Here is a 270308-nt window from a genome sequence, read left to right on the forward strand (position 1 = left end):
AGTAAAACTGGTGGGTTCTTTAAAATATAACAGACACTGTCAGATTATCTCAAGAAATGGAAGAGAGTTATTGTCTGGAACTCTCCACGGGTGATATGCCACTCATTCTCACAACAAGCCAAGAAAGGTATTATCAGTATTCGAGCCACTAGGAAATTAAGTTTCAAAGAAGTAAAGCAATTGCCCAAGTACCAAGGATATGAAAAGCTCTTCAAAATTAGGTAGTGAATGGATGAATATAATTAATCAGTGGCCGAGCTGGGGATTTGAACTCAGCTCTGTGCTCTTGAAGGTCAACCTCCTGCCTCTGCACACAGAACCAGGAACCAGAGCGCGGACTGCGGTGCATTCAAAGCAGCTGCCGTGATATGCTGATGGGAGGCGGGGGCAGAATTATCATCACCCACTTTCAGCAGTCCTGGGGGACAAGCTCTCTCTCCAGGAGGACAAAATTTTCTAGGGCTGACTGGGAAAACACATCAAGCATTTGGTAAATGCACGACCTTTGGAGAAAGGGCTGTTCTGAATAACCCAGCTAATAATAATCACCCGACAGCAATTTCCTGCAAGCTGGTTTCTTAATACACATCTGGCAGTTCATCCGCCTTCCCTCTGCTGCAGACGTGGTTTGTCATTAGTCCAGGTGGTGGGAGTGATGGACACTCCAGCGTGTGTGAGCATGCACCTTAACCCTTGCTTCGCCAAGTCTGGGGGAGACTCTCAAAGCAAAAGACCTGCCTAGGACACTAGGAAGGGCATTTAACCCTAAGGCTCCACCCAGCAGACTCACTGGGACATTTTGAAAATGTGAGTCTGAGGCCAGGTGTGGTTGCTCATGCCTGTAATCCCAGCACTTTGGGAGGCCAAGGCGGGCAGATCACGTGAGGTCAGGAGTTTGAGACCAGCCTGGCCAACATGGTGAAACCCCGTCTCTACTAAAAATACAAAGATTAGCTGGATGTGGTGGCACATGCCTGTAATCCCAGCTACTCAGGAGACTGAGGCAGGAGAATTGCTTGATCACGGGAGGCAGAGGTTGCAGTGAGCTGAGATGGCGTCACTGCACTCCAGCCTGGTCGACAAAGGGAGACTCTGTCAAAAAGAAAAAAGAAAAGAAAAGAAAACGTGAGTCTGCATCTCACTGGCTAGGTAACACTGAGCAAGGCACTTCGCCTCTCTGAGCTTCGGAATGGGTGTGAGAATGAAGCAAAACCACAAGATGAAGGGGCCAGCACTGTGCCTTGTTTATAACTGAGGCTCCGGAACTGAGGGCCCCCTCCCACACTCCCCCAGCTACCATCTCTTCGCAGCCCTGCCAAGAAGGGCTGGCTTTCTTTCCCCTTACCTGGTGACCTATTACTGTGTTGCAAACCACCTCAAAATTTGTGGCAGAAATAATAACCCTTTTGGGGCCATCTGGGCTGCTATAACAGAATACCATACATGGGGTGGCTGATAAACACATTCATTTCTCATGGTTCTAGGGGCTGGCAAGTCCAAAATCAAGGCACTGGCAGATTCTGTGTCCAATTCTTGGTCATAGATGGCTGTCTTTTTGCCGTGTCCTCACATGACAGAAGGAGTGGGGCAGCTCTTTGGGGCCTCTTTTGTAGGGGCACTAATCCCCTATAAAAGATTATAGGTTTGACAAGAGGAGGAATGTGATCTTTTGATTTTTAAGGGTCATTCCCCCGGTCTAAATTTGAAGACAAAACTCCCAAGGGTGTGAACAATGCCTTCCTAGTGCCCTCCCCACCACCCAACATCCTCTGGGGATAACTAAGAGAACCCTCAGCGAACTAGAGAGAAAACTATGAATAGAATCTGGTCCCAAGACACCCAACTGGCTCTCTGTGTACTGTCCTGGGGGATTTCAGGAAACATAATCTGTTTCTTAAAAGAAAAAAAAATTCTTATTCGTGTCGCTTAGTCACCCTATCAACTCTCCACGTTTTATCATCAGTAACCATGAAATTGATGTTGATTTAATTCTATTTTGAAAAGAGAAAAAAAAGTAATTTAGACAAAGGTTGCCAGCTGAGGCCGTGTGTGCATGTGTGTATATGTGAACACACAGGGATATAGATTTTACATATGTGGACTTTACATATGTTCCTGTGTGTATATTTGTATGTTCACTGACATGTCTGAGAGTGAGCACCACTGTGTGTGTCTGGGCATGTCTGTGAACACGTCAGTGTGGTGTATATCCCTGGCAGCTCCCCATCTCACGCACAGTAAAATCCAAAGTTCTTACAATGTCACAAAAGTTCTAACCCTGGCTACCTATGTATCCTCGTTTCCTACGGCCCATCCCCTGGCTTACTCCATTGTGGCCAGGCTGACTTCCATGATGTCACTGAATATACAGGTTGAGAAAAGGGCCAATATCGACTGTACTTTTTCTAAAAATGCAGTGACTCAGGCAAGAGACGTGAGAATCGGTGCTCTATCCTGCTGATCCTCTTCAGGGGATTCTTCTGAGGGCTGTGCTCAGTCACCGACTCAGAGGCTTTCTGAAATTCTGCAGGCAAGAAAAAACAAGCAAACATGGAGTCTTATGTTTGCCACTCTGTCTCACCCCCTTGGTGTTGGAAATTGATGAGCATACGAATTAACGAAATCACTACCACCTAATGAAATCACTACCACCTATTAATAATAACAAGTACTGGCTGGGCGTGGTGGCTCACGCCTGTAATTTATGAGCTTTAGGAGGCCGAAGCAGGAGGACTGCTTGAAGCCAGGAGTTTGAGACCAGCCTGGGCAACACAACAAGATACAGTCTGTATAAAAAAAAAAAAAAACTGGTGCCACGCAACTGTAGTCCCAGCTACTAGAGAGGCTGAAACAGGATTCCTTAAGCCCAGGCGTTCAAGGCTGCAGTGAGCTAAAATTGCGCCGCTGCACTCCAGCCTGTGTGACAGAGCAAGACCATCTCAAATAAATAAATAAATAAATAAATAAACGAGTACTAAGAGCATGGATGACGGTAACACCCGTGATAATAAATGCAGTAACATGCTGGTTAAATAGCACAGGCTCTGATCCCACATCCCAGGTTCGAATCCAGGCTTTACCACTTAGTAGCTGGGCGAGTTTATTTAACTCCTATTTAAGTCTTTTAGAGGAATGAGTTTAGCCACCCATATGCGGAGATGACCCCACCTAGGCGGGTCCGCCCCAGCAAACACGCCTCGCTCGCGACCAGAGCGAATGCTACAGGTGCCCGCCGGCAACCCTCAGACGCATGCGCGGCCCGGGCAGGTAGGTGGAGCCACGGTGCGGGGCAGTCGGATGGTCGCACGCGGGGGCGGGGCCGCGCCTGCGCAGACCGCCTGTTATGGCGGCCGCCTAAGTCCCACAGAGACGGGAGTCGGGTGGGACCCCAGGCTGGGCCCCGCGGCGGGTAAGTGCCTGGGAGAGGCGGCGGGATAGGGTAGGGTGCAGGGAACCTCCTGGCGCCGAGCCTGACTTTGAAATCCTAGCTCCCACAGATCGGAGGCCCAGATCCCTAAGGCCCGACCCCACTCTTAGCGTCAGTTTCCCCTTCTCAACACGGGTGTTGGGGAAAGAAGTCCACGTCCTCACCTGGGTTTCCGTCCTGGGTCCAGGCACCTCTCCTTCGGTTCTAGATTAGGAAGGGAGGGCAGTGCCCGACCTGTGACTGTTTTTTGAGAGGGCAATAGTTAACCCACAAGGGTGGCGTCAGGAAGGCGACAAGACAAAGAGGACGAGTAGCCCCACGGGGGACGTCCCCGGAGCCCCTCACTACCACTCTGCGCGCCGTGGCCAGGCCACGTCTTTCCTGCCCCCAGCCTGGGCCTTCACACCCTGCCCTCCCCAGCTCCTGGCCGAAATCGTCCTGGGATCGCGCCAAATTCTTGATTGTTGAGTGAGTTGCAGTTATCAGAAAGAAAGATGAGGAGGGAAGTTATTTCAACACCGTGATCCCAGCACACTGCTTATTTGGGACAACTGACTGGGGACCTATAGGAGAAGAAAGCTGGTAGCGTCTCAGTCTAGCCCCCACAGCCTTAGAAGAGCCAAGAACACGTTAGCTTCTGCTGCAGGGATGAGCCTGCAGCCCTATGGAGAGGTGGTGGGGCAGGTTCCCATCTGCAACCTGGGTCTCCTTTCTCGGCTTTGCCCAGTGAAGAGAGGAGCCCGAAGCCCATACAGACCCTCCATTTCCGGAAAGAGACTTTTCCTGACTAGAGAAACTGTTACCTTTTTTCTTTCTTCCCAGCATTCACTTTAATCATTATTATATTGCTATAATGATAGTACTTACTATTGTTGCTTATTGAACGTTTACTATATGTTGTAAGCCCGAAAAGTGGTAATTGTCTCATATACTCCTCTGAGTATATGAGGGCCTGAGATAGGTTCAAGAGGGCCTCCTTATTCCCAGATAGCTGATTCTAGGGAAAGCCACTTAAAGGGAATTTCCTTCATCTGGAACTTACATTGCAGCGTACATTTCTTGGGAAGCCTGGTTGGGTTGAATTTAAAAATGGAAAATTCAACTAGAGATTAAGAATTTGAGTTTTTTTGTGTGTGTCTATACTTAAAATTTGGTGTGTAATATTATGCTCACTTTTGGAAAAAGCAAAGAACATTGATTTTTCTGGGATGTAAGTTTTCCAAGAAAATTGCGCTATAGGCCATGCCTGGTGGCTCACATCTATAATCCCAGCACTTTGGGAGGCCAAGGTAGATGGATCTACCTTGGTCAGGAGTTCAAGACTAGCCTGGCCAATATGGCAAAACCCCATCTCTACTAAAAATACAAAAATTAGGTGGACATTGTGGTGCATGCCTGTAGTCCCAGTTACTCGGGACTCTGAGGTAGGATCACTTGAGCCCAGGAGGCGGAGGTTGTAGTGAGCCGAGATGGCACCACTGCACTCTAGCTTGGGCAACAGAGTGAGACTCTTTATCAGAAAAAAAAAAAAAAAATGCACTATGGCAAAAAAAGAAATGGCATCCTTTGGTTCACTTTTGATTTTTACAGCAATATTAGAGGGGATCTTCCCCACCCCCTTAAAAAAAAACTGTATGTGAAAGTCCTCAGTTTTCCCCCAGGACATCTCTAAGTCCTGAGAGAGCTTGATCTGCCTTTGAAATGAGTGGTAGGTATAAGCTGTATTTTCTTTACTGGAATCTGGTGTGGTTTTGCCAGTCCGATTGATTGAGTGTTGGCCTTCAGATCCAGCATTTCTCCATCACTTTCAATGACACCATGAAATTCTGCATTGATTTGCCAGATTCACAGACTTTCTTTACAACCCACTTGCATTTTGATGGCTTTATGGTGTTGAGTAGGAAAGCTAGCATGGAGATGAATAAGGAATCATCTTTTTCTTAAGAATTTTTTTGTTGGGACAGCTTTTGCTGCCCCACAGCAACCACTTAAATGTAGGAACTCCAGCAGTGTATTGGGATCATTAGGACAGCCTGAGTCATGATGACCTTATTTTGCAGTTGAAGAAGTGGGGGCCCTGAAGATTTCATGACATCTACCCAGGTAGGAACAGCTCCTGTAGGCAGTCAGGGGTTACAGGCAGGTTTGGGTCAAATACCTGAAACCAACCCCAGGACAAGGAGGTTGCTGGTGTTTTATTAACACCTACTGTGAGCCAAGGACTCTGCTCAGCACTTTACCCACCCAGTAACACTGCGTGAGATTGTGGCTGAAGAAACAGATGCAGAGAGGCGAAGTGATTTTCCTGAAATCGCATGGCTAGAAGGTGAGAGACCAGGGATCCCCACCTGGTCTGTCCAGCTTCAAAGCCCATCAGACTACTGCTGTTTGATGATGCTTTTTGATTAGGTGAAACGGTTGGAGGGAGGACCCCCCTGTTCTTGACCACTTTGCCTCAGCCATGGTTTTCCAAGTTTTAGTTATTAATGTGTCACCTGCATCATTTTGCCATATCTGTGTATCACCAGTGTAGTGACTCCCTTACTACTTTTCCTTTAAATCCACTCACTCTTTTTTTTTTTTTTTTTTTTTAATTTCTTTTTGAGACAGGGTCTTGCTCTGCCACCCAGCCTGGAGTGCAGAGTGCAGTGACGCATTCTCAGCTCACTGCAACCCCTGCTTTTTGGTGTCAAGCGATCCTCCCACCTCAGCCTCCCAAGTAGCTGGGACTACCGGCGCGCGCCACGACCGGCTAATTCCACTCATCTTTTTAAATTCAGTAGCAGAGCTTTAAGCCAGGCATGATGGCTCACGCCTGTAATCCCAGCACTTTAGGAAGCTGATATGGGAGGATGGCTTGAGCCCAAGAATTTGAGACCAGCCTGGGAAACATCGTGAGACCCTTGTCTCTACAAAAAAAAAAAAAATTAATGCCAAGTATGGTGGCATAGCTGTAGTCCTAACTACTAAGGAGGTTGAGGCAGGAGGATCGCGTGAAGTTTGAGGCTGCAGTGAGCCATGATTGTACCACTGCACTCCAGCCTGGGCAACAGAGCAAGCCCCTGTCTGTAAAAAGAAATGTTTAAAAATAAAACATTGTTTAAAATAGGAAAGCTTTATAACAACAAATGATGTGGGGACAGTTGATAACAGCTTCTAGAATAAAAAAGAAAGAGTAAAGGGCCATAACAGCTAAATGCAAAGTGCAGATTGTGATTGGATACTGGTTTCGGGGGGAAAAAAACCTCAAAGACCTTTGGGAGACAGATGGAGGAAATTGACTTTAATGCTATTAGGGAATTATTAATTAACTTAGATTTGCTAATGGTCTTATGATTATATAGGGAAATGCTCTTAGGGGACAGACATTAAATAATTTAGGGGCAAAATGTCATGATGTCTACAATGTACTCTCAGCTCAAGGAGAAGAAACCAGAGAGGGCAGGCACGTGTGGCAAAATGGTGATGATCATTGAATCTAAGCAGTAGTTCTACGGTTATGATATTCCCCTGTATCCTTACTGTTTGAAATTTTTTTGTAATAAGTTGAAAAAAAAGGGAAAGGAAACTTTATAAATGGAAATTCATATCCCTTGCTATAAATAAAAGGTTACTATGAAAATGAATATAATGAATATATGAATGAATATAAAATGAATATAATGAGTGAAATGAATATAAACAAAATAACACATTAATTTCCAGCTGGATTCTCTTCCCTGGCCAAGTCTCTGAGACCTTCTCCCAGGGCGATGCAAAGCTACTGGCTACCAGCTTGGACCTGTCTGCAGTATCTCCTCTGGGACCTGCCATGCTGAGGACCCATTCTCACCTCTGAGGGACTCCTGTCCTAGGACTAAGGTGGAGCCTGGGCCATGGTACAGCTGGCTCCTGCTGCAGCCATGGATGAGGTCACCTTTAGGAGCGACACTGTGCTGTCAGATGTCCACCTCTATACCCCGAACCATAGACATCTCATGGTACGGCTGAACAGCGTGGGGCAGCCAGGTAAGGTCCTGGGCCCAGGTGCCCTGCGGATCCTATTTTGTTTTCTGCTTTCTCATACTCATCTTTTTGGGGAAAATATTGGGAAGACTGGATTACGTAACTGTTATCCTCAGACCACTTTTTAAGTGCCCTTTTTTTCTTTATGATTTTTTAAAAACCTTGTACTCTGCAATTTTTGTATGTGGGGGTTTGTTTTGCTTTTGTTTTTGCTTTTCTTAAAGACAGTCTCACTCTGTCACCCAGTCTGGAGTGCAGTGGCACAGTCATGGCTCACTGCAGCCTCAAACTCCTGGACTCAAGTGATCTTCATTCCCCTGCCTCCAGAGTAGCTGAGACTACAGGCTCACATCACCACACCTGGCTGGTTTTTATTTTGTAGAGCTGGAGTCTTGCTAGCCCAGGCTGGTTTTGAACTCCAGGCCTGAAGCAACCCTCCCACCTTAGCCTCTTGAGTCCCTGGGATTACAGGCAAGCTGCTGTCCCCCCACTTTCATTAAGCGAACTCCTGTGGTTTCCTGAGCACCTATTGTGTGCCTGACCCAGGACTTGATGCTGGGAATGCAGATATGAATGAGCCAAACTTTGCCGTCAGCAAGCCCAGGGTCCACTGGGGAGACAAAGTGCTGGTGCTCCATCTGTCCTCTGCTCTTTTTTTTTTTTTTTTTTGAGACGGAAGCTCGCTCTGTCACCCAGGGGGCATTGCAGTGGCGCGACCTCAGCTCACTGCAACCTCCGCCTCCCGGGTTCAAGCAACTCTCCTGCCTCAGCCTCCCGAGTAGCTGGGATTACCGGCACCTGCCACCACGCCCAGCTAATTTTTGTATTTTTAGTACAGACAGAGTTTCACCATGTTGGTCAGGCTGGTCTTGAACTTCTGACCTCAGGTGATCCTCCCACCCCGGCCTCCCAAAGTGCTGGGATTACGGGCATGAACCACCACATCCAACCCTGTCCTCTACTCTTTTTTTTTTTTTTTTTTTTTTTGAGGCAGAGTCTCGCTCCCTCACCCAGGCTGGAGTGCAGTGGCACGTGATCTCGGCTCACTGCAAGCTCCGCCTCCCGGGTTTACACCATTCTCCTGCCTCAGCCTCCCAAGTAGCTGGGACTACAGGCACCCGCCACCACGCCTGGCTAATTTTTTTGTATTTTTGGTAGACACAGGGTTTCACCGTGTTAACCAGAATGGTCTTGATCTCCTGACCTCGTGATCCGCCCGCCTCGGCCTCCCAGAGTGTCCTCTGCTCTTCATCCCCACTCCCTTTACCCTATTCCAGCCACCTCTGTTGCTTGCCTGGCTGCCTCTATCTTCTCCCACTGAGTTCACTGCTGCACACCCTCCCCGCTTATCTCTGCAGCAGCCAAGGACGTCTTTTGAAAATGCAGATCAAATCACAGCACTTCCTGAGTTAGACCTCCAGTGGCTTTCCATTGCTCTCAGAATAACATCCAGGTTCCTCAACTTGGTCTGTGAGGCCAGCCTGACCCAGCCTCTGCTTGTGTGCCTACCCTTATGTCACTCTCTCTTGCTATTCTGTGGCCACTCTCAGGTTCTTTCTGTCCCTCAAACACAGGGAGGGGAGAGAAGCAACCATAAGATACAAGGCCAGGGAGAAAACACCTGCTTTCCTCCCCTCCTGGCTCCTCAAGTATCATCTCCACAGACAGCCCCTCCCTGGCCACCCTCCCTAACCCCAACTACCCTGTATTAGCTTGTTATGGTGTGATTATTAATAATTCCCATTGCCCTCCTGCCCTAATTTGGATGGTACATTATACCAGGGGTATACAAACTGCAGCCTGTGAGCCAAATCTGGCCTGCAGCTATTTTTATAAAGAGTTTTATGAAGCCACAGCCATACCCAGTCATTAACGTGTTTTTACCGCTGTTTTTGTGCTATAACGGCAGAGTTGAGGAGTTGCAACAAAGATCACAGGGCCCACAAAGCTTGAAAATAGATACATTTTATGAGACAGGGTCTCATTCTGTCACCCAAGCTGGAGTGCAGTGGTGCAGTCTTGACTCACTACAGCCTCGACCTCCCCAGGCTCAGGTGATCCTCCCATCTCAGCCTCCCAAGTAGCTGGGACTATAGGCACATGCCACCATACCTGGATAATTTTTTTGTAGAGGAGGGGATTTACCATGTTGCCCAGGCTGGTCAAATTCCTGGGCTCAAGAAATCTTCCTGTCTTGGCCTCCCAAAGTGCTGGAATTACAGGTGGAAGCCACCATGCCCAGCCAAAAAACTTTTTTATCTAACCTGTTACAGGAAAAGTTTGCTCACCCCTGCCTTATGTGGTTGCCACATCTGTGTCACACAGAATGCAGTTTTACTATATTCCTGGTAATTAACACAGCCTGTAATTATCTTGTTTACTTGCTTAATGTTTCTTCCCCGACTTCACTCCTAAAATGTAAGGCCCTAACATACCAAATCCTGCTTTGTACCCCCAGCACCTGGCATGGTACTTGGCACACAGTGTTCGGTGATGAATGAATGGATAATCGGACAGATTCAAAAACTGGCATAAACCCGGGATGCTGTGGGAGCTTAGAGGAGAGGCCCCTGAGCTCATTCCTAGAAGTTGTGTGGCCTTGGTCAGCTTAGTCCTCTAAGCCTCAGTTTCTGGGTCTGTAAGATGAAGGTGATAATGGTATCTTCACAGCAATTGTGAAGATTGAATGAGCTGATATGAGCCAAGTGCCTCATAGATTCTCATGAAATGGCGGCTGCTCTTGGTGGTGGCCCCAGCCTCCTGGCTGGTGGTGGTCACAGCTGAATCAAGTGGGCCTTTTCTGCTGGCATTAGTATATCTCTACCTGGCCTTTAAAAATCTTTCCTATTGGTAATCAGATATTCTCAAAGAAGAAGAGGAAGGTAAAAAAGAAAACATCTTGGAATTCTCATTTTGCGTTCTGTCTTGCCTTTCAGTTTTCCTGTCCCAATTCAAGCTTCTATGGAGCCAAGACTCTTGGACAGATTCAGGGGCCAAGGGTGGCAGTCACAGAGATGTTCACACAAAGGAGCCTCCTTCTGCCGAGACAGGCAGCACAGGGTCCCCTCCAGGAAGTGGCCACGGTAATGAGGGTTTCTCCCTCCAGGCCGGGACTGACACCACTGGCCAGGAAGTGGCTGAAGCTCAGCTGGATGAGGATGGGGATTTGGACGTGGTGAGAAGACCACGAGCCGCCTCTGATTCCAACCCAGCAGGGCCTCTGAGAGACAAGGTACATCCCATGATTCTAGCGCAGGAAGAAGACGACGTCCTGGGAGAGGAAGCACAAGGCAGCCTGCACGATATCATCAGAATAGGTAAATAGAGGTGTGGTGTGGCCCACCTGTCACCAAGGCAACTCCGCAGTGTCACTGCTCAGGGCTCAGTATGATCTGAGCGTGGACTCTGCAGGCCCAGGCAGCACAGGTTATGAGAACCAGCTCGGGTGAGACTGGGGAAGCTCTCCACAACCCCGTCACTCCTGCCCGGCTCACACCACTGCAGCCTCATCCTGTGCGCTTTCTTCTCTGTGCCGTGCCTCCTTGCTAGAGTGCTTGCTCCCAGCCTCTGCTCCCTTAACATGTTCCCCATTGCCGTACAGTTTCCAGCTCAGCCACACCTCCTCCAGGAAGCCTCCCTGCTGCTGCCTCCCACATCTGTGCTCTTGCTCTAACTCAGCGTGTTGGGGGTGTGGGACAGGCTTGGCCTGGCTGGGCTGGCAGTCGGGAGCCCTGGGAGGTTCTGGAGCTGGAGTGTGGCAGAGGGAGAGGGATGTAAATGAAAATGAATGGGGCGTGGACCAGTCAGATGGACTGGGAGCTGGGAGCTAGAAGCCAGGTAAGAAAGGGGAGTGATGAAGTGGCGGGAAAAGTGGGACAGGAGAGAGGTTTGGACAGATACTCAGAGGTGGGATCAAAGAGGAACTGCTACCCAGGTATGGGGGTAGAGCAGAGGGGTTTGCTGACTCTAGGATTTGAAATCTAGAGACCTGGCACTCTAGAAACACCGGGAGCAATAGGGAGCTGGGCCAGGAAGTGATCGGTCCTGGTTAAGCACCTATCGTGTTTTGGATATCTTCACTAGTACCGAGTGGCCTAGTCTGCACAGCCCCTCCTGAGGGGGTGCACGGATGAGGAAGTGAAAGGCCTAGCGCCATGCTGCTTGGTGGTGGTGAGCGAGCTTCGAATCCACACAGTGTCCACACCAGGGCTTTGCCTCCCGCTGGCGCTGCTCATTTGGGGAGCGGAGCTGTGATTTGAGGCCGTTCATTGAGATCCAGGGTCCCCGATGGTGTCTTGAGTTCCCAGGGAAAGGCCTCCCCCAGCACTGGCCTTTGGTCAGAGAATGGGGGTCAGTGGGTCACTCTCAAAAACAGACAAAACAGCAGCTCTGTATCTATCTGCTCAGCAAACAGTTACTAAGCGCCTCCACGGTGGTACCAAGCAGCCTCTGTTCTAGACTGTCCCAGAGAGGGCAACGTGGAACTCATACCAGAACCCAGTTCCATGTATCCCATGGGTGACCTCTGCCCTCATGGCCTCTGCAGATAGGGATGAGTATTCCCATTTCACAGAAGAAGAGACTGAGGCTCAGCGAGGTTGAGGAACTTGCTGGGGTCACACAGCTAGTCAGTGGCAGAGCTGAGACTTGTACCTAGGTCTGTCTGACGCCACAGCCTGTGCTGTCATTCCACATCATGGGGGCAGAGCTTTTGAAAGAGGCTTGGAAAGTCCTGCTTCTCAGCGGGGCCGACGATGGCTCATTTCCCTCTGAGCCCTCACTGTTATTAGCCTCCCCAAGCTGGGGAGCAAACCTGTCAGTTACTCCACAGTGAATTGTTGTGTCTGTAGTGAATGTTCTGGGAATTTACCATCGTATGAGCTAAGAACAAAGTCCCTCGGGAAGAGGCTGGCCTGTGACCAGCTTCCCCTCCTGCCCTGTTCCGGTGACCTCACGGTGAGGCCCCCTTGTCTGTACACCTGGAAGTTCACTTTTTCAGCTGTCAGTCACTCACTACCTGCCCTGACGGAGGAGAGTGGAATGGTAGCTAATGCATGAACCTAGGTAGTAATTCATGATTATTTCAAACTGGCTAGAGCACTTTCATCTGCAAAACTTGATCTAATCCTGCAGGGCTGGATTTTGAGCCCAGCTCCATCTTCACAAGCCAGGTGACCAGAGAGAAATGTCTTACCCACTCAGAACCACATGGTCAGAACCACGTGATCAGGGGAACCACTGTCCTTGGGTTTTAGTGATAATTTATTGAAACATGCCCAGTGAGTGCCAGGAGCAGGGCCTGGCGCAGAGTTGATGGTAAGCGGACGTCATTCGCCTCACAACCCTTTTCCTCTGACCCATAAATCAACCCATTTTTTTCAAGTTATAGACCCATTTGAGAAACTGGTTTTTCTAAAGGAAAAGAAAAATAGGTGTTTTCTTAACTATTCCAGGGGATTGACAAAACCTTAAAAAGTTTATCCAGGGATCTGCCAGGAATCCACAGACCCAGGATTCAAAAGAAATTATGTTCAATTCCCCCACTGTAGAAATAAAGTGAGACCCCAAGAGAACTCGAGAAAGGCAGGACTGGAACTCAGGCTGTCAGATTCCGAGTCCCGTGCCTTCCTGCTGGAGAATCGGGCAAGTCGCTTAGCCTCTCTGAGTTCAGTTTCCTTGTCTGTACAAGGGGTACAACCTCCTCCAGTTGTAAGGAATTCAGAGAGACAGCACATACAAAGCTCGTAGTGTAATGCCTAGCACGGATTCAGTGTTCCATAAATGTAAGCCTCTGTCCTGGGGACTGGCCCAAGCTGGGAGGAGGGAGACTGGCTGACAAACAGTCTAGGTTCCTGCAGGTCTAGAGACCCAGTTTGCAAATGAGATAAGACGTAATTCTAGAATCTGGTAAGGACAGGTGAGATTCTAACACTGTCTCATCCCATTGCTAGCCCTAGAGTTTCTCATGGGGATAGTTCCTCAGGCTGGCCTTTTATGTTCTCATGATACCTTTGGGATTATTTAAATATAAACTCTGACTTTTCACAGGAGTGGGAGCCACAAGATGGCCCTGGGTAGGGAGGTCCCTAAGTCACCTGGGCCTCCACCCCTAGACTGAATCCTTCTTCCTCACCCCTATGCAGCCACCTGGACCGGGCCCGGCCCAGGGCTGACATACTGGGCATTTGTTGTGATCTCTGACTATCCTGATGAGTCATGAAGAAGCATATTTACCCATTCGAACACTAGCAAATGCCTGAAACGGGGCAGGGGTCAGGTAGACCTCAGAATCTCTGCACTCCGGAGTCGAGGATGTCAGACACAAGAAAGGAGAGTGCCCTTAAGGTCGGCCACACTCAGCTTCCTGGGGAATTCATTCTGGCTTTTTCCATCTGGCCCCAGGGAGTCGCACAGCATCCGCTTCTTCCTTTGATCCATCCCTGAGCCTCTCGTTCTCTCCCTTATCAATTCGCCCTGGTGTTTTCTCGTGTCATCAGCATCAGCAGAAAGCACATCTTAGATCAGTTTTTGGTCAGACTCCCAAATGACTTCATTTTAAATCCTCTTTTGTTTCTATTTGGCTTTAGAAAAACATGGGTCTCACTTTGCACTTTGTTACCCAGGCTGGTCTCAAACTCCTGGCTTCAGGCGATCCTCCTGCCTTAGCCTTCCAAAGTGCTGGGATTATAGGTGTGAGCCACTACCCAGCCATCTCGACACATTTTGATCTAATTAGATGTTTTTTTCTCAGACTATGACCCTGGGCTGGTCATGTCCCCCTTCTGGGCTTCAGTGATCTCCACCTGTGCAAGGGCTGGGGTCCTTGACCACCTCAGTGGTTCTCAGATGTCTGCCGAGCCTGTGCTCTCTCAGAAGCGCTGTCTGGTTAAACACTGTTACAGCCTTAGAAATGAGGGATGAGGCTACTTCTGCATTTTGCAGAAGAGGAAACTGTAGCTCTGTCTCCAAGAAGTTAAGTGACTTGTCACCCAGCTAGGAAATGACAAAACTGGGTTGTCATACAGGTCTCTGACCTCAGAGTCCTCATTCTCCCTCAAGGGAAGCTAGCCACCCATTGAGGACAGCTGGGAGGCAGAACTTATGTCCACGAGACCCCTGGAAGGAAGTGACCAATCACATAGGACCAAGATCACTATGGGAAGGTTCCCCTGGCAGCAGGAACACTTAGGACAGCTGGGGTTAGGGAGCAGACGGCAAGGAGGAAGCTTTCCCAGGCCAATGGAGGGAGAGGAGAGGAGAGGAGGCTACGAGCCACACCCAGGAGATGGCATGGGTGGGACTGGGGAAGAGGAACTGGGCAGGGACGCTGACACAGAGGGCCTGGGGCCGGGGTGTAGACCACAGACATCCCTTCCCCTCCATGCACAAGCACACAAGCCTTCAGCCTGCCCAGCGAGTCCCTGTGCCTTTCATCCTGGGAGGCTCTGCCCCAGGCTTTTTAAACCATGTCCCTGGCATGGTTCAGATTCTACATCTCCCTTCCCCAAGCAGGCTGAAGAGCTAGAAAAGGCCGGGCACGGTGGCTCACACCTATGATCCCACTTCGGGAGGCCAAAGCAGTGTATCACTTGAGCCCAAGGCTTTGAAACCAGCCCTGGCAACATGCTGAGACCCTATCTCTACAAAAACTACAAAACTAAAAAAATTTAGCCTGGCATGGAGGCATGCACCTGTAGCCCCAGCTACTCGAGAGGCTTAGGTGGCAGGGTCACTTGAGCCTGGGAGGTGGAGGCTGCAGTGAGCCTTGGCCGTGCCACCACACTCCAGCCTAGATGACAGAGTGAGACCCTGTCTCAAAACAGAAAGAGACAGAAAACTGCAGACGACCTGACTTGGAACCCCGCGTCTGCCACTCACCCTGTCTGTGACCACAGCCTGCTAACCTCACCCAGCCACCTTTTCCTCATCCAATAATACTCGAACCTGTCATTGGGTGATTTTGAGGATGAAATGAGAAAGCATTTAGCCCAGTGCCTCATGCAGAGAAGGTGCTTTTTTTTCTATTAACTTTACAAACAGTAATGCTGAACCTTAGTCAGTGTCTTTCTCTGTAATATACATGTGAGCCAATCAGGTAGAATCTCAGTGGCACCCAGGGCTGGCTCGCAGAATGTGTCTGTCTAGTGAATGTTGGTTCAGTGAAGGAACTTTGCATCAGGTGGTTCGGCAGGTGTATTTCTGTTCCAGTTTCAAACCAGGTGACTACGTGTTAGGACGTAGCAATCTGAAGCCCTTCTGAAAGGAACATGTTTTATTAAAAGTGCCTTGTAAGCCACCATGTCAAATCTAGCCAAGATGCTGGTGGACAACCCATTAGTCACTTTATTCAGAGATCAGATTCTAACTGCCCATAGGGCTGAAATCTTTGGCCAGATTTTCCTAGGAGGAGCCCTCAGAGAACAGTGGCCCAGGTGCCCAAGAGGACCCTACACAGTCGGTTTCTTTCCTGGTTTGGGGACAGACAGAGCGATTGGCGATAGCTGTTACCATCTCACTTAAAAATACTTGAGCAAGTTATTTTCCCTCCTCGGGAGCTCTTAGACAAGCAAGTTCTTACTTAACAACAAAAAATGTTTTGCTTCATTCCTTTTCTCCTTGATCTTATATTTCGATTGTGTTCTCCCATCCACCAGAATTTGATCCTATTAGGGTATATTATAAATACAAAATATATTATATTTTGCACTTGAGAATACTTATACTACTTTTCAACGTTTTTAAAAAGGATGTAAATTTAAACTTATTTTGTTAACTTCTAATGTAGATTTCTAAGTATGAGAAAATAATGAAGTTAAGTATGTTTCTCAGTATAAGAAAATACTTTTGAATGAGTTGTGATTATTAGTAGTATATAAATTAATATATTATGATTGTAACTTTGCAATTATTGGTCATGAAAAAAGTAGTGCACTGCATGTGGGTGCAATTAAATTGCATGAAAACCTAATTGTGACCCTCCCTAGCCTTGGGCTGTAGGGCAGAGATACCCAGTTACATGGAAGAGTGTGAGCCCCATTCCAAAAAGCTCCCGTCCTCTGAGTGGTGCTCAAAAGTCGCCTCCTAACCAGTAGCACAGCCTGTGTTTCTGCTGCTCTCTAGAACGCCTCATTCCAACCTCTGACGCCCATCTGACCGTGCTGGCGGTTGCCACACTGTCCTGTCTTGTGGTTTTCTGTCCATCCCCATTTCACAGTGGGCATTTCTCTTGGTTTCTGTCCCATCCAGAGCACACCATGGCCACGCCCCTGGAGGATGTTGGCAAGCAGGTGGGTAGGTCTTGTCCGCTTCCTGTGGCCCTGATGGGTCCCTGCAGAGCCTCACGCTGCTTGTCGCTCCTTGTCCTCTTCCCTCCAGGTGTGGCGGGGCGCCCTGCTCCTGGCAGACTACATCCTGTTCCGACAGGACCTCTTCCGAGGATGTACAGCGCTGGAGCTCGGGGCCGGCACGGGGCTCGCTAGCATCATCGCAGCCACCATGGCACGGACCGTTTATTGTACAGGTAATGAGGTGACATCTCAGGCTGCAGGGAAGTAGTCACCTTCACAAAGCATGCACTGACTGTATAAAAAAAGAGGCAGAGGCACTGGAAATTAGATGTTAGCTGCTGTTGATTTTGCCATCCTGGTCCCCTGGCCCTCTCTACTCCCCATTTTTTCTCAGTGACATCAAAATGACCCAGCAATACCCACTCAGGAGCAGCAGCGTCACCCAGTGGCTATAAGGCCATTGAGCTTCAGGAGGTGCCTAGCGCCCCTGCTGGTACCTCTCTCCCCACTCCTGAGAAAGAGCAAATATCTCCAAAAACAGGAGGAATATACCCTTTTAGAAGCCTTTGAAAGCAAGTTTATTATTTTTTTCCTGGGTATAGAAGCCTTGCCCATTCTTTGTAGGAGGTTTTTAAAACAGTAAATAAAAATTACTCATAATTTTACAATCCCTAGATTGAATCAACAATATGCAACTTATGGGTCACCTCCCGTGTGCCACTCATTTCTAGATGTAGGAGGCCCTGCGGTGAATGGAGCTGACTAGGCACTGCCCTCAGGGCGCTTACGTTGTAAGAATCTCCTCCAAATGATAGCTGAAATCAAGCTGCAGCAGCACTGTATTCTGCTGAAAATGTTGAAAAACATTTTTAAGAGCATTTTCTTTTTTAAATATGTATATATTTAGGGGGTACAAGTGCGGGTTTCTGATGTGCAGCTATATTGCAGTGATGACATCCGTCTGGGCTTTTAGTGGACCTTCCACTCAAGTAGTGAACCTTGTACCCAATAGGGAAGCTTTCATCCCCCACCCCTCCCACCGTGTCACCTTCTGGAATCCCCAGTGTCGTGTTTCCACTCAGTATGTCCATGTTTACCCATTGTTTAGCTCCCACTCATAAGTGAGAACATTTTAAGAGCATTTTCTCATGCCATTAAAAAATTATTATATAGGCCAGGTGCGGTGGCTGACATCTGTAATCCCAGCCCTTTGGGAGGCTGAGGCAGGCAGATCACCTGAGGTCAGGAGTTTGAGAACAGCCAGGCCAACATGGTGAAACCCTGTCTGTACTAAAAATACAAGAATTAACCAGATGTGGTAGCGGCGGGCACCTGTAATCCCAGCTACTTGGGAGGCTTGAACCTGGGAGGCAGAGGTTGCAGTGAGCTGAGATTGCACCACTGCACTCCAGTCTGGGCCACAGAGTGAGACTCTGTCTCAAAAAAAAAAAAAAAACTTTATATATGACTTTTAATGACCAGATAATATTTCATCTTCTTTGTAACCCTTCTCCTATTGCTGAGCATTTTGGCCATTCCTATGGGTTTTGGTTTTTTGGTTTTTGGTTTTTTTTGCATTTGTCAGTTACACTGTGATGAACATCTTTGTATATTGTCTAATAATCTGTCACCTAGGTTCCTAGGAGTGGGCGGTGTTAGTTACATTGCAATGAACATCTTTGTGTATCATTGTCTAATAACGTGTCACTAGGTTCCTAGAAGTGGGTGAGACTATTCTTAAGCTTTTGATGAACATTACCAACTAATTTCTTTTTTAGTATTTAATTTTGAAATAATTTCAGACTCAAAAGGAGTTGTTAAAATAATCCAGCAAGTGCCATGTGCCCTTCCTCTGGCTCCCCAGTGGTGACATCACACACAACCATAGTACAGTGATGAAAACCAGCCAGTGAAGTTAACTAAACTCCTAACGTGGCAGAGTGCTTTCTTTAGAACAAATATACCTGTTTACAAGAGAGTAGTGATCTCGTCAAGTGAACATTGTTGTTATATTTTAAATCTTTAGTATCTGCTAGACAAAAAGAGGTATCAGCTGATGTGGTTTACACCTCATTGCTTCCTAGTGAACGTTACCTGGCACAGACTTTTGTTTCTGAGATAGGAAGGAAGAAGCTAGAGATCACCAGTCCCTGAGGCACTGTTTTCAAATATGCTGTTAACCACTGGTCAGGAGTCTGCAGTGCAGCCACGCTATTGGCTGCTTCTTGACAATGTCATGTAAATTATCAGTGAGCGCTTCTCAGAGTCAAGCTGTCCAAGAGCTTTGCTTCGTCCCTGGTGCCTAATAGCAGACTATAAAGAAGTCTTATCCCTGAGAGAGATTTACCAGCATGGGGAAGAAAGCTTGCATTTAGATGCCATGTTCCAGTTGGAAAAGTCCTTTCAGATGCATCAGTGCCTGGCTGTAACTTCACAGTGACTCTGGGCAGAGCCCAGGGTTCCTATCTCTGTTGTCCAAATGGGCAGACTGAGGCTGGCCCAAGGTCATCCACAGCTGCTGATGAGACCCGAGGCCCTTGATGTGGACCTGCTGGCCCACAGGGCAGTGTGCTTGTCACGTGGTGGAATTTCAGATTGTGTTGCATGGAACAGAGCTCCCATGAGCTGGCCGAGGGATGCTGGGGAGAACGCACTCAGGGCACCAGGGCTCCTACCCCACTCAGCCAGAGCTGCTCCTCTCTTACCTGTTTTATAGGTTAAAAGCTTTTGACAGAAACTATCATAAAGGTTTAAAAACTGCTGACCCTGGCCAGGCGTGGTGGCTACTGCATGTAACCCCAGCACTTTGAGAGGCCGAGGCAGGTGGATCACCTGAGGTCAGGAGTTTGAGAGCAGCTTGGCCAACATGGTGAAACCCCATCTGTACTAAAAATACAAAAACAAAAAAAAATTAGCCAGGCATGGTGACGTGTGCCTATAATCCCAGCTACTTGGGAGGCTGAGGCAGGAGAATTGCTTGAACCTGGGAAGTGGAGGTTGCAGTGAGCCGAGGTTGCACCACTGTACTTCAGCTTGGTCAACAAGTGCGAAACTCCGTTTCCAAAAAACTGCTAAGCCCATCGTGTGCTGTCAGGTACATATCATCAGTATTCTCTTGGCCTAGGAGATAGGGTAGATCCCTCCCTTCTGCGAGCAGGGAGCTCCTCCCGTACATGGCTCTGTGTGACCCCTGGGGTGCAGATGTTAGTCCCAGGGAGATTGCACTGTGGGTCCACGCCCACAGTGGACCAAGCAAATGTCATTAACAAGACATCCTGTACTTTCTACACGCACATTCTTCTAATTAGAAGTTTATTTTTGGTAAAGCACTGCTTCCGCCAGTGAGGATTCACTGTACCACAAGTTAGTTCTTGAAATGATGAGAAATCCCACTTGTCAGAGTAGCAGGCGGCTGGGAGGGAGATCTGGGTGGCAGCAAAGTGAATCGCGCTCAAGAGAGTGGGCTCAGCCTGTTTGAATCTGCTCTGTGTTCTGACGAATCATAAGAAAAAATCCTTCTGACCGGAAAACTGGTCCAGTCAGTTTTCCTAGGGTGTCAAAGAACGAGCCTAAATTTGGAGTTAGAAAAACCTGGATCAAATCCCAACTCTTGCTCTCAATAGCTGCATGAATTTGCTCAAGTCGCTTAATCCGTGAAATGGGATTCATGATCCCAGCTCCTGTGTGGCCATAAACATGAAAACGATGAACTAGGGAAGTGCACGCGTGTTACATGTGCTCGGATGATGTTGGGAGCTCACACTCCTTCCCTCTGGAATGCGCACTGTCTCTCCCCATCAGGAGGAGAATCTCTTATTTAGGGAACAAGCCAATGAAAAGAGCCTTAAGGTGAGGGTATTTAATTTTGGCAGTAAGACACACAGGAGAAACGTTTCTCTAATTTCTGCAGTTGTGCTGTTGATCACAGCTCTCTCTAGGCAAAAAGATGGAGATAAAAGTGTCGTAGTGGCTGGCACTTTATGGCTTGCCCTCTGTCATTCCAGATGTCGGTGCAGATCTCTTGTCCATGTGCCAGCGAAACATTGCCCTCAACAGCCACCTGGCTGCCACTGGAGGTGAGGGCCAGGGGGTCTTCTGCCAGGGAGGGAGGTTTCTCTGTTTAGCAGGTAGGACAGACACCCAAGACCATGACATTGGGAGGCAGGGCTCCGTCTGCATCCCTTGCAGCAGGTGAGTAAGGGGAGCAGGCGTCGTCTGGGCATCACAGAGCTTCAGAGCATTGAGGACGCTCCTTGGGTCACCTCCTCATTCCCAGATCCACTGCGTCATCCTACTCCAGCTCTTTCTCTCCCGGACACTGGCGGCGGCCCCTGAGCTGGTCTCCCCAGCTCCTTAGTTGACCCGTCCAAGATGTCCTCATGAAACATCCAGAGTGCCCTTTCTCAGATGCAAGCCAGTCTGCTTCACTTGCTGCTAAAAACCTCCCAGGGGCGTCATCACCTGTGGGGTGAAGTCTGAGCTCCTTGAATTCCCAGGCCTCCCTGGCCCAGCTCCGGCCTGCTCTCCTTGCCTCCTCCTGACAGTCTCCTTTCCAGCCCTGCATCCAGCACGGCCAGGACTCACTCACAGGCCAGTCCCCCTGCGCATATGGGCCCCCGCCTCCATCTGCCTGGTTCTCTGCTCCCTGCACGGCCTGCAGGGATGAGTGTATGTGATGGGTGACGACAGTTATGTCCTAACGCCTCCTCCGAGCAGCCCCCCAGGCTTCAGGCCCTTCAGTGGTTTCCTGTTGCTTGTCTCATCTTCTTGGGGATCTGGCCCCTGTCTGTCTGCAGCGCCCCCCCGACCAACAGCCGACCTCACCGTCTTTCAAATCACATTCCCTCGAGTCCTTTGCCCTTGCTCTTCCCTCCGCCTGAGTGCTCTGCCCTCCCTCCTCCCGGCAAGTCCTCATCACCCTCGGGGCTTCAGACCTCCAGATTTGAGGCCAGAGCCCCCAACAGACTCCAGGCACACCTTGCATGATTGCATTTTACCATCTGCTCGTGTGACTAGTTATTGGTGTTTTCCATTCCCACTGGACTACAAGCTCTGTGGGTGCAGGTACCCTGTCTGCATTTGCTCTGCACTGTCACAATGTTTATTGAGTGCTCAGGGTACAGTAGGCAGTCAGCAGAGCTGGGAGGATGGAGGGAGCGTGCTGGTGGAAGCCTTCCCTGACATCCGCTGTCTGACATGAGTTCCTCTCTCTCCTCCTGTGCGTTTGCCTCATCCTTCTGGCATCACCCAGCCACACAGTCTTGCCGTTGTTGGTTAACCTGCCAGTCTCTCCTAGGGGGGCTGGTCTGCAAGGATGGGGAGCATGACTCTTAAATCTTTATTTTCCCTATGTCTGGCACCGTCCCTGACACGTAGCACTCAAAAAATGCTGGAAGAATGGACGGATGAATGGAGGGAAGGGACAGAAAATGGATGATGGATGAGAAGGAGGGAAGGAGGATAATAAGGATGGGTGGGTGGATGGGTGGGAGGGTAGAAGGATGGATAGATGGGTAGATGAGAGGATGGATGGATGGAAAGATGGGTGGATGGGAGGGAGGGAGGGAAGGAAGATGGGTGGGTGGATGGATGGATGGATGGATGGAAGGGCAGGAAGATGGGTGGGGGGTGGGTGGATGGGTGGATGGATCGATGGATGGCTAGAAGGAAGGATGAGAAGATGGATGGGAGGGAGGGAAGGAAGATAGGTGGGTGGGTGGGTGGGTAGATGGATGGATGGATGGATGGATAGAAGGAAGGGCCGGAAGATGGGCATGTGGGTGGGTGGGTGGGTGGATGGATGGATGGATGGATGGGTGGCTGGCTGGCTGGCTGTAAAGATGGAAGGGCAGGAAGGTGGACGGGTGAGAGCAAGGGTGGGTGGATGGATAGATGGATCTTCATATATAGTGTAAAAGTTTATCTTTTTTTCCTGATGATGTTTAGAGTTTGGAAAGTTCTCTTTTTGTTTGTTTTTACAGGTGGTATAGTTAAGGTCAAAGAACTGGACTGGCTGAAGGACGACCTCTGCACAGGTGTGTGTTTCTCTCGGACGTCCCCCAGTATGATTCAGTGATTCCTTTGTAATACCTCAGTGCCCCTGGCTCTGTGGTCTTGACAGAGCTGTAGTCCCAGCTGCTGCCACAGTCCCATCGGCGCATGGCAGCTTCTCTCCATTGGCCAATGAGCACCAGCTGTCATTCTCCGAGCGCCTGCTGCATGCTGGGCACCTCACGTTCATTTTCTTCTCCAGGTGTTGTGGTTTCCCTGTGTGGTAGCATGATAATCCCTGAATTGTGAGTGCAGACTGCCCATGGGCACAGCTGGTACACAGCAGGGTAGGGGCATGGACCCGAGTTTGTCAGACTCTGGGGCACAGACCATTTCCCAACAAACAGTGGTGCCAGGAAACCCCCCGGGTAGGACAGTTTCCATATTTCTTACACAGACTACTTCAGACCTGGGTGCTTGCTCTTTCTTTGTATAAAGATGTCTTTTTTTTCCCTGTCAGATGGCAGATGGGGAAAGTCGTTCCTTGAGTACTGGTCACCTGCCTAGCACTTTGCGCACCGTAGGCCCTTCGGCCCTCCCAATAGTCCTGTGAGGAAGTAGTACTGTGCCCTTTCTGTGAGTGCGAAACTGAGGCTGTTTTCCTGGGCCACCCAGCAGGCAGAAGGGGGAGATCACGTCCTGCACTGGGCCACAGGCCAAGGCAGCGGGTGAGGCTGAAATCCACCCGCTGCTCACTGGCTAGAGTAGACACTCAGCAGAAAAGGCACCTCTTCCAGCATGACTCTGCACCCGGGCAGCAGTGGGCCTGAAGCAGGGAGTCTGGTCTGCCTGGTGGTGCCCACTTGCACCGAGCTACCCCCAGCCCTGTTTCTTCTCTTGAAGTGCCTTTTGGTCAGTCCCAGTGAGAGTTGGTGGCCAGGAGAGAAGGCAATGGGCACAAAGTGTGCTTTTGTTCTTTCTTAGATCCCGAGGCCCCCTTCAGTTGGTCACAAGAGGAAATTTCTGACTTGTACGATCACACCACCATCCTGTTTGCAGCCGAAGGTAAGAAAATTTCTCCTTCGCCATACACGTCCTTTGTTGTAGCATGAAGTCAAGTGCAGTCTCTCCTCACTTCCCCCGGGAGTTCAGTTTTAGAAGTGACTTTCTGGTACATGCCACCACATCTGCAGTTTTAATTCTGGAAGCTGCTGCTGTTCCGTGGTGATAAGCATTCTCTCTGTGCGGATTGCTCTGAAAAGTCGATTTCTGTAATATTTGCGTGTTTTCCTCTAATGCTGGCGTTTTTGCTTCCCACAGTGTTTTACGACGACGACTTGACTGATGCTGTGTTTAAAACGCTCTCCCGACTCGCCCACAGATTGAAAAATGCCTGCACAGCCATACTGTCGGTGGAGAAGAGGTGAGCTTTGCACCACGGGAACCGTGCTGACGTCCCGAGTGTCAGTGGAACTCTCACCCTCCTAATTGTGTCCTTGTCAGTGTCATTATGATTGTTACTCAGTGCCACTTATTGAGCATCTACTATGTGCCAGGTCTGTGCTCATCCTTTGTGTACGTTACTGCACTGAATCTGCATCCTAGCCCTGTGTGCAGGCGCTGCTGTCCCACTTGACTGATGAAGAGAGGAAGGCTGGGAAGCATCAGGGGCCTTGGCCAGGGCACAGCTAGTTAGTGATAGACAAGGACTTGAATGTCGACTGTACTGGAACCTCAACGCTTGGCCAGCACACACTGTCGAGAGCTTCTCTTCCTGAATGTTCTCTCTGTGGTGCCGTCTGTCTCTTCAGCTCCCCCAGGTCTATTTCTCTTGCTGAATCGGACAGCTCCTCACCCAGCAGCCTCTCGCAGACATTTCCACTAGAATATCCTGAAATGTTAGGTTCCATTTATTTAGTGCCCACCTTGTGATAGCTACACACATTCTCCTGTAATACTTAACAGTAGTCCACAGCTTTTCTGAAGATCGTTCGGAATCCACAGCAAAAGCTGTAAAATGAAACAGACTTCGTCACCCAGCAATTCAGCATCTGGAAATTCACACTCAGGGTTGTGTACAAAGCTGTATGTACTTGCACATTTATTGCAGTGTTACTTATACCAATAATACCGAGGGCTTGCTTTGAGGCACACACTGAGCAATAGCAATGTACAGACCTCATTTGGATCCTGATTTCATAAACTGTAAAGGAAAAACATCAGGACAGTTGGGAAAAGTTGAATACTGAATATTTGATGTTAAAGGGTGATTGTTAAACTTTAGTTGAAGAGGTCTCCATCTTCTTGAGACACACACTGACATTTCCAACTTCACAGAGGAAATGGGTTGGTGTCTGGCATTTGCTTTTTAATAACTCAGTGAGGGCAGGGGGCCCCGGGAAGAGCCAAGGTGGCAGAGTGGCTGGAAGTGGACAGTGGCTGAAGCTGGTAATGGGTTCATTAGACAGTTTTGTTTTTTTTGTTTTTTTGAGGCAGAGTCTTGCCCTGTCGGCCCAGGCTGGAGTGTGATGGTGCGATCTCGGCTCAGCACAAGCTCCACCTCCCGGGTTCACACCATTCTCCTGTCTCAGCCTCCCAAGTAGCTGGGATTACAGGCATGCGTCACCACACCTGGCTAATTTTTGTATTTTTAGTAGAAACGGGGTTTCACCATGTTGTCCAGGCTGGTCTCAAACTCCTGACCTCAGGTGATCTGCCCTCCTCGGCCTCCCACAGTACTGAGATTACAGGTGGGAGCCACCACGCCCAGCATAGACTGTTCTTACTCCTGTTGCATGTCTGGAATTTTTCTTGATAAAAAAATTTGGAAAGAAAAGGGAAAAAGGCAAAGAGCTTTAATTTCAAGTGAAACCATCTTGTAGACTAAGGTTTTGAAAGGCAAGTGGCAGGGTTGGGAGACCTGTTTCTGAAGGTGCTCACTCTCTGAAATCTCTCAGACCCCAGCTTCCCAGCAGTTTTCTCTCTGTTCTCTGTGCTCCCAGAGTCCTCTGCACCGCCCCCTGCCACTGCCTCTCGTTCATTCATTTCTCAGATAGTTATGCGCAGCTCCAGGCACCAGATTCTGTGCTGGGTGCAGGCAGGACCTGGAGGGCGTCCTCAAGTGTTGATCTGCAGGACTGTCTTGATCTTTCCAGCAGTGTCATTGTGGGCACGTGACCTGAGCTTTCTGAGCCTGTTTCCACATCTGTAAAGTGCTATCCACTTCCGCCTCCTGGGCTGTCGTGCAGATGTAGGAAGGAATTGCACTCACACACTCAGCATGAGACAGGCGCTCAGTAAAAGCCCGTCCAGGGGATATGAGATCAGTGAGGGATAGGAAAGCAAGGTGGGCAGAAACAGCAAAACCATTCCCATTGATGACGGCAGATTATGTGTCCGGCTGGCTGGTTTGCAGGCTCAACTTCACACTGAGACACTTGGACGTCACATGTGAAGCCTACGATCACTTCCGCTCCTGCCTGCACGCACTGGAGCAGCTCGCAGATGGCAAGCTGCGCTTCGTGGTGGAGCCCGTGGAGGCCTCCTTCCCACAGCTCCTGGTTTATGAGCGCCTCCAGCAGCTGGTAGGTCCGGGCCCCGAAGCAGGGCCGTTGGTTGCTTTATTGTGAAGCGGGTGACTCCGGGGCAAAGAGGTGATGAAGCAAGCCCTCCAAGCACAGGCTCCACCCTAGTCCTGCAGGGGGTGAAGTCTGCGTGCCTGGCACCATCTGTAGTGGAACCTGTTGGGGGAGCTACATCCTGTTCTTAGCAGCCACCATGTCTGGAGACGGGCCTACAGGCGAACCTTGTCTTTTACTTTATAGCACATATTCCCCCCGTTGGACAGTTCAGACTCCAGAGGAGGCAAGACCGAGGCAGAGGTTGTTTGGGGAACAGGAAGTCAGTGGAGGGAAGTTTGTGGGTTGCAGATCTTGGTGCAGGCGCCCCGCTGTGGTGGCCGCTGCTCACATCTTCACTGTGGAAGGATACCAGCCCCTCTCGGACTGAACTGGCTTTTCTATTAACTGGAGTCCAAAGATTGAGAATTAACTTCTTTTGTTCTGTTTGCCTTTTGGCTGTGGCCTCCCTTTCTCTATGTCTGTGGAGACCCGGGCCTAGTTCTAAGGAAAAAGGGAGGAAGAGGGAGTCACGAGGAGCTGCCGCCCTCGCACTCTGTCTCGCGTCCTGAGGGAGGGCAGCATGGAATTCGTGTGGTTTTGTGTGCGAGGAGGATCTTGTATTTATTGCTCTGCCACTTCTGGGCAGCATTAAGAGTAGCGTCACATGACCAAGAACACACATTTCTTACAAATCAGCAGCCCCAATACATGATGCCTAAGACGTCCCAAAAAGGCCAGGTACGGTGGCTCCCACCTGTAATCCCAGCACTCTGGGAGGCCACGGTCGGAGGGTTGCTTGAAGCTAGGAGTTCGAGACCAGCCTGGGCAACACAGACCCTATCTCGACAAAAATCAAGAAAAAAAATTAGCCACGCATGGTGGTGCACACCTGTGGTCCCAGCTACTCTGGAAGCTGAGGTGGGAGGATTGCTTGAGCCCAGAAGTTCAAGGCTGCAGCAAGCTGTGATGGTGCCACTGCACTCCAGACTGGGCAACAGAATGAGATCCTGTCTCTAAAATAAAATTGTTTATAAAGATCTCCCCCAAAATGGAGAGATATGGCAACTCACTGCTATTCTGGTCTCTTCTGATTGTTTGACATCCTCTGATGCCCCTTCCGTTAATGCTGGGACTTCGTCCATCCAGCCTCTCTGCCACAGTAAAACAGAACAGCCCAGAGCAACAAAGAAAGGAGGAAGCCGCCCGTCCGCTCCTGCCCCAGCTCGCGTGCTCCGTGGCTGACGTGTTGTCTAACTACTCTCGTTGCCTGTTCCGTGGCTGACGTGTTGTGTAACTACTCTCGTTGCCTGTTCCGTGGCTGACGTGTTGTCTAACTACTCTCCTTGCCTGCTCCATGGCTGACGTGTTGTCTAACTACTCTCCTTGGTGAATCACTTTCCTTCGTGAAATTGTGATGCTCTTGTATGTGCACTTCAGAAACCTGTTCTTTTCTCTGTTTGCTGCAGGAGCTCTGGAAGATCATCGCAGAACCAGTAACATGACCCATCGCCTCCACAAGGCGCGGCGTCTCTACTGTTCTTAGACTATATTTCTAGTAAAATCAGAAGCTCACCAAAGCAACATGCTTGAGATTTTGTCATTTTAAAAATATGGTTACACGTACCTTAGATGACCCAAGATGGTTTTCTGGGGCCTGTCCCTGCCTCCCAGTTGTAGCCAGAGAAGGTTGTTGCTGTGGGCTGGAGGTCACTTTAGTTGCCTGTTTCTCATGGTTGTGATGTGTGCTCCAGGGTCAAGCCGAGCCACGTTCCTTCTCAGCTCAGTTCCACCCACGTCAGTCATTTCAGCTGTGTGCTTTACTTGCGGTTGCGGCCCTGGCTGTGAGGTGGATTCTTGTACTGCCCTCTGTCAGCTGTTTATAGATGGGTTGACTACCACAGCCAGTATTGCCATCATATCGCCGCTCGGCACAAAAGCCTCATTTCCTCCCAGGGTTGGGTATGCTCCACCCCATCACTCTGGTGAGGGCCCCATGAGAAGGAAGAGGCAGGAGCTGGCGCCAGGAATGGACTGGCATTGGCCTTTGTATTTAATTTTAACTCTTTATCACCCAAATCAGGTACGTTTGGAATAAACCTAAGAGCCACTCTTTGGGGTCATGTGCAGCTGACCAGGGTTTGTGCAGTGATCTTCCTCAGAGGTGTTCCCTTCCGCCTGGACTCATTTTCCCTCCGCCCCTTGGTCTCTCTGTCTTATCACGTGTGCACATGTCTGTCTGTCTGGTTTTTTATCTTCTCCGTCTGTGCCTCTCTCCTCCCATCTCCACCCCTTCCTGTCATCCTCTATGTCCCACTGTCTCTCTCCTTCTCTCCAGTTTTGGTCCCATCTTCCTGCTACCCTTGGCCCTCCCTGCAGCCCCTTCCCCCTGCCTTGCTGCTGCTGCACACTTTGCACCAGGGCCTTTCATGGCCCCTTTCCGCCTCCCTTGCAGCTCAGGTTTCCTGGCTTCTCCATGCACTGTCCCTGCCCACACTCGCTTCTCCCCAAGCTCCCAGGTTCCATCCCTAGGCCCATCATACCCCTGGCATTGGCTAATCCCTCATGCCAGGGGCCAGGCACTTGCAAGTCTAACTTCATCTTCCCAACAAATTTAGGAGGTCCGCAGCCTTGTGATACCCACATTACAGCGGAGAAGACTGAGGTCCAAAAAGGAAAAAGTCTCCATGAGGTCAGGGACCTTGTTTGTCTTAAATATCACTACATCCCTGCTGTATGGTCTGGCAAACAGTAGATGCTCAACACATATTGTTGAATGAATTGCTAATGTAAGTTACTAATTAGGTCATTATTTCCTATATGTGAGTGATTTTGCCTCCAGGAACATTTGGCAGTGCCTGGAGACATTTTTGGTGGTCACAAGTAGGGGAGATGGGTGCCACCAGTATCCAGTGGGTGAGGCCAGGGATGCTGCTAAACATTCTATAATGCGGTAATGCACGGAACAGCCCCAACACAAGATGATCCAGCCCAAAATGTGAGCAGCGCCGAGGCGGAGAAATCCTGACTTGGAAGAAGAAAGCCAAGTACTTTAGAGAAGAAAAACGGTCTCAGCTGAACCCGTAGTGAGAGCATGCAGGAGAGTGACCTCACCCTGCCCCTCTGGGAGCAAGAAGAAAACCTATGCATGTACGTTATTATGAATCTTCAAAGAACCTAAAAGGCAGAAGTGATCCCTATTTTGCACATGAGAAATCCAAAATTCAGAGAGGTTCAGCAACTTGCCCAACATCACACAGCAACCAAGGGCAGAGTCAGGTTTAGAGCCCATGTCCACCCATGTCCATCTGACTCCTGAGCCTGTGCTTTTCCCACATTCCCGCTGGAGCAGCAGCAGCATCTGTGGCATCACGTGGATGCTGGTTAGAAATGCAACATCAGGCTGAGCATGTTGGCTCACTCCTGCAATCCCGATACTTTGGGAGGCCAAGGCAGGAGGATCAATTAAGGCCAGGAGTTCAACCAGCCTGGACAGCAAAGCAAGACCCCATCTCTATTAAAAATTAAACAGCCAATTAGTCTGGCATGGTGGTTTGCGCCTGCAATCCCAGCTACTTGGGAGGCCGAGGCAGGAGAATCGCTTGAACCTGGGAGGCGAAGGTTGCAGTGAGCCAAGATCGCAACACTGCCCTCCAGCCTGGGCAACAGAGCAAGACATCTCAAAAATTAAAAAGCCAGGCGAGGTGCCGGGCATGGTGGCTCATGCCTGTCATCCCAGCACTTTGGGAGGCCGAGGCGGGTGGATCACCCAAAGTCAGGAGTTCAAGACCAGCCTGGCCAACATGGTGAAACCCTGCCTCTACTAAAAATACAAAATTAGCCGGGTGTGGTGGCTCATGCCTGTAATCCCAGCTACTTGGGAGGCTGAGGCAGGAGAATCACTTGAACCCAGGAGGCAGAGGTTGCAGTGAGCCAAGATCATGCCATTGCACTCTAGCCTGGGCAACAAGAGCAAAACTCCATCTCAAAAAAAAAAAAAAAAGCCAGGCGTAGTGGCTAACGCCTGTAGTCCCAACTACTCAGAAGGCAAGGTGAGAGGATTGCTTGAGCCTAAGAATTTGAGGCTGCGGTGAGCCATGACTGCACCATTGCACTCTGGCCTGGGCAACAGAGAGAGATCCTGTCTCCAAAAAAGAAGAAAAGTATCAAGCCTCAGCTCAGGACCTGATTCCGAATCTGCATCTCAACGAGACCCTGGGTGATTTGTGTGCACAGTAGTTTGAGAAGCTCTGGGGCCTACCGCATAGCCCTCAACCTATTGCTGTTTTCTAAAATTCCTACACAAACTCCGTTCCTGACAGACTTGCCATAATGGAGCAGCATTGCAGATCACTACAGGGAATATTAATAATGAGTCTTCAAATCAGAACCCCACTAGACAGAGCCACCAACTGGCAGTACGTCAGCACTAATGGTGACAATTTCCTAGCACTCCTGGGTACAAGTCCATAAATGTAATTGGCACCAAGCAATAGAGTTGTCACAGCTTTCACCTGCCGCATTAGGGCAAACTGCTTTTATGTCTAAACCACTGGGCCTGAAAGCTTCCTCTAAGTAGAGACTGGAATTAATCTTGATCCACTGTAATTCAAAGTATCGTCAGATTTTCATTTCCCAGAGTGGGAGCGCGCCCCCATTGCCATGTTTTATGGCCTTGTTTGAGCCTCTACAAGTGCTTGTTTGGCAGCGATATTCAGAATCACCAAACCATGGGGATGTTCTGCTAGGTAATTAGCCCAGGCCAGTGGACTCAATTTTTTTATAACATTTTCAGAAAAATATGTGACCCAAGGAGGGGACTTGGCTGTTCAGCTGCAGCCTGCATGGGAAAGAACTGTTAAAACCAACAAAGCCAGGCACAGTGGCTCACACCTGTAATTCCAGCATTTTGGGAGGCCGAGGTGGGTGGATCACCTAAGGTCAGGAGTTCGAGACCAGCCTGGCCAACATGGTGAAACCCCGTCTCTACTAAAAATACAACAACAACAAAAAAATTAGCTGGGCGTGGTGGCGGTCGCCTGTAATCCCAGCTACTTAGGAGGCTGAGGCAGGAGAATCTCTAGAACCCGGGAGGTGGAGGTTGCAGTGAGCCAAGACTGCACCATTGCACTCTACCCTGGGCAACAAGAATGAAACTCCGTATCAAAAGAAATTAAAAAAAAAAAAACAATAGTGACACTGTGGTCCCCAAAGCTTCTCAAACTAGTATGCACACGAATCACTTGGGATCTTGTCAAAATACAGATTCTGACTCAGACCCTGGATGTGGCCTGATGCTGCAGTTTAACAAGCTCCCGGGCGATGCTGATGATGCTCGTATATGGGCTGCGAGGAGTGAAGTTGCAACATGTCATCCCTGGTTAAGAGCACAAACTCTGGGTTGGATGTGGTGGCTCATACCTGTGATCCCAGCACTTTGGGAGGCAAAGGCAGGAGGATTACTTGAGGACAGGAGTTTGAGATCAGCCTGGGCAACATACAGAGACCCTATCTCTAAAAAACTTTTTTTTAATTAGCCAGGTGTGGCATGCACCTGTACTCCCAGCTACTCAGGAGGCTGGGGCGGGAGCATCACCTAAGCGAAGGAATTCTAGGCTGCAGTGAACTGTGATTGTGCCACTGCACTACACCCTCTCAGCCTTACAGACAGAGACGCTGTTTCTAAAGAAAAAAAAAACCCACCAACTCTGGAGTTGAGCAAGCCAGGGTTTAAATCCTGCCTCTGCTGTGTAACAGCAATGACCTTGGACAAATGACCTAGCCTCTCTGAACCTGAGTTTCCTCACCTGTAAAATAGTAAAACTTCTTGATAGGTTGGTGAATGGGTACAAACTTAGGGAAGAAATACCTTCTAATGTTTGGTAGCAGACTAGGGTGGCTACAGTTAGCAACAATATATTGTGTATTTCAAAGTTGCTAGAAGAGAGAACTTGAAATGTTCCCAACACATAAAATTATAAATTCTCAAGGTGGTGAATACCTCAAATACCCTGGCTTGATAATTACACATTCTGTGTATATAAAACACATTCATATGCACCCCATAATATGCAAAATTTCATGTATCAATAAATGAAAAAAAGCCAGATGTGGCTCATGCGTGTAATCCCGGCACTTTGGGAGGCCAAGGCAAATGGATCACCTGAGGTCAGGAGTTCAAGACCAGTCTGGCCAACATGACAAAACCCCATATCTACTAAAAATACAAAAAAATAGCTGGGCATGGTGGCGTGCCTGTAATTCCAGCTACTCAGGAGGCTGAGGCAGGAGAATTGGAGCCTGAGAGGTGGAGGTTGCAGTGAGCTAAGATTGCACCATTGCACTCCAGCCTGGGTGACAGAGCGAGACTCCGTCTCAAAAAATAATATAAATAAATAAATGGAAAAAAAAGAGGGTAAGAATTCTTTCTTCACAGAATTATTGTAAAGATCATACTAAATGGGCCAGGCGCAGTGGCTCATACCTGTAATCCCAGCACTTTGGGACGCCGAGGTGGGCAGATCATGAGGTCAGGAAATCAAGACCATCCTGGCTAACATGGTGAAACCCCGTCTCTACTAAAAATACAAAAAATTAGCCAGGCGTGGTGGCGGGCACCTGTAGTCCCAGCTATTCGGGAGGCTAAGGCAGGAGAATGGCGTGAACCCGGGAGGCGGAGCTTGCAGTGAGCTGAGATCGAGCCACTGCACTCCAGCCTGGGCAACAGAGCAAGACTCCGTCTCAAAAAAAAAAAAAAAACATACTAAATGATCCATGAAAGATGCCTAGAGTCATACTTGGCCCTGGTGAAGTTTTCATTAAATTGCAGACTTAGTCCTAAGGTAGAGTTTTTGGCTTGGCGGAATTTTCAACTTGCACCTTGCAGCCTGTGTGATTTGTAAGGTTGGATTGTCTCACATCGTCACCTGCTAGAGACATCACTGGGAGCAATCTCTCCCTCTCTCTATAAATAAAAGGGATCCTGTTTGCCACCCTATCCTGAAGCAATAGCTGGACAAAAAGCAAATCTGAAAAGTCAAATGGAAAAAGCCTGACTTCAATTTCAGGTTCCGTGTTGTACACGAGCATGATTTTGGAGGACCTGGGCAACCCTCAGAGAGAGAGAAAAGTCATGCTTTTGTTCTTACTCATAAGTGGGAGTTGAACAATGAGAACACAAGGACATAGGGAGGAGAACATCACACACCGGGGCCTTTTGGGGGATGGGGGATGAGGAGGGAGAGCGTTAGGACAAATACCTAATGCATGCAGGGCTTAAAACCTAGATGATGGGTTGATAGGTGCAGCAAACCACCATGGCACACATATACCTATGTAACAAACCTGCACATTCTGCACATGTATCCCAGAACTTAAAATAAAACAAGCAAAAAAGAAAAGTCATGCTTTATCCTGCTGATCCCAGCTCCACTCCACTTCCACAGGCTGCCAGTTGGGGGAGAAATGCTGCCAGGGACACAGCCTCAGAGTTCATGCTCTTCAGTATAGAGTCCAGATAAAAGTGAGATGTAGGCCGGGCGCGGTGGCTCAAGCCTGTTATCCCAGCACTTTGGGAGGCCAAGGTGGGAGGATCATTTGAGGTCAGGAGTTCAAGACCAGCCTGGCCAACATGGTGAAACCCCATCTCTACCAAAAATACAAAAAATAGCCGGGCGTGGTGGTGCACAGCTGTAATCCCAGCTACTCAGGAGGCTGAGTCACAAGAATCGCTTAAACCGAGCAGGTGGAGGTTGCAATGAGCCGAGATCATGCCACTGCACTCCAGCCTGGGCAACAGAGGGAGACTCCGTCTCAAAAAAAAAAAAAAAAAAAAAAAAAGTGAGATGTAGTGTGTGCCCTTGCCCTTGCTTGCTGTGAAACCCTCATGTGTGGCCAGGTGCAGTGGCTCACACCTGTAATCCCAGCACTTTGGGAGGCCGAGGCAGGAGGATCACTTGAACCAGGAGTTTGAGACCAGCCTGGGCAACATAGTGAGACCCATTCTCATGTTATTTAAAACAAATAATTATTTAAAAAAAATTTTTTTTTAATTTTAGAGTCATCTAAACTAAGGGAGCTGGGAGTAGGTGGCCATACCTTGGCCCTATGTGAGTGACTGTGATGGAAATATCAGTAGGTAACCAAGCTTATGGGTCTGTGCATCAGTGATCCACACACAACACACATCTTGGCTGTCGGCTGCAGCAGCCATGGTCCCCTGAGTGGGGAAGGGCAAAAGGAGCTATGGCTATGTGCCTGGGAGGTGGTCTTCCCAACGGGGTGATGATGCTGTGTTTCCTGTCTGAGCCTTCTAGATGCTAAGTAAATGTGCTCTTAGATTAAAGCCTGTTGCACCTCAGGTGACTGCCAGTTCAAACCCACTTCTGCTGCTCAACCAATGCATGCGCCGGGCAAACGGTGGTGCTGCTGATATTGGAAGCAGGCAGTGGATCCCAGCTTCAACCAGGGAGGCCTTCCAGACTGTGCTGTTTCTTACATGGCAGTGTGGTACAGTGGCCCCAAGCAGGTGTCAGCAGGAATTTGCTTTTCTAACACTAGTTACTGATAAACAGACTGATCAATCACTCTGACAGTTTTGTGAATTTTAACCCTCTGTTAAAATCACAAGGGACAACGCTAAGTTTTAATATCTAAACTGGAATTTTAGGGGGCAAGATCAGCCCCTTAGATTGAAAGAGACCCATGGAGTTGGGTGATGTCAGGTGCCTCGGAGTCTTGGGGACAGCACCGATCTCTGTCCCCACATGGGCACACACTCTTGTCAGGCCTATCTGGCATTCAGTGATGACTTCTGTGTTGACAGGAAAATATTGATGGGATGAATGGAAAGGGTATAAAACATGGAAGAAGAAACTATTCTTTCATCAGTGATTAAAGGCAGCGGAAATAAAGCCAAGTAAAGTTCAGTGTACAAATTAATAAGGAAATCAGTCTCTATTGATTACTAGATGCCTGGTTGAAGTGGATCTTGAATTGGTTTCCCATGGGAAGGATTTGGAGATTTTAAGTGGCTGAGTGGTAATGATTAAAATCCAACTTTATTCTAAAGCTACCATACATAGTAAAGCCTTAATTAACTAAGACTCAGTTAGTTAAACCTGCTTCCCCATCATTTCCAAGGCTCAAGCTACTGAAACGTTTCAGTAGGACCAGGACTTAGAGACAGGAACACTGGAACCATCTCCTATATCTAAACACCTGGGCAGTGAGAACCCAGGAAGAAGGATGATATCAGGGAAGAATTTTGTGGAAGGCCTGACTTCAGAACCAAGCTCAATGTGGGAAGCTGAAATTGCAGTGACCCATGAGTACACCACTGCACTCCAGACTGGGTGTCAGAGCAAGACCCCATCTCAAAAAAAGAAAAAACAGGCTCAAGCAAAATGGGAGATCTCAGAGGATGGAGATGGTGATAGCCAACTGTCCTAAACGTTTTAGATACATTAGCTCAGTAAATATCCCTCCACTCACGTGAGGCCCCACTTCATAGATGGGTAAACTAAGGAGGGAGTAGGCAAGGGGACCAGGTAACTCTCCCAAGGTCACATAAGTTGTGAGGGATAGAGCCAGGCTTTGAACCTGAGAAGTTTGGCTTTATAGTCTAAGAATTTATCCCCCAGGCTCTTCACCACTCCTGATAATTTGCTCATCATCACATAACTTATAAATGGCAGCTCGAAGGTATGTGTTTATAGGTGGAAAGTTACATACCACATGGTTAACCTTGATTAACCCCAGGGCATGGAATTGGGGGAATGGAATTGATGAGACTTTGCCCTTTATGTTATATACATGTATTTTGTTTTTACAAACATGGGTTATTTTTGTGTCTTCTTTACTAAAAATAAAGTTAAAAGAAATTAAGTACATGTGCACACATGCACGGATGCATACACACACAGCCAAAATGCTACTCTCTAACAAGAGATGTATTTGAAAACAGGTCAAGCCAAGCTTTTGGGAAATAAAATTTATTTTGGCCCAAAGGTTCTAGAAAGACTCAGAGAAAAGTTCGGAGGGCAAATCATCCCTTGGGTGGGTCTGGGACTACAAGACCCTGGGCTTGGTGCTCCTCCAACTGAGCCTCAGAATGCATAGAATGAGACTATGCCAGGCTCATCTGAACTCCATGTTGTCTGGTTCCCCAGTGGGAAATTTGTCATGTCCAGACCCAGGGGAGTGTGGCCATGATCTGTACTAAAGGCTGAAGTTCCACCATAAGTTTTATCCATGTTTCTAGCCCATTACATTTTTACAGAGAACGCTAATGGACATAGCAGCAAACTGAAGGTGGACATAAATCCAGCCACCATGTGGGAAGGGAAAAAAGGGAGTAATTCAAACCTGCTGGGCCTCTTCCCAATAGTTAGAAGACTCTAAAATAAGCCAAGCCCTGTGTGGGGCATTGGGGAAAGGAACTGTATTATCTATTTGCTGCATGACAAAATACCCCAAAACTTAGAAGCTTAAGACAACAAACATTTATTATCTTACAGTACCTGTGGGTCATAAATCTGGGCTTAGTTTAACTGGGTGCCTCTGTCTTAAGACCTCTGCTAAGGCTACAAGGAGTTCAGCTATGGTCTCACCTGAAGGTTCAACTAAGAGTGGATCCACATTGAGGCTCCTTCTTGTGGTTGGTGGCAGGATTCAGTTCCTCACCTGCTATGGGTCTAAGGGCCTCAGTTCCTCACTGGCTGCTGACCACAGACTTCTCTCATTTCTCTGCCATGTGGGCCTCTCTAGGGGGCCTCTGATAAAGCCAGGACATGACAGCAGCTTTCTCAGAGCAAGCACACAAGAATAGAGAGAGTTTACTGGGAGGTAACCTAATCTGAGAAGTGACACTCCGTCACTTTTGTCACATTCAGTTCTTCAGAAGTGAGTGACTAAGTCCAGCCCACACTCAAGGGGAGGGGATTACACAGAGTGGGAATACCCAAAGGTGGGATCACTGGGGACCATCTCAGAGGCTGCCCACAAGAGAGATGCAAAGGACACATCCTTGCCCTGAAGAGGCACTGAATCTGGAAGGAAGTGGGCAAGCCCACCAGCATTGTGATGCAGAGATCGTGTTCTCATACCCACAGCTGATGTCCATTGAGCACCAACTTCCATCCAGGTGCTCTTCTAAACAAAGCCGTTCAATCTATTGTCCACCTAAATGTGCAAACTAAGATTTATTTCTGAGGCATTTGGGGGATTCAGGAAGAGGAGAGGGCTGAGGGTGATGCCTAGCTTTCTGGCTTGGAGGACTGTGTCTTCTGACAAGACATAGTTCTTGAAGACTCACCACCATGCCCTCCACCAAGGTAAATTCTCCTGATGACCACATCTTTGCTCTAACACAGTGTTCTCCAAAGTATGGCGAGTTAGGATACCAGTGGTATGTGGCAGGTTTTTGTTGTTGTTGTTTTAGAGACAGGTCTCGCCATGTTGCCCACTGGAGTGCAGTGGCTATTCACAGGCATGAGCATAGTGCACCACAGCCTCGAACTGCTTGGGCTCAAACAGTCTTTCTACCTCAGCCTCCCAAGGAGCTAGGACTACAGGTGTGCACCACTGTTCCTGGCTCAGAGAGGTTTTAAGAGAAAAGCATTTTGAAGTTTATCCTATTGACATGTATGTAGCAGGATGCCACTTCCAGGGATTAGTCCTTTCCTCCACCCCCACTTCCTAAATGATTTTATTTGTACCCTGAGGGCCTTTTCCCCACTTCCCCCACAGACCTGCGTGAGTAGACCTCAGGCACCAACTGCACAACTAACTATTGGAGATGCAAAGATTAGGCTCCAGCACAGCCACTTGGCAAAACCTGGGACACAGGGATTCTAATGTGAACTTGCAGAGTAAGACTCTCTGCTTCTGAGAAAACAGCTGTGTGGGCTGTGAAGATGGGAGAGGAGGTTTGAGACTCCAGTTACCTCAGCAGGAGAGCAGCCAGTCCCTGTCACTCCACCTTCATCTGCAGTGAGTGATGTTCCAGCAGTGCTGGCCTGGCCTGGGCTGGGCTGTGCCCTGCGGCTCCAATGCCCTCCTGACAACCCAGGAAGCTGTCTTACTCCATTTTGTGCTGCTATAACAGAACACCACAGACTGGGTAACATAATTAACAGAAATGTATTGGCTCACAGTTCTGAGGCTGGGAAGTCCAAGAGCTAAGGGCCAGCATCTGGCAAGGGCCTTCTTGCTGCATGATAGCACAGCAGAAGGCGCCACATGGTAGAACAGTAAAGAGAGGATGAGAACGAGAGAGAAGTAAACATGGGTCAAACTCATCCTTTTATAAGGAACCCACTCCCGAGATGACAAACCCACTCTGGTGATAACAGGATTAATCCACAGAGTCCTCTTGCCCTAATCACCTCTTAAAAGTCCCACCTCTTGATACTGTTACAATAGGAATACACTTCATCATGAGTTGTTTGGGAGGGAACAGACATCTAAACCACAGCTGAGCCCTTCTTACAGCAAGATAAGAGAGGAAGATGCCACTTCAGGGAGGATCGATGTCATTACAAGACCTCACAAAACCTGTTTGAAGTCACCCTCCAAGCTAGTCCAGTTGTTGAACCACACCATCATGCCCTGTTTTGTGTATTCTGGGAGAAAAATGTATCTTGCATTTGAAAACCAGGGACATGAAGGATATTATTCTCGGTTGAGGCTAAGTTAATAATTTGTGAGTAGTTAAATACAATATTAAGTAATAATGTAAGTGGGAAGCAGGAATAGCAAATGTCACAAAGATGGTGATCTTGGGGGCTGAAGTTTGCAAAACACCAACAATAGCTTTGCCTGTGGTTTCAGCCTTTGTCCTGTCCCTCTTTAACTAAAGGCAGGAAGACTTGTCCCCCATAAAACCAGGTTCCTTTTCGTCTACTATATGGAGTTCAAAACAATTTCAGTCAGTCCTGAGAAACTGAAGACAAAGGATGTTTTCCACCTTTTTGAAACTATAGTGGGTTGAATGGTGGCCCTAAACAAGCTATGTCCACGTTCTAAACCCCAGAACCTATGAATGGGAAACTTGGAAACATTTGAGAAAGGGGTCTTTGCAGATGTAATTAAGTTAAGGGTCTTGACAGTCATCCTGGATTTAGGGTGGGTCCTAAATCCAATGACTGGTGTCCTTCTTTTTTCTTTTCTTTTCTTTCTTTCTTTTTTTTTTTTTTTTTTTTTTTGAGACAAGGTTTCTCTCTCTCACCCAGGCTGGAGTTCAGTGGTGTGATCATAGCTCAGTGCAGCCTCAACCTCCTGGACTCAAGCTATCCTCCCGTCTCAGTCTCCTGAGTAGCTGGGATACAAGCGTGTGCCGCCATGCCTGGCTAATTTTGTCTGTTTTTAGCAGAGACGGGGTTTCACCATGTTGCCCAGGCTGGTCTCAAACTCCCGAGTTCAAGCAATCCTCCCACCTCGGCCTCCCAAAGTGCTGGGATTATAGGCATGAGCCACCGTGCTCTGCCCTGATGTCTTTATAAGAGAAAGGAGAGGGAGATTTGAGAACCACAGCGAAGTTGGCCTATGAAGGCAGAGATCAGAGTGATGCTGCCACATGAAGGAGCAACCGGGATCACCAGAAACTGGAAGAGGCAAGGAAGAACCCTCCCTTCGAGCCTTTGGAGGCGTAAGTCCCTGCTGACACCTTGATTGCGGACTTCTGGTTTACAGAACTGAAATAATCCATTTCCACTGTTTTAATCCCCCAATTTGTGGTCATTTGTTACCAAAGCAAACTCATCCAGAACCCAAGGGATATAGTCTCAGAAATGTGCACCCCATGGTAAAGAAACATTACAAGCCACTGCGAAGCTGAAGGAGACAGGGAATGGGGAGGAAGTCCCCAGGCTCAATCTCAAAGATCTCGGCTGAAGCCCGGTTGCTCCTCGGCTCCAGAAGAGCTAGGTGGACATGGTATGCCTCATATCCTCAGGTGAATACTTGGCATCGGTCAGAAGGATATCCTGAGCTGCTGTGAGGGATCTTTGAAAATATTTACTCTCCAGCATGTAAATATACCGAAAGATCTTCCTGCTATGAACATATCTCCGTCTTTGTGAGGGCGGGGACTTGGCTTTTCAGTCCAGATTTGACCAGAGTGCAAGTCAAGGCTCTACTGTAGACACCCACTCTGGGAGGTCATTGCACAAAGCCCAAATCCCTTTGTAGGGCCCACAAGGCCCTCCAAGGCCTGGCCCCTGCCTCCCTTCCCAGCCCTATCTCATCCACCATATTGAATCCTCCCCACTCCTGGAATGCACCACTCTCTTGGCCATGTGCCTTAATGCAACCCCTCCTCACCCTCTGAAACCACCCACCCAGCCCCTCTCCCCTGCCCCTTCTTCCACAAAGCCTTCCCCGGTGTCCACAGCCCATTTAAAACTTGGTGTGATAATCAGCCAGGCACGCTGGCTCACACCTGTAATCCCAGCACTTTGGGAGGCCGAGGTGGGCAGATAACTTGAGGTCAGGAGTTCGAGACCAGCCTGGCCAACATGGTGAAACCCCATCTGTACTAAAAATACAAAAATTAGTTGGGCACAGTGGTGTGCCCCTGTAGTCCCAGCTACTTGTGAGGCTAAGAAGGGAGAATTGCTTGAACCTGGGAGTCAGAGGTTGCAGTGAGCCAAGATTGCGCCACTGTACCCTAGCCTGGGCAACAGAATGAGGAAAAAAAAAAAAAACGAACAAAAAAAACTTGGTATGATAATCATCCATCCTTCACCAGATCATGAGTCCTGGAATGACAGAGCTGGCATCATATGAATTGCCCAGCCTGACCCTCCCAGCCATTCTGCAAATATCTACCAAGGAGTGTCCACATGCTGGATATTTATGAGGTATTGGGAGGCAGCAGGGAGCCAGGCATTACACCTGTCTGCCCTCACGGAGCCTACATTCTAGAGGAGGCAACGTGCAATAAACAAATAAATGCAAAATATAATGTCAGGTAGTGTAAAGAACCACAGTCCAAAAGCTACAAGTGAGGCAAAAAGGTGACTGCGTGCTAGAGCCATCAGGACAGTGCAGCACTTGTGTATACAATTGATTAAATTGATTAGGGTGCAAGGACTTCGCTTTTTTTTTTTTTTCCAGACAGCGTCTTACCTTGTTACCCAGGCTGGAGTGCAGTGGCGCAGTCTTGGCTCACTGCAGCCTCGACCTCCCGGGCTCAAGCGATCCTCCCACCTCAGCGCCCCCAAGTAGCTGGGATTACAGGCACAAGTCACCATACCCAGCTAATTTTTTGTATTTCTTGTAGAGACAGGGTCTCACTATGTTGCCCAGGCTGGTCTCAAACTCCTGAGCACAAGCCATCCTCCCACCTCAGCCTCACAAAATGCTAGGATTATAAGTGTGAGCCACCACATCTGGCCACATTTTTCATTTCTGTTGAACTGAAATCATGTGATGCTTTTCTCTTCTGTCTAGTAGGAAGATCACCCCAAGGGGTACAGTGATTTTGCCCTGTAGGACATTAACTGACTTTATGTGTAACATGGCCTGTTTTTGGTTTTGTTTTTGTTTTTTTGTTTGTTTGTTTTGAGATGGAGTCTCGCTCTGTTGCCCAGGCTGGAGTGCAGTGGTGCGATCTCAGCTCACTGCAGCCTCCGCCCTCTGGATTCAAGCAATTCTCGTGCCTCAGCCTCCCAAGCTGGAACTACAAGCGCACACCACCACACCTGGCTAATTTTTGTATTTTTTTTTAGTAGAGATGGGGATTTCACCATGTTGGCCAGGCTGGTCTCGAACTCCTGACCTCAAGTGATCCGCCTGCTTCGGCCTCCCAAAGTGCTGGGATTACAGGTGTGACCCACTGCGCCCAGCATAATATGGCAATTTTATCTCCTCATTTTTCCTACTTCCTAGAAGAATCCCTGTTTTTCGAATTCTCATTGGAGCCAGCTTTGTCATTGTGCCTAGGCCCTCATTAGTAAAGTAAATAAGACTTTTAATACATACTCACTACTGACTTTAAGATAATTATGTTTTAATGGTTTGAGAATTATAGCCTTGGCAGTGTTGGTAAGTACTAGAAAGAATAATAGAGCCATCGGGGGCTGGAAGAGTGTGAATGAGGGCGGTCGCTGCTTCAGGTGGGGAGATTAGGCCGGCAAGTGGGCAAGTCTTGAGGAGGAGGAGGAGGAGGAGGAGGGGGAGGGGGAGGAGGAGGGGGAGGAGGAGGAGGGGGAGGAGGAGGAGCAGGAGGAGGAGCTGTGCTGAGTGGGTGAGCGGATGAGTGAACGGAAACCCAGAGCTACCAGGGCTCCAGACTCTGGCCCGACCAGTGGGGAAGACAGGTGATGAGTTTGGTCTTGGCTTCAAGTCTCCCAAAGGGTCTGGATGTCATGTTCTCCTCCCCCAGGTTCCGCGGCTTGAGGGAAGCAGGGCCGTCAGGCACCTTGCGTCCCTGCTGGCCCCTGGCAGGATTCTCACCACAAGGTGGTGCCCCAGCCTCATGAATCCAGGGCCAGACGTGCCAGAAAGGAATCCAAGGTAATCATCAGTCCTGGCAGCCATGCCAAAGTGTGGGTCTACAGTGACTCTCGGGGGACCCTAACTAACCTGCTATACATTGTACAGTAGCACGTGAGTTCTGAGAGCCGCCAGTACCCAGCTAGCCCCAAACCCGAATTCGGATAAAACCCGCCTTTATTAAGAAATTACCGTTGGCCGGGCGCGGTGGCTCACACCTGTAATCCCAGCACTTTGGGAGGCCAAGGCGGGCAGATCACGAGGTCAGGAGATCGAGACCATCCTGGCTAAAATGGTGAAACCTCGTCTCTACTAAAAACACAAAATATTAGCCGGGCGTGGTGGCGGGCGCCTGTAGTCCCAGCTACTGCGGAGGCTGAGGAGGAGAATGGCGTGAACCCAGGAGGCTGAGCTTGCAGTGAGCCGAGATTGAGCCACTGCACTCCAGCCTGGGCGACACAGCGAGACTCCGTCTCAAAAAAAAAAAAAAAAAAAGAACTTAAAATTGATCTCATTTATCTGCCCAACAACTTTGTACTCATTTTATTCTATTTTATTTTATCACTATTATTGTTATATTTTTGTAGAGACAGGGTCTCACTATATTGACCAGGATGATTTCGAACTCCTGGCCTCAAGCAATCCTCCCACTTTGGCCTCTCAAAATGCTGGAGTTACAGGCATGAGCCACTGTGCCCAGCCTCCTGTACCCATTTTAGGGACACGTAAGCTAAGGCTCGAATCTTTACAGAGGCTGTCTGAGGTCACAGAACTCAGAAGTAGCAAGAATGGGCTTGGCATGGTGGCTCACGCCTATAATCCTAATACTTTAAGAGACAGAAGTGGGAAGATCACTTGAGTCCAGGAGTTCAAGACCAGCCTGGACAACATACCAAGACTGTCTCTACCAAAAGAAAAACAATCAGCTGGGTGTGGTGGCACGTGCCTGTAGTCCCAGCTACTCAGGAGGCCAAGGCAAGAGAATCGTTTGAGCCCAGGAGTTTGAGGTTACAGTGAACTGTGACCGCACCACTGCACTCCAGCCTGGGCAATAGAGCGAGACTCTGTCCCTAAAAATAAAAATAGCAAAGAAGTAACAAGAGGTGGGATCTAACACCAGTTCTGTCTTTCCATTGGAAACCCAGAGCTCTTTCCATGACCCCTGCCCAGGGTGAGTATTGTTTGTCTGAAGGAATCCAGGAGCCCTGTGGATTGGAGCTTATGCTGTGCCATTGTCTTTGGAAGGATCGAAGGGTTTGACGTGCCAGGGCTGGGACATGATGACAGTCTTATTCTGCCTGCCTCAGGCTTCAGGAACCAACTGCTGTTAGAGCCATGTGGGAGCGTTTCTTGGGGGTGTTTCTTTGGAGCGTTTCTTCTAGACCAGGAAGGTGACAACCTTCACAGTGGGATGCATGGACTGGTGGTGGAGTTTCCAGCTTCAGAGCTCACCAAGAAAGAGCATGGAGCTGATGGTTTGGGTCCTGGAGACAGGGACAAAAGGAACAGAGCCTTCCCCCAGCACCCCTTTCCACTGGAGGTTCCTCAGAGGCAATAAAGCTTGATGGTTAGAACATGGCACCTGGCATCTGAACTCAAACCAGCCCCAACACTCACCTCTCTGAGCCTCAGAATCCTGGTCTGTAAAATGCACACACTACTAGTACTTACTTCTCAAAGTTGGACTTGGTAATGTCTGTCAAGCACCTAGCATATAACCGGGCAAGGAAGAAAAGCTCAAACAATGGTAGCCATCACCAGGCGTGGTGGCTCACACCTGTAACCCCAGCACTTTGGGAGGCTGAAGCGGGTGGATCACCTGAGGTCAGGAGTTCGAGACCAGTATGGCCAACATGGTGAAACCCCATCTCTACTAAAAATACAAAAATTAGCAGGGCATGATGGCAAGCGCCTATAATCAGCTACTTGGGAGGCTGAGGTAGGAGAATCACTTGAACCCGGGAGGCAGAGGTTACAGTGAGCCAAGATTGCACCACTGCACTCCAGCCTGGGTGACAAGAGCAAAACTCCGTCTCAAAAAAAAAAAAAAGTGGTAGCCATGCCATCATCATCATCATCTCCCTATTATTATTAATCTCTGTTGCATTTCTATTAACTGTCTGTCTTGGGAGAATGGAAATTCCCCAAGTAGGCGGCCTGCTCAACAGTTAATGATGGTAAAACAGTCTCACTTGCCTAACCACTTCGCCTAAGTGTTACTTGACTGACAGGGTGGGTTATTTTGGGGAGAAAAAAAATCAGTCAAGCTCTCGAGTGCACCGTCCCTGAAAGGTTTCTATGACAACACATACCTGGATGTTCCAGTGGGAGGGTCACCTGGGGAAGAGTTCAGAGCTAAAATCAAGAGGGGGCCCCACCTGGAGGCTGGGGGAGGTCCTCCCACTCCTCCTATTTTTCTGCCTGTGTTTTCCCAGCCCTGACTCTGTATCCCTTCTAAACCTCTTCACAGCCCTGTGGGGTAAGTACTATTATTCTTACGTCCATTTTACAGATGAAGCAACTGAGGCTTGGAGAAATTAAAGCTTGCCCAAGGTCAGTCTGCTGATCACACCTTGGATCATCTTAGACCTTTCTGGGTTTCATTTGTCAGACTAGAGGAGTTACACTAGAGTGAGGTTTCTCAGTCTCAGCACTGCCAACGTGTTGGGCTCAGTAACCCCATGTCATAGGATACTGTCCTATGCATTGTAGAGCATTCAGCAGTCCCCTCGGCCTCTACCCACCGGATACCAGGAGCACCTCCCTGTCTCCCACCCCCCACCACAGTCATGACAACCAAAACTGTCTCCAGCTGTGGCTAGATGGCCCCAGTTAATAACCACTGGGCTAGGCAATAATCTTTCCTCTTTCCTTACACTTGTGCATTCTAAGTTTTTTAATTTTTTTTTTTTTTTAGATGGAGTCTCGCTCTGTTTCCCAGGCTGAAGTGCAATGGCGTGATGTCAGCTCACTGCATCCTCCGGCTCCTGGACTCAAGCGATTCTCCTGCCTCAGGCTCCCAAGTAAGTGGGACCACAGACATTTTCTATTTCTTTGCAAGCATTTTCTATTTCTTTGTAAGTTCACCTGTCTGTTCACCTGTGACACCATGCCCAGCTAATTTTTGTATTTTTAGTAGAGACAGGGTTTCACCATGTTGGCCAGGCTGGTCTCGAACTCCTGACCTCAGGTGATCCACCTGCCCCAGCCTCCCAAAGTGTTGGGATTACAGGTGTGAGCCACCGCGCCCAGCCTACATTTTATTTATGTATTTTTTTTTTTTTTTGAGATGGGGTCTTGCTCTGCCACCCAGCCTGGAGTGCAGTGATGCTATCACGGCTCACTACAGCCTCAGCCTCTCAGGCTCAAGCAGTGCTCCCACCTTGGCCTCCCGAGTAGCTAGGACCTAGGCACATACCACCACACCAGGCTAATTTATTTATTTTTTGTATTTTTGTAAAGATGGGGTCTCCTTATGTTGCCTGGGCTGGTATCAAACTCCTGGGCTCAAGTGATCTTCCCACCTCAGCCTTCCAAAGTGCTGGGATGACAGGCATGAGCCACCACGTCTAGCCCACTCTAAAGCTCTTTCCCAGGACCCATCTCATGTGATCCATGTGTGTTCATGTGACATTGAGGTCTTTCATGCAAAGATCCTTATCCAGGGCCCTAGAGCAGCCCAGCACCTGAGCCAGGTGCTCAGGAAATCAGAATGAAAATCATCTCACCTGCTTGGTTGTCTGGCACGTCTCACTGTATCACCCTGCTTTAAAGGCACAGAAACTGAGGGTCCCTGGGGAGGAGGGACCCACTAGGGATCCCACAGTCTGTGAGCGAGAAAGCTGGGTGGGAGCCCTGATGGGCCTGACTCTAGGGCAGGAGTTTCCACGGTATCCTCTAAGGAGTTTGAGACCAGCCTGGGCAACATGGTGAAACCCCGTATCTACTAAAAATACAAAAAAAAAAATAATAATAAACAGGCATAGTGGTGCACATCTGTAGACCTAGCTGCTCAAGAGTCTGAAGTGGGAGAATCACTTGAGTTAAGGAGATCGAGGCTGCAGTGAGCCAAGACCGCACTGCAGCCTGGGTGATGAGAGTGAGACGCTCTCTCAAAACAAAATAAAACAAAAATAGCTGAGGCTGAGAGAGACAAATGCCTGAGAAGGAACGGTGGGTCTGACCTTGAACCCTGGTGACTCCAAGTCAGGAGCTGCCTCTGGGACCCAGCATACAGCCTGGCACCTTCCAGGCAGAGCCCCTCCCTCTGCTGCCTCTGAATTCAGCAGGAGACTGAGCGTTTGCATACACTTCGTGTCTGAAAACTTCCACGATTCCCAAGATTCATTTCACAAAGACTTTTCTCATAGGACAGGTATTTGAAACATCAGGTTAACAAGTACCCAGCTTGAACAAAGCCTGGGTCTTCACAGCATGCTCAGTTTGTAGAAGAGAAAAACCCTACTCTGGGCTCTAATTTGCTTCAGCTCCTTTAAACACATCCTGAGCCCTGCTGTGTGCCAGATGCTGTGCTGAATACCTGGCACCAGAAGACCAATCGGGCCCAGGACTTCTCCCCAAGGAGCTTCCTGGCCAGGCGGAGACACCCCTGGAATAGGCCATTTAGGAGCCTGAGGCCTGCATGTAGCACTTAGTCAGCAGTTAAGTGTGGAAGTATAAGTGAGTAAATGGATGAATACATGAGGGTGTGAATGAACTAGAGAATTAATGACTGAATGAATTAATGAAGTTGACAAATGCTATTACAGAAGTGAGCACAGACTATGATAGCCCAGCAGAGAGGCATTTAGAACCTTAGCTGTGGCCACAGGTGATGGTGCAGGAGGAAAAGCCAATATCTGTGCAGCATTTTCCATTTCTTTGCAAGTTCACCTGCCTCTATCATCTGAGACTCACCCTGAGGATGTTCTTTGGTTGTCTGAGAGTCTGCTCAACCTGAAAGGGACAGGTGGCCAGAAGTGCTGGGGAGCTGACATCCTGAGCAAGCAGTTCTTGGCCAATGACGGGGAGTAGTTGGTGTAGAAATACCCCAGCTTCCTTGCTCCACGGTGGGATAATCCTAAAGTGACTGCTCTGTGCCGGCTCCCAGTGTTCCCCAATGGAACGGAGCTGCAGTCACCCACAGTGATTATTTGCTAGATAACCCACCCCTTATTATCGACCCACCAATATCTCCTGGAATCATCCTGAGATCACCTCCCAAATAAAGCACTCAAATCTTTGTCTCAGAATCTATTTCTAGGAGAACCCAAACTACAAGAGTGATGATTATGAAAACATTTATGGTCATAGCTAATATTTGTTGAGTGCTTACTACATGCCAGCCACTGCCTGCTACGTGCTCTAAGGCACTTCTCCCACTTAACACTCATGAAATCTCTGGGATGCAGGCATTATGATCATCATCCCATTTTACAGATGGGACTGAGGCTCAGAAGTGAAGTCATCTATGTAAAGTCACGTAATTCTTCATTGTCACAGCCAGAATATGAGCCCAACTCTCTTTAACTCCAGAGTTTGAGGATATAACCATTCTGCCATGCTGTCTCCTGATTTTCTTTTCTTTCTTTCTTTCTTTTTTTTTTTTTTTCTTTGAGATGGAGTTTTGTTCTTGTTGCCCAGGCTGTAGTGCAATGGCACCATCTCGGCTCACTGCAACCTCCGCCTCTCGTATTCAAATGATTCTCCTGCCTCAGCCTCCCTAGTAGCTAGGATTACAGGCACCTGCCACCATGCCCAGCTAATTTTTTTGTTTTTTGTATTTTTAGTAGAGACAGGGTTTCACTATGTTAGCCAGGCTGGTCTCGAACTCCTCACCTCAGTTGATCTACCCGCCTCAGCCCCCAAAAGTGCTGGGATTACAGGCCTGAGCCACTGCGCCCGGCTCTGTCTCCTGATTTTCATCTTCCATTGTCTGTAGGGAGGAGAGATGAGGACGAGAGGGAGAAAGGATGCCTGGGCTTGCTTTCTCAGTGGGGAAGAGTTCAATCTCAGTTCAGGTTTTCTTTTAACAAAATTTTTATGTTAATAAAATTAATAAAGTTGTTTTATTTATTTATTTTAAATTTTTATTTTCTTTATTATTTTGTTATTTTCAGTTCTGGGATACATGTGCAGAATGTGCAGGTTTGTTACATAGGTATACATGTGCCATAGTGGTTTGCTGCACCTATCAACTCGTCATCTAAGTCTTAAGCCCCGCGTGCATTAGGTATTTGTCCTAATGATCTCCCTCCCCTTGCCCCCCAATCCCCTGACAAGCCCCTGTGTGTGATGTTCCCCTCCCTGTGTCCATGTGTTCTCACCGCTCAACTCCCACTTATGAGTGAGAACACGTGGTATTTAGCTTTCTGTTCCTGTGTTAGTTTGCTGAGAATGATGGCTTCTAGCTTCATCCATGTCCCTGAAAAGGACATGATCTCATTCTTTTTTATGGCTGCATAGTATTCCATGGTGTATATGTGCCACATTTTTGGGGTTTTCTCCTCCTCTGTAAAGTTTCAGCACAGAGTTCCTGGACAGTGCCTCAGGGCCAAGAGCTCCCCAAGATGTCCTTCCTCAGCATCCTGCTGTCCTTTTCATGCAGTGAAATTGATACGTATTCCTAGAACTCCTACTGCATGCCAAGCACTGTCAGAAGTCAAGTCATCAAAGATCTCAGAAAAGAAGTACATGTTTAGCTATTTTCTCCATCAGTCTCGATGAGGGAGCTACACTCCAACTGATCCCTGGAGATACCACAGCCATGTACTGTCAAGAAGAATTGGGGTAAATAGGCAGGGTATCTCTAGCCACAGGAGGAAGGGACCCAGGATGTACTAAGCTCCTTCTGTATTCTTGGAACTACATACACATTAACTCAGGCAGGGTTTCTCAAGCTTGGCACCACTGACATCTTGAGCATGAGAATTGTCTGTTGTTCACTTTCTGCCTTTAGGAAGTCCTGCAGAGCATGGGGGTGGCAGTATGACCCAGCTCCCCTGTCATTTCACTACGTCTTGAGCCAGAAGGGGGACTGCACTGCCGTGCGTCCTTTGGGCTGGCAGTGCTGGCGGTCCCAGTCATCACAATGACAGCAGAACAAAGCCCTGACATGTGTGTGACATGTCAGATGCAGCAGCTGCCTGTTGGGACTGGCTCACTTTCTCATGCTTTCCCCATATTACCTGAGATGTTCAGAGGAGGAAAGCTGGAGGCAGCCCTTGGGTCTTCTAGGAGCCTAGCACGAGGGCCAAAATGCATGAGAACAAGCACAAGAGAATCCCATAGAAGCCTTCCTCTTAGCATTCAGGCCTCAGATTAAATGTCACAGCCTTGTGGACAACTCCCTGAGCATCATGGCTGGTGTACCCACCCTGATCCCAGGAACATCATCTTATTTTGCATTTCCCTAAAGCACTTATTATCAGAAATTAGCTTCTTAGGCTGGGCACAGTAGATCATACCTGCATTCCCAGCACTTTGGGAGGCCAAGGTGGGAAGATCACTTGAGACCAGGAGTTCGAGACCAGCCTGGCCAACATGGCAAAACCCCATTTCTACTTAAAATACAAAAACTAGCTGGGTGAGGTGGTACACGTCTGTAATCCCAGCTTCTCGGGAGGCTGAGACACAAGAATCGCTTGAACCGGGGAGGCAGAGGTTGCAGTGAGCCAAGATAGCGCCACTGCACTCCAGCCTGGGTGACAGAGCAAGACTCCGTCTCAAAAAGAAAGAAAAAAAAGAACGAATGAAAGAGAGAGAGAGAAAAAAAGAAAGAGAGAAAAAAATGAGAGAGAGAGAAAGAAAAGAAAGAAAGAAAGACAGAAAGAAAAAAAGAAAAGAGAAGAGAAAGGAAAAGAAAAAAAGAAAAGAAAAGAGCTTTCTTAGTTACACATTCATCTTCTTATACACTGTCTCCCAGCTGCAGAATGGAAGTTCCATGGGGTCAGGACCACAATCCCCAATGCCTGGCACGCAGTAGGTGCTAAATGTGTATTTGTTGACTGAACAAATTGATGGAAAAATTACTAAATGAATGAATGAGCTCTGGCCCACCTCTTGCAATCAAGCAGATAGTTTGGTGAAACTAGTACAACTATGTACAGGGCTAATGCACAGTGCCCAGCAGGGACCAGGAGCAAACTTCCCTTACTTACCCCACCCAATGACCTACTGTGGTACGTACTTTTTTCCTTATTATGGTAAAATACACATTGCACAAAATTCACCAATTTTTACCATTTTAGAGTGTACAATTCAATGGCATTAAGTACAATCAAAATGCTTTTTTGTTGCTGTTGTTTTTGAGATGGAGTCTTGCTCTGTCACCCAGGCTAGGTGGAGTGCAATGGCACAATCTTGGCTCACTGCAACCTCTGCCTCCCAGGTTCAGGCAATCCTCCCACCTCTGCTTCTTAAGTAGCTGAGACCACAGCCACACACCACCACACCTGGTTAATTTTTGTATTTTTTCTAACAGTGGGGTTTTGCCAGGTTTCCCAGACTGGTCTCAAATTCCTGGGCTCAAGTGATCTGGCAGCCTTGGAGCTCCCAAAGTGCTAGGATTACAGGTGTGAGCCATCGCACCTGTTCCCCCTTCCCATGTTTTCTTCTAAGAATTTTATAGCGTTAGGTCTTATATTTATTTAGGTCTTTGATCCAATGTTGAGTTCGTTTTTTTATATGGTGTGAGGTAATGGTCTATCTTCTTTCCTTTACATGTGAAAACGTGGTAGATACTTTATTCAATTTACAGATTAGAACATAGAGACTGAGAGGGAGTAAATGACATGTCCAGAGTCACATAGCCGTTGGGACTTGGAACTAGAATTCAATATTAGGTCTGACTCCCAAGTTGATCCCCTTTCCACCACATCAAAATGCCCTTTATTATTTTGTATAGATGATATCTCTTTATTATTTTGTGACCAGGGATGTGGAAATCACAGGCCTAGTCAATAAAATATGTGCTTTAATCTGGCTCTGGACAAGTTATTCCTCTTCTCTGGGCCTCAGTCTCCTCTTCTGTACAATGGGCTGCTGATCTCTAAGAGTCTCTCCTGTGGAGACCACTGGTACCCTTGAAGCCTCATTCACCCTTGCCTTCGTTTTCATTTCTCCTCTCCAGAGTGCAGTGGGGGCCCTCCCAGCTACAGCTGCGCTTCTGGAAGGAGCTTATTGATAGGCACACAGTATGGGTGAGTCTTCATCCCAGGCCTCAGCCAAACTCTGGGAAACACTCTGCATTCCCTGGCAGACAGCTGCAACCCCAAGCAGCTCTATAGGAAAACTGCAGAATGGCAGAAAATGCAAGGGAAGCCAATATGGAAAGGGCTTTTTCCACATGCTGACAGTTTTCTTCACAAGTATCACAATGAAGCTATTTGAGAATCAGCTTGCAAAGCACCTGGCTCTAAATAGCCTTCTCTCCCCAGTCCTTAAGTAGAGACAAAGCAGCTCCTTTCATCCTCTAGAAGTGCCCTTTCCTAGGGCCTGACCCACAAATGGGTGCTCAATACCTAGTTAAATGAATGAATGAACAGATGAATGAAGATGGCTACACACACTTCTTATTTCCCTTGATTGCCTTAGACCAGGACACGGCAGATTTTTCTGCAAAGGGCTGGAAGGTAAATATTGTTGTCTTTTCAGGTCACAGAGTCTCTGTCACAACTACTCAGCTCTGCTGTTGTAGCTCACAGACAGCCATAGACAATGCATAAATAAATGGGCCTGGCTGTGTTCCCATAAAATTTTATTTATGCACAGTAAAATTTGAATTTTATGTAGTTTCTATGTGTCACATAACATTATTCTTCTTTTGAATTTTTTAACCATTTAATATGTAAAACCAATCTTAGCTCATGGTCATAGGAAAACATGATAAACTACATTTGGTCTATGAGCTATAGTCTGTCAACCTTTGGCTTAGACTCTTTTTTAAAAAAAAAATTATTTATAAATAGAGATGGGGTTTCGCCATGTTGGCCAGGCTGTTCTCGAACCCCTGGCCTCAAGTGATCTGCCCGCCTCAGCCTCCCAGAGTACTGGGATTGCAGGTGTGAGCCACCACTCCGGGCCCTTTGGTTTAGACTTTTCCTTTCTGTTTTTCATTTTAAATATTTTCTTCTTAGTACCAGAGTAATATATATTCATTATAGAATAATTAGAAATTAGTGACATTGTAAAGTTTATCCTCTATTAAAAATAAACCCAAGGGGATAAAAAGAAATTACTGACATGGACATGCAAATAAAGTAATATTAGAATAATCTATAATTTCAATACACAAAAATAACCATTCTCCTACTGAACACAGTTTTTCACTCAGCATTGCTAGCTAGCTGTATCGGTGCCTTTTAATATGATAGCCACTAGCTACCTGTTACTGTTACACCTTAAATTAAAATTAGATACAGGCTGGGCGTGGTGGTTCACACCTGTAATCCCAGCACTTTGGGAGGCTGAGGCAGGCAGATCACTGGAGCCCAGGAGTTTGAGACCAGCCTGGCCAACATGACGAAACCCTGTCTCTACTAAAAATTAAAAAATTAAACAACGAGCCAGGCGTGGTGGAGCACGCTTGTAATCCCAACTACTCAGGAGGCTTAGGCAGGAGAATCGCTTGAACCTGGGAGGCGGAGGTTGCAGCGAGCTGAGATTGCACCACTACACTCCAGCCTGGGTGACAGAGCGAGACTCCGTCTCTAAAAAAATAAATAAATAGATACAATTAAAATACAGTTATTCGGTTGACTAGTCATTGCTTTTTTCAAAATTTTAAATTTATTTTTCCCTTTTCCTTTTTTTATTATTTCTTTCTTTATTTTTTTCTTTAAACATCTTGGATACCAAAATTAGTCATTTCAAGTGTTCAATACCTCCATGTGGCTAGTGGCTACCACACGGGACGGCACAGATATAGAGCATCATAGAAAGTTATATTACACAGCATTGATCTAGCTCTACCTGGTAGATTTAACAAAAAGTAAGATGTTTAACAAAAAGTAAGACAGTACCAAATATACTGTTTTTGCAAATAACTTAACATTTTGAGATTTGTTTTGTTTTGTTTTTGAGACGGGGTCTCACTCTGTCACCCAGCTGGAGTACAGTGGTGTAATCTTGGCCCACAGCAGCCTCAACCTCCCAGGCTCAAGGCTGCCTCAGTCTCCTGAGTAGCTGGGACTACTTGCACGCGCCACATCGCCCGGATAATTTTTGTATTTTTTGTAGAGACAGGGTTTCACTATGTTACCCAGGCTGGTCTTGAACTCCTTGGCTCAAGCGATCCTCTTGCCTTGGCTTCCCAAAGTGCTGGAATTACAGGCGTGTCACCACACCCAGCCCCATTCAATATTTCATACCTATGTTTATTGTTCAATTTCATGCAACAATTTCCCTCTGAGTCCCTGCTGTTGTGCATTCAAGTTGTTCCCAGTTTTTCCCTGTGATAAACAAAATGGTAGTAAGCTACTTTATCATTAAATCTTTGTACCTTTAAATGTTTTCAGATAAGTTCATAGGGATTGGATTGCTAGATCAAAGGGTCAACTTACTTTTAAGATTTTTAAAATAGAAATGCCCAATTTCCCTCCAGAAAGGCTGTGATCTTTCTACTGCCATCATCAATACATGAAACTCCTTGAAGTCTTTGCAAAGAATAGTAATTATAATAATAAAAACAAGGTCATTTTGGTAGGTAAACTCTTTCCCTCTTTTGGTTTTAACTTGCCTTTCCTTTTCAAAGTGTCATCTCCCATGTTTATTGGCCGTTGTATTTCTTTGGGCAGGTCAAGGGTAGTAAAGGGGATTATCTTCATGGCTTTGGTTTTAAGAAAAAATTGCTAGATTTTCAGCACAGGCCTCATCAAGTTCTTCAAGCAAGGTGACAATCACCCAGGCTAGAGTGCAGTGGTGCCATCTCACCTCAGTGCAACCTCTGCCTCTCCATTCAAGCGATTCTCATGTCTCAGCCTCCCAGGTAGCTGGGATTACAGGCAGGTGCCACCATGCCAGGCTAATTTTTGTATTTTTAATAGAAAGGGGGTTTCCCCATGATGGCCAGGCTGGTCTCGAGCTCTGGGCATCAAGTGATCTGCCTGCCTCGGCCTCCCAAAGTGCTGGAATTACAGGCGTAAGCCACTGTGCCAGGCCTCAATTATTCTTATTTACTGCTCTGTGTGTGTGTGTGTGTGTGTGTGTGTGTGTGTGTGTGTTGGGGGGGAGGGTCCCCAGAGGTGACACTAGGAGGTGAATGATTTGTTTGGCAGCTTTCTATTTATCTATGTGTTTACTTTATCTTAATTCTTTAATTTCAAGGACTATAGCGCTTGTGTAATCAGAGATAGGGCAGTCTGGATTCCTGGACAGCAGGAGGAGAGACCTCAGGGTTCTACAAGACTCCACAGACCAACTTATCAGTGATCAGGGTGAGTGGGGAGAACCAAGCTGAACTCTTTCTCTGCCTTTGAGGTCTGTACTCTCCATCCATCCATTCATTCATTATGAGGACTTGGTGATCGCCTGTTGTCTTGATGAGCAGTTCTTTGTGTCTTTGATTTTGTCACTGAAAGATTGCATTCTCTTTCCAAATACCTCTAGAAAGCTGTGGGGGGGGGGTGCTATCCATCCGTCACACCTGAGTATTAATTAGCTTCCACACAGCATTTTATACAACGGTAGAAAGGCACCTTCATCATATCTAGGGTCTCGTTTATACCCACGAAGGAGGTACAATCTCTGTTGTCCCAATTTCAGGAAATTGAGGATCAGGAGGCGCAGTGACCTGCTCCAGGTCATGCAGAAGGAACCACCTCTGACTCCCAGCGCCCTGTTTGTCTTCCGGAGCGCTGGGGCCAGGCGGAGGAAAGTAGCTGGGAGCAAGAAGGGCTGGCAGGGCCCTGAGCGCCGAGATGGGGAGTGAGGTGGGGAGGGCGGGATGCTCCTTCCCTCCTCCGCAAAGGAACCCCTTCTGATTCCGACTCTGGAGCTCCAGAGACCGGATCCGAGACGCGGGTGGAGGTGGAGTTACACTCGCCTGCAGCCCTGAGGGTGTAAATGGCCCATTAAGATCCAGGTTAAATCAACCTATGGAGCTGCCCCCCAGAGGGTCAGGGTCCCCACAACTTGACGGGGGTCCTCAGCCGTCTCCTCCCCAGCCCCAGGACTCCCTCCCAGCCCTCGCGGTCCCTCTGGTGGGTCCCGCCCCAGCCCCCGTCTCCCCCGCCCCCGGAGGCTGGACTCTGCCCCCGCCCCGCCTGCCCCCTCCCTCCCGGGGGCGGTGGCCCGTGGCGGGCGCACCCATTGGCTGTGGCGAAAGCGAGGGCCGGGGCTGGCGACGCTGATTGGCCGGGACGCTCGGCGGAGCCAGGGAGTCCGGCGAGTCTCTGGGGGAAGTCGAGCAGACACCCAGCGCTGCCGGAACTCGGGGCGCGCATCCCGCAAGTCGGAACGCGGCGGATCGGATCCCGCAGATCAGAGACGGGGCCTGGAGGTGAGCGCGAGGCGCCGGGTGGCTTGGGACGGGCCCTTCCGAGGGGAGCCGAGAGGAGGTCCTTCTGCCCTGCCCCCAGGAGCAAAACCTGGGCATCTTCTCCTAGAAACGGAGCCCTCATTTTCCCAAGACGCGGGGCCCTCCCCCGAAAAGACAGGGGCTCCCACCCCCCAGAGAGCAAAATACCTTCCTTTCTCCTTCAGAAATGGGCCCTTCCTCTTGGCTCCAGCTCTAGACAGAAGTCCTCTCCCTTATACCCCTTGAAATAGAATGCGGCCCCAAAAAGTGGTCTCCAGGTCTCTAGAGCCCCCTCACCTCTTGGGAGACTGATGCCCCTTCCCCATCCTTAAAAAACTAAGTTTGGGTGTCTTCCTTCTCCCCTCTCTTTCGGAATAATGGGGGTCTTCTCAGCTTATAAATTACAGTGACCTCCCCCTCCATGACAAATGGAAGCTCTCCCCCCATCATAAGACAAGGAAATCCCGGAGCAGAGACTCTGCAAGTCACCCTCCCACCCCAGATACTGGGCTCTGGAGAGATAGATGATTCACCCTTAGCCCTGCCGGAGACCCCTCCCTACCCGTCAGAGAGGCAGGGTGGCCTCTGACACCATCACATTAAAGGCTTTTGGGGATTTCCCCTCTCCTCGCCAGTAAAGATGTAAAATGAGGGACCTTCATACTCAGGAGCAGGGCAAAGGTCTGGCCACCCCTCCAAGTCATCCACCTCCCTCCACTCCACCCAAGCCCTTTCACACAAACCCCATCCTAGTAACCCCCTGCACCATCCTCCCACCGCTCCCAATCCCATCCTTCTCCACCTCACCCCAACTCCACTCCCACACCTGGCTGCCCCACCTATTTCACATCCTCTCACCTTTCCTCACCCACCCTGACCAAGGTAAGACTAGAGGGGGTTCAGTGAGATTTAGTAAGACTGGAGCTCTTAAAACTGGGATCCGGGGCCTAGAGGCCCTTCCAGGAGTCTTCAAACTCTGACAACAGAGATGGCCTCTGAGGCAGCAAGACCAGCAGAGACCACCCGCCACCTCTCCCCCGCTCCCTGCCCCAACACACGCACAAAGGCTGTGTTCAATGCATTCTCTCTTGCAGTCTGGGAGGACAGCTGGCCCTCTTCCAAGAGGGCCCGCATTTCCCCCCTAAATTGTGCACCCCCGCAAGCGCCTGTGGACATTGCCTGGTGGAATTCCCTGGGCACTCAGCCAAGAGAAATGGGTGCTGCTGGGCCCATCCACTGGGGAGGAGACAGTGTTGGCTTTGCTGCTTTGATGAAGCTAGACTAAGGGACAGGATGTTGGTGACCTGGGGGTGGGGAGGGGGTGGGAAGAGCTCTTCTCTGGTGGGTCAGGTTGGGAGGCAGGAGAGAGGGAGGCAGTGAGTTGTGTCTTGCTCTTTGGAGCCTGTGTTGCGGCGTGGAGTCATAGAGAAATGTGTTTTCTCGAGGCCCAAAGAGGTTAGCCACGGGGAGAGGTAAATGATCCAGTCTGGAGTCCTAAGACCTAAAAGGGCTTCTACATTAAAGACGTGGCCCCTTCATTTGACAGTTAAACACACAGAGGCACAAAAGGGGAAGAGACTTGCTCAAGGTCACCCAGCCTGTGGGTGACAGCTGGCCCCAACCCCTCCAGTACCCTTAAGGTGCTAGGATCCCTGACACAAGCCCCAGTCCTCACATTTACAATGGGGACTTGGGGACTGCTGGGTCCCAAGTCCCCACTTGTCAGAGGAAGCGCCAAGGCTCTGCGAAGGTCATGAAGCCAGGAAGGGGCAGAGCTGGAACTCAATGCCATCCCCCAGCAGGCTGCCTCGTGGAATCCATTCCTGGGTGTCAGCGCATCCCTGCTTACCCCGTGCGATCTTTATGTTGAGGCCATTGCCAAATCTAGGCTTGCCAGAATCCAAACTGACCCAGGATAGCTAATAAGATCAGTTGCAGCTAATGAGAATCAGATGCTGGAGTGGAGGCTACTGCAGGAACCTCACTTGCATAGCTGGGTTTGCTCCAAGAACTTTGGACAGGCCCTGAGGATGTCATATTCCTTCCCTCCAAGGTCCCCTCCCTCTTAGCCCCTGCCCACGCCCTCTGGCTTTGAGTTCCCTGCACATTGTCTCATCTCTGTTCAGAGGCCTGCGTCTTTTCTCCTGGGGCATTGCATGGGAAAAGAGCTGAAATTCTGGCAGATTCTCTAGGACCACCCAGCTGGGCAGCAGGGACTGGGTCCCTACAAATGAGAGGGTCTGAAGTAGAGGCTCTCTCTGTTTCTGCCCCCACCCAGTTCCCAGCTAAAGGATTGGTTGTTGTGCCCCAACTTTGCCAAGGCGAAGTTCAAAGCATGAGGAGGACCACGGTAGAGAGGCCGAGAGGTTGGTCCCTGGAGACCTTTTATCTGGGTTGAGACCACAAATCTGCCACTTAGTGTCTGATCTTAACCTCTCTGTGACATATCCTTGGGGTAAAATGAGTTAATCCTCATAAAATGTTCAGCACACAGCAAAATGAGCAGAAACAGTGATTACAAGTGCAAAGTCATAAAACCTCTAATCATGAAGTGGGGAGGTGCTTATGCCTTAAGGCAAAACTTGTAACCCCTGCTGTAGATAATCTGCCAGGGCCAAGGTGCTTGGGGACAAGGGGATGTCTTCCTAGAGAGACAGTGTAGTATGTGGAATGCACCACAGACCCTGAAGCCAGATGGAGTAGAGAGTTGGCCACTGGTAGTGGCTGTCTATGGAAACTTAGGCAAGTCATTCATGTCTCTGAGCCTCAGTTCCTCATCTTTGAATGAGGTTTGTTGGGGTTGGACATCAGAAAAGAGACAGGTCTAGATGAGGGGTTCTCATTTTGGGCACTGTTGACAGTTGGGTCAGAGGATTCTTTGTTGTGGGACTCCCCTGTGTATTGTAGGATATTCAGCAGCGCCTCTGGTGTCTACCCACTAGATGCCAGTGACACTCCCTACCCCATGAGTCATGTCCATCAGAAATGTCTGCAGACATTGCCAGATGTGCCCTGGGGAGCAAAATCATCCTTTTCCTTCCCTATTGTGAATTGCTGGTCTAATACATGGCCTTAAACATAGTTGATACTTAATATAAAACAGCTTCCTAGCTGAGGCGGGTGGATGGTTTGAGCCCAGGAGTTTGAGACGAGCGTGGGCAACATGGCAAAACCCCATCTCTGTAAAATACAGGAAAAAAAAAATTAGCTGGGCATGGTGGCATGTGCCTGTAGTCCTAGCAACCTGGGAGGCTGAGGTGGGGGGATTGCTTGAGCCCGGGGAGGTCGAAGCTGCAGTGAGCCATGATCACACCACTGCATGCATTCCAGCCTGGGTGACAGAGTGAGACCCTGTCTCCAAAAAAAACAAAATAAAAACCAAAAACAGCTTCTTTCTTGCACAAGCTCCTCGTTTTGGTTTCTGTGTAATGAGGAGAAGGAGATGTGTCTAGCTGCGGAGCCTTCCAATATTAATAACAATTTTTAATTTCTCACATTTACACAAGACTTTCTTGTCTGGTTTTTGTTTTTCTTTTTAGTAGAGACAGAGTCGGGTGGTCTCTAACTCCTAGGCTTAAGTGATCCTCCTGCCTTGGCTTCCCAAAGCGCTGGGGTTACAAGTGTGAGTTACAACCAAAGTGCTGGGGTTACAAGTGTGAGTTACAGCAATAAGCCACAGCACCCAACCTACACATCTCCAAAGCACTGTTGTGTCTATGACACTGTTTCTCACTCTACAGATGAGCAAACTAAGCCTCACAAAGGTTAAAAGACTTGTCTAAGACCATCACCCGCTTCTCCACCAGGCATCAGAGAAACATCCATGCCAGAAATTGTTTGAGAAACAACTGAGTTCTGGGCCTTCTTCAGATTAGTTATCAGGGTCTTTCAAAACTTCAATGGCATGCTCTTTGGTCCAGCAATCCCACTTTGAAAAATCTCACACAGAAATGCTCACACTTGCACGGACATAACATAAAAATGTCCATGGCAGAGCTTGCAACACCGGTATGGGAAGGGATTACAGTATATGCATTCATGTGGGAGAATGAGTAGATTTTAGATGAATGAGGTGGATCCACATTCCTGACCTTGAAAGGTTCCTGAGTCATATTATTTAGTGAAAAAGATAAAGTCACAGAATCAACATAGCCAGTATGATCCTATTTTTTTTTAAATGTAAATATGCATGAACATGGATAGTTAGGGAAGTGGGGAATTAAAGGGACCTAGATAGTATGTATGTATGAGAACATATTCCTGGTGGAAGAAGAAGAAAATAAATCTCCGCCAGCTTCCCATGCATTAAAAATGAGCAAAGTGGGCTGGCCACCTTGTCTCACGTCTGCAATCCCAGCACTTTGGGAGGCTGAGGCGGGAGAATCACTTGAGCCCAGGAGTTTGAGGCTGCAGTGAGTTGTGAGTGAGCCACTACACTCCAACCTGGGCAACAAAGGGACACTCTAAATAATTAATCATAAGATAAAAATTAAAATGAATAGAGCACAACCCACAGAGGTTGAGAGACTTGCTAACACCAGAAGTTGCCAGTGGTGAAATTCAGCTTTGAGTTTGCTGATAGTTACGGGGCCAAGAGACAGGAATCTGAGGCTCGTCTCAGCAGGCCAAGCCTCCTTCCTTACTGTGGGGGAATTCCTTCTCTGAGCACCTAGAGGGTTCCTGGTGTCAGACTGACCTCACCTGAATCAGGCTTCCACCCACGTGATGACCTCAGGCCAGCCACTTTAACTCTCAGTGCCTCATTTCTCTATCTTTAAAATAGCTAAAAGGCAAAGGAAAAAACATGAAAGCCAAAAAAAAAAAAAAAAAGGTAGAAGGAGGAGGCAATAGTAGAACCTCCCTCATTGGGCCGCTGTGAGGATTACATAAAACCATGTGTTCCGACCCCCAGTACTTAGTAGGTGCTTAATTAACACGAGCCCTGGTCTCTCCTGCCTTTTTCTCTGCTTGCCTGCTCCTTGCCAGGATGCAGAAGACAAAAGCCTCAGAAAGGACACTGGGGGCTCCTGAGGCCCCAAGAATGCTTAGCAGGCTGAATCAGTTGTCCTCACTTCTTCACTTTGCCCTCTGATCCACCATGACCACTCTGCTGCAGGAGCTTTTAACAGAAAGCCTGGGAGAGCATTCTGAGGGGGTCTGTGCTATAGCTCCTCCTCCCTGGGGTCTAACCATCCTTGCTTTCTCTAGACACTCCACACATTAAACTGTCTTGCCCGTTGCAGGGATGAGATGGCATCATGTGGCCTCTAATTACACATCCCTTCAATAATAAGATTGACTCTCCAAGGGCAAGTTTTCCTCCTCCTTCAAAAGCTATCTCACATTGCGTTTTTTACAGGTAGTCTTCCCCGACCCTCCCCCACCTCCAGCCAGGAAAACCATTTCTCCTCCTCCCAACTCCTGTCATCCCCATCCTAGACTTCCTGGGTCTGCCACATCCTATTCTTCCTGGGTCCATCACATCCTAGATTTCTTGGGTCCATCACTGTTTGCTGGATTTCTTCCCAATCCATAATTGCCTGGAAGCAGCCATCACATCCATCACATTTATTCTTGTGTCTTAAATGCATAGCACACTTCCCTATGCACACAGTAGATATTCAAGGAGCATTGACTGAATGCAGAAAAGTATTTTTTAAATTGGGGTAAAATACACATAACATGAAATTGACCATTTTCACCATTTTATTTTTATTTATTTTTGGGGGGGGCAGGGGGAATCTTGCTCTGTCACCCAGGCTGGAGTGCAGTGGTGTGATCTCGGCTTACTGCAACCTCCGCCTCCTGGGTTCAGGCAATTCTGACTCAGCCTCCCAAGTAGCTGGGATTACATGTGTGGGCCACAACCACGCCTGGCTAATTTTTTTGTATTTTTAGTAGAGACAGGGTTTCACCATGTTGGCCAGGCTGGTCTTGAACTACTGACCTCAAGTGATCCGCCTGCCTCGGCTTCCCAAAGTGCTGGGATTACAGGCATGAGCCACTGCGCCCGACCTCCATTTTTTTATTATTATCATTGGGGTCACTGTGGCAGGTGTGAAGCAATACCACATTGTGGTTTTGATTTGCATTTCCCTAATGACTGATGGCATTGAGCATCTTATGTGTTTGTTGCTTATTTGTATATTATCTTTAGACAAATGTCTACTCAAGTTCTTTGCCCATTTTTGAATTGAGTTGTCTTTTTGTCTTTTTGTTCTTGAGCTGTAAGAGTTCTTCTTTTCTCTTTTTCTTTTTATTTTTATTTATTTATTTTTTTTTTTTGAGACAGAGTCTCACCCTGTCTGTCACCCAAGCTGGAGTGCAGTGGTATGATCATAGCTTACTGCAGCCTTGACTTCCCAAGCTCAAACAATCCTTCTGCCTCAGTCTTCCAAGCAACTGGCACAACAGGTGCCACCACACCTGGCTAATTTTTTAAAAAGCATTTTTTTTGTTGTTGTTGAGATGGAATCTCCCTATGTAGCCCAGGCTGGTTTTGAACTCCTAGGATCAAGCGATTCTCCCACCTCGGCCTCCCAAAGTGCTGGGATTACAAGTGTGAACTGCCTCGCCTGGCCCAGAGTTCTTTATATAAATAAATGTTTCTTTGTGTCACTATTTCTTCATCCACTTAAATATTTGCTCAGCTCCTGTAGGTCACACACTGTCTTGTGATCCTGGGAATACCACCAGTTCCTGCCTATCAGGAACTCACAGTCTACTGCAAAGTTTCTCAGCCTCTACACTTTTTTTTTTTTTTTTTTTTTTTGAGAGGGAGTCTTGCTCTGTTGCCCAGGATGGAGTGCAGTGGCATGATCATGTTTACCCGGAACCTATGAATAGGACCTAATTTGGAAATAGAGCCTTTGCAGAAATAGTTAGGTTGAAATGAGGTCTTCCTGCATTAGACTGGCCCCTAATCCAATGACTGCTATCTTTTTTTTTTTTTTGAGATGGAGTCTCGCTCTGTTGCCCAGGCTGGGGTGCAGTGGTGCAATCTCAGCTCACTGCAACTTCTGCCTCCCAGGTTCAAGCGATTCTCCTGCCTCAGCGTCCTGAATAGCTGGGATTACAGGCACCCGCCACCACACCCAGCTAATTTTTGTATTTTTAGTGGAGACAGGGTTTCACCATGTTGGCCAGGCTGGTCTTGAACTTGTGACCTCAGGTGATCCACCCGCCTCGGCCTCCCAAAGTGCTGGGATTACAGGCTGAGCCACCTCTCCTGGCCCACCTGTATACTACTGACGTGGAAGCGAGGCTGTCCTGTGCCGGATGTTTAGCAGCATTCTTGGCCTCCACCCATGAGACGCTGGCAACATACCTTCCTCCAAGTTGTGACAGCCAGAAATGTCTCCAGGCATTATGAAGTGTCCCCTGGGGAACCAGATTGGCCCTGGTTGAGAATCACTGGTTAGAGGCTAAGACAGCCGTGTATATCTATAATTTCAATCAGATTGCTTGTGCCTAACAGGATACACACACACACACACAGAAACACACACACACACAGGAGGCATTCAGGATGTATTTGTTGGATGTTGGATGGCTGGGGGTGTAGATGGATGCATGGATGGACAGACACAACCCCTTTGTTGGTTGGCTAGATTGATGGATACATGTGTGAATGAATGGATGAATAAATGAATCCAATTTACAAATTCCACTGTGGGAAAACAGAACGCTATTCTTCCAACCAGAGTATCCTGCCCCTTTATCTCTGTCTAGCACAGTGTTTTTCAAACTTTACCATCAGGATCCCCTCAAGAGCTTGTTAAAACACAGATGGATGCCCCTGCCCACCAGAATTATGATTTAGTAGAATCACTGGTGGGCAGAATGCTCCCAACTCTATTTCCATGTTCTCTAGGAATCCTGGACCAGCCCCCGACCCCTGCCAACCTTGTCCTTGTCCAGAGGTCCCGTAGTCTTCACTGCCAGCATCTCCCATTTAGGTGCTAACATCTATTATCTTGGATATCAGCAACTTGCCAGCACTCTGTCCCTGGGTTGCACTGAGAATTCCTTCAAAGGTGGGACCCACTGTATTCTAGTACCTTACTACTGAAAGTGTGGTCCAGCGGCCAGCAGCATTGCATCATCTAGGAGCTAGCTAGAAATGCAGAATCTTGGGCCCCACCCAGAACTACAGAATGTGAATCTGCATTTTAACAATATCCCCTGGGGTGATTTGTGTGCACTTTTAAGTTTGAGAAGCCTATTTTAGACAGATCTGTAAACCTCACACTCAGATCTAAACTAGGGATAGCTTTGCTGATAAGTTACATTGACAGCATCTGTTACCATGTAATTGGTGCCTGAGCTGAAGCATCTTTCAGGCATTACTGGCCATTTGTACCTTCGCCTGACGTTATCTCTTGAAATGTCTACACTGGCCTCGCTTTACCCGTGGGAAACCAGAAGCCCAGAGGAGCAGTGCCTTGCCCAAGGTCACACGATGACCATGAAAGCAGAGTGGAGATCACTCTCCACTCCTTAAAGGGAATGGGATCAAGAGGATTGAAATGCTGTATCCACTGAGCAGGGCGGCACATGCCTGTAGTCCCAGCTACTCGGGAGGCTGAGGCAAGAGGATTGTTTGAACCCAGGAGTTCTGGGCCGTACTGTACTATGCCAATCAGGTGTCTGCATTAGTTCAGCATCAATATGGTGACCTCCTGGGAGTGGAGGACCACCAGGTTGCCTAAGAAGGGGTGAACCAGCCCAGGTCAGAAACAGAGCAGATCGAAACTCCTGTGCTGATCAGTAGTGGAATTATGCCTGTAAATAGCTACTGCACTCCAGCCTGGGCAACATAGTAAGACCCTGTTTCTAAAAAAAAAAAAAAAGAGAGAGAGAGAGAAAAGAACTGAAATGCTGCAATGATACTGAAAATGTGGGGTGTAGGGGGAGCATTCTGAAGCTACTTAGGTCTGTCCTCTGAAAGTGGAGAAAGGAGAGATGACTTAAAAGTGACGCAAGAACAAGAACTTAAGTTGTATTCTTTTGTTCATCCAACCAGTGTTTATTGGGTACTTACTAGACTCCAGGCATGGTTGTCTGGTATCTATAGTATCGAACAAGGAAAGCCAGGCCTCCCTTTTGGTGGCTTATCTGGAGTGGACAGACGTAGCCATCTGGCATTCATTCATTTGTCAATGAGTGTGTTCATTTATTGCATGATTTCCATGTGCTGTGTACAGTAGTAGGGGTGTGTGTGTGTCTATGTGTCTGTGTGTGTGAGAGAGACAAAGAGAGAGAGAGATGGAGGGAGAGACAAAGACTCAGCTACTACACCAGCGCCTCTTCTAGACTAGCCATGCAGAAACAGGCCCCAAAACAAGGACCACACAGTGAGGAGAGTGCCGAAGTTGTGTGGGAGTGAATACAGGTTCAAGCTCAAAGTAAAAAGAGGTTACCACTCCCTGTTCCTGGGGATTCTAGGGAAGAAATTTCAGGAGGAAAAGGCAGAAAAGAAGAGAAAGAGACTCTGTGCAGGGAGAGCATCATGAACAGGCCCAGAGAGTTCATAGGAAGCCATTCCAAGAAAATCACAGGGGAAAAAGGAAGGATAGACCGCGTATGGTGGCTCGCACCTGCAATCCCAGCGCTTTGAGAGGCCGAGGTGGGTGGATCACTTGAACCCAGGAGTTCAAGACCAGCCTGGCCAACATGGCCAAACCCCGCCTCTACAAAAAATACTAAAATTAGCCGGGCATGGTGATGCATGCTTGTAGTCCCGACTACTCAGGAAGCTGAGGCAGGAAGATTACTTGAGCCCAGGAGTTTGAGACCAGCCTGGGCAACATAGCAAGACCCCTCAAGACCCCTTCTCTACAAAAAATTTTAAAAATTAGCCAGGTGTGGTAATGTGCACCTGTAGTCCCAGCTACTCAGGAGGCTGAGGCAGGAGGGTCACTTGAGTCAAGGAGGCCGAGCCAGGCTGCACTGAGCCATAATAATGCCACTGCACTCCAGCGTGGGCAACAGAGTGAGATCCTGTCTCAAAAAAAAAAAAAAGGTGGAGGGTAAAATCATGAATCTCATACAGATACAAAAACACTCAATGATTTTATTAGGCTCATTCAATGAGGGAACCAGGCAGACATTAGAACCAGTTCAAAGGAAAAGTCAAATAAAGCACAAATATGTAAAGAGTAAAGGGAGGTCTAAATAGATTCAAAACAGAGGCAAACATGGTTGGACAAGGCAGAATTTGCTTGTCTATCAGTTTTCTACAACTTACAAAGGAGTCAGCAAAGCAGTTTGAAAGTAATGAACAAGGTCAGGCACGGTGGCTCATGCCTGCAATCCTAGCACTTTGGGAGGCCGAGGTGGACAGATTGCTTGAGCTCAGGAGTTTGAGACCACCTTGGGCAACATGATGAAACCCTGTCTCTACCAAAAATACAAAAAATTGGTCAAGCATGGTGGTGCGTGCCTATAGTGCCAACTACCCGGGAGGCTGAGGCACAAGAATCACTTGAGCCTGGGAAGTGGAGGTTGCAGTGAGCCAGGATCACGCCATTGCACTCCAGCTTGGGCAATGGAGACCCTGTCTCAAAATAACAATAATAATGAACAAGTGAACAAGGCTAGAATCAGATAATCCAAAAATTTGTGTTGTAAGTAGGTAGTGCATAACTCTTTTTCTATAAAACCAATGTTCGGCCGGGTGCGGTGGCTCTCGCCTGTAATCCAGCACTTTGGGAGGCCGAGGCAGGCGGATTGCCTGAGGTCAGGAGTTCGCGACCAACTTGGGCAACACAGCGAAACCCTGTCTCTGCTAAAAATACCAAAAAAAAATTAGCCTGGCGTGGCAGCCTGCGCCTGTAGTCCCAACTACTTGGGAGGCTGAGGCAGGAGAATCGCTTGAACCCGGGAGGCGGAGGTTGCAGTGAGCCAAGATTACGCCACTGCACTCCAGCCTGGGCAACAGAGCGAAACTCTGTCTCAAAACAAAAACAAAAAAACAAACAACAGCAACAACCAAAAAACAAAAAAACAAAAAACCAATGTTCAAGTGATGGAGAGGCATGGGTGGATGAGGAGTGGCAAGAGGAGGCTGTAGGAAGAGTAGATCATGTCCCGCCAGGTGACCCATGATCTTGAATTTGGACTTGACTCAGAGACCCATAGGGAACCATGGAAGAGATTTAAGCAAAGCAGTGATGTGATTTTGTTATCACTTGAGAAAGATCCTCCTAGAAGCTGAATGGAGAGTAGAGAGACACCTTCTCCCACTAGCCTTTGACCTCAGGTTTCCTTAGGGAAACAGCCAATCCCAGGGGCAGATTGCTGACCTTCCTGCAAAAGGTTTTAGAACGTGGAAGCTCCTTCAGGGCAAGGTTGGCCGAACACCAGCCAAAAGAGCAAGGCACCACCCCGGCAGGACAGGGCTGTTTTGTGCATGGGAACAAAGCCTGCCTCCTCTCTCTGCCCAGAGCTGTAAATAGCACTCTGCTGGCTTCGCAGGCTGAGCGCCGGTCTGGGGACAGGCTGAAAATGCACACACCAAGGAGCATTTGTGCAAATGAATGCCTGCATGCAGATTTGCATGCCTGGCGTCCTGTCCCAGCCCTAAGTGTCCAGTCCTGCAAGGGGCTGGAAGCAGGGCTCAAAAAAGAGCCACACATAGAAGAGTGTGGACATTCTGACCTGGGGACAGGTTCCAGGAGGGATTCAGAGGCAGGCTGGCAGGGTGAGTGGGAGAAAACACGCAGAGAACCCTGGACAGAGTTTTGGCTCCAGCTTTACCCGTGATAATGACGATGACCCATGAGTAGTGGCCACTCACATTGGCTGTGAATTTGTGTGTAGTTGCTCACCTTGTCGCTCACAACAGCCCTATGAGGAAAGGCTGATCAGATTTCAGAGACAGGAAATGGAAACTCAGAAAGGATGACTGACTCGCCCAGGGTCTCCTACTGAAAGGAGCATTTCTAGTGAGAAACCGAGGCTTGAAGACTCTGGAGCCCTGGTGTCTAGGACTGACCCACATGGACGCCTCTGCATATGCCCACTGCTGACTCTGACCTCAGTTTACTCCTCCGTCAAAGGGTGCAATAATGTCTTTGCACCTAATGATCACAGCGGAGTTTGGGAAGACGAACTACCCCTGCAAATGAGAAAGGCTTGAAAAGTCATCAACGCTGAATATGAACTGGTGGTATGTGGAGAAAGTCTGAAAGTGCTTTCCTTAGCCCCAGAGACAGGGTGTGGAGTGCAAGGCCAACCTTGTTTGTACTCAGGGGCTTTGGAAGTGCAGAGTGGCCTTGGATGGGTGGAGGTGAAGGCATGCTGAAGCTTGCTGAACCACTCCCGGATCATAGGTGAGCCAGGTTGGGTCTAGTCTGTTTTTTTCCCTTGAGAGGAAGAGATGGTGGGTGCCTTGCGGAGAGAGAGGGAAACAGTGACCCTGAGGTGGGGACGCACATCTGGACGCAAAGTGTTTGCCGAGAGCACTTGGCCACCTGCCCTCCCACGGAGCAGGTGCTAGTCTTGGGTCCCGCTCTTCCGGGTTCTTCAGAAGCTGAGCTCCAGTCTGTAATCCCAGCACTTTGGGAGGCTGAGGCGGGCGAATCACGAGGTCAGGAGATGGAGACCATCCTGTTCAACACGTTGAAACCCCGTCTCTACTACAAATACAAAAAAAATTAGCTGGGTGTTGTGGCGCATGCCTGTAATCCCAGCCACGCGGGAGGCTGAGGCAGGAGAATAGCTTGAACCAGGGAGTCGGAGGTTGCAATGAGCCGAGATCGCGCCACCGCACTCCAGCCTGGCGACAGAGTGAGACTCCATCTCAAAAAACAAAAAACAAAACAAAAACAGAAGCTGAGCAGCTTGCTGTTTGTTTGGACTGAGCAGTCCTTCCAGCAGCAGCCACCTGCCAACAAATCAGATCATTTGCAGGTCATCCATCAGGTCCCACGCGGTGCATCCCCTGAAAGGCCTGTGGTGGGGCTTGGGCTGAGGCCTGTGTCTTACACCTGTGAGATCAGGGGAAAGTCCTGAGTCTGGAAAGCAGCTGTGCTGCTGGCTCCCTGAGTGCCCGGGAGCCAGTGATTTCTGTCCAGGCCTCAGTTTCCTCATCTGTAAAATGGCAACAACAAAACTACCTTTTGAAACATTATATGAATGGTTGTTAAATTGGAAAACTGGATGATAAGAGTTGAATGCTCTTTTTTTTTTTTAAGAGACAGGGGTCTCACTCTGTTGCTCAAGCTGGAGTGCACTGGCACCATCGTGGCTTACTGCAGCCTTGGCCTCTAGGCTCAAGGGATCCTCCTGCCTCAGCCTCCCCAGTAGCTGGAACTATAGGCCCGTTCCCTGCCTCGCTATTTTACTTATTTTTTATTTTTTTTGTAGAGGCAAGGTCTTGCTATGTTGCCAAGGCTGGTCTCAAACTCCTGGCCTCAAGCAATCCTCCCAAAGTGCTGGGATTATAGGCATGAGCCACCGCACCCGGCCAAAAGTTGAATGCTTCCTACCTACAAGACACTGGGTAACACTGGGTACTACTTGGACTATCTCATTTTTAACCTCTCAATAAGGTGGGAAAGGTCTTCTTCTTTTAAGCTTCTTCACCAAGGTCACAGAGGTAGCAAGAAGTTGAAACAGGACTTGAACTAGGATCTGCCTGGCTCCAAAACCTAAGTCTCCAAACATGGGGTTATTGGAGGACCTCCCAGGGCCAGGGACTTAGAAGCCCTCCTCCTTCCCTTCCTGTACCTTTATTCCTCAAGTCTGTATAGACTTACTCTGTTTTTTTAACAGTTTACTTTTTGAATAGGCAATCTTGGCACGTGGTAAAACACTCAAACACAGCAACTCAATCTACAGAAAAAAAAGTAAATTTTTCTCCCTCATCCCCATCCTGTGGACCCCTTTGCCTCATTAGAGGCAAATAGTCACCAAGCCAGGGTCTTACTATGTTGCCCAGGCTAGTCTCAAACTCTTGGCCTCAAGTGATCCTCCCATCTCAGCCTCCTGAAGTGCCGGGATTACAGGCATGAGCCACCAAGCCTGGTCTTCCTTTATGGTTAATGCTTTTTGTGTCCTACTTAAGAAGTCCGGCTGGGCATGGTATCTCACGCCTGTAATCCCAACACTTTGGGAGGCCAAGGCAGGTGGATCACGAGGTCAGGAGTTCGAGACCAGCCTGGCCACCATAGTGAAATTCCATCTGTACTAAAAATACACAAAAAAATTAGCCGGGCGTGGTGGCAGGTGCCTGTAGTCCCAGCTACTTGGGAGGCTGAGGCAGGAGAATCACTTGAACCCAGAAGGCAGAGGTTGCAGTGAGCCGAGATTGCACCACTGCACTCCAGCCTGGGTGATAGAGTGAGACCCTGTCTCAAAAAAAAAAAAAAAGTCCAACATCATTTGTATTGTTTCTTCTATTATCTTCTGGAAGCTTTCATGTTTTGCCTTTCATATTTATCTCCAGCATCCACCTAGGGTTGATTTTTATGTATTGTATTAGGTAGAATCATGATTAATTTTTTCCCACATAGATAGTTCATGTGGCCCAGTATCACTGCCTCCATTGTCAAAAATCAAGTGTCCATATATGCATGTATGTGTTTCTATTCTCTGTTCGGTTCTATTAATCTGTGTGTTTAATCTTTGCCCCCATACCACGTCTTGACTGCTGTAGCCTTAGAATATGATAGGCATTGCCTCGTTGCCCTCTAAAGAGACTGCACCAATCAAGACTTACTAACAATTTGACAAAAATGTATTGGGCTTCCAATACAGTGCCAGATGGTATCATGATGGGAATTCAAGTCTAATCATATGCACAACTTCTACCTTAAAGTGTATAGTCCTATAAGTGACAAGACATGAACCAAATAATTCCACAAATAGAGGTAACATATGAATGTGATGGGGCCACAAAGGGGAGCCGTGTAGGATTCTGTGCTAAAAGGAAGATTTGATCTGGTGGGAGAGGTTCAGGGAAGTCTTCTCTGAGAAAGTGAGTCATGAACTGATATCAGAAGTGTGAGTAGAAATGAAGGAATCAGAAGCAAGGGAAAAGCATTTTGGGTGGTGGGAACAGCATCTGCAAAGACTGAGTAGAAGCCTTCCCAGGACAAACAGTGGATCCTCGTGGCCAAACCCAGAGTCAGGAAGGTGCTATGCACAGAAATTGGAATGGTGATAGGGACCAGACCTCAAGGCCTTTAAACTACATTCAACAGCTGGTTTTTATACCTAGAACAACTATCCTAAGAACAATAACAAGAGTCACCTTCAATATTCCAGATTTAGGGTAGTTCCAAGAGCCTTTTCAACACAACTAGGCTTGCTTCTTGGCAGGAGAAGAATGTGTATGGCAACCCCTGGAGTGACACATCAGTTTTATTAAGCTTCATCCCCCAGTTCCTGGCACTGAATATTTCATTTTTGCTAGCAGTGGAAGCAACAGTTTTACTGTGCAGTCAGCCCAAGTTCTGGCAGCAGCAGCATCTGCCTGGCACCATCTCAGGTCTAGAACTTTTTTCTCCCCAGCCTGGCGAGTGTCTTGCTTGCTGGAGTGTCCCTTAAGGTGGACCTGGTGCCAGCCACAGTGCTGTGAACTTGAACTGTTTCTCCTCATTCACCATCATCTCTACTCCTCACCTGTGGAGGCATGATTCCTACTCTATGGATAAGAACACAGAAGCTTAGAGAGCTTAAGTCACTTGCCTAAGACCACACACCTTCCAAAGGGCAAATATAAAAGTCTCCAACTGTATATTTTTCTACATTTTTTGTGGTACTTTTTTCCTTTTCAAAATATAGAGTGAGTCATACTCATCAGGAATTTTATGTACAGAATGACAACATTTCTGGGGAGTAGGACAGGATTCTGAGATGTTTCCAATCTGTGCCTTGAGCGGATCCGATGATTTATCCAGATCTAAGACCCTCATCTCATTCTCGGCAGTGCCTTTTAAATTTGGCAGCCAACATGGGGTTTTGGTTCTTTCTGCACCAAGTGGAGTAATTAAGAAGGTTTTCATCAAGGTAAATATCTGCTGGGTTTCTATAGAATTGTGGGGAGGAAGTTGAATATACACCAGCACCCAAAATCTCATTAAATGGGTCTGCCCCTTGTTCCAGGACAGGAGAGCCAAACATAGCGGACAGGATTGATGTTGTTTTCATGAATGTAGGTGGCTGCTCTGTTCTTTGTGGGTTTTCAAGGTGGGAATTTGTTGGCAAATGAATATATGAAGAAGCCAGGAGTTAACACTGCTTCAGGGAGGTTTTAGAGCCTGGGGGAAATAATGTTGTTTTAGAATTTTTAGAATAAGTATTGGCAGTGTGTTGGGGGGGAAAAAAACCCTGAAAAATAGAATACGGATTTCAGTTAAGCTCTCCCTTCGTCAAACCACACTTGTCCATATTGGCACATAGCTTGATGCTACAGCTACACCTCCTCTGTTTATTATCTACTTAGTGCTTGGTAATATACTGTGTACTATGAGTACCCTCTCTGGGAACCCCACAATAACCCTTTGATGTGATTTCAAACCCATTTTACAGATGAGGGGCTATTACAGAACTTGCACCAGGTCCTCAGAAACCAAGTGAGGGAGTTGGGATTTGAACCCCTTCACCTGAACACTTGCACCTGCCTGCAGTTAATACATCACATTGGAGCAGATAACCTGCCACATTTCCTGGAGAGCAGGGTTCTCTGCTGCAACTATGCTCCCCAGGGAACTTTTTTCTTTTCCAAGACAGACTCTCACTCTGTTGCCTAGGCTGGAGTGCAGTGGCACAATCTTGGCTCACTGCAATCTCTGTCTCCTGGGTTCAAGCAATTCTCCTGCCTCAGCTTCCTGAATAGCTGGAATTACAGTCGTGCACCACCACACTCGGCTAATTTTTGTATTTTTAATAAAGACGGTGTTTCGCCATGTTGGCCAGGCGGGTCTCAAACTCCGGATCTCAGGCGATCCTCTGGCCTCAGCCTCACAAAGTGCTGGGATTACAGGTGTGAGCCACCACCCCCAGTGCCAAGGGACTTTTGGCAAGGTCTGGAGATGCTTTTGGTTGTTACAACTGGTGGGGGAATGAAGAATGCTACTGGCATCTGGTGGGCAGAGGCCAGGGATTCTGCTAACCATTCTAACTCCTCCCTCCACAACAAAGAATTACCTGGCCCCAAAAGTCAATAGTGCTGAGGTTGCAAAACCCTGAATAAAAGAGCACAACTTCTATACCCCTTCCAGTATTTTCACAGGAAGTTTCTGTTACGAACCACACCTGTTTTCAGTACCTTGTCCCTGGTGACTGGTTCTTATCGGGCTTCTGGACTTTCCTTCCAGTAGAGTGGCAGGACCTGGGTTCCATGTTAGAGTCAGTAAAACGTGGGCCGGTCACCGTGGCTCATGTCTGTAATCCCAGAACTTTGGGAGGCCAAGGTGGGAGGATCACTTGAGGCCAGGAGTTAGAGACCAGTCTGGGCAACAAAGTGAGACTTTGTCTCTACAGAAAATAAAAAAATTAGCCAGGCGCTGTGGTTCATGCTTGTGGTCCCAGCTACCTGGGAGGCTGAGTTGGGAGGATAAGCCCAGGAAATCAAGGCTGCAGTGAGCTGTGATCACACCACTGCCCTCCAGCTTGGGCGACAAAGCAAGACCCTATCTCAAAAAAATACATTATAATTAATAAATAAGTAAATAAATAAATAGAGTCCATAAAATGCTTTTGGCAACATGGCTAAGAAGGAGGCAGTTGAGCAGGTGAGGTTTGCCTCTTGGAAGCTGCATTCCAGGATATTTCCAGTACTGCAGACTCATACCTTTTTTGCTAGGGGGATTGAGAGGAAAATCCCCCCAAAAGGGCCTGAAGCTCTTAGCACTTGCCATGTCATATTCTCTTCCTCCTGATGGGAATGGAGCATGCTCACAAATTCACACCTTTGCTGCTGAACATGGTATGCCAAAAGTCACTGCACTCCGCTGGGCTAGCTATCTGCATTTCTATCTTGAAGGAGCAAGCAAACATGCAAATCTCTTGCCTTGCCCTTTGTGCGGGGGTTGGGCTACCTGGCTGATTGAAAGAACACTTCCCCTACTACATTTAAGGAGAACTTTGCTTGGCTCAGACCTTTGAAGGATCCAAAGGTACCTTTTTCTTTTTTGAGATGGAGCCTCACTCTGTCGCCCAGGCTGGAGTACAGTGGTGCAATCTCAGCTCACTGCAATCTCCACCTCCCAGGTTCAAATGATTCTCCTGCCTCAGCCTCCTGAGTAGCTGGGATTACAGGTGCACACCACCACATCTGGCTAATTTTTGTATTTTTAGTAGAGAATGGGGTTTTGCCATGTTGGCCAGGGTGGTCTCGAACTCATGACCTCAGGTGATCCACCTGCCTCAGACTCCCAAAGTGTTGGGATTACAGGCGTGAGCCACAATGCCCAGCCTCCATGTGTAACTTTTGACTCCCCAAAAACTTTACTACTAATAGCATCCGGCTAACCTGAAGCCTACTAGTAACATAAACAGTTAATTACAAGATTAGCCTCTACATATATTTTATGCATCCATGACATACCTAGCTTTTTCTTAAATTTTTTCAATGTTTCTAGGCTACACAGTTTGTCTTTGAGTTTTTCTAATTGTCACAAATCTCCAAAAAAAATCCAGTATATTTATTGAAAAAAATCCTCATATTAGTGGACCCGTGCATTTCAAATCCATGTTATTGAAGGGAATACTCTTTTTAGGTCTTTTTATTTTTATTTTTTTGAGACAGACTCTGAGTGTCGCTCTGTCACCCAGACTGGAGTGCAGTGGCGCGATCTCAGCTCACTGCAACCTCCGCCTCCCGGGTTCACGTGATCCTCATGCCTCGGCCTCCTGAGTAGCTGGGATTACAGGCATGTGCCATCATACTGGGCTAATTTTGGTATGTTTAGTAGAGACTGGGTTTTGCCATGTTGGCCAGGCTGGTCTTGAACTGCTGACCTCAAGTGATCTGCCTGCCTCAGCTTCCCAAAGTGCTGGGATTACGGGTATAAGCCACCATGCCCAGCTTGTTTTTAGGTCTTGAATTTGCTTGGAGGGTTTTATTTTGTTTCACTTTGCCCATTCTTTTAAGTAATTTTTTTGTTTTGAGATTAGTGTAGATTCACACACAGTCATAAGAAATGATACAGAGAGATCCTGTGGGTCCTTCATCCTATTTTCCCCAACGGCACCATCTTACTAACCCATAGAGTACAATGTCACAACCAAGATACTGACATTGATACAGTCCATCCATTTTAATTTTAATTTTTTTATTCTTTATTTTTATTTATTTGTTTATTTTTTGAGACAGAATCTCACACTGTCACCCAGGCTGGAGTACAGTGGCACGATCTCCGCTCACTGCAAGCTCTGCCTCCCAGGTTCACGCCATTCTCCTGCCTCAGCTTCCCGAGTAGCTGGGACTACAGGCGCCCACCACAATGCCCAGATTTTTTTTTTTTTTTTCAGTAGAGACAGGGTTTCACCGTGTTAGCCAGGATGGTCTCGATCTTCTGACCCGCCCGCCTCGGCCTTCCAAAGTGCTAGGATTACAGGCGTGAGCCACCGCGCCTGGCCCAGTCCATCCATTTTATTCAGATTTCCCCAGCTTTACATGCATTCACCTTGCACGTTTTTTGTTTGTTTGTTTTGTTTTGTTTTTGAGACAGGGTCTTGCTCTGTCACCCAGACTGGAGTGCAGTGGTGCAATCAATGGCTCACAATAGCCTTGAGCTCCTGGGCTTAAGCAATTCTCCCGAGCAGCTGGGACCACAGGCACATGCCGCCATGCCTGGCTACCTTTTTTATTTTTTGTAGAGATGGGGTCTCACTGTATCGCCCAAGCTGGTCTGGAACTCCTGGGCTCAAGCCATCCTCCCACCTCAACCTCCCAAAGTGCTGGGATTACAGGCACGAGCCACCGCACCTGGGGCCAGCTTTGAAAGATTTTGATTTGAGGTTCGCAGTCGCCATTGCCACTTTGCTGAAAAAAGGGGCTCAAATTCCAGTGGAGTGTGGAGTCAGTCATGATGGGTGCATTCCCAAGGCTGAGACATCCCTGGAGTAACTTTAGGTGTCTGTCCTGAGCTGTGTCCTGGCAGAGAAGGAAGCACGGGAGAAGGAAGGCAGGCCGCCGCGTCCTAACACCTGAGTTCCGGTTTAGGACACACAGAGAACTCTGTGCTCCCGCCTACACTCTGCCTTCCCTGACTTCCTCCCCATTCCTGATGTTTCACTTGATTGTCAGGCCCAGCTGGCAGCATTCTGCTGGAGCCACTGGGCCAGCAAGCCTGAGAGGTGATGACCCTTTAGTACCTCGGGACAAGGGCGTTTGACCTTGTCTGATCAGTGACTGTCCCTATGAGCTCAGTTCTTTGTTCTGGGTCTCGAGTCTGGAGAGCCCCAGCTTTGCTTGGGGACGTCCTTTGCAAGTAAGAGCAGCATGTCAAAGCTACGCGGTTTTGGGAGAAAGTGCTGAGTCTACAAGACATCTCCCCACTGGAGCTGGCATTGTGGGAGAGAGAGGCGAACTCTTCAGAGATTTCTGTTGAAAGACTGGAATGAGAAGCAGATGGTTCATACTGGTTAAGAGGCCAGCGCCTTGCTGTAGTTTTAATTTCCCGCAGGATCCCAATGATTGTAAAGATTGTGTTTCTCCACCTCTGCAGAATCACCCCTAAGCACTGCATTCATGATTCTGCAGAAAAACTAGGCAGCCAGACAGACCTGGTTCAAATCCCAACTGCCACTTACTTGTGGCAAGAATAGGGTGAGTTTTGCTCAACCTTATCTCAGCCTCAGCTTCTCAGTCTGCAAACTGGCACTACTCCACTACATCACAAGACATTTAAAAGCATCAGTGATGTCTGGAAATCAGTTAGCATCGGGTGAGTGTAGATAAAGCCTAATCCACCGCAGGGCCTTTCGGCTTTCTTTGCCTCCGTTTTCTCATCTGCTAAGTGGAAAGAAATTTTCCTTGCATTGGAGTGATGTTAAGTCTGAAAATACATAGCACTCGAAGTCAGTAGAGATACAGAGCAGTTTTCAGTGGAAACTGAACAGAGTGGTTTGACTCCAGTACACCAGCTCAATGCCAGTTCTTGGGCAGAGCAGTTGACCCGAGGGAGTGGATAATTAAACAATGCACAGAACCTTAGAAGCTGGGACTATGAGGGATCTCTGAGCTGATTGGCTCTAAACCAAGTCCCTTTGCCTGATGCTTAAAGCCTCTCTCCTGCATCTTAGACAAGAAGGCGTCCAGCCTCCAGAGTGGATCCCACTCCAAGGCAAGGAGCTTTCTTAGTTATTGAGCCAAAATCCGCCTTCCATTTTGTAACTTATTGAAGATTGCAGCCATAGTACAGGACAGAGCTGGGACTCAAACCCAGGTCGGAGTGCACAGCCCATGACCCTAACACCTGGGCCCCATTGCCTCTGTAATCCAAGGTTCCTACTGTTGCACTCCATTCTGTCCAGGACTCAGCACAGCACTGGGAACCCAGGAGGATTAAAGAAGGGCCAGGGTGACTGTGCAGGGGGACCCTGGGGAAGAAGGCTGACCTCTGGTCGGGAACTCTCAAAAATTTTGGGATCAGGCTAGGCGTGGTGGCTCACTCCTGTAATCCCAACACTTTGGGAGGCTGAGGCAGACAGATCACTTGAGGTCAGGAGTTCAATACCAGCATGGCCAACATGGTGAAGCCCTGTCTCTACTAAAAATACAAAAATTAGCCGTGTGTGGTGCACGCCTGTAATCCCAGCTACTCAGGAGGCTGAGACAGGAGAATCACTTGAAAGGAGGCAGAGGTTGCAGTGAGCCAAAACTGTGGAGCCACTGTACTCCAGCCTGGGTGACACAGCGAGACTCAGTCTCAAAAAAAAATAAAGAGAGAAGTTTGGTATCAGCAACCTGACTGTGGTCCCTGAGCTCTGGCCAGCCCTTCTTCTGGCCTATAGATGCTGATAGGCCCATGGGACCATTACAGGAGTGAATAGGAAGTGTTCCCAGCAGCCGGGTGCCTGGGGGGCAGATTGGAGAAGCCTGGTCTTGGACAGGCCTCTTCAAGCTGACCCCAGGGTGTCCACTTCCCCTGTGGAGGAAGCTCCTCAGGTTAAGTGAACATTCATTGATTTTAATTTTTTCTCCTGGAAAACTGGCTTGCTGCTCCCATCCCCAGAGGCATCCATGTCCCAGGGAATTACCAACTCTCAGCATGTAACTTACATTGCGCGTCGACTGTGAAATCAAGGAGAACAAGAGACGAGGAGCTTGCGTGCTGGCGGAGAGGGACCGATGAATCATGAACGAATGAGAAAGAGACAGATAAGGGTGACAGAAATAAAATGTGTTGGTCTGAAAGCAGTGGGACTACTTTAAGTTGGGGTCAAGGAAGGCTGTTCTGAGCAGGTGGTATTTGGGCTGAGGAATGAGACAGCCGTTTCGGGCCCGGGGGAAACTCATTCCAGGCAGGGACACAGCAGATGCATGGCAGGTCCCACGTTGGGAGGACTTGAGGTCATCATTAGAAGGTTGGGTTTTATTCTCTCTGCAATTAGAGATCTTTGGTAGGTTATTAACTAGGGAGTGACATGATGTGTTTCACTTTAAAATAATCCCTATGGCTGCTCCGTGCAAAGTGGATTGAACAAGACCTCGATGGGATCAGAGAGACCACTTAAGTGGCTGCCACAGTCAATTACAAGTGGAAGTGGCTTGGATTCAGGTGGAGACAGGAAGAGAGGATGATCTGGAAATGCCTGGAACAGTCCAGGCATGAGCAATTGCAGTCAGTGCCTGGGTTCAGATCCAAGCCTTTGTAATAATGTATGAATTTGAAACTCCCTTTCCTCCTGCGCAAGTTAAAGGTTTTTTGTTGTTTGTTGTTTGTTGTTTGTTTTTTGTTTTTGGAGATGGGGTCTTGCTCTGTCACCCAGGCTGGAGTACAGTGGTGTGATTGCAGCTCACTGCAACCTCCACCTCCCAGGTTCAAGAGATTCTCCTGCCTCAGCCTCCTGAGTAGCTGGGATTACAGGTACAAGCGACCACGCCCAGCTAATTTTTTGTAGTTTTAGTAGAGAAGGGGTTTCACCATGTTGGCCAGGCTGGTCGCAAACTCCTGACCTCAAGTGATCCACCTGCCTCAGCCTCCCAAAGTGCTGGGATCACAGGCGTGAGCCACCACGCCTGACCCTGTGCAAGCTTTAAATTGCAGGAGGTGATCCTTTGTACATTGGAGGTGGTAGTAGTAATAGCTGACATGATCAGTAAAAATATTCATTGAGATCATACATTCACTTCCTGGAGCTGCTGCAAAAAAATTGTCACAAACTGAGTGACTCAAAACAATGGAAGTTTATTCTCTTACAGTTCTAGAGGCCAGAAGTCCAAAATCCAGAGATCAGTAGGACTGTACTCTCTCTGATGGCTCTAGGGTTCCAACCTTGCCTGCTGCCAGAGGAGTGGCTGAGAATAACTGAGTACATGGCCCTCCTTCAGCAATTGCTCTGTTCTGTTGTGTGGAGAGATCACATTTTGTTTATCTGCTCATCTGCTCATGGACCCTTGGGTTTGTTTCCCCCTTCTGGCTCTTTTTTTTTTTTTTCTTTGAGACGGAGTTCCACTCTTGTCCCCCAGGCTAGAGTGCAATGGCGTGATCTCAGCTCACCACAACCTCCACCTCCTGGGTTCAAGTTATTCTCCTGCCTCAGCCTCCCAAGTAGCTGGGATTACAGGCACCTGCCACCACACCCAGCTAATTTTTGTATTTTTAGTAGAGATGGGGTTTTCACCGTGTTGTCCAGGCTGGTCTCGAACTCCTGACCTCAGGTGATCCACCTGCCTCGGCCTCCTGAAGTGTTGGGATTACAGGCGTGAGCCACTGCGCCCAGCCTTCTGGCTTTTATGAATAGTGCCGCAATTGGCAGGGCACGGTGGCTTATGCCTGTAATCCCAGCACTTCGGGAGGCCAAGGTGGGCAGATCACGTGAGGTCAGGAGTCCAGACCAGCCTGGCTAACATGATGAAACCCCATCTCTACAAAAAAAATACAAAAATTAACCAGGCGTGGTGGCACACACCTGTAATGCCAACTACTCGAGAGGCTGAGGCACAAGAATCACTTGAACCAAGGAGGTGGAGGTTGAAGTGAGCCAAGATTGCGCCACTGCACTCCAGCCTGGGCAATAGAGAGAAACTCTGTCTCAAAAAGAAAAAACAAACAAAAAATAAGTAGTGCTGCAACGAACAGCAGCAGGTAAGTATCTGTTTGAGTCGTTGCTCTCAGTCTTTGGGGTATGTACCTAGGCGTGGAATTGCTGGGTCATATGGTGATTCTGTGTCTTACTTTTTGAGGAACTGCCTGTTTTCCACTCTGTGCCACATAGTTTTGGTTGAAGTAGTTACAGAACCGCCCCAGATCAAATGTGGGGAGAGATAGATGCCACCTCCCAGTGAGGGACTACTAGGTCACAGAGGGAAGAGATTGGGGAGGGGAGATGCTGTTGCGGCCATCTTTGGAATGTACAAACGGCCACTTGAGTAGTGATTACTTCATTTATTTATTTTTGCAGGGAATTATTTTTTTTAAAGGGCCTCGGATCACCTAAGGTCAGGAGCTCAAGACCAGCCTGGGCAACATGGTGAAACCCTATCTCTACAAAAATTAGCCAGGCATGATAGCAGGTACCTGCAATTCCAGCTACTTAGGAGGTTGAGTCAGGAGAATCACTTGAACCTGGGAATCGGAGGTTGCAGTGAGCCGAGATCGTGCCATTGCAATCCAGCCTGGGTGACTGACTGAGACTCCATCTCAAAAATAATAATAAAATAAAATAAAACAGGGCCTCACTCTGTCACCCAGGCTGGAGTGCAGTGGTGTGATCTCGGCTCACTGCAACCTTGGCCTCCTGGGCTTAAACGATCCTCCCACCCCATCCTCCTGAGTAGCTGGGACTACAGGTGTGCACCACCACACTTGGCTAATATTTTTTGGTATTTTTTGTAGAGGCAGGGTTTTGCCATGTTGCCCAGGCTGGTGCAGTGAATATTTCCTCTTCTCTTCTCTCTTTCTCTTTCCCTCTTTCTTTCTTTCGAGACAGAACCCAGGCTGGAGTGCAGTGGCAGTGAATATTTCTCTTTCTTTCCTTCCTTCCTTCTTTTTCTTTCTTTCTTTCTTTCCTTCTTTCTTTCTTCTTTTTTTTTTTTTTTTTTTTTTGAGACAGAGCCTCACTCTGACACCCAGGCTGGAGTGCAGTGGCACGATCACGGCTCACTGCAGCCTCGACTTCTTGGGCTCAGGTGATTCTCCCACCTCAGCCTTCCAAGTAGCTGTGACTATAGGTGTGTGCCACCTGGCTAATTTTTGTATTTTTTTTGTAATTTTTGTAGAGACTGAGTTATACCATGTTGCCCAGGCTGGTCTTAAACTCCTAGGCTCAAGTGATCCACCCATCTCTGCCTCCCAAAGTGCTGGGATTACAGGTGTGAGCCACCATGCCCAGCCTGCAGTGAATACTTCTTGATGCTTGCCCTGAACGCACACTGTGCTGAGTGTAGGATACAGACATGAGTATTGCACGTGTGGTTTTTGCCCTCTCACAGCTTGTGGTTACTTGGAGAAGAGCCATTAACTAAAATTGCAAAATTAATTTTGGGGAAAGGGGGCTGGACTTTCCTGATATTCTCTTCCTCCTTTTATCTTTAAGTTGATGAATAACTTAACATAGCAAACTGCACTAAACTTACATACGCGGCTCCATGAATTTTTACCTGAGAATACAACCATGTAACCAGCACCTAGATCAAGATCTAGACCGTCCCCAGCCCCCAGAAAGTTCCCTCATACCCCAGTGGGTAACTGCTATTTAACATCTTCACCATAGATTAGCTGAGCCTATTTTAGAACTTTATAAATGGAATCATACAGTAGATACTCCTTGATGTCAGGTGTCTCCCTCTGCACTGTTTGTGAAATCCCACGATTAATCCCTTTTTTAAAGAGACGTTGACTTGCTGTCACCCAGGCTGGAGTGCTGTGGCTTGATCATAGCTCCCCTGCAGCCTTGAACTCCTGGGATCAAGCAGTCTTCCCACTCAGCTTCCCAAGTTGCTGGAACTACAGGTGTGCACCACTACACCTGGCTAATTTTAAAACTTTTTTTTTTTTTTAATTTAGAGACAGAGTCTCACTATGTTGCTCAGGCTGGTCTTGAGCTCCCCAGCTCAAGCAGTCATCCTGCCTCAGCCTCCCAAAGTGCTGGCATTACAGGCATGAGCCACCATGCTGGCCTTAATTCTTTTCTTTTTTTTTTTTTTTTTTTTGCTTTGTTTTGTTTTTTCTCTTTGAGATGGAGTGTCACTCTGTCTGTCACTCAGGCTGCAGTGCAGTGCTGCAGTCTTGGTTCACTGTAACTTCTGCTACCCGGATTCAAGCAATTATCTTGCCTCAGCCTCCCAAGTAGCTGGGACTACAGGTGCGCACCACCACACCTGGCTAATTTTTGTATTTTCAGTAGAGATGGGGTTTCACCCTGTTGGCCAGGCTGGTCTCAAACTCCTGAACTAAAGTGATCTGCCTGGGCCTCCCAAAGTGCTTGGATTGTAGGTGTGAGCCACCATACTAGTCTTGACCTTAATTCTTTAACAACAGCAGTGTGGACTGTGAAGGAAACATGTTCTGTGCCACAGGAGCATATAGTAGTGAGCTGTAATCAAATCTGGAGTGAATAACGTGAACACTGGGAAGAGAAGCACTCACCCTTACTAAGCATAAGCATGCACTATTGACCAGGCCCTGCCCTTAGAAGGAGAGGGTGGGACCTGCCTGGCCAGAGGCCACAAGCTCTGGAACAGTCCCCCATGGGTTGGACCCCCACCTCTGCTCTTCACTATCCGATGTGACTGAGCAGGTGACTTCACTTTGCTGTGCCTCAGTTTTTCCTTTTGTATAATTAAAATACTGATGGTTACTGCATTATCCCCCAAACCTCAATGATCAATAAACATGGGGCTCTGTAATCAGGGAGCTTGCATTGTTCTGGGGATGCTGAGGAGATAGAGGTAAAATAGGGGATACCTGTTAAGCAGGAAGAGGGGAGGGAAGGGGAGAGGGAGGGCAGGGGTGCAATTGAAAATCAGACAGCCAAGACCTGAGGAAGACAGGACGGGAGCCCCTGGCTCTCTGTGGAAGAGATTTTTGGGGAGTGGAATGGGCAGGAGCAGGCTCTTGGGTCAGGCTCACCTGGCACGTTCAAGGAACCATGAGGGAGCCAGTGTGGCTGGAGCAGAGCAGGAGGGGGTGGCAGGGAGGGGAGGGACATGGAGATGTAGGTGTAGGGGGGTCCTGCAGGCCTCCTGGAGGCCAATCTGATGGCATTGGCTGTCACTCTGGGATGGGGGTGTATTGGTTCGTTCTCAAACTGCTATAAAGAAATACCTGAGACTGGATAATTTATAAAGAAAAGAGGTTTCATTGGCTCATGGTTCTGCCGGCTGTACAGGAAGTATAGCAGCTTCTGTTTGTGGGGAGACCTCAGGAAACTTACAATCATGGCAAGAGGTGAAGGGGGAGCAGGCATCTTACATGGCCAGAGCAGGAGGAAGAGAGAGAGCAGAGAGGTGCTGCACTCTTTTTTTTTTTTTTTTTTTTTTTGGTGTTTTGCCCAGGCTGGAGTGCAATGGCATGATCTTGGCTCACTGCAACCTCCGCCTCCTGGGTTCAAGCAATTCTCCTGCCTCAGCCTCCCAAGTAGCTGGGATTATAGGCATGCACCACCACGCCCAGTTAATTTTTATATTTTTAGTAGAGACAGTGTTTCACTCTGTTGGCCAGGCTGGTCTCGAACTCTTGACCTCAAGTAATCCTCCCGCCTCGGCCTCCCAAAGTGCTGGGATTATAGGCGGGAGCCACTGCACCTGGCTACACTCTTTTAAACAACCAGATCTCATGAGAACTCTATCACAAGGACAGCACCAAACGGATGGTGCTAAAGTATTCATGAGAAGCCCACCCCCATGATCCAGTCCCCTCCCACCAGGCCCCTCCTCCAACATTGGGGATTACGTTTCAACGTGAGATTTGGGTGGGGACGTGGATCCGAACCATATCAGGGGACCACTGGAAGGTTTTCACCAGAGGGAGGACTGGTGTGATGTGACCTGACTTTTGCAAAGGACTGCTCTGGCTCCTATGTTGATTGCACACAGACCACAGCCCATGAGAGGAGAAGGTTGATGCTTAGGACACGGCGGGAGCCCTGGGGCTTGGATCACAGGGGAAATGATGGAGGCAGGAAAGTGGGCAGATTCTGGATCTGTTTTCAAGGTGGAGCCAACAGGATTGACTGATGGACTAGGTGTGATGCATGAGGGTGCCAGGAAGATGCAGGCACCGAGATCCAGGTAGAGTTGACAAACACCTCTCTACTGTCAATGTATTGTTTTTACGGGTACCTTGTATGTATATGAAAGGATTCTGGCTTTCTAGATACATTAATGATATAAAAGTTTCCACTTAAATTACTGCTGTTAAGGGCCGGGTGCAGTGGCTCACACCTGTAATCCCAGCACTCTGGGAGGCTGAGGTGGGTGGATCACCTGAGGTCAAGAGTTCAACACCAGCCTGGAGTTTCAGCCAACATGGTGAAACCCCGTCTCTACTAAAAATACAAAAAATTAGCCGGGCGTGGTGGTGTGCGCCTGTAGTCCCAGCTACTCGGGAGGCTGAGGCAGGAGAATAGCTTGAACCCGGAAGGCGGAGGTTGCAGTGAGCCAAAATCGTGCCATTGCTCTCCAGCCTGGGTGACAGAGTGAGACTCTGTCTCAAAAAAAAAAACCAAAAAATTATTGCTGTTAAAAAGCAAGATAATTTCAAGCAAAAGTCTTACAAATGTTGGTAAATGATAGAGCGTTTAGGTGGATGGCAAATGGTGACTTAGGGAAAGCACACACTTGGTGTGTTGCTGACATGTTAGCAGAAAAAGGAGACAGTGTCTGAGGGCAAAAGTGGCCCTCTTGGGTCTGTGTCTGTTCTCTAAAAACTGAACTCTGTTTGAAATTGAGTGAAATGGATCACCAGTTTGTTATTGGGAAGATAGGAAAGACCTATAGTTTGAAGGCTTGGAATGCCTACATGGGGGACCAGCAAACTCTTTCTGTAAAGGGCCAGACGGTAAGTATTTTTGGCATGTGGGCCATGTGGTTTCTCTTGCCACTATTCAACCCTGCCATTGTAGCGCAAAGCAGCCATGAATGAATAGGTGTAGCTGTGTTTCAATAAAGCTTTATTTAAAAAAGCAGGCCAGTGGCCATAGTTGTGGATCCTTAGCCTACAGTCTGCATCCCAGAGCACAGAGCCTCAAGAGCATCCTCTTTCCTGGCCTTCCAGAAATTTGAGACTTCTTATCTCCAAGCTTTCCTTTCTTCCACTATCTTGGGATGAGTCGAGAAGTTTCCCTTTGTGTCAACTGCAGGTGCACTAAACTCCCTGAATGTGCTGACCTACTTTCAACTTTAAGTATTTCCACCTGGGAACTAGAATCAAATTTGACTGGTTCAATGCTAGAAAGCTAATGTCCTTTTTATAGTCTGTTTGGAAGCTCATCTCCTCTTTCCACACCTTCGGAAACCAAACGGAACACAGATCAATTTCCAAGTGCCTCTGGGGCTCTCTGTTAATGCCACGTCGAGTTACTCAATAGTTGTTTTCCTATAATTAAACATCTGGACACATTGGGCTGCCATCCACTGAAGTTACTCTTGTGCCCTCGTGAAGTATCTCTGTGCCTATTATTTGAGAATGCTAGAGAGACTTCTTTTCTCCAAACATTTGATAAAATTAATAATACAGGTTATTAATGAAGAATCAGAAACTACAAAAAGGTGGCAACAAATAGACGTCCATGCCATGGCCTCATATCCAAAATGCAACGGTGCTAAACAGAAAACACCTGTCTTTCCAGCCTTGCTTTATTGTGTAGCAGTTTCTGATTTTGTTTTTTTGTGCCTGTAAAAAATTGTAGCCAGACTGCATATAAAATTTTACGTTCTTTTTTTCTCTCATTACATGGCTTAAAAAATCACTTCCCTATCTTTTTACACAGTTTTCAGTTAATGTCATATAATCAAGTTGTTGTACCACAACTTATTTGAGCAATCCTCTACCATTGGTCATTTACATTGTTTTCAACTGAGCACGCTTCTTTTTTTAAAAAAATTTTTTTTAATTTTTGTACAAATGGGTTCTCACTATGTTGCCCAGGCTGGTCTCGAACTCCTGGCCTCAAGCAATCCTCCCACCTCAGCCTCCCAAAATGCTGGTATTATAGGCATGAGACACTGTGCCTGTGGCTTTCACTGCTCTGAACATCTCTGAGCATAGAACTATTCCTTCATGTAATATTGCTTGCATTAGCTAAATTTCTAGAGTTGGGATTTTTTTTTTTTTGATGGGGTGCTGTATTCGTCCATTTTCACACTACTATAAAGATACTACCTGAGACTGGGTAATTTATAAACAAAAGAGGCTTAATTGACTCACAGTTCCACATGGCTGGGGAGGCCTCAGGAAATTTACAATCATGGCAGAAAGTGAAGGGGAAGCAGGCACCTTCTTCACAAGGTGGCGGGAGAGAGAGAGAGCACGCAGGGAAAACTGCCACTTTAAAACCGTCAGATCTCGTGAGAACTCACTATCATGAGAACAGTATGGGGGAAACTGCCCCCATGATTCAGTCACCTCCCACCAGATCCCTCCCTTGACACATGGGGATTACAATTCAAGATGAAATTTGGGTGGGGACACAGAGCCAAACCATATCAGGGGCTTTCTAGTCTTTACTGGAAAGCCTGCTAGACAAATTTTAAAAGAGCTATAACACTGAGTTGGGATTTCTTGAGGTCAAAATATTTAATATCTCTTTATGTTGTTTTCCAAAAGGTCTGGATTCAGATACTCTCCAGCAGTGTCTGTTGGGAGAGAGAGAGCCAGGGGTGATGGTCTGTCTTTGAGACCTGAGATCAGACAGGCAGATAGCTGAACTCCCAGGCAGTTGGTTGGTTGGTGGTTGGTTTTTTGCTAGGTTGGTTGTTTTTTTGTTCTGAATCTCATTTCAAAGAGAGCAGATTGACTCCACACCTAATGCACATCCTCAGTTTCACAAAGCAGCTAAGAGTGAAGTCAGGTTTCATAGTCCAAATGATGCTATTGCTTGAGTATAATTGTGCACCAGCCATTAGCCCACATTTCTTGGTAGAGCCTCGGTGCCCTTGATTATGAATTTGCACATGGTGGAATCGCAATAATTTGTTTTATAGTTCTGTCCTTTGGGGGAGTGACATTTCTTCCAAGGTCTCAGCTCCTTTAATCTGTAAAATGGGAATAATAAGAATTCACTGGACAAATATTCAGTGTGCCTGTTGGGAGTGTTGGGCACTGTGCAGTCCATCTCTGGGGCTAGCATGGAAGGCGTACATTAAAAAAATACTCATGCTGGCTGCAGTGGCTCATGCCTGTAATCCCAACACCCTGAGAGGCTGAGGTAGGTGGATCACTTGAGACCAGTCTGGGCAACATGATGAAACTCTGTCTCTATAAAAAAATACATATATACAAAAAATTAGCCAGGCATGGTGGCACACACCAGTAGTCCCAGCCAAGAGGCTGAGGTGGGAGGATCACCTGAGCCCTGAAGGTAAGGCTGCAATGAGCTGTGATTTTACCACTGCACTCCAGCCTGGGCAACAGAGTGAGACCCTGTTTCAAAAAAAAAAAAAAAAAAGAAAAGGCCAGGCATGATGGCTCATCATGCCTGTAATCCCAGCACTTTGGGAGGCCGAGGTGGGTGGATCACTTGAGGCCATGAGTTCAAAACCAGCCTGGCCAACATGGTGAAACCCCATCTCTACTAAAAATACAAAAATTAGCTGGGCGTGGTGGCACGCTCCTGTAATCCAGCTACTCAGGAGGCTGAGGCACGAGAATCAATTGAACCTGGGAGGTGGAGGCTGCAGTGAGCCAAGATCGTGCCACGGCACTTCAGCCTGGGAGACAGAGCAAGACCCTGTCTCAAAAAAAAGATACTCATGCAAATAAATGTGTAAGTACTAACTGTGATGAATGGAAAGAATTAACGCAAGAAGCTATAAGAAATTACAGCAAGACAATTGTATTTCCACAAGAAGGTTTATAAATGCTTCTCTGAAGAGATAACATGGAGTGTTTGAGACCTGAGTGATTCCTAGGTTTTGGCTAAGGAGGAGTGAGGGAAGCAGACGGGGCTGCAGGAATGGCAGGTGCAAAGGCCCTGAGGCTACAGAGCTCTGTGCCCTCCAGGAATCAGAGGGTGGAATGGGTGGGGTGGCATGTCAGTACTCAGAAAAGAGATGCAGGCAGAGGTGGGTTAAGCAAGGTCCCAGATGCCTCATGAAAGGCTGGGAGCCACCACTGAGCTAAGAAGTGACAGGCTAGGGGAGTGGAGGCTGGAAGATGACTCTCTCCCTGTGCTAGTGAGCAATGCCCATGGTGGTCTAGCAGAATAATCACTTTTTTTGTTGTTTTTTTGAGACCAGGTCTCCCTCTGTCACCCAGGCTGGAGTACAGTGGTGCAATCATGGCTCACTGCAGCCTCGACCTCCCAGACTCAAGCCATCCTCCCACCTCAGCCTCCCTAGTAGCTGGGAATATAGGCACACACTACCATGCCAGGGTAATTTTTTTTTTTTTTTTTTTTTTAGCGGAGACAGGGTTTCACTATGTTGCCCAGGTCTCCAGCTCCTGGGCCCAGGCAATCCTCCCATCTCAGCCTCCCAAAGTGCTGGGATTACAGGCCTGAGCCAATGTGCCCAGCCCAGAGTTAGAGACATTTTAGAGGCAAATGAGAGTCCCTTTTCTTCCTCCCTTCCCTACTTTCACCCTCAAGCTGATGACCATGTAATTGTGGTTATGTTCAAGAAGTGAGAGCTAAAATGGGATTTACCTTTACGTCAGTTTGCAAGAGGCAAGAGAGAAGCTTACATTTCTAAAACAGCAGCCACACCGTGGAACCTAAAAGCTAGCTGGACTTAACTCCAGTACATCCTAGCCAGGAATTAGGGAACTTTTTTTAAACTTTATTTTTTTATTTTGTAGAGACAGTTGCCCAGGCTGGTCTTGAACTCCTCAGCTCAAGCAAACCTCCAGCCTTGGCCTCCCAAAGTGCTGAGATTACAGGAGTGAGCCACTGCACCCGGCCAGGAGTTAGGGATATTGGCAACCCCAGGTTATCATCCCAGAACCAGTCATGAAACTCATGAAATCATCACCACCATCCCCATCTCCAAGAGAATCTCTCTAGTACTTGCATGTCATAATTAAAATCAGTGGTCAGTCTTGGCCTGAGTAGGAGGAGAAAGCTGGAATCAGTGGACTTCCTGATATGTGATCCCATGAAAGAGTGAAGTCCGTCTTGTGTTCCTATGGGTAGCTGCTCTGGAGGGTGGAAGCCTGAACTTGATCATTCCCTCTAATTCTCAGCCCATCTAGACAAAAGGAGTCTTGCTGGGAGAGAGAAATTGTTTGGTTTATTATCATTTCTGAAGGTCTCATGCTGGTAAGAAGTTCAGAATTAGTTGCATACTTTTTAACTCAAGAGACAGGGTCTTGCTGTGTTGCCCAGGCTGGAGTGCAGTGGCATGATCGTAGCTCACTGCAGCCTCAAACTCCCGGGTTCAAAGGATCTTCCTGCCTCAGCCTCCCATGTAACTGAGACCACAGGTGCACACCACCACACCTAGCTAATTTTTTTATTTTCTGTAGAGACAGGGATGGCAGTGGTGGGGTGGTGGGGGCGCAGGTGGCTCGGGGGCAGGGTTGTGTGTCTCACTTTGTTGCCCAGGCTGGTCTTGAACTACTGGGCTCAAGCAATCTCCCTGCCTCTGCCTCCCAAGGTGCTGGAATTACAAGTGTGAGCCAGCGCACCTGGCCAATCAAATTCTTTAAAATTAAGTGCCACAAGCTAAATTCTTTTCTTAGAGGTTTAAATGTTACAGACACATGACTGACATGTAATAAATATTCAGCATTCATTGGCAAGAACAGGAGAAGCCAGGTGGCTGGATGAGCTTTGGGCTTTAGTTCAAACTGCAGTTCCCCAGATAAATAGCTCCGGGATCTTGGGCATGTTCTAAACTACCTGGGCTTTATTTTTTCCCTCTGTAGCTTGTAAAAGCACCTACTCCACAGACTCATGAGAATAAACAGCAGGTGCTCAATAAACGGTGGCCAGTATTGTTATTTAAGGTTTAGACTCACTTTAGGTGTATGTCAGTCCCACCTGAGCTACATTTGCCAATGAGTCATGCCTGGCTACCAAGTGCCCGAAATGGGGCTCATCTGAATGGGGGTGTGCTGTAAGCATAAAACACACATCCGATTTTGAAGACTTGCTATGCCAAAAAGGATAGCAAAATATTAACATTTCGCTAATTAGTTTTCATACTAATTAGTTTTATGCTAATTTATTACCTGTTGAAATGATGAGATTTTGAGGACACGTCAGGTTAAATGGAATTAACATTAATTTCTTTATTTTTAGTGATTTATTTTTTAATGTATTATTTTTTTCAAGTTTTGCCTTTTTCCATGTGTTCCAAAAGATTAATTTCATCTGTTTCTTTTCTTTTTTGATGTGACCACTAGAAATTTTTAATTGGCACATGTGACTCACATTTTGATTTATTTATTTATTTATTTATTTATTTATTTATTTATTTATTTTTGAGATGGAGTCTCACTCTGTCGCCCAGGCTGGAGTGCAGTAGCACGATCTCAGCTCACTGCAACCTCCGCCTCTTGGGTTCAAGCGATTCTCCTGCTTCAACCTCCGGAGTATCAGGGATTACAGGCGCCTTCCACCATACCCAGCTAATTTTTGTATTTTCAGTAGAGATGGGGTTTCACCATGTTGGCCAAGCTGGTCTCGAACCCCTGACATCAAATGATCCACCCGCCTTGGCCTCCCAAAGTGCTGGGATTACAGGCATGAGCAACCATGCCCAGCCTATATTTATTTTCAATAGTACAGGTCTAAAGACATGATATAGAAAGTAGGAATGGTTAAGGAGTGAGAAAAGCATGGACTTGGCAATCAGAAAGATGTAGGGGCTTATCAGGGTAGCAGTACTCCCTGTATGCTATTAGAGCAGTCAGTTAAATTTTTTTTTTTTTTTTTGAGACAGGGTGTCACTTTGTCACCCAGGCTGGAATGCAGTGGCACGGTGGCACAATCTCGGTTCTCAAGCCATCCTCCCTTCGCCGCCTGAGTAGCTGGGACTACAGACGTATGCTGCCACTCATAGCTGATTTTTGTATGTTTGTATTTTTTTATACAGACCTGCTTTCACTATATTGCCCAGGCTGGTCTTGAATTCCTGAGCTCAAGGAATCCACCCACTTTGGCCTCCCAAAGTGCTGGGATTACAGGCATGAACCACCAAGCCCAGCCAGTTAACCTTTGTGTGCCTCCACTAATATCTGTGAAATGGAAGCAAAAATCCCCAGCACAAAAGCATTGTTTCAATCAATGAGATAATACATGGAAAGTACTTCGCTCAGTCCTAGGCACAAAATAGGTGCTCAAACACAAATAAAGGTTATAGCTTTTGTTACATGTATTAGGGATGTTTAGTATTCAGAAGGGGGCTAGGTAAACCCTGAAGACAAACGAATAACAGTAACTCTCATTTGTTTAGCAAGATAGACTTTTGCATGCCATTTCTACCTCCATGTTGTTGACATTTGACCTTCAGAATGACCTTGGGAGGTATGATCAAGCCCTTAGAGAGATGAGAGGCTGGGCATAGTGGCTCACACCTTTACTCTCAGCACTTTGGGAGGCGAGGTGAGAGGATTGCTTGAGCCCAGGAGTTCATAACAAACCTAGGCAACATAGCAAGTCCCCGTCTCTACAAAAAAATAAAAACATTACCCAGGGGTGGTAGTCCATGCCTGTAGTCTCCCAACTACTCAGGAGGCTGAGGTGGAAAGATCAGTTGAGTCCAGGAGGTTAAGGCTGCACTGAGAGAGAGAGAGACAGAGAGAGAGGGAGGAAATAGGCTCAGGAGCGAGCACCTTCACATCTGAGCAGGAACTAGAACTAGGCCTTCTTGTACCAACCCTCTGGATTCTCTCAACTTTCCAAGCCTCCAAAGTTTGTTTCTGTGTTTACTTCACTCTCTGGTTACGTGGTTTCTACAGGAGTCTTTAGAACAAGAGAGAAGACCGACATTTATTACAACCAGCAACCAACATTAATCACTTTCCCACATCAGTACATAAAGCGCCATCGCATTCTTTTTGTTGAATGCAGGTTATTCTGCATGATGGATGTACCCAAGTTTATTTTAACCAGTTCCCACTCATGGACAATTAGGTTATTTTCAGTTTATATCAATGAGACAAATTCCTTCAAGTAGAATTATGCTAGGGATCAATGGTTTGTGCATTTACAATTTTACAGATTTTGACAAATTGCTCTCCAAGCCATTTGTATGAATTTCCTCTCCTGCCAGCAATGAAAGAAGTGCCAGTTCCCCTGCATCATGAATATGGCCAAATATTTCATGATAAAAAGTCAGTGTGGAGAAAGCAGAGGAAAGGTGAGATAGCAGCTGGGAGGCCGTCAGGAGGTGGTGGCAAATGTCCAGGTAGGAAACGATGGGTACCTGAACAAGGACAAAGTAAGGAGGTAGAGGGTGGAGCCCAGAGCTACTGTGGAAGTCAAATTCCGTGGCGTGGTGGTGAAGGAAGTTAACAGGAAGGAGGAATCAGATTTCTTGAGTTTCTGGCTTGAACAAATGAGTAGGCGGTGGGTCTGTTAATGGAGATGCTCAACATAGGAAAGGAGATAGGTGTAGTGAAGAGAAGATGATGACTGTGAGAACGTATTGCACTTGATATGCAGGACACCCTGCTGAACGAGGGAGAGGATTTGGGGATAGTGAATCATTTGTGGAAACCGTGAGTGTCCATGAGCTCTCCCAGAGATGGGTGGGTGGAAGGATGGATGGATGGATGATTGGATGGATGGATGGATGGATGGATGATGATTGGATGGATGGATGGATGGATGGATGGGAAGATGGATGGGTGGATGGATGGGTGGATGGATGGGAAGATGGATGGATGGATGGATGGATGGATGGATGGATGGATGGATGGATGGGAAGATGGATGGATGGATGGATGAGTGGATGGATGGATGGATGGATGGAAAAATGGATGGGAAGATGGATGGAGAGATGGAGGGAGAGAAGGATAGATGGATGAATGAATAGACAGACAAAAAACAGAAACCTAGACTTTATTGTCTTTAGATTGAACCATATGAAATTACTATTTTTGGCCAGGTGCGGTGGCTCATGCCTGTAATCCTAGCACTTTGGGAGGTCGGGGGGAGGGGCAGATCACTTGAGGTCAGGAGTTCGAGACCAGCCTGGCCAACATGGTGAAACACCGTCTCTACTAAAAATACAAAAATTAGTTGGGCGTGGTTGCTTGTACCTGTAATCCCAGCTACCTGGGAGGCTGAGGCAGGAGAATCACTTGAACCCGGGAGGCTGAGGTTGCAGTGAGCCACGATGGTACCACTGCACGCCAGCCTGAATGACAGAGCAAGACTCCATCTCATAAAAAAGAAAAGAAAGAAATTACTCTTTTTGTTTTAAAAATTACCAAGTGCCTAATTTTATGCAGGTTGAAATATTTTGGGGGGAAGGATACTGATGTCTACAGTTAACTTTGAAATGCATCAAAAATAGGATGTGATAAAGCACATGTGGTAATCATGTTAATGGTAGAGGCTAGTAGTGGGTATATAGGTATTTACCATAAAATTCTTTCAGCTCTGCTGTGCATTGGAAAGTTTCATAAAAAATCATGGGAAATGATCTAGGCGCCGTGGCTCACTGGTGAATATTGTCAATTTCGTGTGGTTCCCCTCAATTTATGTTTTATTTGGCCAAAAAGATCCTTCCAGGTTCCCAATCTGTAGCATCAACAGATCTGCTTTGTGGAGTCCCCTTTGGCCCTTGTTCTGCCCCGATTTGGGGGTTGGGGGCTGGGGGCTGACGTTTCTCCCTCTCAAAGTTCAGGTTGAATTGCCCTAACGTGCTGATTACTGCACCGAGGATGCCGGTATCTGGCTTGTAATAATTATAGATTTCCTCTGCGATTTGATCCCATTGGTTGCCTCGGCAACGGCGTAATAGCTCAACCGAAGCGCTGTCACGGTGATTTAGAACCAGTGTGTCTCTCCTGCAGCCTCCATTCTGGGTGCCTCCACCCCCTTGCCGTCGTCATGGTAACTGATGAGCAGCATGTGACCGAAAGCTCTCTGCCCCCCCAACCCCGTACCCCCTCCCCATCTTGTGATCACCCTCATTACCTCTTCTGGGCCCCCTGTGGACCTGCGTTGACCCAGCATGGGCTGCAATGGGGGAGTTGGGTAATTGCTCCCGGTAGGTTCCTCCCCAACCCCCCAGACGGGGTCAGGTGGAGCATGGGCACCAGAGCAGCCCCTCTGCCTTGGGTGTCTTGGAGATGACTTCGCGCCCCCCGGAGCCCCGTCATGGCTGTGGCTGCGTCCACAACACTGCAACAGCAGAGTCCTGGGGAAGCCATTTAGGAATCTGAAGCCCTGGATTTCTGCTTTGTCCCTTCAGGGGTTCCTGAACCTGTTAAAAAAAAAAAAAATCTAGGAAGAGGCCCTGGAAGGAAAAAGGGGAGGGAGTTAGCCTATTTTCCAAGGTCTGAAATGTTGTGGCTTATCCTTCTGGCTTAAACCGAGCTGGGCTTAAAACATCTTTTAAAAAAAATCTGTATTCTATTTTTTTCTCTCTGTTTATCTCTCTCTTTCTGCCTCTGTTAATCTTTGTTTCTGTGTAGTTGCATCCTGTTTCTGTCTGAAAACCCTTGTCTTTCTGAATCCATCTTTCAGTCTCTCACGTTCTGTCTCTCCCCTCCTCCTTCACCTTCCCTCCATCCCTCTCCCTTGCGCACTTGCCGGGTACCAGCTGAGTGCATCCTTTTCCCAAACCTACTCTGCTTCCAAGGGGCCCTTTTCTGTCTCCTCCACCTGTCCCCATGCTTTGGGGACTGCCTGGAAATCCGGGACACCCTCCTGAGGAGGGAGCTGGTGCCCAACGGCACCTCTTAGGATGAACCCCGCCAGCTGCGTTCCTGGCCTCTGCAGAATGGCATACAGAAGGCATTTTAAGCAAGCGAGCTGAGCTCGCCGCAGGACTCCGACTACCAGGCACCGTGAGTGCAAATGTGTATGTGTGTCTCCGTGTGCATCCTTACATGTGTATGTATTTGCTGCCATGGGGAGGTGGTGCCAGTGTCTGTCAGTGCCTGTTATCTGTGGTGTTGGGGTGTGCAGGTGGGGGGGGCACACACCCTTGTGCACCTGTGTACATGCGTGCACATGTGCCTGGCTCTCTGTGTGTAGGACACACAAATGTACTTAACAGATTTTTCAAGGACACTTTGTGAACACAGCAGGAGGAGACCCTTTAAAGTGGGGACAAAATAATGAAAGATGGATATAGAAATGATGAGATAAGGAATTGCTCTTATCAATAGGCTTGCAACACCACAGTCCGCCTGCATCTGGTCCTAGGAAATGAAGTGAGGGTCACCTTGAAAAGGCATTTTTGTTCAAGCCGCTAAATAAATCCTTTCCCTTCGTTCTAAGGACAAGAACAGCACAAACACACACACCCCTTTCTCTTTGAAACTCAGGGGAATGGAAGGCTCAGGGGGCGCTGTCACTGGGCATTTCAGATAGAGTTTGCAGTGACAATCTCGGTTGACAGCCAGGGCGGCTCACGCCAAGAGTAGATGTCAGGAAGCTCTGGACAGCCGCTCTCTTCACATCTTGTGGCTGATTAGAAGTTCATTTTGAATTTTTTCCCAGAAGCAGCCTATGCCCCAAGAGGCAACCAGAAGAAAGCAATTTTAGAAAATGCAATTTCATTTGCAGGGCAAGATGTGGGAATCCTGACAGGTTGCCGCTGAAGATCCTGCAGTTGGTGTGTGCAAGCTGGCAGCCAGGCCGCTGCCGGAGGAAGGGGGTCCTCTGTGCTTTGCATGTCCCTGGGTATTTGGGAAACTTGGCAGCCAGTTGCTTAAGTGAACCCTGACTCTGGAGTAGGCACTGGGCACCCTGGCGGAGAGGACAGAGCCGGAGACAAGGACTGGCCTCAGGGAGTTTCCAGTTCAAATAGGAACAGACCCGATCACACGCGATACGCTCACCCTCAGACACATTGCTGCTGCCTGCATTTCCTCCGGGCTGCCATCCCCCTTCCCCTGCCCTGGCCTCTGTCTGCCACGGCCGCCCTTGTCTACCTGCCAAGCTCTAATTATCGTTAAACATCCCCTGTCACTGCTTCCCGGAAATCTTTAACTTCCACCCAAGAACAGCTGACACTATACGCCCTCCTCTACCTGCAGAAATCACTTGGAGCCTCTGACATCACGTGTCCAACCGACCTCTTTCTCCACATTTGCCCGTGAGCTGCACTTCATTTTGCAAGGACATAAAGAAGACTATTCACGCAACTACATGCAAAATGACTGGCTGGGATTCCTAAAATGCCAATGTCTTTTAAAAGGCAAAAGGGCTGAGAAATGGTTCCAGGTTAAAAGAGATTAAAGAGCCATGAGCCCAAATGCAATGTTTGATCCTAAGATGAAGCCTGGATCAGGGGAACAGAAAACACTTGTGGGCTGGGCTCAGTGGCTCATACCTGTAATCCCAGTGCTTTGGGAGTCCGAGGGAGGAGGATCACTTGAAGTCAAGAGTTAGAGACTAGGCTCAGGAATATAGCGAGACCCCATCTCTACAAAAAATAAATATAAAAATAAACTAACCAGACATAGTGGTGTGTGCCTGTGATCCCAGCTACTCAGGAGGCTGAGGCAAGAGGATCACCTGAGCCCAAGAGTTCGAGGCTGCAGTGAGCCATGAGCCGTGATCATGCCACTGCACTCCAGCCTAGGTGATAGAGCAAGACCCTGTCTCTAAAAAAAAAAAAAAAAAAATTAAAGACATTTTAGGGATAAGTGGGAATATCTGAATATAGATTGTATGTTAGATAATAGTATTTATAGTATTTTTATGTCATGAATATGCCAATAATAAATAAATAAATAAAAGATAATAGTATTTTATTAATGATACCTTCATGAGAGTGACTTTGTATCTCAGATCATTTGTACTGAGGTTATGTAAGAGAATGTTCTTGTTCTTAGAAGATACAGGCTGAAGGATTCAAGGATGAAATATCACAATGTCCACAACTAACTCAAATAATTCAGAAGATAGATAATAGAGTGGGCACGAGTGTGGCAAAATGTTAACAGTTTCGAGGATTACAGGCGGCTGTGGAACTATGTTCATAACTTTTATGTGGGTCTGAAGATTTTCCAGTGCCCAGGCTGGGCACTCTGCTTAGCTTTGTGTGTGGATTATCTCATTTCATCCTCAGAGCAGCTTGGGGATGGGAGAGCTCTATCACACCCATTTTCCAGTGGAGAAAACAGAGGCACAGCTAGTTGTAAGCCCAGGCCACATCATGCCCCCACCCCGTTTTGTGAAATTTAGTACTAAAGATACTACGTGGCTGTGTGATGTCAGGCAAATCACTTAACCTCTCTGTGATCTGTTTCCTTTTTTTTTTTTTTTTTTGCTACGAGTGGATAATTATAATATCAGAAGGTTGTTCTGATGGGTATTATGATATATAAAGAACTTAGAACAGGGTTTGGCCTAAAGTAAGTGATGAGCAAGTGTCTGCTGTTGCTGCTGCTAATTGTATTTGTTGCTGCAGTCGTGATCCCAGCACCCTCGCCTTGGCCAGTGATGGGGAAACCTGAAGGGTGTTTTTTCTTCTGTACCCAGGGCGTGCTTCATGGGTTTGTGATCTATATGGTCACACAGGGTCCCGTGTTCAGAAGATCCCCCCATGTCACTGGCTTGCAATTCGTAACCATTTTCTCACAAGGGGCCTCGAATATTTATTTTATGCACTGGGTCCCACACATCATGTAGCCAGCCCTGTCTGCTCTCCCTTTTTATTGGATCCCGTTGAGATCCTCTCCTGGACTAAACTACTTGTGCCTACGTCATTGCAGCAGACAGGCCCAGGCAGGCCGTGGCATTTCGGCAGATCAGATTGTATGTTCCTGTGACCACACTGCAATCCTGATGCAATGCGTCAGCCCGCACAGGCCAGTACGGTAGCCGTTCATCACATCTGGTCATTGAGCATCTGAGACGTGGCTATTCTAAACTGTGATGTGCTGTGAGTGTGAAATTCACACCAGATTTTGAAGACTTAGCACACATCCGAAAAAGAAATGCAAAATATCTTATTAATAACTGTATTGATGGCCAGGCACTGTACCTCGCGTCTGTAATCCCAGCACTTTAGGAGGCCAAGGCGGTTGGATCACTTGAGGTCAGGAGTTTGAGACCAGCCTGACCAACATGGTGAAACTTTGTCTCTACTAAAAATACAAAAATTAGCCAGGAGTGATGGCACACACCTTTCATCCCAGCTACTCGGGAGGCTGAGGCAGGAGAATCGCTTGAACCTGGGAGGCGGAGGTTGCAGTGAGCCAAGATTGTGCCACTGCACTTCAGCCTGGGCAACAAGAGCAAAACTCCATCTCAAAAGTAATAATAATAACTATATTGATTATGTATCCAAATTATTACATTTTAGATACAATGGGTTAAATAAGATACATGAAAAAAATTGGTTTCAGCTGTTTTTGCTTTTTTCATATGGCTACCAGAAAATGTAAAATTACCTATGTGGTTTGCATTGAAAGCTTGTGTTATATTTCTTTTGGGCAGTACTGTCTTAGAGCAAACTACCTGTGCCTTCATTGTGACTCCAAACCAAACCAGACCAGCAGGTGACAGCGCAGTGAATTGATTTCTAAGTTACATTAATACACTCTAGCCCTGGTGCTGTAGCTTAGACCAGAGTCTCCCAATCAATCCATCAGGCACCTCTTTCTGTTCCTTCTTTTCTGTTCCTTTCTCTCTTAAGATAGTCCAAGACACTGATTTTTATACCCAGTGAGTTTGTCAAGTAGCCTAAAGATATTTTTGAGGCAACGTATTGGGTAAAAAGAAACTGAAGTTGGAATCAGAAGAACTAATTTAAGAATTAAATTAAAATCCCAAATCACCTCTTTTTTTTTTCTTTTAGAGATGGGGTCTCGCTCTGTCACCCAGGCTGATCTCAATCTCCTGGGCTCAAGCGATCCTCTCACCTTGGCCTCCCAATGTGCTGGGATTACACATCAGGTCCCAGGTCACCTCTTCTCCATGAGGTGAGCTTGGGCATGTTATTTCTCTGTGCAAGGAAACAGAACAGCACTAGCTTTAAAGCCTCACAGACCCGAGTTTGAAGACTGGCTCTGCCGTTGACAAGCTGTGTGACACAGGATAAGCCACAACCCTCTCTGAACCTCAGTCTCATCCTCAGTCTCATAGCGTTGATGATGCATACTGTGTAATACTGTTGCAAGAATGGAATAAGATGAAGCAGAACAAATCTCCAACCCAGCAACTGGCACATGGCAGGTGTGCGCTTAATCCCTGCATTCTTAGTGGGATCAGTATTCCCAAGAGAGTGAGCATTTATGGGAAAGAAAAGAAAACTTACTCTTTATGAATAAAGTACAGATATAAAATACAATACATAAGCAGATGTACAAATATCTGTGGAATTAAAATTTCATGGGGTATGTAGCTAATAAAGAATCTTTAGGGGAATGGCAATGAAAAAAAGTTTGAGAAACATTGCATTAATCTGACGGATGGGACTCAGAGGTTGCTTTTCAGTTCAGTTCCTGAAGTTGTCAGAGTATAGGGCTGAAACTCCATGATTGAATTCAACAAGTGTTTTTGAGCACCTACAATAGCCAGGCACCGTTCTGGACCCTGGAAATGGAGGGCACCCTCCAGGTACATGCTTCCCAGAGCTGGTCTCTGAGGTCCCCTGAGCCAGCCCCTGCCTCTGGGAAGATGACCCCTAAATGGCAGCCTCAGTCAGGGGGCAGGGTTTTAGAGAACAACAGGAACAGAAGTATTTGCCTCCCAGGAGTAGATAAGACGGTGTATGTGAAACCTTGACATGATTGGCATTCATTCATAAAATCAGAGCAGATACCTGCACACACAGGCAGAAATGAAAGATACTTTGAATTACAGAAAAGTTAAGGTCTTTGCAAGTGCATGTCGGAATGCTGCCAGGCACACAGCGTGACTCCAGCCACCAACAAAGTGTTTCCAAGTCTGGAGCTGTGTGGTCCTTGAAGGAGATATAAATGTTTCACTTGTTATACGCTGTGATTTTTGCATACTTAGCAGTTTCTGGAGTCCGTGAAAGTGGTTTGTTTTCTCTGAACGGGAAGTGCGTTTCCTCCAATCACACCGACCTGATTTGTTTGTTGCTTGTTGGGCCTCCCCACGGGAACACGAGATCCCACAGAACACAGCAGGACGTGTCCTTGTTTACTGAGGAATCTCTGGGGCTCAGCACAGGTGTGCAGAAAGCATTTATTGAACTGAACAAACAGATTTTACAAGCCGGACCTTCCGTGGCGTTGGCCCGGGTAGCTACTTCAGCGTGGGTACAAGCATCCTTTCTAAGCCAATTCCATTCTTTCACTCCTCCTCCCTTGTAGGATCAGAAATCCAAAGCTAGCTTATCCTTTTGCAGATGTTTCTTTCCATATTATTTCCTACCTCCAGAACAAAGGCTATCTGTGTCTCACATTCGGAGGCTTGGATTTGAAGCCCTGTCTGTTCATTTTTCTCTCCAGTTTTTTCACAGGCTGGGTAACTACCTGCCTGCTAGCAACGATGTGTTCGTTCTCCCTGGATTCCTGATTGAGGTGGGCAGAGAGGACTCTGAGACAGGAGCATGAGGATGAAAGAGGTTGAGGCGGATCAGCTTGTTTCTCATGAAATCTGGATGTTGAGGCTGGTAGCAGGACCACCGCATGTGCCAATAGTCTTTAGCAGCTCATCAGGCCATAGAAGAAGTGCCTTTACTAACTTCAAGTCCAGCCTGGGAAACGTAGTGAGACCTTGTCTCTCCCTCTCTAAAAAAAGAAGAAAGAAGAAGGAGTAGGAGGAGGAGGAGGAGAAGGAGAAGGAAAAAAAGAAGTTGTTCACAATTTTTGTTTACTCGTTTATTTATTTTTGAGATGGAGTTTCACTCTTGTCGCCAGGTTGGAGAGCAGTGGCACCATCTCTACTCACTGCAACATTCACTTCTCAGGTTTAAGCAATTCTCCTGCCTCAGCCTCCCAAGTAGCTGGAACTACAGGCACCTGCCACCACGCCCAGCTGATTTCTGTATTTTTTTTGTAGAGTTGGGACTTCACCATTTTGGCCAGGCTGGTCTCGAACTTTTGACCTCAGGTGATCTGCCTGCCTCGGCCTCCCAAATTGCTAGGATTACAGGCGTGAGCCATCGTGCCCAGCCAAAATGCACAATTTTAAAGAGCTCTTTGGAAACAGAAAATGGCCTGCAACAGGCATCTCTTCCACATCCTATGTACTTTCTTCAATTGACCCTAAGCCAATTGAGTGCCTCCTGACCTCACAAATAGATTTCATTCTTCTCATTTTACAGATGCAGAAACTAAGGCCCTGATGAGTTCAGCAACTTGCCTAGGTAATATATGTGGCCCAGCCACACTTCAGACCCAATTTCTGGCTCTTGTTACTTTCCCCACATCATTCTCAGTCTTTCTTAGGAATGGACATTTGCCTGTTTCCAAGAACAGTATTTCTGTCTCCCTATACAAGTCACTGATAATTTTATGATGCCCAAGAGGCAGGTGATAGGAAGTCATGCCTGCAGGGAGAGAGGACTGGGGCCCATGCGGAGGGGAAAGTCAGAAGAGGCTGTTGCAGCTGAAGTCGGAGGAGAAAGGTGGATGTGAGATAAAGCCTCTGTCCCTGTGCCACTGCCCCTGAATGGGGCCCTGTTAGCCCCATCTGCACAGGCCCATGGCTCCGGCTTTATGGGTTGCTATGGCAACCCCTGGCCTTGACAACTGAAGTGCACTTGGCTGAGTGTGTCTTTGTGTCCCTTTGAGTCTGCAGAGAAGCCAGCAGCTGGGGCTGCAGACGGGAAAGGAATGTCCTCAGCATCTGCCAGCACTTTTGTCTTGGTCCCAACGGCTGATAGGAAAATGAGAGGCAGGGTCTTTTCTAGAGAGATCTGGGGAGTCCATTTCTAGCCGATGATGCATGCAAAGAGTTCGTGTTCACAGGACCTGGGAAGCAGCGGAGTAGAAAGGTGAGTCAGACGCCATCTTCATAGGCTGCTTGTTGAGCATTTACTGTTTATTCAATGATTGTTTGCAGCCAGGCACTGCTCTGGGGCTGGGGAAACAGTAAGGACTTCTGCCAGCCCACAAAATAGTTCCAATTGCTATTATTCCCATTTTACAGATCAGGAAACTGAGGCACAGAGACGTTACTTAATGTGCCTGAGGTTATACGGCAGGTCAGTGAGAGGCCAGGGATGTCTTGTCTGGGGGTAAGATCATTTTGAAGGATGCAAGACTGGGGAGATGCAGGGAAGAAGCAGTTTCATATCCAGCACCTCACACTCTGCCTCCACAGGCTTTTTTCTCCCTGTATCCATGGGATGTTTGACCTCCAGTTCCAGGGATTTGAGGATCATGAAGACCTGTGGTCATATGCGGGGCCCACCGTCCACCCTTTATGGTAATTAACAGTAGTTCTCAGCCTCCGAGCCTCCAGAGCTTCCCCCGGTGCCCAGGTCACACCTGTGAGACTCAGACCTACTTAGTCTGGGTGGGGCTTTGACACAAGTGTAAGCTTCTGGTGAGCGAGCGTCAGGTGCAGCCAATGCTAGAAATTTCTGGCTTTTGAGCTCTAAGACCTCGAACAAGCCTTTTAGGCTTCTGAACCGGTTTTATAAGGCCAATCCTGCAGATTACCCAAAGGACCTATGGAAGGTCTATTGCACGTGGTAGGTGAACAGTAAGTAAATAAATGGGAGCTGGTACTTTTACTATGATTATTCTTTCTCCAGAGCAAATTGGAAGAATTTGTTTCCACTTTCACCTGAATTCCTTTCACTTTTACTGATTTAAACATTGAACTCGGCCTCTTAGCTCATCTCGCCCCTCCCCGCAATGCACCAGGCACACGAAGGAAGCAGAGAGAGCTAATTTGCATTTTAATCAAAAGAAAAAGGACGAGGAGAGGTGGGTGGGACTGAAGAGCTCACTATCTGGCTAGACCAGGGTTTTGACTTGTTTTGACTGAGACACACAGTAAGGAAGAGAACTTACTTCAGGCCCACTGCACAGCTGAAACAAAAATTACCAGCATTTGCTATGTACCCTGACAATTCCTATTCTGTTTGATTTACTGATGGATTTAAATTTCTCTTTCAGTTCTGATCATGTCAAGGAAAAGGTCCCCATGTGATGCCAGCCTGCCTTTAACACCTGTCTGCTCTCTGCCAGTCTCTAGGGAACGGAGGGGGCCAGGCCTGGGGCTATAGCCTTGGGCAGTCCACTCTGTCTGGCTTTTAATTGAATAACTTGCTTTGATTTTATTATGTTCTTTTCCTAGTTGCCTTTGTAGCAAATAAAACTTGAGGGGGGAAGGTAGCAATTAGGTTTTTTTATTTGTTATATTTTTCTTTGTAGAGACAGAGGTTTCACCATGTTAGCCAGGCTAGTCTCAAACGCCTGGCCTCAGCTGATCCATCTGCCTCGGCATCCCAAAATTCTGGGATTACAGGCATGAGCCACCACACCTGGCCAGAAGGTAGCAATTGGAAAGGATTCTAGGAAAATTACCTTTTTAAATTGAAAAAGCAAGTTGATTTCAAGAAAAATGTTGAGTAAACACAAGTCATATGAGACATAAGAGCTGAAAGGAAGGGTAGGTAGTATGCTAAGAACTGAGGTTCGGGAAATGCATGGGGGAGATTGGGGGTCTCAGAGACCGGGAGGGCCAACAACCAGCCTGCTGTAACTTCAGATTTTCAGATTTCTCCAACCTCCTTGGTCACAATTTCATGGCGTGCCAGTGCTCTGAAAGCACCTCCCTTCTAACCAGGAATCCTTCACCTGCTTCTTTCCCCAGATGCGCACATCCAGGGTCTAGCGGATTGCAAAGGGCCTGGTAGAATCAAAGAGGGATATACTAACGCCACTTCCAGGTAGGAGCAAGGCTTGGGGAAAATGCTGTGGCAAATTCTCAGTAATATGGAACTCTTAGCACGCTTGCCAGGTGTTTCTCAGAGTCCGAACGGGCCTTAGAAACAATGTGATCCAGCCAGGCAAGGTGGCTCATGCCTGTAATTCCAGCACTCTGGGAGGCCGAGGGATCACTTGAGGTCAGGAGTTCAAGACCAGCCTAGCCAACATGGTGAAACCCTGTCTCTACAAAACATACAAAAATTAGCCAGGTGTGGTGGCGTGCACCTGTAATCCCAGCTGCTCAGGAAGCTGAGGCAGGAGAATCACTTGAATCTGGGAGGCAGAGGTTACAGTGAGCCAAGATCACACCAGTGCACTCCAGCCTGGGTGACAGAGTAAGACCGTGTCTCTCAAAAAAATAGAGGAAGCCGAGAGGCTATTTAGGATATCATTGCCTTCATCCAGGAGAAGGATGATGGCAAGCTGGACCAGAGCATGTTGGAGACTTGCGCACCAGCAGGGATATACTGGAACTCTGGGCACCCAGCTCCCTTCTATCATCATTGATGCTTCAGGCATCTGTACCAAGAAAGAGAGCCTTCCCTTGTGGCAGCCTGCATCTGGGGTTTCCAGTGCAAGCCTGCAGGGAAAGTCTGCCTATCTGTGGGGCCTCTTTCCTTGGCAACTCCAGAAATCTCCAGGGATCTCAGACCATAGGGCTCTAGAATCAATGACTACATCTTCAGCAGAAAGTATAAGACAGGAGCAAGTCAGGGACAGAGTAAATGCAAATGACTTGTGTGCCTATGATTGTCCAGGATGTGTTCATCCATTATCCCCAATTCCCAGCGCAACCCTGCAGTGAGAGAGGCATCACCATCTCCAATCTACAAATCAGGAAACTGAGGCTCAGAGCGTTTTCGTAAGTTTCACCCTGGTATACAAGTACCTAAGATAGGGCAGTGGTTTGGATCCAAGCTTTATATATATATATATATATATATATATATATATATATATATATATATTTTTTTTTTTTTTTTGAGACGGAGTCTTGCTCTGTCGCCCAGGCTGGAGTGCAGTGGCACGATCTAGGCTCACTGCAACCCCCACCTCCCGGGTTCAAGCAATTCTCCTGTCTCAGCCTCCCCAGTAGCTGGGATTACAGGCGCACGCCACCATTCATGGCTAATTTTTATATTTTTAGTAGAGACAGGATTTCACCATTTTGGCCAGGCTGGTCTTGAACTCCTGACCTCAGGTGATCCATCCACCTCAGCCTCCCAAAGTGCTGGGATTCCAAGTGTGAGCCACTGCGCCCAGCCCCAAGCTTTCTATTCTAAAACCCAGGCTCAAATACCACCTCCATGCACAACCCACATATCTTAATTATCTATTATGGTGCACATAACAGACATCACTAATTATCACATTTTTTTCCCCTGAAAACCTAAAAGAGTGCTTCCTGCTAACAGGTCAAAAAATAATGAAAAATAAAAAATAAGTAAACCTAAAAGAGGCCGTAAAATCTTTTTGTTCGCTGCTCCAAATAGACAATACTCATTGGCCAGCACTGGCACGTGTTGTAACATTTATTTGCCATTTCAATACTGCACAGAAAATTAGCTTCTCTCGGCTAGGCATGGTGGTTCACACCTGTAATCCCTGCACTTTGGGAGGCCAAGGTGGGAGGACTGCTTGAGCCCAGGAGTTCAAGATCAGCCTGGGCAACATGGTGAAACCCCATCTCTCCAAAAAAGAAATACAAAAATTAGCCAGGTGTGGTGGCATGTGCCTATAGTCCCAGCTACTCGGTAGGCTGAGGTGGGAGGATCACTTGAGCCTGGGAGCCAGAGGTTGCTGAGATGGCACCACTGCACTCCAGCTTGGGCAATAGAGCCAGACCTTGTCTCAGGAAAAAAAAAAAAAAAACAATGGCAGTCTTGGGGTCACACAGCCTGTAGCAGGTGGAAATTGAAGAATAAGTCTGTGTGATCAGAGTGTGTCATTACTGTACACACACTTCTTTGGTCCTCTCTTCCCATCTACAAAAGACAGCCAACTCCATAATCTCTTTTTGTCTTTTCTTTTTTTTTTTTTTTGAGATGGAGTCTCACTCTGTTGCCCAGGCTGGATTGCAGTGGCGCCATCTCGGCTCACTGCAACCTCCGCCTCCCAGGTCCAAGTGATTCTCCCGCCTCAGCCTCCAAAGTAGCTGGGATTACAGGCGCCTGCCACCACGCCCGGCTAATTTTGTATTTTTAATAAAGACGGGGTTTCTCCATGTTGGTCAGGCTGGTCTCGAACTCCTGACCTCAGGTGATCTACCCGTCTCGGCCTCCCAAAGTGCTAGGATTATAGGTGTGAGCCACCGCGCCTGGCTTTTTCATTTTTATTAAGATAAACATAACATTAACCTTTTTAAGTGAAAATTCAGACCGTTTTAGAACATCCACAATGCTATGCGGCCACCACCGCTATCTAATTCCAGATTTTTTTCATCACCCCAGAGACCCCTGTACCCATTAAGCAGTCATCTCTTATTCCTCCCAGGCCCCTGGCAACCACTAATTTATTTTCTGTCTTTATAGATTTACCTACTCTTGAAGGTTCCTATAAATGGATTCGTAGACTATGGGGCATTTTACCTCTGCATTCATTCATATAGCATAAAAAATATTTTGAGATTTATCCATGTTGTAGCATGTGTCAGAACTTCATTCCTTTTTATGACTGAATAATATTTCGTTGTAAGGATAGACCATGTTTTGTTTATTCATTCCTCCACTGATCGACATCTGGGCTTTTTCTACCTTTCGGCGATTGTGAATAGCGCTGCTATGTGTATTTGTTTGAGTCTCTGTTTTCAGTTCTTTGGGTTGATGCAAAGGTCATTTCCTTTTGCACCAACCTAGTACTTAGGGGTGGAATTGCTGGGTCATGTAGTAGTAATTCTAGGCTTAACTTTTTGAGGAACTTGTAATTCTGAAAAGGCCGTGCCAACTCTAGGACTGAGGGTTTAAGAGCTAATCCCTGACTTCTTACTCCTCATCAACTCCCACCCCAGTGGGTGCCCTCCAACATACCTGCCTCGAGAACCCCTCCCCAGCTCAGTGACCCCAGCATCTCATTGACATGCTGAGTGCATGCTCCCTGCCCCTCCCTGGGAGCCTGCCTAAACACAGACCCTTCTATTCTTTCTAATTTTTTTTGTACCCATTAACTATCCACCTCCCATTCAACCCCCCACTACCCTTCCCAGCCTCTGGTAACCATCCTTCTACTCTCTATGCCCATGACTTAAATTGATTTGATTTTTAGATCCCACAAATAAGTGAGAACACATGCCACTTGTCTTTGTGTGCCTGGCTTATTTCACTTAACATGATGATCTCCAGTTCCATCCACGTTGTTGCAATGACTAGATCTTTTTTTTTTTTTTTTTTTGAGATGGAGTCTCGATCTGTCGCCCAGGCTGGAGTGCAGTGGCGCCATCTCGGCTCACTGCAACCTCCGCCTCCCGGGTTCAAGCGATTCTCCTGCCTCAGCCTCCCTAGTAACTGGGACTACAGGCATGGGTCACCACACCCAGATGATTTTTTTTTTTTGTAGAGATGGGGTTTTGCCATGTTCACCAGGCTGGCCTCAGGTGATCCACCTGCCTCAGCCTCCCAAAGTGCTGGGATTACAGGTGTGAGCCACTGCGCTGAATAGTACTCCATTGCATGTATGAACCACATTTTCTTTATCCATTCATCTGTTATTGGACACTCAGGTTGCTTCCAAATCTTAGCTATTGTAAGCAGTGCTGCAACAAACATAGGAGTGCAGATATCTCTTCGATATACTGAGTTCCTTCCTTTTGTGTATTTACCCAGCAGTGGGATTCCTGGATCATATGGTAGCTCAATTTTTAGTTTTTTGAGGAACCTCCAACTGTTCTCCATAGTGGTTGTACTAGTTTACATTCCCACTAACAATGTACAAGGGTTCCCTTTGCTCCACATCCTCTCCAGCATTTGTTATTGCCTGTCTTTTGGATATGAGCCATGTTAACTGGGGTGAGATGACAGCTCTTTGTAGTTTTGATTTGCCTTCTATGATGATCAGTGATGTCAAGCACCTTTTCATATGCTTGTTTGCCATTTGTATGTCTTCTTTTGAGAAATATCTATTCAAATCTTTTGTCCATTTTTTGATCGAATTAAGAGTTTTTTTCTATAGAGTTGTTTGAGCTCCTTTGTATATTCTGGTTATTAATCCCTTGTCAGAGGAGTAGTTTGTAAATATTTTCTCTTGTTCTGTGGGTTGCCTCTTCGCTTTGTTGATTGTATCCTTTGCTGGAGCACAGACCCTTCTGGATGCAACTAGAGCAGCTGGGCTCCCTCCTCCCTTTGAGAGGGTCTCCAGAGGGCCCTATCAATCAAGATCAGCCTAGAAATTGTTGCTGGGAGTTGGCTCCAGCTGACCGCACCTTCACCTTCCCTCCCAGTGCTCTATGATTTCATACCACACCCACTCTCACTGTGCACCAGGATCCTTTGCTGCTCCGTGTCATCATACACCTCCGAACACTTGCCTTATCCCTGCTTTCTTCTTTGCCTTCTGAAATCTCCTAACTTTTGAAGATGCAGCTCAGGCAACACCTCCCTGACATTGTCACCCCAGCCAGAAAGAATCTCCCCATGTTCCCTTAGCACTTCACTCACACCAGCAAAATAGTCGTGATTCTGTTCTATCTTATGCAGAATTTGTTGTTGACAGTGAACTGGAAAATTTTTATGTACATATCCTGCTGGGTTATTTTAAGAAATTATTCACATGATGGGTAAAGCAGCCTAGTACATTAAATTCTTCCATTTTCTTTCCGCTCATAGTTCTCTGCCACTAAACTATGAGCTTCAGAAAGAAAGCAATTTATCCTTCTTGGTTTCTCCTAAGAGAAGTGATGACTTGGCCAGGAGCAGTGGCTCATGCCTGTAATCCCAACCGTTTGGGAGTCCAAGATGGTAGGATCACTTGAGCTCAAGAGTTCGAGACCAGCCTGGGCAAAATAGCAAGGCCTCATCTCTACTAAAAATTTTAAAAAATTAGCCAGGCATGATGGCACATGCCTGTAGTCCCAGCTACTTGGACGGCTGAGATGGGAAGATTGCTAGAGCCCGGGCGATAGAGGCTGCAGTGAGCCCTGATCGCCCCACTGCACTCCAGCCTGGGCGACAGAGTGAGACCCTGTCAGAGAGAGAGAGAGAGAGAGATTGATTATATCTAAACGATGCAGTGCCTTGCTGATAACAGGTTCCTAATTAACTTTTGTTGATTGAATTAGTGGGTGAGAGGGAGTGAATGAATGACATTAACTCTTCCAATTGTTTGAAATATATTGTGCTAAGAATTAATGTCTAACAGAGATCAGATTTTGTTATAAGGTCAATTTTCAACTGCAGGCCACCAAAATGTCACCACAGTATATTTTCCAATGTGACATTTTGTAATTGAAAACGTGTGGGTTTGGCTCTCACTTTTGCAGAATATTCAAATGTTGAGTTCTCTGAGACATTCGGAGTTTCAAAAACGTGTTTAATGGAAATTGACTTGTGTGACGCCTCAGTGCTCCCAGTTTGAGACAAGTGGTTTTAAGGGAAAGACATGAACTGCACTTTCTTCATAGTTACTCTGTTGCTAAATTAATAGGCTTGCATTGAGTCGGATATCCTAGAATAGAAAAAAAACCATTGAGTTATTAAGAAAAGAGTTTGGGCCATGCACAGTGGCTCACACCTGTAATTCCAGCACTTTGGGAGGCCGAGGCGGGTTGATCACAAGGTCAGGAGATTGAGAACCTTCTGGCCAACATGGTGAAACCTCATCTCTACTAAAAATACACAAATTAGCCAGGTGTGGTGGCACATGTCTATAATCCCAGCTACTCGGGAGGCTGAGGCAGGAGAATCGCTTGAACCAGGGAGTCAGAGGTTGCAGTGAGCCGAGATCACGCCACTGCACTCCAGCCTGGCAATAGAACAAGACTCCATCTCAAAAAAAAAGAGTTTGGTTTCTCAGTTAATTCATGGCCACACTTTCCAAGCCCACACTTTCTCAAAAAGTTTCCTCTGGTGAAAAGCAATAAAATTTATTCTGTGAACTAGGTCATTTTTATTCATGAAGCCTCATATCAATAATAGCTAGGGGCCGGGCACGGTGGCTCACGCCTCTAATCTCAGCACCTTGGGAGGCCAAGGCAGGCAGATCACTTGAGCTCAGGAGTTCAAGACCATCCTTCACAACATGACAAAAACCAGGCTCTACTGAAAATACAAAAATTAGCTGGGTGTGGCGGCGTTCGCCTGTAGTTCCAGGTACTTGGGAGGTGGCAGGATGGCCTGACCCTGGGGGAGGCAGAGGTTGCAGTGAGCTAAGATTACACCACTGCTCTCCAGCCTGAGTGACAGAGCCAGACCCTGTCTCAACAAAAACAAAAACAAAAACAGCTAGGTGTTTTGTTATTAGCTGGATTAACTGATGTTACAATGCATAGAGGCAGGGGCTTTGGGGTCAGACAGTCTCAGGTAAGCCTATGACTGAGGCCAAATGTCATAACCTCTCTGAGCCTCCCTTTTATCATCTCTGAACAGGGAGATCACCCTACTCCTATAGATGTTTGAGCAAAGAGAAGGGAGTAATGTACCCTTCAGAATGTCTCACACAGACCAGGCACCATGGCTCATGCCTATAATCCCAGCACTTTAGGAGCCAAGATGGGAGGGTCATTTGAGCACAGGAGTTTGAGACCAGCCTGGGCAACATAGCGAGACCCCTGTCTCTAAAAAAATATATATTTAAAAATTAGCTGGGCATGGTGGTGCATGCCTGTAGTCCCAGCTACTTGGCGGGGCTAAGGTGGGAGGATCTCTTGAGCCCAGGAGTTCAAGGCTGCAGTGAGCAATGATCACGCCACTGCTCTCTAGTCTTTCTTTTGTCTAGCCCTTTTTTGTCTTAAAAAAAAAAAAAGACCCTGTTTGAATGCTGGATCATCTCAGTGGGTAGAGGGTGTCAGGACTCTGGCCCAGCCCTGTCTAGTCAACCATGGCCAGTAGGGCCAGGTCTACGCCCCCGCAGAGGAATGGGGAAGTATCTGAGAATGGGGAGGAAGGAAGTGCAGAGCAGACACGCCAGAAGATACTTCCTGCACCAACCCCACCCCACCCGTGATAGTACCTCAGTTGCCTGAAGACAGGATAATGACCTGTCTCTGTCCTCTAGGAGCTGCCTCCTAGGGCTCTGGGGATGAAACGAGATGGTTCTACAGCACCAGCTGAGAGCCTGCACATAGCAAGTGCCCAGTACTTGATGATGCTTAGAGGGTAAGGACGGCCTCTAATTGATCTTTGTGTGCCCTAGTGCCCAGTGGAGGGTCTGGCACACGGTAGGTGTACCATGAATGTTCGTAGCACAAATGCATCAATGGCAACCGCCTCCCTCCTTCATTCACTCTTTCCTTCTAATAATACAGCCAATATTCTCTTAGCTCTGTGGGCAGCCAGAGTGTGCTGGAACTCGCCATCCTGGGCTCGGTGCCTGATTCTCCACACTATTCCTGCCCTGTGCTGCTGAGCCCACGTGTTTCCCAGCACCTGCACCTGTACTCTGAACCCGCCTGTCATTCCTCCTTGCCCTGTTCTCTCTCCTTGGATTCAGGCCTCCCCTCCAGCTGTGGGATCTCTCTAGGTCTGTATTTATCACCTCTGGTTGGCACTTCCTATATGCTGTCATCAGAGAAGCAGGGGGTGGGAGAAGCCTCTTGGTCTTCATCCAGGTCTAGGATGGAATTTCTGTCCACTGTGGGGCTGGGTAGAGTCAGGCAGCCCAAGCCAGGGCTGCATGAGGAGAGGGCTGCGTCCCCAGGGTCTGTCACAGAGTAAGTTTCAGGTGTTGCAACTCGCAATAAATCCATGCATTAGGCACAAGCCAGGACTCCTGAGCCAGATATCTCTCAACCCTAATGCTGGCTCCACCACCAACTTGCTGTGTCCTGGGTAAACCACATGGCTTCTTTTTAAAAAATAGTTTTACTTTGTTTACTGTCCAAAGTACTCATTAATTGTTTATTTATCAAGAGAAACTATTTCTAATTTTTTGTGTGTGAGACGGTGTCTTACTCTATCACCCAGACTGGAGTGCGGTGGTGTGATCTCGGCTCACTGCCATCTCCGCCTCCCAGGTTCAAGCGATTCTTGTGCCTCAGGCTCCTGAGTAGCTGGGATTACGGGCGTGCGCCACCACACCCAGCTAATTTTTGTATTTTTAGTAGAGACAGGGTTTTACTGTGTTGGCCATGCTGATCTCGAACTCCTGACCTCAAGTGATCCACCTGCCTTGGCCTCCCAAAATTCTGGGATTACAGGAGTGAGCCACCCTGCCAGCCCAAAGAGAAACTGTTTCTTAGCCCCCATATTCATGTTTCATAGTTCAGGAACACAGGTCAGTGATAAACTTCTAGGTAACTCAACCCAAAGAAATTCTTTATATTCCAAAATCGCTTTGCACTCTGAACAATAACAGCCATCCTCATCGCTTCTACATATGCCTTCTTTCTTGGTTCAGCCACAGCAAACTTATAGAGAGCTGCAACTCTCAGGGATACAATGACTGCTCCAACAATGTGAAATGGCAGACTCTGGACCAGAAGGCCACACACCTGAGTTTTGTCAAAGCACTGGAAGCCGTGGTAGTTGTCTAGTTGTCCTTGATAGGTACGTCAACCTCAACACCAATGTCTTTCCTGGATCACTTTTCTTTTTTTTTTTTTTAATTGTTATTTTAAAAATCACACACATAACATAAAATTTACCATCTTCACCATTTTTAAGTATACAGTACGGTATTATAAGCACTTTTGTTGTATAGTGAAGCTCCAGAACTACTTCATCCTGCAAACTGAAACTCCAGACACACTGAACAATGTCCTTTTTTCCCTTCCCCCAGCCCTTGGCAACCACCATTCCTCTTTTTCTGTTTCTCTTTTTTTCCCCCCTTGAAACAGAGTCTCGATCTGTCGCCCAGGCTGGAGTGCAGTGGTGCGATCTCAGCTCACTGTAACTTCTGCCTCCCGAGTTGAAGTGATTCTCCTGCCTCAGCCTCCCAAGTAACTGGGATTACAGGAGCTCGCAACCACGCCCGGGTAATTTTTTATATTTTTGGTAGAGACGGGGTTTCACTATGTTGGCCAGGCTGGTCTCGAACACCTGACCTCAAGTGATCCACCCATCTTGGCCTCCCAAAGTGCTGGGATTAGAGGCATGAGTCACCATGCCCAGACCCTCTTTCTGTTTCTAGGAGGTTGACTACTTTAGGTTTCATATGACAGGAATCATGCAGTATCTGACCTTTGGTGACTGGCTTATTTCACTTAGCATAATGTCTTCCAGCCTCATCCATGTTGCAGCATATAACAGGATTTCCTCCTTTTTAAGGCTGCATAATATTCCACTCTGTGGATACAGCATATTTTTTCCCATTCATCTGTCAATGGACGTCTAGGTTGCTTCCACCTCTTGGCTATTGTGAATAATGCTACAGTGAACATGGGTTAAAATACATCACTTCTGGAGCCTCAGTTTCCTCATCTGTAAAATGGGGATAATCATGCCCGCCCCATTGTTGCTGGCACGTGAAAGAAGCCTGATAAATCATGCTCCTAGCACCTTTCACTTTTCCTTCAAGGCACTTCTCCCCATTATAATGATGCCCTTGTTTATGTTATGATTCATTTCATTCTCTTTGTTCCTCATGAGGATGTAAGCTCCAGGCCTGCCTCATTCATCCCTGTATGTCCAGTCTGAGAAACAGTACTTGGTACAAAGTCAGCACTTAATGGAGTACTTGTTGCAAAATAAATAGACGGATTTTGATGGAGTGTTTGGTCTAAGTGTTGCGTGACTGTGAGGTTTGCTGACTCTGGGGTCACACACATGTGAGTTCGGCTTTCAGATCCACCACTTAACCTCTCTGTGCCTCAATTTCCTCCTCTGTAAAAAGACCATGGAGCATGGTTGTACATGTTAATAATAGTAATAAATATTAATCATACTGTATGTAAAGCGTTTTGTGCAGCATGCGTCACACAGAAAGGACTCGGGAAACAGGGTCCATGAAGAGGAATGACACATGAATGGTGCTGTCGCTGTTCTGAGATACAAATTTTGTTCTGAGATACAATACCATTTATGTAAAAAATACACATACCAATTAACAAAACAGGTTTTTAGCAGAAAGACAGAAGGAGGCACACAAAACACATTTAAATGATGTTCTGGGGAGAGGGAACAGGGAGCAAGGAGAGATGATAAAAGGAAACAAACTGGGGGATAGGGGGTGCTCCAGGCTCCCAATAAGAATGGCAATCAGGGCTGGACACAGTGGTTCATACCTGTAATCCCAGCACTTTGGGAGGCCAAGGCAGGCAGATTACTTGAGGTCAGAAGTTCGAGACCAAACTAGCCAACATAGTGAAACCCCGTCTCTACTTAAAAAATAAAATAAAATAAAATAAAAAATCACTGGGCATGGTAGCACATGCCTGTAGTCCCAGCTACTCAGAAGGCTGAGGTTGCAGTGAACCGAGATCCAGCCACTGCACTCCAGCCTGGGCGATAGAATGAGACTCCATCTCAAAAAAAAAAAAAAATGTGAATTCAAGTATATATTCAGTATAATATAGTTTTGGGTTAGTTTTTTTTGTTTTGTTGTGTTTTGGTTTTTTTTGAGACAGGGTATCACTTTGTCACCCAGGCTGGAGAGCAGTGGCACGATTATGGCTCACTGCAGCCTCAAATTCCTGGGCTCAAGCAATCCTCCCACATCAGCCTCCTGAGTAGCTGGGACTATAGGCAGGCACCACCACACCCAGCTAATTTTTAAAGTCTTTGTGAAGATGGGATCTTGCTATGCTGCCCAGACTAGTCTGGAACTCCTGGCCTCAAGAAATCCTCGGTCTCCCAATGTGGCTGAGATGACAGGTGTGAGCCACCTTGCCTGGCCTAATATATAAAGTCCATGTTCAGTATAAAACCCAAGCATTTGACAATGTCAGAAGAACTTTCTCCATTAGGTGGGAAGTGGTGGGGATGGGATCTTTGGCTGAGAGGGGAGTGGTCTTCATGGGCCTAAGTCTGCATTTCTGGTTTCTTTCAGGGTGGCAGCACGCAAAGGGCGTCCCTGTCCCTCAAGGGGTCATGGCCTCCATGTTGCTCGCCCAGCGCCTGGCCTGCAGCTTCCAGCACAGCTACCGCCTGCTGGTGCCTGGTAAGCCCCGGGGGTCTTGATAAGAACTGGTACTAATGGAAGATACCACCCAGACTAGGGATTCCTGGGCTGGAAGAGCCCTTGGGGATAAAGGGACCAGCCAGTGAGTGTTTCTGGGACTGTCCCACTGTATTAGTCTGTTCTCATGCTGCTAATAAAGGTACACCTGAGACTGGGTATTTTATGAAGAAAAAGAGGTTTAATGGTCGCACAGTTTCATATGGCTGGGGAGGCCTCACAATCATGGCGGAAGGTGAAGGAGGAACAAAGGCACGTCTTACATGGCGACAGGCAAGAGAGCGTGTGCAGGGGAACTCCCGTTTGTAAAACCATCAGATCGTGTGAGACTTATTCAATTGACTATCATGAGAACAGCATGGGAAAGACCCACCCCCGTGATTCAATTACCTCCCACTGGGTCCCTCCATGACATGTGGGAATTATGGGAGCTACGATTTAAGATGAGATTTGAATGAGGACACAGCCAAACCACATCACCCACTATCCATAAAACTATCACCATCGCCACCTCCTTTCTCTCTCCCACCTCTGTCGTATGATCCTGTCCCAAGTGCCTCAGTCTGATGGGATTGGATCCACCCTGGAGCCACTCTGCCTGCAGGTAGGCGGTGGCCTCCACAGCCAGATGGTCCCAGGCCATCTCTGCAGGGACCGCTGGGGAAAACACACATCTGGGGTTGCTGCTAAGGAACAAAGAAAGCCATAAATGACTCTGAAATTGACCTAAAGCCCAGCTGTGCTTCAAGGTCACTGGATCACTGGATGGGAGGCACCATCTTAGGAATGTCTCACCCCCACTCTGCCCCACACCCATGGCCACTTGCACTGGCTCCTTCTTCCTTCTGTTTGACCTCTTTGAGACCTCCCTCCCAATAGTCCCATGAGGGAGGCTCAAGTGAATCCTATTTTATATGTGAGAGAACTCAGGCTTAGAGAAGCAAAGCCATTTGCCCAAGGTCACACAGCCACTTGCAAGCAACTCTGTCCGGCTCCAGTGCTAACTACTCCTCCGTGTGCCTCCATGTGGCTCTGGAGACAGAGCAGCCAGCAGGAGCCTCCCTTCACATGCCCCAAGAGTGGCCTCCTGCAGAGATATAAACTGCCTGGCTCAGGGCTGGCCATGAAATAGGTTCAGAAAGACCGGTGAGCCTCCAGTCTGTCCCCAGCTCTCTCAGAGCCCCTGTGCTTGTCATCATGGTGTCCCTTGTTGTCAGGCCTTACTGCCTTCTGAAGACAAACTGCTAGCCGTGTCCTTGGTCTGCATGTTGAATGCTGGTGTGTATGTCCTGGGTGGGATAAACAGTAGGAGTGTTCGCCCCTCCCCAAAGAGTATTAGTAGGATTTATTTTAAAATAAACATCTTGGCCAGGCGCAGTGGCTCACAACTGTAATCCCAGCACTTTGGGAGGCGAGGTGGGCAGATCACCTGAGGTCAGGGGTCGAGACCAGCCTGGCCAACATGGTGAAACCCCGTCTCTACCAAAAATACAAAAATTAGCCAGGTGTGGTGGTGGATGCCTGTAATCCCAACTACTCAGGAGGCTGAGGCAGGAGAATCGCTTGAATCCAGGAGGTAGAGATGGCAGTGAGCTGGATTGTGCCACTGTACTCCAGCCTGGGCAACATCAAGGCTCTGTCTCAAAAAAATAAAAAATAAATAAATAAACATCTTATTTTTAAAAAATTTTAGATTTACAGAGAAGTTACAAAGATATTACAGGGAGACCCCATATGACCCTCACCAGTTTCCTCCCTTGTTAACATCTTACATCACCAAGATGCAGTTGTCAACACTAAGAAACTAGCTGGCCAGGCGCGGTGGCTCACGCCTATAATCCCAGCACTTTGGGAGGCCAAGGCAGGAGGATCATCTGAGGTCAGAAGTTCGAGACCAGCCTGGGCAACATGATGAAACCTCATCTCTACTAAAAATACAAAAAAAAAATTAGCCGGGTGTGGTGGCAGGCACCTGTAATCCCAGCTACTTGGGAGGCTGAGGCAGAAAAAGCACTTGAACCCAGAAGGCGGAGGTTGCAGTAAGCTGAGATTGAGCCACTGTACTTCAGCCTGGGCAACAGACCGAGATTAAAAAAAAAAAAAAAAAAAAAAGAAAGAAAGGAAAGGAAAGCAAGAAAGGAAGAAAAGGAAGGAAGGAAGGAAGAAAGAAAGAAAGACAGTGGCTCACAGCTGTAACCCCAGCAATTTGGGAGGCTGAGGCAGGAGGATCGCTTGAGCCCAGGGGTTTGAGACCAGCCTGGGCAACATAGGGAGACCCTGTCTCTGTGAAAAATACAAAACTTAGCTGGGCATGGTGACATGTGCTTGTAGTCTCAGCTACTGGGGAGGCTGAAGCGGGAGGATTGCTTGAGCCTGGGAGATCGAGGCTGCAGTGAGCCGTGATCATGCCACAGCACTCCAGACTGGGTGGCCTTGTCTTAAAATAATAATAATAGATAAATAAATTTTTAAAGACACTAAGAAACTGACCTTGGTATGTTACCATTAACCAAACTCCAGACTTTTATTTGGCTTTCACTCATTTTTCCTTTAATGTCTTTTTCTGCTCCAGGATCCAATCCAGGTACACACATTGCATTGATTTGTCTCATCTTCCATGGCCTCCTGTGGTCTGTGACAGTTTCTCAGTCTTTTCCTTATTCTTCTCGACCTTGGTGGTTTTAAGAAGTTATCAATGGCTTTTGAGGTTTTGCTTTTCCTTTTTTCTTTGTGTGTGTGTGTGTGTGTGTGTGTGTGTGTGTGTGTGTGTGTGTGTGTGTGTTTGAGATGGAGTCTCACTCTGTTGGCCAGGCTGGAGTGGTGCCGTGGTGCAATCTCGACTCACTGCAACCTCCACCTCCCGGATTCAAGTGATCCTCCTGCCTCAGCCTCCCAAGTAGCTGAGATTACAGGCACCTGCCACCATGCCCGGCTAATTTTTATATTTTTTGTAGAGACAGGGTTTTACCATGTTGGCTAGGCTAGTCTCCAACTCCTGACCTCAAGTGATCCACCCATCTTGGCCTCCCAAAGTGTTAGGATTACTGGCATGAGCCACTGCACCTGGCCAAGGTTTTGCTTTATTTATTTATTTATAAGAGAAGCATATTAATGTTTACCCATAATTATGCTAAAATAAATCAGAAAGATGTAGGTATGGAGGGTTCCAAGTCAGAAAGATAGTCTGGCACAGACAATCCATTCATTCCATAACTAAGGCTGTTGGGCACCTACTGCATGCCAAGTGCTGTGCTGGGTATTAAGGATGTGGCAGTGAAGAAAGAGAGGTAGCTCCTGTGGAGCTCTAGCCTGGTGGCACATGTGGCACCATCTTTAAAGGTCATTCTCAAGGACATCTGAGCCTTCCTAAGGAGACACCATGGGAAGAGCACTAGATCAAGATTCATGTGATTGGGTTACTAGCTTTACCACATATTAACCAAGTGAGCCTAACCGATAGACCTTATCCAAGCCTCAGTTTTCTCATCAGGAAAACGGGTCTAATAATCATGTCCTTCCTATTTCACAAATTTCTTGCATTAGAAGAAATGGTTCATATGTGCCAGGCACAGTGGCCCATACCTATAATACCAACACTTTGGGAGGCTGAGGCGGGTGGATCACCTGAGGTCAGGAGTTCAGGACCAGCCTGGCCAACATGATGAAACCCCGTCTCTACTAAAAATACAAAAATTAGCTGTACATGGTGGTGCGCACCTGTAATCCCAGCTACTTGGGAGGCTGAGGCAGGAGAATCGCTTAGAACCCAGGAGGCGGAGGTTATGGTTCATGTGAAAGCACTTTATTTGTATTTACAGTAAGGTGGGAAGTGTCCTAACTCCCATTTTACAAGCATGGAAATACAGGCACAATGCAAAAAAAAAAAAAAAAAATAGAAATGGCTAAATCACAGAGTTTCTTACCTTTACCTCTTCTGCATTTTCTTGGCTGGAGCTGAATCTTTTTTGGCACATTTATGATTTAGAAAACCATGTGGTGAGATTTTGTCTTTTCTTTTGACTTATTGATTTGGGATATCTAGTAAGCCAGAATATGGTTTTTTGAGAATACTAAATCACAGTGTTGGCAAAGATACAGGAATATGTGTACTCTCGTACACTGCTATTAGGCAAGTAGCAACCAGGGGAAGGATTAAAAAATGATAGGAATTACAGCTTACTTTTAACCCATTTAGCCCTCACCTCCACTCCTTCAGGTAAAGGAAACTTCAAGTCAGGGAAATTAAGTTGCCAGAGCCACAGAGCTGATGAGCGGCTGAGCCAGGCTTTTGAGCTAAGCCCAGTTGGCTCCAGGACCCGAGCGACTGTATGGGTTATCTGCTGCCACATAACACATACCTCCAGATTTAGCAGATTGGGATCCTATGTTTATTATCTCACAGTTTCTGCGGGTTGGGACTCCAGGGGTGACTTAGCCAGATACTCTGGATCAAGGTCTGTCATGAGGGTGTAATGGAGCTGTCAGCTGGGGCTGTGGTCTCATATGATGGCTCAACTTGGCGGTTGGACGATCTACTGGCAGTCCCACTTATGGGGTTGTGGCTGGATTCAGTTCCTTGGAGGCTGTCAGCCAGAAGCCACTCTCAGTTCCTTGATATGTGGACCTCTTCACAGAGCCACTTACAATGTGGCAACTGCTCCCTCAAAGCAAGAGAGGGTGCCAAAAATGGAAGCCTCAGCCTGCAGCCATACCCACAGCATTTTCCTGCTTCTCCATGGTGTCTCCACCAGGTCCCTGTGAGGCCATTAAAGTGACGATAGTTAACGATCTGACATGGTGTTCCCAATGGCATCATTTTACGCCTCCCCAAAATTAATAATCTTATGTTGGTAAATAGAATACAGAGAGTGGGAGACCACATCAAAATTGTTATTGCTGGGTAGAAAATTAAATGTGTTTTCTTTTTTCCATGTTGCTTATTGGTATCTTCCTCAATAAGCATTTTATCACAAAATAAGTGGGGTGGACAGTTGCAGGAGCAGATAAAAAAAATTTTTTAACAGAAAAGCAGAGCAAACAACTCCAGTTGGACTTGACCTTCATTCTGGCCAGGCTCATGTACAGAGCTTTGGCTGTTTGGGAACACGACATTCGTTTATCACTCTCGGTCTAAAGATCAAGAGAACATTAAAAATGTTTGCTAGCTACTGTATAGTTTGGAGCTAAAGATGGACTCTGGCTTGGCATGGCCATTGAGGGCTGTGAGCCCCAGAGGGCCAGGCTGGATGGACCATTCACATATTGTGTCTGGTCTTGTGTGTCAATAACATACTCTTGCCTTCTGGATGTGTTATTTTATTCAAGAATGAAAATGCTTGATCATTCAGTATTAATTCAAACCGGTTTTTTGCATCTTTGTGATCATGATCAAAATTTGCCTTTAGGAGAAGTGTGTTGTTTTGCTGCAAATGTTTCATTCAAAGGCTAGCACTCGATGAAATCAAAGATAGCCTCAGTTCCATTCATAGCTTCTAGGAAACAGGTCAGATGGGCAAATTTCCTGCTAACCACTTGCTAGCTGTGTGATCTTGGGCAAATTAATTAACCTCTCTGAGCCTCAGTGTCTTCTTCTGTAATGTAAGAATAATAACATTTACCTCATAGGAGTTTGTGAGAATTAAATGAGATAAGCCATGTAAATTGCTCCAGATGATTCCTGGTTTGTTCACCCTAAGTGCTCAATACACACTTGAATCTGCTTCTTTGTCTTCATAGATGAGATCCAAGAGAAGGTTTACTTGTCCCTTCAATTTTTGTTCTGTTCTCTTGTGGTGTATTGGGTTATATGTCATCATTAAGAGAATATTCGTTGTAATAGTATTTGGTTATTTTCCTTTTTTAAAAATGCCAACATTGAGATATAGAAGGAAAAGCAGAAGTATTGGGATTGCAAGAACCTGGGTTCCAATGCTGACTCTTCAACTCACTAGCTGTGTGACATCGGGAAAGTCACTTAACATCTCTGATCCTCATCTGTAAACTGTGAACAACAATACTATCTATATTGTTGTATTTAATTGTGGATTACTTAAAATAGATGGAAGTCTGCCTAAATAGGGCCAGCCTAGCATTTTAGTAAAGACTGAATATGTGTTAATTTCCCCATTCCCCCCCTTTCTGATAGCGCATTTGCAAACAAACTTATGGAAAACATGATAGGAACTGATACAGTTCTCGGAACAGACCCATCTGCCTTGCACCTGTCCTCAGCATTCCTGGCTTGTGCCCCATAGCTCCCAGTTGGCCAGTTCTCACCCTTTCTTCACCACCTCTCCCAGCTCCTGTTTCCCCATGGCTTTGACATGCTCATTACTGCAGCTCCACTTGATCCCACGCTCTCCAGTCATTTCTCTCTGGATCCATTCAGCCGCAGCTCCCCCTGTGAACTGCTCCCATTCCCAGTATTTCCACACTCCAGTTCCCAAGAAATCTGATTGCTACAATGCAGTGTCAAGACACTTTCTGGAGAAAAGAAAGGAGGACGTGTGTGTCCTCATTTAAGAACAGCTTGCTAATTTCTGATTTTTCATTTTCCCCCTTTGCTGGAAACAAAGCAAGATCTGCACTGGTGAAGAGCTATTTTTATCAAAATATGCGTCCCTGAAGATCTAGTTGGAATCAATGCTGTCCAGTTATCCTGAGTTCTGGCAAAGGAAAAGATAAATAGTTTAGTGTAAAAAACTAGGGCCGGGTACGGTGGCTTATGCCTGTAATCCCAGCACTTTGTGGGGCCGAGGCGGGTGGATTGCCTGAGCTCTGTGGGGCCGAGGCGGGTGGATTGCCTGAGCTCAGGAGTTCCAGACCATCCTGGGAAACATGGCAAAACCCCTTCTCTGCCAAAAATGCAAAAAATTAGCCGGGCATGGTGACGCATGCCTGTGATCCCAGCTACTCAGGGGGCTAAGGTAAGAGGATTGCTTGAAACTGGGATGCAGAGGTTGCAATGAGCTGAGATCGCACCACTGCATTCCAGCCTGGGCGACAGAGTGAGACCCTGTCTCAAAAAAAAAAAAAAAAAGTAGCCGGGCGCAGTGTTGTGTGCCTGTAGTCCTAGCTATGTGGGAGGCTGAGGCAGGAGGATCACTTGAGCCCAGGAGTTCAAAGCCAGGCTGGGCAACATAGCGAGACCTCATTTCTTAAAAAAAAAAAAAAAAAAAAAAAAAAAAAGTCATCAATATGTTCTAGGACCTTTAGCTCTCTTCTAATGGAATACTTTTAGGAATTCCCTTTTTCAGATCAAAGAGAAGAAAATAAAAGCTGTTTTTCTTCATCCTTATATAAGTATAGTGCTGTATTTTAACGGTACTTTATGTTCAAAAGACAGCATGATGTTACATAATTAATTCAGAAACCTTCTTTGATAACCAAAGCAATTATGGAAAATTAAGAGTGAATTTAAATATGTTTGCAAATCTCATAGCTTTGTATAGTTCGACAAGCTATCTGCGTGTGTGTGTGTGTGTGTGTGTGTGTGTCACGGGAGATCTTGGCACTTTACTTAACTTCTCTGAGCTTTAGAGTCCCCTCTTGTGTAATGGAAACAGTTATATATATACATTTTATAATATATAATATACATTTTAGTTATAATGTATTATATAATATATATTTTAATTATAGTATATAATATGTATTTTAGTTATAATATATTATGTAATATATATTTTAGTTTTAATATATATTTTAGTTGTAATATATAATATATATTTTAGTTATATGATATATATCTTAGTTATAATATATAATATATATTTTAGTTATAATATATATTTTAGTTATAATATATATTTTTTAGTTATAATATATGTAGTTATATAATATATATTTTTGTTTATTATATATATGAAGATGAAATTAGATTATTTATGTAATTTATATAAAGTGTCCACTGATTCCCTAGTTTGGTACAATTATGGCAACCCCAGTAAGAGGAACTAACATTTCCCAACCACCAAATAGTACCAGGAAGGTGAAAGATCAAGAGTAACACTGAAGGGATTTCTAGGGTTTCCTGACAGTAAACCTTCACACACTTGTCTTGGATTCACCGCACCTGTCTTTCACTCAGGGATCAGCAAGGCTTGGGCTTGAGATACCCTTTGAGTTTCAGCAACATGTGGAGCTAAAAAGATTGTGGGATTCACCCGGGAAATCAAACACCCTCTGTAAACTCATTATACATTATGTGGAAAATGTGAAATGCATTCAAACAAATGATGGGTGACCATGTATTAGTCTGTTACCGCAATGCTACAAAAAAAAATACCTGGGATTGGGTAATTTTTAAAGAAAAGAGGTTTAATTAGCTCATGGTTCTGCAGGCTTTACAGGAAGCATAATGCTGGCATGTGCTCAGCTTCTGGGGAGGCCTCAGGAAACTTCCAATCATGGTGGAAGGCAAAGGGCAAGTGAGGTGTCTCACATGGTAGGAATAGGAGCAAGAGAACAAGCAGGGAGGAGCCACACATCTTTTTTTCTTTTGAGACGGAGTCTCGCTTTGTTACCCAGTCTGAAGTGCAGTGGCACAATCTTGGCTCACTGCAGCCTCTGCCTCCTGGGTTCAAGCGATTCTCATGCCTCAGCCTCCCTAGTAGCTGGGATTACAGGTGCCTGCCACCACACCCGGCTAGTTTTTATATTTTTGGTAGAGGCAGGATTTCGCCATGTTGGCCAGGCTGGTCTTGAACTCCTGACCTCAGGTGATCCACCTGCCTGAACCTCCCAAAGTGCTGGGATTATAGGCATGAGCCACGGTGCCCAGCCAGCCACACACTTTTAAACAACCAGACCTCAGCCAGGCTAAAAATACAAAAATTAGCCGGGTGTAGTGGTAGGCACCTGTAATCCCAGCTACTTGGGAGGCCGAGGCAGGAGAATCACTTGAACCTGGGAAGCAGATGTTGCAGTGAGCCCAGATCATGTCTCTGCATGCTAATACCATGGGCATCTTTCCATATCCATAAATATTTAAAATGTCAACCTCAAAACAATTAATGGGTGCATAATATTCCATGAAATGGTTGACTACGCCACATTCTGCTTAGCTGACCTCCGGTGCTGGACATTTAGGTTGTTTTCCCTTTGTTTTTTGTTTGTTTGTTGAGACAGCGTCTCACTCTGTTGCCCAGGCTGAAGTGCTGTAATCATGGCTCACTGCAGCCTCAACCTCTCAGGCTGAAGCAATCCTCCCACCTCAGCCTCCCAAGTAGCTGGAACTAAAGGCATGTACCACCACGCCCAGCTAATTTTTGTTTTGTGGTAGAGATGGGGTTTCACCATGTTGCCCAAGCTGGTCGTGAACTTCTGAGCTCAAGGGATCCACCCACCTTCGACCCCCAGAGTGCTGGGATTACCGGAATGAGTGACCGCATCAGGCCCTCTTTGCTGTTAAATAGACAATATATGATGAATATTGTCTACCTCCATCTTTGTGTACTGGTCGCATTATTTTCTTAAGATGAATCATAAAAAACGAGATTACTCAGTTGACAGCAATAGAAAGCTGGCGTCAGATCAGGCATGGTGGCTCACACCTGTAATCCCAGCACTTTGGGAGGTCAAGGCAGGTGGATTGCTTGAGCCCAGGAGTTTGAGGCCAGCCTGGGCAACATGGCGAAACCCCGTCTCTACTAAAAATACCAAAATTAGCCCAGGCATGGTGGTGCGTGCCTGTAATCCCAGGTACTCAGGAGGCTGAGGCAGAAGGATCAACTGAGCCTTTGGAGGTCAGGGGTGCAGTGAGCCTTGTTGGGGCCAATGCACTCCAGCCTGGGCAATAGAGCAAGACTCTGTCTCAAAAAAATAAATGAATAAATAAATACAAAGAAAGCTGGCATCAGCTTGTACTCATGCCAGTAAAACAGGAGCATGCCTATTTGCCTACAACTTTGCTGACACTGGGTTTTCCCTTTTTTAAAATCTACAGTGTCCTTGTGGTGGCCCAGTTGGTCTGTCCAGACACAGTGTTCCGGGGTGGTCTGGCTGGGATGAGGCTAAGGTCTTGGCACTACCTCTGTTAGGGACATTGGGCATCTGTCAGGGCAGAATCCTCATGATCTCTGCTGTCACCAGGGATTTCTCATTGTCTTTGTTTACTGCAGGATCCAGACACATTAGTCAAGCCGCAGCCAAAGTCGACGTTGAATTTGATTATGATGGGCCTCTGATGAAGACGGAAGTCCCAGGGCCTAGATCTCGGGTGAGTTGAGCACACCTGAGTGGGGTATTTTGGAAAAGGGAAAAAGGGGCCTAAGAAGCAAAAGCACAGCCAAGCTTAGGGACCTGTATTGATTGTCAGCTGCTTTCAGAGAGTTCACCACCAGAGATCCGAGATACTCAATTAGGCCATTTTGCCATACAAAGCCAAAGAAGGGCTGGGCGTGGTGGCTGACGCTGTAATCCCAACACTTTGAGAGGTTGAGGCGGGCGGATCACTTGAGGTCAGGAGTTCAAGACCAGCCTGGCCAACATAGTGAAACCCTGTCTGTACTCAAAATACAAAAATTAGCCAGGAGTGGTGGCGGTCGCCTGTAGTCCCAGCTACTCGGGAGGCTGAGGCAAGGGAATCACTTGAATCTGGGAGGCAGAGGTTGCAGTGAGCCTCCTGAGTAGCTGGGATTATAGGCACGCACCACCACGCCTGGCTAATTTTGGTATTTTGAGTAGAGACAGGGTTTCACTATGTTGGCCAGGCTGGTCTTGAACTCCTGACCTCAAGTGATCCACCCGCGTCAACCTCTCAAAGTGTTGGGATTACAGGCAAGATGGTGCCTCTGCACTCCAACCTGGACAACAGAGCAAGACTCTGTCTCAAAAAAAAAAAAAAAAAAGAAGCCAACGAAGGCATCACAGAGGAGATGTATCAGTTTTCTCTTACCACAGTAATGCTTCATAACAAACAGCCACAAAAATCCCACTAGCATAGAGCAAGCCAATTGCTCATGCATTTAAGGTTCATTGGGAGTTGGGTAGACAGCTCTGTTGGGCAGACAGCTCTGTTGGGCTCACCTCCATGCCTGGGGGACAGCTGGCTGTTGGTTGATCTAGGTTAGGCGTGGCTTGAATCACTGCAGTGATTTGGTTCTGCTCCATGTGTCTGCCATGCTCCAGAAGGCTAGATGGGGCTTTTCCTCATGGCAATGGCAAAGGTATACAAAAGCAAGAGGAGAACATGCTATAGTTCTACTGAGGCCTGGGTTCCTCATGGGTCTGCCATCACTGCTGCCTCCTTCTGCTGGCCAAAGCAAGTCGTAGCTTGCCTTAAGTCCAGAGTCAAGGGCTGGGGTACAACATCCAAACAACAGTGAAAGAACATGGCAATGTTACATGGCACAGGGCTCAGAGATCAAATGCCCACCTTTCTAATGCAAATTTATTTTTTCTTTACACATTTTGCATATTTTGTCCATAATATATTTTTTTTACTGTCAAAACATACTTCTTTTGTCATTGCAAGTATTTTATAAACCCAGAAATTTTTGTACTAATATAAGTGATTGTAGTTATTTTGGATAGTGTTTTGCTAACAAAACGGGAGACATTTTAAATGCATATTTCTATTGGGGAGATAGATTTTAATCTAGTAGTGGTAAAATTCATGGAATACTTTTTCATATTCTTGTCATGAATATTATCCTGTATTTTTATTGGAAATATATAATTTGATGACACTAACTGCTAACATCTATTTTATATTGAATTACTTTTGGAATTGAAATCTTTGTAATATCAAAGCAGCTAGTTTCTAATTCCCTGTTTCTGTATAGGATAAAGTACAAGTGGTTTATGGAATGTTTGGATTATAATTATAAATGGTTCTTTGATATGCAAGTTAATATTTTCAGTTATTTATATTCTTAATGAAGTGTTAACACCTTTTTTCCCCTAAATAACAGAGAATCTGTTTTTATGGACACTAGATAAACACCTTCAGCTTAAGATTTTCTTGCTAAATATTTTAGTTAATTTTATCTTTCAGGTGTCTGAATTTCCAGCCTGTCTATCGTGCTAGTAATTTAAGTGTGTAATGGAATAGTTTCCTGCCAACTATTTATATCAAGTAATTTTAAAGTAATATTGTTGACTAATAAAATATTAAGTTATTGGCAAAAGAAAAAAAATGCCAAGACTTGGGAAAACATGAAAGATTTTAAGCTATTTTGGCAAGAGTGTGGACTTGCTATAATGCTTTTGTTGTTCTTGCCTGCAGGAGTTAATGAAACAGCTGAATATAATTCAGGTAAGTGAGGATGAGGTAATGTTCCTTCTGTTGCTTCTTTATCACAGTTGAGCTAAAAGACAGATGCTTAATCTGTTCTGGCTCTTTTTTAAAAAAAAATGTAGTTGACTTTTGTTCTAAACATTTTTTCTCATTTCCTTTGTGATTTCTTCTTTGACCCATTAGTTACTTACGTGATGTTTAATTTCTACGCTTTGGTAAATTTCCCAAATTTCTTTCTGTTATTGATTTCTAGTTTCATTCCATTATGGTTGGAAACATATTTTTGTGATTTCAATCCTGTTAAATTTATTGAGCCTTTTTTTATGGCCAGCGTATGGTCTAGCCTGGAGAATATTCCATATGTACTTGAGAAGAATCTATATTCTGCTGTTGTTGGGCAGAGTGTTCTATAGATGTTTCTTAGGTCTGGTTGCTTTTAGAATATTGTTCAAGTCTTCTATTTCCTTGCTAATCTTCTGCCTAGTTGTCCTATCCATTATGGAGTGCCAGATGTTGACATCTCCAACTATTATTATAAAATTGTTTTTCCCTTTGATCCTGTTTTTGCTCTGTGTATTCAGGGCTCTATTTTTGGGTGCAAATATGTTTATAATTGTCATATCTTCTTAGTGGATTGACCCTTTATAATATTCTCTCTTTCTCTCTAGTAATATTTTTATAGTCTATTTTTTCTGATATGAGTACAACCCCTTCTAGCTTTCTTATGGTTGCCGTGTGCATCAGATTCCTTTCTCCATCTTTTTACTTTCAAACTATTTGTGTTCTTGAATCTAAAGTGTCTCCTGTAAACAGCATCGAGTTGGTTCTTTTTATCCAGTCTGACAATCTCTGCCTTTTGATTGGATTGTTTCATCCATTCACAGTTAATGTTATTATTCATATGGTTGTATTTACGGCTGCCATTTATTGTTGTTCTCTATATGTCTTCTGTCTTTTGTTCTTTTGTTCCTCTTTTTTTTTTTTTTAGATGGAGTTTTGCTCTTATTGCCCAGGCTAGAGTGCAGTAGCACAGTCTCGGCTCACTGCAACCTCTGCCTTCCGGTTTCAAACAATTCTCCTGCCTCAGCCTCTCAAGTCACTGAGATTACAGGCACCCGCCTCCACACCCAGCTAATTTTTTTGTATTTTTAGTAGAAATGGGGTTTCACCATGTTGGTCAGGCTGGTCTCAAACTGCTGACCTCGTGATCCACCTGCCTCGGCCTCCCAAAGTGCTGGATTACAGGCGTGAGCCACCGCACCTGGCCTTTTTTTTTTTTTTTTTTTTTTTTTTTTGAGATGAAGTGTCACTCTGTCTCCCAGGCTGGTGTGCAGTGGCACAATCTCAGCTCACTGCAACATCCGCCTCCTGGGTTCAAGTGATTCTCCTGCCTCAGCATCCCAAGTAGCTGGGATTACAGGTGCCCGCCACTATGCCCGGCTAATTTTTGTATTTTTAGTAGAGACAAGATTTCACCATGTTGAGGCTGGTTTCGAACTCCTCACCTCAGGTAATCCACCTGCCTCAGCTTCCCAAAGTGCTGGGATTACAGGCATGAGCCACTGCACCCAGCCCTTTTGTTCCTCTTTTAATGTTTTTGTTTTTTATTTGAGATGGAGTCTCACTCTGTCACCCCAGGTTGGAGTGTAGTGGCACAATCTAAGTTCACTGCAACCTCCGCCTCCCGGGTGCAGTGATTCTCCTGCCTCAGTCTTCTGAGTAGCTGGGATCACAGGCGTGCACCACCACGCCTGGCTAATTTTTGTATTTTTTAGTAGATACAGGGTTTCACCATGTTGCCCACACTGGTCTTGATCTCCTGACTTCAAATGATCCACCTGCCTCGGCCTCCCAAAGTACTGGGATTACAGGCATGAGGCACTGCACTCAGCCCTCTTGTGATGTTACTCATTTTGCATTAAGTGAGTACTTTCCAGTGTAACATTTTTATTTCTTTAATGTTTACTACATAATTTAGTTTTCTTTGAGTTTGCTCCAAGGTTTACCATACATATCTTAACAGAATCGACTTCAGATTTGTATCTCTTTTTTTGTTCTGATGTATAAAACACATACAGAAAAATTCATAAAAAATAAAATCACAGCTTACTGAACTATTATAAAGCAAACCACCCATGCACTTAGCCAAAACAAGAAATACATTGCTGGCGTCCACAGATGCCTCTGTGTGTCCACAGATAGTCACGATATGGTGTACTTCACTGATTCAAGCTTAATCCTAAAAGCCCAAGAATCTAGGGAGTGGCAGTGAGCCTGAGGTGGTCTTTTCTTTCTCCAAGAATGCAGAGGCTGTGCATTTTTTCTGCAATTACGAAGAGAGCCGAGGCAATTACCTGGTTGACGTGGACGGCAACCGAATGCTGGATCTTTATTCCCAGATCTCCTCTGTCCCCATAGGTAAGAGCTGGGAAATCATTCCTTGGATATAACCTCTGTTTCTGTCTCTCCTAGTCGTGGCTATCCAGGTATTAGGATGTAGCTTCCAGCAGGCACATCCCAGAGTGTTGCCTGACACTTCACTCAAGGATAGGAAAAAAATTAATAATGTGTAAAGGGTATATTATTAGACATATTATATGTCCTCTCTCATCTACTCCTTCCCCAAATTCCACAGGGTAAGTATGTATTAATATCCCCATTTTGCAGATAGGTAAACAAAGCATAGAAAGGTTTGGTACCTCGCATAGGAATCATAGCTGGAATGCAAACCCATCTGTGTGACCACAGTGCCACCCAGGTAGGTGTCTTAGGTTGAGTTTCCTCGAAGAAGAGCCTGAGGTGAGGATTTCCTTTTTCCCTGCTTTTTTTTTTTTTTTTTTTTTTTTTTCCAGATGAAGTCTTGTTCTGTCGACCAGGCTGGAGTGAAGTGGCGTGATCTTGGCTCACTGCAACCTCTGCCTCCCGGGTTCAAGTGATTCTCATGCCTCAGCCTCCCAAGTAGCTGGGATTACAGGCACACGCCACCATGCCTATCTAATTTTTGCATTTTTAGTAGAGACGGGGTTTTACCATGTTGGCCAGGGTAGTCTAGAACTCCTGACCGCAAGTGATCTGCCTGCCTCAGCCTCCCACAGTGCTGGGATTACAGGTGTGAGCCACTACGCCCAGCCTAATTTTTTTATTTTTTGTAGAGACGGGGGTCTCACTATGCTGCCCAGGCTGGTCTCGAACTCCTGGGCTCAAGTGATCCTCCCACCTTGGCCTCCCAAAGTGCTAGGATTTCAGGTGTGAGCCACTGAACCCAGCCAGAGGTAGGGATTCTTGGGCAGGTTATTGATGGAGGGAGAGCTCTCAGGAGAAAGGGGAGGAAAGGAAACAGCCTGGGGCAGGGGGAAGAAGCTAAGAAGGATGAGGTCTTAGCTAGAACTATCCACAGCCTGACCCCACTTCGGGCTCTGGTGCATACACCACACCCCAGAGTTGGTCTCAGACTGAAGCAAAGGGCCTGGCTTTTTATGCCCCTTCACCAGCCAGTCATCACCCGTCAGCTGCCAGAGGGGAGAACTTGTATAATCTCCTCGGCAAAGTGGCTTCCATTTGCCAAGGGCAATTTTCCAGGCAAGGAGGCAGCTGGAGTTATTATCAACCAACACACACAGCAGCTGGAAAACAGTGACCTGCCCAGTAAAAGTGACCTCAGTGGGATGCCCACAGCGTCTGCCTCCCCAGCCTCGCCTCCCAGCCATATAGAGTGTTCACTCGCTGTATAAAAGGGCACACAGACAGGATGGATGGGGCTAAATTGGAAATGCAGGTAGCTGCTATTTGCAGCTTGGATGGTTAATGTTTCTTTGGCTGATGGATTCCTGGCTACATTGAGTAGTCCATAGGCTGCGTCTCATGAAGCCTGTCCCTTCACAGATAATGCTGGTTCTTCTGCTGCAGAAGAGCCCGGGGCATCCTCCGCTCCCCATCAGCACCTCCCTTTGGACCCTGCTCAGAAGCCTGGAGCCTTTCCCTGAGACCCAGCCTTGGCTGTCCCTCCTCCTCTTCTTCCCCTGCTCATTTCCTCACACCTATTTATTTCCCACTACCATGAGATTAGACAGTAAGCAGATGATTCATTCTTTTGGGAAGTCCATCATTCAGGAATGCCTCAGCTATGGAAGGCACTTTGGAGACAAGAATTTAAAAACCCCATCTCCCCTTTGTGTGGGAGTGGAAGGGATGGGCTCTTGAGTTGTCCTGGGTTCAAATCTTGGCTGTACTATATATTAGCTGTGGGATTGTGACCCACCCCCGAGGACTCCCTCAGTCTGAATGCCCAGCTAGCCACTGTGTGCATGAAGGTCAGGGAATCAGATTAGCAGCATTTGTTTAAAAAACTAGAAGTTTGGTCGGGCACGGTGGTGCACGCTGGTAATCCCAGCACTTTGGGAGGCCAAGGGAAGAGGATTGTTTGAAGCCAGGAGTTTAAGACCAATCTGGGCAATATAGTGAGAACCAACCCCAATCTCTGCAAAAGAGTTTTAAAAATTAGCTAGTCATGCTGGTGCATGCCTGTAGTCCCAGCTACTCTGGAGGCTCAGTCAGGAGGATCTCTGGAGCCCAGGAGTTTGAGGCTGCAGTGGGCTATGATCACACCACTGCACTCCAGCCTGAGGCAACAGTGCAAGACCCTGTCTCAGTAAAAAACAAAAACAGAAAAATTCTAGAAGTTCTAAAAGTTCTCTCTCTGGCCACCTGTCCTCCCATATCTGTAGTCTTTGAAAAGATTTTTTTAAGTTAATACTTATAGAGAATTTACTACGCACTTGGCATATTGCCAAGTGCCTTATACATTATCTAATTAAATGGCTACAACCGCCTTGGAGTAGGGTCTTTTAACATCACCTCCAGTTGACTGATGGGCCCAAGTCTCAAGAGCTTGCAGGATTTTCCTGGCATACACAGGGAGTCCAGGGCTAAGCCAGGCTGTGCACAAACAACTCTCTGCCTCCCAAGCTTATTCTTTTTTTTTTTTTTTTTTTTAGACGGAGTCTTGCTTTGTCGCCCAGGCTGGAGTGTAGTGGCATGATCTCGGCTCACTGCAAGCTCTGCCTCCTGGGTTCAAGCGATTCTCCTGCCTCAGCTTCCCAAGTAGCTGGGACTACAGGTGCCCACCATCATGCCTGGCTAATTTTTTTTTGTATTTTTAGTAGAGACGGGGTTTCACCGTGTTAGCCAGGATGGTCTCGATCTTCTGACCTCGTGATCCACCCACCTTGGCCTCCCAAAGTGCTGGGATTACAGGCGTGAGCCACCGCGCCTGGCCCTCCCAAGCTTATTTCTATGGTAGCTGCCTTGCAGACGCCTGCCCCTGCCCTGCCCTGAAATGTGGGGGTCCCACAGCATAGAAAGCCCAAGGCAGGATTTCCCTGATCAGAGGGACCAGCTCCGCTTTCATCTCTTCTTCAGAAGCCAGTAAGGCACGCCACATCTGAGGCTTAATGAGGTCTACCTGGAACAGGCTTAGCTCTCCAAAGGCAGAAAAGTCATGAACACACAGGCAGTGGTGATAAGGAGCCAGGACTTAAAGACCTTTGGCCCCGAAACAGTTGGAGAAACCCAGAGTGTTCCTTTCTTGAGTAAGGTGTACTTTTCAGTCTTGGGGCCAGCGTGTGTTGGAGTAGGATGGGGGAGTGCCAGGGATGAATGTTAACCACCTTGGTCCCCCTCCAAGGCTCTCTCATCCATCTTCTCGACCAGACAGAGTGGAACACCAAGGCATTTCAAATCACTTTCACTTTTCTATTCTATTAGCAGAAAGTCTCCCCTGGGTGATGCCAGGTCTTTAATACCTGTCTCCACTGGCTGATCTCTTACTGTGGAGGAGTGCGCGGCCCAGGCTCAGAGGCTTGGGCAGGCAACAGAAAGATTGTTCCTACTGCATTCAACCTCTGGCCACATTGACATAAAGTCTCCTTTCAAAGTAAATGTATTTGGATGGACACAGTGGCTCACGCCTGTAATCCCACACTTTGGGAAGCCAAGACAGGAAAATAGCTTGAGCTCAGGAGTTTGAGACCAGCCTAGCCAACATGTTGAAACCCTGTCTATAAAAAAAAAAAAAAAAAAAATTAGCCGTGCATGGTGGTGCACACCTGTAATCCCAGCTATTCGGGAGGCTGAAGTGGGAGGATTGCTTAAGCTAGGGAGGTTGAGGCTGCAGTGAGCTATGATTACACCACTGCACTCCAGCCTGGGCAACAGAGTGAGACCATGTCTCAAACAAAAAAAACAACAAAAAGAAAAGGTTCAAGGGGTGGATTCTGAGATTAGCCGGTGACTGGTAGAAGGAAGAGGGGGTGGTCTGGAAAGCCCTCAGGCATGGACAGTTATGTCCACGCTACTGCAGCGATTGCATGTTCAAATTCAGCAGGAGTTAGTGTGAACCTTGTGGTGGAAACTCAGGCCATGACATCAGCAAGCTCGTTCTGCACAAACTCCATTTGACCATCTTGGTCCCAACAGATTTCAGCTCGTTTCTCCTTGATCTCATAAGCAGAGAGAGTTTCAGCATTTTCAGCAAGTTGATTTCTTTCTTTCTTTCTTTCTTTCTTTCTTTCTTTCTTTCTTTTTTTTTTTTTTTTTCTTGAAAACGGAGTCCCATTCTGTTGCCCAGGCTGGAGTGCAGTGGCACAATCTCAGCTCACTACAACCTCTGCCCCCCTGGTTCAAGCGATTCTCCTGCCTCAGCCTCCCAAGTAGCTGGGATTACAGGCACCTGCCACCACGCTGGGCTAATTTTTGTAGTTTTAGTAGAGATGGGGTTTCACCATGTTGGCCAAGCTGGTATCAAACTCCTGAGCTCAAGTGACCTACCTGCCTCGGCCTCCCAAGTGAGATTCCTTTCTTTTCTGCTATTCTTCAAACTCGAGAATTTCTGTTAGTTACTGGCTTCTTACTCTTTGGGGCACAGTTTCAGCTTTTCAGCACATTGTTTCTTTCTTTTCTCTGCTTTCCTGTAAGCCCAAGAATATAGTCATTGATTCGTTTTTTCTTTTCAACTCTTTGAGGCATGGTGTCAAGTCCTGGTTGGCCCCAGTGGCTGCCATGGATGTACTAACCCTGAGGTGGGTCTCCTACGCCTCCCTCCCTCTGGTCTTCTCGACAGGGAGGGCCAGGCGCAACCACAAAGTGTCCCGGGCCTGTGGAGTGGCATCACCATGGACAGGGGACTCTGTGTAGGAGGCAGAGGTGGGAATGAGCATTGTCCACCATCACTGGCCACAGAGGTGATGTGGCCACTTCCCAGGGCTTCAAGACACATGAAAGTGAGGATGCATTCATCAGGGTGAGAGCTGTGATTTTTAGAAACTCAAGTCAAACAAATGAGGTCGGCTGCTGAGTTCTTTTCTCAGAGAGAGACCCTGCTGCCCTGTTGTGCTCCAACCTTATGTATAATTATCTCCCAGTACTGACTGGGAGATGACCTGCAGGGCAGGTGCATTAATTACCAGGAGATAGAAAATGGCTTGACTTCAGGCCGGGTTCGGTGGCTCACACCTGTAATCCTAGCACTTTGGAAGGCCGGGGTGGGTGGATCACTTGAGGGCAGGAGTTCAAGACCAGCCTCGCCAACATGGCAAAACCTCATATCTACTAAAAATACAAAAAAATTGGGGCTGGGTACGGTGACTCCCGCCTGTAATCCCAGCACTTTGGGAGGCCGAGGTGGGTGGATCATGAGGTCAGCAGATTGAGATCATCCTGGCTAACACGATGAAACCCCGTCTCTACTAAAAATACAAAAAATTAGCCAGGCGTGGTGGTGGGCGCCTGTAGGCCCAGCTACTCAGGAGGCTGAGGCAGGAGAATGGCGTGACCCCAGGAGGCGGAGTTTGCAGTGAGCCGCGATTGCTCCACTGCACTCCAGCCTGGGCAACAGAGCGAGACCCTCTCTCAAAAAAAAAAAAACAAAATTAGCCAGGCATGGTGGCACACACCTATAAACCCAGCTACTCTGGAGGCTGAGGCACGAGACACGAGAATCGCTTGAACCTGGGAGGCAGAGGCCACAACGAGCCACGATTGTGCCACTGCACTCCAGCCTGGGCAACAAGGCAAGACTCTGCTGAAAAGAAGAGGGGAGGGGAAGGAATGGGAGCTTGACTTGTTAGGGGAGGCCAACATGCGATAGAATGGTTAAGAATGTCTTTCAAAAAGCCCTAGAAGATTCCAACAATCTTGCTTGAGTTTAACATAACTACAGAGTAATTCTTATTAATTAATGTCAAACATTTTTATTTTAATTTTTTTCTTTTTTTATTTCTTCTTTTTAAAAAAAAAGGGATACATGTGTAGAACCTGCAGTTTTGTTACATAGGTAAACGTGTGCCATGGTGGTTTACTGCACCTATTGTCTCATTATTTTAATATTAATAGAGTGGGGACCAGTGTCTTTCCTAAGCCTGATCCCCATCTCAATTCCTCTCTCAGAAGCAACCTGCTTCTTCTAGAGAGATAGTCAGTGCGTGCATAAGCATACACATATCCTGTGTCTCTCCTTCTTCACTTAGCAGATCTCAGAGATTATTCTCACTCAGCACAAATAAATCTCTCTCACCCTTTCCTACAGCTGATTCGTTACATTAGAAGGCTTATTTCCCTGACCCACTATTGATGGATGTTAGGTTGCTTTCAAGTCTTGAGATATGAGAGTGTCACAATTAAGATCCATGCTCGTAGATCTTTATACACACTGGTAGGATAAATTCATAGAAGAGCAATTGCTGAATCCGAGTGTGCTAAGCCTTGTTGTGCAATGTCAGGCCCAGTCTGGATGGTAAATGCTGTCGGACTCTGGGAATAAGCAGATGTATGAAGGCCAGATGAGGCATGCGGGTCACAGATCGCAGGTGGCATCACTACTCGCTCAGTCTCTGAGCAAACATTTGTGGAGATTTGACTCCGCCCATGGGCGCTGGGAAGGAAGGTGAGGATCCTATCTGCAATCCAGCACTAGGGCCTGTTGAACCACACTCCCCAGCCAGCCCCAGGCTTGAAATTTTCTTGCATTTATCTCCCTTTTTATTTATTTATTTATTTAAATAGAGTCTCACTGTCACCCAGGCTGGAGTGCAGTGGCGTGATCTCAACTCACTGCAACCTCCGCCTCTTGGGTTCAAGAGATTCTTCTGCCTCAGCCTCCCGAGTTCCTGGGATTACAGGCACGTGCTACCTCGCCCGGCTAATTTTTGTATTTTTAGTAGAGACGGGGATTCGCCATGTTGGCCAGGCTGGTCTGGAACTCCTGACCTCAAGTGATCCACCTGCCTTGGCCTCCCGAAGTGCTGGGATTACAGGTGTGAGCCACCACACCTGGCGCATTTATCTCACCTTATGTTTATGTAGTCCAGTAGGTCTCAAATCTGAACAAGCATCAGAATCTCCTAGAGAATTTGTTGGATTTCTAGGCTGCCCCTTGAGAGATTCTGAGTCAGGGATGTTAGGTGGGGCCCCAGGAATCTCTTTTTGTCAACAAAGGATAAAAGACCCTTTGGTGTTTAAAGAGAGTTGGGGGGTTGGAAAGGAAGGGAGAGGGAAGGAGAGGTGGGAGGGGCATGGGGAACCCTTGGATGCAATGAGATCTCTAACAATACTCTCCTGCCCTCAGGTTACAGCCACCCCACCCTGCTGAAACTCATCCAACAGCCTCAAAATGCGGTAGGTCTTGGGGTTACACAGAAGAAAGACAAAATATGTTCATGGCCATTCACAGAATCACTGGGCAGACTTTGGCAATAGTCCTTTCATTCATTCATTCATTCCATAAATATGTATTGAGCCCATACTATGTGCCAGGTATGTGGCATGCCTTGATGAATGAAAACACAGTGCCGACATTCCCACGGAGGCAGTCAATTAACCACACACATGAATAGAGAATTGCAACAATATTAAGTGCTACAGAGTAAGGTAGGCAGCGCTTTGTGGGCATAAAAGAATGATGCTAATAGTTAATGTTTATGGAGAGCATAATTTGTACCAAACACTGTGTTCAGCACTTTATAGCGACAATATTGACAAGTCTGTGAAGCAGGTACTCTTGTTATCCCCATTTTTCAGATGCAGAAACTGAGGCACAGAGTGGTTAAGTATTTGCCCGAGGTCACACAGCTAGTGGAGGCGCTGAGAATAAACCCACAGGAGCTGAGCTATTTGGGGATGGAGAGGGTGGGTGTCAGGGAGGCTTCCCAGGGAAATGACTTTTCAGCTGAGATCTGAAGGAGAGGAAGGTCTGGGAGGCCACGAGTCGGGAGGAATGGTCTCAGCAGGGAGAAGAGGGCAGCGGTGAGGGCAGCAGTGTGGCTGGAGCAGAGAGAGTGGGGAGGGACCCAAGGAGGACTGGCGTAGCAGCAGGGCACAGGGTTTTCAGACGCCACCTAGGCCAGGGGTTCAGAACTCTCACACTGTTGACATCCGTAGCCAGATAATTCTGTGTTGTGGGGGGCTGTCCTGTGCATTGAGACATTGAGCAGCATCCCTGGACTCTACCCACTAAATGCCAGTAGCAACTCTCTCCTGAGGTTGTGATAACCAAAAATGTCTGCAGACATGGCCAGATGTCCCCTGGTGGATACAGTCACCCCACCTGAGAACCCCTGCAATACAAGACACCTGTCTCTATCCGAAGAGAGATAGAGAGCCATTGCACATTTATACTAAAGAATATGGCCAGGCACGGTGGCTCACGCCTGTAATCCCAGCACTTTGGGAGGCCGAGGCAGGCAGAGCACTTGAGGGAGGTCAGGAGTTCAAGACCTGCCTGGCCAGCATGGTGAAACCCCGTCTCTACTAAAAATACAACAATTAGCCAGGTGTGGTGGTGTGAGCCTGTAATCTCAGCTACTTGGGAGGCTGAGGCAGGAGAATTGCTTGAACCCAGGAGGTGGAGGTTGCAGTGAGCTGAGATGGTGCCACTGCACTCCAGCTTGGGCGACAGAGGGAGACTTTATCCCAAAAAATAATAATAATAATAATAATAATAAAATAAAAAATAAAAAGTACAACACCCATGCAGGCATGCATACAGCCTAAATGCACCACTCAATGAATTTCCCATGTAACCAATGTTTCACAACTCTTTTTGTTATTGGAACATCCCTTAAGGAGCATTTTTAGACATTATTTTCCTAGTTGTTCCCTATCATGAAATTGAAATAGAAAAATACAGTACATATGGAGTGTATCTGTGTGTTGTATTTATGTCCGTGCTTTACATGGAACAGAGTAAAAAAAATTTTTTTTTATTCCCACTGAGAATGCACGAGTCGTAATGAGGAATCAGAACACGCCCCCACCCAGTTATTATTCCTTCCAACCAAATTAAGTAGACCCCTCCCCTTGCTTTTAACAGATTGCTGTATTTCTCCAGTTTTGTTTGCTTGTTTTTTTCTTGAGACAGAGTCTTGCTCTGCTGCCCAGGCTAGAGTGCAGGGGTGCAATCATGGCTCACTGCAGCCTCGACCCGCCAGGCTCAAGTGATCCTCCCACCTCAGCCTCCTGAGTAGCAGGGACTACAGGTGCCCACCACCATGCCCAGCTCATTTTTGGTTTTTTGTTGGTTTGTTTGTTGTTTTCTTTTGTTTTTGGTAGAGATGGGGTTTCACCATGTTGCCCAGGCTGGTCTCGAACTCCTGGGCTCAAGTAATCCTCCTGCCTCGGTCTCCCAAAGTCCTGGGATTACAGGCGTGAGCCACCACACCCAGTTGTATTTCTCCAGTTCTTTATTGCCATGTAAATGGAGTTTTGCAGTGTGTATCTTTACCTCGTCTGGCTTATTTCATTCAAAATTACGTCTGGGTGATTCCTCCAGGTGTGTGTAATTGCAGACTGTGTATCCTCATGGCTTTAGAGCGTTCCCCTCTGCGGATATCCTGCAATCCTACTGTCCGTGGGTATTTGCATAGCTCCAGTTCAGGGCTCTTATGAAGACCACTGCTGTGGACGTTCGCGTGTGTGTGTTTTGCTGTACCCATTTAGGTGTTTCTGTTAGATACGAAGCTTGGAGTAGAACTGCTGGCCATGTACAGCTCCTGCAGATCCTGCCAGACAGTTCTCCAAATTGATCGCACCAACTCCACTCCCACAGCCGGGGGAGGGTTCCAGTCTCGCCACATCCTCGCCAACACGGGGTATCACTGGAGGATTTTTCTTTGACTCAGAGAGTAACATACTTATCCACACATGACAAGGAACTTGATCCCAAAAAGAAATCTAAGAAAGGCAGAAGGAACAAAGACCCAATCCTGGTCAGAAAAGGGGTCCCTAGCCCTAAAACGTTCCTCACTTTAAATAAACAGAGTTGGAGCTAATAGGAAAGAACCACATTTTCTTCTGTCTGAATGGGTGTGCCCTGCCTGGGAGGGGCCAGGGGACACTCTTGCCTCCGATTAGTTGAGAGGTTTAGGGGCTGCTGTATAGGGAACTGGTGTCCTCCTGAAGGTGTCTGATGAGGCCCACTGCGGCCGGAGGCTCCCGAATGTGTTTACATCTAAAGCCTGGCTTTGTTTTGAAATGTTGTGCGAATCCCAGATGCCTTGGCAGTTGGTGCTGAAAAAAAATGTGTCAACAAACATGTCAGACACATTTGCAGTGTCAACCGCCTCCAGAGGCAGAAGCGTCCTCAACAACACACGACGTCAAGGCCCAGAGATTCCGGCTGCATGTGGTGGCTCACGCCTGTAATCTCAGCACTCTGGGAGGCTGAGGCAGAAGGATCCCTGAGGCCAAGAGTTGGAGACCAGCCTGGGCAACATATCGAGACCCTGTCTCTACGATAACTGTTTTTAAAAAATTAGCCAGGTGTGGTGGTGCATACCTGTAGTCCCAGCTACTCAGGAGGCTGAGGTGGGAGGATCGCTTGAGCCCAGGAAGTCATTGCAGTGAGCTGTGATCTCGCCACTGCACTCCAGCCTGGGTGACAGAGCGAGACCTTGCCTGTAAAACAAAACAAAACAAAACAAAAACATATCCCAGAAAACAAAGGCCCAGGGATTCTGATTTCAGGGACAGTACTACCCTGTCCCTGCCAGGAGCTTCCCCCACCTTCCCTATCCCCCCATCACCTTTCACCTGTCTCTCCCCTCTCACCTCGTCAGGGACTGGTCCTAACCCTCACATCTCCCACTTGGCTTTCTGCCAGCAACCTCTCCCCATCGATCCCTCCCACCTCCCTTCTCACCCCCTCCAAACCATCCACCAAACTGTGCCGCGTGTGGAACCCTTCCCTGGTACTTACTGCCTTCTGGCTGTGTCCCGATCTCCTCCACCTCAAATGCTAAGCCCTTGGAGGGCTGCCTCCCACTTTCTTCTTTAGCCTTATTGCTTGACATTTGCTCATTCATTGGTTATTGACTGAATGCTTCCAATGTGCCAAGCACTCTTTTTGGTGTTGGGATTTGATGGTGAATCCACGTTCTCCATCCCAGTCTGGGTTGGGTTGTTCTGCAGAGGAACTGGGTTGGGGGCTTGATGAAAAGAGCACCCTGACGCAGTCTTAGAGAGGTGGCAGCTGACCTCCACGGGCTAAAAGGTTTTCAGCAGGACATGCCCAGGGCAGTAGGCTGGGGCACCACTGGCTGACGTCTTGGGTCTTCCAAATTTTTGGCTGGAGATGCACTCAGGTGGTGGCGATGGTATTCTGCTTGTACAGGGCAGGTTCCTGCCAGGTCACCAAAGTCCCAACAAGGGGTTTATCAACCCTTTTGCACCCAAACCAAACCACCCTGAAACTCCACCATAATTACTTCATGTGACTTCCTAAAAATGAAACCATGTCCCTTAGATCTAATATCTGGATTCCAATTATGATTTCTTTTTTCTTCTTCTTTCTTCCTTCTTCTTCCTTCTCCTTCTCCTTCTTCTCCTTCTTCTTCTTTCTTCTTTCTCTCTCTGTCACCCAGGCTAGAGTGGAGTGGCTTGATCATAGTTCATTGCAGCCTCGAACTCCTGGACTCAAAAGATCCTCCCACCTCAGCCTCCTAAGTGACTGGGATTATAGGCGTGAGCCACTGTGCCCGACCTCCAGTTACTATTTCTTATGTCATCAGGCCCATCTCATTACATTGCCAACAAGTTATACAATAATCTTGGACATTGCATGTGCACAGTCACATTGCAATGAATGCACATAGCACAGCAGGCCTGACCAAGTAAGACACCTGCCATCCTATGACCTCTGGGTCTTTCCCTCTGCATAACTCTTCCTTTGAGACTGAACTCCTGCATCCTCTGTATGCCATATCATCTCACTGGCTCCTTACAAGCACCTAGTGAAGAGTCTCCAGTTTGGCAGATGAGAAACCCAAAGCTCAGAGAGGTTAAGTGAGTTGCCCAAGGTTGCACAGCCACTTAAGCCAAAGCCAATTCTCTTCATGCTGTACCCTAAGCCTGTTGAGCTGACTGCAAGGGTTTAGAAAGCTATCCTCATTTGATCCTGATACCCAGTGTCCCAGATATCTTCTGTTCTTAATGTCACGCTTTCTCGAGCAAGAACATCACCCCCACATCGTTCCTAGACCCAGACGGCTGTCAAGATGCCAGCCAGCCCTACTGTCCCCTTCTGGGAGCCATTTCCCTGCTGCTAGTGAGGGCCGGCTTACTTCCACCCTATTCTCATGATGTGATTTCTTAGGAGCCCCACTAACAGGTCAGAGCCAGAAGGAAATGTTCCTTAAAGTCCCCTCCAAGGTTGGGCACAGTGGCTCACACTTGTAATCCCAGCACTTTGGGAGGCTGAGGCAGGCAGATCACTTGAGTCCAAGAGTTCAAGACCAGCCTGGGCAACATGGCAAAACCCTGTCTCTATAAAAAAATACAAAAAATTAGCTGGGTGCGGTGGCATGTGCCTGTAGTCCCAGCTACTTGGAAGGCTGAGGTGGGAGGATCACTTGAGCCTCGGAGGTTGAGGCTGCAGTAAGCTGATATCACGCTACTGTACTCCAACCTGAGAGAGCAAGGCCCTGTAACAAAAAAAAAAAAAAAAAAAAAAAAAAAGCCCTTCCAGGCAAGCCAAGGTCTCTGGGTTGTGCCAAGCATGAGCATTTTCGGGCAGAGGCTGCCTGGAGTATCTGACACAGAGTGGCATCTAAAGTCAGTAAACCTAGATCCGAGTTGTGGTTCTGCCCCTTCTTGGCTGTGTGACTTGGGGCAAGTTGCTTGACCTCTCTGGTCCTCAGTTCCCCCATCTCTACAATGAGGACGATTAACTTCCCTCACTACTTATCCTAGACCCAACTGAGTGATCGTGAAGCAGAAAAAGCAAGAGGTAGGAATCTGCCAGTTTCTAGCAGCACAAGTCAAGTCCTAAAGCTACTGGGAGAATCATCTCTGGGAACCCTTCTGCCCTTAGGGTGTCCTATACAGTGATGCTGGTTTTTGGATTTGCACTGAGTGCATTACACTGATTTTGCCCAAGAGACTCTTTCTCTACTCCAAAAGTCCCTTTTTGTATTTTTAGCAGAGAAAAGGTTTCACCTTGTTGGCCAGGCTGGTCTCGAACTCCTGGCCTCAAGCAATCCATCCGCCTCGGCCTCCCAAAATGCAGGGATTATAGGCGTGAGGCACTGCACTCTGCCTGTTTTTTAGCCATTCTAATGGTTAAATATATAAAGAAAGAGACTCACGGGAAGTTGCAAAAACCAGTACAAAGAGCCCCATGTACGCTTCGCTCAGTTTTCCCCAGCGGCAGTAGCATCCTATATAACGCCAATGCAATATGGCAACCAGGACACTGACCCTTTTTTAAAATATCCACAGCAATCCTAGTGGATTTCTTTAAAGGTTTAAGGAAACCGGCCATGCCCCACGCTGACAGAACGTCATCATCCTGCAACCCCATTTGGAGGCTGTTTGAACACAGGGGCTATGAAAAGCACCATTTGTGGGCAGGGAGCTGGGTCAGGCCCCCCCAGAAGTCACCATTTGTCTCTTGCCCTTTTGCAGAGCATGTTTGTCAACAGACCCGCCCTCGGAATCCTGCCTCCGGAGAACTTTGTGGAGAAGCTCCGGGAGTCCTTGCTCTCGGTGAGTTCTGGAGAAGCAATCCCATTGTCTTCAGACGTGGTACTGGCAGGGGAAGGGAAAAGTGGAGACGCCAACAATGAAGAATAAGGTGTTGCTACAGAAATCTTTCTCTCTGAGCTTATTCTTCCATGCAGAGTATTTTAAATTTTTCTTTTAAAGGACAGAAGGGATTCTTTGTGTGCAGGACAAAAGGAGCTGGGGAAATGAATATGTGTCGCATGATAGGAGCCTTGCATATGTCATTCAATCCTGCCCCCACTTCTCGGTTTTAGTTACTACAAACGATTAAAGCCATTGGGAGCCTCAACGTCCCGCCTGGACCGTGTAGGTGTCTTAGACAGTGGCAGGTGCATCAGGAGTGGGCTTTTGCCCCCCTTCTTTCCTCTCTGCCAGCCTCAGGGCCTCCCTGGGCTTCTCCGCCACCCTTGGAAAAGCCTGAGCCCACCCTCCCAGTCCGACACCTTCCAGGACAGCCCTGGTTCTGTCTGTCCCCGGTACGGCCCCTGCGAAGATTCAGCTCCAGCCAGGGGAAGCGGGAGGACAGGAGTCATGATGAGCCTGGGCTCACGGCTATTTCCCTCCCCACAGGTGGCTCCCAAAGGGATGTCCCAGCTCATCACCATGGCCTGCGGCTCTTGCTCCAATGAAAACGCCTTCAAGACCGTCTTCATGTGGTACCGGGTGAGGTTTGGGGCACACACACACACACACACAGGCTCCCCAGCACCCAGCCACACGCTCACCCCTTGTCTGACTGTTCATTCCAATGGGCTGGAGTATTAGACGTCAGTACCAGGGTTAAAATACAGGGAGGGCCACTGCTGGATGGTACTTTGAGACAGCACAGTGGGGTATGGTGCAAAGGGCTGAGGCTTTGGCATCAAAACTTTGCAATGTGGGCTGGGCGCAGTCGTTCACACCTGTAATCCCAATACTCTGAGAGGCAAAGGCGGGCAGATCACTTGAGCCCAGGAGCTCGAGACCAGCCTGGGCAACATGACGAAACCCCATCTCTACTAAAAAAAAATTCAAAAATTGGCCAGGCATGGTGACGCATGCCTGTAGTCCCAACTATTCTGGAGGCTGAGGTGGAAGGATTGCTTGACCCTGTGAGGTCAAGGCTGCAGTGAGCCGTGGTTGTGCCACTGCATTTCAGCCTGGGTGACAGAGTAAGACCCTGTCTCAAAAAAAAAAAAAGAAGAAGAAAATGCTCCTTAAATTCCCCTCCAAGGTTGGGCACAGTGGCTCACACTTGTAATCCCAGCACTTTGGGAGGCTGAGGCAGGCAGATCACTTGAGTCCAAGAGTTCAAGACCAGCCTGGGCAACATGGTGAAACCCCGTCTCTATAAAATATACAAAAAATTAGCTGGGTGCGGTGGTGCGTGCCTGTTGTCCCAGCTACTTGGAAGGCTGAGGTGGGAGGATCACTTGAGCCTGGGAGGTCAAGGCTGCAGTTAGCCGATATCATGCTACTGCACTCCAACCTGAGAGACACAGCAAGAGCAAGGAGCAAGACCCTGTAAAAAAACAAAAACAAAAACAAAAAAAACCCTTCCAGGGAAGCCAAGGTCTCTGGGTTGTGCCTCTAGGTTATTTTATTTAAATATTTAAATTTAAATTTATTTAAATATTCTAAATTGCAGAGACAGAGTCCCACTTTGTTGCCCAGCATGGTCTCAAACTCTTGGCCTCAAGCAATCCTCCTGTCTTAGCCACCCAAAGTACTAGGATTACAGATTTGAGCCCGCACATCTGGCCTCCATTCTTCCTGGCAAAACATGCAACGCTCTCAGCAGATCTTAATCCAACAGATCTTAATCGTTGCTGATGGTGCTTAATGCATTATGTGTGTTAGTTTCTTTTGTTGCGAGCACAGTTGGTAGCCTCACGTTTCAGTACAGACCTGGAACAATTAATACATGAGATCCACTCCTGAGAAAGCACTTTCTACTTGTCTGGACTGAATATCGGTTTGGTTGGAAAGTTGAAGCCCCGACTAGTCCAGAGCATCTCTGAGATTTTGTTCTGTTCTATTGTTTCAGAGCAAGGAAAGAGGGCAGAGGGGCTTCTCCCAGGAGGAGCTGGAGACGTGCATGATTAACCAGGTGAGTGCAGCTGGGCTTGCACCATGTACATCTGGGGAAGCTGCACAGCCTCTCCCGGGCTGTTGCTGGCTGGCTGGCACTGTCCTTCTCAATTAGGAAGGGCCAGGCCAGGCGCGGTGGCTCATGCCTGTAATCCCAGCACTTTGGGAGGCCGAGGCAGGCAGATCACCTGAGGTCAGGAGTTCAAGACCAGCCTGGCTAATATGGTAAAACCCCATCTCTACTAAAAAGACAAAAATTACCCGGGCGTGGTGGCACACGCGTGTAATCCCAGCTACTTGGGAGGCTGAGGCAGGAGAATCATTTGAACCCAGGAGGTGGAGGTTGCAGTGAGCCGAGATCACACCACTACACTCCAGCCTGGGTGACAGAGTGAGACTCCTCTCAAAACAAACAAAAAAACAAAAACAAAAGGCCGGCTGCTGTGGTTCACGCCTGTAATCCCAGCACTTTGGGAGGCTGAGGCGGGTGGATTGCCCGAGGTCAGGAGTTCCAGACCAGCCTGGCCAACATGGCGAAACCCTGTCTCTACTAAAAATATAAAAATTAGCCAGACATGGTGGCGGGTACCTGTAATTCCAGCTACTCAGGAGGCTGAGGCAGGAGAATCGCTTGAACCCAAGGGGAGCGGAGGTTGCAGTAGGCCGAGATCTCACCACTGCACTGCAACCTGGCGACAGAGCAAGACTCCATCTCAAAAACAAAACAAAACAAAAAAATGACAAGAGGGTTTCTGGAATTTGTGGGAGGAGGTCTTAGGGTTTTTCCTGGAGGTCTCAGGGAATTGGTGTTCAACCAGCCTGAGACAATGCCAACCTCCTAGAGACTTGGGGGCCCCCACAGTTGCCTCTGAGGCACCTCCAGCAGTTCTGCCTGAGTCAGTTAGAAACATGTTTGGATTTCCTTGCTGGGTGGAAAGTCAGAAAACAATGCAAGGAGTTTCAGCTGTGCCATTTGCTTGGGGCTGGGAAGGGACAGGGCATCCATGCACCCCTCCCGAACCCAAGGCGCAGCTGCCATGGGAGAGTGCCCAGAGAGGGCCTCCCCTCACCCGCTTTCTAGCACCACAGACCCCTTCCAAAGGCCTGGGGGTTTTCCTGCAAGGTGCCCAGCTCAGCCCCTTGCCTTGGTCACCCTGGGATGCAGGCATGCACCCATCAGCACCTGACCCGCCTGACACCTGCGGAGGCCTGAGTAGTAGGGAGCCAGGGGATGGGGAGGAAGTTGAAGAGCCTGTAGAACAGGGGCTGAAAACCCAGGAGTCCCCAACAGCCGGAGGTAGGCGGGCAGTGGGTGCTGCTTGGCCACCTACAGCTGCCACAAGAGGAAAATGGGTCCAAACGGTGCAGCACTGGTGAGAAGCCAGAAGTTCAGGTCTTTATGTGAAATTTCTTGATTTTAAATTTTGCAACTTTTTTTGGAGACAGTCTTGCTCTTGTTGACCAGGCTGGGGTGCAATGGCGTGAACTCAGCTCACTGCAACCTCTGCCTCCCAGGTTCAAGCGATTCTCCTGTCTCAGCCTCCCAAGTAGCAGGATTACAGGCCCCCACCACCATCCCTGGCTAATTTTTGTATTTTTAGTAGAGACAGCGTTTCACCATGTTGGCCAGGCTGATCCCAAACGCCTGACCTCCGATGATCCGCCTGCCTCAGCCTTCCAAAGTGCTGGGATTACAGGTGTGAGCCACCACACCCAGCCTAAAATTTGTGACTTAAAAAAAAAAAAATTTAAGTATGTATGCAAATAAAACGTGTGTCTTGGATATAGACCCCATTGGTCCCATGTGTAACTTTTGCCTGAGAAGGATTCCTGGTTCTTCTGATAGATTTCTATGTCCCTCTGGACTTGCAGGGGCAACAGTACAGTTCCCCCATCCTTACAACTATGACTAATGACTGATATTTCTTGGTTTTAGGCCCCTGGCTGCCCCGACTACAGCATCCTCTCCTTCATGGGCGCGTTCCATGGGAGGACCATGGGTAAGGAGGGACCAATGCGCTCCCAAGGTGGCGTTTAGAATAGTAATAATAACGGCAACAATAGTGGCGGCTGACATTAGCAGTTTGCACATATTGTCTCACTGATTGCACACAATCCCATGCAGAGTAGGGATTATTATTCCTGCTTTGCAGATGTGGGAATCAGTGTTCAGGAAGAGGAAGAATTTCCAAGGCTATTCAGTGACAGAGCCGGGACTGGAACTCTTGACTCTGTCTTCAAAGCCTGCACTGCATCTGTGATTAATCGCAATGCAAACACATACCCACGCACGCATGCCAATTAAGGGTTTGAGAGTTCCCCTTCAGCTTCCAGATGAGAACTGGGGTTCAGCATCAAAACATCTCATGTACTCCCCAAGTATATACACCTACTATGCACCCAGAAAAATTAAAAATTAAACGATAAAAAGAACTGGGGTTTCACAGGCAACAGGCCTCCCTGCCCATTGACAGCCTCGCGCTGAAATGTCTATCATCTCCTTTACAAAGACGGTACTGCCTGCTTCCCCAAGCCAAGCGTCTGCTTTTCTGTTTTGCTGAACTCAGGTTGCTTAGCGACCACGCACTCTAAAGCCATTCACAAGATCGACATCCCTTCCTTTGACTGGCCCATCGCACCGTTCCCACGGCTGAAATACCCTCTGGAAGAGTTTGTGAAAGAGAACCAACAGGAGGAGGCCCGCTGTCTAGAAGAGGTAATGCTCATACCCTGCAGATCCTCCCCAGCCACCATTCCTGTTGCTCTTGCCGCCCCAAGACTTGGGGAGAAGAGAAACAGATGAAGGGTTTATCTGGGGATCTGTGCAGTGCTTCCCCAGAGGGAAGCAGGGACACAGAGGCCTTGCGTCCCAAATGTTCTATGTTGGGAGAGTTCGTGAGACACACTGTTTCTGTCACAGCATCCATCACCCAACTCTGATATCAATTTCTGTATCACTTAAGTTTCTTGGAAGACAAGAGTCAATGACTCTAAAATAAGAGAAAACAGATCAGTTGAAAGAATATGGGGCTGGGCGCGGTGGCTCCGCCTGTAATCCCAGCACTTTGGGAGGCTGAGACGGGAGGATCACCTGAGGCCAGGAGTTCGAGACCAGCCTGGCCAACATGGTGAAACCCCATCTCTACTAAAAATTAGCTGGGTGTGGTGGCACATGCCTGTAATCCCAGCTACTAGGGAGGCTGAGGCACAAGAATCTCTTGGACCCGGGAGGCAGAGGTTGCAATGAGCCAAGATTGCACCACTGCACTCCAGCCTGGGTAACGGAGTGAGACTCTGTCCAAAAAAAAAAAAAAAAAAAAAAGAGAGAGAGAGAAAGAAAGAATATGGCATATCCCACAGGAAAAAATGGTTCCACAAGATCCTCTAAACCACTGGTTTTGTCTTCTCCTGAGTCCTGGGGCTTTGAGTTGCTGTGGGTCGGGGGATGCTATGGGAGAGGCTGAGGACAGGCAGCACCCCCCTACCGCCCGTTTCCACGTCATCTAACACAGCCCTCTTTAGATCCACTCAGTATATGGGGGTTCCAGGGAAGACATTGGAAGTAATCTGCAGCTGGAAAAAAATATCACTTTTTGGGTATAGATTTGAGCTCAAATAAGGCTGCTGGTTTTTTTTCTTAGGCACATCATCATTTTCAATCAGTTCATACTTATTGAGCACCTACTAGATGTCAAGCAAGGTGCTAGGTGCTGGGTATTCAGTGGTAAATAGAAAAGACAAGATAATGGCATCAAGTACAGCACTGTCCAATAGAAATATAATGCAAGCCACATATGTAATTATAGCTTTTCCAGTAGTCACCTTTTCTTTCATTTTTACACCCTGCCTGGAAACTGCCAAGGAGTCACATTTGCTTTGTTTTGTTTTGCTTTGTTTTTGAGATGGAGTCTAGCTCTGTTGCCCAGGCTGGAGTGCAGTGGCGCGATCTCAGCTCACTGCAAGCTCCGCCTCCTGGGTTCACGCCATTTTCCTGCCTCAGCTTCCTGAGTAGCTGGGACTACAGGCGCCCGACACCACGCCCGGCTAATTTTTTGTATTTTTAATAGAGACAGGGTTTCATCGTGTTAGCCAGGATGGTCTCGATCTCCTGACCTTGTGATCCGCCCGCCTCGGCCTCCCAAAGTGCTGGGATTACAGGTGTGAGCCACCGCGCCGGCCTTCTTTTGTTTTGTTTTGTTTGAGACAGGGTCTCACTCTGTCACCCAGGCTGGAGTGCAGTGGTGCAATCACAGCTCACTGCAGTCTCGACCTCTCTGGGCTCAGGTGATCCTCCCACCTCAGCTTCTTGAGTAGTTGGAACTAAGGCACATGACACCACCACACCTGGCTAATTTTTGTATTTTTTGCAGAAACAGATTTTGCCGTGTTGCCCAGGTTGGTCTCAAACTCCTGGGCCCAAGTGGTCTGCCCACTTCAGCTTCCCAAATTGCTGGGATTACAGGTGTGAGCCACCGTGCCTGGCCAGGAGTCACGTTTTTTAAAATTACAAAGAAATAGGTGAAATTCATTTTCAGAGCATTTTATTGAACCGAATATATTCAAAATATTATCATGTAAATGTGTAATTCATATTTTTAAACCATGTGATTTTTATATTCCTTTTTAAAAATTCCTTTATTTTAAAAATTCGTTTATTTAGGTCTAAACAAAGATAGTCCTTTTCTTCATATTCAGTTTTTGAAACACTGTGTGTATTTTACACTTACAGCACAATGCTCTAAAAACAAAGAAAAACCGGGCGCGGTGGCTCATGCCTGTAACTGCAACACTTTGGGAGGTTGAGGCGGGCAGATCACCTGAGATCAGGAGTTCAAGACCAGCCTGACTAACATGGAGAAACCCCATCTCTACTAAAAATACAAAATTAGCCGGGCATGGTGGTGCATGCCTGTAATCCCAGCTACTCCAGAGGCCGAAGCAGGAGAATCACTTGAACCCGGGAGGTGGTGGTTGCGGTGAGCTGAGATTGTGCTATTGCACTCCAGCCTGGGCAACAAGAGTAAAACTCCATCTCAAAAAAAAAAAAAGGAAAACAAAGAAAAGTATCTCAGAGCTTCCTTGGGGTGACTGGTGGAGACCAAGGTCAAAATCATATCACCCAAACAGAGGCTTTTTCTTAATTGTACATAACAAAGAAAGCTTTCACTTGTTAGTCTATCTAGGTGTACGGTTTGGGGTTTTTCTTTTTTTTTTTTTTTTTTTTGAGACAGAGTTTCACTCTTTTGCCCAGGCTGGGGTGCAGTGGCACGATATCTCGGCTCATTGCAACTTCTACCTCCTGGGTTCAAGCGATTCTCGTGCCTCAGCCACTGGAGTAGCTGGGAGTACAGGCGTGAGCCACCATGCCCAACTAATTTTTGTATTTTTAGTAGAGATGGGGTTTCACCATGGTAGCCAGGCTGGTCTGGAACTTCTGACCTCAGGTGATCTGCTCGCCTTAGCCTCCCAAAGTGCTGGGATTACAGGTGTGAGCCACCATGCCCAGCCTCTTTCTTTTTAATAAAGACAGGATCTTGCTGTGTTGCCCAGGCTGGAGTGCAGTGGTGTGGTCACAGCTCACTGCGATCTCACAGTCCTGGTTCAAGGGGTCCTCCCAGCTCAGCCTCTCAAGTAGCTGAGACTACAGGCACGCAGCCACCATGCCCAGCTAATTTCTAAATGTTTTGCAGACATGAACCACACTATGTTGCACAGGCTGGTCTCAAACTCCTGGCCTCAAGGTATCCTCCTGCCTCAGCCTCCCAAAGTGTTGGGATTGCAGGTGTGAGCCACCACACCTGGCCCTTAGAACAGTTTTTTAACCAAGGATATATCTCCGATTCTGCCCCAAAAGGATTCTCACACCAATAATAGCAATAATACTGTAAGAATAGGAACAATAATAATCAATAATAATGTAGTCGTGCTAATCATAATAGTAGCAGCCACCACTTTATGTGTGCCAGACTCTGTGCTGTATTTTCTCTCTCTCTCTCTCTCTCTCTCTCTCTGTGTGTGTGTGTGTGTGTGTGTGTGTGTGTGTGTGTGTGTGAATGCTCTCACCTTTATTTCTCTCAATATACCCGTGATGTAGCTATTTCCCACATAACAAGGTTAAGTGACAGGTGCATGTTCCATGTAAAACAGAGGCAGAACCACAGCTAAAACATCTGGCCCAGCAATCAACTCATAGTGCTATATTTTCTCATTCAGTCCTCTCCACGACCCTGGAAGGTGGATTCTGTCAGTGTGCCCATACAACACATCAGGAAAGTGAGGCTTCTGAAGCTAAATGACTTGCCCCAAGTTATTAGTTTGTATCCACCCAGGTTCTAGCACCGATTTCAAGTAGGATACATTCCCATCCATACACATAGCTTCTAACAGAGGCTTCACTGGTCTTAGGAAATGCACACAAACACATTTCCAATAAAATTACATGGGGCTCATCGAACCCCAGATTCCCACCCACGGATACTGGTCACAAGCCTCTGCCATCGGTGGTCACTTTCCCCTTTGGGATCCAGGTGGAGGATCTGATTGTGAAATATCGGAAAAAGAAGAAGACGGTGGCCGGGATCATCGTGGAGCCCATCCAGTCCGAGGGTGGAGACAACCACGCATCCGATGACTTCTTTCGGAAGCTGAGAGACATCGCCAGGAAGGTCAGTGGACAGGGCCGAGGTTGGATGGAGCCATTGGGTTTTCTGGGTTGAGTTCCCCGAGTAACGGGCCAGCAGCACCTCTGCCTTGGAGCTTCTGTCAATCTCCAGACTTGCAGAGGCTGTCTGTCAGCATCAGGGGTGGAGAAGTTGGGGTTGGTGAAAGAATGGGGATTCTTCCCTAAAACTATACACACACACAGACACACACACACACACACACACACACACACACACACACACATATATATATATATTTTTTTTTTTTTTTTTTGAGACAGAGTGTCACTCTGTTACCCAGGCTGGAGTGCAGTGGTGCGATCTCAGCTCACTGCAACCCCTACCTCCCAGGTTCAAGTGATTCTCCCACCTCAGCCTCCCGAGTAGCTGGGACTACAGGCACACGTCACCATACCCAACTAATTTTTCTATTTCTAACAGAGACGAGGTTTCGCCATGTTGGCCAGGCTGGTCTTGAACTCCTGACCTCAGGTGATCTGCACACCTCAGCCTCCCAAAGTGCTGGGATTACAGGCCTGAGCCACCACGCTTGGCCTTAAAATCTTTTTAAAAAACCTTTTTGGATACATAATAGTTGCAATGCGTAATGATCAAATCTGGGTAATTGGATATCCATCACCTAAAACATTTATCATCTCTTTGTATTGGGAATATTCCAAATCCACTCCTATTTTGAACTATGCAATAAATTATTAACTAAAATCACCCTATTGTGCTACTGGAGACTAGATCTTATTCTTCTATCTAACTGTACTTTTGTATCCATTAACCAACCCCTATTTATCTCCACCTCCCCATTAGCCTTGCCAGCCTCTGATAGGCGTCATTCGACTCTATTTCTTCATAAGGGAAATGTTTTTAGTTCCCACCTGAGTGAGAACATGCAACATTTGTGTATGTGTGGCTTATGTCACTTAACATAATGTCCTGTAGTTCCATCCACGTCATTGCTAATGACATAATTTCATTCTTTTTATGGCTGAATAGTATTTCTTTGTGTATATGTACCATATTTTCTTTTTCTTTTTTTTTTTGAGACAGTCTCACTCTGTTGCCCAGGCTGGAGTGCAGTGGCATGCACGATCTTGGCTCACTGTAACCTCTGCCTCCTCGGTCCAAGTGATTCTCCTGTCTCAGTCTCCCAAGTAGCTGAGATTACAGGTGCACAACACCATGCCCAGCTAATTTTTGTATTTTTAGTAGAGATGGGGTTTCGCCTTGTTGGCCAGGCTGGTCTCAAACTCCTGACTTCAGGTGGTTTGCCTGCCTCAGCCTCCTAAAGTGCTGGAATTACAGGCGTGAGCCACCGCGCCTGGCCAATTGTGTATATGTACCATATTTTCTTTTTCTTTTTTTTTTTTTTTGAGACAGTCTCACTCTATTGCCCAGGCTGGAGTGCAGTGGCACGATCTTGGCTCACTGTAACCTCTGCCTCCTGGGTCCAAGTGATTCTCCTGCCTCAGTCTCCCAAGTAGCTGAGATTACAGGTGCATGACACCATGCCCAGCTAATTTTTGTATTTTCAGTAGAGACGGGGTTTTGCCATGTTGGCCAGGCTGATTGGCTCAGACTCCTGGCCTTAGGTGATTTGCCCGCCTCAGCCTCCCAAAGTGCTGGAATTACAGGCGAGAGCCACCACGCCTTGCCAATTGTGTATATGTACCATATTTACTTTATCCATTCATCCATTGATGGACAGATTGATTCTGTATCTTGGCTATTGTGAACAGTGCTGCAATAAACATGGGGGTGCAGGTATCTCTTTGACACACTGATTTGCTTTCTTTATATTGTGTGTTTGTTTTAATGTCTTGTGCATATATAACTGGCAATCAAACCAATAAGTTCAAAGATAAAAGTTATAAGACGTGAGTTGACTTAACACAGATGCTGAGTTAGAAATAGCCCTGGTGACAAGCAGAACATGGCAGCTGAAGTCTGAGAAGCACATTCGAGGCCTCACTGTTGGACACAGCTCCCTCTGACGAGGTCGAGACCCGAGACTGAAGCCAGATGACATACCGCTCTGTGTTGGTGCAGGGAGTATTTAATGTTCTGGGTTTTTTTTGGTCCAGCTTAGCAGTTTTAGGAAACACTCAGATTCAGCTCTGGTTGGAACTGCTCAGCTTAAGTGTTTTGATTAGTTTTTTTTGTGCACAGCTCAAGAACATGGGGCTGGTTTGCTCTTCAGAAAACAAGCACGATGTGTGTGGACCCAGGGTTTGGCAGTTAGCTGGCTATGAAGGGATATGAATTTCTGGCCTCCCATGGGTGTTTATTTCTCCCTCCTCTCTCTTCTCCGGCCAGCATGGCTGCGCCTTCTTGGTGGACGAGGTCCAGACCGGAGGAGGCTGCACGGGCAAGTTCTGGGCCCATGAGCACTGGGGCCTGGATGACCCAGCAGACGTGATGTCCTTCAGCAAGAAGATGATGACTGGGGGCTTCTTCCACAAGGAGGAGTTCAGGCCTAATGCTGTGAGTTGGAGCCAGCCTTCTCTCTACATCCAGGGCAGAGAAGGGAGCGTCCTCTTCTCCTAACTGTTCCTTTCTCACCATCGAGGAGTTGGGTGGGCACCTACTGGGTCGCAGGTTTTCTAAGTCCCAGTTCTTATCAATGCAATTAGCAGCGGTGTGCCCTCCCAGCTCTCTCTGTAAGGCCAACTCTGGAACAGTCCACCATCAGCCTTTTCCTGTTTTCTCTCTGTGTGCACACACAATAATATCATCGACAGCTGCCGCAGCAGACTGAGCATTTGCTATGTGCCTAGTTCTAAGTATTTCTCATATGCTTTTAATCCTGAGAACAATCTAACCAAGTAGCTGTTATTTTTATCCTCATTTTACTAATGAGGAATCAGGCACAGAGAGGTTAAGTAATTTGTCAAAGGTCACACAGCCTGTTAAGTGACAAAGCCAGGATTCCAACCCAGAGCCCATACTCTTACCCACTACACTGTGTACTGCCATGTGTGCATACAGATTTACACACACACACACAGCCATCAGGGGCCAACGTCCGTTCACCATTCCTACATGTAGTTTCTACCCTCAAGGTTGCCTCATGGTCCAAAATGGCTTCTGATGCTCCAGCCATCACATCTCAATTCTAGGCAGTAGAAAAAAAAAAGAAGGGAAGGACAAAGTGGCCCCTTTCTTGTCTTTAGCAGCCTTCCTAGAAATCTCACATAATATGTCTATTTTCAATATTTGACTAAGACCCAGTCACATGGCCACTTCTAGCCATAAGGGAGGCTGGGAAGGGTGTTTCCGTTAGCTGCATGGCCACCCTAAATCATTCATGGAGGGGTAAAGTGGGTGATCTTTGAGGGTCACTGCCAGCAATCCAGTCCCAACTCCACCTGTAAGTCATGTTTGCCTTAGACAAATCACTTAGCCTCCCAGAACCTCAGCTTCCTCCTGTATAAAATGAGGGTTATAGGAGTTAAGGAACCGACTATCTTGGTTTCCTGGGACTGAGGGATTTCCCAGTGCATGAGACGATTTGGTCCTCCCCATAGCAGTTCCTACCTGCAGGGCTGCTGTTGGAAGAATTCAGCAAGATTGGGTGTGTTCTCTTGCTAGCCTCTGGTAGAGAAGAATTCAGCGAGATTGGGTGTGTTCCCCTGCTAGCCTCTGGTAGATGCCCACTAGATTAGTTTCTCTCCTCTTCAAGAGAGGAGGAGGGGCGCCTGGGGGAAGTGACTCCTGCAGGGTGTGCATGTGTGTGAACCCTTCCAACACTCGTTCCTCATTCCAGCCCTACCGGATCTTCAACACCTGGCTGGGGGACCCGTCCAAGAACCTGTTGCTGGCTGAGGTCATCAACATCATCAAGCGGGAGGACCTGCTAAATAATGCAGCCCATGCCGGGAAGGCCCTGCTCACAGGACTGCTGGACCTCCAGGTAACACCCCCTCCCCTGCCCCGCCCCCACCACCCATGGCTCCCCGCAGCCTCCGGGGCAACACTGGAGCTCTTCAGCATGGTGTTGTGCCTGCTGTTCCAGCAGTTCGTAATGGGCTGTGCTGCTTCTAGCCTCGGGGACTTTGCACATGCTGTGTCCTCTGCAGGGGATGCCTCCCTATCCCTCCATCCCATTCCAAGCCCTATTCCTGAACACCTGGTTTTCTTTGTTGTTGTTTTTAATTTATTTTTTATTTTTTTAATATTGAGACATGGTCAAGCTCTGTTAGCCAGTCCGGCCTTGAACTCCTGGCCTCAAACGATCCTTCCACCTCAGCCTCCCAAAGTGCTGGGCAGCGCCTGCCAGCACTGGTTATCTTTTTTATTTATTTTATTTTATTTTATTTGTTTATTTATTTATTTTTTGAGGCCAAGTCTTGCTTTGTACCCAGGCTGGAGTGCAGTGGCGCAATCTCAGCTCACTGCAACCGCTGCCTCCTGGGTTCAAGAGATTCTCTGGCCTCAGCCTCCCAAGTAGCTGGGATTACGGGCATGTGCCATTATGCCCTACTAATTTTTTTGTATTTTGAATAGAGACGGGGTTTCACCATGTTGGCCAGGCTGGTCTCGAACTCCCGACCTCAGGTGATCCGCTCGCCTCAGCCTCCCAAAGTGCTGGGATTTCACGAGCATGGGCCACCGCGCCCGGCCCTGGTTATCTTTTGACACCAAATTCAGACATCCCCCCTTTGAGAGTCCCCCAAGCACTCCCTCTCTCACTCCCTCTAGTGTGTTCATTATTCCCGCCTTTGTGCAACCTGTTGCATACTTACCACTCGGCAGCACTGCCCTCCACTGCTGGAGCTGGATTACTCTCTACCCTCAAGGTTTCATCGTGGGCCAAAATGGCTCCTGGAGCTCCAGCCATCGCATCTCAATTCCAGGCAATAGGAAGGAAAAAGAAGGGAAGGACAGAGTGGCCTCCTTCTTGTCTTTAGCAGCCTTCCCAGAAATCTCACATAACACTTCTAACACTTGACTAAGGAGCTGGTCACGTGGTCACTCCTAACCGTAAGGAGGTGTGTGGATGTGTGTGTGTGTGAGTGTGGCACGCAGGCCTGAAGGGGTGTCTAAATGGAAGAGACTTTATTCTAAACCATCCCAGGGCCACACTCTGTGGGAGAGGGAGGGGTGTGTTCAAACTGCCAGCTCCCCAGCAATTGACAAGTGCAAGGAACATGCTAGAGTAAGTGCTGGAAGGACTTCTGAGCCTCAGTTTCCTTATCTGTGTAGACCAAAGTGAGCCCTTCTTCACTGGCAGGGGATTCAAGAGTGTGCCCACTGCCAGGCTCAGGGGCTCATGCCTGTAACCCCAGCACTTAGGGAGGCAGAAGCAGGAGGATTGCCTTCAGCTCAACTGAGTTTGAGACCAGCCTGGGCAACATGGTGAGAACCCATCCTCCACAAAAAGAAAGAAACAAATTGTGCACATAAGTGTCTAACACAGTGCCCGCCTCTATCACCCCCAGAATAGGACCATGTCTCCAGTTTCTACCAATGAGCTGCCGTGAAATAAGACTTGCTCCCCCAACTCAGCCCCCAGTACCCTGAAATTATTTGGGGTTTTCCAAGCCCTTGTTTGCTGTCCTTCATATGGACAGCAGAGAGTAAGGTGAAATCAAGGTCCTCCAGACTAGGCACCTGCATTTGTTTCCTTGTCTGCTGTAAAAAATCACCACAAACTGTGTGGGTTAAAACAAGGATTTATTCTCTCACAGTTTGGAGGCCAGGGTCTGAAATCAAGGTTTCAGCAGAGTTGGCTCCTTCTGGAGGCTCTGGGGGAGAATCTGTTCCATGCCCCTCTCCACCTTCTCGTGGCTGCCGGGAATCCTTCATGTTCCTTGACGTGTGGAGGCTTCACTCTGCTTCTGGCATCACTTGGCGTTCTACCCACTGTGCCTGTGTCTGTCTCCAGATTGTCTTCTTCTTATAAAGATACCAGTCACTGAGCCGGGCGCTGTGGCTTACACCTGTAATCCCAGCACTTTGGGAGGCCAAGGCAGGTGGATCACTTGAGGTCAGGAGTTCGAAACCAGCCTGGCCTACATTGTGAAACCCCGTTTCTACTAAAACTACAAAAAAAAAAATTAGCCAGGTGTGATGGCAGGTGCCTGTAATCCCAGCTATTTAGGAGGCTGAAGCACAAGAATCTTTGAACCTGGGAGGCAGAGGATGCAGTGAGCCGAGATCGTGCCACTGCACTCCAGCCAGGGCAACAGAGTGAGACTCCATCTCAAAAACAAAAAACAAAAAACAGTCATTGCATTAGGGGCCATTCTAATGCAGGAAGACTTCATTTTAACCTAACTAATTATTTCTGCGAAGACCTTATTTCCAAATTAGGTCCTAGTCATAGGTTCCAGGTAAACATGAATTTAGGGGGCAGTGGGAGGAAACTATTCAATCCAGTACAGCTCCCAGTCTCAAAGCCCTGAGGGAGGACAGGCATTTCTTCTTCCAGAAGAACCACCTTTCTAGAAGAGCTGACGATGGAGATGGCGAACATCTGTGGAGCATCCGCCAAGTGCCCAGCCCCGGGCTTAGGACTTAACATGTGAACCTTATCTTGCTAAAGTCTCACCACGGCCCCAGTGGGGTCAACAGCATTTAAATCCTTCAGTTTATAGCAGGGTAAACAGAGGCACTTGAGTGGCCCAAGGTTATACAGTGAGAGGGACAGAGCTGGGCTTGGTTGTTGTTGCTGGTGGTGGTGGTGGGTTTTTTTCCTCCACACAACACACATGTGCACAGCTGGGCTTTGAACCCAGGCCTGAATGTCCCCAGAGCTCTTAACCCCCTGGAGGTCCTGCCAGTCCATGCAGAGGCCGAGGCTGGACCATGGGAGGCCTTTGACGAAGCACAGCCATTAAGCCCAGCTGGTACACAGGTGATGGGCTTTGACGCCAGCCTTGTCTCCTCCCACTGCAGGCCCGGTACCCCCAGTTCATCAGCAGGGTGAGAGGACGAGGCACCTTTTGCTCCTTCGATACTCCCGATGATTCCATACGGAATAAGCTCATTTTAATTGCCAGAAACAAAGGTAAGGGGCCAGGAGTGGCTGCTGAGTTTCATGAGCATCCAGTATTTCCTGCTGTAGCTGCCACATGTTGCTAGGTACTCAGCAATATTTTGTGTGGGGGGCAGGTGGTACACAGGTCTGAAAACAGCCTGAATGCCCTTTCTCCAAAGAAGAGAACATTACAAATGGGATTTCTTTATCCATTTATTTACTCAACAAGCGTTCGCTGAGGAGGTGAGTTGTAAGTGGACACTGGAGACAGTTACAGTGATGATGAAGACCATCAGAGCCCCTTCCTTCAGGAAGCATGCAGTGTAGCAGGAAGGCATGGCTTTACACATGGCATTTCACAACCAATCCATTGCAATTTTAAGTCCTGGGAAGGAGAAAACGCAGCTAAGAGAGCAGATAGCTGCAGCAGTTGGTGAGGGTAGGAAATCAGGGCAGGCTCCCTTGAGGAAGTAGCATTTTACCCTAAGTCTTGATGAACAGGGATTGGCTGGGTGAAGAAGGTAAGGAAGAGCATTCTGGGCAGAGGGAAGGGTGCACGCAATGGCCTGAGGTGGGATGGAGCTTACAGAGGTGGTAAAAGGGAAAGAAGGGGGCGTGAAGGTGAATGGTTGGGAGGGGATGAAGCTGGGGGAGGAGAGGCCAGGCCCGGGTCGCATGGGCCTGCAGATCAGGCTTAGCACTCCAGACTTCATCCTAGGAGCTGTGGGAAGCCACTGAGGACATGTGTGGCAGGGGTAAGGGCAGATGCTGTGGTGAGATCAGAGCACGTACTCTATGTCAGGCACATTGTCAGTTCTTCTTGTGCCATCTTACAGAATCCTTGCAGCAGCCTCAGAAGGGCAGGGATAATCAACCTCCATTTTAAAAATGAGAAAACGTGGTCTCAAAGGCATAAACAGGCCGGGTGCAGTAGCTCACGCCTGTAATCCCAGCACTTTGGGAGGCCGACGTGGGCAGATCAGCTGAAGTCAGGAGTTCGAGACCAGCCTGGTCAACAGGGCAAAACCTCATCTCTACTAAAAATACAAAAATTAGCTGGCCATGGTGGCGGCACCTGTAATCCCAGCTACTTGGGAGACTGAGGCAGGAGAATGGCTTCAACCTGGGAGGTGGAGGTTGCAGTGAGTGAGACTGGGTTGCCACTGCACCCCAGCCTGGGTGACAGAGTGAGACTCCATCTCTAAAAAAAAAAAAAAAAGGCATAAACAACCTCGACAAGGAAAGGACACCAGCTGTAACTGGTGAAGTCACGCTTTAAAATAAGCAGAGCCTGTCCCTCCTCCGTAATAGCTCAGCACCTCACACATGCTTCCGACTCAGCCTGTGCTTTTGCAACTTATTTGCTTACCTATTTTATTTTCCCACCCCTCCATGACTTTCTGGAAGGCAAGGACTTTATCTCAGGATTTCTCTATCACCAGACCTAGCTTGGGGCAGCAAAGCAGGCACTCAAAGGAGAGAGGGAGGGAGGAAGGGAAAAAGGAAGGGTGGAGGGAAGGAAAGGAAGAAGAGAATGATAGAGGAGATGAATGAGGGGAGAGAGAAAGGAAATGAAGACTGCATGAGTGGGTGGTAGGAAGGACAGATGGAAGCCTGGGCTTCCATGATGGATGGATGGATGGATGGATGGATGAGCGTCGCCAACAGGCATCACTTTCCCCCCAGCTCTCCCAGCGTGTGACTTTGAGAAACCACGCTCCTCACCTACCTCCTGCCTCTTTCAGGTGTGGTGTTGGGTGGCTGTGGTGACAAATCCATTCGTTTCCGTCCCACGCTGGTCTTCAGGGATCACCACGCTCACCTGTTCCTCAATATTTTCAGTGACATCTTAGCAGACTTCAAGTAAAGAAGCCATTTCCACTACAGTGAGAAAGCCCTGATCCCAACAGTTGTCAAATTGATTAGTTTGCCTAATTCATGTTTTCACTTAAAAGTATCAGAGGTGAATGCACAGTGAAGGGTGATTTGTGGGGAGGGAACATTTTTGGTGGTCTTGGGGGAGGGGAGGGGAGGGGAGGGGAGGGGAGGGGAGGGGAGGGGAGGGCTGGTGTTGATTTTCCTCCCTGCAGAGCCAATGGTGCACATTGCTTTAAGCCCAGAGATCCTGCTTGAGCCCTGGACTCATCTTGGGAAGGGCCATGGGAGGTCCTGGCTAGAGTTCTGCCCAACCTTGACCAACCCCAGCAATTTTTCCAAAAGCCAGTCAAGGGCATTATATTTGTTCCTGGGACTGGCAGCTGGGCCTCCTGGGTGCCAGTCCATCTCAAGTGCCATATTCTGTGATCACGGATGTTGGCTCCCCCTCGCCCTATGCAAGCAAACACACTCTCACCTCCTCTCCCAGCCCCCCGGAGCTCTGAGCACGCCCCACGCATGGTGCAGGAGGGACTGGACAGATCTGAGGAAGGCCGTAAAATGGGGACAGGAGGATTCAGCTCAGGTGTAAGGGAAGAGGTCCTCTGGCCCCCTGAAGATGAGAATCACTCCTCTCAGTGCACCTGGGGATCCCCCTAAACTGTGAATTCTGCCCTGGACAGGGCTTTGCCCTTGGAGGATCCCCAGGTGGCATCACCCGTGATTCTTACTCGGCATCCTCCATTCCCCAAACTCCCTCCTCCCTGTTAAATGTCAACCTAGACCTGGACCTGGGTGGGAGGAAACTGTAGCCTGAGTGTCCACAGGGACACACGTGAGCCACAGGGCTAGAAGCACAGGCCCGTCACCCCAGGAGGAAAAGCCCAGGGTCTGGGGCAGCAGAGCCATCGCATCATGTTTCCCAGGGCAACTTGAGGTCTGACTTTTGGCTCCCTCGCCCTAAGAGGCTCTTCCTCTCTTTTGCTCATCCACCTTCACGCCACTTCTGAGCTGACCCCTAGGAACAGCTTGGCTGTTCCACCAGATCAGAGGGAATCATTGCTGGACTGGATTTCTTCTGGAGGGAAGCACCATGAATTAAAGGTGCCAGAGCTCCATGCATGGAAAAGTGGCCCATTGGTTCAACGTGGTTTCCTTGTACTTGATCCTCCTGAAATGAGAGATTTTCCTGAGATGACTGAGTATGGAGATTACCAGGCAGATGATACCGAAATGCTTAACGGGGCTGTGGCTGAGGCTGTAGCATTTCTGCTGGAGGTGAGACACTCTGGGAACTGATTTGACCTCGAATGCTCCTAAAAGAGAACTTGATAGCCTGACAGCAGAGAAGTATTATTTGGTGGGGAGTCTGAGAAAGCCTGGTTTGTATTATCTGTCCAAAAGGAAGCCTCTTCATCTCCTGGTGCCTTGGTTGACTATTTTGGAAATAGGCATATCAAGGTTCCTGATTCAGCACTTTGCTCTTTTAATAACAAATCGTCCAAAGATCTCAAAGTAAGGGTTTTTTTTTAGCTTCCACTCTTCCGCAGACTTGGTCATCGACCTATTTTTGTTGAGGAATGAAAGGCAATGACAAGTTTAACATATACAGATTCGTGAATTCTTGTTCATTTTGCATTCCTGCAGTCAGTGCTAATCCGTCATTCTTAATCAGGAGTTCTGCCAGGTTTAAGGTCACCTGCACTCCCAGCCAAGTGGTGATGTATGCCTCCCACTCTCTGCAAGGTTTTCCTCATTTTTATATTCATTTATTCATCATTCATTCATTCACCTAACTTTCATTAAATAGCTGCACCATCCCAGGCCCTGTGCGGAGCATCGGGAATACAAAGATGAGATAAAACATTGTCCCTGCCCCCAGGGGCTCACATGCCACTGGAAACAACAGACTCTTAAACTAACAATTCAGGCAGGCGCCAAGTGCTACGACAGAGGTGTGAATAAAAGCATCAGGAAATCGGATGGAGAACCACCATTCACCCAAGGGTCAGAGGAGGTTTCAAAGAAAAGGTGTCATTGGAGCAGTGTTTTGCAGAATGAGCCAGAGTTCACCAAGCAGGCAAGGCAAGGAAGGGTGTTGCAGAGAGGGAACAGCATATGCAAAGGCATATCAGTTCATGGCATCACATCTTTCACTGGGGAAGCCAGTTTCCACAGGCAGCATCCCAAGGTTCAATAAGGCCTTATTTAACAAGCAAGCAAAATGCAAACCAAACCATTATTCATTTATTGGCTTAAGTATGCTTTCTCCTGAAAACTTTAGCATTGGGTGCAAATATTCAGTATGGTTCTCGGAGTCCAAAGGGTTTTAAGCCAGGGCACAACCAGAAAATTGGCTCTCTTTGGTAGGGAGAGGGGCTCCAATATTTCGTTCTCTCCCCATGGGGCACTGACAGAGAAATGAAATAGTTTTATCTGGAAAATTCCAGAGTTATTATTTACTCCTTACCAAGGGAAGTTACTTCTTGTAAAAACTTTTAAGCCATTTATCAACAAGTTCTTGTTGACTCAGGGCATAATGAGTTCCTGAGACATCCTCTTTTGGGGGCTGGGGCTTTAGCTAGAAGAATTTCAAGGAAAAGAATTCTCAGCAGAGCTCAAGATTGTAGAAACTCAGCAGAAGCTGGTAAAAACATGGGGAGCCCGGAGGACAGGCTGCTGTCCAGGGCAGAGGCCATGAAGAAGTGCTTCCGTGGCCGACAGTCTGGAAATGAATCCATCATACATTAGTGCCATAGAGTTTAGTAACCGTCCAGCAAGTGTCGTCACTTTTACAGAAAACAAGGTCCAGTAATAGCAAGTCTTAGTATATCCTCACTTTTATTATAAATGGGTGTTTTTTTATAATTTTTACTGACGCTCAGTAACCATGCAAAATTGTGTATAGCATTAATGTATCTACATACCTACACCTATCTATATATAAGCTCATGGTAGAAAACCATAGCTAAGTAGCATCGCAGACTTACGCGTACAAAGTGATCTTGTTTACAAGTAATCTGTTGACAGTGCCAATAAATGATAAAAAAAAATTAACATGTCACAATGTAACGGATGACCATATGCACAATTCCATGAATTAAATCTGTTTCCTGTGTCAGTATTCTTAAATAAAATTTATAATTGAAACATGAGTGAATGTGGACTTTTTTGGTGGAAATGGTCTTGTTAAATAATTAGGTGACAAGTACTTATTAAATGCCTGTTATATACCTCTTAGGGATGTCTTGGGGAACACTCTACATGCATAACTCTGCCTTGGGATCAGGAAGCACTGTAAGGCCATGCATTTCATTAAGTAAATCGAGGACGTGCTATGTGACAGGGACACAAGGATGGGCATCATGTGGTCCGTACTCGCAGCTCACATTCTTTTTTTTTTTTTTTTTGAGACAAGAGTCTAGTTCTTTCACCCAGGCTGGAGTGCAGTGACATGATTTCGGCTCACTGTGACCTCTGCCTCCCAGGTTCAAGCTGCCTCAGCCTCCCGAGTAGCTGGGATTACAGGCGCTCGCCACCGTGCCCAGCTAATTTTTGTATTTTTAGTAGAGACGAGGTTTCACTGTGTTGGCCAGGCTGGTCTCGAACTCCTGACTCTGTGATCCGCCCACCTCAGCCTCCCAAAGTGCTGGGATTACAGGCGTGAGCCACCACGCCCGGCCCCCTTTTTTTTTTTTTTTTTGGACGGAGTTTTGCTCGTTGCCCAGGCTGGAGTGCAACGGCGCGATCTCGGTTCACTGCAACCTCCGCCTCCCAGGTTCAAGCAATTCTCTTGCCTCAGCCTCCCAAGTATCTGGGATTACAGGCACCTGCCACCAGGCCCAGCTAATTTTTTGTATTTTTAGTAAATACAGGTTTCACCATGCTGGTCAGGCTGGTCTCGAACTCCTGACCTCAGGTGATCCGCCCACCTCAACCTCCCAAAGTGCTGGGATTACAGACGTGAGCCACTGCGCCCGGCCTCGCAGCTCACATTCTAGCAAGGTAAAGAAAAATAAAAAATAAAAATAAAAAAATAACCAAAAAAAAAACAGTGTAAGGAGCAGGACGTGGAAAAACACTGGATGCAGCAGAGGCACAAAGGCTAGGCCCCTCACATCAGTCAGGGTGGCAGTTAAGCCCCTGAGTTTCATCTTCAAGGCTGAGCAAAAGCTGCTCCAGAGTGATGGAAGGCATTCCACAAGAGAAGAGGTCCACGAAGGCACAGAGACAGGGCGACAGCAGGCATCTATGAAACGTTCAGTATCACTAGATCACAAAGAGTAGGAGACTAGAAGAGCCCAGGAAACAGGCAGGAGCTGGGCCCCTCGAGAGCCTTCTGTGCCACATGAGGGGCGTGGGCTTTCCATGCTGGTGATGGAGCCGCCAGAGGCTTGATGCAAGGGAGCAAACCAAGGGGTGTTTTAGAAAGATTGTCCTGGCTGGACGTGGTGGCTCACACCTATAATCCTAGCACTTTAGGAGGCTGAGCCAGGAGAATCACTTGAAGCTGGGAGGTGGAGGTTAAGATGAGCCAAGTCACGCCACTGTACTCCAGCCTGGGCGACAGAGTGAGACTCCGTTTCAAAAAATATATATAGAAAGGTTGTCCTGAGTGTTCACGGTGAAGAACAGGGAGGCAGGGAGGCCAGTTAGGAGTCTATTGCAGCCACGCTGACCTGGTGGCCTGAATGAATTAGGACAATAATGGGGACGGAGAGAGAGAAAAGTAGAGAATCCAAAGCATCCGGGACGGTGATTCTCAACACTGGATGCACTTAGGAATCACCCGAAAGAGCTTTTTGAAAAGTGCCACTGGCCAGGCACAGTGGATCCCACCTGTAATCCCAGCACTTCAGCAGGCCGAGGTGGGCAGATCACCCAGCTAATTTTTTTGTATTTTTAGTAGAGATGCGGTTTTGCCATGTTGGCCAGGCTGGTCTCGAACTCCTAACCTCAGGTGATCCTCCCGCCTTGGCCTCCCAAAGTGCTGGGATTACAGGCGGGAGCCACCGTGCCTGGCCATCAAAGGGTTACTGACCTTGAAGTTCCGGTGCCTTCAACTCACCTACCTTAGGAATGTGCATGTCGGAGCTCACACTCAACACCGACCAGGTCAAGTTGACCTTCCAAGGCTGATGGCCAGGCTGGCCGAGAGAAAGTTCCTTGAGTGATTGACAGTTCCTACCCTCAGCTAGTCCTGAGTTGACTTCACACAAGTGCACATACACTCACATCTGTCCACATGCTAATATTACAGCATCCTTCCACATCAGTGTGTATCAAATCCTAACTTTCAAGTTGTGTGATTGGGAGCAGATTCCCTTAACCTCTCCAAGCTTCAATTTCCTCATCTTAAAAACAGGCGTACAAGACTGGGTGTGATAGCTCATGCCTGTAATCCCAGCACTTCAGGAGGCCAAAGCGGGTGAATTCGCCTGAGCTCAGGAGTTTGAGACCAGCTTGGGCAACACAGCAAGACCCTGTCTCTACTAAGAATAAAATTTTAAAAATTTTATTGGCATGGTGGCATGTGCCTATAGTTCCAGCTACTTGGGAGGCTGGGGTGGGAGGATTGCCTGAGCCCAAGAGATTGAGGCTGCAGTGAACTATGATTGCACCACTGCACTCCAGCCTGGGCGACAGAGACCTTGTCTCGAAAAAAAAAAAAAAGTATACAAATAGTAAGTCTTCACTTAATGTCATGGATAGGTTCTTGGAAATGGATGGCAGGTCCTCAAAAACATCATTTCATTCAAAGTTGTCTTGTTATAACATTGTTTCTTTCAACATCTTACTATTATGATGAGGAAAAAATATTGGTTTCATTGTATGTCATTTAACTTATAATCAGTTTCCCAAAACTTACTGATGACATTAAATGAGGATTTACTGTACCTACCTCACCCGTCTGTTGTAAAAATTATAAAGCACTGGCCGGGCATAGTGGCTCACTCCTGTAATCCCAGCACTTGGGGAGGCCGAGGCGGGTGGATCACTTGAGCCAGGAGTTTGAGACCAGCCTGACCAACATGGTGAAACCCCATCTCTACTAAAAACATGTAAATTAGCCAGGTGTGGTGGCACATGCCTGTAGTCTCAGCTACTTGGGAGGCTGAGGCACGAGAATCGCTTGAACTCGGGAGGCGGAGGTTGCAGTGAGCCAAGATCGTGCCACTGCACTCCAGCCTGGGTGACAGAGCGAGACTCCGTCTCAAAAAACAAAACAAAACCAAAAAAAAATTGTTAAAGAGTCACAGTTTTCTTTTTTTTTTTTTTTTGAGACAAGAGTCTCACTCTGTCGCCCAGGCTGGCGTGCAGTGGTGCAATCTTGGCTCGCAGCAACCTCCACCTCCAAGGTTCAAGTGATTGTCCTGCCTCAGTCTCCCCAGTGACTGGGATTACAGGCATGCACCACCAACCCCAGCTAATTTTTTGTCATTTCTAGTAGAGACGGGATTTCGCCATGTTGGACAGGCCGGTCTCGGACTCCTGAGCTCAGGTGATCCGCCTGCCTCGGCCTCCCAAAGTGCTGGGATTACAGGCATGAACCACTGTGCCCGGCCGGTTTTCTATATTCTGTCCTTCCCCTGGGAAGGCAGTGGAATGACCCAGCTCTACTGTTTTCTAGACGGGTGATCGTGGGCAAGTCACTTCAGTTCTCTGAACCTTATTCTGCAAAATAAGGATGATTATAGTATTGCTAGCTAACATTTATTGAGTGCTTGCCTGGACTGAGCACTATTTTAAGTGCTTTTCATGTAGTAAGTCATGTAATCCTCCCCACAATCCTGGGTAGGTGGTGTTATTATCTTCACTTCACAGAGGAAGAAACTGAAGCAGAGAAAGAGGTTATACAGCTGGGAATTGGCAGGGCTGGAATTCAAGCAGGCCAAGAAGTTTGGCTTCAGAAGCCATATACTTCACCCGAACACTCTACAACCTCTCTGGGGTTCTCCAACTCAAAGTGTTGCTGGCAGATTAAATGAAATCCTATAATAATTGCCCAGCACACAGTAGGCATTTAATACATGCTGGTGTCCTTTACTGCTTCTTCTCCATGAATAGCTGAGTGTGTCTCATATATAGTTCTAAAAGGCAATATTATATTTCTGTGAGAGTTAACTTCCCACTGGTAAATATTAAATCTACTTCACACCATAGGTGCAAGCCCAGCTGAATCTGAGAGTGTATTTCAACTGTTAATCAGTAAAATGAATGTTTGTGTCCTTAGAATTGGTATGAACATGGCCATACCTAGATGGTATTGGCCTTGCCTGATGGACTCTAATCAGGCAAGATTTTACAACTGAATGGCGCAGGATCAAAACAAGGCCATTAAAAGTTGGACTCTGCCTGGAGTTCAAAGGGACCCTGTTGCTTTCTATTTAGGAACTCACGAGTCTTGCAGTCATAAAGCAGCAACATAAAGCATGCCCCCAACTCCAGTTCTCCGGGCAATTCATCCAGGCTGTCCCCTGCAAGCTGCTCAGCCCACCACATCTGCTTTGGGGAGTGCATTAAACATGGTTATGCAATGATGGGGTGGCGGATGCCATAGACATCTGGCGCTATGACAAGGTAAGTCTCATTTTTGGTAACCAGCATAGGAAGGAGGACAACAGCTACCACTGGGCTGTGCTTTCCACGTGCACACTGGGAGCATCGTCACCAGGTCCCCAGTTGATGCAGACCTCATGTGTGGATGGTGGCCATATGAAAACTGACATGTGGCTGGGCACAGTAGCTCACGCCTGTAATGCCCACCCTTTGGGAGGCCAAGGTGGGCCGATCACTTGAGGCCAGGAGTTTGAAACCATCCTGGCCAACGTGGTGAAACCCCGTCCCTACTAAAAATACAAAAATTGGCTGAGCGTGGTGGCGTGCACCTGTAACCCCAGCTACTCAGGAGGCTGAGGCAGAGAATCACTTGAACCCAGGAGGCAGAGGTTGCAGTGAGCTGAGATTGCACCACTGCACTGTAGACTGGGTGACAGAGCGAGGATCCATCTTAAAAACAAACAAACAAACAAACAAACAAACAAACAGAAAAACAGGCCAGACCCAGTGGCTCACGCCTGTAATCCCAGAACTTTGGGAGGCTGAGGCAGGTGGATCATGAGGTCAGGAGTTCAAGACCAGCCTGGACAACATGGTGAAACCCCGTCTCTACTAAAAATACAAAAATTAGCCAGCGTGGTGGTGGGTGCCTGTAACCCCAGCTCCTTGGGAGGCTAAGGCAGGAGAATGGCTTGATCCCCGGGAGGCAGAGGTTGCAGTGAGCTGAGATCACACCTGTGCACTTCAGCCTGGGCAACAGAGCAAGACTCTGTCTCGAAAAACAAAAAAATAAAACGGACATGCTCCAGACCACCCTAGGCATCTAAATTATTTACATGGCCACAGCATGGCAGGGAGACGGGGGCAAAATCCAGACAGGAAGGAAAGCCACTTGACAAGGGACAAACATGGTTAAATCACAGTTGCTTTAACTGAGTTTTCAAAGACTGCATGTTTCCTTCCATCTACTCAGCTTCTGAGTCCAGAATTGGAATTCATGGTTGAGAAACTTTCCTTTGCCTAGAAAGCTGGTGGGAGGAGAAGGGAATGGAAGAACAGACTGTTTATTACAGTGTTTTTCTTCATTTGCTAGGATGAATGATGTGCTCATTATACCCCTCTCACCCTCAATGCTCTCCCAGGGGTAGCCACTCTTCACAATTTGCAATGTATGTATGTATGTATGTATTTGAGATGGAGTCTCACACTGTAGCCCAGGCTGGAGTGCGATGTTGCGATCTCCGCTCACTGCAATCTCTGCCTCCTGGGTTCAAGCAATTCTCCTGCCTCAGCCTCCTGAGTAGCTGAGATTACAGGTGTCTGACACCACCCCCAGCTAATTTTTGTATTTTGAGTAGACATGGGGTTTCACCATGTTGACCAGGCTGGTCTCGAACTCCTGACCTCAAGTGATCTGCCTGCCTCAGCATCCCAAAGTGCTGGGATTATAGCCACTGCACCTGGCCAACATGTACTTTTTAAAAACACAAATAAGATCACACAGAACTACACTGTTCTGTGACTTGCTTTTTTTTTTTTCGCTACCTACCTCATGGTCTTTTCCACAGATGCAGTACAATCTCACTCTTTTTAAAGGTTGTATGTATACTACAATATTAATCTACCAACATTTACTTAACCATGTGGCCTACTAATGGAAACTTAGATTATTCCCTGTTTTTACTTTTCTTATTTATTTATTGAGACAGGGTCTCACTCTGTCACCCAGGCTAGAGTGCAGTGGCACAGTGATGGCTCACTGCAGCCTTGAACTTCCGGGCTCAAACAATCCTCCTGCCTCAGCCTCCCAAATAGCTAGGACTACAGGCATGTGCCACCATATCCAGCTAATGTTTTATTTTTTCTTTTGTAGAGATGGGGTTTCACTATGTTGACCGGGCTGGTTTCGAACTCCTGGCCTCAAGCGATCCTTCCACCTCAGCTTCCCAAAGTGCTGGGATTACTGGCACGAGCCATCATGCCCGGACTAGTTTTTTTGCTATTGGAAATATTTCAGTGAACATCCTTATATGTACACTTCAGTATTTCTGTTAGATTATTGCTATATTCTGAATGTTTATGTCACCCCCAAATTCATATGTTGAAACCTAATTTCCAATGCGATGATATCTGGAGGTAGGAACTTTGGAAGTTGATTAGGTCATGAGGGTGGATCCCTCATTAATGGGATTAGTGCCCTATAAAAGAATTTCAGAGAGCTCCCTCACCTCTTTTGCCATGTGAGACCACAGCAGGAATAAGCCTGTCTACCAACCAGGAAACAGGCCCTCCTAGACAATGAACCTGCTGACGCATTAATCTTGGATTTCCCAGCCTCCAGAACTGTAAAAATTAATGTTGCTTGAGCCATCCAGCCTATGGTATTTTTGTTACAGCAGCCCAAGTGAACTAAGACAATCATGTTATAATTGTTGTTAAAGGGGGCAACTGCCAATATATCCACCACCCAAATCTAAAGACAACTCCCATTTTCTGAGAAGCTGCTTTGCCATCTATTGTATGGCTTTGGGTGATTCTCAAAACTTGGGGTACTGTGGAATAACCTGGGAAGCATAAACAAACAGATGCCCAGGTTCTACCAGATTCAACAAGGGTTGGGCACACTTAATGTTTTTTTTGTTTTTTGAGACAGGATCCCGCTCTGTCACCCAGGCTGCAGTGCAGTGGCGCAGTCTCAGCTCGCTGCAACCTCTGGCCCTCGGGCTCAAGTGATCTTCTCACCTCAGCCTCCCCAGTAGCTGGGAGTACAGGCATGTACCCTACACCCAGCTAATTTTTCACATTTTTAGTAGAGATGGGGTTTCACCATGTTACCCAGGCTGGTCTTGAACTTCTGGTCTCAAGCGATCTGCCCACCTTGGCCTCCCAAAGAGTTGGGATTACAGGTGTGAGCCACTGCACCAGTCCTTTTATTGCTTTTGTTGTTGACTTTGGTTTTTTGGGGGCAGCTCTCAGGTACTACCCTACTGGTGCATGACAGAAGCCCTAACACATTTCCTGTTATCTGGTGGACATCTGTGATTTTAGCTTCGGGATACAGCGTTAGAATAATGCATTTGCTCTGTGTGCCCTCTGCTGGTACTGCATGAGCAGACCACACATGGAATGCCTGCATGGGTGAGAATCTGGTCTCACCTCCCAGGGCAAGCAAGCCCCTTGCAGACTTAACAGAGTGGTGATACTTCAAGGGCAGCGATGGTCAACCATGTTAGAATCACCCAGGGAACTGTGAAAATAAAAATGCCTGGTCATGGGCTTCGACAATGGGGTTTTTAAAACACTCTCCAGGAGATTCTACACATAAAGCCAGTGTTAAGAACCTATTCTTTGGGCAGAAAATTGGCCCAGGAACACGAAGTCCACAGAACCATGTGTCACTCTGGTGTCTTCTGTTCTAGTAGTCTATTTCAGAAATTCCCAGCCTGCCTGAATCTCAGAATTGGCTTCAAGCTGGTCAAAAAGACAGATCCTGGGAACCCACCCCAGACATAATCAGAATATCCCAGGGTGAGGCTCACTCAGGTCATTGCTTACAACCCAACAAAGAGAGAATTTTTGGTTTTAATGAGGTTAAGGTCAAATCATTATGACTTCTTAAGACCTTTTTTAGCCACAGGCTTTATCTCTTCATGGGGAAGGGAGTCACAGTCACTGAAGGAACTGACAGGCAGGTGAAGGCAAGGTACAGAAGGAATGAACAGCCACGTGTAACTGCTATGCACATGTCTCTTCTATATAATTGAATCTTCACTACACTTCTTGAGCATAAATAGTAAAACCCTGTTACACCGAGAGGATACTGAAGGGGAGGCGGTTAGTTCTCTTTGCAGGTATCTAGGGAGAAAGCCTTCCAGGCAGAGGGAACTGTCAATGCAAAGGCCTTAAGGCTGGAATATTCTCGATTACTGGAGAACAGCAAGGCAGTCGTGACCTGGGGGAATGATCTCCACAGAGGTGCGGATGAGGGAGGGAAGGGGAGGGTGGATTAGGCCATCAGCCTTCACAGCAGAGTGACGTGATTCTGTTTTTAAGCATCACTTTGACAGCTGCAAAAACGGACTCGAGTAAAGCAAGCATGGAAGCACAGGATAGAAGCATCGAAGTGAAGGGCCAGGCGTGGTGGCTCATACCTGTAATCCCAGCACTTTGGGAGGCCGAGGCAGGTGGATCCCTTGAGTTCAGGAGTTCGAGACCAGTCTGGCCAACATGGCAAAACCACATCTCTACTAAAAACAGAAAAATTAGCTGGGCATGGTGGTGGGTGCCTGTAATCCCAGCTACTCAGGAGGCTGAGGCAGGAGAATCGCTTGAACCTGAGAGGCGGAGTCTGCAGTGAGCCAAGATCACACCACTGCAACCCAGTCTGGGTGACAGAGTAAGACTCCATCTCAAATTTAAAAAAAAGGAAAAGTAACCACTGTTGACAAGAATGTAGAGAAACAGGAACCCTTGTCCGTTGCTGGTGAGAATGTAAAATGGTACAGCTGCTGTGGAAAAGTGGCAGGTCCTCAAAAATAAACAGAATTACCACAGGATCCAGTTAATCCACTTCTCAGTACGTACCCAAAACAACTGAAAGCAGGGACTCAAACAGATACTCGTATACCAGTGTTCACAGCAATAGCCAAATGTTCATTCATCAATAGTCAAAAGGTGACGACAACTCAAATGTCCATCAACAGATGGACAAACAAAATGTGGCATACACAGAGAATATACACTGCATCCATAAATATATTTAACCATAAAAAAGAAATAGCACTGACACATGCTACAACACGGATGCACCTTGACAACACTACACCAAGTCAAAGAAGCCAGATACAGGCCAGCCGCACTGGCTCACGCCTATAATCCCAGCACTGTGGGAGGCCGAGGTGGGTGATAACTTGAGGTCAGAAATTCCAGATCAGCCTGGACAACATGGTGAAACCCGATCTCTACTAAAAATACAAAAATTAGCAAGGCTTGGTGTCAGGCACCTATAATCCCAGCTACTTGGGAGGCTGAGGCAGAATCATTTGAACTGGTGAGGCGGAAGTTGCAGTGAGTGGACATCGCGCCACTGCTCTCTGGCCTGGGAAACAGAGCGAGACTTCATCTCAAAAAAAAAAAAAAAAAAGAGCCAGATACAAAGGGTCACATATTGTATGATTCCATTTATATGAAATATCCAGAATAGGTGAATCCAGAGGGACAGAAAGCAGGTTAGTGGTTGCCAAGGGCTGGAAAAAGAAGGAAATTATTGCTCAATGGGTATATTAGTTCTGTTTGGGATAATGAAAATGTTCTGGAAATAGATGGTGGTGACGGTTGTACAACATTTTTTGTTTTGTTTGTTTTTGAGAAAGTCTGGCTGTCTCCCAGGCTGGAGTGCATTGGTGCAATCTCGGCTCACTGCAACCTCTGCCTCCCGGGTTCAAGCTTCTCAAGTAGCTGGGAATACAAGTGCCCACCACCATGCCCAGCTAATTTTTGTATTTTTAGTAGAGACAGGGTTTTGCCATGTTGGCCAGGCTGGTCTTGAACTCCTGACTTCAAGTGATCCACACGCCTCAGCCTCCCAAAGTGCTAGGATTACAGGCATGAGACAGTGTGCCCAGCCTGTACAACATTGTTAATATACTTAATGTCCCTGAATTGCACACTTAAAAATGATTAAAAGGATAAATTTGTTAGGTGTATCTTGGTATGGTTAAGAAAAATGGAAGGCTACACAATAAAAAAAATTTTTTTTTTTTTTGAGACGGAGTCTCACTCTGTCGCCCAGGCTGGAGTGCAGTGGCGTGATCTCGGCTCACTGCAAACTCTGCCTCCCAGGTTCACACCATTGTCCTGCCTCAGCCTCCCGAGTAGCTGGGACTACAGGCACCTGCCACCACGCCCAGCTAATTTTTTTGTATTTTTTAGTGGAGACACGGTTTCACCCTGTTAGCGAGGATGGCGTCGATCTCCTGACCTCGTGATCCGCCACCTTGGCCTCCCAATGTGCTGGGATTACAGGTGTCAGCCACCGCCCCCAGCGATAAAACATTCTTATTGACTTTCGAGTGGCAAAATAATAAAGATCATGCCTTCCTTCCTCTTTACTGTGTTACAAATTGTATAATGAACATATATTATTAATTATGCGGGGCAATGTATATAACTGGCTCAAGTTTATAAAATAACATACCAGCATCCGGTCCATTTGGCTTTATTACACTGCAGGGCCATCCAAAGCAAGAGCCTCTAGACCTCTGGGTGGTGAACAAATCTCAACTGGGGTTTCGTGCCCACCTGGAGGACATCTGCTCGTCAATGTGTAGTTAACATCCTGACAGACCTTTCTGCCGCTGGATATGTGAGGGGCACAGCGCAGGGCTCTGGAAGTCCCTGTTGACTGCTCGAAGCCTTTCTCCCTGCTAAAACCTCTGACCAAATGCTTAATAACATCTGCTGTAGGCTGTTGAGTCTGCCACACGTTTGACATTTATTGTTTATTCCCACACCCATCCCATGAAACAAGCAGGACTTTCCATTTTACAGATGTGAAAACCAAGCTTCAAAGAGACTCAGTAACCTGCTCCAGGACAAATGACAGAACTGAGACTTCTGACTCCAAATCTTATGCTCCCCCGCCACACCTCTTTGCCTTTCTCTTTCACACCAATGGACTCTATGGGTGACCTTGGCATAGGTTCTTCTAAGAACTGGCTCTTAACAAAAACTTCTGGCCATTATCTGACTGAATGTCACAAACAAGTGCTGTAAGAACTTGCTTAGAGCCTTTTTCCTAAACCTGTACACCAGCTCTTGCCTTGTGAATTTATTCACCACAAAACACATGTTCCCAGGGGCCCAGGCAAAGTCTCCAAGTACCCAGTCCCCTTTCTTCAGCCTTGCCCACACCCTCAGCCTTCCTGTTAATCCAGGCGACCCAGGGTTACCCAGAGGTCCAGGTCCCAGTTGTTCACTTGAGCATCTGATGTACCCCAAACACCTGTGTGAAACGCTCTCTGTCCAGGATGCGTCCATAGCGCAGGGTGACGTAGAAGGTCTGTTTCCCACTGTACCGCTGGATACGCACGAACATCTCCTGAGGCCGGTCCTTGGTTTCTGTCAGGGGAATCACATCTGCCATGGGACAGTATGTGTCCTGCCGCCAGCCCCAGAAGTTCAGATGGGCCACCCGCAGCGTGGTGCCAGACTCATTCAGATACAGGATACCAACCAGTCTCCGTAAGAAATAGCTCATCCAGCACAGCATGGTCAGGGCAAAGCCCGATATCCCACTCATGAGGCACACGGTGTTGAGAGTGAGGAGGCCCTGGGAGTACAAGTAATAGCCTGGTGGCAGAGCTACCACTGTCAGGGCAGTCTGTGCCAACTTCAGTCGTGACAGGAACCCGAACGTTCTGATGGCATCAAAACGGTAAAACATCCAGAATTTCTCAGTCTCTGCGTTTGGTAGTTTCTCCTTCGAGATGGGTGAACTGCTGCCCACCCACCTCTTAGGATCCTCCTGCCCACTGCAGCACCACAGCCCATGGAGAGGCCTTTCCCACACAGCTTTTCCCCGAAACCTACGCACAGCTCGGAGAAGGGCAGCCTGAAAGGGAGACAGTAGACCATTTCTCTCGTGGAACTCAACTACATTAATCACACGGCGAACATCTGCAAAGCACCATACTCTAAGGCTTCTGCCAATCCTGCAAGGTAACCGTTATTGCCAGAGGAGGGAAGGGTAAAGCCAGATGCTATCTCATGTGGGCATCACAACAGCTATCTAAGATAGTTATCACTATTTCCACTTTACCACTAGGGAAACTAAGCCCAGAGAGGGTAAGATATTTACCAAAGATCACACAGTCAGTGAGTGCAGCAGAGTCCTCCTTCCACCAGGCAATTCCAAATAAATACAAGAAAGGAGGTGCGGCCGTCATTAATTCAAAACATATCTAGGGAGGACAACCTCTGGGCTGGACAATGTATCCACAAGGGGGTGTGAACATTTCCCCAAGCAGGAGACTAAATAATCAATGTCTTAGTGGGGAACTCGAGCAACAAATCTGTGAGATATTTATTCCAATAAACTTTCTAATTCTCTGTTTGATTCATAGGCTATCTTGGGTGCTGGAGGGAACTGCTGCTTTCTCTTAGCCTAGTCTGGGGAAGGGGAAACAGCGGAGAAGGAGAAGGAGCGAGGCAGGGAGGCCCCAACACGTAGCACAAGGGTATTATTAGGTGGGTAGTGAAGCAGTAAAAGCTCTTATTCCAATTCTGGCTCCAACAGTAATTTGTGAGCAAATTACTCCACACCCCTGAGATTCGGTTTCTTCGCCTTTCAAAATGGGGACTCAGAACACAGTGAACCAGAAGATGGTTTCAGAGTCCTCAACTTAGTACCTAATGCACTGTGAGAGCTCGGCGAGTTTTAGCTATTACTACTGTGCGCATGTGACCCAAGGAGGGCAGAGAAAGCCCGGGAAAAGCGAACTGTAACACACGCCAGAGCTTCCTCCCACGGATCCTCCGAGTCCGAAACCCGAGCGTCGGGCCTGCCCGCCCCAGCCCTGACCCCGACCCCAAAGAGCATCACCCCCTCAAGGCTCGCCACCCGCCTCCTTACCATGGCCCCACCACCCGCTGCCGGAAGTAAATCCCACCGGCCCCCGGAACCTCTAAGAGCGCATGCTCGAATGTACAAGGCGGGCGTGATCTGCGTTGCACCCTGGGAGTTGCGGTCCAGGAATCGTGGCTGGCGCTAGTCCCAGGGGTTATGGGAACGGAGTCCCCTCCTCTTCCCGACGTGCCCTGCGGCTCAGGGGCCGAACCCGGAAGTTCCGGGCCGAGTTCCTCGTGCCGACGTGTCTTGTAAGGTGCGGCTAGAAACTGGGGACATGGCAGCGCCTGGCCCAGCGCTCTGCCTCTTCGACGTGGATGGGACCCTCACCGCCCCGCGGCAGGTAAGTGGCGGCCGGCGGGCTGCTGGCAGCCGACGCAGAGCCCGTGCTGTTCCCAGTTGGGGCTATCGACCACCCAGGGTAGGCGCCAAGGGGTGGCTAAGGACCGCCTACGTCCTCACGGGGCTGAACCCTATTCTGGGTGCCCTGGAGGAATGAGAGGGAGGCCCTAATCAGCTCTTCAAGAGCTCTGGTGCTTGGAAAGATGAGACGGGGCTGAAGAACTCTTAAGAGCAGGAAACTTGTGCTAGGTTGGAAAATGTAATCTGGACTCACCGCTAGTGCTCGGGACTGATAGACCAGGATTTCAACCCAAGATCAGGCCCCCTTATCAGCTATGTGCCGGCCCCAATCCTGTAACCAATGGGCTGTGCCGTGAGTCATGATATTAAAAACAGGTTTCCAGGTCAAACCGACCTAGTGGAGCCTCATCTTCACCTCTTGACATCTGTGTGACCTTCAGCGAGTTATTAACCTCTCTGAGCCTCAACATCTACAGCTTTAAATGGGGATGTTACCTGTTCCATATGGTGTCTGTGAGGATCAAATGAGATTGTGTAAGTTCTTGAAAATATGTTGCACACAACACACTAGGCCTCAGTAAATAGTAGCCACCTCCACCACACCCATCTCCAGCCCTTGCAATGGACTAGGAAGATGGAGGAGCCCTAGGTTATTACAGGCTGCCCGCTGAGAGCCTCTTTGGGCCCTTGGAAACTTGCTTTCCACTTTCAGATTTTGCTGCTACAGGCACAGATAAGTTTCAGTTACGATCAGCCTTTGAGGTGAGGCTCTCCTGGCCCCTTTTCAGAAATTGGCCACTGAACACTGGCCATTTCAACTTGAGACTGGACCCCAATGGTCTCACTATCCTCAGCTTCTACCCTCACCCCTCGTAGTTTTCGCTTGGTGGTAACAATGGTGTGCTCCAGAAGTCCACGTCAAATGCGTGTGACCTTAGACGTATCATTTTGCCCTTCTCAGCCACAGGTTTGATCTACCTAGTGATGACGCTCAACTCCCAAGTTCTTCAAAGGCTTTTTCTGATTCTGAAATTCAGTGATCACACACTTGGGTTTGTTAAAAGCCCATAGTGGTCTAAAACTCCGGTCCCCAATTCATTTTTTGTAAAGGGCCATATAGCAAATACTTTTGTCTTTGCTGACTATATGGTCTATAGTAACCACTCAACTTTAGTGCAAAACCAGCCATAAACCCTATATAAATACAGAGTGGCTGTGTACCAATAAAATTTTATTTATTTATTACAAAAACAAACAGCTGCCCAATGTGGTCTGTGGGCCATAGCGGTCTAGGGTTTATATTGCCACCCTTTTTTCATGATATCACTGGACCCTCTCAACCTTCCTCCATCTTTCTTCCCAGGTAGGATAGTTGTTATTACCGTTTTAAACATAAGGAAACACACTCAGTGAAGAACTAACCTTCTCAGTTTCACACAGCCAACCTGGTACAAGTCTCTGGGCCTCAGGATAATGGTTCCTGTCAAGTTTGCCATTTCCTATCTGTGCTAAGGTGGAAGCTGTTCTAGTCACTGGGTATGCCATTCAGGAAAGTGCTTCTGATTTTCTGATTTTCACAGTTCTGACTCTTTTTTTTTTTTTTAATACAGAGTCTCACTCTGTCACCACACTGGAGTGTAGTGGCCCAATCTCAGTTCACTGCAACCTCCACCTCCCAGGTTCAAGCAATTCTCCTGCCTCAGGCAACCAAGTAGCTGGTACTACAGGCGCGCACCACCACGCCCGGCTAATTTTTGTATTTTTAGTAGAGATGGGGTTTCACCGTGTTGGCCAGGATGGTCTCTATCTCTGGACCTCGTCGTGATCCACCCGCCTCGGCCTCCCAAAGTGCTGGGATTACAGGCGTGAGCCACCGTGTTCTGACTTTTAAAGGCCACTCCTGCAATTCTAGATTTTGTCTAATAGGTCCAGATTCCACTGTGAGAGTAGAAAAGATTGCACTCTATTACAAACCCTTCTGTACAATTTTAATCACATTCATTATTACTCTAAAAAATTTTTTTAAAGAAAAATCATTGAACTCCAAGTGTTTATATACTGAGGTTGAATTAAATGGTTTTTTGTATTTTCTAAATTTCTAGTAAAAAGATATTCTGCCTGGCACGGTAGCTCATGCCTATAATCCCAGCACTTGGGGAGGCCGAGGCGGGCGGATCACTTGAGGTCAGGAGTTCGAGACCAGCCTCGCCAACATGGTGAAACCCGGTCTCTACTAAAAATACAAAAAAATTAGCCGAGCGTGATGGCGGGCGCCTGTAATCCTGGCTACCTGGGAGGCTGAGACAGGAGAATCGCTTGAACCCAGGAAGTGGAGGTTGCAATGAGCCAAGACCACACCATTGCACTCCAGCCTGGGTGACAGAGCACGACTTCGTGTCAAAAAAAAAAAAAAAAGACATTCAGTGTAAATGTACAACTAAGATTGCTCAAAGTGCTGAGTTATAAGACTTGTAAAAATACATTGTGATGTGTCTTAATGTAGGGCTATTTTTTCATCTTAGTTTATAACTTTTTTAAAATTATCACACAGTTTGGAATTTACCATAAGATTATACCACTAAAACCACTCTTTCTAGATAGGAGCTTTGCTTTTAGAAGAGACTAAAAAATCTAGTCATCTTACTCTTTTACATTTTTGTTTTGTTTTGGGTAATTGCAATAAAATCAATTCTAAGCTTCTCCTTTTTTTTTTTTTTTGTTTTGTTTTGTTTTGTTTTGTTTTGAGACGAAGTCTCGCTCTGTGACCCAGGCTGGAGTGCAGTGGCACGATCTTGGCTCACTGCAACCTCTGCCTCCCGGGTTCGAGTGATTCTCCTGCCGCAGCCTCCCGAGTAGCTGGGACTACAGGCGCCCACCAGCGCGCCCGCCTAATTTTTGTATTTTTAATAGAGACAGGGTTTCGCCACGTTGGCCAGGCTGGTCTCGAACTCTGACCTCAGGTGATCCACCCGCCTCGGCCTCCTAAAGTGCCGGGATTACAGGCATGAGCCGCCATGTCTGGCCCTAAGCTTCCTCTTTAATTTCATTATGTTGTTTTATTTTAAAATCAACAACTTAAATCCATAAATGGAGTGTAGTGTAGCATTTAAAAGGAATGATGAGCTAGATCTGTGTTGGCATGAAAAGATCACCACAGCATAGTGCTGAAAAAGCAAAGTCCCTGCACAGGACATGATTCCATTTATGTTTCAAAAATAAGACCTATTTGTATATGTGCCCATAGATGGGTATATAAATGCATAGAAAAATAGCTGGGACAGTGCACAACAGCTACTAACATATTACCTGTGTTTAAAATTTGGTAAAAATAACACTTAAGTTTATTCTGGTAAAGATGCCCCCCCCAGTTACAACTAAAATATTTGAACTATGTACAGAGCTGGTAACTTAATTGGCATGTATGAAAATAAGGCTTATAGACCTGGCTTATACCTGTCATCTCAGCACTTTGGGAGGCCAAGGCTGGTGGATCTCCTGAACCCAGGAGTTCCAGACTGGCCTGGGCAACGTGGCAAAACTTCGTCTCTACAAAATATAAAAAAATTAGCCAGGTGTGCTGGCGCATAACTATGGTCCCAGCTACTCAGGAGGCAGAGATAGGAGGATCACCGGAGTCCAGGGAGGTCGAGGCTGTGGTGAGCTATGCCCATGCCACTGCACTCCAGCTTGGGTGACAAGTGAGACCCTATCTCAAAAAAAATTTTTTTCTTTAATTTTTAAATAAGAAAATAAGACTTGTGTACTTGTGTTACCCTTAGAGTTTTAGTCTCCTGATTATTTTGTGGCATATGACTGTTGTATTTTCTTTCTTGAAATTTAGAAAATTACCAAAGAAATGGATGACTTCCTACAAAAATTGAGGCAGAAGATCAAAATCGGAGTGGTAGGCGGATCGGACTTTGAGAAAGTGCAGGAGCAACTGGGAAATGATGGTAAATGATAGGTTGCTAATTACATCTGGTAAAAGATTAACTTCTTATGAGGATATTGTTGCCAAGTATCATAGGCTGCCCTAAAACCTTGTCCCCATATGGCGGACTTTCTGCTTCCTTTTTTGGGAAACATTTTCTTGGCCTTTGTTTTTCCTCTGCTTTTAATCTAGTACATTTCTGGAGTTACTGATGGAGAACTGGGTACTCAGATGTGTGAGTAGATTCACCTAGAAAGGTCAGTGGCTGTATCTGCACATGGTAATCTCTCCGCCTGGAATACTTCTTGCTTGTACCCGTTCACAGCCCTTCTAGCCCCAGTCAGACCGGTCTTCATATTGTCCCTCTGACAGCCCCCCTCACCTCCCCATCACTGAAACAATCTCCAGCACAGGACCCCGAAAAACCAGAGGCTTACTGACCCCTTCACTGGAGAGTCTGACTTGATAGGTCTGTGGAGCCTGGGAATCCTATTTTAGTGAGTACCTCTGAGAGATTCTAGTGTACAACCTTGCTAATGTAGCATTCTGTAATTATTGTAAACTATCCGATTACATGTTTTTGAAGAGCAGGAGTATGGGTTATTCATCTCCATAGCCCCAGGGCCTCCTGGCCTGTAAGAAATTGTAAGTGGATGCCAGGCGCGGTGGCTCACGCTTATAATCCCAGCACTTGGGGAGGCCGAGGCGGATGGATCACCTGAGGTCAGGAGTTTGAGACCACCTGGCTGACATGATCAAACCCCATTTGTACTAAAAATACAAAAAATTAGCTAGGCGTGATGATGGGCACCTGTAATCCCAGCTACTCAGGAGGCCGAGGCGGGAGAATTGCTTGAACCCAGGAGGCAGAGGTTGCAATGAGCCAAGATCACACCATTGCACTCCAGCCTGGGCAATAAGAACGATACTCCGTCTTGGAAAAAAAAAAAAAAATTATAAGTGGAGAGGTGGATGAATTGATTGTTCTTTTAACCCCTGTTGTCCCCAGAGTCCTCACATCTTGGAACCAGCTCCTCTAGAGCAAGATTTCTCACCTTCGCACTATTGATATTTTGGACCAGTTAGTTCTCCATTATGAAGGCTGTCCTGTGCATTGTAGGGTATTTAGCAACATCCCGGGCCTCTACCCACTAGATGCCCGCAGCATACACACACGCACACATACGGCTATGACTACCAGAAATGTCTCCAGACATTGCCAAATGACCTCTGTGTAAAATCACCCCCGTTTGAGAACTACTGTTCTCAAAGATGTAATATGTTACAGTCCAAATCTGTATGGACTGTATTTATAGGATCACCATTACTAGAAGAGTAATCTCTGCAATCTCTTTAAAACTCTCTCTTCCACTTCCACTTCATTTTCCTGGTAGATCTCCTACTTAGAAATGCTATAAACCGCATACCGGGGATCACGAAGCCCTGAAAATCCTGTTACCTGCTCATGATCGCCCTTTCTGCATCTAGTTGTGTATTTAACCACTTGCTCAGGGAAGTTTTGTGTAGTGTAGCATAGTGTCTGCACCTGTCAGAGACATTCACAAGCCAAAAGACAGTTGAAGGCCCACCTGTATCAGAATCACCTGGGAAGCTTATTAAAATATGAGTGTGGGGTCCCCACCCAACACATAGGGGATCTGCATTTTAACAGGTACCTGAAGTTTGAGAATCCCTTCATTAAGGTTGACAACATGGAGAGTTTCCAAACCAAACTGATTATAAGAATCACTGAAGAGCTTTTTCTAAAATTTATTTTATTTATTATTTTTATTTTTTTGAGACAGTCTTATTCTCTGGTGCAGTGGCACAATCTTGGCTCACTGTAACCTCTGCGTCCTGGGTTCAAGTGATTCTTGTGCTTCAGCCTCCCAAGTAGCTGGGACTACAGGCGCCCACCAGCATGCCCGGCTAATTTTTGTATTTTTAGTAGAGACGGGATTTTACCATGTTGGCCAGGCTGGTCTTGAACTTGCGACCTCAGGTGATCTGGCCACCTCGGCCTCCCAAAGTGCTGGGATTACAGGTATGAGTCACCGTGCCTGGCCACCAAAGGTCTTTTAGTGCTTTGTTTTTTGTTTTTTGGGTTTTTTTTTTTTTTTGACGTTAGACGGAGTCTTGCACCGTTGCCGAGGCTGGAGTGCAGTGGCACAATCTTGGCTCACTGCACCCTCTGCCTCCTGGGTTCAAGCAATTCTCCTGCCTCAGCATCCCGAGTAGCTGGGGTTACAGGTGCACACCACCATGCCTGGCTAATTTTTTGTATTTTTAGTAGAGACGGGGGTTTCACTATGTTGGCCAGGCTGGTCTGGAACTCCTGACCTAGTAAAACCCCGCCAGCCTCAGCCTCCCAAAGTGCTAGGATTACAGGTGTGAGCCACACCGCACCTGGCCCAAAGAGCTTTTTAAAAAATTTATTTAGCCTGTCCCTCAGCAATTCTGATTCAGGAAGTGAGAGAGCAAAGCTTGGAAATCTGCATTTTCACACTGCCCTGGTTGCTGCTGGTGAACCATCAGCATCATGGACGAGTATCTTCCTCTACAGACAGTCAGGCTGAAGTCAGGGACATAAGATAACCTGTCACCAAGTCCCTAATCTCCTGCCCAGTCATCATCGTTTAAATGTGTAACCAAAAAGAGCCATTAAAAAAAACAAGGAACTTTTTTCCATACTCTTCTCTTAGTCTGTAAGATGAGATAGTCTTTCACAGTCCTTGCTGGAGTTTAGCGGTTTTATTGGTGGTCATTGTTAATCAAGGAGTAAAAACACAGGTTTTGATTCTTTGCATTCTAAGTGTTTTTTTGGTTTTGATTGTAGTGGTTGAAAAATACGATTATGTGTTTCCAGAAAATGGCTTGGTAGCATACAAAGATGGGAAACTCTTGTGTAAACAGGTAGGTTCTTGAGTATCTGAATTACTATATACTATTAAAAGTGTTTTCTAAAAGGGCATTTCACAATGAATGCCTCTAGGAAGATGAGGAACGGGTAGAAATGAATCTTTACTCTGTATTTTTTGTTTTGCGTTTTGAACCATGTGACTATTACATATTCTACATTGATAACTAAATTTTTATACTTTTTAAATCTAATATTTCTCTCTTTTCTTATTTTGTTTTTGAGACGGAGTCTTGCTCTGTCACCCAGGCTGGAGCTGGAGTGCAGCGGCACGATCTCGGCTCACTACAACCTCCGCCTACCTCCGCCTCCCTTGTTCAAGCAATTCTTAGGCCTCAGCCTCCCCCATAGCTGGGATTACAGGCACACGCCACCACACCCAGCTAATTTTTGTATTTTTAGTAGAGACAGGGTTTCACCATGTTGGCCAGGCTGATCTCTTAACTCCTGACCTCAAGTGATCCGCCCACCTCAGCCTCCCAGAGTGCTGGGATTACAGGCATGAGCCACCACACCCAGCCTTTTCTTCTTTTTTTAAAAAGATGGGGTCTTGCTGTGTTAACCAGGCTGGAGTGCAGTGGTGCAATCCCAGAGTGCAGTGGTGCAATCCCAGAGTGCAGTGGTGCAATCCCAGTGGCCTAGAACTCCTGGGCACAGGTGATCCTCTGCCTCAGCCTCCCACGTAGCAGGGACTACAGGCACATGCCACCATGCCTGGCTTTAAATCTATTAATAACATTTCTATGATGATAAAACTAGAGCAGGCTGCCTCACTATAAGCATTTTTTTTTTCTTTTTTCTTTTTTCGTGATGGAATCTCACTCTTGCCCAGGCTGGAGTGCAGTGGCTCAGTCCTGGCTCACTGTAACCTCTGCCTCCTGGGTTCAAATGATTCTTGTGCCTCAGCCTCCCTAGTTGGGATTACAGGCATCCACCAGCATGCCCGGCTCATTTTTGTATTTTTAGTAGAGGCGGGGTTTCACCATGTTTGCCAGGCTGGTCTCGAGCTTATGACTTGAAGTCATCCACCTGCCTCAGCTTCCCAAAATGCTGGGATTACAGGTGTGAGCTGCCACGCCTGGGCACTATAAGCATTTTTAAGAGGTACTGTGTAGCTCTTAGTAGTAGTAAGATCATTCTATTCAGACATAAGAGAATGCCGAAGTGGAACAAATACATTGTCTGTCAATATCTGGAGATATTTTAATTGAATAAAAGTGGCAGCAGTAAGCTCTTTGGACCTTACAGGAAGCATTTGAACAATAATGAGTACAAAAATCTTGGGTGATGAAGCAGAAAATGCTTTTGACTAAAGCCTTTCTGGCTTGCCTAATGCTTTTGACCAGAGAAATAAGAGAAGGAATTAAAGAGACAGTGGGGCATGTCACCATCACTGCTACATCAGCCTACTGATTTTCAACAATCGTGGCTGAAGACCCTGGGTTTGCTATGAAGCTGTTTTGAAAATGCTCCTGCTAAATCAAGTAACTCTAGTATTTTCTTCATCTAGAATATTCAAAGTCATCTGGGTGAGGCCCTAATCCAAGATTTAATCAACTACTGTCTGAGCTACATTGCGAAAATTAAACTCCCGAAGAAGAGGTGGGTTTGCTTTTAACAAAGAGGCATCACTGGAACATAGCGTAGTGTCACATGGTGGGCTAATGTGGGCATTCTCCAAATAGGATTATAAAAATCACCTAAAGAGTTTTAAAAACAAAGTCTGATATTTAGCGTGCCCCTTGGCAATTCTGATTCAGAAAGCCTGAGAGCCGAGCTTGGAAATCCACATTTTCTCTGGCTGCCCTGGTGCTGCTGGTTCACAGCAGGGTTCAGTAGCCACCATGGGCCAGCGAATTTAAATCCGAATCCCAGCACTTAGTAAGGAATAATTGGAAATAGTCCACAAAGCCAACAGTACAAGAATGATTACGTAAATGATGGCTTATCCACATGATGGAAATTTATACAGCCATTGAAGACCATATGCTTTCAAAGGCTGTCAGTGAGAGGAAACAGCAGTGAAGCAGCATGTACAAAAAGCAACAGAAACCCTAGATCGGGAAGTCTGAGACAGGAAGCCTTCGGGCCAGATCCACGTAAAACCCAAATCTGGTTGGCCTGCAGTGTTAAAGAAAATCGGATTAATTGCCATCATGTAAAAGTCTGATTTTATGTTTGTTTTATTTATTTATGAATTTATTTTTGAGACCGAGTCTCACTCTATGGCCGAGGCTGGAGTGCAGTGGCAGGATCTCACAGCTCACTGCAACCTCCGCCTCCCAGGTTCAAGCAATTCTTCTGCCTCAGCCTCTCGAGTAGCTGGGATTATAGGCGCACACCACCATGCCCAGCTAATTTTTTTTTTTTTTTTTTTTTTTTTGTATTTTTAGTAGAGACGGCATTTCACTGTGTTGGCCAGGCTGATATCTAACTCCCAACCTCAACTGATCCACCCGCCTTGGCCTCCCAAATTGCTGGTGTCAAAGGCGTGAGCCACTGTGCCCAGCCTGATTTTATGTTTTAAACATCTGGATTTCTGGCTTCTGTTGGCAAATCTGAGACCTGGCTACTCCAGCTCCAAGTTCCCCCCAGGCAGGTGCCACCTGAGCAGCTGCCACCTGACCCATGGACATTTGTTCAGTCTTTCACAGACTGCTTCTCTCATTTTCTGTCTCCCTAGGCTTTCTTTTTGTTTTTTTGTTTTGTTTTGTTCTGTTTTGTTTTTTGAGAGAGAGGATCTCGCCCTGTTGCCCAGGCTGGAGTGCAGTGGCATGATCATAGCTCACTGCAGCCTCAACCTCCGTGGCTCAAGTGATCCTCCTACCTCAGCTTCCTGAGTAGCTGGGACTACAGGCACATGCCGCCATGCCTGACTAATTTTTTAATTTTTTGTAGAGATAGGGTCTTGCCATATTGCCCAGGCTGGTCTCCAACTCCTGGCCTCAAGCGATCCTCCCACTTCACTCTCCCAAAATGTTGGGATTACAGGCATTAGCCACTGCCCCTGGCTTTCATAAATGTTTGGTTTGGGGACCTACCTTCTGCCGTGGGTACAATTATCTCAGTTCCATTTTTAAAATAATAGTAATACTAATAATGATGAACATAAATGCCGACAGTAAAAAGACTGGCAGGAAATAGACCCAAATGTTAACAGTGGCTATTTCTTGATGGTGAGGTTGCAAGTGATTTCTTTGAAATCCTTCTCATTTTTACCCCCAGTTTTTAACACTTACTATGTAACACCTTAATCATCAGGGTTGGAATTAAGTGGCAATTCAATTTCAGGGCTGGGTGTACTTCAGAGGCTGCTTCACACTATTAGGATTCATAACCTGAGCGCCTCCTGCTCAGCATCTCCAGCCAGAGTGCAGGAATGTCCCTTAGCCGAGGGGGAGGCCTGCGTGAGACAGGCTGGACATGGACTTGGTTATTGTTGCAGCTGGGTAATGAGCACATGAGGACTTATCCTATTCTGTTTACTTTTGTGTGTGTTAGAAATTTTCCATGGCAAAAAGATAAAATATACAAATATCCCAGGTCAGTTCCATTTTTACTTTGGGCTGAGCACTAAGGGAGGATTTAAAAAAAAAAAAAAGGCATAATCCTGTCCTCAAAGGGCGTATCATTTAGCGAGGGAGACGGATGTGGAGAGCCATAATTCCAGAACAGTAGAAGAGACCTGGTGAATCCAGGAGGCAGAACTGAGACCCACCTTGATCCACATTTGTCCACATTTGCCTGACAACACTGACTACATGCCCCACGACGGCCAGGCAGATGCAGTAAGACTTCAGAGAGCCCAGGTCTTCAGGGCGGAACTGATTGCTTAGTAAACCACCTTCAGCCTCGTTTTGGGGAAGGCTTTCTAAACTGCATCAGCTTCTCTCTGTGCCTTGGAAATGAGAAGAATATGTCCTTGAGTGGGGGGGCATTAATTGAGCTCTTTTTCTGATCATTAGGACCCTTAGCCCTAGGGTCACCCGGGGCACGGTCACCCGTCCCCTAGTGCCTCAGTGCTCATACACACGTGGTAGAGGACAGGCTGGGCCTCTGCCAACTCCGGGACGGCCTGGACGTGGGATTATCGAGAGAGATTTTTAGGCTCGCATATTTTGTTACATCATTTGCCTCTTTCTCTGCAAGTTGAGCACAATAGGAGAGAGGATCCAGCCGATTGAGATTTTGCTGTATTTACTTTGATGAGTATTCATTGCTTCCCAGTTTACAAAGTACCTTTACATAACTGGCATGTTTGATTTTTAACAAGGCCCTTTGGAGGTAACCAGAGCAAGTGCCATTAGCCTTTCTGTAGGTGAATAAGAGGAGGCTTGGAGAGGTGCCCAGAGCCACACAGCCTCCTAAGAGGCCACACTGACATGGAATCAGGTCATCAGCCCTGCACGTGGCATGTGGTCTCTCGGTATTTCCGATGGCCAGTGCCAGGACATCAGGTCTGTGAGATTAAAATAATAGAAAAAGATGAGGGAAAATGTTTCGTAGGGTTCCCAGGCATCAGCGTTTAGAACTGGAAGACACTTTTCACTGCATAGTTTGTCAGAGAACTCTTAAATTTCATTGGTCAGAATGATATCTAGCTTACAAGTTATCTGAACTTTTAAGAAACTGGGTGGTTTTCTTTTTTTGGTTGTGGGGTTTTTGTTTGTTTGCTTGTTTTGTTTTTTTTGAGACAGAGTCTCTGTTGCCCAGACTGGAGTGCAATGGCACGCTCTCAGCTCACTGCAACCTCCACCTCCCGGGTTCAAGCGATCCTCCTGCCTCAGCCTCTCAAGTAGCTGGGACTACAGGCATGCGCCACCATGTCCAGCTAATTTTTGTATTTTTAGTAGGGACAGGGTTTCATCTTATTGGCCAGGATGGTCTTGACTCCTGACCTCAAGGAATCCGCCCGCCATAGCCTCCCAAAGTGCTGGGATTACAGGTGTGAGCCAAAGAAACTGTTTTCAGACTCAAACTGGAAACCGTGGAAAAAAAACTCTTTTGTTTTTTGTTTTTTATTTTTTGTTTGTTCGTTTGTTTTTTGAGATGGGGTCTCCCTCTGTTACCCAGGCTGTAGTGCAGTGGTACGATCTCGGTTCACTGTGCAGCTTCCACTGCCCGGGCCCAAGCAATCCTCCTGTCTCAGTCTCCCAAGTAGCTGGGAGTACAAGCATGTGCCACCATGCCCGGCTAATTTTTGTATTTTTTGTAGAAACGGGGTTTTGCCATATTGCCTAGGCTGCTCTCAAACTCCTGAGCTCAAGCCATTCACCCACCTTGGCCTCCCAAAGTGCTGGGGTTAATAGGTGTGAGGTACCGCGCCCAGCCAAAAGAACATCTTTAAACATCGTCATTTGAAGTGACTAAACTAATGTTAGCTTCTCATTTTTTGTGATCAAATCAAACATTTAGGAGCTGTCTGCTACTGGGTAAATTGAATTTCCTCAGTTATTACTGAGGCTCGTTGGACAATTCTCAGAGCCTTTTTCTGTGTAGCTTTGCTTGGTACTATCAGTCTGTTCAGAAGCTCCGTAGCAAAATAGATGTCTGGTACATGTATTTTCAAACTCTTCAGGGAAATGACTGCTGTTGCCAGTGCTGGAAATCATTTTCATAGCTCTTTATTAACCATAAAATTATCTGCCCAGTAGCAGCACTGTGCAACAGAAATAGAAAGTGAGCTATGTATAATTTTAAATTTTCTGTAGCCACATTTTGAAAGAATGAAAAGGAAGAGGTGAAATGAATTTTAATAATATATTTTATTTAGCCTGATATTTCTAAAATATGACTTTTTTTTTTTTTTTTTTTTTTTTTTTGAGACAGGGTCTCACTCTGTCACCCAGACTGGAGTGCAGTGATGTGATCTCAGCTCACTACAACCCCTATCTCCCAGGCTCATGGAATCCTCCTGCCTCAGCCTCCTGAGTAGCTGGGATTATAGGCATGTATCACCATGCCAGGCTATTTTTTGTATTTTTTGTAGAGACAGAGTTTCGCCATGTTGTCCAGGCTCAAAATATGAGCATTTTAACACAAAGTCAATATACAACATGATTGATGCAATTACATTCCTTTTTCATACTAAATCTTTCAAATCTAATCTCAATTCATATTAGCCACATTTCAAGTCTTAATAGTCACAGTAGTTCATGGCTACCATATTACACAGCACAGAGCTGAGAAACATTGACCACACTAGCCTCTGCTTTTCAGAATTTCCCAAGATTTTAGGCTGTTTATCTATGATGTTGCCCAAATGAATAATGTGTTTTTGGAGAAACTCTGTCACCCTTTCATTCCCAGGGGTACTTTCATTGAATTCCGAAATGGGATGTTAAACGTGTCCCCTATTGGAAGAAGCTGCAGCCAAGAAGAACGCATTGAGTTCTACGAACTCGATAAAGTAAGTCTTTCTGAAATATCTTGGGTGAATGGCTGGGTTTATGGAAATAAGATATGGCCTGGTGTGGTGATTCATGCCTATAATCCCAACACTTTGGGAGGCCAAGGCAGGAGGATCACTTGAGCCCAGGAGTTCAAGACCAGCCTGGGCAACATAGTGAGACCTCATCTCTACAAATAATAAAAAAAAAATTAGCTGGGCATGGTGGCACACACCTGTGGTCCCGGCTGTTTGTTTGGCTGAGGTAAGAGGATCACTTGAGCCTGGGAGGTTGAAGCTGCTGTGAGCTATGATCATGCCACTGCGCTCCAGCCTGGGCAACAGAGCAAGACCCCCATCTCAAAAACTGAACAAATAAATAAATCAATAAGATAATCCTACCTTTGTGGCCAGTAGTTAAAACTGTGCTTTCTAAACTGCAATACAAGAAACAATTGGTATCTTTTTGTTTTTCTCAGAAAGAAAATATAAGACAAAAGTTTGTAGCAGATCTACGGAAAGAGTTTGCTGGAAAAGGCCTCACGTTTTCCATAGGTATTGTATATATTGCCTGTGTTCCAAAGTTGGATACCCATTTCCCAGAGTTTGTTGTGGGCCAATGAGCTATTGATAATGAAGTATGTGCAGTTTTAGGTGGGCAGGAAGATTAAATGAGCAGTCCAGTCTATAGACAAAAACCAACCACTCTCTTTTCTGCATAATTAGCCATAATAGGACTTGCCTAGTCAAGAAACAGCTTACATGCTGTTGGGCTTGGTTCTAAATTCTTACCCAACAGCATTCTTCCTACCTGGACTCCTCTCATCAAAAGAGGAGCACTTTGATTACTAAAGAGTAGGAACTTCTCACACCTTTGGGCAGAAGAGAAGCACTATAGTGAACTCCATAAGGGAGACATGGAATTGAACCCCTTAGGTAAACTAGACCGATGTTTTGGAATCATAGAATGTTTCAACAGCAAGGAACCTTAGGGGCCAATTGGGTGGCTTTTACAGATCAAGAAACTGAGGCCCAGAAAGGAGAAGAGACTTGTCCAAGTTCACAAAGCTGTTGTTTACACAGCCAGTGTGTGAACGTTTCTGGTGTCTAATGCAGAGTTCTTCCTGCAGCACGGACATCTCAGGCTTGTCTTTTGTTAGAATATTCCTGCCAAATGCTTTGCACACCGATTTCTCTTGTCAGTGCTAATGAGTCATTGCTCAAAGCCTCCTCATTTTACTAGCTTTCATAAAGGTAGAGGTTGTAGGAAAACTGGAATGGCAAAGGGATTATATTTAACAGATGAGTGGGTGGGTTTTTTGTCTTCCTGAACTGTGAGATGGACATCTTTCTGACAAAGCTTTGAAAGGGTTTTTGTTGCCCGTGAGCACTGCCTGTAAATCACCTTCAGTGAAGATTCTCATTTTTCCTGCAAAATATGCCGGATGCAACCTGCTTCCGGGCATTTTCCACTGAGGGTGTGTTAAAGCCCGAGACAAGCACAGCAGAATGAGGCTGGTATCAGATTTTTCATAAGCATGCTTCCTTTAAACCACATGCTTGACAGGGCGCTTAAATGCAAATGCATTTCTCACTCTGAGTTGGCATTCTGTGCCTCAGTTTTAGACCTATGTGAAATAATGCTGGAAAAAAACAATGTAGAATTAATTTCTAGAACCTATGCATGAAGTAGTCTAAGTAGCAAACTAGAGTACTGAAAATCAACCTTGGCAACCCACTAACAGACAAAAGAGTAAATTGTTTTTTTCAGTGACATATCATTAGCCCCTTTTTCACCTTTTGCCTTTGTGTGCCCCGTCCCCACCCGGCAGGAGGCCAGATCAGCTTTGATGTCTTTCCTGATGGATGGGACAAGAGATATTGTCTGCGACATGTGGAAAATGACGGTTATAAGACCATTTATTTCTTTGGAGACAAAACCATGCCAGTAAGTAGAGAAGTGTTTGTGCAGCTTCATTGTTGCATTTGCGCTCGAGGGGGGAAATTGACAACTGGGCTGTTTTTCCTGTACCTACACTTTACCCACCCGCCCTGCTCAAACTGAGCAGTGGCTTCTGTCTTGGAGAGGGGGGTGATTGAGCCACCTTCCCCTCTAAGCTCAGACCCCCGACGCCTCTGTGGAGACAAGGATCACACTGCGTGTTAGTTGATCCTTTTCACCTTGGCTTTGGAATTAAACGTTGGCCACCCTGTGTGCCTTCCAGAATACCAGTCCCCGGTGCCACTGTCAAACCCTCTGCGTTTCAAAGCTCTGGCTATTTCAACCTTATTTTTCCACTGTATTTGTCCGCCCGAGGCATTCATTCTAAGTTGAACACGAGGGGTCATGAACGATGGGAGGATAGGGAATGATCTCATGAGCCTGAAACTCAGGAGAGGGCACCAGCAACAGTGAAGAGGCCAAGTGAGTCCCAGGCATCACTCACGGCGGGTGCTTGGAGCTGCCCCCAAGGGATGTCAGAAATCTCGTGTCCAGGACCAAATCTAAACTGAGAACTGAGAGCAGAGCCCAGTGTTAAAGGCCAGGGCCAGCAGGAGGAATACATAGAAGAAATGCCCCCAGGTGTCCTCTCCGTGGGGCAAAGTGGATCCCCAGGAGGTCAGAGAGGCGTTGCTGCCATCAAAGGCCCAAGAGGAGGCTCATGACCACCCAGCTTTGGGCCAGCTCCTTTTCTTTCTCTTTTTTTTTTTTTTTTTTTTTTTTTGAGACAGAGTCTCGCTCTGTTGCCCAGGCTGGAGTACAGTGGTGCAATCTTGGCTCACTGCAACCTCTGCCTCCCAGGTTCAAGCAATCCTTGTGCCTCAGCCTCCTGAGTACCTGATATTACAGGTATGCACCACCACACCTGGCTAATGTTTGTGTTTTTAGTAGAGATGGGGTTTTACCATGTTAGCCAGGCTGGTCTCAAACCCCTGGGCTCAAGTGATCCAATCACCTCGGCCTCTCAAAGTTCTGGGATGACAGGTGTGATTTTTAGTACAGACAGGGTCTCATCATGTTGGCCAGGCTCGTCTTGATTCCTGGCCTCAAGGAATCCGCCTGCCTCAGCGATCCACCCACCTCGGCCTCTCAGTTCTGGGATGACAGGCCGCGCCCAGCCCCATCACCTTTTCAGTTCCTCCCATCCTCTGGGCCCCTCTGCCTCCCTCCCACATGCAGCCTGGGGGTGTTGGTTACCTTGCCATCAGCAGGCCCCTGTCAGGCTTTCTCGCCATCCTGCACCCAGCAGGTGCATCATAAATGCTGCGTATTCAGAGTTTCTCATCCCTCTGATCTCTGGTCCACTCCAAAATCCTTGCTGCACTGCTAAGACCTACCCATGAAAGGTTTGCTTTTCAGCAGGGTCCCCACACCACAGTCGTCCAGCATGAGGGGTACACAGTGATAGTAGAGGCTTGTTTCTTATTTTCAGAATGATAAAACTGAAACCCATAAAGGGTAAGGGATTTGCCGAAGGTCACACAGCTAATGACAGAGCTGGTGGCACCAGAAGTCTACCTGTTCTTTGTATGTTTTAAATAGCTTTATTGAGGTATAATTGATCAGCAAAAGCTGTACATATTTAACGCTCACAGTTTTGTGAGTTTAATCATTGTGCCTCTTTGGTTTTGGGGGCGGTTTGGGATTTTTTTGTTGCTATTGTTATAAGAACACTTAACATGAGATATTCCCTCTTAACAAGTTTCTAAGTGTACAATACAGTATTGTTAACTATAGGCACTTCTGTTTGTCCAACAGATCTGTAGAACTTACACATCTTACATAACTGAAACTTTACACCCATTGAACAACTCTCCATCTCCCTCCTCTACCGCCCCGTCCCTGGCAACCACCGTTCTTTTCTCTGCTTATATGACTTTAGCACCTTTAGATATCTGATACAAGGGGAATCATGCAGTATTCATCCTTCTGTAAGGGGCTTATTCACTCAGTATGTCTTCTCAGTTTACTCATGCTGTCACAAATGGCAAGTTTCCTTCTTTTTTAAGGCGGAATAATGTTTCATGGTGTGAATACACTACATTTTCTTTCTTTTTCTTTTTTTTTTTTTTTCTTGAGGCAGAATCTCACTCTGTTGCCCAGGCTAGAGTGCAGTGGCACCATCTTGGCTCACTGCAACCTCCACCTCCCTGGTTCCCTGGTTCAAGTGATTCTCGTGCCTCAGCCTCCCAATTAGTAGCTGGGATTACAGGAGCCTGCCACCATGCCCGGCTAATTTTTGTATTTTTAGTAGAGACAGGGTTTTGCCACGTTGGCCAGGCTGGTCTCGAACTCCTGGCCTCAAGAGATTCACCTGCCTTGGCCTCCTAAATTGCTGGGATTACAGGTGTGAGCCAGCGTGCCCGGTCAGAATATACTCCATTTTCTTGATCCATTCTTCTGTCAGTAGACACATGAGTTGTTTCCATATCTTGGCCATTATGAATAATGCTTCAGTGAACATGGGGGTACAGATACCTCTTTGAGATCCTGACTTCGTCCTTTTGGCCATCTACCCATGGATTAAAGACTTAAATACAGGACCTGAAACTGTAAAACTCCTAGAAAAAACACATAGGGAAAAAGCAGTGATCTTTTAGATGTGACGCCAAAAGCACAGGCAACAAAAGCAAAACAAACAAGTTGGACAACGTCAAACAAAAAAGCGTCTGCACGGCAAGGGAAATAATCAGAATGAAAAAGCAACCTACAGAGGGGAAGAGAATATTTGCAAACCATATATCTGATAAAAGGGCTAGTATCCAAAATGTATAAGAAACTCCAACAACTCAATGGCAAAAACAAAAAAACAAAAAAAAAAACAGTTTAAAAAATGAGCAAAGGACTTGAATAGACAGTTCTCCAAAGAAGACATGCAGATGGCCAGTGGGTATATAAAAAAAGGCTCAACATCAGTGCTCAGGGAAATGCAAATCAAAACCACAATGAGATAAACCTCACACCTGCCAGGATGGCTATTTTATTTTATTTTATTTTATTTTATTTTATTTTATTTTGAGATGGAGTTTTGCTCTGTCACCCAGGCTGGAGTGCAGTGATGCGATCTTGGCTCACTGCAACCACTGCCTCCTGAGTTCAAGCTATTCTTATACCTCAGCCTCCCGAGTAGCTGGGATTACAGGCGCCCACCACCATGCCCAGCTAATTTTGTATTTTTAGTAGAGACGGGTTTTCACCACTTTGGCCAGCCTGGTCTCAAACTCATGACCTGAAGTGATCCGCCCACCTCGACCTCCCAAAGTGCTAGGCTTATAGGCGTGAGCTACCACACTGGGCCAGGATGGCTAATTTTGTTTTTTTAAATGTTGGCGGCCGGGTGTGGTGGCTCACACCTATAATCCCAGCACTTTGGGAGGCCAAGGTGGGCGGATCACCTGAGGTCAGGAGTTCCGAGACCAGCCTGACCAACATGGAGAAACCCCATCTCTACTAAAAATACAAAATCAGGTGGGCATGGTGGTGCACACCTGTCATCCCAGCTACTTGGGAGGCTGAGGCAGGAGAATTGCTTGAACCCGGGAGGCGGAGGTTGCAGTGAGCTGAGATCGCGCCATCGTACTCCAGCCTGGGCAACAAGAGCGAAACTCAGTCTCAAAAAGATAAAATAAAATAAATGTTGGCAAGGGTGTGGAGAAATTAGAACCCTTGTACACTGTTGTGGGAAATGTTAAATGTCATAGCTATGATGGAAAACTATATAGTGGTTCCTCAAATTAAAAATAGAACTGCCATATGATCCAGCAGTCCCACTTACAGATATATATCCAAAATAATTGAAATCAGGATCACAAAGAGATACCTGCTGTTTAAAATAAAATAAAATAAAATAAAATAAAATAAAATAAAGACAGGGTCTTGCTGTGTTGCCCAGGCTGTACTCCAACTCCTGAGTTCAAGCAATTGTCCCGCTTCAGCCTCCCAAGTAGCTGGAATTAGAGGCGTGCACTACCACAGCTGGTGATACCTGCTGTTTAAATGAGTGTGCTTTCCACTATAATAAGCTCTCTCTCAGTGGGGTAGAAAGATCTTGTTCTAAATCCCAGATGAACTGGGTACTTTGAAGGAGGTGTAGCATTCAGGTTTGTTCTTAATGACAGTTACAAATGGTTTTATAACCACATCCTTTTGTTGAAATGCTTTTGATGCAGAAATGCTTTCAGTGCAGGCTTTGAAAAAGATCACCGTCTGACTTCATGTCTTTAAAAAAATTAAGCTAATGAAATGACACCTAGGATCTAAGGGATGCCCGGAAGCTTCCTCAGTCCTTCTCTAGCTTGGTGCCATTTCTTGTAGACAGAGAGGAGAGCTATTAAGACACACGACAGCAGATTGTTCTGTAATGATGACATTCTTGCTTCATGTAAATAGCCATCTAGAAGCCTCAGTTGCGACTTTGCAGAATGGAATGCAGTTCTTGGATAATCAGAAAATGACTTATTTTGGGAATTCTTCATTTGGGAATTAGAGGGTTTTCTATTCTGTTTAACCATTGCATTACCATGCCTGGATTCTATTTTTAAAATCTTACCTACTTTTTAAAAAATGAGTATTATTTAATGGAAGCTTTCCCCCAATTGTAAATTAACCTGTGCATTCATTATAGAAAATTAGAGAAAGTACGAAGAAGAAAAAGAAAGTCACCTATAATCATCCAACAATGTCCCAGCCTTTCTATGTATATGATCCCAAAAGTGGGATCCTTACATGTTGTTTTAGTTTTAGTTTTCTTTCTCTTAACGTATTTTATTTTTCTCATATTAGTGAATATTCTTTGCAAAGAAGATTTTTTTTTTTTTTTTTTTTTTTTGAGACAGAGTCTTGCTCTGTCACCCAGGCTGGAGTGCAGTGGCGTGATCTCGGCTCACTGTAAGCCCCACCTCCCGGGTTCACACCATTCTCCTGCCTCATCCTCCCGAGTAGCTTGGACTATAGGCGCCCACCACCACGCCCGGCTAATTTTTTGTATTTTTAGTAGAGTTGGGGTTCACCATGTTAGCCAGGATGGTCATGATCTCCTGACCTCGTGATCCGTCTGCCTCGGCCTCCCAAAGTGCTGGGATTACAGGCGTGAGCCACCGCACCTGGCGCAAAGAAGATTTTTAATGGCTGTATAATATTCTCTCATTAGGCATCAGTTACTCACCTCCCTTGTAGAGGCACGTTGGGTGGTTTAAGGGGTTTTGCTATCATAACTAATGCTGTGGTGAACATTCTTGCACGATTCTTTGCCCCCATTCCTGATCCTTTTCGCCAGCGGTTTTCTAGAAATGGGAATTAGCAGTCCAGCCATGTAAACCTTCAAACAACCTATCAGTTCTTGAAACTTCAGGTGCAGAGCAATCCAAATACTAGCCTTACACTTTGCATTTTCAGTGATAGACATTTAGAAAGCTGGGGTTTTTTCCTTTCCTAATGAAGTTTGATGTTTTTGCCGGCGTCCAGGGAAGTGATCCTGAGCTGAGGCTGTCAGTAAAAAAGCCATTTCTCAGCCAGGCCCTGAGGCTTAGCAGCCTCTTCAAGCAGCACAGCCTCCAGGAGGCAGAGTCTGGTGTTACATAAAGGGTGCCATCTGCTTGGAGCAACTCGAGAGCAGAGTGAGGAAGTGTGGCGTTGGCCGTTGCTTTTCAAAATATTTGCCATCTTCAGAAACCCTGTCCTTCTTCCCATCAGCCACAAAAGCCAACGTTTCTTAAAATCTGGCTCTGAGTTCAGCATGGAGGCCCTGGGCCTGGCATGGAGTACCTTGGTTTGTTGCAGAGAGAGAGAGATGGCAAGGGCAGAGAGCACACACCACACATGGCTCTGCATGGCTTTCCAGAAACCACACTGGATGGATCACCCTCAGCCACTCTGAATTCGCAGGCAAGAGAACCTGTACTTACCCATGCTTTCTGTAAAAGTCATCTTGGCTTTAAGGCAGTTGCAACATGAAAACATTCTAACACTTCATGAATATCAGCAGCTGGTTTGGTTTTTGACTTGACGCTCCCATTTTGGGTAATTTGGCTATCAGTGCACTCAAGCATGTGTGAAAGACTCACGCAGAGGGTTCAGGGTTGGGGACAGCCCCGCTGCTCCTCAGGAGGCTGGCCACATGACAGTGGTCTGTCTCTGCACTGGGACGCCATGTAGCTGTAAAAACAGTCCATGTGGACCCATCTCTAGGGCTTTTTGTTAGGTGATGAAAGCAAAGTGCAGGACAATATAAGTAATGTGCTGGCTACATTTTTGTCTAAAGAGGGCAAAGGAATTTCTCTTTTTGTTAGCTTATAAATGCATAAAAGGAGTCTGAATGGATGAAATTTACAGAGGTTACTGTGGGGGTGGGGACAAGGACAGGAGAGAGAATTGCCACCTAGGTCTTACTCTTTCTTAATATGTTTGAACTATATGAATGTGCTATCTATTGAAAAATAAAATTTTTAAATCAACTTGAGAAAAGGAGCTGAGTAATCCCTGTAATCCTGGCTACTAGGGAGACTGAAGTGGGAGGATTACTTGAGCCTAGGAGTTCAAGATTATAGTGAGCCACGATTGCGCCACTGCACTCCAGCCTAGGCAACAGAGCGAGACCTCGTCTCCTAAAAAAAAAAATTAAAATTAAAAATTTTTAAAAATTGAAAAAAGGGAGGAAATGTAAATCTTCCAGCACTTCCTCAGTGTCAGACCCTGAGCTGGACACTTATGTCGTACATGCTCCCACGTGAGACAGCAGCATCCTCCCTCTTACAGAGGAGGCACAGTGGGAAGTCCAGGGTCTCAGCTAGTCAGAGACTAACCTGGGATCTGAAAGCCTCGCCTCTGTCATTCTCCTACATCGCTTCTAAAATGCTACCTGCCTTCCTTTTAACTAAATTGTGCGACATTTTATTCTCCAGAAATGTTAATAAGGAAGATCTGCCTTTAAAATTAGCTTAAAAATACAAAAATTAGCTGGGCGTGGTGGCGCACGCCTGTGATCCCAGCTACTCAGGAGGCTGAGGCAGGAGAAGCGCTTGAACCCGGGAGGCGGAGGTTGCAGTGAGCTGAGATTGTGCCATTGCACTCCAGGCTGGGCAACAGAGTGAAATTCTGTCTCAATAAACAAATAAAGAAAAACAAAATTAGCTTAAAAGAGGTTTGTATCATTGTGGACCATGTTGACCCAGATCTGGCCCCACCATTCACCAGTGACCTTGTGACAGTGAGGACAGTGACAGTGACCTCGTCAGCCCAGTGAGGACACAGTTCTTCTTTTTTTTTTTTTTTTTTTTTCCTGAGACAAGGTCTCACTCTGTGACCCAGACTGGAGTGCAGTGGCGCAATCTTGGTTCACTGTAATCTTGAATTCCTGGGCTCAAGTGATTCTCCCACTTCAGCCTCCTGAGTAGCTGGGATTACCGGTGCCCACCACCATGCCTGGCTAATTTTTGTATCTTTAGTAGAGACGGGGTTTCACCATCTTGGCCAGGCTGGTCTTGAACTCCTAACCTCAAGTGATCCGCCCACCTTGGCCTCCCAAAGTGCTGGAATTACAGGCGTGAGCCACCACTCCCGACCACAGTTGCTCTTCTGAAGGAGTCATATGAGAATGAAGTGAAGGCATCTGAGGAAAGTGGGTGACGCAGGGCCTGACTCAGGAAAGGCAGCTGGGACATGCATCTTTGGCCTGGTCCACAACCAGCGTCTGCTTCCTTCACTTTCTAAGAAAGTTATTCAAAGGCTCATCTGTTATTGAGATTTTCCTAAGAGATTGGAGCCTGCCAAGTCCCTCAGTGAAGGGCCATCCTTGTGAGTGAGCACCTTCCTACACACCTTCCAACAGTTCATTAGAGCGTGAATTAGTGAACCATGTCCTCCTGTCCTCAGGTTCCAAGTTAGGCTTTGGATGGCAGTTGGCCTTTGCGATCCTGGACTTACCATGCCTAGCATCTGTAGCTCTTTCAGGACTCAAGGCTAAGGAGGGCACAGAATGGATTCTGTGGATAGATCTATCTTACTACTTATTGCTGGGACCACGTGATTTGAGACCCAGGTCTTCTTGTGTGGCTGGTGGCAGACTTAGCTTCTTAACATGTGAGTCCCTCACTCCTGGAGGGACCCTGAGTGAATTGCCGCTCCCACAGTCAGCTTCCAGAACTGACTGGCAGAAATTGATGAGAGGTTCTCAGCCTGGTGGAGATGTCCCACCCGCTCCTGTGTGGGAGGCCAGGAAGCAGGGTGTCATGCATGGGAGCCACGAGCTTCAGATGTTCCTGCTAGCCCACCTTCCTCCTGAGTGCCAGACTTCACAGAGTCCATGGCCCTGGGCGTTGGTCCCAAGAATAGGACTGTGGCTAACAACCAGCCCACAGAGTGAGCATCCCTGCCTGTGTCTGTGCTGAAGCTCTTTCATTCAGGGAGACACTGGCTTCAAACCCCTGGAGTGGGGCTGGTCTTCCAGGGAGCCCCTTGATGTCCGCGGAATCGGCATCTCCTGTGGGCATTCCAGGCCCAGATCCGTCACAGAGCTGTCTCCTCTGCCCTTGAAGGCCGGAGAGGTGAAATGAGAGGGCTGTGCTCAGAGCCGTCAACAGACCCAAGGGTCACTCGCCCTAGGGCCACTAGCCCCTTGGCCAGCTCAGGTTCCACCCTCGCCACCAAGCCAAGGCGTGTTTTTTTCTAGATTCTAAGTCACTGGTGCTCAGCCCTGGATATATATTGGAATCACTTTCAAAACATCATGACCCTGGGCTTGGGCCATGCCCCAAACAAGCATTTTTAAGGCATCCCCAGGGACTCTAGCCAGGGAGAGCCACTACTGCTCTACGCCATTTCAGAGCAGGCTCTTGTCTCAATGGCCCTGTAACTGCCCAACAGGTTCTCCTTGCCCACTGCCTAGACAAGAGCCGATTTATCAAGACAGGAGAATTGCAGTAGACAAAGGGTAATTCACGCAGAGCTGGCTGTACAGGAGACTGGAGTTTTATTATTCCTCAAATCAGCCTCTCCAAGAATTTGGGGATCAGAGTTTTTAAGGATAACTTGGTGGGTAGGGGCTTGGGAAGTGGAGATTGCTGATTGGTCGGCTTGGAGATGAAATCATAGGGGGTGGAAGTGAGTTTTTCTTGCTATCTTCTGTTCCTGGTGGGATCAAAGAGCTGGTTGAGCCAGATTACCTGTCTGTGTGGCGTCAGATACTGCATCAGAACACAGGGTCTGCAAAATATCTCAGGCACAATCTTAGGTTTTATGACAGTGATATTATTTTCAGGAGCAATTTGGGGAGGTTCAGACTCTTGTAGCTAATTTGTTAGTCCTACAAAGGCGGACTGGTACCCAGGCAAGAACGGGGTTTATTTCAGGGAAAGGGCTGTTACCGGCATTGTTTCAAAGTTAAACTATAAACTGAATTCCTCCCAAGGTTAGTTTGGTCTGCATCCAGGAATGAACAAGGACAGCTTGGAAGTTAGAAGCAAGATGGAGTCATTTAGGTCAGCATCATAATTTTCTCAGTTAAAATTTTTGCAAAGACAGTTTCAGTTCCTCCTGTTGGGTTTTATAATACCTTATTCCTAATACTTCATACTGTGGGATATGAAGATGGGAAAAGAGTGATAACCGCTCTAGCTTCTTTCTGCTGACAGGGAGCGTAGTCAGGGTAGGTGTTGACCCAAAGGTAGGAGGAGTGAAACCACTTTGCAGCTGTCTGCTTCTACTCAGGGGTTCCTGGTTAGGGTTTGAAGGCCTGCATGACAAAGGCATTAGTATTCTCATCTATAGTTTTAACAAATGAGTCCTGGGATAAAGAGTGAAAGTCCTGGCTTCAGAAGCTTTTGTAGAATTGATCCTAAGCTCTGAGGGACCCAGGTAAATAGCTCCAAGAACCAATCAGACATGGGGTTACTAGCAGAGAGAGATTTGGGTCAGAGGTTGTTAGACAGACAGATTGGGGTAGACAGGAAAGAGGAAATTTAAATATACTCATCCTTATCTTTTTAGTCAGTTTTCCTAGTCCTAAGACTAGATCAGTTCAGTTAAACAGCTGTTTCCATTATCAAGAGATGGCACTGGAGATGGGCTAGGCATCTTTAGTTATAGAGGAGGAAGGCAGTGGCAATTTGACATGTTTTTGTCATCTGTATTACAAAGAATAAGCTTCAGCTTGCAGGGCCTCAGGAAAAAGGTAGTAGCAATTTAATTGAGTCCAAGTCAGAAAAGTGGGAAAAAAAATTGAAAGCATTAGTTTGGGAATTGTAGCCCACAGAGAATTCAGGATTTAGTCCAAATTGCAGGAAATAATAAAAACTCAAGAACAAAGGACAAGACTAGAATCTAACAGCAGGGTGTATCATAGTTTTTTGAAACACTTTTTTCCCTCTCCCATCCTTATTTTTATTAAAGACAAACCGTAGTAGGACAAGTTTACTTGCAAAATGAGTCATAGTCTTATTATGCTTGGCCTGATTATTTGTATAAAGTAAAGCAAGAATAATTGTTTGCCAGATAGGCTGTTTTTAAAATTGGCTTTGCTGAAACTTTGTTCCATAAGAAATCTCAGGTTAGACTTTTTTAAAGCCTCGAGCCCAGCCATGGATTTATCTACTATACCTGCAAAGATAAACCTGTATGAGTTGGGTGAAATTTTTTCTTCTCATGGTCCCAAGATAATTTGGGGCTCCTGGGCCTGTCAAAAAGTGACAGTCTTTATTTACCACAGTTCAGGAACCCTGTACAGGGACTGTGTAGACAAGGTATGAGGCCAGCTTTTCCAAGGGACTTCTATTGGCTCTGTTAGTCAACTTTGTTCCTTAAAGCAGTCTGTTTATATTTGAAACTATGTCGTACCAGTCAAAGCCTTGGTAAAGTAACCAGCATCTCTAATTGTATCCTATTACAAAAGAAAACAGATTGTTACTGCCCTTGCACAAATAATTATACTGCCATTAGTTGAGAATACTCACAAATAGTTTCCAAATTCTGGAGAAATCAGAGAGAAGGCAATATGCTCTAAATTTTGCTCACAGAAGTATACTTTAACTCAATTGTTAAAGTTGTAAATATCTCAAAAGAAAAATAGTTTTCTGGACTCTGAAAAACAAAAGGATTAACAATGTTTAACACATCAGCTCTCCATGAGGATCCTAGAAGTTTTTTTTCCTCCATTCCAATGGCACAATTTGTAAAGTTATCAGAGACCTGCATTCAAGAGTACCCATTAGAGTACTATATCTGATTATAAACTGCCTTTTGAAAAGGATAAAACCAAGACAGCAACTGCCTGTGGGTAACAAAAGTCTCAGGACAGCCGTAGTTAAAGATGCAGTCAACAAGGAAATCTCGTCATCTCTGTGACACACAGTTTAACAGAACAGTTATAATTATTACTAATAACATATACTGAGACATATCAGAATTATAGGAATCTTACACAATTTTGTAACACATACTAATAACATATTTATACAACTATAAACCCAAAGAAAGTTAAACACTTTTTTATATTTGACAGTGCTTCCTACATAATTTTAATACACCAAATAAGCCAAATATGTCTCTTTTGGACTTTAGGGGACTTTTTTTTTTTAACTTAGAATTTGATCTTGGGAAGTTTGTTAAATATCAAAGGTTTGAAACACTAGATATCACAAAGTAGAATCCCAGGTCACCATAAGTAATTCATTTAGCCACAATGATAACTCAAACATTTTGTAACGGGAAAAACCTTTACTCTGATAGAGAGAAGACTCAGCTTTCTAAACAACAAAACCCAGTGAAGATAGCATGAGGCCAACTGAATCTTCTATTTTTTTTAATAGTTTACTCCAAAGCCAAACAAAAATCTTTCATTGTCTGTCTCTCTCAATATTACATAAAAATATTCTTCAAAAGAGAAAACCAAATTTTATCTCGCATTAGTGCATCTTTAATGCTAAAGCTAGTTTTGTTTTTGTTGTTGTTTGAGATGGAGTCTCGCTCTGTTGCCCAGGCTGGAGTGCAGTGGCACGATCTCAGCTCACTACAAGCTCTACCTCCCGGGTTCATGCCATTCTCCTGCCTCAGTCTCCTGAGTAGCTAGGACTACAGGCACCCACCACCACTCCTGGCTAATTTTTGTATTTTTTAGTAGAGACTGGGTTTCGCCATGTTGGCCAGGCTGGTCTTGAACTCCTGACCCCACGTGATCGCCCACCTCAGCCTCCCAAAGTGCTGGGATTACAGTTGTGAGCCACCACTCCTAGCCAAAGCTAGTTTTTAATAAAATTTTACAAACAAATCTATCCAATTTTAGTTTGACTGTAGGGTAACATTTTCATAAACCTTTTATATAACCCTTTATAATTGTTTGTTAACAAATCAGTGTTCAAAAATAAAACACTTTTTTTTTTTTTTTTTTTTGAGTTGGAGTCTTGCTCCATTGCCCAGGCTGGAGTGCAGTGGCACATTCTCAGCTCACTGCAACCTCTGCCTCTCAGGTTCAAGCAATTCTTCTGCCTCAACCTCCCGAGTAGCTGGGACTACAGGCGTGTGCCACCACACCCGGCTAATTTTTGTATTTTTAGTAGAGACAGGATTTCACCATATTGGCCAAGCTGGTTTCGAACTCCTGACCTCGTGATCTGCCTGCGTCGGCCTTCCAAAGTGCTAGGATTACAGGCATGCACCACCGCATCTGGCATAAAACCTTATTATTTTGATATATGGGCCCAGATTCTGGCCCTGCATCAGTATGCTTTTAATATTTAATTTATGGAAAAATTAAATAATACCCTTTCGATTTTAGCCAGCTTGCTCACACACAGAGTTCTTCACAAAGTTAATTTTTCACAAACCTTCTACAATTTGCTTAAACTTTCAGTTTTATTTTGTCTTTCAACCAAAAATAATCTTTAAACTCTCTAAATTAGAGAAGATTTTCTCTTTTAAAAAAACCCATATTGCCATGTCTTTAAGCAGTTTTAATTACATACCAGATGCAGAGCCTAGAATACAGGACAGAACTGCAGATAAAGTCTGACTCTCTCTGGCCTGGCTAGGAGTCATAGCTAACTCCATATGTCCCCAGGCCTTATCTGGAATCTAATGGCTCTAAAGTAGGTAAATTGAACAATTATAAAAGGCACAGAAGCCACTTATGACCTTAAAGCATCCAGCAGAAACAGTATCTGATCTGCCTAATTCAGACCAAATGAAGACAGTTTTATTTCATCAATAATCTTTAAAACTATCTTTATTTACCAAAGATTACTAACGTCATGTGAACTAAAATGCATTAGAGTTGCTATTTCTCTGACAAAATATTTAAGTGCTTATTTTTTAAGCCAATTAATTACAGCTCTTAAACATCACACACACAACATTATAAATATACAGACCGAAGAAGATGCATTAGTTGTTAAGATTTTTCATTTGCTGATTTTTTAGGGGTTTTTTTTCCCCATTTTACAAATCTTGTCACGACTCACAGAGACCATCTATGCAATGCTTGGACTGTCTGACTTGTCCTATGTGTCCCTCTTTCGTGAATAATCAGTCGTTCTATTTTAGGACAAGAATTTACCATACAAGATCTTTTCTCATATAAATTTCTTTTTTTATAATCATCCTTACCAAAAATACATCTTTATAGCCTTAACTTTTTTCACATATCTCTCTCCCCTACTAAAGTAATTCCTGATGCCCTCAAAAGTGAAAAAGGCCAAGTAATGTCATTCAAAACAGAACAGAGCCTTAGATTTTGAGAGGGGTCTGTCTGCCTGCACTTCTTGGGGTTTTGTGAGGAAAACAGAGTTTCTCCCAAAACAGGGTCTGTGGCGCCTTCTCTCTTTTTCCCAAGGAGTCCCCAGCTGTCAGAAAGTACCTTAGGTCCTCTCATGTGGGCCTTCAGAGTGGCAAGAAGACAGACTGGGGAAATAATTCAGTTGACTGAGAAGAAAGACAAACAAAAACTCATTCCTTGAAGAAAAAAAAAAAACAAAATCCAGGAAGAGAAAAAGCACAAATGCCTTTTTTTTTTTTTTTTTTTTTGAAATGGAGTCTTGCTCTGTCACCCAGGCTAGATAGAGTGCAATGGCATGATCTTAGCTCACTGCAGCCTCTGCCTCCCGGGTTCAAGTGATTCTCGTGCGTCAGCCTCCCGAGTAGCTGGGACCACAGGCACACGCCACCAGGCCTGGCTAATTTTTGTATTTTTAGTAGAGACAGGGTTTCACCATGTTAGCCAGGCTGGTCTTGAACTCCTGACCTCAAGTGATCCCCCTGCCTCAGCCTCTCAAAGTGCTGGGATTACAGGCATGAGCCACTGCACCCAGCCCACAAAGGCCTTTTAAATGTGTGCATATATATATATGCACACATTTATATATATATATATATTTATATATATATTTATAAATATATATATAAGTAAAACTGGGATATCCATTTTTAATTAAGCAGATTTTAACTGTAGAACTCTTTTTTTTTTTTTTTAACAAAATCTTTTTAAATTTCTTATTACCAGACTCTAGCCAGGATAGACAGCCAGTATTTCTGGCTTTTGAACTTTACCACAGGTAACCTCCTAGCAAAATTAATAAGTCTTATTTAAGATTATGACTTAACTACAGAAGTATAAGATGTCTCAAAGGGATGGTAAGCAGTTTTTTGTTTTTTTCTTTTTTTTTTTTTTTACAAGATTTAGAATCTCCCCAAACGTAGTTTAGAGAAAAGAAAATTTAAGGCAGATTTCAAGGCAAGCTGTCCATGGTGGGGAAAGAATCAATAAATGGCACACAAAAAAACTTACGTAAATAACAAACCAGAGAGCACCCATTCCGTAAGCTGGGAACCCGACCCAGGCTACCACTGTGAAATAGCAAAGCTTCAGCTACTGAGCTAAAGCTGAAGGCTGTTACACTGCTGTTCCTGGGAATCCAGGACTTTACTCAAGATAATTCTTAAGGCTAGACATGACACTGTCACATATCCTCTCAGACCAGCCACCGACATGAATCCAAAAATTCATGCCCTCTGGATGCTGGAGACTAAGAGAGGGTACCCTGACATGTTCCCAAAGTCAAGTTTTTCAGGACGTAAAACAAGAGAAGAGGGAAACCTTATCTGTTTTTTGTTGGAGCAAAGTTTGGAACTGACCAGTCTGCCAGGCTGGATTGAACAGCGGGCTTAGAGGGGTCCTATGTCCACATCCTATTCTGTGGTCCTGCTCTCCATGACAGAGGATGCAGCTGTGAGTGGGTTTGGTTTGCGCTGTATCTCCAGCTACTAAAGCAATGCTTGGCAGGTAGTAGGTGTTCTAGAAAGGTGTGTCGTATTAATGTGTGAATACTGACTCCCCCTCCTAAGTCACTGAGTGAGGAGAGAGGATGTGTGATTCATCTGAGGCATGTGAGAGCTGGTTGTGCCTTTGTCTTTGTTTTTCTTTTTTCATTTGAGATGGAGTCTCACTCTGTTGCCCAGGCTGGAGTGCAGTGGTGCGATCTTAGCTCACTGCAGCCTCCACCTGCCAGGTTCCAGTGATTTTCCTGCCTCAGCCTCCAGAGTAGCTGGGGATTTGTATTCACAGCACAGAGTGCACCAGATTCACTACAGCCTAAGTCTAGGCTCATAAGATTTTTTCTATTAATCAGACCCTTGCAGAGGAGACAAACAGTGATGTTTTCCATTCATACACGGCGAGAGGGGCCAGAAGCCTGGCTGATAAGAAATGTTTACCCTTTTTGCCTGCATGTCAGGTTTCTGGGTTCCCATTCTCTGTAGCTTCCAGAAGAACGGAGCAGCTCTTGATGACCCTGCTCGCTGCACGCTAGCTGTGGGCGCCAAGTCACATTGCAAAGGAAAACCATCCATTTCTGTTTTATGGAACCACAGGCAAAAGCCTCTCAATTTTTCAAGATGCTGCCCAATGGGCTGCATGGGGAACTGAATTAACATTTTCCATCCTGGTCAGAGCAGAGTACACATGGCAAAACTAGTCACTATGCTCATTGCCCAGCATCAACTTGGCAAGGCTCACACTCGCTCCCGTTGGTCTCTGTCATCTTTGATCCACTCCACTCAAGGTGGGAAGAGACGCCTTCCACCTGGAATTCAAAGGATGGTCTCTGAGCCAGATGGAAGAGCGGATGGTCACCCTCAAGGCAGCCCTGTCGAACTTCCGAGCTTCTGCTGACAAGTCCTTCAGGGTTCAGCGAATGTGACCAACCAGACAAACTAGGAGAGCCTGATGGACTTCTTCAGCAATTCCCTTAGACATCTCCTCCACATATACAAACACATACAGCAAAACACCTTCCAGAAAGAGTTTCCAGACTAAATCACAAACCAAGAGTATTCCTCCAAACAAGTCCCCTATTCTCTGTACAATTAGGGCAGATACCCCATGCTGGGGCTACAAACAGATACCACCTAATAGAGCTAGAGATGCCCCATGATGGGGCTACAGACAGATACCCTGTGATGGGGCTACAGTTACAGGACGTCTCCCCAGGACTGTTTATTGCAGTTAAATCCATACACCATGGGTTGGCAGCACCCCATTAGTAGAGATGGTGCCAGTGTCAGCCCCCAGTCGAAGAGAACTAGGTGGCTGCCTGGGCTGGCCTCTGGATCCATCACCAGTGAGGGGGGTTGGGGAGGCTACTGAATCGCTGGAAGATAGCCACAAGGGAAATCACAGATGAGCCCCCAAATCTGTAAGCCCCTCCACAGGTTCTCCTTGCCCACAGCCTAGACAACCAATTTATCAAGACAGGAGAATTGCAATAGAGTAATTCACACAGAGCCAGCTGTGCAGGAGACTGGAGTTTTATTATTACTCAAATCAGTCTCCAAGAATTTGGGGATTTGAGTTTTTAAGGATAACTTGGTGGGTTGGGGCTCTGGAGGTGTGGATTGCTGATTGGTCAGCATGGAGATGAAATCATAGGGGGTAGAAGTGAGTTTTTCTTGCTGTCTTCTGTCCTTGGGTGGGATCAAAGAGCTGGTTGAATCATATTACCTGTCTGGGTGGCATCAACTGCTGCATTGGAAGGCAGGGTCTGCAAAATATCTCAAGCACTGATCTTAGGATTTACAAGGGATGTTATTCTCAGGAGCAATGTGGGGAGGTTCAGACTCTTGCAGCCAGAGGCTCCGTGGCTCCAAAACCATAATTTCTAATCTTGTAGCTAATTTGTTAGTCCTACAAAGGCAGACTGGTCCCCAGGCAAGAAGGGGGTTTATTTCAGGAAAGAGCTGTTATCCTTTGTTTCAAAGTTGAACTATAGGCCGGGCAGGGTGGCTCACGCCTGTAATCCCAGCACTTTGGGAGGCTGAGGCAGGCGGATCACTTGAGGCCAGGAGTTTGAGACCAGCCTGGTCAACAGGGTGAAACCCCGCCTCTACTAAAAGTACAAAAATTAGCCAGGTGTGGTGGCGCACGCCTGTAATCCCAGCTACTCGGGAGGCTGAGGCAGGAGAATCACTTGAACCTGGGAGGCAGAGATTCCAGTGAGCCGAGAGTGTGCCACTGCACTCCACCTTGGTGACAGAGTGAGACTCCGTCTCCAAAAACAAAAAAAACAAAGTTGAACTATAAACTGAATTCCTCCCAAGGTTAGTTCAGCCTATGCCCTGGAATGAACAAGGACAGCTTGGAGGTTAGAAGCAAGATGGAGTCAGGCCAGATCTCTTTCACTGTTAACATTTTCTCAGTTATAATTTTTGCAAATGTGGTTTCAGTCCCTGCATCCATAATACCTAGAAATTTGATAAATACTTGTTAAACAACCAAAATGAACATCCACAGCAAGAATCGACTATAAGGCATGGTGGTGAACACCTGTAGTCCCAGCTACTCAGGAGGCTGAGGTGGGAGGATCGCTTGAGCCCAGGAGGTGGAGGCTGCAGGAAGACATGGTCGCACCAGTGCAGTCCAGCCTGGGCAAGAGTGGGACCCTGTCTCAAAAATAAATAAGAGTCCCGACCACGAGCTACAGAGAGTCCATCTGTGCTATAGGAGGCATCCACACAGCACACACCCACTGCTACCGGCTAAGCAGTTCACGCAGGCTGTGATAGATGACACTGTTCCTCTCTTTGGATGATTGGGGTTCACTACTACACTGCACAGGTCAGCAACAGCATGTACAGAAATGGGCTGGGGTGGGGAGACTCATCAGCCCCCTGGCATCTGAACATGGCCAACACTATGCCTTCTGTTTCATCCTCAGACTTTGGGACTATTAGGGATTTAAATATTAATGCGCGGATTTCACTGAGCCCTGGCCTCTCTTTGGTGCCTGTCAGGTACACTATAATGAGAAATTGGATCGTTCTTTCATCCCTCCCCCCTTCCCTCCCTTCTCCAGGGAACAGGGTTTTTGTTCTTGGAGCTTGGGAGGTGGCTGAGTTCCCCAGCTAGAATCAAGTAACCTTTAGTGCATATGCAAATCCAGCATTTGAAATTTCCGGTTCTCTAGCCTTATTATTCTAGAGGGCAGCCAGCTTTCCTTTCATTTCATTTGGGGTCCGCTTCACTTGCTTTGCAGCTACTCTGGTATGCAAGCTCGACACAGCCCCAAGAAGGCTGCACCCCAGGAAGGAGCCCACCATGCTCTGAGAGTCACAAAGAAAGAAGCAGACCCTTGGCGGGAGAGAAAGGAAGGCCTGAGGCAGGTTGTGTTTGTGATGCAGATGCTCCTGCAAGCCCTGCGGCTCTCTGAAAGGGGGTGGAGCTGAGAAGCAACCCAGAGAGGCTCCTGCAGCCAGGGTCGGGAGGATTTCGCCCTCCTGGATGGGTATTGATTCTCCAGACCTAGCTTTATTAAGTGTCAGCGAGTTACATGCACACAGATCACTCAGATTCCACAGACACCTCCCCACCAGCCCCCAGCAGGACCATGGGAGGAGACTCATGCCGTTAGGCCTCTGTCCCTGCATGTGACATCTGCAGGGAAGGGCAGGCCTAGCAACTGTCAGGGGACTAGCATAAACCCTTTTTGCTTCAGGGGTCTCTTCCCAGGTAATGGCCTCTGTCATCTTTGCACCCTGGCCGGCTGCAGGAGCCTCCTAACTGCTCCCGTCAATTGCGTCCTCACCCCCCACCCATTCTCCAGAAAGATCCTGTTGTAAAGTAATCTGATCATGGCCCGGGCTTGCAGGCTTCAGGTGGCTACCCGTGAAATCCCAGGTCCTTACCACAATCTGTGAGGCCCGCTGTGGCCCGGCCCCAGCCCCTACCCATCCTCCCTCTTCAGCCTCTTCTCTGATGGCCACATGGCCTGTGCCCTCACTTCCCTCAGATGCCAGGGTTCCCTCACCCTCCAGGCCTGGCAGCCCTTCCCTCCCTTTGCTCAACAAGGCACCCAAGAGCTGTCTGTTCATGACTGGTCTCCCCGACCACACCACAGGCTCCCAAGGCAGCTGTGATGTGGTTTTGGTTTGTGCTGTATCCCTAGCTGCTAAAGCAATGCCTGGCAGGTAGTAGGTTTCATGCGCATCCTTGTGAAGAGACCACCAAACAGGCTTTCTGTGAGCAACATGGCTGTTTTTTTCACCTGGGTGCAGGCGGGCTGAGTCCCAAAAAAGAGTCAGCAAAGGGTGGTGGATTATCATTAGTTCTTATGGGTTTTGGGATAGGCGGTGAAGTTAAGAGCAATGTTTTGCGGGCAGGAGTGGATCTCACAAAGTACATTCTCAAGAGTGGGGAGAATTACAAAGAACCTTCTTAAGGGTGGGGGAGATTACAAAGTACATTGATCAGTTTGGGTGGGGCAGAAACAAATCACAATGGTGGGATGTCATCAGTTAAGGCTATTTTTACTTTTGCGGATCTTCAGTTACTTCAGGCCATCTGGATGTATACGTGCAAGTCATAGGGGATGCGATGGCTTGGCTTGGGCTCAGAGGCCTGACATTCCTGCCTTCTTATATTAATAAGAAAAATAAAATAGTGTTGAAGTGTTGGGGCGGTGAAAATTTTTGGGGGGTGGTATGGAGAGAGAATGGGCGATGTTTCTCAGGGCTGCTTCAAGCGGGATTAGGGGTGGCGTGGGAACCTAGAGTGGGAGAGATTAAGCTGAAGGGAGGTCTTGTGGTAAGGGGTGATATTGTGGGGATGTTAGAAGAAACATTTGTCGTATAGAATTATTGGTGATGGCCTGGATACGGCTTTGGATGAATTGAGAAACTAAATGGAATAAGAGAAGGAGAAAAACAGGTATAAAAGGACTAAGAATTGGGAGGACCCAGGACATCTGATGAGAGAGTGCCTAAGGAGATTCAGCATAGTCCTGCCAGCAAAGATTATTTATTTATTTCAAGAGTTTAGAGTGGCAGTTTGGGGATAGCACCAGGAGATATCAGCTGTGATGGCTTGGAGAAACAGTGTAAACCGGCAGTGTAAACAAGAGCAGGGCATGTATGAGTCGTTGAGAATGGCGAATAGGAATATGACTAGACAGGAGATAGTAGGGATGACAAGTTTTGGGGGGCACAGTCTAAGTTGGTCTGGTGTCTGGAATAAGACTGGGGCCTAATAAAAAGGAGCTTCTATACAGGAGCTTAAATGGGCTGTACCTTGTAGCATTCTGAAGACAGGCCTGACTTCTGAGAAGGGAAAGTGGTAAAAGTATTGTCCAGTCCTTTTTAAGTTGGTGGCTGAGCTTGGTGAGGTGTGTTTTTAAAAGACCTTTAGTCCATTCTACTTTTCTTGAAGACGGAGGACCGTAAGGGATATAAAGGTTTCACTGAATACTAAGAGCCTGAAAAACTGCTTGGCTGATTTGACTAATAAAGGCTGGTCCGTTATCAGACTGTATAGAGGTGGGAAGGCTAAACTGAGGAATTATGTCTGACAGAAGGGAAGAAATGACTGCGGTGGCCTTCTCAGACCCTGTAGGAAAGGACTCTACCTATCCAGTGAAAGTGTCTACCTAGACTAAGAGGTATTTTAGTTATCTGACTCGGGGCATATTGAGTAAAGCTAATTTGCCAGTGCTGGGTGGGGGCAAATCTTCAAGCTTGATGTGTAGGGAAGGGAGGGGGCCTGAAGAATCCCTGAGGAGGAGTAGAATAGCAGATGGAACACTGAGAAGTTATTTCCTTGAGGATAGATTTCCACGATGGAAAGGAAATGAGAAGTTCTAAGAGTCGGGCTAGTGGCTTGTTCTATAGCATAGCCTGCCTTTGCTGGTATGTGGCGATTAGGCCTGGTGGAACCGCCATCAATAAATCAAGCGTGATCAGGGTGAGGAACAGGAAAGAAGGAAATATGGGGAAACGGGGTGAATATCAGGTGGGTCAGAGAGATACAGTCATGGGGGTCAGGTGTGGTATCAGGAATAACATGGGAGGCCAGGTTGAGGTCCGGGCCAGGAACAATGGTAATTGTGGGACTTAACAAAGAGTGAGTACAGCTGAAGGAGCCGGGGAGCAGAAAGTATATGCGTCAGGTATCAGGAAGAAAGTAGATTTTGGAAGTTATGAGAAATGTAGAGAGTGAGTTGAGCATAGTTTGTGATTTTTAGGGCCTCTAAAAGTATTAAAGCAGCGGCAGCCGCTGCACGCAGACATGAGGGCTAGGCTAAAACAGTAAGGTCAAGTTGTTTGGACAGAAAGGCTACAGGGTGCGGTCCTGGCTCTTGTGTAAGAATTCTGACCGCACTAACCATGCCTAGGAAGGAAAGGAGTTGTTGTTTTGTAAGGGATTGAGGTTTGGAAGATTAATCAGACACGATCAACAGGGAGAGCACGTGTGTTTTTATGAGAATTATGCCGAGATAGGTAACAGATGGGGATGAAATTTGGGCTTGACTGAAGTAATGGGGGCTGTCTGTGAAGCCTTGTGGCAGTACAGCCCAGGTAATTTGCTGAGCCTAATGGGTGTCAGGGTCGTCTAAGTGAAAGCAAAGAGACGCTGGGATGAAGGGTGCAGAGGAATAGTAAAGAAAGCATGTTTGAGATCCAGAACAGAATAATGGGTAGTAGATGGAGGTATTGAGGATAGGAGAGTATATGGGTTTGGCACCACGGGGTGGATAGGCAAAACAATTTGGTTGATAAGGCACAGATTCTGAAGTAACCTGTAAGCCTTGTCTGGTTTTAGGACAGGTAAAATGGGGGAATTGTAAGGAGAGTTTATAGGTTTTAAAAGGCCATGCTGTAGCAGGCGAGTGATAACAGGCTTTAATCCTTTTAAAGTGTGCTGTGGGATGGGACACTGAGCTGGGTAAGGGTGATTAGGTTTTAATGAGATGGTAAGGGGTGCATGATTGGTCGCCAAGGAGGGAGTAGAGGTATCTTATACTTGTGGGTTAAGGTTGGGGGATACAAGAGGAGGACACAAAGGAGGCTTTGGATTGGGAAGAAGGGCGGCAATGAGATGTAGCTGTAGTTCAGGAATACTCAGGGAAGCAGATAATTTAAAGTGTCTCGGCCTAATAAGGGAACTGGGCAGGTGGGGATAACTAAAAGGGGTGCTTAAAAGAGTATTGTCTAAATTGGCACCAGAGTTGGGGGGTTTTAAGAGGTTTAGAAGCCTGGCCGTCAATACCCACAACAGTTACGGAGGCAAGAGAAACAGGCCCTTGAAAAGAAGGTAATGTGGAGTGGATAGCCTCCGTATTGATTAAGAAGGGGATGGACTTACCCTCCACTGTGAGAGTTACCCGATGCTCGGCGTGCGTGATGGTTTATGGGGCTTCCGAGGCGATTGGGCAGCGTCAGTCTTCAGCCGCTAAGCCGAGAAGATCTGGGAAGGAGTCAGTCAGAAAGCCTTGGGCCAGAGTTCCAGGGGCTCTGGGAGTGGCTGCCAGGTGAGTTGAACAGTCTGATTTTCATGGGGTCCCACACAGATGGGACGTGGCTTAGGAGGAATCCCGGGCTGCGGGCATTCCTTGGCCCAGTGGCCAGATTTCCGGCACGTGTAGCAAGCTCCTGGGGGAGAAGGTTCTGGAGGAACGCCTGGCCGCTGCGGTTCAGGTGTTTGGAAGTTCTTGTGTGCTGGAGATGTGGCTGGGGTTTGTCTCACAGTGGAGGCAAGGAATTGCAACTTTTTTCTATTATTGTACACCTTGAAGGTGAAGTTAATTAAGTCCTGTTGTGGGGTTTGAGGGCCAGATTCTAATTTTCGGAGTTTTATTTAATGTCGGGAGCAGATTGGGTAATAAAATGTATATTGAGAATAAGATGGCCTTTTGACCTTTTAGGGTCTAGGGCTGTAAAGTGTCTCAGGCTTGCTGCCAAACGAGCCATGAACTGGGCTGGATTTTTATATTTGATTAAAAAGAGCCTAAACACTATCTGATTTGGGATAAAGAAAAAGGAGCATTAACCTTGACTATGCCTTTAGCTCCAGCCACGTTTTCAAGAGTAAATTGCTGGGCAGGTGGGGGAGGGCTAGTCACAGAATGAAACTGTAAGCTGGTCCAGGTGTGAGGAGGGGAGGTGATAAAAGGATTACAGGGTGGAGGAGTGGAGGCTGAGGAAGAATTGGGACCTAGTTCGGCCTGGCCAGGAGGGGAGGTAAGATGGGTCTGTAGAAAAGGAGGATTAGAAAGACTCAGCGATGCTTGGGGTTGGGACTGAGGGGACAGGCGGGAGGGAAAGAAGGAAGATTTGGGACGAGTTGCACTGGGCACAGAGACTAGGAAGGGGCTGATGTGTAAAAGAATGCCTGGACGTCAGGCACCTCAGACCGTTAGCCCATTTTACGACAAGAATTATTTAGATCTTGTAGGATGGAAAAATTGAAAGTGCCGTTTTCTGGCTATTTGGAACTACTGTCAAGTTTGTATTGGGGTCAGGAGGCATTGCAGAAGAAAATAAGACGCTTAGGTTTTAGGTCAGGTGTGAGTTGAAGAGGTTTGAAGTTCTTGAGAACACAGGCTAAGGGAGAAGAAGGAGGAATGGAAGGTGGAAGCTTGCCCATAGTGAAGGAAGTAAGCCCAGAGAAAAGAGTAGAGACACGGAGAAGGGGTGGGGGGTTCTTGCCCTCCAGAAAAGCAGAGAAGGGGTTGAGGCACGGAAATAAGGGATTGGGGCACAGAGATATAAGAGGTTGGGGCGCAGAAATAAGGGATCGGGGCACAGAGATATATGGGGTTGGGGTACTTACCCCTCCCCTAGAAAAGCAGAGAAGGGGTAGAGACACGGAGAGAAGGGGTTGGTGTACTTGCCCCTCCCCCAGAAAAGTGGGACTTGCCGCTAAGGGTGAAGGACCGAGGCAGGCGTCCCTGCGTGGTCTGACACCTTTGAAACGTGGGTAAATTATCAGGTGTCCCTGCAATGATTAAACACCAAGGGAAGGCTGCCTTCCCAGTCTCTGACCGGCGCCGGAGTTTTGAGTCCACAGATAAAACGTGTCTCCTTTGTCTCTACCAGAAAATGAGAGGAATTGAAATTAAGAGAAGGGAGAGATTGAAGTGTTTCATGCGCGTCCGTGTGAAGAGACCACCAAACAGGCTTTGTGTGAGCAACATGGCTGTTTATTTCACCTGGGTGCAGGCGGGCTGAGTCCCAAAAGAGTCAGCAAAGGGTGGTGGATTATCATTAATTCTTAAAGGTTTTGGGATAGGCGGTGAAGTTAAGAGCAATGTTTTGCGGGCAGGGGTAGATCTCACAAAGTACATTCTCAAGAGTGGGGAGAATTTCAGAGAACCTTCTTAAGGGTGGGGGAGATTACAAAGTACATTGATCAGTTAGGGTGGGGCAGAAACAAATCACAATGCTGGAATGTCATCAGCTAAGGCTATTTTTACTTCTTTTGTGGATCTTCATTTACTTCAGGCCATCTGGATGTATACGTGCAAGCCATAGGGGATGCGATGGCTTGGCTTGGGCTCAGAGGCCTGACATTCCTGCCTTCTTATGTTAATAAGAAAAATAAAATAGTGTTGAAGTGTTGGGGCGGCGACAATTTTTGGGGGGTGGTATGGAGAGAGAATGGGCGATGTTTCTCAGGGCTGCTTCAAGTGGGATTAGGGGTGGCGTGGGAACCTAGAGTGGGAGAGATTAAGCTGAAGGGAGGTCTTGTGGTCAGGGGTGATATTGTGGGGGTGTTAGAAGAAACATTTGTCATATAGGATGATTGGTGATGGTCTGGATACAGTTTTGGATGAATTGAGAAACTAAACGGAAGATACAAGGTCCAAATAAAAGAAGGAGAAAAATGGGTATTAAAGGACTAAGAATTGGGAGGACCCAGGACATCCAATTAGAGAGTGCCTAAGGGGGTTCAGCGTAATTACTTGCTTGGTTGGCAAGTTTTTGGGCTCTATGCTTGAGTTTTTTTATGTTGTCATACACCAGGCCAGATTGATTTAGGTAAAAACAACACTCTTCATTTAAGAATATGCAGAGTCCTCCTTTTTCAGCAGTGAGTAAGTCAAGGCCTCCGTGGTTTTGGAGGACAACTGCAGCTAAAGAGTCAACTTGGGCCTGGAGGACTGATAAAGTTTGTGATATGTCTGTGGTGCTAGCAGAGAAGTCATTAGACAGGCTATGGAAGGTCATGACAGGTTGAAATGCCTGCTATTCCAGTACCGAGAGCAATAGTGGAGGCAGAAAGTCCTAAACCGACCATCAAGGGAATTAGTGGAATGACTCTTCTTTGTCGTGTCGGTGTCGTGAGGGGAACAGGGAGCTCTTCGGTCCTATTTGCAAATTGAATTTTGGGAGTAAGGAAGACTAGTGTGCATGTGCCTGTCCAATTAGCAGGTAGACACATGTTAGGTAAAGGATCCACAGAGGAAGAAGAGACCTTGTGTGAGGCAAAACTGGAGATGTAAAGTAAAAAGATGAGGAGTGCTGCAAGGGCTGTCTTGTACCTAGAGTCCTAGGGATCCAGCTACGGCGGCAGCTGTCAGAGGTTGTAATGGGGACTGATGGGGTAACTGCGTAGAGGGGGAGGTTCGATTTTCATGGTGTATGAGAAAACGTTGAGTATCTACGAGCAACCTTTCACTATTATTTTCGGGGCTGGGTAAAAGTAAACAAGAGGAGGGCCTGGGAGGAAGAGTCTGATGAGCAAGGGGAAGGTAGCCAAGGATGGAGTGCAATACAGGGCAAGTGTCTTCCTAAGCAGTAATTACTGCTAATGTTTTTAAGTTTGTCAGTATTGATAGAGGGCTTGTCTAATATGGAGCTGGAAGGCTCCCATTGTTTCAGTGTTGTGTGTAGTTGGGCTTCGGAGATGAAGAGTAAAGGAACATCGAGAAGGTGAAAGATTACCTAGGGGAATTCCAGTGGGTCTTTGCCGAGAGATACATATAGGAGCAGCCACAGGAATAGTAGTTTGTGTTGTGAGAGGTCCGAATATGGGGAGAGTAGAGTTAATATAAGGAGAAAGGTTTTTTAAATAAGTGCGAAGGAGGGCGGCAGCTTGCTGATGTGAAATGTCTGGGGAAGTCTTGCTGGACCTGTCTAGAGAGTAAATGAGTTCTTCAGGAGGGTAAAGGTGAGGGCTGTTACAGGAAGTTCGGAGGTGTAGGGAGACGGGAGATGTTGCCCAGTCTGTCTGTAAGGTGGGGACAGCTGTGTAGGCACTGGAAGAAAGGGAAATGCAAAGCCAGCAGTTGTTCACTAAGGAGGGATTAGAAGCAGCTAGAAGAGAATGGGTAAGGTTGACAGTGTGGTGGAGATAGCTGGGGAGAGGTAGAGGGTGGCATAAGAATGGGAATGAGAATAAGAGTGAGTATAAAAGTAAAGAATAGAACTTCATCAGGGTGGAAGTATTGGAGGGTGCCTTGCCAGCAAAGATCATCTATCCACTCTAAGAGGGAGTTAAGAGTGGCAGTTTGGGGATAGCACCAAGAGAGATCAACTGTGATGGCTTGAAGAAACAGTGTAAACCGGTGGTGTAAACAAGAGTAGGGCATTTGTAAGTAGTTGAGAATGGAGAATAGGAGTATGACCAGACAGAAGATAGTAGGGATGACTAGTTTTTGGGGGCTCGGCCTAAGTGGTGGGGGTGACTTCGTAAAGCCCTGTTGCAAAAAGTAGGGTAAGGACGAAAGACCTAATAGAATGAAGGGATGTATTAGGCTCATAAGGGTTATGACTGTTTTTCAGAAATACGAGTGAGTTTAAGGGAAGTGGGGGAGAGTATTTGCAACTTCCAGGAGGAAGAGGGGGGATTAGGCTGGCTGTCCGATGGACACAGCTTTATTCTGGAACGGTGAGCCTAGTGGGGAGGATCCTGCAGGCGGATGGGAGTCGGGGTACTATAGATGACTAAGTAGGGTCCGGTCCATCGAGGTTGTAGAGTTTGAGGGGTCAGATTAACAAGAACTGATCGTCCAGCTAGGGTGTCTTCATATGGCTGGGGATCTGGAGTAGGCAAGAGAAGCTTAGCAGCCTGGCGAATTTCCTGTCTAGCCTGCTGGAGGACTGGAAGACAGTCGCCTAGAGGGCTGGTGTCTGGGATGAGGTTGGGGCCAAGCAAGAAAGTGCGTCCATATAAAAGTTCAAATGGACTGTACCTACCCTGTAGCATCTCGAGGACAGGCTCTAATTCTGAGAAGAGCAAGAAGTAAAAGTACTGTCCAATCCTTTTTAAGTTGGAGGCTGAGCTTGGTGAGGTGTACCTTTAAAAGACCATTAGTCCCTTCTACCTTTCCTGAAGATTGAGGATGGTAAGGGATATGAAGGTTCCACTGAATACTAAGAGCCTGAGAAACTGCTTGGGTGATTTGACTAGTAAAGGCTGGTCCGTTATCAGACTGTATAGAGGTGGGAAGGCTAAACTGAGGAATTATGTCTGACAGAAGGGAAGAAATGACTGCGGTGGCCTTCTCAGACCCTGTAGGAAAGGCCTCTACTTATCTAGTGAAAGTGTCTACTTAGACTAAGAGGTATTTTAGTTATCTGACTCGGGGCATGTTGAGTGAAGCTAATTTGCCAGTCCTGGGTGGGGGCAAATCTTCAAGCTTGATGTGTAGGGAAGGGAGGGGGCCTGAAGAATCCCTGAGGAGGAGTAGAATAGCAGATGGAACACTGAGAAGTTATTTCCTTGAGGATAGATTTCCACGATGGAAAGGAAATGAGAGATTCTAATAGGCAGGCTAGTGGCTTGTACTATAGCATAGCCTGCCTTTGCTGGTATGTGGCGATTAGGCCTGGTGGAACCGCCATCAATAAATCAAGCGTGATCAGGGTGAGGAACAGGAAAGAAGGAAATACGGGGAAATGGGGTGAATGTCAGGTGGATCAGAGAGATACAGTCATGGGGGTCAGGTGTGGTATCAGGAATAATGTGGGAGACCAGATTGAGGCCCAGGCCAGGAACAATGGTAATTGTGGGACTTAACAAAGAGTGAGTACAGCTGAAGGAGCCGGGGAGCAGAAAGTATATGCATCAGGTATGAGGAAGAAAATAGATTTTGGAAGTTATGAGAAATGTAGAGAGTGAGTTGAGCATAGTTTGTGGTTTTTAGGGCCTCTAAAAGTATTAAAGCAGCGGCAGCCGCTGCACGCAGACATGAGGGCTAGGCTGAAACAGTAAGGTCAAGTTGTTTGGACAGAAAGGCTACAGGGTGCGGTCCTGGCTCTTGTGTAAGAATTCTGACCGCACTAACCATGCCTAGGAAGGAAAGGAGTTGTTGTTTTGTAAGGGATTGAGGTTTGGGAGATTAATCAGACACGATCAACAGGGAGAGCACGTGTGTTTTTATGAGAATTATGCCGAGATAGGTAACAGATGAGGATGAAATTTGAGCTTTGGAGGGGGATACCTGATATCCTTTGGAGAATAAATGCTGAAGGAGCAGAAGTGTGTCTTGTTGAGAAGATTCAAAGGAGGGGCTACAAAGAAGAAGGTCATCAATATATTGAGTAAGGTGAGAAGCGGAGGGGGTGGAAGGAAAGTAGATCATGAGAAAGAGCTTGGCTGAAGTAATGAGGGCTGTCCCTGAAACCTTGCGGCAGCACAGCCCAGGTAAGCTGCTGGGACTGATGGGTGTCAGGGTCAGTCCAGGTGAAAGCAAAGAGAGGCTGGGACAAGGGGTGCAGGGGAATGCTGAAAGAAGCATCTTTAAGATCAAGTGTGGAATAGTGAGTTGTGGAGGAAGGTATTGAGGATGAAAGAGTGTACGGGTTGGGCACCACAGGGTGGATAGGCAAAACAATTTGGTTGATAAGGCGCAGATCCTGAACTAATCTGTAAGACTTGTCCGGTTTCTGGACAGGTAAAATGGGGGAATTGTAAGGAGAGTTTATAGGTTTTAGAAGCCTATGCTGTAGCAGGCCAGTGATAACAGGCTTTAATCCTTTTAAAGCATGCTGTGGGATGGGATATTGGCGTTGAGCGGGGTAAGGGTGATTAGGTTTTAATGGGATGGTAATGGGCATGTGATCGGTTGCCAGGGAAGGAGTAGAGATGTCCCATACTTGTGGGTTAAGGTGGGGGGATATGAGAGGAAGACGCAAAGGAGGCTCTGGGTTGGGGAGAAGGGCGGCAATGAGATGCGGCTGTAGTCCACGAATAGTCAGGGAAGCAGATAATTTGCTTAAAATATCTCGGCCTAATAAGGGAACTGGGCAGGTGGGGATAACTAAAAATGAGTGCTTCAAAGAGTATTGTCTAAGTTGGCACCAGAGTTGGGGAGTTTTAAGAGGTTTAGAAGCCTGGCCGTCAATACCCACAACAGTTATGGAGGCAAGGGAAACAGGCCCTTGAAAAGAAGGCAGCGTGGAGTGGGTAGTCCCCGTTTCGATTAAACAGAGGGTGGACTTACCCTCCACTGTGAGAGTTACCCAAAGCTTGGCGTCCGTGATGGTCCGGGGGCTTCCGAGGCGATTGGGCAGCGTCAATCTTCAGCCGCTAAGCCAAGGAATCAGTCAGAGAGCCTTGGGCCAGAGTTCTAGGGGCTCTGGGAGTGGCTGCCAGGTGAGTTGAACAGTCCGATTCCCAGTGGGATCCCGCACAGGTGGGACACGGCTTAGGAGGAATCCTGGGCTGCGGGCATTCCTTGGCCTGGTAGTCAGATTTCTGGCACTTGTAGCAAGCTCCTGGGGGAGGAGGTTCTGGAGGAACGCCTGGCCGCTGCGGTTCAGGCATTTGGAAGTTCTTGTGTGCTGGAGATGTGGCTGGGGTTTGTCTCACAGTGGAGGCAAGGAATTGCAACTTTTTTCTATTATTGTACACCTTGAAGGTGAGGTTAATTACGTCCTGTTGTGGGGTTTGAGGGCCAGATTCTAATTTTTGGAGTTTTATTTAATGTCAGGAGCAGATTGGGTGATAAAATGTATATTGAGAATAAGATGGCCTTTTGACCTTTTAGTGTCTGTGGCCGTAAAGCATCTCAGGGTTGCTGCCAAACGAGCCATGAACTGGGCTGGATTTTTATATTTGATGAAAAAGAGCCTAAACACTATCTGATTTGGGATAAAGAAAAAGGAGCATTAACTTTGACTGTGCCTTTAGCTCCAGCCAAATTTTTTTGAATAATTTGCTAGGCAGGTTGGGGAGGGCTAGTCAGGGAAAGAAACTGTAAGCCGGACCGGGTGTGAGGAGGGGAGGTGATAGGTTTATAGGGTGGAGGAGTGGAGGCTGAGGAAGAATTGGGACCTAGCTCGGCCTGGCGAGGAGGGGAGAGGTCAGATGGGTCTGTAGAAAAGGAAGATTAGAAAGACTCAGCGACGCTTGGGGTTGGGACTGAGGGGACAGGTGGGAGGGAAAGAAGGAAGATTTGGGACGAGTTGCACTGGGCACAGAGACTAGGAAGGGACTGATGTGTAAAAGAATGCCTGGACGTCAGGCACCTCAGACGGTTTGCCTATTTTATGACAAGAATTATTTAGATCTTGCAGGATGGAAAAATTGAAAGTGCCATTTTCTGGCTATTTGGAACTACTGTCGAGTTTGTATTGGGGTCAAGCGGCATTGCAGAAGAAAATAAGGCATTTATTTAGGTTTTAGGTCAGGTGTGAGTTGAAGAGGTTTTAAGTTCTTGAGAACACAGGCTAAGGGAGAAGGAGGAAGAATGTAGGAAGGTTGCCCATAGTGAAGGAGGCAAGCCCAGAGAAAAGAGAGCTTAGAGACATGGAGGGAAGGGGTTTGGGGGTTCTTACCCTCCAGAAAAGCGGGAAAGGGGTTGGGGCACAGAAATAAGGGATTGGGGCACAGAGATATGAGTTTGGGGTACTTGTCTCTCCCCCAGAAAAGCGGGACTTGCCGCTAAGGGTGAAGGAGAAGGGGTTGGGGGGTTCTTGCCCCTGCCCCAGAAAACCAGAGAAGGGGTAGAGACACGGAAAGAAGGGGTTGGGGTGCTTGCCCCTTCCTCAGAAAAGCGGGACTTGCCGCTAAGGGTTAAGGACCAGGGCAGGTGTCCCTGCGTGGTCTGACACCTCTGAAACGTGGGTGAATGATCAGAGGCGTCCCTGCAATGATTAAACACCAAGGGAAGGCTGCCTTCCCAGTCTGTGACCGGCGCCGGAGTTTTGGGTCCACAGATAAAACGTGTCTCCTTTGTCTCTACCAGAAAATGAAAGGAATTGAAATTAAGAGAAGGGAGAGATTGAAGTGTGGCGCCAAGATTGAAAGGAGAAAGAGGTTGAGGGATAGTGAGGGAGGTTGGAGAAGAGAGTAAAAAGAGGCCACTTATTGGATTTGAAATTGGTGAGATGTTTCTTGGGCTGGTGGGTCTGAGGACCTGAGGTCGTAGATGGATCTTTCTCATGGAGCAAAGAGCAGGAGGATAGGGGATTGATCTCCTAAGGAAGGTCCCCCGATCCGAGTCACGGCACCAAATTTCATGCGCGTCCGTGTGAAGAGACCACCAGACAGGCTTTGTGTGAGCAACATGGCTGTTTATTTCACCTGGGTGCAGGCGGGCTGAGTCCCAAGAGTCAGCAAAGGGTGGTGGATTGTCATTAGTTCTTATAGGTTTTGGGATAGGCGGTGAAGTTAAGAGCAGTGTTTTGCGGGCAGGGGTGGATCTCACAAAGTACATTCTGAAGAGTGGGGAGAATTACAAAGAACCTTCTGAAGGGTGGGGGAGATTACAAAGTACATTGATCAGTTCGGGTGGGGCAGAAACAAATCACAATGGTGGAATGTCATCAGTTAAGGCTATTTTTACTTCTTTTGTGGATCTTCAGTTACTTCAGGCCATCTGGATATATACGTGCAAGTCATGGGGGATGTGATGGCTTGGCTTGGGGTCAGAGGCCTGACAGTAGGTGTTCTAGAAAGGTGTGTTGTGTTAATGTGTGAATACTGACTCCCCTCCTCAGGCACTGAGGCGGGGAGGGTGTTTGGCTCTTCAGAGGCATGTGAGAGTTGGTTGTGCCTTTGGTTTTTTGTTTGTTTTTTTTTCTTTTGAGTCTCGCTCTGTTGCCCAGGCTGAAGTACAGTGGTCTGTTCTTGGCTCACTGCAACCTCCGCCTCCCAGGTTCAAGTGATTCTCCTGCCAAGCAGCTGGGATTACAGGTGTGCACCACCACGCCCAGCTAGGTTGTGCCTTTGTTAGGTTCTCTGTGACTTTTACCCACTGTGCCATTCCTGAAAGAAATCTTTTTTTTTTTTAATTAGAAGAATTACTAGAACTAGCTTGGCACTGTTGCACACAGTCGTTGTCTCAGCTACTCGAGAGGCTGAGGCAGGAGGTTCGCTCGAGCCCAGCCTGGGCAACATAGCAAGACCCTAAGTCCGAAGGAAAAAAAAGGCAAAATCAGAATTACCAGAACTGATTTCACATGTGTAGGTAGCAGATGGTGGCCATGCAATTCAGGTCTGTCTGAAAGCCCCCAGGCCTGGTACAAAACTGTGTAAGGCCAGTACAAGGCCCTGACAGGTTCCCAAGTGGCTGGACTAGAAGAGATGCCAAGTTCATGGCCTCCTAACCTGACTCCACCTAGCACTCCCTGGGCCCAGCGACGTTCCCTCCTGAAGCCTGAAATTCACCTCCACCTGAGGAGGCCATCTGCCTGGGGATAGGTTCTTGCAAAAATGAAAACACTCATTTCCAGAGGCAATTAATTCTTTTAAAGGATGTCAGATTTTTGGTACAAAATCATGGTTTCCACGTTGGCTTCATGCTCGGTGCTTTATGAGAAAAATTCCTTTTCTCTGCGGTTGTGTTCATTGTATTGTAAACCAATCGTAGATTATTTTAAGGTTTTGAGTTAGAGTGTTTATCCAATTTTATGAGGGAAATAAAGGAATTCCACGAGAAAAACGGGGGCTTTCCTGCAGGGCTCGGGGTTGCGGGAGCGGCAGATAACCTGATTCATTAACGTGAGCCCAGTGGGATTGGTGGGGGTGATGGGGACACAGATTGGAGCACTCAACTCAGGCACAGGACCCCAGCAGAACATGCCCAGGTCCTCCTAGACATGGGCCCTTGCAGACTTTCTGAGGCCTCGATTTCATCATCTTACCAAGGTGTGACCCCAACCATCATCTCCTGAACTTCTGGCCACAGAGCTCTGAGCAAGCTTCCATCATGACCCCATTTTGGAGACGGGGAGTTGGCGCAGCCACACTGCTGCTCAGTGGTAGAACCAGCATCTGACCCAGGCCACCTGTTCCAGAGACCCTGCTCTTAGCCAGCAGCTCAGACCCCAGTCACGTGGGGCCATTTATTTATTTATTTAAGATAGAGTCTCCCTTTGTTGCCCAGGCTGGAGTGCAGTGGTGCGATCTCGGCTTACTGCAACTTCCACCTCTCGAGTTCAAGCAATTCTCCTGCCTCAGCCTCCCGAGCAGCTGGGATTTCAGACGTGCACCACCATGCCCAGCTAATTTTTGTATTTTTTTTTTTTTTTTTTTTTGAGATGGAGTCTCGCTCTGTCGCCCAGGCTGGAGTGCAGTGGCGTGATCTCGGCTCACTGCAAGCTCTGCCTCCCGGGTTCACGCCATTCTCCTGCCTCAGCCTCCCGAGTAGCTGGGACTACAGGCGCCCGCTACCACGCCCGGCTAATTTTTTGTATTTTAAGTAGAAATGGAGTTTTGCTGTGTTGGCCAGGCTGGTCTTGAACTCCTGACCTCAAGTGATCCACCCTTCTCAGCCTCCCAAAGTGCTAGGATTACAGGCATGAGCCACCACGCCCGGCCCACGTGGGGCTGTTTAAATTAAAATCAAATTAACTGAGTTCCTCCATTGCATTGGCCACGTTTCAAGTGTGCAGAGTGACACATGGCCAGTGGCTGCCATCACCGCTGATGTCGCCACGTCCCTCATCACAGGAAGATCCCTGGCAGCCCTGCTCCCGGCTCTCTGCCTGCCCTGCTCCCAGCCCTCTGCCCTCCTGACGCTCCCTTGTGACTTGTTAGAAAAGCGTGGGTACAGCTAAAAAAAAAAAAAAAACTGATGGCTGTGAGAATACTGTCACTCGCTGATGCCTTCTGTGTAGAAAAATAAGCCTTAGATCTTCGCAAGAATGTCGTGATGTCTCTCATAGGCATAATTACGTGTTCCAAGCCAAATTGCAGTTCAAGAGAAGGTTATAAATCTCTTCTTAATAACAATTGTACTCATGTTCCTCTCCTGGAAACTAAGAGGAAGGTAGCTGAAGAAACTCTCCCTGCCCAGTTAAATCTTGTTTTTTGAGTACTTTTGGGCTCCAGGGTCACATCAGCAATGGCTCGGGACACACGAGGAGGAGCCTTCATCTGTACTTCGTGTCTTTCCAGGGTGGCAATGACCATGAGATCTTCACAGACCCCAGAACCATGGGCTACTCCGTGACAGCGCCTGAGGACACGCGCAGGATCTGTGAAATGCTGTTCTCCTAACGCGGGAGCGGGAGGGGCGGAGTCCCGGCTGACAGGCCAGCATAGGGCATTCGGTGGCCAGAGCCGAGGGTCCTCCCACATGTGCTCACCCACCCGCAGCCCAGGCAGGCTCTGCGTGCTATGCCAGGCATGTGCAGTCTGGACCTCCAACTCCGGTGCCAGAAACTTCCAGAAGGAAGGAGAAAACTCTTGTCAAGAATGGCCCAGAGGAATGCCTCCCACAAAAGGTCTTCCCCACCCACCCCCAGCCCCCTAGTCTAAAACCCACCCTGATACGTGCAATCATGTAGTTTTGGCGGAAATTTCCCCATCATTCTGGGATGATACAGAAAGAAAAACTGTGCCTGGACCCCCCCCTCTTGGTGGGTCTGTGGAAACATAAGTGGTTTTTTTAATGGACCCCTGCATCAGTACCAAAAATGGGGGTTCGGTAATGAGAAACCAGGACAGGCCATCTGCAGTGACCCAGCCCAGGACGAAGTTTACAAACACCTCCTGGAACGAAGCTCCCGCCTGCATGTCACCTTGACGGGGGCTGTGAGTGGGGCAGTGTGATGCCCAGTGACTAGACGCACTCTGCGTTTTCCCGTGTTTGAGGCTGAGGCCTGCTGGACAGATGGCTGGCCAAGTGGGAGCAGACCCTAGGGAGTTTGCACCTCGGCTGGGCCGGATTCGGACCGGCTCTGTGTTCACTACACTCAGAATAGCCTGGCTGCTTCTCTGTCTCCGAGACCGGAGGGAGTGGGAACCAACAGCTGGGCTGGAGAGTTGGTGCTGGCAAAACAGTCCTTCCCCTGGGGCCGGTTCTTACCCAGGTCCAGAGAAACCAACGCGGGATGTCAGACTTCACCAAAAGGACTTTCTGGTTGCCCCTGGCTGGCTTCCTGGAGGCGTTCGCCTCTAGTTTCTCAGGGATGGAGCGAGAGCCCAGCCAGAGAACAGTAAGAGGAGCTGCTCTCCTATCTGCACTCACCCAGGCCTTCACCCAGACTTTACCACTGAGGCGGCTGAGTGCAGCTACAGCTAGGTCCGCGTCCCTCACTCTTTTCATCTTCTGCACGTTCTTCGTGAAACTGGAAGGATCCCAGGTCTCAGCCAGAACACGGTGGAAGAGAACTTTCCTAGGAAACGGTTCATGTGTCACTTTTCAGGATGTGGAAACACTGTGAGCCATACACCCTCCATTGCTTGGTGCTGGGGTTGTGTGGCCTCCACTGGGCACTTGCCGACCTGAGTCTGGGGCCAGGGGAGCCCAGGCTGCCCTGCACTCCTGCCTCCCAGCCCACAACCAGGTGCTTTCATCACAGCTAAACCTGGTTCCCTCCAAACCTCCCAGCCACTCGGGCTTGTAACTGTCCGAGCCCCGGATCCAGTGGGGTGAAAGCAGCCAGCTGCTCATCTCAGTGACTCACAGGACACAGCCATCCAGTGGCATCTTTCCTTGTTGAATGATACTGTAATGACCTTCCGAAGTGAAAAGTAGCACATTAAAGTGATTTTATTGTTTCCTGTTTCTCATTCTGATTTCTTTTTCCTCCTATGTTCCCAGATTCTGGAACGGAACCCCAGCCCTTCCAGGTCTGAGAGCCACTCTTTCTTTGCTCTGGATTTCTGTCACGTCAGGGTCCCCTCCCTCTGCGGAGTTGTATGTTGCTGTTCCTGATGCACAGACTCCTCCCCCGCTGCTTTTCTGCCCACTGGGTCAGGATCTGCCATTCTTTACAAGTTTCCTTAACGTATTGCGTCAAAGCGAGACAACTGAGTCTTACTCAAACTTGTTTTAACCGGAGATGGAGCGTCGCTGCTGTGTCACCGCCTGCACAGGGCTGCCCTCAGGTGAGTACCCCGAGTCCGCCAGGCTGGGTGCTGATGCGCGGAGGTTTGGGCCGTCCCTGCCCCAGTTCCCACAGTGGCTGCTTGAGACCCTCCCCAGGCCCCTCGAGCCCCTCCTGCACTGCCTGCTGCCTCCCTTCTGCAGTCAGAATTGACACTCCCCTTCCACCTTCTTTGTCATCACATTGCATCCCAGGCCAGCTTCCTGGGGCTTACTCCGAGGGCATCGGCTTGCCCCGCACTGTGGTGGGATGTAAAGTGATAACAGCTAAACGACGCCTGCACAACGTGTCCTGGTGCCTTCTGCGTGACCCCGGAGCAGCAGGTTCTGCACGTGGCAGGTAAGAGCACAGCTGCCAAGACTCCAAGCCTAGTTCTGCTGCTACAAGCTGCTGCGTGACTTAAGGTGAGTTCATCTTCGCCTCAGTTTCTTCCTCTGTCAAATGGGATAGTCCTTACCGTGTATGGAATTTAAAGCACTTTGAACAGTGAGTGTGAGCCATTACTAACTCAAGTAATACCCCTTCCCAACCCAGAACCCTATAAGGCAGGGACAGTCAGTCCCTCTCTCTGCTTTAGGGGGTTGCAGGATAAAGACACCATCACAAGAAATTCAAACACAGTAGGTAAATTTTGAGCCACAGCAAAGCACAGAGGTTGCATCCAGGCCAGCTTAGCACTGTTGAAAGTCACCATCCCCAGCACTGCAGAAGCTGACCCTGAACTCAAGGTCACCCAGGGCTTAAGCCTCAGAGAAAAGGCCTGGGTTGAACCTGAGCAGCAGGTGAGTGCAGGGCAGGCCTCTGGCTCCCTGGAGGGAGAGGCTAGCCAGGAAGTTGAGCTTGAACCTGACCCCGAGGGAGAGGTGTGGGGCATACTCATGATCTGTCCGGGAAGGTCTCTCCAGCTACTGGAAGGGGAGTGCCCACAGGGGCCAGGAGAAGGCAGTTGGGTAGATGTTGCCGTAGTCCGGACACATCCAGGCATACGTGGTTTTGAATCACTTCCTCTCCAAGGGCTGCTGCTTCCTCTCCACCCCTCCCAAGTGTTCTGGCTCTGGGCCCCAGCTGGCCACCTCAGCCCAGGCAGGCTCCTCCAACCTGAATGACAGGCAACCTCTACGCTGCCCGCCACGGCACCCCAAAGTCAAGACGTAGAACTCATTCCACCTCCTTCACCCGAGGCTGCTTTCCCAAACGTCTTCCCAGTCCCACCTTCAGTTTTGTTTTTTTTGTTGTTGTTGTTGCTGTTGTTTTTGAGACGAGTCACTGTTGTCGCCCAGCCTGGAGTGCAATGGCGCGATCTCAGCTCGCTGCAACCTCCGCCTCCCCAGTTCAAGCAATTCTTCTGCCTCAGCGTCCCGAGTAGCTGAGATTACAGGCCCCCGCCACCATGCCCAGCTAATTTTTGTCTTTTTAGTAGAGACGGGGTTTCACCATGTTGGCCAGGCTGGTCTCGAACTCCTGACCTCAGGAGATCCACCTGCCTTGGCCTCTCAAAGTACTGGGATTACAGGCATGGGCATGAGTCACCATGCCCGGCCTTTTTTTGTTTTTGAGACAGAGTCTCACTCTGTTATCCAGGCTGGGGTGCAGTGGCACAATCTTGGCTCGCTGCAACCTCTGCCTCCAGGTTCAAGCGATTTTCCTGCCTCAGCCTCCCAAGTAACTGGGATTACAGGTATGCACCACCACGCGCAGCTAATTTTTATATTTTTAGTAGAAACGGGGTTTCACTATTTTGCCTAGGCTGGTCTTGAACTCCTGACCTCAAGTGATCTGCCCACCTCGGTTACCAAAGTGCTGAGATTACAGGCGTGAGCTACCACGCCCGCTCCCCACCTTCAGCTTTTGCCAAACCCTTCCTTGGCTACCCATGTAGTACTCCATATAGTAAGTCAGCAAATGTCATTGTTTTGAGCTAAGTGCCTACGTTAGGCTCTCCCTAAACAGGTTTGATGGGCTGGTTTTTTCCCAATATGCTTTGGAAATCATTGTATAATACTGACAAGAAAAGTGTCCATCTCTGCACCACCCAAAATCACTGCCTCCCTTGGGAGACACCGGCCAGAGCAAAGCCTTCCCAACAGAGCACAGCGACCCCATAGAGTGGCCCCTGCCGTCACTGTTCTCCTGGAAACCAAGAACAGGAGTTCTCACACCTGCCCACCTTCTGCCCTCATTCCCACTGCTGCAACAGCAAACCCTTCCTCCCCTGCTATGGACCTTGAAAAGCTCTCCGTCCTAGGACTCTCTGCCAGCCCCGGGCCCTCAAGCCTCATCTGCTTCCAGCCCCTGACTTCATGCCTGAAGAGTAGCAAGCTTTTTTTTTTTTTTTTTTTTTTTGAGACTGGGTGTCGCTGTCACCCAGGCTGGAGTGCAGTGGTGTATTCACAGCTCATTGCAGCCTTGACTTCCTGGGCTCCAGCAATCCTCCCACTTCAGCCTCTGGAGTAACTGGGACCACAGGCTCATGCCACCATGCCCAGCTAATTGTATTTTTTTTTTTGGTAGAGACCAGGTTTCGCCATGATGCCCAGCTGGTCTCAAACCCCTGAGCTCAAGCCATCCACCTACCTCGGCCTCTCAAAATGCTGGGATTACAGGCGTGAGCCACCGTGCCCAGTCCTAGCAAACGTTCATCAAATGTCTATAGCAGTGGCCGGGTGCTGTGGCTCACACCTCTGGTCCCAGCACTGTGGGAGGCTGAGGCAGGAGGATGGTCTGAGTATAGGAGTTCGAGACCAACTTGGGCAATGTAGCAAGTTGATCTCTACAAAAAATTTAACAATTAGCCAGGCATGGTGGCATATGCCTCTAGTCCCAGCTACTCAGGTGGCTGAAGGAGGATCATTTGATCCCACGAGGTTAAGGCTGCAGGGCAACAAAGCGAGACCTTGTCTCAAAAACACAAACAAAAAACACCTCTATGGCAGGAATGAGCCAGGGACTGTGGACAGTGTGCCCCGAGGCCCGTCCTCTCTTCCCACAGCTGATGGGGATGAGGTGTAACTCACACATCCTAAAAGCTTCAACAGGGCACTGGAGTGCCGCTGACCAAGTTACTGGCATTTTCTATTGCCAGGAAGCCGCATTCTCCTCCCTGCTAAGCTTTCTCATGCTAGAGAATGATGACTAAAAAATAGATGATCCCATCCTCTTATTCACCATCCCCTAAAAAAACAGAGTGCCACGTGGAATGTGTCAGCCTCACCTGGGGGAGACACCCTTATCTGAAGACTTAAAAGGAAAAACTTGGTGAGCCAGCCTCCACACAAACACACGCATAGCCTTGCACAAAACAAAAATTTATTGGGAGAAAGATGGCTGATGGGAGGCAAGATCTGGATTCAGGAATCCTCAGTTTCAGCTCTCGCTCTGTCACCAAAAACCTCCGTCCCTCCCAGAGCCTCCAGGAGTTTCCCCTTCTGTAAACCGGTGTCGCGTCCCTTCCAGCTCTGACATCCTGCAGTTCTAGAATACCCATTGATTGAAAGAGCTGTGGCCAAACAGGAAGGACAGAGCAAGAGCCGTTGACAAAGGATTCTGCCAAGACAGAATCCCAAGGTCACCCCTGAATAGCAGAATGCAATCCCCCAGCTCACTGCAATCCCCCAGCTCACTGCCGGCCAGAGCCTGCCAGTGCGCCAGCACACGGGGTCACAGCAATGCCACCCATGCCAAGGCGAGGACAGAGCGGGAGAGAGGCTTGGGGTAGTGAAAGAGCCCTCTCGGGTCTTGGCTTTGGAAGTGTGGACTGTACCAGCAGATGGGCCCTTGGGAAGCCAGGAGGGAACAATTCAAGGCTGGAGAGAAAAAGGCCACCTTTGACCCGGCAGAAGGCAGAGGCGGGAGAGGAGGGTGAGGACGTACAAGAAGCATCGAGGAAGTACAAGGAGCATCGCAGGCGAGGAAACAATGGCCAGGACCTAACTGTGGTGGGAACTGCCTTTGTCTCCACACACTCGCAATCAACATGCGTATTTGCTATTTTCAAACAAACAACTCCCTTCCACCCCCTTAGGCTGAAAGGACAAACTCATCAGAGTTGAGGAGTACCTACCTGATGAAGCTGTTCATGCTTCCAGCATCAAACTGGACGTTTACTGTCTGCCCAAAAGCCAGTTTCCAAAAGGTTTGCTTCCCTCTGTTGAGTGGATTCTTGACTACGTATAGGTCATATATTTCAAAAAATAATGCCTAGCTATTTCTACTTTTAAATCATGACTAAAGCCAAACCACAATCACAGCAAAGATAACCTAAGGATTTGTTTACCAGAAATACCTACAAAAAAGTTTGCAGGCCGGGCGTGATGGCTCACACTTGTAATCCCAGCACTTTGAGAGGCTGAGATGGGCAGATCACATGAGGTCAGGGGTTCAAGACCATCCTGCCCAATATGATGAAACCTGGTCTCTACTAAAAATACAAAAATTAACCAGGTGTGGTGGCTGTAATCCCAGCTACTCAGGAGACTGAGGCGGAATTGCCAGAACCCTGGAGGGCAGAGGTGGCAGTAAGCTGAGATCGGGCCACTGCACTCCAGCCTGGGTGACAGAATGGGACTCAGTCTCCCACCCTGCCAAAAAGTTTGCAATGTCGGCAGCAAAGTGCAAACAGAGCCGGCTCTGGCTGAAAGCTTTAGTTATGAAAAATAAGAAAAAAAAAAAATCCCTAAGCATTTCTTAACACTAGTTTTAAAAAAAAACCCCTCTCCAAAGGTATGTTTCTCCTTCAACTTTCTTGAGTTTGCCAGGCTGTCAGGATGCAAGCTACCTACTCTTTTCTGGATGGATCAGGACAAAGTTTTTAAACAAAGACTCTGTCCTCTCCACAAGCCCTTCCCACCACCACCCCCCCCAACCCCCCGCCGCCATAATTACAGGGGCTGTGAAATGGCTGTTGAGTGATGGTGACACAACCAGAAGGCAGATGAAAAGGTCAGGCTCTAAGAGGGGTTCAGCCTCCCAGTACCAGCCTGCTGTGCCCAGGTGTGGGAGTGCTGGGAGAACTGTCTTCCCCAGACAGGCAGCTATGCCGCCTCCCACTGCAAAGGCACCAGAAGGCAACATCCGTCCAATCCAAAGACCGCCACCCCCGCCTTTTCCCACCCACTTCAAGCCAGCTCCCCTACAACCAACCAAGCCAAGAATTAGAAAACTGCTTTGCCCAGGCCCCAGGAGAGGCACAAGGGGGCACTTAGGTGGAAATTTGCCTTGGAGAAGTCACGCAAGGTCCCTGTCAGCTGCCAGGGGGCCAGATCTGGGAATCTGGGGCCTCCAGCTCCAAGAGGAAGAGGGATTCTGTGGGTTGAGCCCATGTGTCTGAGCAGCTGGAGAAATACCACCCTTGATCCACGCCCTGGGATGGGGTTGGAACCTCCACTCAGCCACCAGTGGGCACCTCTCCTTTTTAAATGCTTTTAATGCTCTTCAGATGGGGAGAGGTTGTTGCAATGGTCATAGGCTGTGCTGATGGCCGGGAACACCCCACACCTGCCCCCCATACCCCTTCCTCCAGGAGATACTTGAAAGGGACCATGCCCGGCTGAAGCCCCGTCTCGTGTGGAAGAATGTCATCTCCAGTGTCTGCTGCCTCCTCCCCGCAAAGTCTCCCACAAGCACAGGATAAGGGGTGCTTCCACCATCTCCTAGGAGCTGATGACATGTCCAGACCAGGTCTCATGCTTGGTGCCTGGTGCCAGGTGAGTGATGACGACCTCCACGGCCTGCAGCTTCTCATTCTTGGGCGGGATGGAGCACATTTTATAGGTGACCTCGTCGCCTTCCACTGGGACATACTCCCCTTCCACGCTACAGGGGCATAAATAAAGCAGTCAGGGCTCACACTGGGACACGGCTCCCTTCCCCAAGACACCAGCCACCACAGCAGGCACCATCTGACCAACCACCGGGAACCTCTTTCCAAAGAACTGCCCCTCCACCAGAGGGAGCTGCCACACTGCCCCCAGCCTCTGTCCTAGCCAAGGAGGCCCTGGCCCAATCAGCTCCTTCCCTGGGACTTTTGATGCTGGAACTGAAAGAGCTCAGCCACCTGTGGGTGCTCACATGGTGACATGAAATGTGGGAGGGAGCCTGGGCTTGTGAAGGAAGAGTAAAGACAGCCAGTCCAAGCCAGAGAGAAAGAAGGCCATCATGGAGTGAGAATCCGAGTTGAGGGGTGGCCTGGGCAGGGCTTTCCTGAGGTCCTCAGCACGGCAGCCCCTGGTTCCAGGAGTCTCAGAAACCACACCATGTCTTTGTTCTCAAATTCCCCAGTTTCCCAGCCTGCCTTTTTTTGAGACAGTCTTGTTCTGTTGCCCAGGCTGGAGTGCAGTGGTGTGATCTCAGCTTACTGCATCCACCTCCCGAGTTCAAGTGATTCTCCTGCCTCAGCCAAGTATCTGGGACTATAGGCACCACAGCCAGCTAATTTTTGTATTTTTAGCAAAGTCGGGGTTTCACCATGTTAGTTAGCCAGGCTGGTCTCAAACTCCTGACCTTAAGTGAGCCACCTGCCTCAGCCTCCGAAAGTGCTGGGATTACAAGCATGAGCCACCACGCCTGGACTCCCAGAGAGCCTTCAAGAAGGTCCCTTTGGTGCTTGAAGCTAGTTCCTGGAGGGGCCTCTCCCTGTGACCACCCCCAGGAAGGTTCCCTTACTTTCTAGGGGACATGAGTCACCCTCTCACATGAGACTGGCATCTTGATGTCCCCTTGATGAAACCCCCCCAGAGGAAAACCCCCTTCAGATGCTAAATGCCAGGGCCAGCCAGCTCCCCTAGTAACTGGTTTGTTTTGATTGGAGAATCGTATGGTGAAGAGTGTTTCCCTCTTTGATCTGGTCACGAGGGAGCTCAGAAATAAATCTGCAGCCCACTTCCAGCAGCAGAACCAGATATCACAGTATTTCCATCTTCCTAAATATTTCTTTGCCCCAACCTCTATGTCTTCCTTACTGATTCAAAATCCTTTCTGGGACGAGGCAGTATGGAAATACCCTTACACATCCATGTATGCATTCATATGTGAAATGCGTCACCTTGGTATTCTTCTCCTGCCTGCCGGTCTGATAGGTAAGCATGGGGCAGGGGTGGGCAAAGGAGGGGTAACTCCCCCATTGTAGTGGGCTCCTCTTTTCAGAAATGTGGTTTCCGTGTTAGCGGGTATGCTGTGCAGAGTAGGACTCTGTCTGCCCCTGCCTGAAGTAAAAGACTTGGGGGTGCTTAGGCCAAAGAAGCAGGTAGAGACAAGGGTGCAGATCGAGGGTCCTCCCCTGTCTAAAGGCTGCCCAGAGGATCAGAGGTGAAGCATGGGGGGCTGGGTGCCTTCTAGCCCAGCCCTAGGATGTGTGCGCCCCACCCCAGACTCCCCAAGGGTTTTCAGACACTCAGGAAGGAAGGACGTCAGTAAGCATGCAGCAGGAGAAAGGCCCACCCCAAACTTCCTTCCTTGAGCAAAGGGGCAGGACAGCCCCTAGCCTGTCCACCTCCCCCAAAGGAGGGCAGGAAGCTGGACTGGTCCCCAGGCCAAACAGGGCTCCCCAGCCTCATGGGGTGTCCTTGGCCAGATATAATGGGCACTCGGACTCACCCCAGCAGTCCCTGCTGCTCACACACATGCACCATGCACACGCGCACACACACCATACACAGCTGACACCACCCTGTCTCCCACAAGCATAGTCGGGCACCCCCAGATCCATTTCCATCACTTTCTGGTTATGTGATCTTGGGCAGATCTGGTTTTTTTTGTTTTTTTGTTTTTTTTTTTTTTGAGATGGAGTTTTGCTCTTGTTGCCCAGGCTGCAGTGCAATGGCGCGATCTCGGCTCACCATAACCTCCACCTCCTGGGTTCAAGTGATTCTCCTGCCTTAGCCTCCGAAGTAGCTGGGATTACAGGCACCCGCCATCATTCCCCGCTTTTTTTTTTTTTTTGTATTTATTTTTGTGATTACAGGATTTCACCATGTTGGCCAGGCTGGTCTTGAAGTCCTGACCTCAGGTGATCCGCCCGCCTCCGCCTCCCAAAGTGCTGGGACTACAGGTGTGAGCCACCATGCCCGATCCTTTTTTTTTTTTTTTTGAAATGGCGTTTCACCCTTGTCACTCAGGCTGGAGTGCAATGGTGAGATCTCGGCTCACTGCAACCTCTACCTCCTGGATTCAAGTGATTCTCCTGCCTCTGCCTTCCGAGTAGCTGGGATTACATGCACCTGTCACCACACCCTGCTAATTTTTTTTTTTTTTTTTTGAGATGGAGTCTCGCTCTTGTTGCCCAGGCTGGAGTGCAGTGGCGCAATCTCGGCTCATTGCAAACTCCGCCTCCCAGGTTCACACCATTCTCCTGCCTCAGCCTCCCGAGTAGCTGGGACTACAGGTGCCCGCCACCATGCCCGGCTAATTTTTTTTGTATTTTTTTAGTAGAGACGGGATTTCACCGTTAGCCAGAATGGTCTGGATCTCCTGACCTCGTGATCCACCCACCTTGGCCTCCCAAAGTGCTGGGATTACAGGCGTGAGCCACCACGCCCAGCACACACAAAACCTTACACACCTATTCACAAAGACACACCCAGGGACAATCACAGGTACCGTGTCGCCCCCAGCCTCACATCCCCCAACACAGCTCCGTAGAGTCTCACAACCCCAACCCAACACACACACAGGAGCACAGCTGGAGCACCAGCCACAGGCAGAGTCACACAGGCCCAGCCATTCCCAACCCAACACACACACAGGAGTACAGCTGGAGCACCAGCCACAGGCAGAGTCACACAGGCCCAGCCATTCGTCCTCACACCCAGTGCCCATCAGAGTCACACACCATCCCCACCTCCACAGGGCCAAGGAAGCGCCCACCCTAGCCAGGCCACCCAGACCCGCTGCTGACTCACTCAGAGATGTGCAGGAAGATGTCGGGGCCGCCATCAGCTGGGGTAATGAAGCCGTGGCCCTTGGACCGGCAGAAGCATTTGCAGACTCCTTTGTAGACGGGGCCCTGTGAAGCCCGCACCGTCCTGACAGAGAGGGGGAAATGTCAGGGGCCCCATCAGCGCTCCTGGGCACACAAAGCTCATTCCAGCCCCTGCCCACAGCTGTGCCCCATCAAGCCCTGGCCAGGACCACCATGTACAGTCACACAGGCTGAGGACTGCACAACCCTCAACCCTGGGAGCCGCTCACAAAGATGCTGGGGGAAAGGACTCTTTGGATGACCCTGGCAAATTTTCTCGGGCCTGTTTTCCCTCCTGGAAAGAGGGAGTTGAACTAAAACATCACTGAACATCCCTCCAGAAACTAATGATTTACTATTAATAACACAAGCATCCTCCACTCGCAGGGCCTGAGACCTGCATCTGCCAGGCATCGTGTGGGTCCTTCGCAGCCCTGGTGCTGTGTCCATTTTGCAGCTGCAGAATTCACAGTCTTACAGGGAAACAGACTCTCATGTGTGGTTAAAGCCCAGCGATTCTGACCTCAGCAATTGCCCACCCATTGCCACTCCCAGCTGGTAACAGGTTCTTTTGGGCTAGGCAGTACCCTGAATTTACAAGGCGCCTTCCTAGTTTCTCACCCTCAGCCCACGGCCCAGCCCCAGGTCTGCCTATTTGACAGTCCGGGACATAGGCCCAAAAATGACCAGAGACACAGTGAATCTCTGGCCTCAGGCAAGAGATCCATCTGAGAACGCGTCCCCAGCCCGCTCCAGACTCACGCCGAGAAGGTCCTCGTCCGGCGAGTGGGCAGTGGGCTTGGGACCACGTTGCCCCGCAGAGGGGATGGTGAGCGCTCACGGCTCCGAGGGGTGTCCAGCAGCCCGACTGAAGCTTGATGGGTGGGGGGCTGTGGTGGTGGGGGAGGCTCAGATGACATGGCTGACCTGGAAGGAGAAGAGGCTGTCAGGGGCTCGTGCCTTGCAAGGTAGGGACCCTGTGCTTACCCCCATGTCCACGTCTGACAGTCCAGTATCTGAGGCTCATTCCTCTCGGGCACCTCAGCACCACTGTCACCTTGTCTGGGAGCACGCCTGGCGAGGTCAGATGCCTACTCCGGGCTCCTGAAGCAACCGTGGGGCCCCCTCCATCATAGCTCTTCATGAAAATACCACATCCTCCCCCATGACCAGGATGGCATCGGTCCCCTCTGTGTCCCCAACACAAGGCATGGATGCCGGCACACTTGGGACACATAGTATTTGTGGGAGGGAAAGAGGCAGGTGAGGAAGGTGAGCAGAAAACCCAAAGCCAGGGGCCAGGCACAGTGGCTCACACCTGCAATCCCAGCACTCTGGGAGGCCGAGGCAGGCGGATCACTTAATGTCAGGAGTTCGAGACTAGCCTGGCCAACATGTGGAAACCCAGTCTCTAATACGAATACAAAAATTAGCTGGGCATGGCGGCAGGCACCTGTAATCCCATCTACTTGAAGGCTGAGACATGAGAATTGCTTGAACCTGGGAGGCGGAAGTTCCAGTGAGCTGAGATCACACCACTGCACTCCAGCCTGGGCTACAGAGCAAGACTCTGTCTCAAAAAAGAAAACCCAAAGCCAGGGAGATTTTAATGCCAACCACCTAGATCCAAACTCAGCCACTCCACGGACCCTCCCTGACGCTGCTGGGAGCCAGACACCACAGGGAAGCAGGGGCAAAAACTGACCCTCACGCAGCATCTGCCTCCAGGGAACTGTGGAACACATCACAGAGAGCTCAGGGGCCACGTTTGGATCCCTGAGCAGCCGTCACAAGCCTGCACCCAGGACTGGGGGGCCTGCTGCGGGAGCCCAAAGGGAAAGGGAGAATTTCCAAGGCTGCATCCAGCTCCATCAGGCCCAGTGAATTTCCACACAGCCCGGGTCGCCGCGCTGCTATGAAATCAAATTCCTTCTGTGACCCCTAGTATGTACCCGTAAATCCAGCTGGAGGGCATTCCCTAGCTGCTGCTGTGCTTTTGACAATTTTTCAAGAGCAGGACACTCGCTGTACACAATAAACACTGAACATTGAATACAAAGGTGTTGGCTCTAACGCGGCCTCAGCTCGAGGTTCACGGGAAAGAGAAACAGTCCAGCAGTCAGAGGCCCTTGGGTAAGTCCTTTCCCCTCTCTGGGCTCAGTTTCCGAATCTGCAAAGTGGGGCAGCTGGGTGGGCATCACTTGGCACGTGCGCAGGGCTGGTGATGGGGGTACGAGATGAAGTAGGGAGAAGCCTAACTCAGGACACCACTCAACGCCACACAGCCGGGAGGGACAGCAGCAGCCCTGGATAGGTTTGACTCAGGTCCCATGGGGTTTTCAAATTTAGATTTGAAGCATGGGCCAGGTGCGGTGGCTCACACCTGTAATCCCAGCACTTTGAGAGGCTGAGGCAGGTGGATCACCTGAGGTCAGGAGTTGGAGACCAGCCTGGCCAACATGGCGAAAACCAGTCTCTACTAAAAATACAAAATTAGCTGGGCGTGGTGGTGGGTGCCTGTCATCCCAGCCACTGGGGAGGCCAAAGCTGGAGAATTGCTTGAACCAGGGAGCTGTGGGTTGCAATGAGCCGAGATCACAGCACTGCCCTCCAGCCTGGGTGACAGAGTGAGACTCCGTCTCAAAAAAAAATAAATAACTTTTATTTTTTTGAGACAGTGTCTCACTGTCACCCAGGCTGGAGGGCAGTGGCATAATCAGAGTTCACTGTAGCCTTGACCTCCATGCCTAATTTTTTTTTTTTTTCTTTTAAATAGAGACAGGGTATCACTATGTTGCCCAGGCTGATCTCAAAACTCCTGGGCTCAACGGATTCTCCCACCTCTTCCTCCCAAAGTGCTAGGATTACAGGCATGAACCACCATGCCCGGCCTGAACTATCTTAAACATCCCAGGGGGTTTCCTCAAAATCCAGGTTTCCAGCTGCTCGTGGAAAGAAATGAAGCTCTCACAACCTTCAACCTCAGTTTGCCACCCCAGTCCCCTCATTTATAGGAGTCTTCAACCTACATCACCCAAAAATCCCACCACACCCCCCGAACCGCCTTCAACCATAGCCACCCAAGAACCAGGCCCGACTGCTCAGAGGAGAAGGGATGCCCCATCCCTGAAATGTCAGAACCCCTCCCCGGACATTGCTGCACTCTCCCGTTGGGCCTCAGTTCTGTCGGGCTGGGAAGCTGGTGGCTGGCTTGCCTTCTGGAGGAGGTGGCATCCTACCTCCTGTCCCTTCTCTCAGCTACAGCCGCGGCCAAGGAGGAACCTGAGTCCAGGGAGCCCCCACCTCAAAAAGGCCCCAGCTGCTGGCGTGGGGGCCAGGGCCCCCGCATGACCCACCAGCACAGGTCATAGAGTCCTAGAATGTTCAACGCCCAGAGTTCCAGGAAAGAGGCTGGCCCTGGGAGGGGAGGGCCCTGTCCAGGCCTCCCAGGACAGCAGATGGGAACAGTGGCTTTGCAACTCCACAGTTAGAGACACTGCCCTGCCTTGTTCTATCCAAAGTCTCCCTCCCTCCTTTCTCCTGGAGTCAAGCATAGCTGACTTCTTTTTTTTTTTTTTTAATTTGAGATGGAGTCCTGCTGTCGCCCAGGCTGGAGTGTAATGGCACAATCTCGGCTCACTGCAACCTCCAGCTTCTGGGTTCAAGCGATTCTCCTGCCTCAGCCTCCCAAGTAGCAGGGGTTACAGGTGCCCGCCATCACGCCCGGCTAATGAAGCATAGCTGACTTCTAATCCTACCCCTTGCCTGCTGTGTGGTCTTGTACAAGTTACTTAATCTCTCTGGGCCTCAGTTTCCACATCTGGAAAATGGGAATTATAATAGTCCCGATTTCACACCATCAGGCTGAACTGAAAACAAAATAATACACACTAAGCACTGGGCACACTGTCCGCCCAGGTCCAGTGAGCAGTAATTGTCAGCTACGACTGTTGTTATAATTGTCATCATAAAGTCACTCAACAGATACGTGCCCAATACCAAGCCCTGTTCAAGGCCCCAGAGACAAAGGGCTGAACTTGAAGCCAGAGAATAAACAGTTAAATAAACATAAACCAGATCATTACAGATCCCAAAAGGGCTGTAAAGAAACAGACAGAAGGGGATAGGGGGAGAAGGGTGGGAATACACATGCTAATCAGGGTGCCTGCAGGACCCTGAACAGCAAGAAAGGGGTACCATTTGCAAAACGGAGGGAGGCTGTTCCAGGTATGGGGAACAGCCTGTGCAAAGGCCCTGAGGTTGGCAAGGGCCCGGGTGGGACTGAGGCCAGTGGGGAAACCATGTGATGGGTGGGGGACTAGGAATGGGAGGCAGGAGAGGTGGTGGAAAGGGCAGGGCCCGCTCAGGAATCATGCCGTGTCATCATCATCATCACTGTCATTGTCACCACCGTCATCCTTGCATCTTCCATTTGTCACACCCATTTTCCCCTGGGTGAATGGCACAGACCCAAAATGGGGACCCCCTTCTTTCTCCACCCAAGCCCCCTTAACACCCCAAGTGCACCCAATCCTTCACAGATGCCACTGGAAGCTCATGGCCTGTAGGGGTGAGGAGTCTGAGGGCAGCACAGGGCCCCTCTGTGTCCCAAGGGCCCAGCACAGGCACTGGCACAGAGCAGGGTCTCCAGACGGTCCAGGAATGGCCACAAGGCTGGCTCTTTTTTTTTTTTTCTTTTTTTTTCCAGATAGGATCTCACTTGGTCACCTAGGCTGGAATGCAGTGGCGCGATCATGGCTCACTGAAGCCTCTCAACCTCCTGGGCTCAGGTGATCCGCCCACCCCAGCCTCCTGGGTTGTGGGACTACGGCCACGTGCCACCACAACCAGCTCATTTTTTGTATTTTTTGTAGAGACAGGGTTTCAATATGTTGCCCAGGCTGGTCTTAAACTCCTGGGCTCAAGCGATCGGCGCACCTTGGCTTCCCAAAGTGCTGGGATTACAGGTGTGAGCCACCACACCCAGCTTCCAAGCCTCATTCTTTGCCAGCATTAGGACCCAAAGCCCCAGCTGGCTGCCACTGCATTGGTGTGCACTCAGCACCATGCCCAGCCCAGCAGGAGGTGGCTACATTCCTGCTCACCTGATAGTGGAAGAAACTGAGGCACGGAGCAGACGTGACTAGAGGCGGGGGCAGTGCCACCTGGGAGACCCAGGAGCTTTATCCAGCCTCTCATGGCCCATCTGGGCTGAAGCCAAGCTGGGGTGGCCAGAGTAGGCCTGTCCAAGGGCCACTCACTCCCCAGTAGGCCCAGCAGAGAGGAGTGAATGGCCTCAGTGCGGGGGAGGGCCGGGCAAAGTCCAACTGGAAAGAAAACAACTGGGGGGCGGGTAGCCAGGCACCCAGAAGCCAGCTCTGAGGCCCTGGCCAGCCGCTGCTGTGTCCCCTCCACAATACACACATACACAAGGATGGGGGCACACAGCAGCCCCGCCCACCAGCACAGTCCCAGCTTCCAGCCAGCCACTGCTCTCCCAGCAATACCAGGCATGGCCTTGGAGTGTCCCCAGCAGAAGACAGGGCCTGCCCTCTGTGACTAGCCTTCAGCTCCCCACAGCTGGGGGAGGGAGGAAGGCTGCAAACAGATCCGCCACTCAGATGAGCTTCTGGCCTGCAACAAACTTCGACCAAATGTCACGCCCAAGGTGTCATGACTGCCAGGCTGCATGTACATGTGTGCTCGTTTGTGCACAGGTATGTAGGTGTATGCACATGTGTATGTGTGTGCTGTGTGTATACGCATGTGTACACATACATATGTGCCCACACATGGCTGTCTCTGCATCTGAGCGCATACACGTGTCTGCATGCGTGAACTTGTTGCCGTCTGTATGCACACGTCCATGGAGCGGGGAGCCTCACCTCACCGCACAGCACGCTGGGCACCTGTGCTGCCACAGGGGACCTTGATGAACTCTGCCACTTCCTATTGAACCAACAGATAAGGGAGTGGGACAGACCATGACTACCACCACCACAGCAGTGTCCTGGGGCCATTCTGCTTACTACTTTACAACACTTCACACAGCTCAGCTCATTCTATCCCCATTTCACTAATGGGAGAACGGAGACACAAAGAGTCAAGTAACTTGCCCAGGGTCGCCCAGCTAACAAAGACCCTGGTGAAATACGGAGTAAGTCAGACAGCAGAAATGCTACGGAGAAAAAGCCAGCAGGGTAAGGGGGAGAGGCTGTACCAGGAGGTGCCCAGCTGGCCATGCACCCCCTTCCCCAGTCAGCCCCCAGGCTCTGATGAGTGCCCGGCCAAGACAGGGAGCCCAGGGTGGTGGGGGCAGGAAGCCACGCCCACCCTGACTGCCCCAGGGATGGGTGTGTCGGCTGGGAGAAGGGGGCCTCGGCCCAAAATAGCCTGGGAATTTTCCATAGGCTCTGCAGCTCCTCCTGGAAGGTCCTGGAGTTCAGCTGGGTACCAAGACTGGCTTTCCCAGCCCCTGCTCAGCCTGCCCCCATGTCTGGAGACTTACGGCCCAATCATGCAGCCCCCGTTACCCACTCCCCAACTTCCTGCCCTCCTGGCCTGAAAACCCACCACCCACATCAATGGGAGCCAAGCAGCCCTGTGCTTACTGCAAGGAGGGCTTTAGCAGTGCTATCAGCCATTTACACTCTAGTAAGAGGGAGCTCATTGAAGGAGACTCCATTCATTTTTGTTTTTGTGAGACAGAGTCTCCCTCTGTTGCCCAGGATGGAGTGCAGTGGCACAATCTCAGCTCACTGCAGACCCCCGCCCCCCCAGGTTCAAGCGATTCTCCTGCCTTAGCCTCCCGAGTAGCTGGGACTACGGGCATGTACCACCACACCCAGCTAATTGTTGTATTTTTAGTAGAGACGGGGTTTCACCATTTTAGCCAATCTGGTCTCGGACTCCTGACCTCTCATGATTTACCCGCTTCAGCCTCCCAAAGTCCTGGGATTACAGGCATGAGCCACCGTGCCCAGCCAGAGATTCCATTCTTAATAGCTTCAGCCCCTTTATTGAAGACAGGATGATAGAAGGCAGGGGGATAAGAGTTCAAGTCAGACACCTCATTCTTGGCAAAGCGAGAACCTCTCCAAGCCTGCTCTGCAAAATAAGGGTGTCTTGAGCCTTCCATGGGATGCTGGCTGGGGAAGGCCAGGGTTGGGCATGGTGTTGGGGCAGCTTCCAGCCCGGAGCCAGCCCACTGCTGGCAGGTGTGGTGGGTGGATAGTGGCCCGCACTATGGGGATGGGGCAGGCTGTAGTGCTTTCATACACCCTACAGCCACTGTCCACAGACTTCTGTGTCAGGCCCTGTTGGGGGATTACAAACATCAACTACATGCATGTAAACATCGACCCAACAGGGGAGGCACTTTTAGCAGCCCCGTTTTACAGATGAGGAAACTAAGGCACAGAGTTAAGCCAGTGATTCTACTTCCTACTTTAATGCAGTCAGGAATCTCTGGGGATCTTGTTCAAATGCAGATTGCCATTCAGCAGGTGTGGGGTGGGGCCTGAGATTCTTCATTTCTTTTTTATTTTTTTTGAGACAGGGTCTTGCTTTGTTACCCAGGCTGGAGTTTGGTGGCACAATCATGGCTCACTGCAGCCTCAACCTCCTGGGCTCAAGGGATCCTCTCACTTCAACCTCCCAAGTAGCTGGGACTACAGGCGTGTGCTACCACACCCAGCTAATTTTTTTATTTTTTGTAGAGACAAGGTCTCACTATGTTGTCCAGGCTGGTCTCGACCTCCCGGGCTCAAGAGATTCTCCCACCTCGGCCTCCCAAAGTGCTGGGATTACAGGCTCGAGATTCCTGGCCAAGATTATACATTTCTAAGGCGCTCCCAGTGAGGCAGGTGTCCCTGACCCAGGGAACACGGCAGTAGCCCGGCTACACTGGCCCATCTCACAGCCCAAGGCTTACCAGTGCAGGAGGTGGAAGGGAAATGGCGCAGGGATCGGGGTGAGACTCTAGAAGAGTAGCGAAGTTACCTTAGTGCACCTGGGTTCCTCCTTTGTAAACAGACAGAGACACTGAGCTGACCCATCCCAGTCTCCAGCGCAGCTGAGCCCCAGCCTGGGAGAACTGCCGGCACGTGGGCCGAGAGGCGGGGCGGGTCAGCTGAGCCCAGATAGAAGGGTCCCTGGAAGCGATAGAGGCCGAGAACGAGCCAGAGGTTGACGCAGCAGCGTCAGGCTGGCCTAGCCACATTCCCCTCCATTGTTCCGGGGAGAGCGGGGGGGTCTGGCGAGGGAGGAGCAGAGAGAGAGGAGGGGGAGGGACACGAAGGGATGGGGGTTGGAGTGTCCAGGGGGAGGGACGGGAGGCAAAGGGGAGGGGGCAGCCAGGCCGGAGTCAGCCCTCTGCTGGCTAAGGACCTGAAGCCAACAGTCACAGAGAAGTGCAAACAGGCGGGCAGGGAAGGTGCAGCCCGGCGCCTACGTCTGCCCAGAGCCCCCTCCCAGGCCCCGCCAAGCTGGGAATAGCTCTCCCGCCCTCAGGAGCCCCTGAGTGCTGGGAAGAGGCCGGAAACCCGAGGAGTGTACCGGGAACCCGAGGGGGCCTCCAACATTGCCGCTGCCTGTGCCCCCATTAGCACCCCCGGACGGCCTCGACCGGACGGGCGACCCCACCCAGCAGGGAGACGGTCACCCCACCGCCACCACCCACCTGGGACCCAGCGCCCGCCCCAGTTCTCAGCCTGGACTGCCCCTCCTGCGGGAAGCCCAAGCCCTCCTTCTCAACAAGAACCCTACTCTACACTCCTCCCCCACTCAATCCCTCCATCCTTCCCTCCATTCTCGGGGGGCTTTGGCTCAGACCTGAGATTGAGCCCTGACTGCTCCCCACTCCCTCTGTGACCCCTACCAGGCGATTTTACCGCCCCACCCGAGTTTCCTCATCTGTCAAAGGGGACAGGAACGGTGCTGTGTCGCAGGGCTCGGACGCTGTGCAGATGGTGCCGCGAAAATGCCAAGCGCACGGCGGGCTCAGTCCACAATAGTTGTGCGGCTGATGGTGGAAGTGTCAGGCACGGGCCCATCTGAAATCACCTTCCCTCCCATTCCTGCCCCTGCTGATGGAACACGAACCAAATGCGCTGGCTTTGCCACTCGGTGGAACAAAGACCGATCCCCTACCTAGGGGACCCACCGTCAACCACCCTCAACCCCACCCCATGGCCCCACGCACGCTGGGCCTAGCTCAGCTCATGCAAAACATCTACTCCCAGCCGGGCTCTGCGCCTCTTTCTTGCGCTGAAGGGACCAGCATCGAGAACTCACGGTCATCACCGAGGCCACCCAGCGAGTGCAGAGGGCGGTGGGGTCTCCAAGGAGGACCCCGAGCCCAGAAGAGGGCCAAAGGCCCGAAGGGAGGAAGAACAGAGGCACGGAGAGGCTAGAGAAGGTAGTGGCGGAAGGTAACAGGAAGCCCTGCTGAGAAGTTGGGGACTTAGACGACAATGGGACTTCGGTGGACGATTTTCAGCGGGGGGTAGATCTAAGTGGATTGTTTTTATAAGTTCCCTCTGGCTTCAGAGTGGCAAGCAAATGACAGGGGCAAGACTGGGCACAGAGAGACTGAGAAATATCAAAAGAGCAAGTTAAAAAACAGTAGCTTACGTGTCTCCCGGCACGGGGCTAGCTGCCTCCTTTTACTCTCACACACCCTCTTATGCCAGAAGAAGTCAGAGCCCAGTCTGCAGATGGGGAAACTGAGGCTCCGAGAGGCCTCCTATTTGGCAGAGATTTCCCCACCTATAAGACCCGAGGCCCTGCCTGGAGCGGGACGTCTCCGCCTCCCCCAGCACACACATCCACTCCAACCCCAGAAAACCATAGGGCCGGAGGCTTCCTTTTTAAAAATCAAAAAAGAACATTTCACTTCCGGCCTGCAAACCTGAACCGCCAGCGCAGCCTGCGGAAAGGGGGCCTGTGGGCGCGGGTGAAGTTTTTCTCCAGCGCCTAGGGCACCCCCACCCCCATCCGGGCGCAAACACCCGGGCCCAGCGCGCCCGGCGGCTCCTCCTCCCCCAGATGCGGCTAATCGCGCGGCGCCAGGACGGCTCCCCACCTCCCCCGCCGGGTCTGGCCGCCGTCCCAACCTCGAGCCACAGCTGGCGCGGCCAGGCCCGGCGGGGGGTGGCTCTGCTTCCCGCGTGCGACGCCCCCCGCGCCTCGCCCCACCGCCCGGCGAGTCCCCCGTCCAGGGCTCCCGCCCAAAGGCAAAAGCAGCGGGGAGGGCGGGAAGAGCTTGCCCTGTACGCAGAGAACAGGTGGCCAGGCGGGAAGTACTACCCGACGTCCGCCTAGAATCCTTGCCGCTGTTGCCACACCCACCCCTTCCCCTGGGGAGGAGCAACCCGCGTTCCCCAAACAGGCCCCGAGAAACCCAGCCCGGAACCCTCCTCTGCCGAGCTAGAAGACCCTGCAGGATGGGGGACGATGGAGGCAGAGGAGGCCGAGGCCCCACCCCTGCGGCTCCCGGGGCCTCGGGCCAGGGGCGCCTATCCTGGGGTCCCCGAGAAGAGCTCCCTACCCTGCAATCCGTTCTGCTCCGCCAGCCGCTTCGCTCCGACTGAGAACGCGAAGCTCGGGAGGGGGCGTGGCCCGAGGGGGTGGGGCGCCGATCCCCGCCCCCAGGAGCTCCCGGCCAATGGGGCTGCAGGAAGGAGCCCGGGACGGTGGGGGCGGGCGGGGAGGGAGTAGCCCGGACAGGACCTTTGTGTCCGCGCCTTAGACTGGCGGGAGAGCGGAACGCAGAGCGCGGGACGTAGGGGCCGGGGCGGGGCGGGGCGGAGCTGGGCTGCACCCACCAGCAGAAAACGCCCCTGCAAAGTGAGGGAACTGTGTCCCTGCGCCCGTGCAGTTCCTTCCCCTCGCCACGCGCGCCAGGTGCGGCTCCCACCTGCCTTTGGCTCTAGAATCTGTATAAGCCCGGAGCGCGTCACTTTTAGCAGAAAGGAAATAAAGGAATGAAAAGAGAGACGGAAGAAAACAAGCAAAAAACAGAAAGGAGGAAAAGGGAAAGAAAACATACACACGCACACACACACCAGAAAAACAGGGTTTTATTTTCTCGTTGGGGATTTTGATTTTGTTCTCTTGTTTCATTTCTAGCCTTCCTTGAGTCCTGTTTTTGGAGGTAAAAAATGTTACCTCTGTTTTGCAGGAGAGGAAACTGAGGCACAGAGAGACGACCAGCCCATGGGCACGGCCAGTCGAGAGCAGCCCCTGAAGGCGAGCCTAGATCCCGGGACCAGGGTCAGCTTGGTATTTGAGGGGCGCGGGGAAGGAGAGAGGTCCCCGGAGCTCGCCCGGGACAACAGGGCCCCCGGAGGGGGCGGTGAGGACTGTGCCTGCCTCACTCTGCAGCCCCTATTGGGGCCACTGGGGAAAAGGCCCAGCAGCGAAACCAACTAGTCCAAGCCAGGCAAGGAACCGTCCTAGACGGCTGGTGGGAACAACCGCGCAGCTGCTGTGGAAAAAGCCCGGCGGTTCCTCAAACCACGAGCCCTGGAGTCTCCATAAAACCCAGCAACTCCACTCCTAGGTGTCTGCGCGCCCAAGAGAAATAAAAATGTTTGTCCACACAAAAATTTACTTGAGGCCGGGTGCGGTGGCTCACGCCTGTAATTCCAGCTCTTTGGGAGGCCGAGGCAGGAGGATCACTTGAGCTCAGGAGTTGGAGACCAGCCTGGCCAACATGGCGAAACCCCGTGTCTATGAAAAATACAAAAATTTGCCGGGCTTGGTGGCGGGTGCCTGTAATCCCAGTTACTTGGGAGACTAAGGCAGGAGAATCACTTGAACCCGGGAGGTGAAGGTTGCAGTGAGCCAGGATCATGCCACTGCACTCCAGCCTGGGCCACAGCGAGTCTCCGTCTCGGGGGGAAAAAGTTAAAAATAAATAAATAGGCCGGGCGCGGTGGCTCACGCCTGTAATCCCAGCACTTTGGGAGGCCGAGGTGGGCGGATCACTAGGTCAGGAGAACGAAACCACGGGGAAACCCCGTCTCTACTAAAAATATAAATAAAAAATTAGCCGGGCGCGGTGGCGGGCCCCTGTAGTCCCAGCTACTCGGGAGGCTGAGGCAGGAGAATGGCGTGAACCCGGGAGGCGGAGCTTGCAATGAGCCGAGATAGTGCCACTGCACTCCATCCAGCCTGGGCGACAGAGCAAGACTCCATCTCAAAAATAAATAAATAAATAAATAAATAAATAAATACATGATTTACTTGTTGGGCTGGGCGTGGTGGCTCACGCCTGTAATCCCAGCACTTTGGGAGACCGAGACAGGAGGATCTCTTAAGCCCAGGAGTTTATGACCAGCCTGGACAACATAGTAGGACCCCTTCTTTACAAAAAAAAAAAAAAATTTTAATTAGCCAGGAGTAGTAGCACCCACTTGTAGTCCCAGCTACTGGGGAGGCTGAGGTGGGAGGATCCATTGAGCCCAGGAGATCGAGGCTGCTGTGATCTGTGACTGCACTGCTGCACTCCAGCCTGGGTGACAGAGTAAGGTTTATAGCAGTATTACTCATAGTAGCCAAAAGGGAGAAACAGCTCAGATGTCCATCAAGTGATGAAAGGATAAACAAAATGTTGTGTATCTATACAGTAGACACCTATTCACTCATCAACAGGAATGAAATCTTGATGCATGCTACAACACAGAGGAACCTTGAAAATATGCTAAGAGAAAGAAGCCAGACAAAGGCCGCACGTTGTGTGATTCCATCTATATGAAATGTTCTGAATGGGCAAATCTCTAGAAACAGGAAGTAGATTAAGGGTTGCCAGAGGCTGGGGGTGGGGGTGCGGGCTAGACGGTTGATACTTAAAAGGTACAGGGGTTTCTTTTTGAGATGATGAAAATGTGCTGAAAGTGATGGTGGCGATAGTTGCACAAGTCCGTAAATATACTAAAAATCATTGCATTGTGTGCTTTCAATGGGTGAACTGTATGGTGTGTGAATTATGACTCAGTTAAGCTGTTTTTAAAAAGTCAAGGCCAGGCACAGTGGCTCATGCCTGTAACCCCAGTACTTTGGGAGGCCTGGGAAGGCGGATCACTTGAGCTCAGGAGTTCACAACCAGCCCAGCCAACATGGTGAAACCCTGTCTCTACTAAAAATACAAAACTTATCCCGGCATGATGGTGCACACCTGTTATCCCAGCTACTCGGGAGGCTGAGGCATGAAAATTGCTTGAACCTGAGAAGTGGAAATTGCAGTGAGCCGAGATTGTGCCACTGCAGTCCAGCCTGGGCGACAGAGCCAGACTCTACCTCAATAAATAAATAAATAAACAAATAAACAAGTGGGGACACTGGGGTGGGGGTAGGGGGAGGCCATGACCAGGAGGGGCACAAGGTGGGATTCTAGGATCTGGTAAACTTCTGTCCCTCAGTCTGGGTACATGGGTGGGTTCACTTTATGAAAATTCATCCACGGTCAGGTGCTGTGGCTCATGCCCATAATCCCAGCTACTTGGGAGCCCAAGACAGGAGGATGCCTAGAAGCCAGGAGTTCAAGACAAGCCTGGGCAACATAGCATATTTTATTTCTAAAATTAAAAAAAAAAAGAGGAAGAAAGGGAGGGAGGGAGGAGCGAGAGAGAGAGAAAGAAAGAAAAAAAGAAAAAGGGCTGGGCACAGTGGCTCATGCCTATGATCCCAACACTTTGGGAGTTTGAGGCAGGCACATCATGTGAGCGCAGGTGTCAGAAGTTACAGTGAGCTATGATCATGCCACTGCCCTCCTGGGCAACAGAGGGAGGTCCTGTCTGTAAACAAACAAACAAACACGGACTTTGCTTTTTAGGGCAGTTTAGGTTTACAGCAAAATTGAACAGAAAGGGCTGGGCCTAGTGGCTCACACCTGTAATCCCGGCACTTTGGGAGGATCACCAGAGGTCAGGATTTGAGACCAGCCTGGCCAGCATGTGGAACCCTGTCTTTACTAAAATAACAAAAATTAGCTAGGCGTGGTGGTAGTGCCTGTAATCCCAGCTACTCAGGAACCTGAGGCTGGAGAACTGCTTGAACCCAGGAGGCAGAGGTTGCAGTGAACCGAGATCGCGCCACTGCACTCCAGCCTGGGCACCAGAGTGAGACTCCATCTCAAAGAAAAAAAAAATAGCTGGATGTGGTGGCACATGCCTCTGGTCCCAACTACTTGGGAGGCTGAGGCAGGAGGATACATTGAGCCCAGTAAGTCGAGGCTGCAATGAGCCATGATTGCACCACTGCACTCCAGTCTGGCAATAGAGTGAGAAATCCCGTCTCAAAAAAAAAAAAAAAAAACAAAACAAAAAAACGACCAGACGTGGTGGCTCACACCTGTAATCCCAGCACTTTGGGACGCTGAGGCAGTCGGATCACCTAAGGTCGGGAGTTTGAGACCAGCCTGAGCAACATGGAGAAACCCAGTCTCTGACAAACTACAAAATTAGCTGGGTGTGGTGGTGCTTGCCTGTAATCCCAGCTACATGGGAGGCTGAGGCAGGAGAATCAACCAGGAGGTGGAGGTTGCCGTGAGTTGAGATCGCACCATTGCGCACCAGCCTGGGCAACAAGAGCGAAACTCCACCTAAAAAAAAAAAAAGCTGAGCAGAAAATACAGGGATTTTCCAGACACTCCTGACCAGCACACACGCACAGCACCCCCTTGCTATCCACATCACATGCCCGAGTGGTACATTTGTTACAGTGGGTGAACCTACACTGACACGTCATCGCCCAGAATCCGTGGTTTAAATGCGGGTCACTCCTGGAGCTGTACGTTCTGTTTGTTTGAACAAATGTATAATGGCATGGATCTCTCATTACAGTGTCATACAGAGTTCTTTCACTCCCTGAAAAATCCTGTTTTCCAACAGCTTTATTGAGATATAACTGACATCCAATTAAATGCACACATTTAAAGTGTATAGTCTTTTGTTGTTGTTGCTGTTGTTGTTGAGATGGAGTCTCACTCTGTCACCCAGGATGGAGTGCAGTGGTGCGAACTTGGCTCACTGCAACCTCCACCTCCTAAGCTCAAGCCATCCTCCCACCTCAGCCTTCCCAGTAGCTGGGACCACAGGTGCACAACACCAAGCCTGGCTAATTTTTTAAAATTATTTTTAGTAGAAACCGGGTTTTCTGTGTTGCCCAGGCTGGTCTCGAACTCCTGAGCTCAAGCAATCCACCTGCCTCTCCGCCTCCCAAATGTGCTGGGATTACAGGCCTGAGCCACCGCGCCGGGCCTCGTGTACGAGTCTTTGAGTCTTTGTAGGGACAAGTTTTCATTTCTCTTGGGTCAACACTAGGTTTGGAGTGGCATTTATCACAGCCAGGGGCAGTAGAATCCATACGAAGTTGTGAAATATGTATTCATGTGTAGTGTGTAAAGATTTTCCTATAAATTGCTTTTTATTTTTCTTTTATGTTACCACTGGGGCATTACATTGAACTTTTTTTTTTTTTTCCCCGGAGGTGGAGTCTTGCTGTTGTCACACAGGCTGGAGCGCAGTGGTGCGATCTCGGCTCACTGCAACCTCCACCTCCTGGGTTCAAGCGGTTCTCCTGCCTCAGCTTCCCGTGTAGCTGGGATTACAGGTGCCCGCCACCACACCGGGCTAATTTTTGTGTTTTTAGTACAGACAGGAGGGTTTCACCATGTTGGCCAGGCTGGACTCGAACTCTTGAGCTCAAGTGATCTGCCCACCCCGGCCTCCTCCCAAAGTGCTGGGATTCCAGGTGTGAGCCACTGTGCCCGGCCTTGACTATTTTTTTTGAGACGAAGTCTCACTCTCTTGCCCAAGCTGGAGTGCAGTGGCACGATCTCAGCTCACTGCAAACTTCACCTCCCAGGGTTCAAGTGATCTCCCTTCTGAGTAGCTGGGATTACAGGCACATGCCACCACGCCTGGCTAATTTTTGTATTTTTAGTAGAGAGCGGGTTTCACCATGTTGGCCAGGCTGGTCTCAAACTCCTGACCTCAAGTGATCCACCCGTCTTGGCCTCCCAAAGTGCTGGGATTACAGGCATGAGGCACTGTGCCCAGCCTGAACTTTCTCTTAACATGTGTGTTAAGAAACATAAATTTCTATGGATTTCATCCTGGGATGGCAAAGGGCCCACTGCAAATGTTTCTTAGAGAACGGGGATCTGGTGGCTGGTAGGATGAGAAGTAAAGCTCAGAGTTTATGCCAGAAAACACCTGAGAGGCCCAGGCTTGGCTGGAGCTCTTCCTGTTGCAGAAGGTGGGGAGCAGGCATAGGCAATGGGTGGGATGGGGATGGGGCTGGGGGGCAGTGCCTCTCTCTGATTCCATGTGGTCAAACCTGACCCTCTTTCCCTTTGCGGCTTCTGGGGTATTCACCCCACCCTGCTCACCCTGCCCCTGCTGACAAGGTCAGACATATATTCTGCACCGTTTCCTGTTTCTTTCTTTTTTTTTTTTTTTTTTTTTGAGACGGAGTCTCACTCTGTTGCCCAGGCTGGAGTGCAGTGTTGCGATCTCAGCTCACTGCAAGCTCCACCTCCCAGGTTCACGCCATTCTCCTGCCTCAGCCCCCCGAGGAGCTGGAACTACAGGCACCCGCCACCAAGCCCGGCTAATTTTTTGTATTTTTAGTAGAGACGGGGTTTCACCATGTTAGCCAGGATAGTCTCAATCTCCTAACCTCATGATCCGCCCACCTCAGCCTCCCAAAGTGTTGGGACTACAGGCGTGAGCCACCGCGCCCGGCCTTTTTTTTTCTTTTTTTTTTTGGAGATAGGGTCTTGCTTTGTTGCCCAGGCTGGAGTGCAGTGGAGTGATCACCGCTCACTGCAGCCTCTACCTCCAGGTTTGAGCAGTCCTCCCGTTCAGCCTCCCAAGTAGCTGGGACCACAGGCATGCACCACCACACCTGGCTAATTATTTGTATTTTTATTATTTGTAGAAACAGGGTCTCACATTATTGCCCAGGCTGGTCTGGAACTCCTGGGCTCAAGCAATCCTCCTGCCTTGGCTTCCCAAAGTGCTAGAATTACAGGCAGCAGCCACCATGCCCAGCCTCCTGATTCTATCTTATTCTTTGATCTGATTTTTTTTTTTTTTTTTTTGAGGCGGAGTCTCACTCTATCGCCCAGGCTAGAGTGCAATGGCACAATCTCGGCTCACTGCAACCTCTGCCTCCCAGGTTCAAGGAATTCTGCCTTAGTCTTCCAGGTAGTTGGGATTACAGGCGCCTGCCACCACGCCCAGCTAATTTTCGTATTTTTAGTAGACACGAGGTTTCACCATGTTGGTCAGTTTGGTCTCAAACCCCTAACCCCAGGTGATCCACCCGCCTCGGCTTCCCAGAGTGCTGGGATTACAGGTGTGAGCCACCGTGCCTGGCCTCTTTGATCCTTTTGAGAAGCCACTTTACATCTTCTGAAAGGTATTTGGGTGAGTTGGATGAGGAGGGATCCCATTCAGCTGTGCTGGGCTAAGAGCACAGGCTCTGGGGACAGGTGAGTGGGGGGGGGGTCTGACTCTGCCACTGGGTTCCTTGACCAGGTCACTTCTCTGCTCCGCACCTCAGTTTCTTCATCTGTAAAATGGAGACAATGTCAGCACCCACCTTGATAGTAAAGCTGTTGTGTTGTGGAAGTGGAAGAGCGTGTACAGAATGCTTAGTGGGCAGCCTAGCACATGGTAAGCAATGATTAATGCTGTTACTTGATTTTCAAAACACTTCTTGCTGAAGTCTGGGTGGGGCCCCGGTAATGACAATAGCCTCGAAGTTCCAGGCCCCTGTGGCGTGCCAGGCACATGTTAAAGCACGGTACAGAGAATTTTTTTTTTAATTTTTAAATGTCGATTATTATAAATACATAATAGTTGTGTATATTTGTGGGGTATATGTTATTTTTGTTTTTGTTTGATACAGAGTCTCACCCTGCCGCCCAAGCTGGAGTGCAGTGGCGCAATCTCAGCTCACTATACCCTCCACCTCCCTGGTTCAAGTGATTCTCCCACTAATTTTTGTATTTTTAGTAGAGATGGGGTTTCACCACGTTGACCAAGCTGGTCTCAAACTCCTTACCTCAGGTGATCTGCCTGCCTTGTCCTCCCAAAGTGCTGGGATTACAGGTGTGAGCCACCACACCTGGCCAAGGATCTCATTCTTCTATGGCTGAATAATATTCCATCATGTTTAGGTACTGCATTTTCTCTACCCATTCATCCACTGATGAATGACATTTAAATTTATTACTTTTTGTTTGTTTGTTTGTTTTTGAGACAGAGTTTCACTCTTGTTGTCCAGGCTGGAGTGCAGTGGCAGGATCTCAGCTCACTGCAACCTCCGCCTCCCAAGTTCAAGCGATTCTCCTGCCTCAGCCTCCCAAGTAGCTGGGATTACAGGCATCTGCCACCACGCCCGGCTAATTTTTGTATTTTTAGTAGAGATGAGGTTTCACCATGTTGGCCAGGCTGGTCTCGAACTCCTGACCTCAGGTGACCCGCCCACCTCAGCCTCCCAAAGTGCTGGGATTACAGGTGTGAGCCACCACGCCCAGCCTTAGATTGCTTCTTAATCTTGGCTGTTGTGAATGGTGCTGTGGGGAACGTGGGCAGGAGAGTTATTGTCCCATTCTACAGATGGGGAAATGAGGCTCGGATCAGCTCCCCCCAAACCATGCAGCAATTGCAGGCCAGGCTAGGACTGGAACCTGGGCCCCTGTGCTGCCCCACTGCGCCCCCCACAAGCCGTGTAGATGAAGCCCCCTCCCCAGGAAGCATCCTTCTGCCAGGGGTCTCAGAGAAGAGGGGGCTGGGACCTCAGGCTCTGGGCACACTTGCTTCCCCTGTGCAGTGTCCATGCTCTCTGTTAGGGCCACTTCCTTCTGGACAGTCACCTCCTGTCTTTGGCCCAATCCCCGCCACTGTTCCTCTGCACAGTAGACTCGGGGGTCCTCTCAGAACAGGAAGTGGATCTTGGCACTTTCTTTTTTTTTTTTTTTCCAAGACGGAGTCTTGCCGAGATTGCGCCACTGCACTCCAGCCTGGGTGACAGAGCAAGACTCCATCTCATGAAAAAAAAAAAAACAGAAGAATGTGTCTGGCATCTGTTTCCTCCACTAAAATGTGGGCTCCTTGGGGTAAGCACCTCATCTGCCTTGCTCAGTTTTGTGTGCCTGGCATATATTAGGTGCTCAATAAACGCACGTTAAAGAATGAGGGCGGGCCGGGCACAGTGGCTCACGCCTGTAATTCCAGCATATTGGGAGGCCAAGATAGGAGGATCACTTGAGGTCAGGTGTTCGAGACCAGCCTGGCCAACATGGTGAAACCCCATCTCTACCAAAATACACAAATTTAGCCAGGCGTGATGGTGCGTGGCTGTAGTCCCAGCTACTCAGGAGGCTGAGGCAGGAGAATCGCTTGAACCTGGGAGGTGGAGGTTGCAGTGAGCTGAGATCGCCCCACTGCACTCCAGTCTGGGTGACAAGAACAAGACTGTTTCTAAAAAAGAAAAAAAAAATGCTGCTTGACACACAGACACTCCACACACCCAACACACACATCTCCCACACAAATACACGCAGGTGGAAGCACACACAACCACATTCTCCCATCACATCCACACCCTGAGGCTTTCTCAGTCTGGAGATGGCCCTTCCTCCTCCACCAGGCAGACCTCCAGGCTCTGAGGGAAGGGGACGCAGGGATGGTAGATGGACAGACGGCAGCTGCTGGGGAAGAAATGGCCCTGAAACACCCTCTTCCCTTCAGCTGGGGGTCCTCCATCAGTTCCTGGGAACAAGAATTCCTCCCCCTACTTTTCTCTCCCTGAGTAAGCAATGTGGCTGGAGTAGGGAGGGTGGTGCCTACAGCAGCCCCTATACCTCATTCACCCCCATCCTGCCCGACCCATCCACTCCCAACCACAAGCTGGCAGGTAAGGCAGTCTGGGAGGTTAGCGGAGCCGGAAATTCAACCCAGAGAGGTTAGGGGATGCCCCAGTATGACCCAGCAAGTCCCCACCCTAGGACTCCAGGGTCCACATGCAGATGAGATATATGGGACCCCACTGCTGAGCCAGAGTGAGGAAGGCAGGGCTCTGGGGGCAGCCAGCCCCTCCCCAGGCAGGAACAAGCCACTGCCCCATCTCCAGGCCCCTCTGTAACCCAACCCCCCACACGGATTGTGCAATAATTACAGGTACAGCTCATTCCTCCAATTCCTTCTTCCTTATTATCTCATCGCCTCTGCTCAAGCTGGGCCCTTCTGGGAAAAGAAGATGAGTAGGAAGGAAAAAATGTCCCATCTCCTTTTCCCATAAACAGCCCTGGCCACAGAGTCTTCCTCATTGCACAAAAGAAAGCGTAGCCCAGAGACGGGAGCCCGGTGCCCTAAATCACATAGCAGGAAAGGCCCCACACGGGATTCCCCAGGTCCCTAGCTGCCAAAACTCCAGGCTCATTGCATTCCTGGGTGGCCTGCCCCCTGCCCTGGCCTTTGTGACTCTGCTAATTGAGTTGATTGTCATGGTTCTTGTTAATATGTTAATATTAATTGCCAACTTACTGCAAGCTTTCCATGTGCCAAGTATGGAGGTAAGTGCTTCACGTGGATAACTTTCTTTTTTTTTTTTTTTTGACACAGAGTCTCACTGTCACCCAGGCTGGAGTGGAGTGGTGCAATCTCAGCTCACTGCAGTCTCCGCCTCCTGGGTTTAAGCGATTCTCCTGCCTCAGCCTCCCAAGTAGATGGGATTACAGGTGCATGCCACCACACCCGGCTGATTTTTGTACTTTTAGTAGAAATGGGGTTTCACCATGTTGATCAGGCTGATCTCGAACTCCTGACCTCAAGTGATCCTCATGCCTGGGCCTCCCAAAGTGTTGGATTACAAGGCTAAGCCACTGCGCCCGACCCATGGATTTCTTTCATTCTTCAGTCATTTGAGCAATCTTTTTTTCTTGTTCTTTTTCTTTTTTTTTTGAGACTGAGTTTTGCTCTGTTGCCCAGGCCAGAGTGCAATCTCAGCTCACTGCAACCTCCTCCTTCTCCTGCCTCAGCCTCCCAAGTAGCTGGGATTACAGTTGTGCACCACCACACCCAGGTGATCTTTGTATTTTTGTAGAGACAGGGTTTTGCCATGTTGGCCAGGCTGGTCTCGAACTCCTGACCTCAGGTGATCTGCCTGCCTCGACCTCCCAAAGTGCTGGGATTACAGGGGTGAGCCACCGCGCCCAGCTCATAACACTCTCAGCAGAAGGTATTATTTTTGCAGGGGAGGAAACTGAGGCTCGGCGAGGAGAAGACACCTGTTCAGAGTCACACAGCTCGGAGAGAGCCCACAGTTTGACCAACTTCATCCTCCTCTGTGCCAGGCCTTATTTGGAGGATGAAGAGGTGTTTTTTTTTTTTTTTTTTTTTTTATTGAGACAGAGTCTAGCTCTGTCGCCCAGGCTGGAGTGCAGTGGCGCCATCTCGGCTCACTGCAAGCTCCGCCTCCCGGGTTCACGCCATTCTCCTGTCTCAGCCTCCCGAGTAGCTGGGACTACAGGCGCCCACCACCACGCCCGGCTAATTTTTTCTATTTTTTAGTAGAGACGGGGTTTCACCTGGTTAGCCAGGATGGTCTCGATCTCCTGACCTCGTGATCCGCCCGCCTCCGCCTTCCAAAGTGCTGGGATTACAAGCGTGAGACACCGCGCCCGGCCTGGGGGATGAAGAGGTTTAAAAAAAACACAAAAATCCAGTCTTCCAGAAGCCCTGACCCATGCAGCTTCCTGGTGGGGCACTGTGCCCTGTGTGCTGAGGGCCTGGGGTCTAGTTCAGCTCTCCCGCAGCCGTGCTGTGTGACCTCGGCTGGCTTTGCCACCTTTTCCGGCCGGGCCTGTGGGTTATGGGGTGGGAGAGAGGAGTCCTCGCCCCATGGCAGGGTTTGGGGCACAGAACCTGAAGAGGGAGAAATTGAGGCGGACTCATGGAAGCCCGGTGCTGCCCCCTGGTGGCGATGGCCGGGAAGGGCAGCGCCAGAGAGCATCCCCCCATCAGCTCCCTCATCCATTCACCCTCAAGGCGTCCCCAGTTCAGACATCACGCCTGGGGTCCCGACCTGTGTTAGGGGGACCATCGCTTCAAAATCCCCAGGGAAGGAGGCGGTCCCTAACCCTTCCCAAAATGTGTAACTTCAAGTCTGTACAGGAAGCCCAGGCCCGGAGCAGTGGCTCACGCCTGTAATCCCAGCACTTTGAGAGGCTGAGGCGGGCAGATCACCTGAGATTGGGAGTTCGAGACCAGCCTGACCAACATGGAGAAACCCCATCTGTACTAAAAATACAAAATGAGCCCAGTGTGGTGACACATGCCTGTAATCCCAGCTACTTGGGAGGCTGAGGGAGGAGAATTGCTTGAACCCGGGAAGCAGAGGTTGCCACGAGCCGAGATCATGCCATTGCACTCCAGCCTGGGCAACAAGAGCAAAACTCCGTCTCAAAAAAAAAAAAAAAAAAAAAAAGGATCTGGGATAGCATCAGATTGGTGCCCCACGGCTGCATCTAATCCTGACTTTCCCCTTCCTGGCTGTATCCTTGTGTAAAGCCCTTGGCCTGCCATTGGCACAGAGGATGAGGTCTATAATTGGGAGTTCCTCTTCTGAGCCATTCAAGCCATTTGCATTTTACAATAATAATGCTGGCTTCATTATGAAGGGAAAATGAAGCAGGCAAAAAAAAGAATGCTGGCTTCATGGACCACATCAAAAGCAGACCCGTCACCTGGGTTATGTCATCTGATTTCACAACAACCCTATGAGCTTCTTATTACCCCTATTTTACAGATGAGGCAGGGAGGGCATGGAGGTTTAAAGAAAGGTGGGGGCCAGGCATGGTGGCTCACACCTGTGATCCCAGCACTTTGGGAGGCCGAGGCAAGAGGATCACATGAGGCCAGGAGTTCAAGACCAACCTGGGCAATATAGTGAGACCCCATCTCTACTAAAAATAAGAAAAAATTAGCCAGGCATGGTGGTAAGCACCTGTAGTCCCAGCTACTCCAGAGGCTAAGGTGAGGAGGAAGACTTGAGCCCAGGAGTTTGAGGGTACAGTGAGCTATGATTACGCCACTGCACTCTGGCCTGGGCCACAGAGCAAGACCCTGTCTCAAGGCAAAAAGAAAAAAGTGGGACATTGCCCAAGCTCATAAAGCTGAATAAGCAGGAGGCAGACTGGACTTTTGAGCAGGTAAACACACACACATTTACACCATGAATATGTGTGGACATATGAACCTATACATACCTACATTTCTTCTTTCTTTTTTTAGATGGAGTTTCACTCTTCTTGCCCAGGCTGGAGTGCAGTGGCGCGATCTGGACTCACTGCAAACTCTGCCTCCAGGTTCAAGTGATTCTCCTGCCTTAGCCTCCTGAGTAGCTGGGATTACAGGCATGTGCCATCACGCCCGGCTAAGTTTTGTATTTTTAGTAGAGACAGGGTTTCACCATGTTGGCCTGGCTGGTCTCGAACTCCTGAGCTCAAGTGATCTGCCTGCCTCGGCCTCCCAAAGTGCTGGGATTACAGGCGTGAGCCACCGTGCCCAGCCACATTCCTAAGAGGACATGAACATGCTACAATTAGATCTTCACATACATCTGGTTAGCTCCCTCGGGATAAATTCCTCCAAACAGAATGGCTGGGCTCTAACAGGAATATATTTCAGACCCTTGATCAGTTTCCCCACCCAGCCGTCAGAAATCTCCCACCCACCCACCATGTGGGGCCGTGGAAACGTGGAGCAGGGCCATCTCCAAAGGCTGTTCAAGCCGTGCCCGCGGGAAGCCCCTGCCCTCCTCCTGCAGGAAGTGAGGATGAGGCCACAGTGAAGGCACACATCACAATGGCTGTTCTACTGGAGCCAGGCCCAGCAAGAGGTGGCCAGGTGTGGCCCCAGCTCCTCACACCTCCTGGCAACCGGGCCTCCTCATGAGAATTCCTAGAAATAAGCACATGAGCACTCAGAGCTCAGAACACGGTGCTGCCCAGGCACTGTTGCTGGGACAGAGGCCCTCCAGAGCACCAGGATGGAATCATCCCCGGGTGAGGGCTCCCCTCATTCAGGGGCCAGGGCTGGCAGGGACCGGGAAGAAGTCTACTCTGGAGACCGCAGGAAGCAGAGAGGAGACGAGGGTTCCTGTGCTGAGCTGGGGGCTGCCCTCAGTCCTCACCACCCTTCCCCGAAATCCTACTGTCCCCACCAATCAGGGGGCCACGGAACCCAAGAGACTATTGGGCAGTGGGGCTTTCAACGTGCTGTACTCTCTCTTAAAGTGTTGCAAGGAAGTCGCCAAATGAGACTAATGACTCCCCCACATCAGGTATGACGCTCCTGCCCGTGGCCAGAGACAACCGAGGCTGAGCGTGGAGGCAGCAGGAGGCAGAGGCTGTCCTGGCCCTGGGGCTGCCTGGCCATGTTGGTGTGGAATTGGGAAATTTACCGAATCTTTCAGAATCTGTTTTCCAAGTGATTCTCCTGCCTCGGCGTCACGAGTAGCTGGGATTACAGGCGTGCGCCACTGGGCCCGGCTAATTTTTGTATTTGTAGTTGAGATGGGGTTTCACCATGTTGGCCAGACTGGTCTCGAACTCCTGATCTCAGGTGCTCTGCTGCCTTGGCCTCCCAAAGTGTTGGGATTACAGGTGTGAGCCACTGCATCCGGGCCTAAGTTTTGAGCTAAGTCCCTGGCATATAGTGAGCCCACTGATCTGAGGGTGCTTTTCTTTCTCTCTCCTAAAGATCCTTATCCTGCTGGTCCCCCTCCTCCCTATGGTCCTCCTCACCGGATGTACTTTGAAGGCCCCCAAGTTGTTCACGTAGGTGAGTGCCCCTGCCGGCCTTCCCTTGTCGCTTTCTGTCCCATGCTCGGAGCTGCCCAGAATATTCTCTTTCCTGACCTCTGGCCAAGACTCTGCCCAAACAGCACATCCTCTGGCAAGTTCTCCTCCCCTGACCCCGTAGCTGTGGGACCCCGCAGCTGGCCAGCTGCCTCTGCTCCCACGCTGGCTGTGTTGCCAGTGGCCACCGAAGCATCTCTCTCCAGAGGGAAATCACTGGTGGATGGGGCCTGTATACAGTAGGCACTCAGGAAATTTTTATGGAGTAGACTCCCGTTCTCTACTCTGCAAACACACCACCCCTCAGGCCACAGAGGAGGGGAAGGCAGAGCCCCCCAGGTGGGGCCTGGGTTTTGGGAATTTAAACAAATTTTCCAAGGAATTCTTGGGCAGTCTCCAGATTCAGAACTGCTGGGTTGGATAGATTCCTGGAGGGCACAGTGAAGATGACGTCACCATTGAAAAGCACCCTTTAGGTTGGGTGCGGTGGCTCAGGCCTGTAATCCCAGAACTTTGGGAGGCCAAGGCAGGTGGATCGCATGAGGTCAGGAGTTCAAGACCAGCTTGGCCAACATGGCAAAACCCCATCTCTACTAAAAATACAAAAATAAGCCGGGTGTGATGGCACATGTCTATAGTCCCAGCTACTCAGGAGGCTGAGGCAGGAGAATCGCTTGAACCCGGGAGGCAGAGGTTGCAGTGAGCTGAGATCGCACCACTGCACTCCAGCCTGGACGACAGAGTGAGACTCCGTCTCAAAAATAAAAAGAAAAAAGAAAAAAGCACCCTTAGAGCCCACTGGAAACCCCACTTCCAGCTAAGAACACTTCTTTCCTTAGTTTCCTCCAAACCGGGGTGGGGGAGCCACACCACACCCCCACATATCAGGTCCCCAGTCTCCAGATTCCAGCATCTCCCCATCTCAGGTGAGCACCGACAGCCCATGGGAAGTGAGAAGCCACAGGGGTCCTGGCCCCAGGGGGTCCCACCTGCTTCCCGCTTCCCACTCCCAGAGCTGTATGCCGGCATGCCCGTGGTGGGGACGTCCATGCCGGTGCAGGCCGTGTGTCCCTACTGTGGAAACCGCATCATCACGGTGACGACCTTTGTCCCGGGTGCCCTCACCTGGCTGCTGTGTACCACCCTCTTCGTGTTCGGGTGAGTGGCCGCCCCTCCACCGCTGCAGAGGCCTGAGCATTGGTAGGGGTGGGTCCGGGTGGGTCCCTGCAGGGTAGGGGGAGCTTTCGGGGAAAATAGCAGGACCAAGCATAGGGGAGGCCAGTTGGGTGGGGCCATTACCTCCTTGAGAGGAGGTGGCAGCCCTCTGACCCAGGGACCTCCCATGAGAACAGCAGGGAGCGGAGGGGTGAGTGATGCCTACAAAGCAGCCAGCTCAGGACACCCACGGCAGCTGCTGCTGTCACCAGCAGCCAAGAGCTTGCGGGTTCAGGATGGCTCTTACCTCTCAGCTGTGGAGTTTTGAAACACACAGAGGGGCAAGGCGCGGTGACTCATGCCTGTAATCCCAGCACTTTGGGAGGCCGAGGTGGGTGCGTCACTTGAGGAGTTATAGACCAGCCTGACCAATGTGCTGAAACCCTGTCTCTAAATCTATTAAAAATACAAAATTAGTCGGGTGTGGTGGCACGTGCCTGTAATCCCAGCTACTCAGGAGACTGAGGCAGGAGAATCGCTTGAACCCGGGAGGCAGAGGTTGCAGTGAGCCAAGATCACGCCACTGCACTCCAGCCTGGGCTACAGACTGAGACTCTGTCTCAAACATACACACACACGCCCAGGCCCCTCCCAGACTCTGCCTGGGTCCCAGGTGCGTCCAGCGTGCAGTGAGAGGTGGCCCCGCTCACGCCCAGCCTCCGCTCCGGGGCTGCAAGTGCGTCCTGGGCTGCTGCTTCCTGGCATTCTGCATAAGGAGCCTAATGGACGTGAAGCACTCGTGTCCCGTGTGTCAGCGCGAGCTCTTCTACTACCACCGCCTGTGAGCCCCCAAGAAATAAATGCCAGGGGTGCCACCTGGGCACACCCGTGTCTATGTCCTTACCTTCTGCTCTGTTAGCCCAGGAGATTGGGTGGCCGCTGGTGCTCTGGGAGCCCACGTTGAGTGTGTGGGTGCCGCGCCGTCCTGTCCACCTTTCACCCTCTTTTGACTCCTTAGAGCCACAGTCCATAGTTCAGCCCCATCTTTCTGGGCTCCCTCCCATCAGCTCAAGCCTCTGCCTCTTTGGGAAAACTATCTCCCTGCAACTCCAGCCGGAAGGAGAGACCTGTTCTCCCTGATAGCCACATCCTCACCCACGGCATGCACCTCAACCCACAACCGGGCTTACTCTGGGCCCTGCCCCTGCCTTCTTGACCAGTGGCTCCGTTGCTAAGTGCAACATCCTACGGGCACTTGCTCCTTCGCTCCTACCTGACTGGGTTCTCTGTAGCCCTTGGCACTCTCCCTCCCTTCCCCAAAGACCCCATCTCCTGGGCTGCAGCAGCTCTCCAGCCCCTGCTGGTGGGTTTGTCACTTGGCCAGTGCTCCTCAGGGTCTGGCCTTGGCTCCTCCTGTCACACCCGATGCTTCCGTCGCCAGCTCCTGCATCCCACCCACAACCTTCTCCCTAGGATGCTTGAGGCCCTGCAGAGCCAACAGGCCTCACAGTAACTCCCTCCTCTCTCTTCTCCTGGGCCTAGTAGCTGGGACAAGAGTGGGTGGCGGTGCCCCGTCCAGGGCAGCCCTTCAGTCCCGTCCTTCTTGCCCTGCAGTGATTCATTTCCTCTGCTTTATCCCCTCCTTGAAGGAGGCAGCAGCCCCGGGTTTCCCTATCGACAGTCTCGCCTGCTCCTGCTGTTCTCCAGCAGCCAGTGGCCGGCACTGAGCCGGTGATTCTTGTGGGTGAGGATCCGGAATTGCTCGGACTATGCCCGACACCTGCTGACAAAGTGCCTCTCTCAGCCCAAGTCCACATGCTTCCCCTGGGGCCCCTTGAGGCCATCTGTGAGCTGGCTCCAGCTCCCCTGCCCACCCCAGCCAGATAGGACCGAGTGCCGCTACCTCACCACCCACCCGACCTTCCCAGGCTGCTCCCAGCAGCGTCCAGCCCTCCAATCAGCCCCTGCCCTGTCAGTCTGGTCACCCGCTCTCTGGTGTGTCACTTTCCCCAGGTGGTTTGTGAGGTCTTGGCTCACCTCTGTATCCCAGGGCCTGGCGGGGACGGGCGGGTTATAGAAGCTAGGATGGGGCAAGTCTGCCCAGATCTGTCTGGCCTCCCACCAAGAGGTTTAACCCTTAAGACTCCCGTATAGCTGCAGCCTTACAGGATGGCAGAGCTGCTGTGGAGGAAGGTGGACGTTAACAGGTCCCAAATAAGCTGATGAACAGGACCCCTTTCAGGGTCTGCCTGCAAACACAGTCAGGAGGGGGACGACGGGGTAGAGGAAAATCCAGTGTCACCACTAAAGGACTTAAATTTTGCAGAATAGGCTGGGCACGGTGACTCATGCCTGTAATCCCAGCACTTTGGGAGGCCAAGGTGGAAGGATTGCTTGAGTCCAGAAGTTCTAGACCAGCCCGGGCAACATAGCAAGACCTCATTTCTACTGAAATGCGGGGCCGGGGGGAATTAGCAGGGCATGGTGATGAGTGCCTGTAGTCCCAGCTACCTGGGGGGGCTGAGGTGGGAGGATTGCTTGAGCCTGGAAGGTCGAGGCTGCAGTGAGCCCTAACCATGCCACTGCACCCCAGCCTGGGTGAAAGGGTCTCAAAAAGTTAATAAATTTTGTAAAGTAGAAATATTGTTCTACTCGTCATGTTTTCAAATAAGATGAATTTCACAGAGGAGAGAAAAGAAGTAAGGGAAGAATTAGGGGGAAGAAGTAATTGGGAGCTGGGGGCACGTGAAGCCGTCTTCACTAAAATGTGGCTGGGGGCGCTGTAAGGCTCACACCGATGGGGTATTGACCCATTATTGCCCCACCCTACAGATGCGGAAGCTGAGGCTGAGTAACTAGATCAGCGCTGGAGACATAGGTCTGTCCTCAGGGTCCAGCATCAGGGAGGAAGGCACAGAGGTGAGGGGTGCATGTGTGTGTGGCTGAAGGCCCGGAAGGAAGGGTGTGTGTTTATGTGTGTACGCGCATGTGTGTGGCTGAAGGCCTGGAAGAAAGGGTGTGTGAGTGCATGTTTGTACGCGCGTGTGGCTGAAGGCCTGGAGGAGGGGGGTGTGTGTGTGTGGCTGAGGGTCTGGAAGGGTGTGTGTGTGTGCACGTCTGTGGCCAAAGGCCTAGAGGGATAGAAGGGAGCATTACCTGTCTTCCATCATGTGGTCTTCAGCAGGTAGAGGTTCCGGGAAGCCACAGGTCAGGCAACAGCCATCTTGGCCAAAGCCTGGCATGATGGGGCTGACAGGTCCTCAGGTCACACCGGCCCCGGGGAAGGACAAGTTCTGGGACAGGTTTCCCTGGAGTAAAATGCCCCAATGCCTGTGCCTTTGCCACCACCCAAAGGCCTGGCTAAATGGGGAGAACAACTTCCTGGTCCACACTAGCTGCAGGCCCCAGAGCCTTCATTTCCACTTCAGAGACTCAGCAAGATTTTTAGGGTTGGATGGTGAAGTTTCTGACACAAATTAGGCAGCTAGTACCTGGGAACCCCAGTAAGTCCCTGAAGACAAAGGAAGCAACCTCTCATTTGTAATAAATGAGGACACGGGCACCAGGTCAACATAGGGAGACAGAAAAGCCCCTGGTGGACGAGGCGGGTGGTCATCCATCCAGGATCTATCTCAAGGTGAGGCGTGAGGGTCTCACCTAGGACGAGGGCCCAGCCACCGGGCCTCCACCATCCAGAGGGAGAGATTTGATGGCTCTGCAGAGCAGCCAGGCTGTGGCAGGCGACAATCGGGGGCTGCTCGGTCTTGCTGGCAAGGCCCACCTACAGCCTGAACCCTCCATCTGCAGAGTTCAGCTGGAGCCTCTCGTTCTGATTCCACCCAGACTGTTGTCTTTCACTCGGATTCCCAGATGGCTCCAGAGACATGAGCGCCTGCAGTCCAGGGACAGTGTCCGACCACGGCCAGGCTCTGCTCACTCAGTGTGGACTGGCTGGGTGCCAGGTCTTCCTCAGTCACAGGAGAGCTTTCATCGGCCTGAGTCAGTCACCATTGTGCCTTCAGAGGTGGCCAGGTCCTTGGCATGGCTGCAAGCTTCTGCTGTGACTCTATGGATCAGTCCCCAGGCCTTCTGGATGCAGACTGCTCCGTGTTAGGAAAACGTCACTTGCCAACTCTTAGAAATAGGATAATTCGTATAGAAAATCCAGGATTTTCAGCTTGGCGAGGTGGCTCACCCCTGTAATCTCAGCATTTTGGGAGGTCAAGGCGAGAAGATCACTTGAGCCCAGGAGTTTGAGACCAGTCTGGGCAACCTACGGAGACCCTATCTCTACAAAAAATTAAAAAATTAGCCGGGCATGGTGGTAACACCTGTGGTCCCAGAGAGTTGGGAGGCTGAGGCAGACAGATCGCTTGGGCCCAAGAGGTCAAAGGTGCAATGAGCCATGACTGCACAACTGCACTCCAGCCTTGGAGATGGGGTGAGACCCTATCTCAAAAAACTAAGACAAACAAAAATACACATTAAAAAAAAAAAAAGTCGAGGCTTCTTAGGTTCCGCCGTCTGAAGGTGTAGGTGCAGAGGAACTGGGGTCTTGAGAGGCTGCCAAGTGGGGCGGGACTTCATCTGTCCCTTGGCCCAGCCCCCTGGAATACCCCCATACCCAAGCCTCGGGATGTCTGCAGTCACTGCCTCAGACAACAGGACCTAAGCCACTGTTCTAAGCCTCTCGGTGTTCATGTGTCTGAGGCTTTGTCCCAGGGAAGCCTCAGGTTCTCCTATGCCAAGACCTTGCCGCAGGGCCAGGCCACGGCAGGGCCGGGGCTTCCTTCTCCTGCACCCCTTTCCCTGACCCCTTTCCACGCCCAGGGCCGGCCTCTGGGATAAAGGCGTGGAGGGGCCATCAAGGCCAAGCTGGGAACCTTGAGCAGCTCCTGGACTAACCCTCACCACCAGGGAGGGGCTGGCCTTAACCACCTTTCTCTGCCTCCTCGCTGCAAAACCAGCTTTGCAGCAATGAGCTTCAAGGGTCTGAGTGATGGTGAGTACGGGTGGGGAAGGACAGGAGGTGCCAGTCTCTTACTCCTGGGCATTGGACTTCAAGGGTGGTCTGAATCCGTAACTTCTTCCCTCTCCCAAGTTGTCCACGTGCTGTGCAGGCACTGTGCTGTGAACCCCCAGATCCAGTCATTGACAGTTGGCAGCCTGTAGG

General features: G+C 48.2%; 6 protein-coding genes and 1 non-coding gene across 25 annotated transcripts; 4 read left to right on the top strand and 3 right to left on the bottom strand.

Annotated features, from left to right (window-relative positions):
• Window positions 1-3270: 3270 nt before the first annotated feature.
• On the top strand, window positions 3271-33095 carry METTL22 (methyltransferase 22, Kin17 lysine). Of its 4 annotated transcripts, XM_003808311.5 has the most exons (11): window positions 3271-3409; window positions 7133-7435; window positions 10369-10749; window positions 16679-16719; window positions 16808-16952; window positions 20724-20795; window positions 22701-22754; window positions 23695-23775; window positions 24031-24133; window positions 26126-26294; window positions 27797-33095. In XM_003808311.5, exons 2-11 carry the CDS (start codon window positions 7303-7305, stop codon window positions 27830-27832), a joined length of 1215 nt encoding a protein of 404 aa, XP_003808359.1. In that variant the 5' UTR covers window positions 3271-3409; window positions 7133-7302; the 3' UTR covers window positions 27833-33095. The 4 variants fall into 4 exon arrangements, with proteins under 4 accessions (XP_003808359.1, XP_063454015.1, XP_008958637.1 ...); XM_063597945.1 differs by lacking the exon at window positions 27797-33095 and having other exon boundaries at window positions 3275-3409; window positions 26126-27395; XM_008960389.4 differs by lacking the exon at window positions 26126-26294 and having other exon boundaries at window positions 3276-3409.
• A 9624-nt stretch (window positions 33096-42719) lies between these two features.
• Window positions 42720-164984, top strand: ABAT (4-aminobutyrate aminotransferase). 9 transcript variants are annotated; one of them, XM_055099496.2, is made up of 21 exons: window positions 42720-42845; window positions 45742-45847; window positions 55149-55258; window positions 55587-56322; window positions 102056-102097; window positions 104560-104635; window positions 115809-115919; window positions 126059-126156; window positions 128167-128196; window positions 130479-130596; window positions 137798-137847; window positions 144130-144210; window positions 144799-144891; window positions 146255-146317; window positions 148235-148298; window positions 148866-149014; window positions 152826-152963; window positions 155289-155456; window positions 156739-156885; window positions 159873-159984; window positions 161700-164984. In XM_055099496.2, exons 7-21 carry the CDS (start codon window positions 115850-115852, stop codon window positions 161819-161821), a joined length of 1503 nt encoding a protein of 500 aa, XP_054955471.2. In that variant the 5' UTR covers window positions 42720-42845; window positions 45742-45847; window positions 55149-55258; window positions 55587-56322; window positions 102056-102097; window positions 104560-104635; window positions 115809-115849; the 3' UTR covers window positions 161822-164984. The 9 variants fall into 9 exon arrangements, with proteins under 9 accessions (XP_054955471.2, XP_063454017.1, XP_003808355.4 ...); XM_063597947.1 differs by lacking the exons at window positions 102056-102097; window positions 104560-104635 and adding an exon at window positions 51955-52024; XM_003808307.6 differs by lacking the exons at window positions 102056-102097; window positions 104560-104635.
• LOC112437526 (U7 small nuclear RNA) lies at window positions 87172-87233 on the bottom strand. Its single transcript, XR_003026117.4, has one exon. It is a non-coding gene; the product is annotated as a U7 small nuclear RNA (small nuclear RNA).
• A 10874-nt stretch (window positions 164985-175858) lies between the features above and the next one.
• Window positions 175859-178145, bottom strand: TMEM186 (transmembrane protein 186). Its single transcript, XM_003808306.5, has 2 exons — window positions 178022-178145; window positions 175859-177001 (listed from the first exon to the last, which is right to left on the bottom strand). The coding sequence occupies exons 1-2, from the start codon at window positions 178022-178024 to the stop codon at window positions 176363-176365; spliced, it is 642 nt and encodes a 213-aa protein (XP_003808354.1). The 5' UTR covers window positions 178025-178145; the 3' UTR covers window positions 175859-176362.
• On the top strand, window positions 178085-229818 carry PMM2 (phosphomannomutase 2). Its single transcript, XM_003808297.5, has 8 exons — window positions 178085-178358; window positions 182220-182331; window positions 185146-185222; window positions 186737-186828; window positions 191536-191635; window positions 192094-192169; window positions 193447-193562; window positions 228211-229818. The coding sequence occupies exons 1-8, from the start codon at window positions 178293-178295 to the stop codon at window positions 228310-228312; spliced, it is 741 nt and encodes a 246-aa protein (XP_003808345.2). The 5' UTR covers window positions 178085-178292; the 3' UTR covers window positions 228313-229818.
• Window positions 229819-233431: 3613 nt separating this feature from the next.
• CARHSP1 (calcium regulated heat stable protein 1) lies at window positions 233432-249797 on the bottom strand. Of its 8 annotated transcripts, none has more exons than XR_008621348.2 (5): window positions 249650-249797; window positions 239863-240027; window positions 239042-239164; window positions 234208-235958; window positions 233432-233618 (listed from the first exon to the last, which is right to left on the bottom strand). XR_008621348.2 is itself a non-coding variant. In XM_003808298.6 (4 exons), exons 2-4 carry the CDS (start codon window positions 240018-240020, stop codon window positions 235796-235798), a joined length of 444 nt encoding a protein of 147 aa, XP_003808346.1. In that variant the 5' UTR covers window positions 240021-240027; window positions 249650-249797; the 3' UTR covers window positions 233432-235795. The 8 variants fall into 8 exon arrangements, 4 of the variants coding, with proteins under 4 accessions (XP_003808346.1, XP_003808348.1, XP_063454018.1 ...); XR_008621347.2 differs by having other exon boundaries at window positions 233432-233643; XR_010110358.1 differs by lacking the exon at window positions 249650-249797 and adding an exon at window positions 247102-247338.
• A 13224-nt stretch (window positions 249798-263021) lies between these two features.
• On the top strand, window positions 263022-265980 carry LITAFD (LITAF domain containing). The gene is given in 5 exon segments (XM_063597949.1): window positions 263022-263185; window positions 263417-263463; window positions 263883-263963; window positions 264994-265142; window positions 265873-265980. Coding segments are annotated over 3 exon segments (291 nt in total). The 5' UTR covers window positions 263022-263185; window positions 263417-263463; window positions 263883-263929.
• The last annotated feature ends 4328 nt before the right edge of the window (window positions 265981-270308 follow it).

This window comes from Pan paniscus, chromosome 18, assembly GCF_029289425.2.
Source record: "Pan paniscus chromosome 18, NHGRI_mPanPan1-v2.0_pri, whole genome shotgun sequence".
In the NCBI taxonomy this organism is placed as follows: domain Eukaryota; kingdom Metazoa; phylum Chordata; class Mammalia; order Primates; family Hominidae; genus Pan; species Pan paniscus.

Excerpts from the sequence above, each read along its gene's own strand:
- METTL22 (XM_063597945.1), top strand. The coding sequence starts at position 7,303 with ATGGTACAGCTGGCTCCTGCTGCAGCCATGGATGAGGTCACCTTTAGG. Across the intron at positions 7,436-10,368 it reads GAACAGCGTGGGGCAGCCAG|TTTTCCTGTCCCAATTCAAG; the intron begins GTAAGGTCCTGG and ends CTTGCCTTTCAG. Across the intron at positions 16,953-20,723 it reads ACGGACCGTTTATTGTACAG|ATGTCGGTGCAGATCTCTTG; the intron begins GTAATGAGGTGA and ends CTGTCATTCCAG.
- ABAT (XM_063597947.1), top strand. The coding sequence starts at position 115,850 with ATGGCCTCCATGTTGCTCGCCCAGCGCCTGGCCTGCAGCTTCCAGCAC. Across the intron at positions 144,211-144,798 it reads TCCGGGAGTCCTTGCTCTCG|GTGGCTCCCAAAGGGATGTC; the intron begins GTGAGTTCTGGA and ends CCCTCCCCACAG. Across the intron at positions 146,318-148,234 it reads AGACGTGCATGATTAACCAG|GCCCCTGGCTGCCCCGACTA; the intron begins GTGAGTGCAGCT and ends TCTTGGTTTTAG.
- PMM2 (XM_003808297.5), top strand. The coding sequence starts at position 178,293 with ATGGCAGCGCCTGGCCCAGCGCTCTGCCTCTTCGACGTGGATGGGACC. Across the intron at positions 182,332-185,145 it reads GGAGCAACTGGGAAATGATG|TGGTTGAAAAATACGATTAT; the intron begins GTAAATGATAGG and ends TTTTGATTGTAG. Across the intron at positions 192,170-193,446 it reads AGGCCTCACGTTTTCCATAG|GAGGCCAGATCAGCTTTGAT; the intron begins GTATTGTATATA and ends CCCACCCGGCAG.
- CARHSP1 (XM_055099499.2), bottom strand. The coding sequence starts at position 247,157 with ATGGGTCAGCTCAGTGTCTCTGTCTGTTTACAAAGGAGGAACCCAGGT. Across the intron at positions 239,165-239,862 it reads CGGACGAGGACCTTCTCGGC|GACGGTGCGGGCTTCACAGG; the intron begins GTGAGTCTGGAG and ends CCTCTCTGTCAG. Across the intron at positions 235,959-239,041 it reads ATCTTCCTGCACATCTCTGA|CGTGGAAGGGGAGTATGTCC; the intron begins GTGAGTCAGCAG and ends ATGCCCCTGTAG.